The following is a 247443-nucleotide window of genomic DNA, read 5'->3' on the forward strand; positions in this document are numbered from 1 at the left end:
TAAGATCTGGATGAGCTGGTGAGAAGAGCTCTCTGTCGAAAGGAAGAAATGCTTTTTTTTTGCAGAAAAGGACCTCTAGCTCTCTCCTTATAGGCCCTCAAGGTTGTGACTGTCCAAAGCAGGTGCCTCTGTCTGATTCAAACAGAGATGCCGTGTAGGATAGTGAGAGTCCTGAGGTGGGTCTGCTACTCAGCCCTAAGTATTTTATTTGTCTTATGATTCTGTTAACCCAGGAGTTACTTAGTAGCATTTTATCCAGTTTCCATGTGTCTGAGATTTTGTTTGAGTAATATACTAGATAGGGGCAAATAGACCAATAGGACTGAGTAGACAACTGAGAAATACTGTGCACCCTTGCACCTCTGGGCTCTTGAGATGTAAGAGAGGTGGTGCCAAACATTAATGGAGAAAAACAGAAGTGCTTTAGGAAATGACGTGAAAAGAACTGGATCACTATTTAGGGAAAAACAAAGCTGGATTTGCTCCCTTATCTCCTATGCAAAGATGGATGTCTGGTGTAAAAGAAATAAACTGAAACTTAGCTGAAGAAAATGTAGGCATTCATCCTTGTGAGCTCCAAGTGGGGAGAGATATCCACAAGGCTGAAAATGTATAAACCACATAGCAAAATGTTGATAGGTTTGACTATATCAAAATTAATTTATTTCAGCAGAAAAAGTTAGCAGGAGCTAACAGAGTAGGAGAAGATGTTTCCAATATCTATTCAAGGACTGTCCTAAGAACACAAGTAAATCAACATCAATGACCTCAAAAACGGCATTGAGTAAGAAAACAGAAAAAAATACAATAGTTTCCCCTTATCCATAGTTTCGTGCTTTCCACAATTCCAGTTACCATGGCCCAAAAATATTTCATGGAAAATTCCAGAAATAAGCAATTCATAAATTTTACATTGCATGCCATGTTGAGTAGCATGATGAAACCTCGTACCACCCTGCTCTGTCCTGCCTGGGACATGAATCATCCCTTTGTTCAGCCTATCCATGCTGTCTACACTACCCACCCGTTATTAATTTAGTAGCCCTTTAGGCTATCAGATCAAAAAAACATAAAAGCAAACAAACAAACAAACAGCATAGTATGTATAGGGTTTGGTGCTATCTGAGGTTTCAGGTATCCATGGGAGGTCTTAGAACATATCCCCCAGAGACAATGGGGGACTATTGTATTAATATCACACATCATTCATATAAATTGGAAACACATGTATGTACAAAGCTACATGCTTTACAAGAACACAGGCATATTTAAGGTCACAGCTTAAACACATTAAAGTTGGTGTGCATGGGGGTAAGAAAAAGGGAATAGAGACTAAGAAAGAAGGGAACAAAGAAAATAAGAGAGACTTACACCTCAGCTCAGAGCGTAAGGTCATCATTCGTCTATCCATGAGTAACTCAGTTCTCAGCAGAAAAAACAATTTAGACCAGAAAACATTTGTAAAATGTCTATCTAGTACCGTCACATGCTAGTCATATAGTTATGTTAGTTGCTTTTCTACACTTCTACACTACTGTGAAAATCCATGTCACATTGTGCAACCCATCCTAGACCTGTTTTTTTGTTTTGTTTTGTTTTGTTTTTTGAGACGGAGTCTCGCTCTGTCGCCCAGGCTGGAGTGCAGTGGCGGGATCTCGGCTCACTGCAAGCTCCGCCTCCCGGGTTCACGCCATTCTCCTGCCTCAGCCTCCCAAGTAGCTGGGACTACAGGTGCCCGTCACCACACCGGGCTAATTTTTTTGTATTTTTAGTAGAGACGGGGTTTCACCGTTTTAGCCGGGATGGTCTCGATCTCCTGACCTCGTGATCCGCCCGCCTCGGCCTCCCAAAGTGCTGGGATTACAGGCGTGAGCCACCGCGCCCAGTCGATCTGTTGTATTTTTTTTAATAAGCAAAAGCTTTCAACCTTACCAGTCAGAACTTCCTTGTTATTAAAAATAAAATGGTTGAGCAAAATGCTGAATTGAGTATTTGAAATGAGACAGGCGTCATCTGGCTAATTTCTTTTAAAGACTTCTCTCCCCTAATAAAGAATGGAGTGAACAATTGCTTGTATTTGAGCTTTTAATTAGACCCAATATAATATGCTTACAAGTATTTTGCCTGCCAGGCATCGCAAAAATCACTCCGCTGATTTTACAAGAATTTAATACATGGGAACACAAGTTGGCTGGGATTCAATAAGAGATTATCTTGCTAAGTGAGAATAATGAAAAAATCAAGGAGAAACACAACTTTATTGGAAGGGGTGGGAGGAAAGGAGATGGGTGGGAAGTCACACTGGAAATGAGTTTCAGAAGTACAGAGTAATTTACTTAGGGACAGGTCCTGGTTTTGTGGGGCCTGACGCCTACATATTTGGTGGAGGCAGGTGAGAGGAGTAAAAGATTTAAGGAAAAGAATATTAAAATATGAATATGAAACCAGTTATGATTATATCAAATGAGAAAAAAGTCTTAATAAACTACAAATTTTAAAAGATGATAGATATGTTAAATATAACAAAATCTAGACAAATCTCATAATGTTTCTTAATGACTTGTCTGATCATCTCTACAATATTTGTTTTCTACATATTTTTTGGCTGTGCAGCCTTTATAGCCTTTTTCTGTGACAACAATTTTATAATGTTTTTTATATGGAGAGAATACAAAGACAAGTTAATCTTTCCCTAGCATGGATTATTAAAATTTATTTTTTATTACTTTTTATTTTTGAGATGGACTCTCATTCTATCGCCCAGGCTGGAGTGCCGTAGTGTGATCTTGGCTCACTGCAGCCTCTACCTCCCCGGTTCAGGCTATTCTCCTGCCTCAGCCTCCCAAGTAGCTGGGATTACACGCACGCCACCATACTCGGCTGATTTTTGTATTTTTAGTAGAGATGGGGTTTCGCCATGTTGGCCAGGCTGGTCTCGAACACCTGACCTCAGGTGATCTGCCCACCTCAGCCTCCCAAAGTGCTGGGATTACAGGTGTGAGCCAGCATGCCCATCCTTGTTACTCTTTCTTTTAATTTTTTTTTGTGTGTGTGTTTTGTAGAAACAGAGTCTTGCTATATTGCCCAGGTTGGTCTCAAACTCCTGGCCTCAAGCAATCCTCCCACCTTGGCCTCCCAAATTTCATGCCAGTGGGATGAACACCAAAGTTTATACCAGGCATGAACACCACATCTGGCGTACACTTTCTTGTTATTAATAATCAGATTCATAAAATACATGATTTCACACATAGATTTACTCACTTTTATAGAACTGCTACAGGTTTGTGCCCTGTAAATATAGAAATGCTGATAAAATCTATTTCATATGATTCATTTCTAATTATATGTGTTGCATTATTGAGTAGATTCTTAACAGGAAAGAACTTCTGCATGAATCAGACGCTGATGAGAACTGAGTGCCTTGCTTACCACTGTACGTGCCTAATGCCTGGCAGAGTGTTCTCTGGGTTGGCCTCTGTCCCTGCACGTTTTAATCCTTGTTTCTCTTCCACTGGCACATCTGGGTGAGGTGTCACAGGACACATTCTTATCACCATACCACGTCTGGTCCTCCAGCTTCATGTCTCCAATCAGGTCAGGTCAGGTCAACCCAGTGGGCGATGAAAGTATTCCCTGGACATTATTCCCACACCAGGATGAACTGACAAGAACTCAGCATGGAAGTGACGTGAAACACACGAATATATCCTGCGAAACCCAAACGAAATGAAATTTCCAGGTTAATATTCCCTTAGATGACCTCCCCAAACTGCCCACAGCTGTTCCAGGCCTCTTCACACTTGGGGAAGTCAGAAAGGAAAGAGAGGGCAGTCGTAACCAATGTGCAGTTTCAATATCGAACAGCAGGTCCTCAAATAACACCATTTCATTCAACGTTGTTTCCATATCACTTTGAGAGAAAAAAATGGATTTCTGGCTGGGACCACTGCCTGTGTGGAGGAGTTGCACATCTCCCCGCATCAGCATGGGTTTCCTTCGAACACGCTGCTTCCCCACCACATCCCAAAGCTGTGCACACTGGGTTAACTGGCATCTACATGGTCCCAGATCAAGTGAGTGTCGGAGGTTGTGAGTTGCCCTGCCATGGGATGGCCTCCTGTCCAGCCCCGGTTCCCACCGTGTGTGCCCTACCCTCCCGGGACCAGCTTCAACCACCTGCAACTCAGAGCTGGAATAATAAGGTAAATAATTATTTCAATTGTTTTATTCGTTTTTTGTTTTTTGTGTTTTTTTGAGACGGAGTCTGGCTCTGTCGCCCAGGCTGGAGTGCAGTGGTGCCATCTCGGCTCACTGCAAGCTCCGCCTCCCGGGTTCACGCCATTCTCCTGCCTCAGCCTCCCAAGTAGCTGGGACTACAGGTGCCCGTCACCACACCGGGCTAATTTTTTTGTATTTTTAGTAGAGGCGGGGTTTCACCATGTTAGCCAGGATGATCTCGGTTTCCTGACCTCGTGATCTGCCCGCCTAGGCCTCCCAAAGTGCTGGGATTACAGGCGTGAGCCACCGCGCCCGGCCGGTTTTATTCATATTTCTTAAATGCATGTGTAGCTCACATTTATTTCAGTGTTTAATATTAGAGGTGTTTTGGTCTTTATTTAGAAGTTTGATGATGTTCTTCTAACCAGACATATGCCATGGGAACTTAATTCTTGTTTTTATCTATGAGCCTATGGGAAAATCGGTTTCATTATAAGTCGTTTCGCTTAAGGTCGCAGTTTCCAATAACCTATTGATGACATTAAGTGAGGACTTGCTGTACTTCCTTAGATTTCACAAACCTCAGTGGCAAAGGAACACAGCATGGGAGCTCGTGCCAGGACTTGGAAAGACCCAAAGCTGCAGATGAATTAGCTTCAGGGTAAATCCGCCTCTGACCCAAGAGGCGGGCAAACCTGGCTGATAATCAAACTCATCTGCAGGCCCTATTAGAGAAATACGGACCCAAAGGCCCCACCTCTGGAGATTTTGCTTCAATAGTGAAAAGGGAAGTGGTGCTTTTGGAAGCTAAGAGGGTTGGGTAAGGTGTGCATGGAGGTGGGAGGGAGGAGAGTACAGATGGAACTTACTGAGCCTTCTAAAATCATTCTCTTCATAGCTGGTCCTGGTACCCTGTGAACTGTCCATCATCTTTTTTTTTTTTTTTTTTTTTTTTTGAGACAGAGTCTCGCTCTGTCGCCCAGCTTGGAGTGCAATGGTGCGATCTCAGCTCACTGCAACCTCCACCTCTTGGGTTCCAGCAATTCTCCTGCCTCAGCCTCCCAAGTAGCTGGGACTACAGGTGCATATGCCACCATGCCCGGCTTTTTTGTATTTTTAGTAGAAACAGGCTTTCACCCATGTTGGCCAGGCTGGTCTAGAATTCCTGACCTCAAGTGATCTGCCTGCCTCGGCCTTCCGAAGTGCTGGGATTACAGGCGTGAGCCACCACCCCTGGCCTGTCCATCATCTTTCAAAGCAAGCTTGTTCAACCTGTGGCCCGCCGGCCTAATGCAGCCCAGGATGGCTTGAATGCAGCCCAAAACAAATTTGTAAACTTTCTTAAAACATTATGAGATGTTTTTGGATTTTTTTTTTTCTCATCAGGTTTTGTTAGTGTCAGTGTATTTTATGTGTGGCCCAAGATAATTCTTCTTCCAATGTGGCCAAGGAAAGCCAAAAAATTGAGCACCCCTGTTTTAAAGTCTCCTGGTATTTCAAGAAATGATGGCCAGGGCCAACTTCTCCAAATTGCTATTGCTGCCCTTCCATCACAAGCACACACATCCTCCCTCTCCCTTTGCACTCCTATTCTGACTGTTTTGTTTTTGTTTTTGTTTTTGTTTTAAGACAGAGTCTTGCTCTGTCGCCCAGGCGGGAGCACAATGGCGCGACCTCGGCTCACTGCAACCTCTGCCTCTCAGGTTCAAGCAATTCTCTGCCTCAGCCTCCCGAGTAGCTGGGATTATAGGCGCCCGCCACCATGCCTGGCTAATTTTTGTATTTTTAGTAGAGACGGGGTTTCACCATCTTGGCCAGGCTGGTCTTGAACTCCTGGCCTCGTGATCCACCTGCATCGGTCTCCCAAAGTGCTGAGATTACAGGTGTGAGCCACTGCGCCTGGCCTTAATGAAAAAAAATTTCTTCCCCCCAGACGGAGTATTGCTCTGTCGCTTAGGCTGGAGTGCAGTGGCGCGATCTCGGCTCACTGCAACCTCCGCCTCCTAGGTTCAAGTGATTCTCCTGCCTCAGCCTCCCGAGTAGCTGGGATTATAGGTACATGCCACCACGCCCGACTAATTTTTGCATTCTTAGTAGAGACAGGGTTTCACCATGTTGGCCAGGCTGGTCTCAAACTCTTGACCTCATGATCTGTCCGCCTCAGCGGACGGATCCCAAAGTGCTGGGATTAAAGGCGTGAGCCACCACACCCGGCCCTGACTGTATTTAAATAAGGGACATGAGTATGTGTATGTGTCACACACACACATACACACACACACACACACCTGTGTCTTCCTCTAAATTACTACCATCAGGGCAAATATTAAATCAGGAGCTGAACCTGTTGATTGGAATCTGGAACTGGTCACTTGGAAGCTGGGAATCATTGGTCTTCTCTTTGTGTTCTAGAACGGAGGCAATCATACTTCCACTCATCTCCCATGCAGACAGTTCAGGTGAGAAGTTAAATCAATCCACTCCACCCAGAGTTCACAGGAAGCTCCTTAAATCCTAAGAATAACTTTCCATTTAAAAAATAAGTATTTCTGCACAGCTGGAGGGTAAGACTCTGTAATTATAAGCCTGAGATACCATTTGAACAGTCAAATACTAACTAAATAATATTCTAAAAACAATAGCAGCCCTTGTCATGAAATCTTTTTTTTTTTGAGACAGAGTCGATTTGTCACCCCAGCTGGAGTGCAGTGGCGTGATCTCAGCTCACTGCAACCTCCACCTCAAGTGATTCTCCTGCCTCAGCCTCTCAAGTAGCTGCGATTACAGGAACCCACCACTCCTGGCTAATTTTTTTGTACTTTCAGTCGAGACGGGTTTTCGCCACGTTGGCCAGGCTGTTCTCGAACTCCCAACCTCAGGTCATCCACCCGCCTCAGCCTCCCAAAGTGCTGGGATTACAGCCTGGCCCCTTGTCATTAAATCTGTCTCTCTTTTTGACATCTTTGTGCCTAAGTGTACAGGCTTCAGAACAGACTGCCTTTGTCCACGTTCCTGTTTTATTCCTTACCATTATGCCCCCCGTGCAAGCTATGTAAGCTCTCTGAGCTTCAGTTACCTGGTCTGCAAAACAGGAGCAATTCATAACTAGCTGATAGGGCTGTTAGGATTGGATGAAATTGTGTTTGTAAAATGCCTAGTGTAATATTTGAAATTTGCTCAACAAATCAGTTAATATTTTCACTATGTTACTATTTGTACTTTCAGAATGAATGAGAAGGACATGCAAATGGGAAGAAGAAAGAGAGCCCACGGTTGTTGAGCCTACAGGACATTCTCAAACACTGAGAATAGGAAGACTGACAAAGATCATTTAGGAAGTAAGTTGATAGTGTTTATCCAAAATTTAATCCGTACATATCTAATTTCTAGGAACCTGTTACAGATGGATCTAAACTAATTTGACTGGGCAACGACTGTCAGATTCTCTTGGTAAAATTCAGCTGACTGCAGTGACTACAGGTAGATGATACAACCTTAACACAAAGAGCCACACACCTCAACTGTGGGCTCCTGATTAGGCCACTTCAAATACTAACTGCCCCTACGATGTAGAGATGAAAGATAAACTATCATACATACTACTAATGCTCATGGCGGATATGATGAATTGGGTACCTCTTTCTTTTTTTCTTTTTCTTTTTTTTTTTTTTTTTGAGACATAGTCTCACTCTGCCACCCAGGCTAGAGTGCAGTGGTATGATCTCAGCTCACTACAACCTTTGCCTCCTGGGTTCAAGCGAGTCTCCTGCCTCAGCCTCCCAAGTAGCTGGGATTACAGGTGCGCACCACTGTTCCTGGCTAATTTTTGTATTTTTAGTAGAGATGGGGTTTCACCATGTTGGCCAGGCTGGTCTCGAACTCCTGACTCAAGTGATTCGCCTGCCTCCATCTCCCGAAGTTCTGGGATTACAGGTATGAGCCACTGTGCTCAGCCAAACTACTGTTTCTAAATATACCTTTGTCGAGGAGGAAAAAATCATTTTCCTTCTACCCTTTTACGTTCTCAGCTGAGGCTCTGACAGGTGAACAGGAGAGAAACAACAGAGGTTTATTAACATGTGCATACACATGGGAGAAATTCAGGGATGAGTAACCCAAACAGGTGGCTAGAACTTGGACTTAATAGCACCTTTAAAAAAAAAACAATAAATTTCAAAGGCATAACAAGACAAAGCAGGAAAACTTTGAGTTTCTAGGGCAGCAAATTGTGGACATGTAAATATATGGAAGGTCAGCACCAGTCAGTAAAATTTGTTACATGAATGTTCTGATGCTGTCTTTTCACTGATAAGGTTCTAGGATTGTCAGTGATTAACTGTTGTTCAAATTTATGTCCTGATTTTAGGCAAATAGGGATAAGGATGACAGCTTTTCATGTATCTTCTCCGTTGTCTTTAGCTCAAAAGGATCCTTATGCCCAAGTGGCATATTTTGGGGTGGCAAATCCTGCTATCCTTTACCTTCCTGTACTGCAAAGTCTAGAAAACTAAAAATTACATTCCCTAGCTTCTCTTGAAGCTGAGATTTGGAGGGAGAATTCGGTCCCACCAAAGTCACATCAGATAATTTCCAAAATATTCCCCTTTTTTATTGATAAAGGCTAAGATGAAGGACGTGCTTAGTGTGAGGTCCAGATGGCCTACTGTTAATAACCGAGGCCCAGGATCTAGCCAGGCTACCTGTCCCCAGTCAGGGCAGCGTAGGACTGGCAGTGGCCTTCCCTACTGGGGGTTGGGGAACTGGGGCTGAGCTGGTAACCTTTAGGGAGGGCCCGTAGAGGCTGAGGAACATTTGTGTTTTTTGCAGACAGCTCACTCCCAGGAGGAAGAAAGGGAAACCTTGGGCTGAGCACACCTAGTATTTTTCCCAAATTTGCCAACCAGGTTAAACCACCTTTTTCCTCTCTCAGCCACTGCAGAAAGTCAGAGAGAGAGGCCAGGGTGTCACAACTCCACACTGGGGAGAATCACCAAGGAGGGTGAAAGGGTTTAGTTACCTATATTGGCAGGAAGTCTGGTGAAAAGGGAGAAAAAGGACTGTCACCATTTACTGTATATACTCCTGTTTAAAATTAATTTTTGCAAAAATCCTGTATTCAAGTACAATTTGTATAGTTAAAATAGAAAGAAAAAGAAACCTACCACTTCGGTGTAGGATGGAGTAACCTACAGCAAATGAAAGATCCTGCCAAGAAAAACTGGAAAATCTAGATTACGGTAATTTAAAAAGAAAAAAAATATTTTAAATGCATCAGAGGGCTGGGCGAAGCAAAAAGGATTAGAAAGGGCCCCACTCTGGAGAGAGGAGAACTGCAGAGAGGTGAGTTGCTAACTAGCAGCCACTTATCCCCTGGGGGCCCCTCATCCTGCCACTGGGCAGAGGAAAAGTCACTTCCTGGGATGACCGCATCTAAGGCCAGCTTTCCTCTTTTATTCTTCATCACAACTGTCTCAGGGCTTGCACTGCAATTTGTCATTAAATGTCAGCTTCATTGCATTTTTATTTGTCTCTCTGCGTATGCTATAACCTTCATGTGGGCAGGAAGAGTCTGTCCATCTTGTTCGTTGTTGCATTCCCAGGCCTGGTATACGGTAGATGCTTAGTAAATATGTGTTGGGTTGGATTGGAATGAATGGAATGGAATATGAACAGTGAAAGCTTTCCAGCTCTTTCAGATTTCCTGGATTCTAGAGGCCCCTTTTCTCCCCAGAGGCTCTGTTCCCTTAAGGCTTTGTCAATAGGACCAAACCTAAGCTCCTTGCTGATAGAATGGCATCCTCTGAGTCCTGCTCTAACACCTCCAGGGCTTGGAAGTAGGTGGGGTTGCGAGCCTTATCAGCAACCCTCTAATCTCCCAGGCCACACCCAAACTAGCACCTCCAGGCCCTTCTCTCCCTAACCACAGAATGCCTTGCAGCTCTAACAGAAAAAGTGTAAGAACTCCTGTTTTGAGGGCCTACCTGGCATCCAGTTTCTGTTTAACTCAACCCCATTTCTCAATCTCTCCAAAGCCCTGCAAGTTCCTCAAGTCCACGTGCTCTCAAACCCCTGCCCCAGATTCTAAAACCAGGCCTGTCCACTCTCAGTCTTATTGCCTGGCCTCTGGGCCCACCTTCCCCATTCTCACTAGACCCTGGACCACCCACCCTCTCTGGGGTCCCATCCAGGGGGAGCCCACACCCCATGAGTGAAGACCGTATAGAGAGAAAAAATCTAAATGGAAGTCCGCAGTTGCTGGGTACTTTAAAAATGTCTTTCTAAGGCCGGGCGCGGTGGCTCATGTCTGTAATCCCAGCACTTTGGGAGGCCGAGGCAGGTAGATCATGAGGTCAGGAGTTTGAGATCAGCCTGGCCAATATGGTGAAACCCTGTCTTTAAGGAAAATACAAAAATTAGCCCAGAGTGGTGGCACACGCCTGTTTTCCCAGCAACTCAGGAGGCTGAGGCAGGAGAATCACTTGAACCCGGGAGATGGAGGTTGCAGTGAGCCGAGATCGTGCCACTGCACTCCAGCTTGGCAACAAAGCGAGACTGTTTCAAATAAAATAAAATAAAATAAAATGAGTCTTTCTAAGTGCACCTTGACATTCTCGAAACTTTATTCTTGTGCATTGGAAGTATTTTATTTTCCTTTCCGGGTGTAAAAAGCCCAAGACTGAAGCCAGGAAAAATGAATTCTGGTCCTGGTTCTGCTGCTATGTGATATTGGACCATCCGTTTTCTGATGGAAACCTGGGTCATTTGCTTTGGGGGTTGGTCCTCTGATGTCTTAGCAGGGACTTTGATCTTCTTGTGCGCACACAGAAGCTGTCAGGCTCAGGGAAACCTACATACATGGTCCACGTTGAAATGAGGGTCTAAAGCCTTGATGTAAGCACGAAAGCGTGTGGGCAGCATGCAGCCCTACAAGCAGGCATTGATCCTCAGTGGGTCTATGGGTCAAGGTTTATCCAGCCCCAGCTGGACCAGAGAAACCCCTTTAGGCTTATGTATTAGCCCTTTTTCATACTGCTGATAAAAGCACACCGGAGACTGGGCAATTTACAAAAGAAAGACGTTTAATGGACTTACAGTTCCACATGGCTAGGGAGACCTCACAATCATGGTGGAAGGCCAAAGGCATTTCTTGCAGCAGCGAGAGAGTAGATGAGGAAGAAACGAAAGCGGAAACCCCTTATAAAACCATCAGATCTCATGAGACTTATTCACCACCATGAGAATGGTATGGGGGAGCCGCCCCCATGATTCAATGACTTCCCACCAGGTCCCTCCCACAACACATGGGAATTATAGGAGTACAGTTCAAGATGAGATTTGGGTGGGGACACAACCAAACCATATCAGCTTGTTACACCTCTCCAGAAATGGGAAATTTTTTTTTTTTTATCACTTTGGTGCTTATAGAGGCTTCCTATGTGCCAGGTCTGTTCTAAGCACTTTACACCTGATGGCCCATTTCATCCTCATGACAAATCTATGGAGTAGATGTACTTTACCCCCCGCCGCCCCAAGAGCTCCAAAATGTGAGGCCTTGGGAGGGTAAAGCATTTATTCAAGGTGAGCATTTCCTACAGTAAGAGGCAATCTGGCTGCCGGGTCCGTGTTCTTACCCACAGTGCTAGTGATTTTTCTACAGGCACCAGAAGAGCCTCCTCATTCGTGGTTTGGGTTCCCTGGTCACTAGATCCCAGGTGGACAGTGCTAAATTTGGGCATGCCACTCACTGCAGTTTAGTCACACCTTAGTCTCACGATTTGGTTTTTCTGGAGAACCCTAACTAACACAGTACCTACAGGGTGTTCTGTAAATATACATGTTTCATCAATGCATGGATTTGATTTTGGTATTTTGAGTCTCCTCTGGGCATCAGTCTACAACTCATCTTGGGGATGGTTTATACCTGCAAATAGTCCACCTTATTAACTGCTTTCTTCCTAGTTTCTCAGTGAGTGACATTTTCCTGACCTCTTTTCCAGAATCTAGAAGCAATTTTCCAAAGCCCATTTCCTAAAGGAGGCCCTTACACAGAGCAGTATATACCCAATAAGGGTCTTTCCTTTCCTTTCCTTGAACCCTTATCAAATCTTTCTAGTCTTTTTTTTTTTTTTTTTTTTTTTTTGAGATGGAGTTTTGCTCTTGTTACCCAGGCTGGAGTGCAATAACGCGATCTCGGCTCACCGCAACCTCCGCCTCCCGGCTTCAAACTATTCTCCTGCCTCAGCCCCCTGAGTAGCTGGGATTACAGGCACACACCACCACGCCCAGCTAATTTTGTATTTTTAGTAGAGATGGGGTTAGTCAGGCTGGTCTCAAACTCCCTACCTCAGGTGATCCGCCTGCCTTGGCCTCCTAAAGTGCTGGGATTACAGGTGTGAGCCACTGTGCCCAGCCAAATCTTTCTAGTCTTTCAAGGGTAAACTGATACACAGCTCTCCAGTTTCTTTATTTGTGTCATTTCATTTAATCGTTCATTTTATTTTATTTTATTTTTTGAGATAAGATCTGGCTCTATCACCCAGGCTGGAGTTCAGTGGCACAATCTCAACTCACTGCAACCTCTGCCTCCCGGGCTCAAGCCATCCTCCCACCTCAGCCTTCTGAGCAGCTGGGACTACAGGTGCACACCACCATACCCAGCTAATTTTTGCATTTTTTGTAGAGACAGAGTCTTGCCATGTTACCCACGCTGGTCTCCAACTCGTGAGCTCATAAGATTTGCCTGCCTCAGCCTTCCAAAGTGCTGGGATTAAAGGCGTGAGCCACCATGCCTGGCCTTCACAGTTCTTTTTTTTTTTTTTTTTTTTGAGACTAAGTCTCGCTCTGTCTCCCAGGCTGGAGTGCAGTGGCGCGATCTCAGCTCACTGCAAGCTCCGCCTCCCAGGTTCACGCCATTCTCCTGCCTCAGCCTCCCGAGTAGCTGGGACTACAGGAATCGGCCACCACGCCCGGCTAATTTTTTGTATTTTTAGTAGAGACGGAGTTTCACCATGTTAGCCAGGATGATCTCGATCTCCTGACCTCGTGATCTACCCACCTCAGCCTCCCAAAGTGCTGGGATTACAGGCGTGAGCCACCGCGCCCAGCCCACAGTTCATTTTAAACTTCAATCTAGAAATGGGAATCTCAAGCAAAAGAAGGTGGATGTTTTTATTTAAGGCCCTCAAAGGAGATAAGGAAGTTCAAGAAATTTTCCAAATGGAGTTGCAAGCAGAGAGAATCATGGAGACTTACAAAGGTGCTCGATCTTAACAGGAGCTGTTATTTGTTTGCAGATTTGCCTGGGATCTTCTTGTGGGCCTACATACTCCCCATTGTCACTGCAATAGAGCCAGGATCCAGCCCAGTGCCTGGTCAGAAGAAGCTCCATTAGTGCTTAAGAACTGTATTCAATTGGAACTTTCAACCAATTCAATATGGTCACAACGGGTTGGCTCCTAGTAAGCTGCTCAGTAAGTGTTTCTTCAGGTGACGTTGGCAAATGAAAGGCAGTAAGGCCCAGTGATTTCAGATCCAGACTGTGGTACTCAGAACCATATAATCCTGGGGTCAAATCTCAGCCTTGCTTGCTTCTTTCTGCGTGCCCTGAGCCTCTCCCCTGTAGAGAACCTATTTCACATTGTTGCTATGAAAATGACATGAGATCATGAATGTGAAATTTATCATAGTATTGCTCATACTACTACCTTGGGCTGGGAACTATTCCTGGGCTTTCTCATTTAATCCTCTTGCAATTCAAAGAGGAAGGCGCTCTTAACTGCCCCACTTCTTACAGATTAAGAAGTTGAGGAACAAGGGCTGGAGCGGTGTCTCCAAGGTCACGAAGCTAGTAAGAGTGGGTATAGATCGCAGATGCAGTGGCTGGTCTTAACCGTTAAGGGAGAGCTACGAAGTCCCACGTGTGGACAGTAAGTACTCAGTAAAAGTACACTGTTACTGTTACTGCTGCTGCCATTGTGCTGGACAGCCGGGGAAAGTGAGGGGCAGAGAACTTGAGTCCCCATAGCTACTCCATAACAGAGCCAGAACCACGGGTGGCTCCAACATTCAGATCTGGGGTACCAAGCCTTGTTGCTTGTTTCTTAACTGCTTTCTCCAAGGCCTGCCCTGGGCAGCCACACCCAGAGTTCTCACGACACCCTGGAGCTCTTGCCACCCAGAAGTTCTTGCCACACCCTGCCTGCTCCCGGAAGGTAACAGGGCCACTGAAGAAGGGCTGCATTGTTGTGGCCTTAGCCTTGGCCCTGAAGGCCAGGAGGACAAACACTTTGGCTTGTAAGTACTGCAAATCAATAAACAGTAAAACTCAGAATAAATGCCCTCTTGAACTTCAACTGACCTCAACTCCAAGCTGGCTGGTCCTGAGGACAAATACCCAGGAACGTGATTCCAGGAGAGAATACTTCTGCATGGCATCCAGTTGCTACCTGGCAGGAGGGTGTTTGCCTTTGAGAGAGGTGGGGGCAGGGGTATCAAATTCTCCTGGGGAAGACAGGAAGTTTGCCAGCGCCACCCAGAGCAGAAAAAAAGTGTGGCAGTATCAATAAAGATGACAATAGCAAGAGATCTCCTTTTTTCCTCAGAGTCCTGGCCTGCATGAATAGGTGAAATCACAACAGCTAAGATTCAGTGAGTGCTTCCTGTGTAGGCCACGTGCTGCACTTAGGACCACACGCATGGGTTCGTTGAATGCACTCAACAACCCTATGGCATGGATTTTATTATTTTCATTTTTCAGGTGAGAAAACCATGGTACAGAGAAAAGTAAATCGCTTCCCCAGGGGCTGCTCGGCCCCCAGGAGGCAGAACCAGAGTCTGAACCCAAGCGATCTTTTACGGCCCTCCCCTGCAAGCTGGCAACGGAGTATTTCCCTTTATGGTCCCTCTCATTTAATTTTGAATCAGATGTCTTATGCCAAAGTATATACAGAAAGGACACCACTTTGGAAGGTATCTTTGTCCATTCTGGCTACTATAACAAAATACCATAAACTGGGTGTCTTTTTTTTTTTTTTTTTTTTTTTTTTTTGACGGAGTCTCGCTCTGTCGCCCAGGCTGGAGTGCAGTGGTGCGATCTCGGGCTCACTGCAAGCTCCGCCTCCTGGGTTCACACCATTCTCCTGCCTCAGCCTCCTGAGTAGCTGGGAATACAGGTGCCCGCCACCACGCCCGGCTAATTTTTTGTATTTTTTTTTTTAGTAGAGATGGAGTTTCACAGTGTTAGCCAGGATGGTCTCGATCTCCTGACCTCGTGATCCTCCCACCTCAGCCTCCCAAAGTGCTGGGATTACAGGCGTGAGCCACCAGGCCCGGCCAACTGGATGTCTTATAAACAACAGAAATTCATTTCTGACAGTTCCAGAGGCTGGAACTCCAAAATCAAGGCACAGGCAGAGCTGGCATCTGGCGAGGTTCTGCCCTCTAGTTCATAGATGGTGCCTTCTCACCATGTCCTCCCAAGGTGGAAGGGGTGGGAGGTCTCTCTTGGGCATCTTTGATGAGGGCACTCTTCCCATTCAGGAGGCCTCTGCCTTCATGACCTAATCACCTCCCAAAGACCCAGCTCCCAGTACCATCACCTTAGGGGGTAGGATTTCAACATATGGATTTTAGGGAAACACAAACATTCAGACCATAGCAGAGGGGATGAGAGACCCCTGAAGCCTGCTAAGGCTCCTGAGAGCAGCTGACAAATGTATAGGATTTTGAAGAAACTTTTAAAGTCCCAGGGCAATCAACTTTGTTCCTGCTCTGAGTCTGAGAGGTCCCCATTCAAAGTTAGCCCCCTCATTCAGTCTTTTTTTTTTTTTTCTTAAATTTTGAGACAGGATCTTACCCAGGCTAGAGTGCAGTGGCACAATCACGGCTCACGGCAGCCTCCACCTCCCAGACTCAAGGGATCCTCCCACCTCAGCCTCCTGAGTAGCTGAGACTACAGGTACACGCCACCGTGCTTGGCTAATTTTTGTATTTTTTGTAGTGACAGGGTTTTGCCATGTAGCCCAGGCTGGTGTGGAACTCCTGGGCTCAAGCAGTCCACCCACTTTGACTTCCCAAAATGCTGGGATTACAGGCCTGAGCCCCTAACTCAGTCTTTATTGCACAGCATTAAAAGGGTGGAAGGAGCGCTTCACAGAGCCATTCTCCTCCTCCCACCACCATGAGAGGTACAAATTCTACCAAACCTCGTCTCCTGTCTGCCTCTGGTGCAGGTTGAGGTTTGGCCTTCAGGGATTGCTCCTCTGAGCTAATTTCTTGCAAAGGATGTGACAAAGGTCACTAGAGAGAAAACACCTCAGCACGTGTTCCATAGGCCAATGCGGTGAGTTCAGCACAGCCCCATCAGCACGCAGACCATGTGAGAGGACTCATGCATGGGAGGCCACCCACGAACAGGGCTATTTTAATAGAATGTCTTCGGGTGTGGTGAGAAAAACCCCGGCTTGGAGTGTTTGTGGTTCATCTGGAATCAGGCAGCGCTGTTATAAGCTTGGGGCCTATACAGGCTTCCTGGGTTTCTGCTTATTGATACACATTGTAGGTCCTCCAAGAACGGTCCTGAATCATTCCCTTGGTTATGTCCATGTACCGGATCATTCCTTTGATTAGTACACTGTAAATACTTCAAGAATGCTAGAGAAAGTTTTGAGATCAGAGCCTTTCCCACAAAAGGTCAGGAGTTCCAGTTCTCAATAAGCCGAGGTATCTGTGGTTAGAGGAGTCCAGAAAATGCGGGCTGTGTGCGCCCCCTGCTGGAGAGGGAGGCCCAGGCACGCGGAGCTTCTAGTTCAGGGCCGGGGTCCTCTTGAGGGTTCTCGGAGCACCTTCTCGCGGCTCAGAGGGTTCTTCTTCCTGTCCTTCCAGGGCGGCCTTGCGTGAGAGCAGGACTGCTAAGGGTAATGTGGCAATCTAGAGCCAGATTGCCGGGGTTCGAATCCTGCTTCTGCAACTGCTCTGTAACTTTTGGCAGGTCATTAAACCTCTCTGTGCCTCACCTTCCTCATCTGTAAAGTTGGGATGATCATATTAGAGCCTACCTCAGAGAGTACTTATGAGACATAAACGAGATAACATCTCAAACACTGAGGCACAAACAAAGCAAATGTCAAAACACTTAGAATGGTGCCTGGCACATAGGGAGTGTTATGTGTTAATTATATATTAATTATTGCTATTATTAATATCATCATCATAATTCTCTTGGTTATTAATAAAATCTAAGAGAAAGCTTTTCTCCTCTCTCTCAACCCTAAGGGTCACTTTCACGGGCATCAGAAATTCTAACAATCCCAGAGCCAGGATTACAGGCATGAGCCACCGCACTAGGCTCATTATTCTAGATACTAAGAGGAGGGAAGAAACTGCTAACTCTATTCCAATAAAAACATCTTCTTCAAAGAAAAAAGGTAAGCCAAGCACAGTGGCCATGCCCGTAATCCTGGCACTTTGGGAAGCTAAGGTGGGAGATCACTTGAGGCCAGAAGTTTGAGACCAGCCTAGGCAACCTAGCAAGACTCCCCCTCTACAAAAAAATTTAAAAATTGACACATGCCTGTGGTCCCCGCTACTTGAGAGGCTGAGGTATGAAGATCATTTGAACCCATGAGTTTGCAGCTACAGTGAGCTGTGATTGCACCACTGCACTGCAGCTTGGGCAACAGAGTGAAACACTGTCTCTAATTAATTAATTAATTAATTAATTAATTAATTTTTAATTAAAAAGAAAAAGAAAAAAGAATAACTTTCATATCAGCCAGGCACTTCCAAAGTTGTTGGGCTTGTTGGTTGTCTCTGATAGCAAAATAATCTATAGACTGCCTTTTATTTCTGCTTTTGGGAAAATTTAATAAAGTTTGGTTTCTGAGGTAGTACCCTCAATTTAACAATTTGTTTTCTTGAAAATTTGAAGATTATATATATGTCTCTTCACGTGTATGCATATGCCTTATGTATATACACACATATGTGTATTTGTGCAAACATGTATACATCCATATTCCATTTTAGGCATTAGGCATATGCTTACAAAGATACATAAACATATATATTGTGAGCATGTTTAAGACTATATAGGCCAGATTGGTGGCTCACATCTGTAATCTCAGCACTTTGGGAGGCTGACGCAGGCGGATCACTTGAGATCAGGAGCTTGAGACCAGCCTGGCCAACATGGGGAAACCCCATCTCTACTAAAAACACAAAAAAATTAGCCGTATATGGTGGCGGGCACTTGGAGTCTCAGCTATTTGGGAGGCTGAGGCACAAGAATTGCTTGAACCTGGGAAGCAGAGGTTGCAGTGAGCCAAGATTGCACCACTGCACTCCAGACTGAATGACAGAACAAGACTCTGTCAAAAAAAAAAAAAGACTATATAAACACATACATACAGAATGCCTTATAGATGTTTATGCCCCTTTGAGTGGAACACTGGTGGTTGTGGGGAGGAAGGCACACATGGAAGAAGTAAAAATAGCCATAGGGTTCCCCAGGGGACGATATTCTCAAGAAATTTGGAAGTTCAGCAGGGCACAGCTCAGAAAGGGAGGTGATGGTGGTGGTGGTGGTAGTGGTGTTGATGATGGTGATGGTGGTGGTGATGGTGATGGTGGTGGTGATGATGGTGGTGGTAATGGTGGGATGGTGGTGTTGGTGGTGATGGTGGTGGAGGCTGTGGTGTTAGTGGTGATGGTGGTGGTACTGGTGGTAGTGGTGATGGTGGTGGAGGCAGTGGTGGCGGTGGTGGTGATGGTGGTGGTGGTGATGATCATGGTTGTTGGGGTGGTAGTGGAGGTGGTGATGGTGGTAGTGTTGGTGGTGGTAGTGTTGGTGGTGGTGGTGTTAGTGGTAGTGATGGTGTTGGTGGTGATGGCGATGATGGTGGTGGAGGTGGCGATCATTGTGGTTGTGTTGGTAGCAGAGGTGGTGATGGTGGTGGTGGTGATGGTGGTGGTGGTGGTGTTGGTGTTGGTGTTGGTGTTGGTGATGGTGATGGTGATGGTGTTGGTGGTGATGGTGATGATGGTGGTGGTGGTCATCGTGGTGGTTTTGGTGGTAGTGGAGGTGGTGATGGTGGCAGTGGTGGTGATAGTGATGGTGCTGGTCGTGGTGGTGATGGTGTTGATGGTGGTGGTGGTGATGGTGTTGATGGTGGTAGTGGTGATGGTCCTGGTGGTGATGGTGATGATGGTGGTGGTGGTAGTGGTGATCCTGGTGGTTGTGGTGGTAGCGGTGATGGTGTTGGTGGTGTTGGTGGTGTTGATGATGTTGTTGTTGGTGGCAATGGTGGTGGTAGTGGTGTTGGTGGTGGTGATGGTGTTGGTGGTGATGGTGATAATGATGGTGGTGGTGGTGACCATGGTGGTTGTGGTGGTAATGGAGGTGGTGATGGTGGTAGTGGTGGTGATAGTGATGGTGCTGGTGGTGTTGTTGGTAGTGGTGATGGTATTGGTGGTGGCAGTGGTGATGGTCCTGGTGGTAATGGTGATGATGGTGGTGGTGGTAGTGGTGATCATGGTAGTTGTGGTGGTAGTGGTGATGGTAGTGGTGATGGTGGTGGTGGCAGTGGTAGTGATGGTGATGATGGTAGTGCTGGTGGTGGTGGTGATGGTGGCCTGGTGGTGGTGGTGGAGCTGGTGGTGATGGTGGTGGTGGCAGTGGTGATGGTGGTGGTAGAGGTGGTGGTGATGGTGGTGGAGGTGGTGGTGCTGGTAATCGTGGTGGTGGTGGCGGTGATGGCAGTGGTGGCGGTGGTAGTAGAGGTGGTGGTGGTGGTAGAGGTAGTGGTGATGGTGATGGTGGTAGATGTGGTGGTGGTGGTGGTATATCTACATGATGCAGCAGGCTAGTAGAAGATCCCAAAAAGTTGATTTCAAGAGTAGCTGGTGGTTGTGGTAGAACCAGCTTTGCCATTCTTTTGCCAGGAAAAACTTGTGCTTGGCATCACTACTTGTGGCACGCCTCTTCCGAGCCCTAGACTAAGTGCCCTCTCTGAGCCTCCATAGCACCCTGTAGCACTCACTCCTACCATAGTGTCTGTCGCTCTCTTGTCTGACCTCTCAGTATAAAGGAAGCTCGATGAGAGTGAGTAAAGCTTTTCCTTTTCACTTCTGCATCTCTAGTTCTCAATACATTGCCTGGCACGAAGTTGGCACACTGTAAATACTTGTTGCATGGATGAATGGATAAGCAGACAGGTGGACACATGCATGAATGAATGAAAAAATGAATAAGTGAGTAAATAAATAAAAAAGAGTCAGAGGTCTGCAAGCCTGGAACTGGGAATTATTCCTACCTGAGGAGCTCCAGAGAGCAAGAGCAAGAACTGGGGATTTACCATCTGCTGGGGTTTGCCTCCTGGTAGAATGATGGATCAGCAGCAATGGCACTTTATCATAGCCCAAGGACATAAAGCATTCTGATTCAGGAAGCCTCTTGAGACTGAAGAACCTCCTAGCTGAGAAGATATTTCTCCAAGGCAGCCCTAGCCAGATGGGAAGTTATTTTGGATGAAGTCACCCTGTGGTAGTTGAAAAACACAATACGGTCAACACCTACTCTGTGATGACAGCATGCATCTTCCCTCTAGTGTTCAAAGCTTACTTTGGCCTTATGAAGTAGGCATGATTATTCTATAAAGAAGAAGGCTGCACCCAAAGATGCGGAGTGGCTGGCTAGTAAGTACAGAGTCAGGATTCAAACCAGCTCTGTTGGCTCCAGTATCCCCTGTGGCTACTTGGGAAAGCAGGATTGATGAAAAAGGGAAGAAATTCTGTTGGTTAGAGAAACACTCACTGCTGTAGCAAACTCTGAAATTTGTAATTGCTCCAATAATAGACGTGTATTTCTCATGTAGAGTCTCAAATGGGATTCCTGGTGAGCAGATGGGCCTTCTCCAAGAAGAGATTCAGGAACCTGTGCTCCCTCCATCCTGTGGTACCATCAACTTCACATGTGACTTCAAGCTGCCACACCCATCTGCTTCGAACTGGCAGCAGGGAAGAGCCTGGGGGAATGGGAGGTTTTGTGGATCAGATGTAGAGGTGGCACACGTCACTTCTAATCACCCTTTGGCTGTAACTCAATTACTTGGCCAGTGCTTACCAGCGATGTAACTTCAACAGAGCCTGCAAAATACAGTGCAGCTCTGTGCCAGGAGAAAGGAGGCAATGAGTTTGGTGAAGATAGGCAATCTCCACCACAACCCATACCCAACAACTGGGGACAGCAGTGAGATTCCAGGACAGCAAAAGCCCAGCTCAGCCCTCCACTAGGGTATAATAGCCCTGTAGGTAAGCTTGGAGGAAGTCAAAATTTGAAGCTCTATCTTGGGCTGCACACATGCCTAAAGCCTTGTTTATTGTATCCCCTTCTTTGGGGAACTGTTCCTCTCGAGCTTCAATAATGCCAATCCTAGTATTCTTAGACCCCTAGCTAGAGGTAAGCATATGACTCAGGTTTAAGGGTGGGCATTCAGGGATCAGTTTAGGGAAGGTCACGTGATCCTAGAAGAGCCTATTGGCATGCTTCCCTAACCAATCAAGAACGCTTTGCTCCTAATTGTCTGGTTATAGGGCTGCAAGGATGGAAGTGAGGAGTGGTCTGACATCATGCCTGCACCCTCAATGGAGAAAGCCAGAAGAAAGAAGGCAGCATGTAGAAAAGAGCTGAGAAAGAAAGAGAGAAATGACAGCAATGACAGTGTTCAAGTCCCTGGCTCTTTAAGGCTAGGCTACTCCTCCTTTGCTTTTTTTTTTTTTTTTTTTTGGACAGAGTCTCACTCTGTGCCCAGGCTAGAGTGCAGTGACGCAATCTCGGTTCACTGAAACCTCCACCTCTGGGGTTCAAGCGATTATCCTGCCTCAGCCTCCTGAGTAGCTGGGACTACAAGTATGCACCACCAAGTCCAGCTAATTTTTGTACTTTTAATAGAAATGGGATTTCCCATGTTGGCCAGGCTGGTCTCGAACTCCTGACCTCAAGTGACCCACCCACCTCAGCCTCCCACAGTGCTGGGATTACAGGCAGGAGCCACCGCACCCAGCCACCCCTGCCATTTCTATGGTTTGATTATATAACTCAATATATTCCCTCTTTGCTTAATCTAGTTCAAGTTGAGTCACTTGCAATCCTAAGATTTATGAGTTAACACATCCAACATGCCAGACACCAAGAGATTCTAGCAGGTAAATGGGCTTCAACAACAAATCCATATCAACTCCCACAATGCTTTTGTCCAGTGTTAGCTCTGCTCACGTGTATTCTCTCTCTGTCTCTCTCTTTCTCTCTCTCTCACACACACAAACCCTCTTGCACACTGGGAGTCCCCCCCAATGATACATTGAAATTCTAATTCCCAGTAACTCAGAATGTGACCTTCTTTGGAAATAGGTCCATTACAGAGGTCATCATGTTGAAACGAAGTCATTATGGTAGGCTTAATCTGGTGTGACTTATGAAAGAGAGAAATTCAGACACAAAGACACGCACACACAGAGGGAAGATGATGTGACGAGACATCATCAGGGAAATGGACAATGACACGTGAAGATGAAGGCAGAGACTGGGATGAAAAGCAGTAGGTATTTGTCTTTGTAAGTTCTCTGGAAAGGCCTTGAGAAATTTCATTTCTCTCGTCATACTGTGTATGTACAGGTATGTGTATATGTATGTGTACGTATATAAACATTCTGTGTGGGAAAATGAGTAGAAGAAGATTAAAGCAATCTAGTGTACAGATGGTGTGTGTGTGTGTGTATGTGTGTTTTGGACATGGGGAAGAAGGTTTCCATAACAATGGTAATACTAATTTCCATTTATTATTATCTGCTTTATGACAGATATTATTCTTTGTAAATTTTTTTTTCTTTCTTCTTTTACAAGATCCTACAGCTAGCATGTCAGATATTACTCTTGGGCATAATATAGACATGATTTCATTTAGTTCCAGTAAGGAGGAGTGTGTCTTGATTTGAGGTCAGTTTGGCCGGGCGCGGTGGCTCACGCCTATAATCCCAGCACTTTGGGAGGCTGAGGCGGGCGGATCACAAAGTCAGGAGATCGAGACCATCCTGGCCAACATGGTGAAACCCCGTCTCTACTAAAATACAAAAAAAAAAAAAAAAAAAAATTAGCCAGGCGTGATGGCACGCGCCTATAGTCCCAGCTACTCAGGAGGCTGAGGCAGGGGAATAGCTTGAACCTGGGAGGCGGAGGTTGCAGTGAGCCAAGATCACGCCACTGCACTCCAGCCTAGGCGACAGAGCAAGAATCCATCTCAAAAAAAAAAAAAAAAAAAGAAGTCCGTTCATACCTGAGTTTGAATCTCAGTTCTTCTGTTTATTAGCTATCTGGCCTGAGTGAGATTACTTAACTTCCATGAGCCCTATTTTCTCTATGGAATAATAATGTCTATTCCATGGAATTTCAGTAAAATTAATGCAATAATATATATAAATTGGAACCAACCCAAATGTCTATCAGTGACAGACTGGATTAAGAAAATGTGGCACATATACACCATGGAATACTATGCAGCCATAAAAAAGGATGAGTTCATGTCCTTTATAGGGACATGGATGAAGCTGGAAACCATCATTCTGAGCAAACTATCGCAAGGACAGAAAACCAAACACCATTCCCACTCATAGATGGGAATTGAACAATGAGAACACATGGACAGAGGGTAGGGAACATCACACACCGGGGCCTTCCAGGGGGTGGGGCGAGGGGGGAGGGATAGCATTAGGAGATATACCTAATGTAAATGACAAGTTAACGGGTGCAGCACACCAACATGGCACATGTATACATATGTAACAAACCTGCACGTTGTGCACATGTACCCTGGAACTTAAAGTGAAATAATAAAAAAAAAAATAAAAATATAAATAAAATAAAAATAAATTGGGTGGCCTATAGGAAGGTCCCTAGTAAGTGTTTGATAGTATCATTCATCTTCAGAATCACCCTCTATGTCAGGCATTTATAATTCCCATTTCTCAAATAAGGAAACGAAGTCCCACCCAACTAGTAAGTGACAAAGAACTAAATTAGATGCAGATCTCCCTGGTCAAGCCAAGGTCTCTCTCCTACGCAATCCTCCTTGACAAAGAAAAGATGGAAAGGGCAATAATTTGTCAGTTACAACACAGTCATGTTTTAGGTAAATTTGAGTTACATGTATTTGAAATTGTGTAATACAGAACATTTATAAGGTCTCATTTTGTGCTCAAAATGAGAAATGGTGCAAATCCCCCAAATTAAAATAAAATCAAGAATTGCTCATGTCAAAGCTGCTCAGACAAGTGAATTGTAAACGTGCCACTTCAGTTCTAAAACAGAAATCCTCTCTTCCTTTTGCAGATATCTCATAGACTACGCTGTTGTTCGCATAGCTCAGAACTCCAAGTGATTTTGTTGACAATTGAAATGTTGTTATAATTGAAAATACTTTGTTAACATCCTATGGCCATGTCATGTGAGCATTCATAATGTGATGGCACAGAAAAGCACCAGAAGCAGTGCATTTATTCTGCACTTTAGATGTCATAAAAAGGCTTTGCAGAAGACCGGACAGCCATTATGATATGATATGCTTATAATTCAGCAGATTGATTTCTGCAAAATATCAGAGATCATGCCGAAGAAATGAAAAGCACCATTAAAAAGCAATTATGTACCCAACTGGTGTAGATTTATGTGCATTGGAAATCTACTCTTTCATACTTTAAATGTATTAATGTGGGAAAAATTGCTTTGAGTTACGTAAGTTTTGAATAATGCAGTCTTCAGGAATGTATTCATTGTATAAAATAAACTCATCCTAAAGATATTAGCATTTACTTCTAGGAACTAAAATACCCAATGCATTTGGTAACTAAATTGCTCATGATAATTTATAAATTGAAAGTTTGATTTATACATCAGTCTCTAAGGAGCTTATCATGCGTAACCTCTGGGGACACTGAGGAAAATGAATTTTTCCAGTTTGTAAGCCTAGGGCCTGCCTTTGCACTGTGTCAGCTTAGCATGTACTAGCATGTAGCATATCTGGGTGGACCTCAGTTTTCTCTTTCCATATTGACCAAACTTGGACAAGAGCCAAGGCTTTCTGAGAGGCAAGCAGAAGATGTACAGTGGTATGCACTACATGGTTAGTAAGAGGAGCTACCACTTATTGGGTGGTTTTTTTTTTTTCTATATCAGACATGATTCTAAGTACTTTATGTACATTATTTTATTGACCTAAAAATCTATGTGCATGAACAAATGAATAATCGAAAGCGCAGGAATGTTGACTAACTTGTCCAGATTATTAATTAAGATGTGGCAGAGATGATTGTTCCAATATCTCCAATTTATTTTAAGTATTTCCATATATACTGTGTGACATCATATGTGTTGCTTTCATTAGGCCACAACCCAGGTGGTCAATTCTCTTTTTATTTTTTGTATTTAGAGACAGGGTCTCACTATGTTGTCCAGACTGTCCTAGAGCTCCTGGACTCAAGTGATCCTCCTGCCTCATCCTCCCAAGTAGTGAGATTACAGGCAAACGCCACTGTGCCAGGCCCAGGTTGTCAATTCTAAGCAAGAATTCTAACCCAGGTGGTCATGGGGCAATCGATCCAGGAAGTCTGTGCCCAAGCAGCAGCTGCTATACATGCTTCAGTTATTTGTATCTTGACCAACAGCTACTGTGTTGCCAATCAGCATAGGGAATGTCAGGCACAGGTTTTTATTTCTGATCCTAATGACTTGTCAAATAGCATGATGGATTTTAGAAATAGGCTCTAATTTGGGCGTTAAAGGTGTTTAAAATATGTGGCTTGGCTAAAGTATTTTACAGATACTCGCACAATTCCACAAATAGAATATAATGACCTTTGACCCCTGTAGTCTTCACTGTTGAGCTATAGCTCTGGGCTAAAGCCCTAACTGGTTCCATGTAAAGCCATGACTCAGAGGATCACAGCTCACTCTCCATCCAATGCCAGCTGTCAAGGTAACAGAATCCTGTCTCTAAAGGTTCAGCATGTCTGCTTTGGATGACCTTGTCATGCAATGTGGTAGATGAAGCACCTAAAGTGACAGAGAGTTGGGGCTTCTTTTAGCCTTAAAGAACCAGCTGCAGAAATGGCTCTGGACTTGCTTGCTAATAAATGTTTGCTAAATAAACAAGCAACTACATAAATAAATGTAGCAGAATTATAACCTGGAAGCATAATTGTGAGGAAGGGAGTCGTTTCAAATCTATTCTGAGATTATAGAAGGAACCAAGAGCTGTGTCTGACCAAAGTGACTCAGGTGAGTTTTCAACATGGATATTGAACCCAGAACTGTTTGTCTGTCTCCAGAAGCAGACCTTGCTCTTTAGAGAAACACCTATGCTGGAAAAAAAAAAAAGCATCATGGTTTCAACTACAGGGTCTCACTCTGTTGTGCAGGCTGGAGTGCAGTGGTGCAATCACAGCTCACTGCAGCCTTGACCTCCAGGGCTCAAGCAATCCTCCCATCTCAGCATCTAAGGTGAGATGTTTCCTTTTCCGTTTCCAGCATTGGTGATGTAAGCCTTCTCTGTTTTGTTCATGATCATCCTCATGAAGGCTTTACTTTTCACTTTGCTGAATTGTACAGTGTCATCTAGTTCATTTGGCTTTTTAAAAGAAATCTTTGTTATGTCCTTCCTTCTATTATACTTTCTTTAAGTAAAATTTTCTGTTTGTCTTCTAATTCCTTCAGGCTTATTGATTTTTAGCTTTCCTTTTTTTTATTCTAAATACTTGACACAAATAGAACACTTATGGGAATATACAATCCTATAACAACAACCAAATTTTGCATCCCAAGAAAAATGTAAAGTTAAGACTGTGTCCAGCTAGATTTATTTATTTATCTTAGAAACAGGTTCTTGCTATGCTGTCCAGGCTGAAGTGCAGTAGATATTCACAGCAGTGATCAAGCACATGGCAGCCTTGAATTCCTGGGCTCAAGCAACCCTCCTGCCTCAGCCTTCTAAGTAGCTGGACTACAGGCGTGCGCTCTGTCACCTGGATCTAATTAGAATTAAATTAATGCAGCTCAGTTTATATTTCATCATTACATTATTTGAATTCCATCACTAAAAAGACCCATTAAATTTGGTAAATTAAAAACATCAGGCTGGGCACAGTGGCTCACACCTGTAATCCCAGCAATTTGGGAGGCTGAGGTGGGCAGATCACTTGAGGTCAGGAGTTCAAGACCAGACTGGACAACACAGTGAAACCCTATCTCCACTAAAAATACAAAAATTATCCAGGCATGGTGGTGCATGCCTGTAATCCCAGCTACTGAGGAGCCTGAAGCACAAGAATTGCTTGAACCCGTAGGTGGAGGCTGCAGTGAGCCAAGATGGCACCACTGCACTCCAGCCTGGGTAACAGAGCAAGACTCCGAATGAAAAATAAAATAATAATACTAAATCAAAATAAATAAAAGAATAAAAACATCATTTACAGTTTTGCCCCCAGCTTCACCAGTCCCACCAAAATAACGGAGAGTGGCTTAAAAAAAAAGATATTAACTAACAAGGACAAAGAGAAAAAGAAAGTAGAAAGGAAAAAGAAATATTTTGGAAGCTGGAGAGCATACGGAACAAGTGATTACCAGCTTAGCTGACCAAAGGAAGCTAGAACCAATTGGGGGCAGCCTGAAGCGGGATGATTTGAGACACAGAACCTCAGAAAGTTGTGGCTCAGGAGTTGGTGGCCCAGGGTGCAATTGAGGCTGAGAACAGAAGACTGGTTACAAGCCTGTACAAACAGAGATGCACAGATGCCTCCAGATCTGCCAACCGCTATCTCCCATCTCAGAAGTCCAGAATTGACCCTCCAAAGAGGGTTAGCCAGAGAGACTCCAGCCTCAGTGACATCACGGCAGGGCACCATATAGAAAACTGGGGATCAGCTGGAGTTCTACACCCTGTGGGGCTCATCCCTTTCCCTCCACTCCAGTCTCAGAATGATGGCAGTCAGGTTTATAATTCTCAAATCAAAAAGATTTGAGGAAACTGTCTAGATTAAGAGAAAAGACCAAAAGAAACTACAAAATGGGACTTTCCCAATGAAACAGCCCAGCAAGATCACTGTACAGAAAAGTTCATCCATTGGCGAGCTCCCTCCAGCTCTCAACACCACCATGTATGTGCATGCACACACATACACACATATGCACACACATATACACATGCATGTACACACACACTACACAACTTACAATCAGCTTTTTAGTGCTTCACTTTTAAATATGAGAAAAGAGTCAAGGAAGACCAAACATCTGAGAAATTTTCTAATAGAAAAACTGAGATAAAAACAAATAAGATTTTTATAAGAGCTCAGTAGAAGCAGAAATAATTTTTAAAAAGCAGAAGAAAATTTCAAAAAGCTATAATTGATGTGTCCAGAGGAAAAAAATGAAGGAAATTAGAAAGTTACATGAAGTAGAAATGTCAGAAGATAAAGTTTGGGAAAGTAAAAAAAAATTTCAGAGATGGAAAATACACACACACACACACACACACACACAAAACCCATAAGAAATAACACCAATTTTACACAAACTCTTTCAGAGTTTGAGAAGGTAAAAAAATATTTCGGAGATGGAAAATATAGGAAAAAATTAAAGACCTGATGAAGAACTATAATATTCAAATAAAATGGGAGTTCCAGAAAGAGAGAACAGAGAAAATAGAAGGGTTGCAACTATTCAAAAAATAATTCAAGAAAATTCTTCAGGCCAGGCATGGTGGCTCATGCCTGTAATCCCACACTTTGGGAGGCCAAGGCGGGTAGATCACCTGAAGTCAGGAGTTTGAGACCAGCCTTGCCAACATGGTGAAACCCCGCCTCTACTAAAAATGCAAAAATCAGCTGGGCATGATGTGGCATGCCTATAATTCTAGCTACTCAGAAGGCCGAGACAGGAGAATCACTTGAACCCAAGAGGCGGAGGTTGCAGTGAGCTGAGATCGCACCACTGCACTCCAGCCTGGGTGACAGAGCAAGGCTCTGTGTCCAAAAAAAAAAAAAGGAAATTCTTCAGAGCTGAAGGACATGAGTTTTCATATTGAGAGGCATCACAGGGTCTCCTACATAAGGGGTTTAGAAAGTCCCATACCAAGACACATCATTATAAAACGCTGGAATTCCAAGGACAAAAAGAAGATTCTAAATACATTCAGAAAGGAAATAGTATGCCTCATTAAACAGGTAAAATATCAGACTTCCCAATAGCTGCACTGGAAGCTAGGAGAGCAACATCTTTAAATTTCTAAGGAAAAAATATCTTCAATTTAGAATTCTAAACCTAGTCCAATATCAATCATGTATGAGGTTGAAAGAATTGTATAGATATTCATGATCTGGAAGCTGCAGGAGGATGTGTTCACCCAAAATGAAAGTGTAAAATGAGAAACAGGATGTCATGGGACCAAAAAAAAAAAAGAGGATCCAATACAGAGGAGAACTGAAAGGAATTTTGAGGTTAAGAAAAGGAAATCCCAGGGTGACAGCTGGGTGGCAGATTTTGAGAGCAGCCAGTCCAGACTGCAGCAAGGGGAGAGAGAGCTCCAGGAAGGATATCTTCCAAAAAAGGGTTTACGCTGGCAGAACATATGGAGAGGAGATTTCCATTTCTGAAGCAGGGTTTGGGATGATTTCAGTAGAGGTAAGGAGTCTCCTCCTATCCGTGGGGATATGTTCCAAGACCCCCAGTGGATGCCTGAAGCCACAGATAGTCTGAACCCTACATATACTATGTTTCTTCCTATATGTACAGACCTGTGATAAAATTTAATTAGGCACAGTACTCTTGGGGCCATTATTAAGTAAAATAAGCGTTACTTGAACACAAGCACAGCGATAACTGCAACAGTTGATCTGATAACCAAGATGGCTACTAAGCAACCAATGGGCAGGGAGCACAGACCTTGTGGATAATTCTTTTTTTTTTTTTTTTTTTTTTTGAGACAGAGTCTTGCTCTGTCGCCCAGGTTGGAGTGCAGTGGCGTGATCTTGACTCACTGCAACCTCTGCCTCCTAGGTTCGAGCTATTCTCCTGTCTCAGCCTCCTGGGACTATAGGGATGCGCCACCACGCCTGGCTAATTTTTGTATTTTTAGTTGAAACGGGGTTTCACCAAGTTGATCAGGCTGGTCTCGAACTCCTGACCTCAAGGGATCCACCCGCCTCAGCTTCCCAAAGTGTTGGGATCTCAAGGGTGCGTGAGCCACCACGCCCGGCCTAAACTTTTTATTTCTTAAATTTTCCACTTAATATTTTTGGGGTTGAATATGTAGTAACTGAAGCCACAGAAAGTGAAACCATGGATAAGGGGGATTGTCGTACATAGAAAACTAAGCAAAAAAGAAAAAAATGAGATGATAACCTCCAGTGAAAACAAATAATTGAAAAAGAAAGAAAATATAATAATGTTTTATGTGGCTCAGCTATAGATATTTTTAAAATCATAGTTATGTAAACACTAAATATTAATCTTAATTTATGATAGAGATATATTGTCAGATGACAGGAGGAGGTGTTCAGGGAAAGATGTGTAAATGGTGTAACAAAACTGAATCATAATTATTTTATAATAAAAAGACAAGAGATAATAACAAAAACTGAAAAGTCAATATAACAACAGTAGTGCCAGGCACTGTTAAAAGTGCTTATTTTTAATGCATTAATTCCTTTTGTTTTATTTATTTATTTATTTATTTATTTATTTATTTATTTGAGGCACAGTCTCGCTCTGTCACCCAGGCTGGAGTGAAGTGGTCCAATCTCAGCTCGCTGCAACTTCTGCCTCCCAGGTTCAAGCAATTCTCTGCCTCAGCCTCCTGAGTAGCTGAGATTACAGGTATGCACCACCATGCCCAGTTAATTTTTGTATTTTTAGTAGAGACAGGGATTCACCATGTTGGCCAGGCTGGTCTCAAACTCCTGACCTCAGGTGATCCACCCGCCTCGGCCTCCCAAAGTGCTGGGATTACAGGCATGAGCCACCGCACCCAGACTGAATTAATTCCTTTTAATGCTCACACTAACCTTATGAAGTTTAAAAACCCATTTAATGGATGAGAATATGAAAAATAGTGATATAAGCATATAATTTAGAAATATGGGGGCAAACTCCAGAAGCAACAGCTATAAGAAACAAAAGTAATTGCCTCCATGGAGAGGAAATTGGATGGAAAAGGGCATGTAGAGGTCTGCTGGTTTTCAATAGAAACCTTGGTTAGGCGCAGAGGCTTTCATCTGCAATCCCAGCACTTTGGGAGGCTGAAGTGAATGGAATGCTTGAGCCTAAGAGCTCAAGAGTAGCCTGGGCAATATAATGACCTCATCTCTACAAAAAATACAAAAATTAGCCAGCATGGCGGTGTATACCTATAGTCCTAGCTACTTGGGAGACTGAAGTGGGAGGATCACTTGAGCCTGGGCAATACAGGCTGCAGTGAACCATGATCATACCACTGCACTCCAGCCTGAGTTACGCAGTGAGACTGTCTAAAAAAAAAAAAAAAGACGAAACCTTATGAAACCATTTTTTTGTTTTGTTTTGTTTTGTTTTGAGACAAAGTCTCACTCTGCTGCCCAGGCCAGAGTGCAGTGGCATGTCTCGGCTCACTGCAACCCTGCCTATCAGGTTCAAGCCGTTCTCTTGCCTCAGCTTCCCAAGTAGCTGGGACTACAGGCGCACGCCACCACATCTGGCTAATTTTTGTACTTTTAGTAGAGACAGGGTTTCACTATGTTGTCCAGGCTAGTCTCAAACTCCTGACTCAGATGATCCACCTGCCTTGGCCTCCCAAAGTGCTGGGATTACAGGCTGAGCCACTATGCTTGGCCTGAAACCATTTGACTTGTTAAACTTTGTACATATAAAACTTTGATAAAACTAAAGAATCAATTAAAAGACATCAATTCAATAATTTATTAATCAATCAGTGATAATGGTTTGGCTCTTTGGCCCCACCCAAATCTCATGTTGAATTGTAATCCCTAGTGTTGGAGGTGGGGCCTGGTAGGAGGTGACTGGATTATGGGGGAATTGGTCTCTAATGGCTTAGCACCATCTCCCTAGTGGTTTCTCACGATGGAGTTCTCTCAAGATCTGGTTGTCTAAAAGTGTGTGGCACCTTCCCCTTCTCTCTCTCTCTTTCTCTCTCCTGCCACCATGTGAAGATGTGCTTGCTTCACCTTAGCCCTTCTGCCATGATTGTAAGCTTCCTAAGCCTCCCCAGCAATGCCTCCTCTACAGCCTGTGGAACTGTGAGTCAATTAAACCTCTTCTTTTCATAAATTACCCAGTCTCAGGTAGTTCTTTATAGCAGTGTGAGAACAGACTAATACAGAAAATTGGTTTCAGATAAATGGGGCATTCCCATAAAGATAACTGAAAATGTAGAAGTGACTTTGGAACTGGGTAATGGGCAGAGACTGGAAGAGTTTCGAGGGCTTTGGAAAAAGTCAGGAAGATGAGGGAAAGTTTGAAACTTCCTAGAGACTTGTTGAATGGTTTTGACCAAAATGCTGATAGTGATATGGACAGAGATGGCCAGGTTCATGAGGTCTCACTTAGAGATGAGGAACTTACTGAGAACTGCAGTAAATGTCATTCTGCTATGCTTTAGCAAAAAGACTGGTGGCATTGTGCCCCTGCTCTAGGGAATCTGTTGAATTTTGAACTTGAGAAAGAGGATTTAGGGTATCTGGCAGAAGAAATTCCTAAGCAGCAGCAGAGCATAAAACTTTGGAAAATTTGCAGCCTGGCCATATAGTAAAAAAGAAAAACCCATTTTCTGAGGAGGAATTCAAACCTGCTGCAGTAAAGATAAGCCAAATGTTAATAGCCAAGACAATATAAAAATGCCTCCAAGGTATTTTAGAGACAGAGGGCTGGAGGACTAAGAGGGAAAAATGGTTTCGTGGGCCAGGCCTAGGGCCCCCCACTCTGTTCTGTGCAGCCCCAGGACATGGCACCCTGCATCACAGCTGCTCCAGCTCCACCCTTGGCATAAAGGGCCTCAGATATGCTTCAGGCCTCTGCTTCAGAGGGTGAAAGCCATAAGAAGCTTTGGCACCTTCCACATGATGTTAAGCCTGTGGGTGTGCAGAGTGCAACAGTTGAGGCTTGGGAACCTCCACCTAGATTTCAGAGGATGTATGAAAATGCCTGGATTTCCAGGCAGAAGTCTTCTGCAGGGGTGGAGCCCTCATGGGGAATCTCCACTAGGGCAATGTGGAGGGAAAATGTGGAATTGGAGCCCCCACACAGAGTCTCCACTGGAGCACTGCCTTGTGGAGCTGTGAGAAGAGGGCCACCATCCTTCAGACTCCAGAATGGTAAATCCACCAACAGCTTGCACTGTGTGCCCAGAAAAACTTCAGGCACTCAATGCCAACCCATGAAAGCAGCCACAGGGGCAGTACCCTTCAGAGCCACAGAGGCAGAGCTGCCCAAGGCCTTGAGAGCCTACCTCTTGCATCAGCATGCCCTGGATGCGAGACATGGAATCAAAGGTAACTATTTTGGGGCTTTAAGATTTAATGACTGTCCGCTAGGTTCAGACTTGCATGGGGCCCGTAGCCCCTTTGTTTTGCCCAATTTCTCCCTTTTGGAAAGGGAGCATTTACTAAATGTTTGTACCCTCATTGTACCTTGGAAGTAACTGACTTGTTTTTTATTTTACAGGCTGATAGGCAGAAGTGACGTGCCTTGTGTCAGATGAGACTTTGGACTTGGACTTTTGAGTTAATGCTGGAATGAGTTAAGACTTTGGGGGACCATTGGGAAGGCATGATTGTGTTTTAAAATGTGAGAAGGACATGAGATTTGGGAAGGGGCAGTGGTAGAACGATTTGGTTTGGCTTTGTGTCCCCACCCAAATCTCACGTTGAGTTGTAATCCCTAGTGTTGGAGGTGGGGCGTGGTGGGAAGTGATTGGATCATGGGGTGATTTCTAGTGGTTTAGCATCATTCCCCTAGTGCTGTCTTATGATAGAATTCTCACAAGATCTGGTTGCTTAAAAGTGTATGACACTTTCCCCTTCTCTCTCTCTTTCTCTCTTTCTCTCTCTCCTGCCACCATGTGAAGACATGCTTGCTTCCCCTTTGTCCTTCTGCCATGATTGTGAGTTTCCTGAGGCCTCCCCAACCATGCATCCTGCACAGCTTGTGGAACTGTGAGTCAATTAAACCTCTTTTCTTCATAAATTACCCAGTCTCAGTTAGTTCCTTATAGCAGTGTGAGAACGAACTAATACAATCAATAAATACATATTCACAACAAACCATTTTTAATTAACAAAAAACTATGCTTCTTGTAATCATTTCTATGTGAAAAACTCACAGAAAGCAGGCCTTGAACATTCCTCTAGTCAGCCTAGGCTTCTGGTGATGACTTTCCCTGGCCTGCAGGTTCCCAGTTCAACCAAACTGCCATCAATTTCCGCCCATGGAGGCTGGAGGAGTTCTGTGGCACAACTTGAGCACCACTCTTCCTCCAAGATGTTTAGCAAGTGTGTGCACATAAATCAGATTAAAGACTCAGCCTAAATCAAAAACATGAAGAATCATCCTTACAAATGCTTTAAAAACCATGAAAGCCCTGAACAATCACCTTTCATTCAAACACCCGCTGAGAACTATGTGGTCATTTGCTATATTTTCTGAGAAGAAATCAAATAAACAAATAGATATAATAATATTATAACATCTAGTTTTAATTAAAACACAAAATTAAACATAACATTTACTTTGGTCAGTTTTAAGAATGATAATTCCACTGATACTTTTTGGAAAACACTTGCTTATTAATGCTGGAGAGAGAAAAACCAAGAATAATGAATGCTTAGCTCATTATTCAAACTACCCTGGAGTCCTTGTTTTCATCTCGTCCTAAACCATTCACATTTCAGGCTGACAGTTTTTCCACTGTCACTCAAGGCGAAAACAGACGACTCCTTAAATTATGTTAGAAATAAATTAGCTCCCAGATAACACACACTCCATGTAAGAAAGAAAAGAAAGAAAGAATAAGTCCCGAGGTAAATTAACTCCTGGTGTACATAATGAAACTTTACCCTCAAGCTCCAATGCAGTGATACAAATACCAAAAATTCTGCCAATGACTGCACAATCTGTTTATTTGTGAGAAGGTGGAGGAGAGAAAAAGAAGAGCACCAGGTCCTTAGACAAATAAGACCATATTGAAATGACCCCTCTTAAAAATGGACTTTATTTTTTAAAGCAGTTTTAGGTTCACAGCAAAATTGAGTAGAAAAAAAATTGATGAGAAAGTACAGAGAGTTTCCATATTTCCCCTGTCCCCACCCGCCACACGCACAGCCTGTCCCACTGTCAACATCACCCACCAGAGTGGGACATGTGTTGCAGTTGATGAATCTACATTGACACATCATCGTCACCCAAATATTACAGGTTTTAACAAGTGTATGACAACATGTATTCACTATTACAGTGTCGTATAGAATAGTTTCACTGCCCTAAAAATCCCCTGTGCGCCAACTCTTCCTGTCCTCCCTAGCTAGCACCTGGCAACCACTGACATTTTCGCTGCCTCCATAGTTTTGCTTTTTTCAGAATGTCATATAGTTGGAATCACACAGTGTGCAGCCTTTTCAGATTGGCTTCTTTCACTCAGTAATATGCATTTAAGTTTCCTCCATGTCTTTTCACGGCTTAATAGGACGCTGACTTTTAAAAGAATCATTTCTACTGTAGTATTGGATATTTATAAATATAAATATTTATGCCTTAAAACTTTAGAAAAACACAGTACCCTTCCACTGATATGCTAGGATACCTCTTATCTTTTCTACTCCCGAGGTGGGTTCAGGAATTTGAGAGAGCCCATGGCCAATCGTTCATTAATGCATTCAGTGTCTGTCATCCACCATTGTTGCAGTTATTATGGATTCAAATAACCCCAATGCTTAGTGGTGTACTCCATTTATTATGCTCAGAGACTCAACTGTGTGGGTTAAGACTTGGCCATGGCACACCAAGGATACCCCGTCTCTGCTCTGCAATGTCTGAGGATTCAGCTGGAAGACTTGAGAACTGGAGGATGGGATCAACTGAAGGCTCATTAATTCACTCATCTATCCTGGTGGGTGAAGCTGGCTGTTGGCTGGGGGCATCTTTCACCCTCCACATGAGCTAGTTGAGGCTTCCTCATAACCCAGTGGCTGGTTTCAAGGGTGAACATCCCTAGGGAGAGAGCTGCAGGCAGAAGCCTAATTGCTTTTTATAACATAGCCTTGGAAGTCAAGCAATCTGTAGCATTCCAATTATCAAGACAGTCACGGAGTCAGCCCTTCCCCAATCCTGAGTCTCTGGAGAAGACGAATAGATTCTGCCTCATGATGGGAAATGGAAAGTTTGTGGAAAAACATGTGAAACTGGAAATACTGCTGTTTCTATTTTTGGAAAACAGTCACCTCTGTAGGGCAAGGACTTTGCCAGGTCTGGGGATTCATAGTGAAAAGCCATGGTTTCTGATCTCAAGACAAGAGAGAGGATCCATAGAGTAGGTTAACAAGCAACAACTCTAATGATTTTAACTTCTAGACTAGTGAATAACTGAAGCATTTTAGAAAACAGGAAAAGCCTCATTGATATGGATAGGAGACAGGGAAATACTGGGTAGAAGAGGGTGGTTCCCTGGCAAAGGCCCCACCCTGAAGTCCAGAGACCCTCGGCCCTAAATGGAAACAGGCATTTCTGTTTTTGAATGCAAAATTTGCCTTTTGGCCCGCCATGCCCCCCTATCCTGTACCCATATAAACCCCAAACCCCCAGGTTCCAGAAGCAGATGGGCAGACAAGGAGACAAGCAGAGGAATGTCAAAATGCTGCGGCAGAAAGAGAGAAGAGGAGGAATGTCTCAACACTAAGAGTTTAGCCCGGGGCGGTTCAGCTGCCGGAAGGCCAAACTCCAGGAGAAGCCCATCTTCCTACTCCGTCCTCCCTTCAGGTTCTCCATCCATCCTGCTGAGAGCCACCTCCGCCATTCAGTAAGACCCCCACATTTATCCTTCAAGTGCATGTGTGACCCAGTTCTTCCAGGATGCTGGACAAGAGCTTGGGATACATAAAGCTGTCACACTGGCCCTCTGCCCTTGCTCGCTAACACTCAAGCCATTCGCAGACGGCTAAAAGAGCACATTGTAACACGTGCCCACTTGGACTCCTGCACCTGCCCATCTGCATGCTTTCCATCCTGTAAGGGGTTTGAGTGGTGTCAGCAATCTAACAGACAAGCCACACCCTTGTTTCACGTCCTGTGAGAGGGGTCAGGGAACTCTTCTGTTTCATCATTACCCAACTTTGGAACTCAAGAAAGGACTCACAGGGAAATTCTTGCAGAATCTCGTGGAAAATCTCACATGTATTTGTGAAAATACAATGTGGATCTGTGAGATCCCACTTCAACACAGGCCACGGGGCCACCTTCTGCACCCACATGGGTTGTTTTAAGTCTTCCTTAGTCTCCTTGAGAATAACATGATGCTATGATGTTGGCAGGAATCTTCCACACCTTCCAAAACATGACAATATGGGTCAAGCCCGTGCAGAGACTGTGGCTCCTGCTTTGGGAGTCACCTGGAATTGTTGAGAGATTAGCAAATCCCAGAACCAGGTTTGTTAGAATTAACTGCTCAACCAGATTGTATTGAAAATGGTCTGAAGTCAAAGACGACAGACGCAAACGGGCTAAATTGCTCAGTTAATTCTTCCATTTCTCTTCCTCCTAGTTGTTCTAGCTTCAGGGAGGACTCAGGAGAGTACTGTTTGAAAACCACTGATCTAGTTTACACTTTCATTTTACAGAGAGGAAACTGAGAGCCACAGAGATTCAAGTGACTCATCCAAGATGACCCAAACCCTGGGGTTTGTTATTGTTTTTCACACTATGCAAAGCACTAAAAAACATTCGTTTGAAACAGGTGAACAAAAGTCTAATTTGTAGTGAGGTCTAGGGGAATGACTGTCCAGTCAATTCCTCAATTCATGAAGGAGCATTTGGGACGCCACAGAGGAACATACACAGGTATCCCTCCTCCTACCCGACACCATTCAGGAAGAGCGGTTACCCCTCCAATGCACTGAAGCAGATTCATTTCCCTCAGGACTGTGGGAGGCGACTGAGGCTGAGTGAATGATACAGCCTTTTAATTTGTTTTTAATTGTCGTGTCCTGGTAACCCTTCCAAAGACCCTTCACGGAGAGTAGTTTTATTTTTCCACTTATTAACCGCATTCACTAGACTGGAAAAAGAATTCCCTATCTCCCAAGAACTCTCCCTTTCATTCTTGTAATTCCTTTTTTTTTTTTTTTTTTTTTAGCACCAGGAAAGTAATGTGTGTAAAACTAGAGCCAAGTATATTGTGGTTTCAAATACAAGCCTGTTTGGAGCAGAAGCCCGTGGGATTGCTGCGTTTCAGCCTCAGGGGATGGCCCGCTGATGGCCTCGGCCTGTGAAAGGGAGGGGCTTGAATGGCCCTTTGATTCAGCCCAAATCTGGGGGTGGAGGGTGGGGAAGGGGCAGGCCTGTTATTTGACACTTTCTGTTGGGCTTGGCCCAGGCCTCACTCCTTATGCAGGCCTCCCTGGAGCCTGCAAGCCCTCTCTGAGGACGCACTGACTTAGCAAGCGCTGAAATGCATAACATTCCTTGCTGCTTAGGAAGTAGACCAGCGATCCCCAGGGCTCGCGAATTCCCTGCGCTTTGAGAATGGTGCTCTTTATAACGTTCCCCATCCAAACACACACACAGACACGCTACACACACATACCCCAAACATACACACACACGCGCACACACACTCCACACACACCCAAACATACACGTACACACACACTCCACACACACACACCCCAATATACATACACATGCACACAATAGACACACACCCAAACATGCACACACACTCCACACACACACACCCAAATAAACACACACATGCGCAAACTACACACACATTACACACACACCCATACACACACATCCAAAAATACACACACACAAACTACACACATACTACACACACACACAAACATACACACACGTGCACACACACGCTCCACACACACATCCCAACATACACTCTACACACACGCCACACACACCCCATACACACAGGCACACAATCCACACATACACTCCACATACACAAACCCAAAACATACATACTCTACACACACACCACACACATCGCAAACAACCACACTCTACACACACACAAACATAGACACACCCGCACGCACACTACACACACGAGCCAAACATACATACTCACACACATTCTATACCACGGAACAACCACGCTCTATACACACACTATACACACACTTTATACACATACCCCAAAACACACTCTCCACACACCTACACACACCCCCAAACATACACACACTCCACACACACCTATACACATACTCTACACACATGCACTCCACAGACACAGACTCCCAAATATAAATATACACACACACCCATACACATACATGCACACACACTACACACACCCCAAACATACATACTCCACACACACATTCTACACACACACTCCCCACACACGCTTCATACACACACACTCCACACACACACACCCCATACACACACACTCTACACACACACTCCACACACAAACCTCCCGAAACATACACATATACACACACTCAATATGCACTCACACCTCCCACACACTATACACACACCCCACACACACCCAAACATACATATACACACACTCCATAACACACACACTCACACACACATATCTACACACACACCCCAAACATATACACACACCATGTTACACACTCCACACACTCCGCAAACACACACACACAGAACCTAAACATTCACATCCACACACACACTCCCAAACAACATCCACACACACACTACACACAAAAACACATTCACACATACAAATCACACACACATACACACAATACATGCATACACCCTCCCACACCCCATACATACACCCTCCACACACTCTCTACACACACACACACTCCACATACCTCACACATACACACCCCATACATACACACTCTGCACACACACACACACACATCCTACACACTTTACTATGGCATTAACCATTTGTGTGTTTGCTAGCTGATTTTAAGGTATTTATTATCGTTGTTTGCATGGAAAACCTGAGAATAGACAGGCATATTATCGGAATTAATAACAGGGCTTACCAAGAGTAAGAAGTAAATGCAGTACCACGAGTATAGCCCTGGATGCTGGAGAATGAGTTTGAATCCTGGCTTCACCACTTATGATGGAATCTACTTAAGTTCTCTGCACTTCTTTGGACTTCAGTTTCCTCACTATAAATAATTATAATAATAAGATCTCCCTCACTGGGTCATTGTGAGATTGAATGCATGTCATCCATGTAAAATGCCTAGAACAGTGCCTGACACATAGTAAGTTATATGAATGTCTGCTATTATGATAAGGTAGTATGATATTCTGCTATGGCTTTGAGATCAATATGCAAAAATTGGTAGTATTCTAAACACTGCAACAAATAGCGAAAATATATAATTTGTAAAAGATCACTTTTATATAACTTGTAATAGCATAAAAATAAGGTACCTAGGAATAAATCTAACAAATGAGGTGCATGATCTTTAAAAAGAAAATTATAAAATTTTATCAAATGTAATTAAAGAGACTGAAATAAATGGAGAACTATGTTCTTTATGAAAAATTTATAACCTTGAACACTTTTCTTCCTCTCATATTACTCTTTAATTCAAAGTAGTTCAAAACAAAATATCGATCGGTATTTTTAGTGTACGTTGTGGAATTTGACAAGTTTGATTTTAAATGAAGGCTAAATAGTAAATATTTGAGAAGCATGGGATCAGCACAGAGACTGACAAACAAAACAATGAAATGGAAATAGCATGTCCAGGAAGACTTTCCTGCATTTATAGAAACTTGATAGTTGGCAAAAGTGATATTACAGGTCAGTGGAAATAGGGTGAATTATTCAAAAATAATAATACTGGGGCAATTAATCAGCCATTAGCAAAAACTCAAAATTAGATCCTAGCTTCAGTCATACCCTGGACTAAAGATTTCAGTGTGAAAAACAAAACAGAGCTGAATATCTTCCTGGTGACCCTGGGTCAGAGAAGCATTTCTTAAACAAGATGGGAAAACACAAACCATAAAGGAAAAGACCGATAAATGTCACTATGTTAACATTAATTTTGTTAATGTTTTATTATTTTCCGGTTCACCAGGGTAGGCTATGGTCCCAGTTTTGTACTGTCTCTGCACAGTATCACCACACAGCTATGGCCTTTACATAGTGACTTTGCATCACCTGCCTGTAGGGTGGGCAGCATGCATCTCCACACAATTGAGTTTGAGTCTCACTGGGTGACTTGCTTTGGCCAACAGAATGTAGGACAACATGCATGATGCCCAACCCGATTTTTTTTTTTTTTTGAGACAGTCTCACTCTGTTGGGCAGGCTAGAGGGCAGTGGTGCGATCTCCACTCACTTCAATGTCCACCTCCCAGGTTCAAGCGATTATCATGCCTCAGCCTCCTGAGTAGCTGAGATTACAGGCATGCACCACTACGCCTGGCTAATTTTTGTATTTTTAGTAGAGATGGGGTTTCATCATGTTGGCCAGGCTGGTTTTGAACTCCTGACTTCAAGCGATCCACCCACCTCAGCCTCCCAACGTGCTGGGATTACAGGTGTGAGCCACCGCGCCCAGCCCCAACCTGAGATTTTACATGTGCTTGTGTGGTTTTCCTTGGCCTCTTCCATTTATCATGAGATGAGCATGCCCTGAGTAGCTGCTGTCTTTGAATGTGAAATATAGACAACAGACTTAAACCAGACCTGAAGTCTGAGGCAGAGCCACCCTGGTTGAACAATAGAACTGTGAATTAGAAAAATACAATTTTGTTGCTTAACTACTGAGATTTATCTGCAATACTATCCTAGTAATAACTGACTAGTACATTAACTTATTCAAAATAGGTTTTTTTTTTTTTTTGGAGAGGAAAGGACATCGGGGCTCATAAAATCAATAAGAGGGTAGAGGCTTCGAAATAGGCAGGAGCCAGGATATTTCTCGGGGATGGATTCCAGGACCACCAGCAAGTGTAAAAAGCAGGCTCTCATAAAGCCAGGGCACAACTGCTGGGATGAAATAGAATTATTTTCTGCTCCTTTGATCCTCTGGTCAAGATCCAAGTACTAGGAAGAGAGTATGTAATTGTCCTAGCTTGGACTGCCTCCACCCACGAACTAGACAGTACAGGTATCTGGGTCACTATCTATCAGGCAATATCCCCTGGGAAGAAAGAAGGCCTCGAAGGAAATGATGAGCCGGGCACGGTAGCTCACGCCTGTAATCTTAGCAATTTGGGAGGCCAAGGTGGGTGGATCACTTGAGGTCAGGAGTTCGAGACCAGCCTGGCCAACATGGTGAAATCCGTCTCTACTAAAAATACAAAAATTAGTCAGGTGTAGTGACGCACATCTGTAATCCCAGCACTTTGGAAGGTTGAGGCTGGCGGATCACTTGAGGTCAGGAGTTTGGGACCAGCCTGGCCAACATGGTGAAACCCCATCTCTACTAAAAATACAAAAATTAGCCAGACATGGTGGCACACGCCTGTAATCCCAGCTACTTGGGAGCCTTAGGCAGGAGAATCATTTGAACTCGTGAGACAGAGGCTGCAGTGAGCCGAGATCATGCCACTGCACTCCAGCCTGGGTGACAGAGTGAGACTCCGTCCCCACTGCCAAAAAAAAAAAAAAGGAAGTGGTGTACTTTTCAGAAGAAGAGATTGACATTGGGCAGAGCCAGAAACAAGAAATGGCCAAGACACATGCTGACCAATGTACTTTTACACTGAGGGTTCCCAGCTTGTGGGCTAAGAATACCTTGGAGAGCTTTGGAGCTGTTGCAAGAGACCCTAAGTCTATCTATGCCACAACTATGGTCTGAGGCTTGGTAGATAACATAATTTATATCCCTATACTACCCTTCCCTGAAGATATATAGACGCTATTGGATGTTATTGGCTTAATTCAATGCAAATTCATTTTCAAGAGTTACTAGATTCATAGTAATAGTATCTTCTTAGGGTAGACTTTCCTAACCAAAAAATACTACAAACAAAATGACTGCCACACGGGAATCTGCAAAATAGAGATCACTATTTTGATCTCACTAAATTGTTCTAAGGTTCAAATGACTAAGTACTTGGAGTACTTAGTGCTTGGGACACAGTAAATATGCAGTAAATACCAACCACTAGCCTTCTGATGATGCCATTTTGTCCCATGAGGGCCTGCAGGAGAGAACTCTGCCAGCATGTGCACTGACCTGGTCACCTCAGTAGCTATATTTCTCACAGTGAACTCACGCTCGGTCTTGAGAGAAGGCCCTCCAACTCTGTGGCTCACCGGCACTGTCTTCCTGTGTCTGGGTAGGACCTAAACATGCACTCCTGGTGACTTAACTCAGGTGCTGCTTCCCAAGGAAGGTCACCTTAGCCACTAGGTGGCCTCCCTCCAAGTCTGTTTGTTGGTTAGGAAAATCTACACTAAGAAGAAACTATTGCTATGAGTCTAGTAACTCTTGAAAATGAATTTGCATTGAATTAAATCTAATAACAGCCAATAACATCTATATATATTCAGGGAAGGCTAGTATAGAGATATAAATTATGTTATCTACCAAGCCTCAGACCACGATTGTGGCATAGATAGACTTAGGGCCTCTTGCAACAGCTCCAAAGCTCTCCCTCCAAGTCTTCTCTAAGGCCAGCATTCTTCTTGTCCTATGGGCAACACATAGTCTAGACAGAGGGTAAGGGACATCAACAGAGTAACAACAAGCAGGTTGGTTGGTATTCGATTTTGCTTTGGAGACGAAGATGGCTTTACCTTACAATAAGCAGTCAGGTAGAGCTGGGGGTCATTTTGAGGGGGAAAATAACCCAAACAGAACTGTGTTTTAGGAGAATTAACCTTCCTAGGGTGTATAGGTTGAAGAATGAAAAGGAGATACTGCCCATGGTCTCTTTTTCTCTCTAGTGTAGCTTTTTCAAGCTAGAAGAATAACTATAACAACTTTCTGAAGTCAGTTTCCTCATCTGCAACTTCCCCCACAATCTCCCATCCAAGACCAAGGTAGCCTGATCCCACTAATCATCAGAGACCAGATGAAATCAGGTGTGTTCAGGATTGTACGGTGTGCCATCTATAAAGCACGTGGGGTGTGTTTCTACACTGGGGGTTCCCAGCCTGTGGGCTAAGAATACCGTGGAGAGCTTTGGAGCTGTTGCAAGAGGCCCTAAGTCTATCTATGCCACAACCGTGGTCTGAGGCTTGGTAGATAACATAATTTATATCTCTATACTACTCTTCCCTGAATATATATAGATGTTATTGGCTGTTATTGGATTTAATTCAATGCAAATTCATTTTCAAGAATTACTAGATTCATAGCAATAGTTTCTTCTTAGTGTAGATTTTCCTAACCAACAAATAGTACAAACAAAATGACTGCCACACAGGAGTCTGTAAAATAGAGATCACTATTTTGATCTCACTAAATTGTTCTAAGGTTCAAATGACTAAGTACATGGAGGTGCTTAGAACAGTGCTTGGGACACAGTAAATATGCAGCAAATGCCAACCATTATCATAAAGCAATTCTCATTCCTGAAAGGTGGGGCTCACTCATCTAGATGATCTCTAAAGCCATGCTTTGTGCCTCTGAGCTTTAATGGCTTTCTACATTTTATGAAAAATCTTGTGATGGGGGCAGACATTCTTTGAGATCTGTTGCTGTTGCTGACGCAGAAAGTGCCTTAGCCTATGAGCCATTCTTCTAAGCTTGGATAGAAGGCGTCCTTGGAAGAGGGCCCATATCTCTTCAATTGACAGTGTGGCCCAGAGAGGCCGCAGTCGGAGACCTCTGGGCACTAACACAAGGGCGGTCTGTTTCCTCCAGGGAGGAATGAACTGACTTCTGTTGTGTCCCACGCAGCTCGTCCACTGCAAAGCTCAGCGAAAAATACTAAAGTGACCTCAAGGTGGCACTGCAACCCAAAATTTCACACAAGGGCACACAACCTCAGTTCATTTTGGGGGGTTTTTGTGTTTTTTTGTTAATTTTTGTTTTTTGATCATATCAATTATTTTTATTATCTTTAGAAATAGAAACACAAAACTTAAGAATTTTGTAGAGAATTTGAGTGACTTTAAGAGTGTGTCCTCAGAGTCCAGTTTAAAAAAACAATTCTTCCGACTTTAAAGTCCTGGAGTTGCAGGAAGTATCCTGTCTTCAGGTGAGGGTCTCAGAGGTGATTTATTCCTGAAGTTGGGTATTTGCAAGCTTTTCAAAGCTTTCAGAGCTATCATCATCAGAGGGCCACAAGATGGAGAAGGCACTCCTTGAAATATCCTTTATTTTAGGAAAATAATTTTTCAAAAATTTCAATAGGTTTTGGTGGAACAGATTGTGTTTGGTTACACGCATAAGTTCTTTAGCGGTCGTTTCTGAAATTTTGGTGCCCTCATAACCCAACCAGTGTACGCTGTACCCAATTTGTAGTCTATTATCCCTCACCCCCCCGCTCCCACCCTTTCCCCCGAGGTCCCAAAGTCCATTGTATCATTCTTATGCCTTTGTGGCCTCATAGCTTAGCTCCCATTTATAAGTGAGAACATGCGATGTTTGATTGTCCATTCCTGAGTCACTTCACCTAGAATAATGGTCTCCAATTCCATTCAGGTTGCTGCAAATGCCATTATTTTATTCCTTTTTAAGGCCTTCAGTTTATTTTTTTTAATGATATATGATAGTTTACATATTTATGGAGTACATGTGCTATTTTGTTATATGCATCAAATGTGTAATGATCAAGTCAGGGTATTTGGAGTCTCCATTACCCTGAGTATCATTTCTACGTGCTGGGAACATTTCATGTTCTCTCTTCTAGCTACTTTGAAATATACAATACATTGTTGTTAACTAGAGTCACCCTACTCTGCTATTGAACACCTCCCCCCGTGCAAAAAAAAAAAAAGGATTGTATTGCTCAGTTCATTTTTAAAGCCTTCTTTCTCAAACTTTACTGTGCATAAAATCCAGCCAGGATCTTGCTAAAATGCAGCTTCTGAATCAGTAGGCCTGGGATGGAGCCTGAAATTCTGCATGTCTGACGTCTCTCAGGTGATGCGAACGCTGCAGCCTGGTTTTAGCTGGAATATAGCTTTCAGCAATTCTCTGCTGTTGTTTCTAATTAGGGACAGGAGTGAGAATTAAGAAGACCAGAAAAATGGCCCCTTTCTGTGCCTTTAGGAGGTGATGAAGAGCAAGAAAAAAGAAAAATCAGAAACAACCAAAGAAAACCAAGGCAGCTTTCTCTTTCCATTCCAATCCCATGAGATTTGCGGTTCTGCCCTCGGAGACGACTGATTCAAGGTAGCAGGTGCCCCGGTCAAGATGAGTTGTGGAGAAGACCAGACCTTCCCAGTAGGTTCTTTCCCTGACACAAGGGCTCCTTCCAGATTTTGTTACAGAATTTACAACACATGAAGTGACCCGATGCTTCAGCAAGTGCTTCATGGCTTCCCCCAAAACCAAAGTCAGGGTTCCTGAGAGAGTGCCTAGAAAGTCGGGGTGGAGGTCGGGTGCGGTGACTCACGCCTGTAATCCCAGCACTTTGGGAGGCCGAGGCGGGCGGATTACGAGGTCAGAAGATCAAGACCATCCTGACCAACATGGTGAAACCTGTCTCTACTAAAAATAAAAAATTAGGTGGGTGTGGTGGTGCATGCCTGTAGTCCCAGCTACTTGGGAAGCTGAGGCAGGAGAATCGCTTGAACACGGGAGGCGGAGGTTGCAGTGAGCCGAGATCGTGCCACTGCACTCCAGCCTGGCGACAGAGTGAGACTCCATCTCAAAAAAAAAAAAAAAGTCTGGGTGGAAAGAACCAAGCTTAGAATTGAAGAAGTGTGGAGTCACAGGAAGAGGCGCTCTGCCGGCAGCGTTACTCTTGCATACACAATGAGATTTATTTTAATCCCATGAACTTCTGCTTTCCACAGTGAGAAGGCCCCGTGGGAAGCAACCAATGAAGTGAAACTGCTTCTACCCCAGTGCTGGGCGTCTGTAGGTATGGACAGGCCCTTGCTTTAAGGTAGATGCCCGCCGCAAAACGGGAAGTTGCATTATGGCTGCCTCCCGCTGGGGTTCTTTTTCTCTTGGTATTTTAATTTTTGTTTTTTGGATTTGGTTTGGTTTTTCCTCTTTAAGGATCTTCATATCATTTTTGTCGTTTTTGTTCTTCAGTCTGAAGCTGAGTTTTGAGACAATAAAAAATTCAAAGCCAAATTCGATCTTTTCAGTTTTTAATCTATTGTAATGATTCAGATTAAAGTTTCTCCAGCCACCTGCTTTTAAGGGTGAAGGAGGATGTTGGCTCTATGTTTTCTCCGAGGCTCTGACAATGGAGTTCATTTCCCACCTCTCCCAGGCGGCCTTAGGAGACAAACTTTCCCATTTAATTTGTAGAAAACATGGATCAGGGTGTCCCAGCTGTACCCAAGCCGGGAGTAACAGTTTGGCTTTTATTTGGGTAAATTTTACTCGTCTCCGTCTGTGTGCATGAATTGATATGCATAGGTGGGTGGAAGGAGGATTATTTGGGGGTTGGAAAGGAGAGGTGGGACAGAATAGGGACAGTGGAAAGGACGAGGTGCTGTGTCACCCTTCTTGCCCCCTTGGGCTGGTTTGGAACCCCCGCAGAGGGAGGAGTGAGAGCTGAAGAAATGGATTTCGTGAGCAACTCGGTGAGATGGTGGATCCCAGCATTGCAGCACTGGCATGCTGAGAGGTTGACACACAATTTTGAGGAGAGAAGTACCGAATCTACTGCTAGCTCCGTGGAACTCGGCATGGCTCCTCGTCACAAGGATAGTTGCATTTGGGATTACTGGGAGAAAGCACCCTTAGCATGGTCGTTAGCACCATTGAGAAAGCACCTTCATTCAGCAATGTCAGTAGTGAGAGACTCTTGCAAGGACCTGCAAAGGGCCCAGGGGTAGCTGCCGCGAGCTAGAGGGGAGTAGACTACGGCAGCATGGGGAGAGGAGCTGACAGGAAGCTGTCCGGCACCTGCGAGAATCTCAGGTTCGAATGGAAATATTCGTGTGCACGTTTGCAGGAGGGTGAGAGGCCCCGCTTCAGCAGGTGGGAGCCAGAATAAGAACTGGGGTCACTGATGCTGTTGTGCCTTCTTTGTAGCCTCAGGCTGGTAAGGATTGGTAGCATTTGGATTACACACGTCATGATAAGAATTGCTCTTCCACAACGAGATACCTCCATCCAAGAATAGGGTCTAGCAGGAACAAGTATGTCCATGTTACTACACATAGGAAAGAAACTAATTCTTCCAGTCACCAAGCTCTGGCTCTACCAGTGTAGCAGACCATCTGTGAAAGCAGACTCTGGGCTGGGCACGGTGGCTCAAGCCTGTAATCCCAGTACTTTGGGAGGCCGAGGCAGTTGGATCACCTGAGGTCAGGAGTTCAAGACCAGCCTGGCCAACATGGTGAAAACCCGTCTCTACTAAAAATACAAAAATTAGCCAGGTGTGGTGGTGCACACCTGTAATCCCAGCTACTCGGGAGGCTGAGGCAGGAAATCACTTGAACCCAGGAGGCAGAGGTTGCAGTGAGCAAGACAGCACCACTGCACTCCAGCCTGGGCGACAGAGCGAGACTACGTCTCAAAAAAAGAAAAAAAAAAAACACAGGCTCTGTCATCACAATCTTGCATTTCTGTCACTTACTAGCCATGAAACCTTGACTTCTGGTTGGGGACTTTATCTGTTAATAGGAATAATGATAACATTTAACCCTTGGATCTATGTGATTTAACAAGTATAACATCACGACAGACTTAGAACAGTGGCTGGCACATTTGAAATCTCAAAAAGGGCTGAGCATGGTGGCTCATGTCTGTATTCCCAATGCTTTGGGAAGCTGAGGTGAGAGGATCAATTGAGCCCAGGAGTTCAAGATCAGCCTGGGGAATATAATGAGATCCTGTCTCTACAAAAAAATTAAGATGTGAGCAGAGCATGGTGGCACGTGCCTGTTGTCCCAGCTACGCGGGAGGCTGAAGTGGGAGGAATGCTTTAGCCCAGGAGGTGGAGGCTGAAGTGAGCCATGGTCATGCCACTGCAACCCAACCTGGGCAACAGAGTGAGACCTTGTCTCTAAATAAATAAATAAATAATAAATCCTCAAGAAAGGTTAGTGCCTTGTACTGTTAAGTATACAAGGCCAGGATGTTAATGACAGCATCATGGAAACATTTTTCCTGAAATAAAAGAGCCAGAAAGAGGTTGAGGGCTCAGGGGTAGTGAGTCCAGGAATCAAAGACATCGATCCTAATGGAATATCTGAGCTAACCTTGCACAGATTCTTTCAGCAGCTTTCTCTGGCCTGTTTTTTCCCAGGGCCAAAGGTACTGCTGCCAGGAAAGACACTTAAAGTCCTTAGGTCTAGAAGGTTCCTGGGCATGACCAAAGATCTAACTTTCTTCACAGGGAGAACACAGTCTAATAATGTGGTGCCTTAACCCATCATGGCCTAAAATAATAAAGGCCTCATCTCCTTTCCATTTTTAATAAACACCACAGGAGGAACATCCAATAAACTTAATATGGTGGTATTAGAATGTGCCTGTTCCAATCTGTCAGAGCAACCCATCTTACCACTGAATTTCACCACATCATCCATTAGTACTCAAGATAAAAACTGTCCTGTTGCCAATGACTTCCTCCGAAACAGAAACAAATCATTGTGCAGCTAAAAAATCAGAAGCAATACACATTCTGGCTGCATAAGCCAAGATATTCTTCTTCTCAGGACTGTGTAGCACAGGGCCCCTGTCTATAAAATAATTTGATTAAAAAATATGTTTTGGCAGGGAGCGGTAGCTCACGCCTGTGATCCCAGCACTTTGGGAGGCCGAGGTGGGCAGATCACTGGAGGTCAGGAGTTTGAGACTAACCTGGCCAACATGGAGAAACCCCATCTCTACTAAAAATACAAAAATTGTTCCAGTGTGATGGCGTGCACCTGTAATCCCAGCTACTTGGGAGGCTGAGGCAGGAGAATCGCTTGAACCTGGGAGGCAGAGTTTGCAGTGAGCCAAGATTGTGCCATTGTACTCGAGACTGGGTGATAGAGCAAGACTCCATCTCAAAAAAAAATTGTTTTGTGGCCCGGCGCAGTGGCTCACGCCTGTAATCTCAGCACTTTAGGAGGCCTAGGCAGGCAGATTGCTTGGGCCCAGTTTAAGACCAGCCTGGGTCACATGGCAAAAACCCTGTCTCTACCAAAAAAGATACAAAAATTAGCTAGGAGCAGTGGTACATGCCTGTAGTCCCAGCTACTCAGGAGGCCAAGGTAGGAGGATTACTGAAGCCTTGGAAGTGGAGGTTACAGTGAGCTGTGATTGCACCACTACACTCCTGCACTCCAGGTTAGAATGAAATCCTGTCTCGAAAAAAAAAAAAGATTTTGAAATGGATGGACCCATGTGAGAGGTTCAGTGAGTTATTAACGAGAATTGGTACAGAAGAGTCATTTGCGTATTGTTTATTTTCCAGCTGCTACCTGTGAGGATTCTTTGCAGCATCCAAGCAACACCTCTTCCTGTTCAAACCCAGGAGCCATCTCTTCACGCATTTTATTGTCCAGTGTGCTGTTTTTGGTTAACTGTGTCTCTCACCAAGAAGAAAACAGCAGCAGTGTTGTAATTAATCACAAGGCAGCTCTTCAGAACCTGCTCACATTAAATGATGTAGGTCTTCTTGCCTCTGCAGTTCCCTGACAGTATGTTTGTAATGCTGGTTGAATTATTACTCATGCCGCCACATCATCCATCCACCCTAGCTTCCCATGACTCTCAAAGGTTGTTACTGTGCTTCATGAATGCAAGCCTTCCCCAGATGAGGCAGGGAAATGTGAGCCCATACAGTATTCATTTTCCGATTCTGTTAAGTTTACCATTCAGAATTTTATAGTAGAAACATAGAACTACCCACCATCCAGCTGCGTTTTCTCTTGGCCTCTTGAGGTGGTAACCACGGCATTCCTACCATGGAAGTACTTTTGGTTCTGACTGAACCCCTGCCTTCCACACAAGGGTAGGCAAGGGGTCAATGCAGAAAGAGGGAAGAGCAGTCCCGCTCCTGCAAGAAACATTCCTCCTCCATCAGGCACAGCTTAATACTGACTGGCAGAGCACCATGTAACCATGGGAGGCAAGACAGGACGTTGATTGGAAGGCCCATTGGTGTTCAGTTTTGAAAGTCATCCTTGAAGGACTGCCTGGCACATGGCTCAGAGCATGCAGCAATGGCAGCTATTGCCCTGGGTGCCCGAGGCTGGGAGCACAGGCGGGCGCAGGGTAAAGGACACCTGCCAGCACACCTGCCACCCTCAGGTGTTATAGACAAGAGGTGGCACCACAGTCAAAACACAGATGGGCATAGGTCCACACTGGTGGCTCAAGCCCAAGGGTCAGCGATGAGCTGCCGGTAGCCAATGCCCTGAAGTCATCTTGTGTTCAATGTGAGAGTCGCCCCAATCAACATGTCAGCAGCATTCTGGTGCCCAATCCTGGGTGGGCCTACACTGCTTTCCAGGCCACCCACCTCAAATGGGGATCCAACCACCAGTCTCTGAGAGAGCCCCATAGATGTGAATTACAGAGCTCCCCAGGATATCTGGTTAACTCCATGTTTGCGGTAGAGGGTCAGAGGTCATCTCAAAGGGGAGAAATAAAGACTGGGGTCCATACGGGTCTGCGTCTGGGCTGGGGCATCCTGCTTGGGGAACACTGCCAGTCCCAGCTGTACCAGGCCCTCAGAAGGACTTAGAAAGTTCAAGGGAGACCTTCCAAAGCACTGGGGCAAGGGGAGATCTGAGGCGTGGGCCCACGGCAGGGGCTTCATTGGCCCAGTGCTGCCCCTTCCCCTCTAAAAAGGCTGAGACAGCAAAAGAACAGGGGAAGTGGTTGGGGGTGGGGGAACCAGGTACCCCATTTGCAGTGATTCATATAATCTGCAGACTCCAAAATAGTTAAAGGGCTGCCCACAGCAAGCACCTGAGATCCAGCAGCTTCCAATAGGAGGAGGCAAAGAGAAGATTCATGAAGTGTGGGGTGGTTGGGGGAAGCAATAAGCCAGTGATGGCAGGTCCTAGAAAGTGTCAGCAAAAATACAGATGGTGAGGGATGCCCCCGATATGATTTGGCTGTGTCCCCACCCAAATCTCATCTTGAATTGTAGCTCCTATAATTCCCACATGTTGTGGGAGAGACCCAGTAGGAGATGATTGAATCATGGGGGCAGTTTCTCCCATACTGTTCTCATGGTAGTGAGTAAGTCTCACAAGATCTGATGGTTTTATACGGGGTTTCCCTTTTTGCTTGGCTCTCATTTGCTCTTGTCTGCCACCATGTAAAATGTGCCTTTCACCTTCTGCCATGATTGTGAGCCCTCCCCAGGCACATGGAACAGTGAGTCCATTAAACCTCTTTTTCTTTATAAATTACCCAGTCTTGGGTATGTCTTTATCAGCAACATGAAAATGGACTAATACACCCCCTTACAAGTAAAATCTGTATCCTTGATTTCCAACAATAAGCGCTGACACTGAAGGGGGCAGCCTTGGCAACAGAGGCCCTGCTGGACTTCAGAGGAGCAGAGGAGGCCAATCAACAAAGAAAATAAAATCAACACAGAAAGAAAATCCCTGGGGAGTGGACCTGTGCCAGGCACTGTTCTAGGCAGAGATAGAGACAATATCTGTGAGCAAAACAGAAAAAAATTTCTGCTCTAAAAGAGTTTGCATTCTAGTGGGGGAAGACAGGGAATCAGCAGGATAAAGAGAAAACTTAGAAGTAAACTTAGAAGATGGCAAATGCTATGGAGAAATAAAAAGCAAGGAAGGTGGACAAAGAGTGCTGCCATTTTCTACTAGGTCATCCAGGAAGTCTTCAACGGAAATGGGATTGGAGCAAAGATTTGAAGGGCAAAAAGAATACTGAAATAAACGTCTTGGGGAAAATGTGAATTGATTTAGAGTTCACTCCACTGGCTTTTCATTAAGTATTTCAAAATAATGACTAGAATGTGCATGTGTTGTTAGAGTATTAATAGTTACCCTTGAGGCTGCTTGGACACCACTAACAAGACAGATTCTGAAGACAAGAATCTCATTGTGAAGAGGCAGACATGGGCTGCTGTCGGGAGTTGTGCTAGCCAGGATCCCCCACCCAGCTTCCCTAACCATAATCCTGAACACCCCTACTGTTGGCTGCAACTTTGTCCTTGAACATCCAGAACGCAGTGTTGTCCAGCAGCTCAGAGCCCCCATCTGTGAAGGAGGGCAGTGTCTCAGCAGCTGGCTGTTGAATAGATGTACAGGTGTAGGCCACTTCCAGACCCACAGTCAGGAGTTTTTCATTGTGCTTGTCCCCTGGCAGGACTTCAGGATGCACTACCAGACCCACTCCCTATCTCAAGTGGGTCCTCAAGGAGCCCTGTCCAGGGTTAAAAGGATCAATGGCAGCAGCAAGTCATGGGTCACAGCACACCAGGTGGAAAATTGAGCTCAGGGACCAAGGTATGTATCCCCAGCAGGATGCTGGTGATTAAGTTGCCTTTGAAACCTCCAGGGGAGAACAGGCTCCCCATTATTCCCCATCCTTTACATAGAGAACATTTTCTGGCTCCTAGACCAGGGGTGGCTGATCTGAGGAGCAGCCCCCATTGCAAGTTACCGATGGCAAAAGAATGTTTTTTTCGGGGATAGAATCAGGTGGCAAATACAGGATGCTTTGGCCATGGAGGAAGACTGCAGAGAAAGCCTAGACCTCAAATGACTTTGGGGAATATAGACGGGATAATCAAAGTGCCCCATCCAGGGCTCTGTTCTTGAGAATTGCAATAGAAGGAATGAGAGAATAAAAATCAAATGCAAAAAGTAAAGGCCACTTGGTTGTGGATTGGAAGGAAAAACATTAGGAGTTAAAAGACTATGACCTTGGGCTTGGGTGGGCCATTTAAAATTCTAAAGCCTCAATTTCCCCATTTGAAAGTGAGAGTTATACTTGACAATCTCCAAATTCTCACCCACTTTTAATATGCCTAGTCTATGCTTCTCTTGAATGGTTCATCATAATAGATAAAGGAGTGAACTTTGGGGAACATTTGCCAAAATTTAGATGTAAAATTCCTTCTTCCCACTAATCTGTTGGGAATTCAAGGACTGCAATTCCATTTCAGTACAGCTCTCTTTGCCACATTTGCTGAGAGAATACAGACCATTCTCAACAACTCAACTGTTGACGTCCAGAAAGGATTGCAATTTATCTGTAGAGATGCTAAGAGATTGTGAAAGCCCCCTGAGGAATACACAGACAGACTTCACTTAAGAGTTCAGTTTCCTCGGGGAAAAAAATGAAACAAGCTCCAGGTTGACAAATGGCAAGGAAATAAAAAGGAACTTACAAGCTCCAGAGTCATTTTTAAAACATGATCGGAGTTCATGACACCGGCTGCTGTTACAGCATTCAGCCTGGGTATGCTCACTTCCGCATCAATGTCATGATTCAGAACAGTGGGTCTTTGTTGAAATCTGAAATTTCTTGGGTAAAAGTATATCATCAGGTTTGTATGAGGCTAGGTGTTACTTGTATTTCAAGCCTCAAAAGCAAATAACGTTCAACTCATGTAAAATTTATTTTTTCTGATTGTAATTCATAACAGTCAAAACCAAGCATATTAGGAAATGTTGGATGGTATTTAAGTTTCTGAGACAGGAACAGCAAAATGATTTGATAGGTAAGATTTAAGGATTGTCCAGCTGTGAAGTTGCTGAGAGCTCAGCCTAATGTGTTATTTTTAAACTTGTAATAAAACACATCTGTTTTGTAAATGGTATTGCTAAACTGAGGGTTCTAGCATGAAATAACTAAATCCTGGTGACTTTAGGGCTAATCTTACATTCTTCGTGTGTTCCAAGTTAATTAATTAAATGTGAATTAAAGCTGGATTAATTAATCAAAGGTGAATTCATTAAATAATTAAAGGTGAATTCATTAACTAATTAAAGGTGAAAGTCTCATTCTGAATAATTTACTCAAGATTTACCAACCCTTGTGCAGAATCGGTCTCACTCCTCCAGAAGCCAAGAATCACATTTACATCAGTGTCCTGCCCAGGAAGGCACCTTCCCCATGCTTTGTCTCCATTCCACTGTGGTTTCCTTGGGTTTCCCCTTCTGCCAGACAGACCATGGGCTCACCAGGGAAGAGAAAGAGAGATGCTCAGCCCCCAAGCTGCTAGACTCTAGCTCCTCAACTCCAGCTACTGGCTAAATGGTAGCATGGCCTGGCTTCTAGATTGACACCCAGTGCCCTCCCTGTACTCTCGGGTTGGCCTTCTTGAGTACAATTTTTAAAATAATCACTAGCATGAGGAATTCATAAGATACAAACTATAAGAAAATGAATTAGATGCAGAATCCGGTTTTAACTTGTTTAGGAGATTAGTCTTAGTAGATGGTGTGATGGCTAATATTGAGTGTCAACTTGATTGGATTGAAGGATGCAAAGTATTGTTCCTGGGTGTGTCTGTGAGGATGTTGCCAAGGAGATTAACATTTGAGTCAGTGGAATGGGAAAGGCAGACCCACCCTTAATCTGGGAGGGCACCATCTAATCAGCTGCCAGCATAGCTAGAATAAAAGGAGGCAGAAGAACATGACGAAACTTGACTGGGCTAGCCTCCCAGCCTACATCTTTCACCCATGCTGGATGCTTCCTGCCCTCAAACATTGCACTCCAAGTTCTTCAGCTTTGGGACTTGGACTGGCTTCCTTGCTCCTCAGCTTGCAGATGGTCTACCGTGGGACCTTGTAATTGTGTGTGTCAATACTCCTTAATAAGCTCATATATATATATATCTCCTATTATATATATATATCTCCTATTATATATATATCTCCTATTATATATATCCTATATATATAATATCCTATTATATATATCCTATATATATATAATATCCTATTATATATATCCTATATATATATAATATCCTATTATATATATAAAGTATATATATTTATATATACTTTATATATATTTGTATATATATCCTATATAGCTCCTATATATATCCTATTATATATATATCCTATTTTATATATATATCCTATTTTATATATATATCCTATATGTAATATCCTATTTTATATATATATGTACCTCCTATATATATAGGAGTTTATTAAGGAGTGTTGACCCACACAATTACAAGGTCCCACAATAGACCTTGCAATATATATATATAGATATAGATATAGATATAGATATAGTATTGTGTGATATATATATATATATATATATCCTATTAGTTCTGTCCCTCTAGAGAACCCTAATACAGATGGAATGAGATTTTTAAAAGTAGATGCTTTTCTAGGTCGAGAGCAACCAAATTTTGGCAATTTCACATGACGTGAGCTCTACTTAGGAATCCTACAATTCTGGATTCTCTGTCTTCTTACCTGAGTTTTACCTATTCCTGCTCTTCCTGAGCTTCTCAGAATATGCCTTTAAATTCCACCATCTATCCTTAAGCCAGTTGAGTTCCCACTAAGCTCCTCTAGCCAACCCAACATCCATTCCATAAACATTCTTTGAGCACCAGTTCTGAACCAGGGACTGCTGCAGACACAAGGGCAGATGTAAGTCTGTCTTAGCCTTTGAGGAGTTCATAGTCTAGTGGGAAATTGAAACTTTAAAAATGTACATAATTAGGTTGGTGATAGAAATATGTCCAAAGTGTGGAAGAGAATCAAGAAGCATCATGCTTACGGGAAAGAGTGAGGATGATTTCAAAGAAGAGTCGATATGTGGATTGTGTCCTGAGAGAACTGTAAGATTTCCTGAACAAACCCAAGTAGGGAAGGCATTACAGCAGGCATGATGTGAAATCTGGGCTCTGGAGCCATGAAAGAACACTGAAAGTTCTGGGGAAGGGCCAGTAGCTCCATAGGGCCCAATGATAGGATGCAAGGAGGGGCTGGGTGTGGTGGCTCACACCTGTAATCCCAGCACTTCGGGAGTCCAAGACAGGAGGATCATTTGAGGCCAGGAGCTCAATACTGCAGTGAGCTATGATCGCACCACTGCATTCCAGCCTGGGTGACAGAGCAAGAGCTAGTCTCTAAAAATTAAAAATAAAGAAGATGCAAGGATATAAAAGGAGATTGCTGTCAGATCTTAAAGGAGCATGACATTCTCTCCCTGAATCATGTGTTTAAGCCACAAAATTTTTTTCTAACCAGAGAAGTGACATGATGTTTGTTTTTGAAATATAATTTTGCAAAATTGTCATTTTTGAAATATAATTTTGCAAAAATTATATTTCAGGAGTGCTTTTCTTCCTGTGACCTGTGAGACCAGAAAGAAGAATCAAGCCAAATGAGTAGGATGTGTAGGCTGTAAAAACTATCTTTATTTTTTTTCTACTTATAAAAGAAATACAGATTCATTCTAAACAATTCAAACATTATAGAAATACACAACATAGAAATCAAATGCTCCCTGTAATCCAACCTCCCAGACCCAAACCACTGTTACTACATCTGGTATAGATTTCTTTACACTTTTATTTCAATGCCATTTCAATGGCAAAAACCACAATTAGTTTTGCACCAACCTAATAGTTTATAACATATTAATATGTTTTTTCCATACCAGGAAATATACAGCTACCTTATTCTTTTTAGTGGCATGTAATATTATATTACATTAATGTACTATAATTTATTGAATTAGACCTTATTTTGTGGCCATGAGGATGTTTTCCATTTTTTTCTTTTTTTTTTTTCTTTTTTTTGAGATGGAGTCTCGCTCTGTCACCAGGCTGGAGTGCAGTGGCTCGATCTCAGCTCACTGCAACTGCCACCTCCCGGGTTCAAGCGATTCTCCTGCCTCAGCCTCCCAAGTAGCTGGGACTACAGGCGTGCACCATCACGCCCAGCTAATTTTTGTATTTTTAGTAGAGACAGGGTTTCACCATGTTGGCCAGGATGGTCTCCATCTCTTGACCTCGTGGGTCACCCACCTTGGCCTCCCATAGTGCTGGGATTACAAGAGTGAGCCACTGCACCTGGCCACATTTTTCATGATTATAAACAATCCTGGGATGAACACCTTTTTCCATAAGCCCTTATAAACTTGTGAAGGTGTTTCTATAGGATACATTCTTAGAAATCCTTCTAGAAACTGATATGAAGGGAATAACCATTTTTTATTTTAATAAATATTGTCAAATTGCCATCATAAAGGTTGTATCAATGTACATCCCAACAGTGTATGTGGTCCCCAACTTCCCAAGGACTGTGGGATTTTATAGACAATCTGTTCTCATCAGAGAGATTGTAGAACCTCGAGACTCTTCATTTAACTCTGTGAATGTCTGCAGTTCATACATTTCTCTGGTGGCTAATACATTAACATTAATAGCAGCTCGAAGGTTTGCCCAGAAAAGCCCACATTTACGCCTATCCTTGGGCCATTCCAAGTATGCTTTTTTTTCCAGGAGAGCTTTCAGTTTATGATACCTGGTGGGAATGCAATAGAATGGAATGGGTTCCAGTAAGATAAGAATTATATGATCAGAATTTTCATGGAAGAGATTGTGGTGGGCAAAGTAGAATTCATAATGGCACCACTCATTCTGGACAAAGTTGGGAGACAAAACAAAGATGGACTTATAGCTTTTCTCAATGAAGCTTACAATATTTTCACTAATGCTTTTGCCAGGGTCAAAGTAGCTTTCATAAAGGCAAATCAAGATAGAACCATCTTCCTTCTCTAGATTGGGGATCAATTCATTCTTCACCCACAGAGAATCATGTTCACTGTATGAAATAAATGCGTGGAATCGGACATTTCTCTTGAGTTGTTCTTGGGTTGTTTTCCTAACCCTGTGCCATGTTTGTGTGCATTGACCTAGCATCCTGAGATACCAGGGCAGATCAAAGTGGAGACAGCAGAAGGCCACAGCCAACCCCAGAACTAGCATAATAACCACAATGGTGACAATCAACAGAGCTGTGTTGCAAGATAATTCGTGGAGATGAACGTCTTTTAACCTAGTTCCCCTTAGGTTTAAAGGGTATTCACAGGTGTATGAATCTGACCATCCAACCATCATGACCTCTGAATATGTTTCAAGCTGAATGAAATTTTTTAATTCACAGGTACACCGGAATGGATTTCTTCCCGCATTTAGAGTTTTAACTTCCTGGCAGCTCTGAACAAAATCCAGAGATGGGCTGAGAATGAAGTTCATTTCAATGTTCAGAACTGAAAGTCTACTGAAATGACTGCATCCAGGGAGATCAGTTAGAAAATTAAATGCAATATTTAGTTCTCGTAAGGCCATCAGATGAATAGTCTCTTTAGGTACAGTTTGGATTTGGTTATTATTTAGGTCAAGTATTTGAATACTTTTGGGCAAGCACCTGAAGACAGAATCAGACAATTTATTGTATGACAGATTCATATTGACCACAGTTTCTGGCCATGAGCAATTTTCATCATTTTTATGTTGTAATAGATTTTGACTCAGATCCAAGTGTTCCAAGGGTGTGTTGTTAGCAAAGCAACTTACTAAAGAAAGTGTCTCCAGTTTATTGCCATTCAAAATGAGAGTTTTCAAGTGAGGCAGTTGGATAGTTCTTTTAAACAACTCGTCTGTTAAGATATTATTGGCAAAATTTAAATATTGGAATTTCGTAGGATAATTCGGGAAAAGCATGTGTGGCATTTGTGCATTTGATATTGTCAGGTTTTCTATGTCCATTTTGGTCAAAAGCAAATAGATTTTATCCTGTTGAATGTAAAACACTCTGAAATGTACATGCTCCAATTTTATAGTTCTCATTACAGTATTTGAGTAGTCAAATGAATTGTGGTCAAGATAAGCCTTACCACCAAAAGTCACATTTCGGATCTGAAAGTGTTCCACTGATGTATGCCAAACAAATTGTAAGATAAGGAAAAGGTCGTCCCAGAGTAAATCAACTTTATTAAGCAATAGAACCGATGTCTTAGCATTTTCTAAACTAAGATTTCGTTGCATTTCATAACTTACAAATTGGCTTTTGCCATCTATATTTGTCATTTCTAATATTTTTGAAGTCTTGATTCCATCACGCAAAAGAACCCAGAAATTTGTGTCCATTGGTAAAACAATGTGCAGTTTTGTTGTGTTTAAGATGGGCAGGCTACCTTCTTCATAATGAGGAAGAGTTCTGAATCCTAAGAAGACAGTATTTAGATGCAGATGAGCAATTTTCTGGAAATCTGATTTTTGTATTTTTGCCCCACTCAAACCTAGGATTTCCAGGTGTGACATGTTGCCAGCTTCCTCACAGATAGGCATGGTGTCAAAGTCATTAAAAGAAAGATCTAAATACCTGAGACCTGCCAGTAAATACCAAGTTACACTCTTCAGTCTGTTATTAGACAAATCTAAATATCTTAACTCCTTGTTGAATTCAAAGGTTTTGAGATCCAGCTGTTGAATTCTGTTATGGCATAGAATCAAAACTCTCAGTTTGGAGACAGAATGAAAATCTGAACTCTGGAGTTGAAAAAGGAGGTTATAGGATAAATCCAGTGTCGTTGTGGCTGGGGTCAAGTCTGCGGGAACCTTTCTTAGAGACATGTTGGAGCAGTTGGTCATCAGTTCCCTTTCTTCTGGCAGCTCTGGAGCATCACCCTCTGCTGTCATAACAATACTACAAAATATGTAAATGTTTCTGATGAGTCTCATTGTATTTCCAAGGATTTTACCACTTATTTCCTCATATGAATGATGAAGATGAGCTCAAAACCCTAAAAAAAAGTATATAATATTAGATTTTTATTTGGTTTGTTAAATCCTGTAGGATTTTTATTTGCAAAAAAAATGCCAACATCTGACTACATTCATCAAGAGGTTGGAGTAAGGTTCCAACCTGTATATTGGGTCTTCGACTTGATCTCAGAGCATTGGCTGAGAAGTCTCCAAGCTGGCTACTGTGCCATGTCTCCGTTGTTGAGGTAAGTCAGGATTCTCAGAGAGGAGAAGCATAATGGACCTTTGGTTTAAGAACTGCATTGTCAGGCCAGACTCAATACCCTCTCTCACATCTCCTTTTGATAGCCTGAAGATTTCAAGAAAATTGAAAGTAATTTGTTTTATTACCAGACATTGTGAGCCTTTGACTTGATATCAAGGAGTTACCCCTCAATTTTTGTATTTGTGGATATAGAAAGTCCCTGGAGCCAATATCTGACTTTCAACACTTACCTTACAGATGGAAGTTTCAAAACAGGAAACAAATAGAATTATTCCTGTCCTTCTGCCTCTATATGTCTTCAGGTTGGTGGCAAAAGCAATCTGGATTACTGCCAAATAATAGTATTAATGTTGAAAAACAATTTCCAGGTGTGACATGTTGCCAGCTTCTCCACAGATAGGCATGGTGTTAGTCATTAAAAGAAAGATCTAAATGTCTGAAACCTGCCAGTGAATACCAAGCCACAATCTTCAGTCTGTTGTTAGACAACTATAAATGTCTTAACTTCTTGTTGAATTCAAAGGTCTTGATATTCAGCTGCTGAATTCTGTTATGGCATAGAATCAAAGCTTTCAGGTTAGATTTCAATGTGCCAAGATACATACTAATTGCTTCATGTATATTATCTCATTTATTTATCACCATACTCTGTGAGGGAAGTACTACTACTCCCATTTGATAGATGAGGAAATTGAAGGATATAGAATTCTGAGGACTTTGGGAGATGTGCCAGGCTTCACGTGGTTGGATTAGACGTAGAACAGAGGTAGTTGGAGTACTAAGATTTTACGATATTCATTATTCAAGATATTTATTAAGTACCTATTCTGCCAGAAACTTTTCTAGGCACTGGGGAAGTAGCAGTGAACAGAAGAGATTTCTGTTTCTACATAGCTTATATTCTAGAAAGAAGTTAAGAAAAGAGAGACTGCAAACAAAACAATACGTTTATATGTTATGACTCACAATTCCACATGCCTGGGGAGGCCTCACAATCATGGTGGAAGGCGAATGAGGAGCAAAGTCATGTCTTATGTGGCAGCAGGCAAGAGAGCATGTGCAGGGAACCTCCTCTTTATAAAACCACCAGATCTCATGAGACTTATTCACTATCATGAGAACAGCATGGGAAAGACCCGCCCCCATGATTCAATTACTTCCCACCAGGTCCCTCCCACAACATGTGGGAATTATGGGAGCTACAGTTCAAGATGAGATTTGGGTGGGGACCAATATCAGGCAGTGATATTGTCTTGAAGGAAAAATAACTAAGATAAGGGAAACAGAGAGAGACTGGGGAGTGATTTTCTTTTTTATAGAATGATCAAAAATGGCCTCCCTGATAGTGATCTTCATGCAGAAATCTAAAGGGGCCAAAGAAGCAAGACACTTGTTGTCTGGGGAAAGAGTATTTTGGAGAGAGAGAGAACAGCAAGTACAAATTTAAAGATCCTGATGTGCTTGGAAAATGTGAGGAAGACCTGGAGTGGAGTTAGGGGACGGAATCAGAGAAGAGGTCGGATCTTATAAGAACTTGGCAATTTTCCTCTGACTGAAATAAGAAACCAGCAGAAGATTTAGAGTCCAGGAATGACAGGTTCTGACATACATTTTAAAGATTCCTCTGTTTGAGGCAACCTATAGAATGGGAGAAAATTTTTGCAATCTGTCCATCTGACAAAGGGCTAATACCCAGAATCTATAAAGAACATTAAAAAATTTACAAGAAAAAAACAACCCCATCAAAAAGTGGGTGAAGGATATGAACAGGCACTTCTCAAAAGAAGACATTTATGCAGCCAACAAACATATGAAAAAAAGCTCATGATCACTGGTCATTAGAGAAATGCAAATCAAAACCACAATGAGATACCATCTCATGCCTGTTAGAATGGTGATCATTAAAAAGTCAGGAGACAACAGGTGCTGGAGAGGGTGTAGAGAAATAGGAACGCTTTTACACTGTTGGTGGGGGTGTAAATTAGCTCAACAATTGTGGAAGACAATGTGGCGATTCCTCAAGGATCTAGAACTAGAAATACTATTTGATCCTGCAATGCCATTACTGGGTATCTATCCAAAGGATTATAAATCATTCTACTATAAAGATACATGCACACACGTGTTTATTGCAGCACTATTCACAACAGCAAAGACTTGGAACCAACCCAAATGCCCATCAATGATAGACTGGATAAAGAAAATATGGCACATATACACCATGGAATACTATGCAGCCATAAAAAAGAATGTGTTCATGTCCTTTGCAGGGACATGGATGAATCTGGAAACCATCATTCTCAGCAAACTAATACAAGAACAGAAAACCAAACACCACATGTTCTCACTCATAACTGGGAGTTGAACAATGAGAACACATTGACACACACCGGGGCCTGTCAGGGGGTGGGGGGCTAGGGGAGGAATAGCATTAGGAGAAATACCTAATGTAGATGATGGGCTGATGGGTGCAGCAAACCACCATGGCATGTGTATACCTATGTAACAAACATGCACGTTCCGCACATGTACCCCAGAACTTACAGTATAAAATAAATAAATAAATAAATAAACAAACAAACAAATAAAAAGATTCCTCTGTTTGTTGGGTGGAAATGACTGGGAGCCACAAGGCTGGCAGGGAAGACTCCTTGGGACACTATAGCGTAACTTGTGCCAGAGAGAATGTATCAATGGAAGTGGAGAGAAGTGGTTAGATTCTAATTTCAAATTAGTAAACAATTTAACTCTACGTGTCCCCACACCAGGCTCTCTGAAGGCACCAAGAGCAGGTGATAAGTTAGTGGGGGAGTTTTTCTGCTTCCATTTGTATGTATCTGTTACACATTGACCCTCAACCTCCCTCAGACAGGTCACTCCCATAGACAAGCAGAGGGAGCAAAAGATATGCTCAACAGAAAGAGGATGGGTTAGAGAGAATTCTCTGTGCGTGTCATGTTCCCATCATTCTGAAAGCCTGGATGGGAGGTGAGGGAGGCAGTGGGCACGCCCATCCACAGGAATGCACACAAACATGGCAGGGTAACAAAGGTGGGGCAGAATCAAAACATAAGGCCACTTAGAATGTTACCTCTCTCTCATCTGTATTTCTCTTTCTCTAGAACCTTCCCAAGTCTGGTTTTTTTCTTGAAGTGAAGAAATTCCAGAAAACCTATGGAGAGTAGGGAGTGAGAGGGCCACTCCCAAGTTTTCCATTAGCTGCTGATACTAGTAAAGGAGAGAGAGCATCTTATCTCTTATCTTGGGAACACATATGATCATAGTTTCTTTGTGTGAACTCCCTTACAATGTAAACTTGGAGAATTCCTTTGTAAAAATATTAATTATCCACATTGATCATATAATTTTTATATTTCATAAACTATTGTTTCTGGTAAGTGTTCTCAAATATCTTGGAGAAAAAGCAATCATTTTGGTAAGGTCACCACATTTAGATGATTTCTCAAAACACCAACTTTTAAAAACGTGGTCAAATGACTTAAGATGCCTCCGGCCGTATTTTTCTTTGCTGACATTTCAGTGACTCCCTAGAGTGTAATGTATACTAAAATATTATACTGCATTAATATGTAAATATAACACAGGATAATTATCAGAAAAAACAGGTGAATATTCTATTTAATTAACTTAGTTCCTGCTGGATTTTTGAACTGTTATATATTTAAGAGTAAGTTTTCTACATCTACTTTTAAATATTTCTAATAGAAAATCAGTTTACAACTGTGGCCTGGAAGTGTAATTACTACTCAAATTATTGTGTTCATAGTATCCAATGTATAATGATAAACTTTATATTTTCTTTCAGTTTTCTTAAAACTATACATTAAAATTCAGAATATCTTAATTTCCATGCCACTAGATGCAGAAAATAATTTTCCATGAATTCATGATCTCTTCTGAATGACCTCTTAGTAAATAAACTTTCATTCATTTGCTTGTCACCTGTCCCTTCTCTGTTCATTCCCGTGGTAGCTGTCTGTCTTGTTCACTTCTGTATCCTCAGCATGTAGCATAGTGCTTGACACATGGTGCCTGCTCATTACTGCTTGTTGAATGCACATATGAATGAATGAATCCTTGTATGTATGAATTTCAACGTTTTAATCCTTAGTACAACGTGATGCATAATATGCTCTCATAAATATGTGTTGAATGAATGAATTTATGTTGTGAATTCCTGATACAGTGCAGGGCATGATGGTTGAAGAATGAGTTTGGTAGGCCTGGCGCGGTGGCTCAGGCCTGTAATCCCAGCACTTTGGGAGGCTGAGGCAGGTGGATCACAAAGTAAGGAGATCAAGACCATCCTGGCTAACATGGTGAAACCCTGTCTCTACTAAAAAAATACAAAAAATTAGCTGAGCGTGGTGGCATGTGCCTGTAGTCCCAGCTACTCGGGAGGCTGAGGCAGGATAATCACTTGAACCCAAAAGGTGGAGGTTGCAGTGAGCTGAGATGCCACCACTGCACTCCAGCCTGGGCAACAGAGCAAGACTCAGTTTCAAAAAAAAAAAGAATAAGTTTGGTTTTAGTGATTGATGGATCTGTGTTCAAATCCAATGTTAACCATTCATCCACTCATTAGCTATGTACTCGGACCATTTATTTAATCTCTGAAAGATCTGGTTTTGTCATCTGTAAAATGGAGCTTGTGAAGAGGCATAAGACAATGTATGTAAGTCACTTAGTACCATGCCTAGCATATCACACTTAATAAATGGTGGCAGTTATCAGGTCAAGACTCGGGTGAAGCAAGGAAGGCATAAATGTTAAGGGGGTCCCAAGGAACTCAGTAATCAAGATAATGTTTACATGAAATATTTTTAAAAATGAAAATTAATGCAAAAATCTATGTTGAACAAAATATCGAAATTTTTCATAAAGACAGGATCAGTATTGCTGATTGTTTCTTTTGCCTCAGGCTCTATTATGGCTTGATAGGACCCTGGCAGTTATAATCATTAGGTTGACAAAGGTGCTTTTAATGTTATCCTCTCATAGAGTGCTTAATTTGTAGCAATTGACTTTAAGCTTCTAGGTCTTAGAGCCATGGCCCCTTAAGAATGCAGCAGAATCTAACCCAGTTGCTTTAGCTGGAACTCTGCGCTGAGAAGTCAGAGTTTCTATCTCTTACCCACTTCTTCCCCCTGCCCAATACCACAGTCTTATCTGGGACTACAATGGGAGAGGAACTCTTTTTGAACTTCTCTTAATATAACAATAGTAAAGGTCCTATCTCTCAGGCAATACTTATGCATTATGACATTTTATAAAAACAACTTTTACATAGAGACAGGGTCTCACTATGTTGCCAAGGCTGCTCTTAAACTCCTGGCCTCCAGCAATCTTCCCACCTCAGCCTCCCAAATGGGTGTGATTAGAGGTGTGAGCCACTGTGCTTGGCCTCATTAAAGCAATTTTAAAAGTAGGACATACACTTTTTTTTTTTTTTGAGATGGAGTCTCGCTCTGTTGCCCAGGCTGGAGTAAAGTGGTATGATCTCAGCTCACTGCAAGCTCCACCTCCCAGGTTCAAGCGATTCTCCTGCCGCAGCCTCCTGAGTAGCTGGGATTACAGGCACCTGCCATCACACCCGGCTAATTTTTGTATTTTTAGTAGAGATGGGGTTTCACCATGTTGGTGATGTAGTCTATAAATAGTATATATATGTTAATATCATATCCCTACTACTACGTTAAAAGCAGGTAAAAAACAGAGAATGACCTTCCTTAATACATCTTTAATATCTTATAATTTAAAAGTCCAAGTCAAAAGACATCATCAAATGACAACTAGTGTTTTACCAAAGAATATTTAATCATCTAATTTATCTTTTCCCAATGATATAAAGAAATAGAAAAGAGATTAAGAACCTATTGAATGTTGAATGATCTTTGCAACATAAGAGTAAGAATGACTTCTTTTCAGTATTTCCTACGTGTCTGACATGGAGCTAAGTGTTTTATGTCCATTACCTTGTTTAATCCCTCAATGACTCAACAAAATGGCGGCCATTATTATTCATATTTTACAGATGGAGGAGCTAAAGCCCAGAGGTAAAGTAACTTGCCCAAGATGACCAACTGAAGAAGCAGAGATTTGAACCCAGACCTGTCTGGTTCCTTCTGGATGGTAACTAAACCCAAATGCAAGGCACCTCAAACCTTGAAATGAGGTGGCTTAAGATGTAACGACATCCTAAGGACCGAATCACTGAGGTTGAATCCATTGATCTGACCAGCTGCCATGGCGGCCACTTCCTCCTTTCTCACCCCATGCCCCTGTCTATGAAGCTTCATGCAGCTGCTGTGGGACACTCTGCTAGGTGCCACAAAGTTCAAGAGACTTTGCCTACATGTATAAATATATTCTTAGGAAAGTTATAAGTTCACAAGAATTGAAATAAAACTCGAAGTGCATCCTATTCCTAATTAATAGCTCAGTGTAGGTGGTCTGGGAGAAAGCTTATCAAGAAACCAAATGCTCACAGGTTGTTAACCATCCTCTTCTTTACAGCAACCACATATGGCCCTCTTTGTCCACTTCTGAAGGAAACGGAATAAGAACTGCATTGTACAAGATCCATCAGATCTGCCCCTACTTTTAAACAGGTAACACAAATGCAGAACTTTTCAACGGGGTAAAGGAGCAACAAATATGCCTTAAATAGCCAAAGGTTTCATCCAGCAGAGGTTAACATACGCTGTGGGGAAATAAGAGCTAGAAAAAACTTGCCACAGTGCATAGGACCGTTCAATCTGAATAGAAGAGCTGACCAGGTTTGATCCGCAATCAGTGAAAAGAAACCCACGCTCTCAAGCATCTGCAAGAAATTCCTCAGATCAATAGCCCCAAGGTCACTAATCATTAATCTAGACAAAATAGTAAATACTAAAAATCTAAATAACCCTACTTCCCTCCCCTCAATATTAGCTCAAATTATCTCCTTTTTAGAAAATACCCATGCAGCCCTTATATCTTTTTAATGAGAGTTACAACAAACAAAGCTAAGGTTCTTACCCCACGGCTTGCACTCTCTCAGCAGAGCTGCAGGTGCGTGGATGATTCGTTGACACGGTCAGAATTGGCTGCAGGAGGGAATTGAATCGAGGTTTTCTGTAAAGCTTAAACCCCATCCGCCCTCTTCTGCATGCTACTGGTATTGCATGTTATATATATTCATTATAATCTTAGCACTTTTTTAAATTGTGGTCAAATACACATAACATAGGAGTTATCATGCTCACCATCTTTCTATTTTTATTTTTATTTTTATTTTTTTTGAGGTAGGGTCTCACTTTGTCACCCAGGCTGGAGTGCAGTGGTGTGATCACTGCTCACTGCAGCCTTGACCTCTTGCGCTAAAGCCCGCAAGAGGCTGGGCTTCTCAGTCCCGCAAATGTCTGGGACTACAGGCGCTCACCAACTGGCCTGGCTAAGTTTTTTGTATTTTTTGTAGAGACGGGGTTTCGCCAGTTGCCCAGGCTGGTCTTGAACTCCTGAGCTCAAGTGATCTGCCTGTCTCGGCCTCCCAAAGTGCTAGGATTACGGTGTGAGCCACCGCGCCTGACCTTAAGCATTTTTAAATGTACAATTTAGTGGCATTAATTAAGTACATTCACACTGTTGTGCAACCACCACCACTGCCCATCTCCAAAGATTTTTCGTCATCCCAAACTGAAATTCTATGCCATTAAAAAATAATTTCCCATTTTCCCCTTCCCTCAGACCCTGGAAACTATAATTCTACTTTCTGTCTGTGTGAATTTGACTACTCTAGGTACCTCATGTCCGTGGAGTTATACCATATTTGGTTTTTTGTGACTGGCTTATTTCATTGAGCATAATGTCTTTAAGGTTCATCCATATCATTTCTATTATTATTACATAGAATAATAGAATCTTTCCTTCCTTTTTTAAGGCTGAATACTATTTTGTTGTATGTACGTCCCACATTTTGTTCATTCATTCATCCATCAATGGACATTTGGGTAGTTTTCACCTTTTGGCTCTTGTGAATAATGCTGCTGTGAACGTGGTGCACAAATATCTATTTAAGTTGGTACTTAACATTCTTTTGAGTCTATACCTAGAAGTGGAATTCACGGATCGTATGACCATTCTGTTTAATTTTTTGCAGAACTACCATACTGGTTTTCCACAGCATCTTAGAGCTCTTTGATGATGCTTTTCTTCAAGGTGCAGGTCGGTTATCCCTTTCATCAGTTGGGTGGGGCAGTCATGTGATGATGGGCAGGAGTAGGAATGGTGACTCCATAATTTCAGCAATCAGGCAGGAAGAGGGTGGAAAGGAGTTATCTAGAGCAGTGGTCCCCAACCCCTGGGCCACAGACAGGTACCAGTTCATGGCCTGTTAGGAACCGAGCCACACAGCAGGAGGTGAGTGGTGGGTAAGCAAATGAAGCTTCATCTGTATTTACAGTCGCTCCCCATCGCTTGCATTACCACCTGAGCTCCACACCCTGTCATATCAGTGGCAGCATTAGATTCTCATAGGAGCTTGGACCCTACTGTGAGCTGCATATGGGAGGGATCTAGGTTGCGTGCTCCTTATGAGAATCTAATGTCTGATGATCTGTCACTGCTTCCCATCATGTCAGATGGGACCATCTAGTTGCAGGAAAACAGGCTCAGGGCTTCCACTGATTCTACATTATGGTGAGTTGTATAATTATTTCATTATATATTACAATGTCATAATAATAGAAATAAAGTGCACAATAAATGTAATGTGCTTGAATCATCCCGAAACCATCTCTCCTCCATCTCCAAACCCGGTCTGTGGAAAAACTGTCTTCCATGAAATTGGTCCTGGTGCCAAAAAGATTGGAGACCTCTGACCTAGAGGCCTTTTCTTGAAGTGAAGTGGTAAAATAAGCATGGTATTTTTTAAAATGTAGATCGCAAAGTACGGATCAATTTTTAAAGCAACATTTTTGAGGTTTTTTTCATACTTGACTTAAGATTTAGGTGACTGCTGGAGATCACGAGTAAAGAAGAAAATTTCCAGATGGATTTGTCTACAGGAGGAATGATCAATTTAAACATGAATGATTATAATAGATTTATGTCTTATAAAATTGGGGAGTGGGTGGGTTCTTAAAATACATTTTTTAACTATCATATTGGGGTTTTTAAATTTAAAATGTAGTCCATGTATTTCCACATATATTGTAGGGGGAAATCACACAAAATATAAATAACTGTAAAAAGAAAAACAACAGCAAAACAAAACCAGCTCTGCTCCTCACCTAAACATATACAAACATGTCTATATTACACAAACGTAGGAAGACAGGAACACCCGTCAGGAACGTTGGAGAGGGGATTCCCAGCTTGTTGGATGAACTAAGCTCTAAAATCTTTTTCATTTCAGAAATTCTCAAATTACTATGATCAGCACACTCACACTGTATATTGCCCTCTCAAGGAAAAATAATCACTTGGGGTTTTTGTTGTCCAAAGACATATTCTTCCTTTCCCCAGAGACCAACATGTTTAAATACTTTATTGTCAGAAAACGGAGAAGTTTTCTTTAAGTGTTTTTACATTTGTTTACCAAAAACAAGTTGAGCCAAGTAGAGTTGTTGCTTGTGTCATCTAATCATCATCATTAAGCTTGCATTTACTTCCTAAGTGCAGATAGTATTGCACACAAGATATTGGCTAATCACCACCACAAACTACATAGAACATATACTTTATTCCCATTCGCCAGATGGAAAAACTGGTTGAGAGAGAACAAAAAACTTGCACAAGGTCATCATCCAATAGGGGAGGGAGCCAAGATTCAAAACTAAGTAAGTCTGGTTCCAAAGCCCACAATTTTTTCACGACTCCAGATGCCCAAGAGGTTATGTAATACTCTCTCTGCCTTCACCTGAGATTTCTAAAACGTTTAAATCTTTATTCACAACTAGCAACCAAGAATAGTATGCTCAGAACCATATGTGCTGATAACTTTAAGATGTAATATTTTTATTCCTTTTTAAAAAACTTCCCCCTGCCCCTACACACATGCATGCACGCAGGCACGCGCACACACACGCACGCACACACACAAACACACAAACACACATTTCCCTCCTATGTCTTCCTCTGATACCAGACGTGGGCCAGCTGTGATTCTGCCTTCATATATGTTGCAATGAACAGAGAACCTTGGGTTACCACAAGGGGATGGAGGTTTATTTTAAAGACACTAGAGGCTGTAAGGAAACACAGCAGCACAGCCAGGCCCTCTAGAGACCTGGAGCAGTGGCTTCTGGGGACTCCCAGAGCAGCCGTGGTGGTCAGGCTGTCTGGTTGGGCTGCTCTCCACTTTAGCTATGACTTGACTTCTCTTTGACTCTTCCTCAATCTGCTTCTCTTTCTATTCCCCACTTCTCTTTATTGCTGCCTTTGCTTCTATATGTGTCTTCCTACAGCCTTTTCCCAGGCTCATGGCTTACAGTCAAGGGCTGAGGCCCGCTCTGAGAATACTTCCCCCAAGAAGGGAAATCTGATCAGATCTTTGCCTCACTATGCAAGATGGAGCGTCTCTATTGGGCAGAGGATTCATGACCACCTTACAGGCGGCTAGCTTATTTTATTTTTATTATTATTTTGAGATAGAGTCTTGCTCTGCTGCCCAGGCTGGAGTGCAGTGGCATGATCTCAGCTCACTGCAACCTCCTCCTCCTGGGTTCAAGTGATTCTCCTGCCTCAGCCTCCCAAATAGCTGGGATCACAGGCATGTGCCACCATGCTCGACTAAGTTTTGTATTTTTAGTAGAGATGGGGTTTGCCATCTTGGCCAGGCTGGTCTTGAACTCCTGACCTCAGGTGACCCACTCACCTCGGCCTCCCAAAGTGCTGGGATTACAGGTATGAGCCACCGCACCCAGTCTATTTTTATAGTTCTTGCCTTTAAGAGGGCCTTGGTCCCTGATCCAGGCAGGTAGGAAAGTTACATGACCTAGAGCTGCTCACGGGTAGAAGAAAGGGCCTGGGCTTGCATTCTCCCTAAGAGCACTGCGGGTGGTTCAGGGTCTAGTGTGGAGCACGTGTTAGCTGGGGAAAGCTCCTTTACTTTAATTACTGGTATCAGTAAGTGAAAATAGTAACAACTTTTTTTTTTTCTGAATCCTATTTCTGAAAAATAAATGAAAAGTAATAAAATTCTCACATGGTTAGAAAATTTAAATCATTTGTCATTCATTTACTACATTTGAGTATAAGGAGAACATTTTAGTTCAAACAAATAAAATGATCCTGGCCGGGCACAGCGGCTCATGCCTGTAATCCCAGCACTTTGGGAGGCCGAGGTGGGTGGATCACCTGAGGTCAGGAGTTTGAGACCAGCCTGGCCAACATGGTGAAACCCTGTCTCTACTGAAAATACAAAAAATTAGCCAGGCATGGTGGCATGCACCTGTAATCCCAGCTACTTGGGAAGCTGAGGCAGCAGAATTGCTTGAAGCTGGGAGGCGGAGGTTGCAGTGAACCAAGATCGCGCCACTGCACTCCAGCCTGGGCAACATGAGCAAAGCCCGTCTCAAAAAAAAAAAAAGAAAAAAGAAAAAGAATAAAATAAAATGATCCTAGATACGTGCTAGGAACCTGAAAGACTTTGGAGAGATTTGGTAACCACATTAAAAAGACAAAAAGAGGTGAAATTAATTTTAATAATATATTTTATATAATTCACCACATTAAAATATTATTTCGCAAGTACTCAATATAAAAAATTACTAGCAAGATATTTGACATTCTTTTTTTATATAATGTCTTTGAAATTTGGTGTGTGTTTTACACTTACAGCACATTTCAATTCAGGTTTGTCACTTTTCAAGCATTCCATAGCCACATACGGCTAGTGGCTACCATATTACACAAACAGGACTAGAGCCTTAGGTTAATAAATGACAGTCCTACAATGAGCCAACAAACTTGAACTCTAATGCACCCACGAAACTTTCCCTAATGATACCAAATATTGACATTTCTCATCTCTCATTTTCCCATGTGCTACCCCTGACTCCCGCTCCCACTTCCCCTCTCAACTGACCCTGCTCACTCTGGGAATGGTCCTGTTGTAAGAGCCATCACTTAGAACCCACGTCCTCAGAAATTATCCCAAAGGCTTTAGGGGCAGAGAAGGAATATGTGTATCTATTAGAAGTGACATGGGGAAGAAAAGGAGGACAAATAAATATGAAAGAAAAATTAAAGAGGAAAGAGAGAAATGGAAGAGAAAAGCACTGGGAGGAGAGGATCAAAAGGGAAAAGCAAAAAAGAGAAAGAACAAGGGAAACACAAATAGAGAAAATTAGGATGGAAGGCAAAGAACAAGAGAGAAATGGAGAGAAAAGGAAGGGAGAAAATAAAATACAAGGCTAAACAAGGGAGCGGTAAAGAGAAAAGAGTACAGACAAAAAGAGGAAAGCCTGGATTTCTCATCCTGGTCTAGGTATTATTATAACTTTATTAATTAGTTGCTTAGCATTGCTCTTAGGCAGAATTCCAAGACTTAATCATATAACAAATATCCAAAAAGACATGTCAGCTTGAGGAATTCCCCTGGATTTCCTTGTTTGCATCCAAGCCACATGCCATTGTTGCTTGCACTGAATATGAACAATTATACACTGAATCATGCTTACTAAGATATATTTCAATACGTCCAGGGCTCTGCTAGAGCCAGCTTATACCAGCTCATAAGAGCCAATTTTTAATTTTCAAGAATTTTGTGAGCCAGTTGTTAAAAATAATCATTATTAAAAATGAAATCATATATACCTGCATTTAAATAAACTATATTTAGGGCCAAGTGCAGTGACTCGTGTGTAATCCCAGTACTTTGGGAGGCCAAGGCAGGAGGATCCTTTGAAGCCAGGAGTTCAAGGCCAGCCTGGGCAACATAGCAAGACCCCGTCTCTACAAAAAAATTTTTAAATGAGCCAGGTGTAGTGGCATGCCCATATTCCTAGCTACTCGGGAGGCTGAGGCAAGAGGATCTCTGGAGCTGAGGAGTTTGATGTTACAGTGAGCTATGATTGTGCCACTGCACTCCAGCACAAGTGGCACAGCAAGACTCTATCTCTAAAATAAATAAATAAATAAATAAAGCTATATTTAAAACAAAAGTAGTAAATACTCAGAACTCATCACTTCCTAATTATTTGACTGTATATTTACCATCATTATGTTCTGGGAGTTATTTTTGTCTACTGTATCTGTTATGGTGGAAACACTTTACAATGAATGGTATACTGCACTTTTCTTTCCAACTCCACCTTCAGCGATGTCATGTTGGTACCTTGAAATCAACCATGGTAGGAGTATTTACACCATAAAATTGGCAAACACTATAAATTAGGACTTTAGTTATTGTTTTGTTAATTTTCTAGACTTACAAAAGTAATGAAGAAAATGTTAATAATTTGTCAAAGCATTTTGTTTTTCTGCGAATCTGTTGTTAAACATTTACCAGCACACTACAGCAGCTGGTATCATTTATATCTGATTTAAAAAGAAAGCATTTATCTAACTCAATGGTTTACTTTTTTTTTCTTTTTCTTTTCTTTTTTTTTTGTTGAGCTGGAGTCTAGCTCTGCCGCTCAGGCTAGAGTGCAACGATGTGATCGCCTTCCAGGTTCAAGTGATTCTCATGTTTCAGCCTCCCAAGTAGCTGAGATTACAGGCACGCACAACCATGCCCGGCTAATTTTTGTATTTTTAGTAGAGCCGGGGTTTCACCATGTTACCCAGGTTGGTCTTGAACTCTTGACCTCGGGTGATCCACCTGCCTCGGCCTCCCAAAGTGCTGGGAATACAGGCATGAGCCACTGCATCAGGCCTCAATGGTTTACTTTTTAAAAGAGCAATATTTTGGCAGAGATTTATATATGAACTCTTACTTTTGGTTAAATTGATGTTCAGTGTTTACATTATTATGATCTATGTAATGTTGGGCCTCACTAAAAGCTACATTATACACTATGATTACAGTCTATGATTATGCTTTTTGGTTTTCTTGTAGTTAATAATTGCCTTGTATTTTATTTTGTTAGTTTTCAATGCTTCTATGATAATTTTCCTCACATTCCCAAATAGCTCTCAAGTCAAAAAATGTAATATAATGAAATCTATCAAATAAACAATCACCTCTCTCAAATTACTGTCTGTCATTTTGCTCCAGCATGCATTGGATTTCTGCAGAGCTGACATCCTCTGACTTTGAGTTGTTGCTATCCTGGAAAGCTGTTGCTCCTCTCTGCTGTATTAGATCTCTCGTTTCTTGGGATGCACAGCATCTCCTTTCTTGGTTTTTATCTGTTATAGTGGAATTCATCATCCAGTAGTTTCCCGAAAGAATGCATTGATGGTTAATTTGGAGGGAGAACTTACATGTCATGCCTCATATTTGATTGACTGTTTGGCTGGATATAAAGTTATATGTTGCAAATGATTTTTCTATACAATTTTGAAGGTATTGTTCTGTAAGTTCTAGCTTCTAGCATTGTACTGAGAGATGCATGGTTATTCTGATTTCTGATTCTTTGTATGTAACCTGGTTTCTTTTTTCTTTCTCTCTCTCTGGAAGCTTTTACTATTGTTGTTCCTGATGGTCTAAAATTTCAAGAGAAAGTGCCTTGGTTTGGGTCTTTGAACTGTTCGTTTTGCTGGGTACTTTTAGGAGATTCATGTCCTTCAGTGGGATTTCTCCGTCTTATTATTATTATTTTTTTTGATAATGTCTTCACCTCATCTCTTTTTCTGATTCTGGAACACCTATTAGATGGATGTGGACTTCTCAGAGTTAGGCTTTTACTTATTTTTTCTCTTGCAAAATAAGTCATTTTGTTCTAATTTCATAGAAATTTCTTTAACATATTTTCCAATGCTTCTATTTCTTTGGGTAAGGGGCTATCAAACTTTTTAAGTTCTAAGAAACGTCTGTAACTTCAAGTTGTCTTAGAGGAAAGATGAACATCCTCATAGGTCTGCCTGTGACTATATAATTACCGGTGGCACTTCTGTCCCCTGGCTCTCAATCTTGTTTGGGACCTTGTTGATTAATTTTGACAATTAATTTTTATTATGGCTTGTCATTCACACGGGTGGGTGTTTATCTGGGGAATTCAAGAAGCAACTGTGTCCTAGTAGGATGAAGTCCATCACACAGTTCCAGAACAGCCAAGGAGGGCAGTGCGAGCTTGTCCAAAGTGACAGGGAGCTACCAGAAGAAGCAGTTCAGAAGAAGAGAATGTGAGAGTCAGCCAGGAAGTCCAGCTCTTCTCTGAAATCCTCAGGAGGAACTGTTTTCCTGTAAACACAGGGGTTGGGGACTTGAGTCATTTTACTTAAAATGAAAAGGAAGTGGTAACCCAAAAAATGAGAAATCTTGGGGACACTTGGGCTGCATTAATGAGGTTGAAATTTTTCATAAATTCATTTTCTAACTGGATCCTGTTTTGGGCTGACCATGCTTATTGCCCACATATCAATGGAGATCTTAGTGCTTTTCTATTTTATTCTATTAGTTCTTGATATACATGAATTTTATCTATGATATTTGCTAACAGTTTACTTCCCAATTTCTTATTTCCCCATTTGCCATTTTTAGTTGTTTTGTTTGCCTCATTTGTTCATTCGCTTGTTTAACATGGAGCTGTTCCCAGTTTTTCTGTAACTTTTGTCTCTTTTCTGATTTTATTTCATCTTAGAAAGCCCAGGATAATCTAGATGAAACATGATCAGCACTTCAGCTCCAGTTCCATATTTGTTGGTATAATAAGGACAAGAAGAATGATGATAATGACATAATAATAACTCTAACATTTATTGAGCTTTTGCTTAATGCCAGGAACTGTTCTATAGACATTATATGTATTAACTCACTTAATCCTCGTAACAATAGTATGAGACAGGTATTTCCATTACTCTCATTTTACGTCTCCACAGTAATAAAGCAGAGAAGGAGTACATAACCACCCAAAGTCACTAGAAGAAGGTGGAAGAAGCAAAATTCAGGTGGAGGTCCGAGATGCTTCTCTTCCCCACTGTGTCTGCCACCTCTAGAGTGAATAGCCATGACCCTGAGATAAGTCAGTTACACACATTGTACCACCGATTTCTAAAACAACCATATGAGAGAGGTACCAGTATTATGCCCATTTTATAGATGAGAAAAAGGAGGCTAGGAAGGGTGAAGGAATTCATCTATGGACAGAGGATTTGTGCCCTCTCTTTTCTCTTCTACAGAGAAATTGAGCCAGGATTTAATCCCAGCATGCCGGTTTACAAAGCCCAGCTTTATAACCTTTATTTATTCTCTATTGTTCCACTGGAGAGACCTATTTTTGGTCTCCTAAGCCCCATTTCCTTATTTGTTTGTTGTAAATTTTTCAAGTACAGAAAAGTATAAAAACAAAAACAAACACCAGTTGTAGGCAAGCAGTGATAATTTTTTCATATTTCATCTAGACCATTTTCTATGCATATTTTAACCTAGTTGAAATCATAGTGTACATATACTTTTGTATCCTATGCTTTTTATTTATATTGTAATATAAGCATAGCTCACTGCAGCCTCGAATGCCTGGGCTCAAGCGATCCTCCTGCCTCAGTCTCCTGAGTTGCTGGGATTACAGAAACTGTGCCACCACACCAGGCCCTATACATTTTTTTAAAAATTGTAGTGAAAAAGACATAACATAAAAATTACCATCTTAATCCTATACATTATATTAAATGGTTGTACAATATGTCATTAAACACATTCCCCCATTGTTAGAAATTTGGAATGTCTCCAATTTTCCATGGCTGCTAATAACCTCACAGTTAACATACTTATAAATAAATATTTGTTCACATTTCAACTTATTTCCTTAGGATAAATTCCTAAAAGTGGAACTGACAGATCAAAGAGCATGAGTATTTTCAAATTATATATATATATATATATATATCTCCAAATTACTTTGCCCTCCTATTATTGCCATATGAAATGCCCATCCCACTGCAGTCTCGCTAGTATAGCAGGCTGATAAAATGGAACTAGGTTAGTCTCAATTTTGGTGGAGGTCCCCCGAGTGAGGTGTGAGACTAGATAACTGGTTTTGTGACCTTTGCTAACTACCCATCTCTAGCCAATAAAGGGGATTGGAGAGACTGAGAGGAGTTATACATTAGAAGAGCATTTTGGAGAGAGGTTTTGGTATATTATGAGTTTCATTTACCCTCAAGAAGGATGGGTGGGGTGTGCTCCCTCTGACCTAGGTCCTAGGGAAAGGGCTTCAACAGTACCACTTGGAAAGCTCGCTATGTGAAAACTGTAGTTTGGGAGACATATTTGACCAGTCTTTTAATTTATACTTGGAAATCTAAAGGTCTTGGCTAGCTACTCTAAGACTATATTTTACAAATAATGAAATCTATGCTTAGAAAGTTTAAGTAACTTGTCCAAGATCATCTGCAAATACATGACGGAGCTAGAATTGAAACCCAGACTTGATTAAGGGCTTGCATATTTACCCATTCTGTAATACTTCCTCTCATTTATCTGTGAAATCTCTCTTATTTTCATTGATATTTATCATACTTTGGCCTGAATTCTTCATCTTCCAACTTTGAATTCTTTGGCAGGAGACTCCACCAATACAATTTCAACCTCCCGCCAGCATCCTTAAAACCACTTATGAGATCAGCTATTTATGTATAGGACTGATCTAACGTCTAAAAATTTTGAGTTTATTAAATAAACTCTAAGTGACTTTAGGTTCCTTTCAGGGAATTCTTTTTCGGATTTACAGGGTGTAACAAGTTGAATTGTGTCTCCGAAAATTCATATGTTGAAGTCCTGAACCCCAGAACCTCAGAATTACCCCTTCCTTGGAAATAAGGTTGTTGGGAGATGTACTTAGTTAAAATGAGGTCATTAGAGTGGGCCCTAATCCAATGTAATTGGTGTCCTTATTAAAAAAAAAAAAGAATTTTGGACACAGAGACAGACAGGCATAGAGGGAAGACGATGTGAAGAGACAGAGAAAAGACAGCCATCTATGAGTTAAGAAAAGAGACTGGGTTGTCCACAGTAGAAATGGATCCTTCCCTCTCTCCTCTCAAAAGCAGCCAACCCTGCCAACACCTTGATTTTGGACTTTCAGCCTCCAGAACTATGGGAATAAATTTCAGTTGTTTAGGCCACCCAGCTTGTTAAAATAGACTTTGTTAAAATAGACCTTGAAAACGAATACATAACTGCTTGCTGAGTAGTTGAAACTTGGTTATGAAATCTTGAAGTTCAATACAGAAAGTGCAATCATCCTAGAGAAAATGGGAAAATCCAGTTCTTACAATTTTTGCAATTCCATTACAGAACAATAGTTCTCCTATTTTTAGCATACATTTCATGGTTTGAATTTGCCTCCCACTATTATGCTTCAAAGAAGTTTAAATAATGACTTTCCTCTATTTTCAAGCTCTAACTCCGTGGTTTGACTTTCAAGATCCTTGACAATATAGTCTTAATATAACTTTCCACACTCCTATCCTACTGTTGTTTTTCATGAACCTCACGGTCCAGTCAAACTGGGATACCAGTCCAAGAATAGGCCTGGGTATACCTGCCTTTGCTCTCTTTATCTTTCTGTTTAGAATGGCCTTTCCATTCTTCATCATTACACATTGAAAAATCCAAAGTTAAAGTCTTCCTTCAAGACCTAATGGAAAAAAAAAAAAAAAGACACATCATTTCTAAGATTTTTTTTCACTCAATTTAAGCAACCTCTGAACTTCCATTTTATAGCTTTGTTTCATTGATTTTTATTTTAGTTATTTGGATATGTTTAGTGTTCTCTGATTGACTGTAAGTTCTTTAGGCCAAGAAGCTAATAGATATGTATGTGTTAGTTGGGTTCCTTCCCACTCAAAAAAGTAGAGACTGAGATGAGAGCTTTGTGGGCTGGTCATTTGTAGGCTTTTTGGTTTTTGTTGCTTTTTATTTTATTTATTTTTTCTAGACTCCTTGAGTTAAGGAAAGGTCGCTTGTTTGGAGCAGCGATCTCAGGACTCAAGAGTGACCCGAATGAGAAGAGTGACCAAGGAAGAATGGAAAGTCAATGCAAAACCAAGTTACTGAGCTGGTTACCCTGTGGGTAAGTAAACCTCAGTGCCACTAGGGATTGTCTGAGAAAAGGTATCAATTACACCTCATTTTTTAACCCAAGAATAGAAGAAAGGAGCATGTATATAATGCTTCCCATCCCGTAGTGTTATCCCTTGTGCTTCCAGGTTTGTGCATGTATCAGAATGGTAGAACAGGCTTCTACAAGCATCCCACGCAGTGGTATCAGTGAAGTCATGGGGCATAAAGTGAAAGATACATGGTGTAGTTATGACAAGGTTTTTGTCAAGACTACACCTGCCCAGAGCTGGCTGCTGGAGTAAAAATGTAGACTGACAGGATGTTTGATGGGTATGAAAAGCATCAGATATATCCATTCCTTACACTGCCCCATCTGCTCATGCTCTACTTTAATAGTTCCCCAAAGAGACAGATGCTATATATAGAAGCACCGTATATCAACTATATTCTTCCTTCTAATCAAAAGAGCAAAGGCTCTTGTGCATGTTAGTTCATACAACCAGAATCTCAGCGAGATCTCCAGTCATGGAAAACTAGACTCAGAATTTTCATTTGGACTGAGGTGGAACACTTTCTTGGTCTGGGCTCCCTCATAAGCAGCCCCTGAGACAAATATTCAGTGGCAAGTAGTTTATCACAGAGGTGATCCCATGGAATACACATGGAGGAATAAGTAAGTGAGAAAAAAATGGGAAGGAAGCCAGTCGAGAATACTTAATCAAGCCATTTCTACTGTGGACAACCAGAATTTTATCCTACTGGGGAACTCAGGGAGAGTGTAAAGTATACCCCATTTTTTGATTTATCTCAAAAAATGAGTGAGAAAGTTGGGATATTTATCCACCAGCTCTTTCTGACATTGGTTGAGGGCTGTTTCCAAGGACAATTTCCAGCACTTCTGAACTGCCCTTTGTGTGGGCATGATGGTGGGGGGTTGGGGAGGAACCTTCAGGCATAGTGTCTCCAGCTTTATCAACGAGCAGCCATCAATAAGTTGAGTTGAATGCACCATGGATATGAGGAAAGCATCAAAAGCTGTAGAAATCTGCTATACAAACCCAGCTATATTCACAAAAGTCACGGCATTTTCCAATATTGGCCATGATACACTAGAACACACATCACTGAAGAAAAACAGGTGCTTCCCTTGACTTCATGATAAATTCAGAACTCAGTTATAGCAAAGAAACAAGTGGATCCCTTATGTGTCAGAACTGTTTAAATCAAAGTTATATCATTTCATTAATTTTTAATACCACATATAAATGGTGAACTGCGACCCGAAGGTATATATTTTTACCTACATCATACACTCACAATTGTGTTTACATCTATGCTGATGCAAAATAAAGTCATTGTTGGAACTTCCAAAAGCAGCAATATCAACAGGAGGAATATTTTTCACTTGATGTGTAATCTATTTCTTTGCTTGCTCTGTCAGCTTAATATTAATGGCTGCCCTTAAGTTAGCCCAAAAAAGGCCACGTTTGCTCTTTTCCTTGGGCCATTCCAAATAAGTCCTCCTGGCCATGAGACTTTTGAGCTTGTGATAACTGCTAGGAATGGAGTACTGCGGAATGGGTTCCAGCAAGATCAGGATTAAGCTATTAGATCCTTCATGAAAGAGATTGTGATGGGCAAAGTAGAGTTCATAATGGCACCATTCACTCTGGACAAAGTTGGGAGACAAAACAAAGATGGACTTGTAACTCTTCTCAATGCAGGTGATGATATTTTCCACAATGCTCTTGCCAGGAACAAAGTTTCTCTCATGAAGGCAAATCTGCATACCTTCTTTCTCTAGGTTTGGCAATAATTCATTCTTCACCCAGAAAGAATCGTGCCCACTATATGAAATAAATGCATGAAACTGGAGATTTCTTTGGAGTTCTTCTAAGGGTATGTTCCTGGCCCTGCGCCGGGTCTGGGTCCACTGGCACACCATCCTGAGATACCAGGGCAGATCCAAGTAGCTGCAGAGGGAGGTCACAGTCACAGCCAACACCAGCATGGTGGCAACGATGGTGACGATCAGCAGAGTTATGTTGCAGGATAATTCAGACATGTGAAAGTCCTTTAGTAGGGTTCCTCTATAACTTTCCGGGTAGTCACACTTATAAGAATCAGGCCAGCCCTCTAACACTTCACTTGATACTTGGTCTATATTTTTGACAAATTCTCCTAGCTCACAGGTACATTGGAATGGATTGTCCCCTGCTTTTATTGACCTCATCTTCTGGCAGCTCTGGAAGAAATCAGCCGATGGGTGGGAAACTGAATTGTGATCAATGATCAATACAGAAAGGCTGCTAAAGCTGCCACATCCAGGAAGGTCAGTTAAAGAATTGAAAGCAACATTGAGTTCTTGCAAAGCTTCCAGTTTTACGACTTGTTTAGGAATGCTCTTTATTTTATTGCTGTGAAGATCAAGTACCTTGATCCTGGGAGGTAAACATCTGAAAATAGTGTCAGTAAGTATATTTGAAGACATATTTAAACTTAATAAACTTTTAGTCCAAGAACAGTCTCCTTTCTTTTCATCATAGCTTACAGAATTCTGGCTAATATCCAATTGTTGCAGAGACTTCATCTGTGTAGTCATTTCAGCTATTTTTGAAAGTTCTTTTAATTGATTCATTTGTAAAATAAGTGTCTCCAACTCAGTAAGGTGCCCACAATTTTCAAAAACCGTGTCTGTTAAGAGATTATTGGAAAAATCCAAATGCAGGAACGGGCTAATTTTGGATGGGCAAAGCATGTGGACCATGCGTGTACCAGACACTGTGAAATTTTTGATGTTCATATTCGAAAAGATTTCATAGATATAACTTTGCGGAAAACCGAACACATCGCTGACAACTTGGTGTATAGACAAGGCCTTCAAGGAAGTGCCAGAATAATCAAAATCTCTGAAGTCCAGCTGACCCTGTAGCTTCACGTTTGAAATTGAGAAATACCATACAGTTGTATGCCAAACCAGCTGGAGGATCCTAATGAAAGAATTCCAAGTTGTTTCAATGTTGTTTAAGGTAAGATTTGATAACTTTGGATTTGTTTGAAGTTTCGCCAGAATACTTAGGAAGTAAGAACATTTGTTATCTTCTAGCACACATTTGATATTAGATAGTTCCAGATTTGCTACAGTCTTGACTGACACATCCAAAATAAAATGGAATTCTTTGTTTGTGGGGAACACAATGTGCAGACTCTCAGTGTTAAAGTCTTGAAGGCCCTCAGGGTCTTCTTTTTCCCCATAAGTCTCTCCTAAGACCAGCAAGACCTTGCTGATATTCAAATGAGCAATTGGCAGCACACTAGATTTTTCTAAGTGTGTGGTGCTCAACCCCAGAAATTTTAGTTGAGACATATTGCCAAACTCTTTGCATATAGGCAGGGCATCAAATGCATTAAATGACAGGTCCAAGTGCTTGAGGTTCACAGTAGGGTGGCAAGAAATCTTCACCAACTTGTTGTGGGACAAATCCAAGTATTCCAATTCCTGGTTGAATTTGAAAACACTGATATCAAGATACTGGATTCTATTATGAGAAATTATCAAAATCCTCAGTTTTGACAGTGATAAGATGTCAGAAGTCCAAAGCTCAGATATATAATTTTGCGATATATTTAAGATTGTTGTTTTCTGGGATAGGTCTTTAGGAACGTGGATGAGACCGTTTTTTGACCTATCAACTAAAAATTCACTTTCTTCAGATAATTGTATTCTGATCTGAAGTATTAACATGAAGATAATGGCAAAATGGAAGATGCTAGTCATTTTGGAACACTAGACATTCCTAAAGGTAGAAGCTGTTCTTCAGATCATCTTGATACAGATACAGATTCTAGAAAAAAAATAATGAAATGATGAAATACATTACATACATTTTTAAAATACACGAAATTAGTCATGGCTGACATTAAACTTTTTTTTGTTACAGACTTATAAAGTGGAGGCTACATTCTTTTGGGTTACATGGCCTAAAACTAGAGAAGTATATATATTGGTAAATAATGATGCCAGCTCTAATCAAATAAGTTTTAATATGGATGGTGTAATAGGTTGAATGGTGGCTCACCAAAAGATATGTCTACATCTTAACCATGTCCTAATCCCCAGAAACCATGAATGTTACCTTCCTTAGAAAAGGGGTCTTTGCAGAGATAATAAAGTTAAGGATCTTGAGATGAGGAGATCATCCCAAATTATCCAGGTGGTCCATAAATCCAATGACAAGTGCTTTTTTAAGAGAAAGGCAGAGGGATATTTGACAAAGAGACAAGAGAAGAGGCAATTGAGACACAGAGGAGAAGGCCTTGTGACAGTGGAGGCAGAGACTGGAGTGCAGCAGCTACAAGGCAAGGAACATCAACAGGCGCCAGAAGCTAGAGGAGGCTCTGGAGTGATGGTGGCCCTGCTGACACCTTGAGTTTCGACTTCTGCTCTCCAGAACGTTGAGGGCAAAGCCACCACGTTTATGATCATCTGTTACAGCAGCCTCAGGAAACTAATACAGGTGGGTTCATAGAAAGTTTTCTGGCCCCAAGCTTCCCAAAATTATTTAGAACTCCAGCTAAGACTCAACTGGTGTACTTTCACTCTTTGACGTACATCTCCCCATGACTTTCTCAAGAGGTGTTCCTAATGGTGGTATTGGGACTGCTCTTCTATTACCCTTTATGACCTATACACGGTTTGGGTCTAACTTTGGTCTTACTCAAAAGGTAATTAGATCCTGATAAAAGGCCTCTCAGAAGATCCATTTATTCATCCATTTATTTATTCAACCAGTATTTATTGATCACCTACTGGCCATGTTTTAAGAACTGGAGATAGAGCAGTGAACAAGATAAAGTCCGAATTCTCAAGGAGTTTTTATCTAGTGGGGAGACAGAAAATAAATGAATGACTAAACTCAAGTTCCTGTAGTGATAAGTTCTGTAGAGAAAAATAAAGCAGGGTAAATTGTAGGTATGAGACAGTGCTTGGGGGTGGCTATTTTTGAGTGATTAGTTAGAGAAGGCCTTTTTGAGATGATGACACTAGAGTAGAAATCAAAATGAAGTGAATGAGTAACCTATGGGAAGATCTGGGTAACCTACAGCATTTCTGGCAAAAGAAAAGGCAAGTATAAAGGACCTGAGATGGAATTGAGCTTGGCTTGTCTGAGAAGGAACGGGAAGGTCAATGTTAGTAAGGAGTTAGGGAAGATGAGAGGAGTTAGGGCCAAGATCACTCAGGCTTTGTTGATCATTGCAAGGAGTTGGGATTCTATTCCAAAAATGATGAGAGGGTGGAGAACACTGGGAGGTTTTGAGAAAGGGAGTTGTTTCCTCCTCTCTCTTATTCAGAATACTTTTTTCATTCATTCATCAAATATGTATTTATTCTCCATGCAGTGGTAGGCACTGTTCTAGGTTATGCCTATTGTACCAGTATTCAAACTGCTCTAGCTAAGACACCATTTTGTGGTCAGCATTCCAGTGGCGTATGAGAACAGAGGGAGCTGTGTTGGGATGAACTCTAGAGTGTGCAGTCCTCACCTCCAGAGACCCTTTCAGCCGTGATTACACAGCTACCCAGTTCTCACAAGGAACTTATTCAAAATCCCCTAGAACCATTAGACAAGCAGGGCATTAGTATCAGCAAAGCACCAAATTCCTCTTCACATATCCCCTCCCATATCTCAATGAGCACAGAGAACCTAAATAATTTAGCTGCTACAAACAACCCTCGGTTACAAAAGTTCCCCAATTTAGATGTGCAAACTTATCTGGGTTTTGGAGCCTTCCTTGGACTTACCCTTTTGTAGGGGTGCCCAATATGCCTTTGTTATCCTGATTTCTTCTAACGAGGAAGAGGGCCTGGTACCCCTATTAGTGTTCATGAAGACCCTGAGCAAGGAAGATGATGCAGACATTAATGTTCATGTTAAAAGTCAAGGTGGTGTTTTTATGACATTAACTGTATTTGGCTGAAAGACCCGGAAATTTCCCAATTCTTCCTCTCCAGCTTCCTTAAAGAGCTACTCACACAAGGAGCAATATTTCAATGGATGTTATAGCTTGAATGTTTGTGCCCTGTGAAATTCTTATGTTGAAATCCTAACCCCCAAGGTGATGGTATTAGCAGGAGAAAATTGTGAAGTAATTAGGTCATAAGAATAGAGCCTTTATGAGTCAGATTAGTACCTTTATAAAAAAGACCCCAGAGAGCCTCAGGCTGTCATTCTGCCATATGAAAATACAAGAAGGAGGCATCCGCAAACCAGAAGAGGGCCTTCGCCAGAACCCAACACTACCACCCTGATCTTAGACTTCTACCTTCCAGAACTGTGAAAAGTAAGTGTCTGTTGTTTATAAGTCACCCATTCTGGTACTTTGTTACAGCAATTTAAACAGACTAAAATAATGGGAATAAAAATAATACCCTGGGGCAGTGCCAAGCTAGGTCGAAGCAAAAGTGGCCTGGTCTTAAGGCCTAAGTGGGGTTCCCTGCTTATTCCTATGCCTGAATCCAGATCAAGGCTCTTTCCACCTCCTAGCCAACTCCAGAGTTCATGGAAGCAGTGATCAGCACAGTCAGGCGTGGTATTCAAAAGTGATCAGAGGCACACAGGACCCCGTGCATGAGTGCGAGAGCTTGGCTCGCAGAACCTACCACACGCAAGATGAAAGTTGTCCTTTTTCCCTTAACAACAGCTATCATCACAAAAATATATAAATTTATATAACTGCCTGCCCCCAAGTGTTAGAGTAGGTACTTAGGCAGACATGAGCAGGACAGGAGAGGGGCCCCCCAACCAGGAATATCAGGTGACCATCAGGTGATGATCAGGCAGTTGTTAAACAGTCTCTCTAAGCCGGGGGCCATGGCTCACGCCTGTAATTCCAGCACTTCGGGAGGCTGAGATAGGTGGATCACTTGAGGTCGGGAGTTTGAGACTAGTCTGGCCAGCATGGTGAAACCCTGTCTCTACTAAAAATACAAAAATTAGCCGGGCGTGATGGCAGGTGCCTGTAATCCCAGCTACTGGGGAAGCTGAGGCAGGAGAATTGCTTGAACCCAGGAGGCAGAGGTTGCAGTGAGCCAAGATCATGCCATTGCACTCCAGCCTGGGCAACAGGGCTAGACTCTGTCTCAAAAACAAACAAACAAAAACAAAAAAACAGTCTCTCTAGAATAATAATTGTTTGCAGCCAGCATCAGGGAAAGTCAGTCTCCTAATAGATAGAAAACACACCTGAAGCTGGTGGTTAGCAGACTCCTGACAAACTCTCAGGAGCTGGGCAAGCAGGCTTGAGCATGCATACCAAGAGGCAAAATGGCGGACTTCAACGGGTATGTGACCTTCCTCTAGGAAGACTTGTCTGGCAAGGGAAAAATGTCTCCAATGAGCATGTACACAACTTCAGTAAACACAGTGTGTGTGCAGCCCATCCCAAGGGCTGGCAGGCCACTGCACATGCAGACAGCCCACCCCAAGGGAAGAATCAGGGGAGAAGAGACGCAAGACTCCAGAAGCCTGCCAACAAATAAGCCCCAAGTAATAGGTTAAACTGGGCACTTGGATCTCTCAAGTTGCCCACTTGGCCCTCCTCCAAGTGTACTTTATTTCCTTTCGTTCCTGATCTAAAACTTCTTAATAAACTCTCTGTAAGGAATATGGCTGTGCTTTGGTCAAGGATAGGCCAAGGTAAACATCCAGAGTGACTCAGCGAGTTTAGAGCGCAGGCGTATAACTCACTTTTTATCATAGCCATGTAGACATAACATAGAGAAGCTTACCATAGCCATAACATAGGGAAGGTTCATCCCTTGGCTCTAAGCCACTATTGTCCGTAAATGGTATAATTGCCCTGCTGACGCTGTACAGGTGCATTGGCAGCCAGAGAAAGAGAGAGAGAGAGAGCCAAAGCTGTCCATCTTTGCAGATGGACTGAGGGGAGCCAGGACACAGCTCGGCTTGCTTGTACCCAGAGAGAGAAAGAGTTAAGCTGCTGACCCTGAGGGCAAGGGAGAGCCGGACGCACAGTTGTGTGTGGAAGCTGCCGAACTAAGCAGCCAGGACAAGGCGGACAGTCTGAGAGAACTACTGTAAGTAAGCTGCTAATGAGAGCTGTTGCTGAATAAAATCACCTTTCACCTGCCTACGGCCCCCTGAGTGTTCTTTCAGCTATCTGCTCATCCACCCCCTCCCCTCAGACCTCAGTATGGGCTGGAACCTGGCCCTGGGCGTGACACTCTCTCTCTTACTCTAAAACTTGCCTCGGTCTCTCACTCTGCCTTATGCCCCTCACACAAATTCTTTCCACTGAGGAGGCAAGAATTAAGTTTCTACGACCCATATGGATTCACCACTGCTAACGCAAGCATTTAATGAAAGCATAGCTTCAGTTTTATGTCGAGCTAAATTAATTGACTCAAATATCTTCTATTTGCCTAACCTCCATCTTGCCCTTTCATTTAAAGTCATTAATTTTAAGTACTCAGTTTATGAAACCATTCTTATTTCTATAATTAAGAAATCAAAATGTTATACACAGGAATAACTGATTTTTAATACTTCCAGGATCTTTGAATTTTATATACCAAACTTGCTAAATCCATGAAAATCAATGTCTCAGTTTCCTAGACCAAAGAATTTTTTGATCAACGTCTTAATGACCATGACTGAGCCTCATCTATTTTAGAACCTTTAAACTCTTTTACTATCCAAAAAATAAGCTGAGCAGAAAAGGATGCTTTAATTTGAAAGTGTAAAATGCCTCTAGGTGAGCTTCTGTGAATTTTCATTATTATGATAGGTTTAGCCTCACATTATATGATACAATGAATCAATACATTTAATTTGTCTTCTTTTGGAGACTTTGGAGGCATCAAATCAAGGCTTTGACTGGTCTTAATGGACAATACCCATACAATCTATCTGGCCCATTAAGTTTAGTCCTGTAAATATTTACTAAGGGCCTTCTCTGCACAAGACCAAATAGCTATTAACCAAAGGTTAAAAGAATCTGAGACAGTTCAAGAACTGTTCTGCTTTGCTTTCTATGCGGTTTTGTGAACTCTTGCTTTGTTATAAAACAAATTCACTTTCAAGTCTTTTGACCAAATTGGATGTAGCCTGGGAAACATTTTCAAAACCTGCAATTCTACCTCACGTCTAGCTCCCCAGAACAGTGTTAGTGGCCTGAGAAACAGAAGGACTAGCTAGTGGGAAGGCCCCAGAGAGAAAAACTGAAACAAACCTGGCCACAAAAACAGAAGAGCTGAACAGCAGCATTGCCTCCGGGAGTAACTGACTTATATCTCATTTTCTTTAACACTGAGAAGAGAATACAAATGGCGGGATTAGGTGAAGAGAAATGCTGTCAAAATCAACAACTAGCAGCTGCTCTGGAAGAAAACCAGAAGACGTGTGTGACCCAAATATTCATTTCCCAACTCAAAAATATTTCCTATAAGCAAATCACACACGAGGTGTTATTCCCAGAGGAGTGTGGGGACTTTCTCTGATTTAGGACTCAGAACTGATACACAAATGCCAGTACAAACTACACAGTAACTATATACATATCAGAAATATAACCCACTTAGAAAAACACCCAGGACTTACACAGATTTTTGAGACTTCTGTACTTAATAACTAGCTATACAATTATTTTCTTTTACAAAAGAAAAGAATGTGTTGCTTACCAAGACAACCTGCTTGTCTGTTCCATTTGGCAGTCTGTAAGAAATTCAAGCACTTCCTTGAATTTATTTCACTGTTAACCACATTTGGTGTTGAAAACAAAACAAAACAAAAAGGCTGTTTTATGCCACCTACCGAATTCCACTGGAATTACATTACATAGTTAAGAATAAACTTATTTTCTCTTATTCATATGTAGCATAGTCTGTGGGTTACCTGATAGGCCTGTATTAAAATAGAATCACGTTTCTATGGTTCCAAATTTCACTACAGTCAGTTTACTATTGTCTACACTGATGAAGTAAATGAGGTAATGTTAATAATCCACAGATCATAATTGGCTGAATTCAAAATGCTTACCGTGGTGGCTATGCTTGGCAGAAGTGTGCGTCTGGGTGTGTTTCGGCTGCTTTGTTTTTCCTCTTGCCTTTTCATCCATCCACTATTAAAAGTGGAAAGAGGGAGGGGTCGAGATTAAAGTTTTGCTGAAGCACACTCGTAAAGAGGGAAGATCATTCATGTGCTGGTTACAGGATGGATGTTAATCACGTCTTTTTTGACAAGTTGATTTTCAGAGAAAATTTGGTGCTGAATTTTTTTCCACTGATCTTTTCAAGCTTTCTTCAAAACATATTTTTGTAAACCCTAAGTGAAAAATATGCTAAGAAGAAAAGAGATTCTTAGCGTGTTTTTCACATAGGGTTTATAAAAATCCTGGGGTTTGTTGACAGCATGTTCAAGGAAGACATTCTGATAGCTCTACTCTTGCCTTTTCCAGTAATGACAACAACAAAATAACAACACAATAAATGGGCAAATAAAGCTATGGGATTCCAGCTGACTGCCTCTGAAGTTGATCTCAGCCTGCATGGTGTCCAGTCAAAACCGGATGTGGGGATGACAAAACTGCCTCCCTTCCTTCCCTCCACGGTTCTCTCCCGTAATCAGCTTTTCTACCACACAGCGAGCAAGGCCAACTTCCCTAAACTAAGAATGCTGAGATTCTTTTCGACTTATAATGTTCTGACTGTCTCTCTCTGTTTCCCCTTACCTCAGAATTTGTTTAATAGAGGAAATATGTTATGTCTACAGATATTTTCTGAAACTGAAAGAATGAAACCACCCACCTGCCATTTCCTCCCTGAGACCCATAACTGGACAGGAGGGAGGTGTCTTTGACTAAGAATTTAGTTCCTGGCTCCCAAAGGCATTGACTTTGTGAATCCAGGCTGAGGGAGCAATGCCCAGGGGAGGGAAGTGGGCAGGGCAGTAAGGGAAGCTTCTCAGCACTCTGAATTCCTGTTTTTCCCCACAGACTCATCCCCACTACTCCCAGTTGTGTACATGATTACAAGTGTGTGTGTCTCTGCCCACCCCTAGCCCATACCTGGGCATTTCTTTTTGGATTCAGGGCAGTAAAAATATGCTGTCAATTAGATGTAATCTGTAGTTAGTTGTGTTTTTTTTTAACAAAACCTTATTGATATATAATTCACAAACCATAAAAAATTTCACCTTCCATAAAAAATTTCACAAACGATAAAAAATACACCCGTTTAAAGTGTATAATTCAGGCCGGGCATGGTAGCTCATGCCTACAATCCCAACACTTTGGGAGGCTGAGGCAGGCAGATCACCTGAGGTCAGGAGTTTGAGACCAGCCTAGTAGAGAAGGCGAAACCCCGTCTCTACTAAAAATAAAAAAAATTAGCCGGACGTGGTGGCACATGCCTGTGATCTCAGCTACTTAGGAGGCTGAGGCAGGAGAATCGCCTGAACCCAAGAGGCGGAGGTTGCAGTGAGCCAAGATCACACCACTGCACTCTAGCCTGGGTGACAGAGCAAGACTCTATCTCAAAAAATAAATAAATAAATAAATAAATAAATAAATAAATAAATAAATAAAATAAAGTGTCTAATTCGGAGGCACCTACCTGCCTCTTTTTCCCCCTGCTGTCCAGTGGGTCACCACAGAACAAACACACACTTGTAATCATGTACACCCATCAATCAACAAACACACACTTCCCCTCTACCTCTACACCTCTACCTCTACCTACCTCTACCCCTACCCCTACCCCTACCCCTACCCCTACCCCTACCTCTACCTCTACCTCCACGGTCTCCCTCTGATGCCGAGCCGAAGCTGGACTGTACTGCTGCCATCTCGGCTCACTGCAACCTCCCTGCCTGATTCTCTGCCTCAGCCTGCGGAGTGCCTGCCATTGCAGGCGCACGCCGCCACGCCTGACTGGTTTTTGTATTTTTTTGGTGGAGACGGGGTTTCGCTGTGTTGGCTGGGCTGGTTTCCAGCTCCTAACCGCGAGTGATCCGCCAGCCTCGGCCTCCTGAGGTGCCGGGATTGCAGACGGAGTCTGGTTCACTCAGTGCTCAATGTTGCCCAGGCTGGAGTGCAGTGGCGTGATCTCGGCTCGCTGCAACCTCCACCTCCCAGCTGCCTGCCTTGGCCTCCCAAAGTGCCGAGATTGCAGCCTCTGCCCGGCCGCCACCCCGTCTGGGAAGTGAGGAGCGTCTCTGCCTGGCCGCCCATCGTCTGGGACGTGAGGAGCCCCTCTGCCTGGCTGCCCAGTCTGGAAAGTGAGGAGCATCTCTGCCTGGCCGCCATCCCATCTAGGAAGTGAGGAGCGCCTCTTCCCGGCCGCCATCCCATCTAGGAAGTGAGGAGCGTCTCTGCCCGGCCGCCCATCGTCTGAGATGTGGGGAGCACCTCTGCCCCGCCGCCCCGTCTGGGATGTGAGGAGCGCCTCTGCCCGGCCGCCCATCGTCTGAGATGTGGGGAGCGCCTCTGCCCTGCCACCCCATCTGGGATGTGAGGAGCGCCTCTACCCGGCCGCGACCCCGTCTGGGAGGTGAGGAGCGTCTCTGCCCGGCCGCGCCGTCTGAGAAGTGAGGAGACCCTCTGCCTGGCAACTGCCCTGTCTGAGAAGTGAGGAGCCCCTCCGCCAGGCAGCCACCCCGTCTGGGAAGTGAGGAGTGTCTCCGCCCGGCAGCCACCCCGTCCGGGAGGGAGGTGGGGGACAGCCCCCGCCAGGCCAGCCACCCCATCCGGGAGGGAGGTGGGGGGGTCAGTCCCCCGCCCGGCCAGCCGCCCCGTCCAGGAGGGAGGTGGGGGAGTCAGCCCCCGACCTGGCCAGCCACCCGGTCCGGGAGGTGAGGGGCGCCTCTGCCCAGCCGCCCCTACTGGGAAGTGAGGAGCCCCTCTGCCCGGCCAGCCGCCCCGTCCGGGAGGGAGATGGGGGGGTCAGCCCCCCACCCGGCCAGCCGCCCCGTCCAGGAGGGAGGTGGGGGAGTCAGCCCCCCACCCGGCCAGCCGCCCGGTCCGGGAGGTGAGGGGCGCCTCTGCCCGGCTGCTCCTACTGGGAAGTGAGGAGCCCCTCTGCCTGGCCACCTCCTCGTCTGGGAGGTGTACCCAACAGCTCATTGAGAACGGGCCATGATGACAATGGCGGTTTTGTGGAATAGAAAGGGAGGAAAGGTGGGGAAAAGATTGAGAAATCGGATGGTTGCCATGTGTGTGCAGAAAGAGGTAGGCATGGGAGACTTTTCATTTTGTTCTGTACTAAGAAAAATTCTTCTGCCTTGGGATCCTGTTGATCTGTGACCTTACCCCCAACCCAACCCTGTGCTCTCTGCAACATGTGCTGTGTCCACTCAGGGTTAAATGGATTAAGGGCGGTGCAAGATGTGCTTTGTTAAACAGATGCTTGAAGGCAGCATGCTCATTAAGAGTCATCACCAATCCCTAATCTCAAGTACCCAGGGACACAAACACTGCAGAAGGCTGCAGGGTCCTCTGCCTAGGAAAACCAGAGACCTTTGTTCACTTGTTTATCTGCTGACCTTCCCTCCACTATTGTCCTATGACCCTGCCAAATCCCCCTCTGCGAGAAACACCCAAGAATGATCAATAAAAATAAATAAATTAATTAATTTAAAAAAATGCATTCAGGGAATAACATGACAAGAATGTCAGCAGAAAACTAGAAACTATAAAAAAGGATCATATGGAAATTCCAGAACTGAAAAATAGGATACTGAAATTAAGATTTGCAGTTATTAAAATCACAGACTGTGAGCCACACTGCCCAGGTTTAAGTCCGGGCTCCAGTCTCTGCCATGTACAATGCCAAAAAAAAAAAAAAAAACACACACACTTGTAATCATGTATACCATGCGTTGACACAGCCTCATTTCCCAGGGAAAACTTCCATTCTCAGAGAATACAGCTTCTTTTTAAATTTTTAAAAATATTTTATTTAGCCTAATACATCCAAACATGCAATGAATATAAAACATTATTAATGAGGTATTTTATATTTTTTCATTCTAAGTCTTCAAAATCCACTGTGTGTTCTACACTTACAGAATATCTCAACTGGGTTATACCATTTTAGGCACTCAATCACGTTTGGCCAGAGACTACCATATTGGACAATGCAGGTTTAGAATAGCATTATCACAGCCATGCAAAGAAGTACAAGCCTAAGTCCAGTTAACAGCAGCCCACAGAGTTAATTCAAAATAAAGACTTCATACTTTATACTCTAAGCAACCCCATACATCTCTTCATAGCAGTTTCTCCGCCCACCCCTATCCCATACCTGGGCACTTCTTTTTGGATTCAGGGCAGTAAAAATATGCTGTCAATTAGATGTGATCTGTAATTAGTTGTTGCTTGTTTTTTTTAACAAAGCTCTATTGAGTTATAATTCACAAACCATAAAAAAATTTCACCCATTTAAAATGTGTAATTCAATGACTAGGCATATTCACAGAGTGGTGCAACCATCACCAAATCAATTTAGAACATTTTCATTACACTAAAAAGAAACACTATACCCCTTAGCTATCACCTCCACTTCTCCACGTATCCAAGCCCTAGGCAACCACCAATCTACTCTATAGATCATACTGGTCTCTATAGATTTGTCTATTCTGGATATTTCACATAAATGCAATCATATAAAAAGTGGCCCTTTGTGACTGGCTTCTTTCACTTAGTATAGTGTTTCCATGGTTCGTCCACTCAATATTTCATTTTTAATTTTTTTATTGCCAAATGATTTTCAAGTGTATGTGTGTACCATATTTTATTTATCCATTTATCAGTTGATGGATATTATGGCTCTTATGAATAATGCTGCCATTGACATTCGCGTAAAAGTTTTTGTGTAGACATATTTTCTCTTGGGTATATACCTAGGAGTGGAATTGCTGCATCATATGGTAACTCTGCATTTGGCCTTTTGAGGAACTGCCAGACTGAAAGCAGCTGTACCATTTGTTCTATGAAACAGCCATATAGGAAAAGCAGCCCCCAAATGCCCTAGGAGCTGAGAAACCAAAGAACGAAGCAGACAAATCCAGTTTGTCAGTAAAGGGTGATTTATTTGGGGAACTTACCCACAGAAGCATGGTCAAAACAGGAGCAATACAGGTAGATCTCTGCAGGATTACTATCCAGACCCAGGACTTATAGACACCTTATATAGGGAAAGGAAGTACATGCTCTATAGAGACAGCTAAAGGCCACCTTCCAGAACAGGCGAGACTGCTATGTGCACCATAGCCTATAATATGTGTGATAACATCAATGTTGCTTTGATCTAAAATCAGGATCTGTAGTGAGTTCATGTTCTTACACTAAGGACAGGAAATAAAGTAGGAATCAGGAGGCATTCAGGATACTGGAGCTAATCAGAAGTCAGCATGGTGGATTAGCTTCCAAGATAGAGCCCCTTTTGTCTCCACACTCCACCCCTCTAATCCGGCTCTTACAACCTCAAGCGCCCACCTCTTCCATGATGGGTCCTGAGCCAGGGGGCTGCTGCAGTCATTTTGGGGATGTGGGTGACACATTGCATCAGTTTCTTTTCTACTTGTAAGCAGAGGCTGCAGCAACAATACAAACAACAGGCAATGATACCTGTGTCAAGTATGAGACACAGAATTAATCATGCCTTTGCCACCATATTTTCCAGAATCCAAACCAAGAGGCATTTTGCAGGGCAGAGCAGCAGCAGGAACAGAAGACTATGGGAGGAAATACAAGTCTCGAGTAGGTACTTGGCAGGGCAGTTCTTCCCCATCAAGCAAAATGGCTGTGGTAGCTTCATCTCTGTTAGTTATGACGCAAGCAGCCCAAGGATTATGGGCTGAGGGTGCACACCAAACGGGTTGCCTGAGGGGCGAGGGTAAGGTCACAGGGGCAGCAAAGGACCATACCAAGCAGCCACCAGAGTGCCTTTTAAAAAGGGCCATGTTCAGTGTATGGGTATGTGGAGCGTCTTGGTCCAGACTCCAGCAGGATCAATGAAGACCTCTTTAGTTGCCAAGGAATTCCCTATTCTGTAGCAAAAAAAAAAATACCTTATCCAACCTGGGGGAGATTGCCAGTCAAACTTCCATTCAAGTGTTCCCTCCTCTGCCTCAAGGTCTTGGGGAGTCCCAAATAATATTTGCTGTTGGCCTTTTATCAGCTCTGGTAGAAATTTGTCTGGCTGGACTTTCTTTGCCACTGTGGTTAATGGACCATCCTCTACGGTGGTCCTGAGTTGTTGGTGTGGTGCCAGCCGTATATTTATCTCAACTGAATTAAAGTTTCTAAGGCCTTTGAGGTAGGAGGCAGGACTCGACTCCAGGGGCGGGGCTCAGACACTGGACCAGATTGAGGACTCACTAAAACAGGGCTGGGGTGAAAGCAGCTTTCAATCAGACACACCCACCAGCGTGCCACGTCAATTTACCATTGCCATGGCAACAGCCAGACATTACCACCCCTTTTCATGGCAATGACCCAATGATTACTACCCCTTCCCTAGAAATTTCTGCATAAACTGCCCCATAATCTGCATGCAATTAAAAGTGGGTATAAATATGACTGCAAAACTGCCCTGAGTTGCTACTCTGTCTATGGGGTAGCCCTGCTCTGCAGGAGCAGTCAGGGAACTATAATACCACCAGAGATATAACACTGCCTGTTCAATAAAACTGTTTTCTTCTACCTCTGGCTTGAATTCTTTCCTGGGCAAAGGGAGAAGCCAATTCTGCTGAACTTAAAAAGGGATACCTAAAAGGCCCGGTTAGAATTATCAGGAAACAAATGTGGTATGATCTGATCTCAGCTGGAGTAGGCAAAGAAAAAATAGATCAGCAACCCAATGCCAGAATAGTGGGCCTTTGAAAAACCTGATTCTTGATCAACAGCTTAGACCCCTTCCTACTGTCTATAGTGAGTACACTAAGGATAGTAAATAAAGTAGGAATCAGGAGGCATTCATGGGACTGAGGCTAATCAGAAGTCAACATGGTGGATTTGCACCCAAGATAGAGCCACTTTTGTCTTGATATCATTTTACATTCCCATCAGCAATAGTTAAGAGTTCTAATTTCTCTACATCCTTGCTAACTTGTGAGGCTGAGGCAGGAGAACTGCTTGAACCCGGGAGGTGGAGGTTGCAGTGAGCTGAGATTGCACCATTGCACTCCAGCCTGGGCAACAGAACAAGACTCTGTCTCAAAAAAAAAAAAAAAAAAAAAAGTCTTCTGATTCATGGGCATGGGATGTCTTTTATTGATTTTGGTCTTTAATTTTTTCAATGGTCTTATATAGTTTCAGAGTATATGTTTTGTATTTCTTTTGTTCAGTTTATTTCTAAGTATCTTTTGATGCATTGTTTTTCAAATTTTTGATTTGTTCATTGTTGCTGTATAGAAATATCATAGATTTTTATATAGTGATGTGTATCTTGCAATCTTGCTGAACTTGTTTATTAGTTCTAATGGTTTTTTAGTGGTGTTACAGACTAAATGTGTGTGCTCCTCCAAAATTTATATGTTGAAGTCCCAACCCTCAATGTGATAATATCAGTTGGGAGGTAATCGAGTCTTGAGAGTGGAGCCCTCATGAATCGTATTAGTGCCCTTATAAAAAGACCCAAAGAGCTCACTAGTCCTTTTTCTGCCATGTGAGAGTATAAGAAAAGACAGAAGTCTACAACCCAGAGAAGGGCCCTCACCAGAAGACAACCATGCTGACACTCTGACCTCAGACTTCCAGGCTCTAGAACAATGAGAAATACATTTATGTTGTTTATAAGCCACTCAGTTTCTAGCACTTTTTATAGCAGCCCAAATTGACTAAGACAAGCAGATTTCTAAGTATTTTCTATAAAGAAAATAATGTCATCTGCAAATAGAGGCAGTTTTACTTCTTCCTTTCCAATATGGATTCTTAACTCCTAATTGCCCTGGCTAGTACCTCCAGTAAAATGTTAAATAGGAGTGGTGAGAGCAGGGCCAGGCACAGTCGGTCACACCTGTAATCCCAGAACTGTGGGAGGCTGTGGCAGAAGGATCACTTGAGGCCAGGGGTTCAAGATCAGCATATGCAACATAGGGAGACTCTGTCTCTACAAAAATAAAAAAAAAAAATACCAAAATTAGCCAGGCATGGTGATGTGTGCCTAAAGTCCCAGCTACCCGGGAGGCTGAGGTCGGGGCATGGCTTGAGCCTGGAGGTCAAGGCTGCAGTGAGTTATAATCACACTACTGCTCTCCAGCCTGGGTAACAGAATGAGATCTAGTTTCAAAAAAATGTAGTGGGAGCAGACATCCTTATCTTGTAGCTGATGTTAGGGCAAAAGCTTTAAGTATATGTTTTACCATTAAGTACAATGTTAACTGTGAGTTTTTCCATAGATGCTTTTTATCAGTTGAGAAAGTCCTCTTTTATTCCTAGCTTGTTGGGTGTTTTTATCATGAAGGAGTAGATAGTATGGTTTCTTAATCAATAAGGAAGGAAACAAATGCTGTGGGCACAGTGTCATAATTTGTGAGGTGCTTCTTGCAGTGAGGTTAGCACTCACATCAATTGTGCAGAATAGTGATCTTCCTTTCCCTCTTTTCCTCCCTACTGCCCCTACACAATCCTATAGTTTCTCTTACCCACCTGATCCTAGAACTTCAAAACTGCACCCTGTAAACGTGTTGGGAATGAGAAATGTCATCACATTTACATTTACCTTTTAATAAATTCTCCCTTAATGATCTAAAGTTTTCCAGTCAAATTTTTGAAATTGCCACTGATATATCAGTACCTGAGTAAATATTAGGTCATGACCAGCCACCCTCAGCTCTGTCTGAGCAGAGATTTGCCCTTTGCATTTCACAAAATGTTATAAGCACCTTTGTACACAGTCGTGGTCTGAATCTTTTACTATTGCTTTAGGATAAATTTCTGGGAAAGAATGACTAGGTTGAAGGACATGAGCATTGTCATGTTACATAGCACCAAGTGCTCTCCATAAAGTTTGTTCCACTTTACCTGCGCTCCAAGAGTGTGCTGGGGTAGACATTCTACACATCCTCCACAAAAATAACATTATAGAGAGCTGTCAATTTTATAGATGTAGAGTGACATCTCATTATTGTTTTATTTTTTTTTTATTATTGGCAATATGTATCTCTTTAGTGAATTACCTGTTCATGTCATTTACCTATTTTTCTTTCAGGGTTCTGTTTTTTACTATTTAATTGTGTAATAGTCCATTCTTGCACTGATGAAAAAAATACCTGAGACTAGGTAATTTATAAAGGAATGAGGTTTAATTGGCTCACAGTTCTGCAAGCTGTACAGGAAACACAGTGGCTTCTGATTCTGGCGAGGTCTCAGGAAACTTACAATCGTGGTGAAAAGTGAACAAGAGAGCAGGAACATGGCTGGAGCAGGAACAAGAGAGAGAGAGAGAGGAAGGGCTACATGCGTTCAAACAACCAGATCTCATAATATGATAACTCACTTACTCACTAACATGAGAACATCACCAAGAAGATGATGCTAACCCACTCATGAGAACTCTACCCCCATCCAATCACCTCCCACTTGGTCCCACCTCCAACATGGGGGATTATAACTGGACATGAGATTTAGTGGGGACAGAGATACAAATTATATCATTCCACCCCCAGCCCCTCCAAATTTCATGTCCTTCTCATATTGCAAAATACAATCATCCCTTCTCAACAGTCCCCCAAAGTCTTATCTCATTCCAGCATTAATTCAAAAGAAGTCCAAAGTCTCAGCTGAGACAAGGCAAGTCCCTTCCACCTATGAGCCTGTAAAACCATAAGCAAGTTAGTTACTCTTAAACAGCAAGGGTACAGGCACTAGGTAAATACAACTGTTCCAAAAGGGAGAAATCAGCCAAAAGAAAGGGGCTACAGGCCCCATGCTAGTCTGAAACCCAGCAGGGCAGTCATTAAATCTTAAAGCTCCAAAATAATCTCCCTTGACTCCATGCCTCACATCCAAGGTACACTGGTGCAAGAGGTGGGCTCCCAAAGCATTGGGCAGCTCCTCCTCTGTGGCTTTGCAGGGTTCAGTCCCCACAGTTGCTCTCAAGAGCTGGTGTTGACTGCCTGCAGCTTTTCCAGGCACAAGGTGCAAGTTGCCAGTGGGTCTACTATTCTGGGGTCTTGAGGACAGTGGCCCTCTTCTGACAGCTCATCTAGGCAGTGCCACAGTGGGGACTCTGTGTGGTGGCTCCAACCCCACATTTCCCCTCCACACTGCCCTAGTAGAGGTTCTCCATGAGGGCTCTGGCCCTGCAGCAGGCTTCTGCCTGGACATCCAGGCTTTTACATACTTCTTCTGAAATCTAGGTGGAGGTTTCCAAGCCTCAACTCTTGCACTCTGCACACCTGAAGGCTTAACACCACGTGGAAGCTGCCAAGGCTTATAGCTTACACTCTCCGAAGCAGTGGCCTGAGCTGTACCTGGGCCACTTTGAGCCATTGTTGGAGCTAGAGTGGCTGGGATGTGAGGAGCAGTGTCCCTGGGTCTGGTCCAGGAAACCATTCTTCCTTCCTAAGCCTCCTTAGGCTTGTGATGGAAGTGGCTGCCTCTAAGGTCTCTGAAATGCCTTTGAAGCCACCTCCCCATTTCTTGGCTATCAGCATTTGCCTTTCTTTTAGTTATGAAAATTTCTGCAGCCTGCTTAATTCCTCTCCTGAAAATGGGCTTTTCTTTTCTACCATATGGCCAGGATGCAAATTTTCCAAACCTTTACACTCTGCTTTCCTTTTAAATATAAGTTCAAGTTTCAGGTCATTTCTTTGCTCACACATAGGAGTATAGGTTGTTAGAAGCTGCCAGGCCACAAGTTGAACGCTTTGCTGCTTAGAAATTCATTCTGCCAGATACCCTAAATGGTCTCTCTCAAGTTCAAAGTTCCACAGATTCCTAGGGTAGGGACTCAATGTTTCCAAGTTCTTTGCTAACACTTAACAAAAGTGACCTTTGCTCCAGTTCCTAGTAAGTTCCTCATTTCTATATGAGACCTCCTCAGCCTGGACTTCATTGTCCCTGTCACTATCAGCATTTTGGTCAAAACAATTTAACAAGTCTCCAGGAATTTCCAAATTTTTCTTCATCTTCCTGTCTATTTCTGAGCCCTCCACACTCTTCTAACCCCTGCCTGTTACCCAATTCCGAAGCTGCTTCCACATTTTCAGGCATTTTTATAGCAATGCCCCCTTCCTCAGTACCAATTTTCTGTATTAGTTCATTCTTGCACTGCTATAAAGAAATACCTGAGACTAACTAATTTATAAAGAAAAGGGATTTAATTGGCTCACAGTTCCACAGGCTGTACAGAAAGCATAGTGGCTTCTGTTTCTGGAGAGTCCTCACAGAGCTTTCAATCATGATGGAAGGCAAAGGGGGAGCAAGGTGTCTTCCACAGCAGGAACAGAAGCAAGAGAGAGTGTGGGGAGGTGCTACATACTTTTAAACAACCAGATCTTACAATAACTCATTCACTCACTATCACGAGAACAGCACTAAGGCAATGATGTCAACCCATTCATGAGAACTCCTCCCCCATGATCTAATTACTTCTCACCAGGCCCCACATTCATTTTTATATAAACAAGTAAGTTCCCCTTTTCTTTGCTATTACTGTCTTTCAGATGTGTGCTGGTAAAGCAGTTTCAAAAGAAAAGTCTGATTTGTAGCATTTGCTGATATCTGCAGTGTCAGTATTCCCGCTATTGCTGAGGGCTAGCTACCAACTAATTTTTTGGCAAAGCTCTTGAATATTTTATTTTTATTTATGTATTTATTTATATTTAATTTTATTTTTTGAAATGGAGTTTCGCTCTTGTTGCCCAGGCTGGAGTGCAATGTCATGATCACAGTTCACTACAACCTTTGCCTCCCAGGTTCAAGTGATTTTCCTGCCTCAACCTCCCTAGTAGCTGGGATTGCAGGCATGTGCCACCATGCCTGGCTAATTTTGTATTTTTAGTAGAGATGGGGTTTCACCATGTTGGTCAGGCTAGTCTCAAACTCTTGACCTCAAGTGATCCACCCGCCTTCGCCTCCCAAAGTGGTGGGATTACAAGTGTAAGCCACCGTGCCTGGCCCTGAATACTTTAGAATCAGATTTAACAAATCTGTGCAAGCAAGCTCCAGCACACCATGGCTACCCTGGTTTTAGATTTAGAAAGTTTTTCTCCATAACAAGATAAGATAGATATACGTGTATCTGTTCTTCGCAAATGTATTTTTTTAGTTTTTTTAATTTTCAATTATCCAAGTAATAAATGTTTACTGTAGGAAAATCAGGAAATATAAATAAATTTTAAAATATTTGAATAAGCAGTAATCTCACCAAATAGAATCACACCAATATCATTTTTAGAGCAACCATGCAGTCATTTTTCTCTATATGTTAACATTCTTTAGATTCTTGGCTCCTACTGCAAATTGTGGTTCAGAAAATTTATAACAATTTATCTACTTACACATGCCCAAGTGCATGCACACACACATAGCATCATACTACGTATACTGTTTGTAATATGCTTTTCTTAACCTATAATCGATCATAAATATCTTTTCATGTCAGTAATTATCCATTTACAATTTCATGATTATTGGCTGGATAATATTCCTTTTTATTTATAATGCAATTTTTAATATTTTAGTTTATAATGCATTTTACCAATCTTCTGTTGTTGGACATTTAAATTGCTTCCAATTTTCACAATTAGAAACAATTCTGCAATAAGCAGCAATGTTTCCTTGGGATGTGTATGAACAATTACTTTTATTTTTATTTATTTATTTTTTTTGAGATGGAGTTTCGCTCTTGCTCCCCAAGCTGGAGTGCAATGGCATGATCTCGGCTCACCACAACCTCCACCTCCCAGGTTCAAGAGATTCTCCTGCCTCAGCTTCCTGAATAGCTAGGATTACAGGCACGCACCACCACGCCCGGCTAATTTTGTATTTTTAGTAGAGACAGGTTTTCTCCATGTTGGTCGGGCTGGTCTCGAACTCCCGACCTCAGGTGATCCACCCACCTCGACCTCCCAAAGTGCTGGGAATACAGGCATGAGCCACTGTGCCTGGCTGAACAATTATTTTTTTAATATATATTCTATAAAGTGGACTTTTTGAACCAATAGACATAAACCCATACCACTATTCTTTGCCTTTTTTTCTATTACTATAGATGAAATGTCTTTTTTATTAATTATTTAACCCAAATTTAGGATACTTTTTTTAGATTGCTCATCTGCCATATAATTCAATAGCCTATCAACAATGTGGTTTCTCTTCTCATCTGTTGGTTGTACTGATTACATAATAAGGTGTTGACTGGAACTTGTCCTATGACTTGGGTCCAAAACTGAAGACAAAGAAGTATTATGTACCACATTCTATACAAAGCTGCTAGCAACTGAAGCATGTCCCCCGGGGCATTCTAAGAAGCAGTAGAACCAGATAGCACTGTCCACAGCATCGCCTCACCCTACCTTCCCCCATTCACCTGAGAATGCTGGGGAGGGTGACAAGAGAGTCAGCAGCACCAGGAGATGAGTGTTAATGATGTAAGCCTGCAAGCTCTTCTCCCTATGCAAGAGATGACATCTCTTTCTCAAGCCAAGTGAAGGGGAAATAACAGTAAAATTACTCTTAGACACGGGACAGGCAGATCAGGCATTTCTTTCCTCAAGAGGATTCTTGTTTTGATGCAGCAATGTGTAGGATCACCCTCTGAGGTTGATCCCCCTGCCCATCTGAGCAGTATTAGAGAACATTACACGTGCCCCCTGGGGGTTCAGGAGTGTAAATTAGTAGAGCGACTGGTGTCTACTCTGTTGGAGATTTCCATTGGACCAACCCTTGCCAACTGGCAATTAGAGACTGTGGTATCAGGTACCTGGGAAAGGGGGTGTATCTCCACCTCAGCATCCCATGGGCCACACACACACAAAAAGGCACAGGAGGGCTTCATCAGCTCCTGTGGCTCCATGCAAGGGAGAATGGAGGCCATAGGATAAGACCAGAGCTATAGGAAACAGAGACATCTGGTCATCCTGAGCCCTTGAATGATTTTGTGGAATAGAGACAGCTTACCTATTCTAGACCTCTTAGCTATACTTTTTTCTATTATATGAGAAAGAAATAAACCTCAATCTTATTTAAGCCTCTGTATTTGAGGTCTCCCAGTCCTGCAGCTTAGACTGTACCTTAATCGACACAATTATAGAAAAGGATATCTGCCTTCTTACCACTCATCCTTGATCTCCACTTCAGGGAGCTAGATCTGGGAGAGGGAGGGGCAAGAAGAGTGTATCTCAGATAAACCATGCCTACCTCCAAAATATATGCCAAGGTTGAGCTACAGACCTAGCCTGTGACATGCAGAAAGAAGATGAGTTTTAGATGAAGATGGAGATTTAGAATTTTAAACTAGATTGGAGTATCAGTATCTCAAAAGGACTGCAGAAGTATTAAATCTGCTCAAGATATCACTAAGGAGTGACAAGAGGGGAATTTCAGAATCCAGTTGATGGAATGACTGAGAAAAATAAACACTACTTCACATTTGGACTAGATGATGTTGAGATTCCTCATAAACTAACCGTAATTGAAACTCTCAGAAAGTCCCTGTGGTTTTAGAAATCCCCTCAGGTCTTTTACTCCCTGTAGTTTAGTCTCATTCCTTTCTAATCAAACCAGTCCCCAGAAACCTAGACAGAAATACCTCCTCCTTTCCCCATATTTGTGGTCTCATTCTCTTTAAAACTCCCACACTCTCACCGTTTATATCCCGGGTCTCCATCCACTGTCTCTTTCCTGTGCTCTTACACCCATCCACTCTATTCTCTTTGCCTATTACTCCTTTCTTTGTACCTCTGACTTTCCAAGCAGCTTCTTTTAGAGTCTTCACTCTTTCCAGGATAACATTTCTTTTCTGCTGCCACACTCAACTGAGTCTCCAGGGCATCAGAGCTGGTCATGCCAACTCCAGAGGACTGGGTTGAATAGTGTCCTCCACCCAACCTCCAAACATTTATGTCCATTTATTTCAGATTTATTCTGAAATCTCAGAATGTGACCTCATTGAAAAAAGAGTCTTTGTAGATCTAATTAAGTTAAGGACCAAGATGTGATGGCATCAGATTAAGGAGGCTCCTAAATCCAACTAGAGTGTCCTTGTAAGAGACAGGAAAAAAAAGACAGAGACTTGGAGGAGAACACCATGTGAAGACACAGGCACAGATTATTGATTATTTAACCCAAATTTGGGATACATTTTTTTAGATTGCGCATCTGCCATGTATGTCAATAGCCTACCAATAATTTTGGTTTCTCTTCTCATCTGTTGGTTCTACTGATTACGTAATAGGGTGTTGACTGGAACTTTTCTTATGACTTGGGTCCAAAACTAAAGACAAAGAAGTATTATGTACCACATTCTATAGAAAGCTGCTAACTACTGGGGCATGTCCTCCAGGGCATTCTAAGAAGCAGCTGATGCATCTGCAAACCAAGGGACGCCAAGGTTTGCCAGCAACTACCAGAAGCTAGGAGAGAGGAAAGGGATGATTTCTCCCTGACAGCCTCTGGAAGGAACAACCCTGCCAACCTTGATTTCTGACTTCTGCCTTCCTGAACTGGGAGAAATATATTTCTGTTGTTTTAAGCCACCCAGTTTGTGGTAATTTGTTTTGGTAGCCACAGGAAACTAACACATCCAGCAACACTGCCAATTTGATGCTTTCTTCGCTCATGGTATTCTTTCACTTCCAACTTTGCACCCACTGTGCCCTCCCCTTTGAAGGGTCTTCCCAGCCACATGCCCAGGACCCTTCCCAGCCACATGCCCAGGATCCTCCTGATGAAAGATCTTTCATCAAGGCTCATCCTAGCAGCCCTCCCTGGTCACTAACCTAGGTTTCTTATCTCTTTTGCTATGGTCTGGATGTTTGTGTGCCCCTCAAAATTCCTATGGTGAAATCCTAACCCCCAAGGGGATAATACAATCAGCCCTTCATATCCATGGGTTCCACATCCATAGATTCAAACAACCATGGATTGAAAATATTCAATAAATGAATAAATAAATAATAACAATATAATAATACAAAATAATAAAAATAAAAGACCATACAGTTTAACAACTACATAACATTTACATAACATTTACATTGTATTAGGTATTGTAAGAAATCTAGAGATGATTTAAGTATATGAGAGGATGTACATAGGTTATATGTAAATAGTACACTTTTTTTTTCAGAGTCAGTGTCTTGCTCTGTTGCCCAGGCTATAGTGCAACGGCATGATCATAGCTCACTGCAGCCTGGAATTCCTGGGCTCAAACAATCCTCCCACCTCAGCCTCCTGAGTAGTTGGGACTACAGGCATGTGCCGCCAGGCATGTATTTTTTTTGAGGAGGTGGGGTCTCACTATGATGCTCAGGTTGGAAGTATGCCATTTTACATAAGGGACTTGAGCATTCACAGACTTTGGAATCTACAGGGCTCCTGGAACCAATCCCCTGTGGATACGGAGAAAGAGCTGTATTAAGAGTTGGAGATGTTGGGAGACAATTAGGTCATGAATGTGGAGCCTTCATGAATGGCATTAGTGCCCTCCCCCAGGTGAGGATACAGTGAAAAGACAAGCCATCTATGAACCAGAAAGTGGGCCCTCGCCAGGCACCAAATCTGTCAGCAGCCTGACCCTGGACATTACAGCCTCCAGAACTATAAGCCATAAATTTCCATTGTTTATAAGCTACTCAATTTGTGGTACAGTCATGCAGTGCATAACAATATTTCACTCAACAGTCATGGCCCTATAAGATAATAATGGAGATGAAAAATTCCTATGGCCTAGTAACATTGCAGTGCAATGTATTACTCACATGTTTGTGGTGATGCTGCTGTAAACAAACATACGACACTGACAGTCATATAAAAGCACAGCACATACAATTATGTACAGTTCATAATACTTGATAATGATAATAAGCAACTATGTTACCGGTTTCTGTATCTAGTAGACTATAATTTTAATCATTATTTTAGAGTGTGCTCCTACTTATTTTTTTAAAAGCTAACTATAAAAATCCTCAAGCAGGTCCTTCAGGAGGTTTTCCAGAAGAAGGCATTGTTGTTACAGGAGATGATGGCTTCATGCATGTTATTGCCCCTAAAGACCTTCCAATGGAACAAGAGGTAGAAGTAGAAGACAGTGATATTGATAATGACCCTATGAGTAGGCCTAGGCTAGTGTGTGTGTGTCTGTGTGTGTGTCTCAGTTTTTAACAGAAAAGTTTAAAAAGTGAAAAATAAAAATAAAATATTTTAAAAATAGAAAAAACAAAATAAAGATGTAAAGAAGGAAAATATTTTTATATAGCTGTAGAATGTGTGTTTTAAGCTAAGTGTTATTGCTAAAGAGCCAAAAAAAAATTTAAGGCAAAAAGTTGATAAAGTAAAAACATTACAATAAGCTAAGGTTGACTTCTTACTAAAGAAAGAAAACAATTTTAATAATTTTTCTTACTAAAGAAAGAAAACAAATTTAATAATTTTTGTGTGGCCTATATGTACAATGGGACTTATAAAGTCCACAGTGGGACATGGTAAAGTCCACAGTAGGATATGGTAATGTCCTAGGCCTTCACATTCACTCACCCCTCACTCACTCACTGACTCACCCAGAGCAACTTCCAATCCTGCAAGCTCCATTTATGGTAAGTGCCTGTATTCGTTCATTTTCATGCTGCTGATAAAGACGTATCTGAGACTGTGCAATTCACAAAAGAAAGAGGTTTATTGGACCTACAGTTCCACAGAGCTGGGGAAGCCTCACAATCATGGCAGAAGGCAAGGAGGAGCAAGTCACATCTTACATGTCAGCAGGGAAGAGAGAGAACTTGTGCAGGGAAACTCCCCCTTAAAGAACCATCAGATTTCATGAGACCCATTCGCTAACAGGAGAACAGCACAGGAAAAGACCCGCCCCCATGATGCAATCACCTCCCACTGGGTCCCTCCCACAACACGTGGGAATTCAAGATGAGATTTGGGTGGGGACACAGCCAACCCACATCAGTGCCCTATACAGGTGTACCATTTTTTATCTTCTTTACCATATTTTTACCATACCCTTGCTATGTTTAGATATGTTTGGATACACAAATACTAAGCATTGTGTTACAATCACCTAGAAGCAACAGGCTATACCATAAGCCTAGGTGTGTAGTAAGCTATGTCATCTATGTCTGTGTGAGTGCACTCTATGATGTTCAACCAAAGTCAAAATTACCTAACACACATCTCAGAACTTAGTTAGAGCAGCCCAAACGGACTGACACCTTTCCTCATCCAAACTCATCTCTGCCATGCCCCATTCCTTTTAACAGGTCATCTTACTACGGGATCTATTGTTTATTCTTATCACAGTGTTAAGAACTGAAAACGTGTTGAGGCAAACTTACCAAATTGTGGCATTGGACGGGGGAATGAGAAGGAATAGTGCAAACATGGATGGAGGAGATACTTTATTTGTATGGATTTTTGTTTTGTTTTGCCTCCTTTTCGCTTTTTTGTTTTTCTTTGTTTTTTGTTTTAGGTCTTTCTGGATCAATTTTTCAACCTCCCAGAAACGACGGCAGGGAAGATGCCTGACCCTCAAAACAAAAGCGCGCATCCTACCGGGGCAATGGGCCCCGTGGGACGAGGTGCAGGGCCGCTGTGGGGCGGGCAGGTGAGGCACAGAGAAGGGCTCACCCAGCCTCCGAAAGGCAGCCATTCCCTTTTCTCAGTGTCCTGCTAAACCTGGAGCCGGGTCGCCCCAGCATCTTCCAGTGGCAGATGGGGAGGAGCAGCACCCACCGCGAAGGTGTCCACGGCCAAGGTCGGGCGCCCGGGCCGCCCAGGCACTGCGGCGGGGACGAGCGGCCAGGAGGCAGCTCAGCGTGGAACTGTAGCCCCGCCGCCCCCGCCCCCCCCTGCCTGGGCTTTTTAGATAAAATCCAGGACTTCATGGACATTTCCCGCATGGGACCGTTTCAGAGTCATTTGCTCATCCCACGAGTTTTTACTGCGCATCTACAATGGGGTGCACAGTGTCCCCTCGGCACTGGGGAGAGGCAGGGAACAGGTGGAGAAGTCTCCCTTTTTCCTGGAGCTTAGACTTCAGAGGAGAGAAGAAGAAGATGAGTAAGCAACTAAGCAAACAAGATAATTTTAGACAGTGATGTGTTCTGTGAAGAAAAGAAATGGGAAGAATGTGACGGAGAGGACTGTGAGGAACCTACTTTCCACTGGGATGCAGGGAGGCCCCTCTGCCGAGGGGATGTAGGTTTAACAAAATTAATGCTAAAATTCTATATTTTCAATGTCAACAATATTTTGTGGGAAACATTGATACCATTTAAAAAGATCTGATTATTTAGAATCTGTGGCAGTTTTTTTTGTCGTTGTTGTTACTGTGGTTGTTTGTTGTTTTTATTGTTTTTAGATTAGGCAACAGTTTAAAAAATCTGTTCAACAGGGGTTGTGGAAGAATGTGCCGTTTGGGATAGAGCCTAGGGAGGAAAACAAATGTTGTTCTCCTGAAGAGCAAGGAAGGGCTAATGCAGACAGAAGATGATGCTAATAAAATATCATTAAGGCTTATTTCGTTACAGCTATTATGAAACCAGATTTTTTTTCTTTTAACTTTTTTGAGATGGAGTCTCACTCTGTTGCCCAGCGGGGAGTACAGTAGCGCTGTCTCAGCTCACTACAGCCTCTGTCTCCCAGGTTCAAGTGATTTTCCTGCCTCAGCCTCCCGAGTAGCTGGGACTACAGGTGCACACCACCACACCCGGCTAATTTTTGTATTTTTAGTACAGACAGGGTTTCACCATGTTGGCCAGGCTGGTCTCGAACTCCTGACCTCAAGTGATCCACCTGCCTCAGCCTCCCACAGTACTGGGATTATAGATGTGAGCCAACGTGCCTGGCCGAAACTGGTTTATTGAATGAACTAAGTCCAGAAAGCGAGGGCTTCATTTTTCTCTAACCATTGCCTTACAACAAAGTTCTGTTGGATCTCCTCCCATCATCACTCCTGAATCTTGGGCAGATACCATAAATTTTAGTGACAAATCTCACTTTAGTCATTGCACCTCTATTTAAGGGATTAAAATGTCCAGGCCAGTCCAATTTAACAGCAATCTCACACCTCATTCAAAAATCTGCTTGGCCTTCCTTGCAGTGAAATGACGAAGGCATATAGTCAGTTTCTTTACTCTTCCTCCATTGTCTCTGTCTTCTCTATATTCTAGATGTCCCTATGCCATTGCAAGGGAAGAGGGTATTACACAAAGAGGAGCAGATCTTCCTGTAGTTAACTATTGAATAAGGCAGACAGGCCAGCATGATCCTGCCAGCTGCTATGGCAGAGTCCAAATGCTGGCTTTTTCATAGGGCACATCTGTGAGTTATTGGAGGGCCTTGAGTGTACCCCACATTGCACAGTTCCATGATGCAGGGCCACATTATCTGGCTGACCTCTTGCAGCAACCTCCACCCCAAACCCCTCTTCTGCCTAACCCCGTGTCCTCTTACTGCTATAGTTTCTTTGCACAACAGGCTACCCTGTTGGCTGATATCCCGTCATGACAATGCAAGCCCAGCTACTCTTCCATAGTCAAAGCCATGTGAAGAAATTCACATCCTTTTACCATGTCAATAATGGGAGGGCAGGTTGCTATCAGTGCTTCTCTTCTCTCATCCTGCCATTTTGGGTGCTCAAGCCAACCTTTCACCTCCTGAATTCCCCAGGGGGGAAGAACTCATCTATTCATTCAACAAATATTCATCAAGCACTTGTATTTGCCAAACACTATTTACCAGTCTCTGTGTTCCCAGTGCCCACCCTCGGACTCCAGCAAACACTCATCAAGCTCTTCCAAGAATTCTCAAGCCACACCACATCTGCTGCACTGAACCTGTGTGCTCCTGTTACTCTGCAAGCTTTCAGTCTTGGAGTGGGATGCCAGGCTACCTTCTACCATGCTGAGTCCCTCACACTTGTCTGCAAGAAATTCAAAGCAATCTCCCTATGGCCTAGAACCTCCGCTTAATGACTCTTTAATCACGCTTTTGACTCTAGTCTTCTAGAGATGGATAATACGGACTGGGAGTCATTGGTCTCTTTCTGCTCTTTTGATAAGTCCAGACTGGCTGTGTCTAGTATCATGTTGGTGCAGTTACTGTCTTTCGTCAGCTTTGAGCCTTTAGCCAGAATTCTAAGACAACCAGAAAAGTCCCATTCAATATCCAGCTGCAAATAAATTTGGCCGAGTTTTCTTGGAAAGCAGGTGGATCCACGTCTTTCACCTCAACAGCTTATGATTAAGTCCATATATCCCTTTACATACATACACTATCAAGTCATGAGTCCTCATTGGTTAATTACATATTTGTGTAGCAGGATAAAAAATTAAATAAGCTATTACACATATGTGAAACAAAAGACTTTTTTATATGCCGTAGCTGATCTAATTTTTTCCCCAAGCCCCAGACTTGAAGAGAATGATGACACTGACCCAAAGACCAATATGATTCACAGGGCACTCCGAGGACTGGTGCATATGATGCTGAAGTTGACTGTTCCCTTGCTGCCATGAAGCCATATAAACTCTTGCTCACAACAGAATCCATTTGGGAAAGCAGAGTGGAGAGGAGCTGAAAAACTGAGCATTTACTCAAAAGAGACTGTTTCAATTTGAAACATAATGATTAAACCAGAAGAGACTGGGCTGTCTCTAACTGGCAGGCTAACCTCACCGCCTAGCTCAGTTCCCCAGATGAAACATTGTTTTTGTTAAGTCTTTCCTGAAGGCATGAGGATAATGGAGGCACCTCCAGACAGTTACTTACGACTGTACTATTCACCATCATCCAAGTAAATAATGGTTTCTTAAGTTGAATTTCCTAAATTTTTTTAAGATTTCACATCATTGTTTTCAGTGACTAGTGTTAATTTCATATTAAAAGCGGCTCTAATGTTAGCCCAAAAGAGCCCACGTTTGCTTTTCTCCTTGGGCCACTGCAAATAAGTCCGCTGCGTCATGAGAGCCTTCAGCTTGTGGTACTTGTTGGGAATGCTGTTCTGTGGAATGGGTTCCAGTAAGATGAGGATTAAGTTATTAGATCCTTCATGAAAGAGATTGTGATGGGCAAAATAGAGTTCGTAATGGCACCACTCACTCTGGACAAAGTTGGGAGACAAAACAAAGATGGACTTGTAACTCTTCTCAATGCAGTTGATGATATTTTCCACAATGCTCTTGCCAGGGACAAAGTTTCTCTCATGAAGACAAATCTGTATATCTTCTTTTTCTAGGTAAGGTACCAATTCACTTTTCACCCAGGCAGAATCATGTTCACTATATGAAATAAAAGCATGAAACTGGAGGTTTCTTTGGAGTTCTTCTAAGGGTATGTTCCTGGCCCTGCGCCGAGTCTGGGTCCACTGGCACACCATCCTGAGATACCAGGGCAGATCCAAGTAGATGCAGAGGGAGGTCACAGTCACAGCCAACACCAGCATGGTGGCACCGATGGTGACGATCAGCAGAGTTATGTTGCAGGATAATTCAGACATGTGAAAGTCCTTTAGTGGGCTTCCTCTATAACTTTCTGGGTAGTCACACTTATAAGAATCAGGCCAGCCCTCTAACACTTCACTTGATACTTGGTCTATATTTTTGACAAATTCTCTTAGCTCACAGGTACATTGGAATGGATTGTCCCCTGCTTTTATTGACCTCATCTTCTGGCAGCTCTGGAAGAAATCAGCCGATGGGTGGGAAACTGAATTGTGATCAATGATCAATACAGAAAGGCTGCTAAAGCTGCCACATCCAGGAAGGTCAGTTAAAGAATTGAAAGCAACATTGAGTTCTTGCAAAGCTTCCAGTTTTACGACTTGTTTAGGAACGCTCTTTATTTTATTGCTGTGAAGATCAAGTACCTTGATCCTGGGAGGTAAACATCTGAAAACAGAGTCAGTAAGCATATTTGAAGACAAATTTAACACCACTATACTCTCAACCCAAGTGCAGTTTTCTTTATGTCTACCAGATTCCAAAGAATTCCAGCTAACATCCAGTATTTCCAAAGAAGGCATATCCTTCGTCATGAGACCTACTTTGAAAAGGTCTTTTAATCCATTCTTTTGTAAGATAAGTGTCTCCAATTTAACTAACGTGGAACATTTTTCAAAAATACTATCTGTGAAAACGTTCTGGGTAAAGTTCAAAAACTTGAATGTGCTTGGTGCATGAGGACACAGCATGTGTATAAAAGGTGTATCTGAAATGGTTAACATCATAATGTTCATCTCAGAAAACACGGTGTACAAAGCTGTCTGTGAAAACAGAAAAACTTGGTTCGTGATATGTTCTATTGTCAATGCTTTCAATGTCGTTTTAGAATAAGTAAAATCTTCTTCACGAATGCTTTCAATTATTGTTAAATTGTAAATATTGAGATATTCCACAGGTTTGGGCCAAAGAAATTGAAAGACTCTGACCAGGCATTTCCAAGTCGTTTCTATGTGGTTGAGGGTAAAATTCAGTAAGGTTGAACCTCTGGTGAGTTCTGATAAAAATTTAATGAAAACTTGACAGTTGTCATCATTCAATTTAATATTAGTCAGTTGTAAGCACCCTAAAGTATTAACTGATATGTTCACTTGGATAGCGAATAAACTAGTTGGGTGAAAAACAAGGTGAAGGGTTTTTGCATTCAGAATTTGTAGACTTTCTGTCTCATTTTCTTTTATATAATAATTTCTTAAATCCAGAAGGATATAACTTAGATGCAAGTGAGCAATTGGCAGCAAATCTAATTTTTGCAGCTTCATAGCACTCAATCCCAAGAAATTCAGTTGTGATAAGTTGCCAAATTCCTTACAGATGGGCAGGGCCTTGAAATCATTGAATGAGAGATCTAAATGCCTGAAACTCACAATAGGATGGCAGGATATCTTTTGCAACTGATTATGAGATAAATCCAAATATTCTAAATCCTGGTTGAACTTGAAAACACTTAAATCAAGTAGCTGGATTCTGTTATGGGAAAGTCTCAAAACTGTCAACTCTGATAGAAAGCTCATGTCAGAGACCTGAAGCTCAGCGATGTAGTTCTGAGACATATCTAAGACTTTGGTTTTCAGCGGTAGGTCTTTTGGAACATGAATAAGACCTCTTTTTGACTTGTCTACTGCAAATTCATTTCCGTCGGAGAACTGGATTCTGGTTCCAACTATTATGATCATAAGGCAAACAAAATGGAAGCTTTTAACAATAGGTTCTTTGTCTTTGGTCATGATGTTGCAGTGGCTATCCTAAAGGGTTGTTCTTCTTCAGAGCATCTTGATATGAGTCCAAATTCTAGAAATATAATATACACTAAGATTAATAAAGATCGGATGGTTACTCTCAAACCTCCACTTACTAACCATAAAATCTAAATGATTTCTTCATTCACTAGTAGAGTCATTTCTGTCCCCATAATTTAATGTAATACTTTTTATAACCAGTTATATAGCTTGCTCATGCCAGAAGGGGCAATATAGGCCTTGTTATCAAAGAATTGTGGTTGTGTGTTTTGACCTGTCTGGTTGCTGCCTGAGGGATTCACACTCAGGGGCTTGCCTTTGTTTTGTACACCTTAGAACTTTCTCAGGGCTGGAACAGCCTTCTGGCTGGTGTTTGCTGTAAACAATTAAAGGCAAACATACTAGCTGCAGCCACCTGAGCAAGGGCTAACAGAGGGGGCAAGCAGCAGACACATCAAAAAGTCTGGGAAATATGCAAAGATATATGGAGAAAGATATGTGGGAGAAAAAAGGCTGAGGAAATCTCTGTATATACCAGGGAGTCCAGAAGTCCACTCACGTGCCCAAGGCTGGACGCATGTTCAGAGGAGACCTGAGAAAATCCTAAACTTCACCTCTGGCTCATCTTTAGCTTCCATGCATGCAGAAAGTGAAGGCTAAAGCAGAGCTGTGAATAGACTGGCTAAGCATTGAGAAAGTGATCCAACACAGCCAACCTGCAAAGATCAGGGGTGTTTTTGTTTTTGCTTTTGCTAGTTTATTTGGTTTTTGTTTTTGCTCCAGATGTTTAAAGAAATCTCAAGTTACTGGCTGACCACTAAGCTAACTGGACAGAAAATGTAATAGCCACACATGACAAAGAATAATCTTTATAAAAATTATTTAGAAAAGTCATTAAACAAGCAACTATAAGCCACAAGAAGCAACAATACACCCTGGGAAAGGGAGGCCCGGCACAGTGGCTTAAGCCTATAGTCCCAGAACTTGGGGAGGGCAAGGCAGGTGGATTGCTTGAGTCCAGGAGTTCAAAGCCAGCCTGCGCAACATAGTGAAACTCCATCTCTACAAAAAATACAAAACTTAGCTGGGCATGGTGGCGTGTGCCTATAGTCCCAGCTACTTGGGAGGCTGAGTGGGAGGATTGTTTGGGGCCGAGGAAGTCGAGGCTCCAATGAGCTGTGATTACACCACTGCACTCCAGCCTGGGTGACAGAATGAGACCCTGTCAAAAAATAAATAAATAAATAAATAAAACACCTCTGGGAAAGGGGGACAGAATTTGATTTCTAGAGTTACCTCATTGTAGTGTTTAAAATGTCTGATTTAAAAAAATAAAAATCAAAACAAAATAATCACTAGCCCCCAGATTTGCCAGTGGACTTGCTCTACGTTTTGCCCTGAAATAACACAAACCTTGCAAAAAGCAAATGGAAAGAGATTGTTATCTTTTTGATTGTGTAACTTGGCATTAAAGGAATCTCTAATTTATTTGTTTAAAAAAATTAGCCATGCAAAGAAACAGAAAGTATTGTTCATTCACAGGAAAAAAAAAAAAAAGAAATTAAAAGAACAAAGCCAGATAACTGACACCACCTAACATTGAGACTTGCTACAAAGCTACAGCAATCAAGGCAGTGTGGTTTTGGTGAAAGAATAGACAAATAGGTCAAATGACCAGAATACAGAGCTTAGAAATAGACCCACAAAAAAATAATCAACTGCTGTTTGACAAACGAGCAAAGGCAACTCAGTGGAGAATGGATAGTCTTTTCAACAAATGGTGCTGGAACAATTAGACCTCCACATGCAAAAAAAAAAAAAGAAGAAGAAGAGAAAGAATTTAGACGCAGACCTTACAGTTTTCACAAAAATCAGCTCAAAATTAACCATAGACCTAAATGTATAATGCAAAACTATAAAATTTCCAGAAGATAACATAGGAGAAAATCTAGGTGACTTTGGATTTGGTGATGACTTTTGAGATACGCATCAAAAACATAATCCAAGAAAGAAAACACTGTTAAGTTGGACTTCATTAAAATTAAAATTTTTGCTTTGCAAAAGACACTGCAAGAGAGTGAAAAAGACAAACCACAGACTCAGAGAAGATATTTGCAAAACCCATATATGATAGGGACTTGTATCCAAACTATGCAAAGAACTCTTAAGCTCCACAATAAGAAAACAAACAACCTAGTTTTTAAATGGGCACAAAAATCTAAACAGACACCTCACCAAAGAAGATATGTAAAGAGCAAATACACATATACATAGCTATTTGACATCATATTTCATCATGGTTTTGCAGATTAATACAGCAATGAAATTACATTACACTTATGAGAATGGGTAAAATCCAAAAACAACATCAAATGTTGGTGAGGATGTGGAGCAACAAGAACTCTCTTTCACTGTTTGTGGGAATGCAAAATGGTGCAGCCACTATGGAATGCAGTTTCTTATAAAACTAAGCATAGTCTTATCACACAATCCAGCAAATCACATTCCTGGGTATTTAACCAAAAGAACTGAAAATTTATGTCCACATAAAAGCCTCCATGTGGATGTTTATAGAAGCTTTATTCATAACTGTCAAACATTGGAAGCAACAAGATATCCCTCAATAGATAAAAATATTAACAAACTGGTACATTCACACAATAAAATACTATTGAACAATTAAAAAATGAGCCGGAGAAGCATTAAAATGGCTGAATAGAGGCACCTAGCCCTCACCCCCTCTGCAAAGAAGGACCAAAACAGTGAGCAGATAATCACACATTGAATGAGCATCTAAGAGAGAACACTGGAATTCAGCGGAGAAGTGACAGTGCACCTCTGAGGCATGGGAGAAGAGGGAAGTGAAGCAGCCAGCCCAGCTGGGACTAGCTCAGAACCAGGAGGAACTTCCCATTCCAGGGAAAGTTTAACTGAGAGATCTTCAGAGGTCAATGTTTCCACTATGGACTCCTGTAATCCTAGCCATGAGCTAGCTCCTTGGCCTTCACATGCCCTGGGGCTGTCTGGAATATATGCAATCACATTGTTCCACAATGGGACTTCACATTGGGTCCCACATACCCCATACCCTGAGACCCAAACAGCTTCAGCATAAGGCTCTTTTAAGAGCCCAGCCCTCACCATACACATCCTGTTCTGGGGCCCAACAACCCTGAATCTCCACACCCCTGAAGCCCCACTGATATTCTCCTACGTCCACCTAGAGGGCTACAGCATTGTAATGCCAGCTAAGATCAGCAGTGCAGCTAGGTCCCCAGCACTCTAGCCCATGCAATGCCCCGCATCCCAGGAAACAGGAAGCACAGTGCACCTAGTGGCTTTCCCTGGGACAAAGGGAGTCAAAGTGTGCATTCCCCAGAGCCTCAGAGTTACCTGCCCAGGGCCACCGCCACTTACAGCAACCCCATCTTCCCTAGCAGCAGGACTACGACACATCTACACATGCCTCCAAGGGGCCTGAGGACAGGTCCACCATGCCCTTTGCTGCTAGTGCCTGCCTGCCACTGCCATGGCAGGGCAGTGCCACACAGGGTGTGGCACATGCATGCCACACGGGGTCCTGAGGACTGGCTTGCCCAGCCTGCTGCTGCCTGTGTCTACCACTTGGGGGCCAGAGGGTTGGTCCACTTTTCCTACTGCTACAGTTAATGCCACACAAATTGTGCAGGGGCCCAAGAACCTGCCCTCCCACTTGGTCCATTACTGCCACTGCAAGCATCCAACTAAATCTCCTGGAGGCTCAAGGACCCATCACCACGAGTGCCCACATATTTCACACAGGGGCCTGAGAACCGGCAAGCCTAGGCCACTGCTGCCACCACTGTTGCCTGAGAACAGGCCTGCCTGGTGTCCCCATCCCCAGCAAAGCCTTGCCATAGTGTCTGCTGACAACTGTAACCTAAGCCACTGAGGAACCCAAATGCCACTGACACTGATGACAGGTGAAGAAATCATACAGAAACTACACTGCTGTGCCCACTCAGAATCAAAGCCAAAGCACCCTATACTCAACTAACACTATAAAAACACCTAGAGGCAAAAGTCTTTCCCTATCAAAGCCAATCCATAAAATTGGAAGCAGCAGCTATTACATCAGATCCATAGATATCAACATAAGGACACAAGAAATACAAAAGTGCAAGGAAACATGAAGCCTCCAAAGGAACACAATAATTCTCTAATAACAGATCTCAACAAAAAGAAAATCTATAAAATGCCTGAAAAGTAATTCAAAATAATGATACTAAAGAAACTCAGTGAGTTACAAGAGAGCATAGATAAATAATAAAAGAAATCAGAAAAATAATTTATGATCTGAGTCAGAAATTCAACAAAGAAATAGATATTAAAAATAGAACAAAACAGAAATTTTGGAACTACAGAGGTCAATAAATGAAGTAAAAAAATATAATCAAGAGCTTGTACAAACAATAGACTAGGCCAGGTGCAGTGGCTCACAACTGTAATCCCAGCACTTTGGGAGGCTGAGGTGGGTGGATCTCCTGAGGTCAGGAGTTCGAGACCAGCCTGGCCAAAATGGTGAAACCATATCTGTACTAAAAAAAAAAAAAAATTACAAAAATTAGTTGGGCGTGGTGGCAGGCACCTGTAATCCCAGCTACTTGCGAGGCTGAGGCATGAGAATTGCTTGAACCCAGGAGGCAGAGGTTGCAGCGAGCTGAGATTGCACCACTATGCTCCAGCCTGGGTGACAAGAGCAAAACTCCAGCTCAAAAAAAAAATATATATATAAAATTAAAAATTAAAAAACAGTAGACTAGATTGAGCAAAATAAAGAATTTCTGAACTGGAAGACAGGTCTTTTGAAATAACCCAGTGAGGCGAAAAAAAAAAAAAAGGAATAAAAAAGAATAAAGAAAGCCTATGGAACACCATTAAGCAAACAAAATTCACATTTTGGGAGTTCCAGAAGCAGAAGAGATGAGCAAAGGGATAGAAAACATGTTTAATGAAATAATAGCTAAAAACTTTCCAGGTCTTACAAGAGGTATAGACATCCAGATACAAGAAGCTTAAAAATTCCCAAGTAGATTTAATTCAAAAATGTTCTCTCTGAGGAAGATCACAGTCAAACTCTCAAAAGTTGAAGACTAAGACAGAATCCTAAAAACAGCAAGAAATAAAAAAAGTCAAGTCATATAGAAGAGACTCCCCATCAGACTAACAGATTTTTCAGCAGAAACTATAGGCCAGGAGAGAATGGGATAATATACTCAAAGTGCTGAAAGAAGAAACTGTCAACCAAGAAGACTATACCCATCAAAGCTGTCCTTCCATAATGAAGAAGAAATATTCTTTCCCAGACAAGCGACAACTGAGGGAATTCATCACCACTAGACGAGCCCTACAAGAAATGCTTAAGAGAGTAGAACGTCTGGACGTGAAAAGATTATATCTACCATTATGAAAACACATGAAAGTATAAAACTCACTAGTAGAGCAAATACATAAATGAAAGAGAAAAGAGTTGAAGTTACTACTACAGAAAACCACCAAAGTTCAATGATAAACAATGAGAGGAAGAAAGGAACAAAGGATATACAAAACAACCAGAAAACAATAAGCCAAATGACAGAAATAAGTCGTTACCTATCAGTGATAACCTTGAATGTAAAAAGATTAACTTCCTCACTTAAAAGATACAAACTAGCTGAATAGATTTTTTTTACTTACCCAACTATATGCTGCCTACAAGACATTCACCCCACCTTCAAAGACACATATAGACTGAAATTGAAGGAAAGGAAAAAGATATTCCTTGCTAATGGAAACCAAAAGCAAGCAAGAATAGCTATACTTATCAGATAAAACAGACTTTAAGTATAAAACTATTAAAAAAGACAAAAAAAGCCATTATATAATGTTAAAGGGATCAATTCATCAAAAGGATATAACAATTCTAAGTATATATGTGCCCCACACAGGAACATCCAGATATATAAAGCAAATATTATTAGATCAAAAGAGAGAGATAGACTCCAATACAATAATGGTTGGGAACTTCAACATCCCACTCTCAGCATTGAACAGATCATTTAGACAGAATATCAGCAAAGAAACATTGGATTTAAACTGCACTTTAGACAAAATGGACCTAACAGATATTTACAGAACATTTCATCTGATAGCTGCAGAGTACACATTCTTCTCATCAGTGCATGGAACATTGTTCAGAATAGACCATATCTTAGGCCACAAAACAAGTTTCAACAAAAGTTTTAAAAATTGAAATCATATCAAGTATTTTCTCAGATCACAATGGAATAAAACTACAAATCAATAACAAGATGAACTTTTGAAACTGTATAAATACATGGAAATTAAACAACATGCTCCTGAACAACCACTGGGTGAATGAAGAAATTAAATAGGAGGTAAAAAAGTTTCTTGAAAAAAATTAAAATGCAAATACAGCACACCAAAGCCTAGGAGACACAGCAAAAACAATGCTAAGATGGAAATTTATAGCAATAAATGCCTACATCAAAAAAGTAGAAAGATTTGAAATAAACAACCTAACAACGAACCTCAAGGAAGCAAGAACAAATAGAAAAGCAAGAACAAACACTTTCAAATGTTAGGAGAAAGAAAGAAATACTAAAGCTCAGAGAACTAAACAAAAGAGATATTTAAAAATAGAAAAGATCAATAAAACAAAAAAATTATTTTTTGAAAAGATAAACAAAACCAATAAACTTTTAGCTAGACTAACCAAGACAAGAAAAGAAAGAAGACCAAAATAAATAAAATCAGAAATAAAAAAGGAGACATTACAACTGATACCACAGAAATATAAAAGATCATTGGAGGCAATTATGAACACCTATATGTTAACAAATTGGAAACCCTACAGGAAATGTATAAATTTCTGGATATATACAACCTACCAAATTTGAGCCTGGAAGAAATAGAAAAATCTGAACAGACCAATAACAAGTAATAAGTTTGAATCAGTAATAAAACATTTCCCAACAAAGAAAATCTCAGGACTGGATGGCTTTACTGCTGAATTTTTAACAAACAATTAACACAAAGTTTTCTCAAACTATTCAAAAAAATTAAAGATGAAGGTATTCCTCCTAACTCATTCTACAAAGCCAGCATTTTCCTGATACCAAAACCAGACAAGGACTGGGTGTGGTGACTCACACCTGTAATCCCAGAACTTTGGGAGGCTGAGGTGGGCAGATCACCTGAGGTCAGGAGTTCAAGACAAGCCTGGCCAACATGGTGAAACCTTATCTCTACTAAAAATACAAAAAATTAGCCAGGTGTGTTGGCAGACACCTGGAATCCCAGCTACTCAGGAGGCCGAGGCATGAGAATCACTTGAACCTGGGAGGCAGAGGTTGTAGTGAGCTGAGATTGTGCCACTGCACTCCAGACTGGGTGACAGAGTGAGACTCAGTCTCAAAAAAAAAAAAAAAGAAAAAAGAAATCAAGAAAGCAATCTTATTTGCATAGCTACAAGACAATTACAATACCTAGGAATAAACTTAATCAAGAAGGCAAAAGGCCCCTACAACAAAAACTACAAAATACTGATGAAAGAAATTGAGAACACAAAAAAATGGAAAGACATCCCATGTTCATGGACTGGAAGAATTAACATTGTTAAAATGACCACACTACTCAAAGCAATCTACAGATCCAATGCAATCCCTATCAAAATACCAATGATATTATTTACAGAAATATAAAAAATAATCTCAAAATTCATATGGAACCAGAAAACACCCCAAATAGCCAAATCAGTACTGAGGAAAAGGGGCAAAGCTGAAGGGATCACACTACTTGACTTCAAACGATACTGCAAAGCAAAAGTAGCATGGTATTGGTACAAAAACAGATACATAGACCAATAGAACAGAATACAGAACCCAGAAATTAATCCACATATTTACAGCCAATCAATTTTCAACAAAGATGCCAACAACATACACTGGGGAAAGACCACTCTCTTCAATAAATGGTGCTGGCTTCATATTCACTCATATGTATAAGAATGAAACTAGACCCCTGTAAGAATGAAACTAGACCCCTATCTCTCACCATATACAAAAATCAATTCAAAATGGATTACAGACTTAAATGTAAGACTTGAAAGTATAAAACTACTAAGAGAAAACAGAAGAAATGCTTGAGGACACTGGTCTAGGTAAAGATCTTATGGCTAAAATTTCAAAAGTACAGGCAATGAAAATATGAATAGACAAATGGGACTACATTAAACTAAAAACTTCTACACAGCACAGGAAACAATCAACAGGGTGAATAGATAACAGGGTTAAATGGGCGAAAATATTTGCAAACTATTCATCCAATAAAGACTAATAGCCACAATATACAAAGAACTCAAACAACTCAACAGCAAAAATAATAATAATCCTATGAAAAAGTAGGCATAGGATTTGAATAGACATTTCTCAAAAGAAGACGTACAAATGGCCAAGAGTTATATGAAAAAAATGCTCACCATGAATCATCAAGGAAGTGCAAATCAAAACCACAACGAGATATCATCTCATTCTAGTTTAAATGGCTGTCATCAAAAAGACAATAAATAGCAAATGCTGGTGAGAATGCAGAGAAAAGGGAACTCTTATACACTGTTGGTGGGAATGTAAATTAGTACAGCCATTATGGAGAACAGTACAGAGTTGTCTCAAAAAACTAAAAATAGAACTAACATACAATCCAGCAACCCCACTTCTGGATGTTTATCTAAAAGAACAGAAATCAGTGTATCAAAGGGATACCTGCACCTCCATGTTCATTGCAGCACTATCCACAATAGCCAAAATATGGAATCAACTTAACAGTCCATCAACAGATGAATGGATAAATAAAATGTGATATATATACCCGATGGAATACCATTCAGCCATTTAAAATAATTAAATCCTGTCATTTGCAGCAATATGGATGGACCTGGAGGTCATTACATTAGCAAAATAAGCCAGGCACAGAAAGGCAAATATTGTGTTCTCACTCATCTGTGGGAGCTAAAATACGCATCTCAGGAGGGTAGAGAGTAGAACAATAGTTACCAGAGACTAAGAGGTGAGTGAGGGAATGAAGAGAGGTTGGTTAATGGATAAAAACATACAGTTAGATAAAAAGAAAAAGTTCTAGTGTTCAATAACACAGTAGGGTGACTATAGCTAACAATAATTTATTGTATATTTCAAAACAGCTAGAAGAGAAGATCTGAAATGCTCCCCCACCCACACACAAAATGATGTATGTTTGAGATGGTGGATATCCTAAATACCCTGATTTGACACACGGTATGTATGTGTCAAATATTGTAGTTACCCCATAAATATGTATAATTATTTTGTGGGGAAGGAAAGAAGAAAGAAAGAGAAAAAGAGAAGGAAGGAAGGGAGGGAGGGAGGGAAGGAAGGAAGGAAGGGAGGAAGGAAGGAAGGAAGGGGAGGAAGGAAAGAAAGGAGGGAGAGAGGGGGAGAGAGAGAAGGAGAGAGAGAAAGAAAGTTAAGAAAGAGAGAGAAAGAAAGAAAAAGAGAGAAAGAAATAGAAAGAGAGAAAGAGGAAGGAAGGAAGGGAGGGAGGGGAGGCAAAGGGAGGGGAGGAAGGGAGGGAAGGGAGGGAGGGGAGGGAAGGGGGGGAAGATCCTTAAATCCATTTTGCTAGGTGAAAGAAGTCAGTCTGAAAAAGCTAAATACTATTTTATTTCAACTATATGATATTCCAGGAAAGGCAAAACTAAATAGACAAAAAAAAACTGCTCTAAAAAATAAAGTCTATTGATTTTTTTTTAAAAAAAATTAATAGAAATGGAAAAAGCATAGACATTGGACTTACTAGGCAAAGGCTTTAAATCAACTGTATTGAAAGTTAACTACGTGCTGTACTCAAAAAATAGTTATTCTCTTTTAAAGAAGAAGTTCTTTTATCCTTCCCCACCACCAAATATTAGACCAGCCGGTTTGATAATTTAAAAAAGCAGGCAAGAAGCCAGTCCCAAAAACTCCAAGACATACTCAGTAGTTTATACCAGTATCCAGTTTGGCACCAACTCAGCCATCTGCTGCAACCAGTGACCCTTCACGGCTGAAGGGTTAACAAATCCATTTCTCTCTTTCTCCATGGACTGATCTGACCTCAAGTTAACTTCCTAGCCCTATTCTGAAAACCTGAAACATGTAGAAAGTCAGCTGTGTACCAGCCAACATTACTTATTGTAACAATGATCCCTGACTGGTAAATTGCATCCAGGATGAAAGGACTGTGTATGAACTATAAGTACCAGGTAGAAAATTGAGCTTCTGAGTGTGGCCTATTGGGGCATTTGGGTATGAATGTTTAGTTGAGCCTGAGAAACCTCCGATGGGCACTCGACAGTGGTGCCAGTGCTGAGCTAGACTTTCAGCAGTGCTGATTATAATCCCGAAAGACACAATCCTGAAGGCTGAAATCCTAAAAGATCAAAGTCCCCAAAGTCTAAAATCCCTAATGTCCAACTGAATCCTCAAATCATAATGACCTATCACTTGATTTGGAATTAGGTGTGATCAAGGCTTCTAAAAGGGAATTTCAAGGTGTTACCAATAAAGTTTGTTTTCTTCCATTCAGCCCAATGCATTTGTCAGAAAATTCAGTTGAGAGGATTGGCCACATAATGTGGCAATGATGAAAAATTTAGTTTAAAAATACATTATTTGTCTGCACTGGCATTCCTTCTGGCTGATGAAATACCAGGAGTTCTCAATGAATTAAAGTTGCATTTGCCTAAAGCACCCAGTGAAGTTACTGACTGATTTGAAAATAATAATGCATATGGTAGGATAAGAAGACACAGGACTGGCGTGGTGGCTCACACCTGTAATTCCAGCACTTTGGGAGGCTGAGGCCCATGGATCACGAGGTCAGGAGTTCGAGACCTGCCTGGCCAATATGGTGAAACCCCGTCTCTACTAAAAAAATACAAGAATTAGCTGGGCGTGGTGGTGGGTTCCTGTAATCCCAGCTACTTGGGAGGCTGAGGCAGGAGAATTGCTTAAACCCGGGAGGTGGAGGTTGCAATGAGCCGAGATCGCGCCATTACACTCCAGCCTGGGTGACAGGGCAAGACTCCCTCTCAAAAAAAAAAAAAAAAGAAGACACACAATGCTGTTGTTGATTGATCACCAGTATTGTTTCTGCCAAATGTGTGGTCTGTATATGAGTGCATGCAGAATAGATTTTCATGTACCCAAATCAACACAGAAGCACGGCACTGAAGATGAGAACATTTAACAGGAATGCTCATGTTGGTGTAAATATGTAAATAGAAGCAGAGAAGCATTTCCAAACAAGCAGTGCCACATCGAAAATAAATGTGAATGTATTCTCTGAGGAGAACAGTGCCCTGAAAGAAATAAATCAGCTATTTGTTGTGATGCAAGACTTTAAAATATTAATAATGGTGAAAGTTGGCCAGCTCTTATGGACTACCTCCATGCAATTGCCCATAATCTGTCCCTGTGATATACTTTTTCTTCTTAATTTTTTTTGGGGGGTGGGGTGGATGGTTAATTTTTTTGCTTTTCTTTTCCTTTGTCCCATTATTTTAAATCATCAACACTATTTTTTACAATTTGCTATGCTATGTATTTCATCTTCACATCATTTCCAATACTGGAGGTATAAATTTTGTAAAGACTATTTAGAGAGTTCTGATTTATTTTATGCAACGTTGACTCCATAAAAGTACATTATCACAACATTGACTTTGTGTGCAAGCATTGTGTGTGTATGTGAAAACACTGAAACTTCTGCCGGGAGCAGAGGCTCATCTCTGTAATCCCAGCACTTTGGGAGGCCACAGCGGGCAGATGGCTTGAGCTCTGGGGTTTGAGACCAACCCGGGCAACACAGTGAAACCCTGTCTCTACAAAAAATACAAAAATTATCCAGGCATAGTGGTGCCTGCCTGTAGTCCCAGCTACTAGGGAGGCTGAAGTGGAGGATGGCTTGAGCCCAGGAGACAGAGGTAGTTGCAGTGAGCAGAGATTAAAAGGAGAGAGAGAGAGAAAGAGAGAAGAAAAAAGGGAAACTTTCTCAATAAATGAACAGAAGTCCTTTTTGCCCATCTGCATTTGTGAAAGATAAAATTTCTCAAGCTCTCAGCTCTCTGGGCAACTATATATATGCGGTGGTGACCCATCACAGTTTTTGATCAATCGCATCAAAGGACTTAGGTTGCCCATCATGGTTTGACAGTGTGGATGGCAGCAGTTACGTAAGCCATTTATTTGTGAGTACGGTTCATCTGTTCCTGAGTGTTTACGCATGCAACTGTCCTTAGCATATCTGAGTGTTCATGCTTGCAAAAATATGTACGTCATTATTGTTTATTTTATTTGTAAAGTGATTTATAAAATATTGTCATGTTTTCATATGTTTCTCAAATAAATCGCCTTTCAAAAATGTAAATGAATGTCTTTTAAAGAATGTTTAAAAATTTTTTTTTCAGAATTATATTTTCAGGATTTTGATCTTCCAGGATTTCAACATTCAGGATTATGGCACTTGGGATTGCATCTTTCAGGATTCTGACCCAAACCCGACTTTCTGATCCCCAACCCAATTTGGGCAAGGTGACATCAAAAGAAAGGGAAGGGGAGGAAGGTGGTTGGCAGGACATTGAGGCCTGGCCAGGAGGTGGATCTGCCTGCAATGTGATGACCAAAGCCCTGTGGAATATGAGAGGGATCAATCCTTTTGGGAGGGCAGATGAGGACTGGAATGAGGCTATATTTATATCTTAAGGAGGAACTACCTACTCCCTCCACCTTCATGAATTGGACCTGACCAAAACTAGCCATAAGTGGCCTGGCAGAAATGATATCACCATTCATGGAGCCAGTGAGAAAATGCAATTAACCCAGGCCAAAGTGGTCATTTGTGCCTTGCTGGGGGCTGGTAGCAGGCACACAAGCCCACAGATCCCATGTTTGTGACTGGGAAAGAGGGGTGGGACTAAAATTATTCTACAGGGAAAGCAAGGAGCCAGTCTCAGAAACTCAGACATATGCTTAGGAGTCTACTCTCCTTAGGCTCTGATCCGCACAGAAAAGCATCTGTGAGCCCCCATGGGGGGCAAAGCCAGAATGCCTCTGTGTGCCAGCACACAAGGCCAGACAAGTCTCCATGGCCACCCAGCTCCGACAGGGGCATCCTGGCCGCCTGTCCTCATGACCTAATCACCTTCCAGAGGCTCACACATCTAATACCATCACGTTGGTAATTAGGTTTCAACACATGAATTTCGAAGAGACACAAACATTCGGGCCATAGCAATGACACATATACTGTGCTTTTTTTTTTTAATCCCAGGAGTGTTTTAGTTATAGAATCTCATTGTTGACACAATTCCCATTACAATGGGTATTTTTCCAACCAACATTAGACTGCAAGCCACAAATTTAGAGAGACAGGATTCAGCACATGATAATCTGAAAACATCAAGTTCTAACAGCTAACACACTGACAAAATGAAAAAGTTTGCCAGGCTAAAGCTGCCGTATGGAAGAGATAACTACTTTCTCAGGGCCCAGAAAGCCTCGTTGCATTACAACACATTATAGACATTGACGTTCATGACAATGATGCTGAGCAAACAAGAAAAGAATACTTGACTGAGGCAGGGCGGCAGGTGCATGAGCCCACAAACCCCATGTTCATGACTGAGACAAAGGACTGGAACTGCCAGGCTGGCTCAGAACCTTTTCAGGCTCTGTTCTGCACAAGAAAGCATCTATGAGCTCCTGGGGGACAAAAGCAGCCACCAACATTTTTAAAGTAGGTCTCTGTGTTGCAGGGATAATTGAGAGCAGATTACCAAAATGAGCACTGCACATTGCTCAGTTTTATTTAAAAAGGACCCACTTTTCACCATCAGGGGATATACTGGAAATAGTAAAACAGTCAAGAGATGAATCCTTTATTTACAAAGGGTCCACTTTTCACCATCAGGGTATATATTGGAAATAGTAAAACAGGAAAGAGATGAGTCCTTTATTTACAAAGGATCCACTTTTCGTCATCAGAGGATATATTGGAAATAGTAAAACAGGCAAGAGATGAGTAGAGTTTCAACCAACCTTTCTTTGGAAGAGTGAAAACTCTGAGTTGGGGAACTTTTATTACTGAATGGCGTATGGTTAAAAGCTCTTCACTGATCCATATAACTTCTCCCAACTGCCCATCAGAACACCCACAGAGACACACATACATTTGAAAAATCCACTTGGCCACTGAAAACAAAGAAGCACAGAAATGTAATGGCAGGATCCAGGAGCATCTTCACTCACAAAAATGTAACTGGAACTGTGTTAGGGCAAACCTGCCACACTCAAGCTTTGTCTCAGGAAAATAGACTCCCTGATGAAAGGCAGAAAGAAATTTGTCCTCTCTCTGTCTCTGATTCAAACAGTGAGGATGAGTTCCAACTAGTACTTAATGAGTAGCTAGGCAGTGTCCCTTTTACCCCAATGGTACTGACATGAGTGGATCAGCATGCTGAGTTTTCCTTCTACGGACTGCCACACTCCATTCTCCCCAAACTTTACACTTAGTGATGGACACTACCAGGTAAGAGCTGGACATGGGGCAGGGAACCACTTTAGGGAGCACACCGCATTCTGAGATGTGTAACTCAGACAATACTTACCGATATGGACAGCGACTGGAATACTGGTAGCGGTGTTCATCAGGAATTGCAGTTTTTATACACAATATATACAAAGTATATATCGGTCAAAGTACTAGAGAGTTGGGCAACGATAGGAGAAGCTACTACTTTATACTGGTTATATGGTCAAAACAAATAGTTCACAATGAAGATGTAACAGATAAGAACAGTTATGCAGCAAGTAATATTGCATCAAAATTTACAAAGTAAAAAATGTTACAAAACACATGGAGACATTGTGAGTAAAAGTATTTAGCATATTTCTCTGGGTCACTGTTAGATCAAGTAGCAAAAAATAAAAACATATATGGAAATTTGAATGAGAAATTAATAAAGGATTTAATAGAGACATAAGCTGTACCCTACAAAAAGAGAACATCATATGTCTAAGTCTCTAGAGTTCATAGAGCATTTACTAAAATCAATTGTTTTTTAGGTCAAATACATACATCTTAAATTAAGTATCCCAAAACAGAAATTATAAAAGTCATATTTCTGACTATAAAAGGAACTTTTAAAATCACATTTAAAAATGTTCTAAGAGACCTGGCCTGGTGGCTCATACCTGTAATCCCAGCACTTTGGGAGGCCAAGGTGGGTGGATCTCCTGAGGTAAGGAGTTCGAGACCAGCCTTGCCAACATGGTGAAACCCTGTCTCTACTAAACAAACAAAAAAAAAATTAGCCAGGCGTGGTGGTACACACCTGTATTCCCAGCTACTTTGGGGGCTGAGGCAAGAGAATCGTTCGAACCTGGGAGGCGGAGGTTGCAGTGAGCTAAGATTGTGCCACTGCACTCCAGCCTGGGTGACAAAACCACATTTTCAAATACAAACATTACAAATTATGATAGTCAAAAGGGTGGCTTGTATGTGTTCCAGCTTCCTCTTCTTGCCTTAAATTCCTGAAATGACCAAATATTTTGAAAAATATTAAGTTATATCTCTATCTATCTATTAAAGTTTTATCTATATTGATCGATTGATAGATCCATAACACACTAAAAGGCAAGGGGACCTTTAGGGGACTGAAACCGAGAAGCCTCTGAAATCCAGAAAGGGACTCACCTATGACAGAATACTGGCCTCCCAAAGATGTCTACTTCTAATCCCCCAACTTGGTGAATATGCTATGTTACATGGCAAAGGAAAATTAATGTTGTGGATGAAATTATAGTTGCTAATCAACTGATCTTAAAATAGGAAGATTATCCTGAATTACTTGGGTGGCCCCAGTATAATCACAAGCACCCTTAAAAGTGGAAGAGGAAGGCAGAGAGGATGTCAGGGTGATGTGATATGAGAAGAACTTGGCCCATCCTTGCTGGCCCTGAAGATAAAGGAAGGGGACTATGAGTCAAGAAATGTGAGCAGCCTCTAGAAGTTTGAAAAGGCAAGTACCTGGATTCCCTCCTAGAGCCTCCAGAAAGAATGCAGCCTTGCCAGTCCCTTGATTTTAGCCAACAAGACCTGTGTCAGATTCCTACCCTACAGAACTGTAAGATAATAAATGTATATTGTTTTAAGCCACAACGTTTGTGGTAATTTGTTACAGCATCAACAGAAAATTAGTAGAGACTGGGGCCAGGCATGGTGGCTTACCTCTGTAATCCTAGCACTTTGGGAGGCCGAGGTGGATGGATTGCCTCAGGTCAGAAGTTCGAGACCAGCCTGGCCAACATGGTGAAACCCTGTCTCCATTAAAAATACAAAAATTAGCCGGGTGTGGCAGTGGGTGCCTGCAGTCCCAGCTATTCAGGAGGCTGAGGCAGGAGAATCACTTGAACCCGGGAGGTGGAGGTTGCAGTGAGCTGAGATTGTGCCGCTGTACTCCAGGCTGGGCCACAGAGCGAGACATCTCAAAAAAAAAAAAAAAAAAAGAAAAGAAAAGAAAATTAGTAGAGACTGGTTTGATCCAGCATCCCAACAAGCAGGCTATGAAAATAGATCAACAAGCACTCTCACAAGAAGGCTTAAACACAGTTGCACAATCAAGAAGCATGATACTGCAGAAAGCAAGTACCATAATAGAAAGGAGCCAAACTCAAGATATGAAAGAAGTTAATACTCAACTAAACAGAAATAAAAGAGCAGAATAGGCATTTATAATAGATATCTTCAGAAAGAGGAGAGATTCTTTTAAAAATAGAGTAAGAATCATGGAAATTATAGACAATTATTGAAAAGAAAAATTCACTGGATGACTTGAGTTGCAAATAGCACCACTAATGAGAAAATTAATGATAGAGAAGACCAAGGAGAATTTTCCCAAACTCACCAGGGGAGGCCAAAGAGACAGAAAACATACTAAAATGCTAAAAGACATGGAAGACAGATCCATATCTGAATTCCCAGAGGATGGAGAGTTTAAAAAGAAATTAACTCTAAAATAATAAAATACAAGAAGGATTATTTAGCAAAGAAAAGTAGTAAAATTTAGTGCTAAGTACCAAAAAGTATTGATGACAAAAATCTTAATAGAAATCTCGAGCTAAAAACTGCCAATGATAAGAAGGGAGAAGGGAGTTGGCTGAAGGTGGGGTAGGGAGGGAGAGAGTGCACTAAAACCATGTAAGATAGTTGTCTAATTGAAAGGAAGCTATAGATGCCAATTAACTCCTGATGTTGTTAGAAAAATATTTGTAAGTATATATATTATAAAATTAAGAGTAATTATGAGAAAATACAAATAAAAGGGATAAATTTCAGTCATTTATGGGGAAGGGATAGAGCTCAGAATAAAGAAACCCCAATCAATCTAGCTGTGTCCTGAAGAAAAAATATAATGAGTAATTAGGATGTTTCTGAGATTGTAGAAATGGTCTATCATTAACAAGTCTATAACAATAATTCAATTGAGTAAGTCAAACAAGAAAAATAGATGAGCATCTCTATAAAGGTGAAAAATTCACTTGATAAAATTCAGTCCTCATCTTTGATTAAATACAACTATAGGTATTTAAAAAATACTTTGAAAACTTTATAAAGAATACCTCAAATATCTAACTTTAATCAATATTCCACCCCAAGGCATTCCTGTTAAAGTCAACATCAAGAATGCACACATTAGGGGGGGTGGTTCCAAGATGGCCAAATAGGAACAGCTCCAGTCTATAGCTCTCAGCATAAGTGATGCAGAAGATGGGTGATTTCTGCATTTCCAGCTGAGGTACCGGGTTCATCTCACTGGGGCCCGTCGGACAGTGGGGGCAGGACAGTGGGTGCAGCTCAATGAGTGTGAGCCGAAGCACGGTGAGGCATTGCCTCACCCGGGAAGCACAAGGGGTCAGGAATTCCCTTTCCTAGCCAAAGGAAGGGGTGACAGATGGCACCTGGAAAATTGGGTCACTCCCACCCTAATACCGTGCTTTTCCAACGGTCTTAGCAAACGGCATACCAGGAGATTATATCCCGCACCTGGCTTGGAGGGTCCCACACCCACGGAGCCTCGCTCATTGCTAGCACAGCAGTCTGAGCTCAAACTGCAAGGTGGCAGTGAGGCTGGGGGAGGGGCGCCAGCCATTGCTGAGGCTTGAGTAGGTAAACAAAGCAGCCAGGAAGCTCAAACTGGGTGGAGCCCACCACAGCTCAAGGAGGCCTGCCTGCCTCTGTAGACTCCACCTCTGGGGGCAGGGCATAGCCCAACAAAAGGCAGCAGAAACCTCTGCAGACTTAAATGTCCCTGTCTGACAGCTTTGAAGAGAGTAGTGGTTCTCCCAGCACAGAGTTTGAGATCTGGGAATGGACAGACTGCCTCCTCAAGTGGGTCCCTGACCCCCATGTAGCCTAACTGGGAGGCACCCCCCAGTAGGGGCAGACTGATACCTCACATGGCCAGGTACCCCTCTGAGACAAAGCTTCCAGAGGAACGATCAGGCAGCAACATTTGCTGTTCAGCAATATTCGCTGTTCTGCAGCCTCCGCTGCTGATACCCAGTCAAACAGGGTCTGGAGTGGACCTCCAGCAAACTCCAACAGACCTGCAGCTGAGGGTCCTGACTGTTACAAGGAAAACTAACAAACAGAAAGGACATCCACACCAAAAACCCATCTGTACGTCACCATCATCAAAGACCAAAGGTGGATAAAACCACAAAGATGGGGAAAAAACAGAGCAGAAAAGCTGAAAATTCTAAAAATCAGAGCACCTCTCCCACTCCAAAGGAACGCAGCTCCTCGCCAGCAACGGAACAAAGCTGGAGAGAGAATGACTTTGACATGTTGAGAGATGGCTTCAGACGATCAAACTTCTCCAACTAAAGGAGGAAGTTCGAACCCATTGCAAAGAAGCTAAAAACCTTGACAAAAGATTAGACGAATGGCTAGCTAGAATAAGCAGTGTAGAGAAGTCCTTAAAGGACCTGATGGAGCTGAAAACCATGGCACTAGAACTATGTGACGAATGCACAAGTTTCAGTAGCTGATTTGATCAACTGGAAGAAAGAGTATCAGTGATTGATGATCAAATGAATGAAATGAAGTGAGAAGAGAAGTTTAGAGGAAAAAGAGTAAAAAGAAACAAACAAAGCCTCCAAGAAATATGGGACTATGTGAAAAGGCCAAATCTATGTCTGATTGGTGTGCCTGAAATTGACGGGGAGAATGGAACCATGTTGGAAAACATTCTGCAGGATGTTATCCAGGAGAAATTCACCAACCTAGCAAGGCAGGCCAACACTCAAATTCAGGAAATACAGAGAACACCACAAAGATACTCCTCCAGAAGAGCAACTCCAAGACACATAATTGTCAGATTCGCCAAAGTTGAATGAAGGAAAAAATGTTAAGGGCAGCCAGAGAGAAAGGTTGGGTTACCCACAAAGGGAAGCCCATCAGACTAACAGCTGATCTCTCGGCAGAAACTCTACAAGCCAGAAGAGAGTGGGGGCCAATATTCAACGTTCTTAAAGAAAAGAATTTTCAACCCAGAATTTCATATCCAGCCAAACTAAGCTTCATAAGTGAAGGAGAAATAAAATCCTTTACAGACAAGCAAATGCTGAGAGATTTTGTCACCACCAGGCCTGCCCTAAAAGAGCTCCTGAAGGAAGCACTAAACATGGAAAGGAAGAACCGGTACCAGCCACTGCAACAACATGCCAAAATGTAAAGACCATTGATGCTAGGAAGAAACTGCATCAACTAACGAGCAGAATAACCAGCTAACATCATAATGACAGATCAAATTCACACATAATAATATTAACCTTAAATGTAAATGGGCTAAATGCTCCAATTAAAAGACACAGACTGGCAAATTGGATAAAGAGTCAAGACCCACCAGTGTGCTGTATTCAGGAGACCCATCTCACGTGCAGAGACACACATAGGCTCAAAATAAAGGGATGGAGGAAGATCTACCAAGCAAATGGAAAACAAAAAAAGGCAGGGGTTGCAATCCTAGTCTCTGATAAAACAAACTATAAACTAACAAAAATCAAAAGAGACAAAGAAGGCCATTGCATAATGGTAAAGGGATCAATTCAACAAGAAGAGCTAACTATCCTAAATATATATGCACCCAATACAAAGAGACTTAGACTCCCACACAATAATAATGGGAGACTTTAACACCCCACTGTCAACATTAGACAGATCAACGAGACAGAAAGTTAACAAGGATATCCAGGAATTGAACTCAGCTCTGCACCAAGCGAACCTAATAGACATCTACAGAACTCTCCACCCCAAATCAACAGAATATATATTTTTCTCAGCACCACACTGCACTTATTGATAACATAGTTAGAAGTAAAGCACTCCACAGCAAATGTAAAAGAACAGAAATTATAACAAACTGTCTCTCAGACCATGGTGCAATCAAACTAGAACTCAGGATTAAGAAACTCACTCAAAACCACTCAACTACATGGAAACTGAACAACCTGCTCCTGAATGACTACTGGGTTCATAAAGAAATGAAGGCAGAAATAAAGATGTTCCTTGAAACCAGCGAGGACAAAGACACAACATACCACAATCTCAGGGACACAGTTAAAGCAGTGTGTAGAGGGAAATTTATAGCACTAAATGCCCACAAGAGAAAGCAGGAAAGATCTAAAATTGACACCCTAACATCACAATTAAAAGAACTAGAGAAGCAAGAGCAAACATATTGAAAAGCTAGCAGAAGGCAAGAAATAACTAAGATCAGAGCAGAACTGAAGGAGATAGAGACACAAAACACCCTTCAAAAAATCAATGAATCCAGGAGGTGGGTTTTTGAAAAGATCAACAAAATTGATAGACCTCTAGCAAGACTAATAAAGAAGAAAAGAGAGAAATATCAAATCAACGCAATAAAAAATGATAAAGGGGATATCACCACTGATCCCACAGAAATACAAACTACCATCAGATAATACTATAAACACCTCTATGCAAATAAACTAGAAAATCTAGAAGAAGTGAATAAATTCCTCGACACCTACACTCTCCCAAGACTAAACCAGGAAGAAGTTGAATCCCTGAATAGGCCAATAACAGGCTCTGAAATTGAGGCAATAATTAATAGCCTACCAACCAAAAAAAGTCCAGGACCAGACGGATTCACAGCTGAATTCTACCAGAGGTACAACTAGGAGCTGGTACCATTCCTTCTGAAACTATTCCAATCAATAGAAAAAGAGGGAATCCTCCTTAACTCATTTTATGAGGCCAGCATCATCCTGATACCAAAGCCTGGCAGAGACACAACAAAAAAAGAGAATTTTAGACCAATATCCCTGATGAACATTAATACAAAAATCCTCAATAAAATACTGGCAAACTGAATCCAGCAGCACATCAAAAAGCTTATCCACCATGATCAAGTGGGCTTCATCCCTGGGATGCAAGGCTGTTTCAACATACGCAAATCAATAAATGTAATCCAGCATATAAACAGAACCAAAGACAAAAACCACATGATTATCTCAATAGATGCAGAAAAGGCCTTTGACAAAATTCAACAGCTCTTCATGCTAAAAATTCTCAATAAATTAGGTATTGATGGGACGTATCTCAAAATAATAAGAGCTATTTATGACAAACCCACAGCCAATAGCATACTGAATGGGCAAAAACTGGAAGCATTCCCTTTGAAAACTGGCACATGACAGAGATGCCCCCTCTCACCACTCCTATTCATATTCAACATAGTGTTGGAAGTTCTGGCCAGGGCAATCAGGCAAAAGAAAGAAATAAAGGGTATTCAATTAGGAAAAGAGGAAGTCAAATTGTCCCTCTTTGCAGATGACATGATAGTATATTTAGAAAACCCCATCGTCTCAGCCCAAAATCTCCTTAAGCTGATAAGCAACTTCAGCAAAGTCTCAGGATACAAAATCAATGTACAAAAATCACAAGCATTCTTATACATCAATAACAGACAAACAGAGAGCCAAATCATGAGTGGACTCCCATTCACAATTGCTTCAAAGAGAATAAAATACCTAGGAATCCAACTTACAAGGGATGTGAAGGACCTCTTCAAGGAGAACTACAAACCACTGCTCAATGAAATAAAAGAGGACACAAACAAACATTCCATGCTCATGGATAGGAAGAATCAATATCATGAAAATGGCCATACTGCCCAAAGTAATTTATAGATTCAATGCCATCCCCATCAAGCTACCAATGACTTTCTTCACAGAACTGGAAAAAACTACTTTAAAGTTCATATGGGGTCAAAAAAGAGCCCATATTGCCAAGTCAATCCTAAGCCAAAAGAACAAAGCTGGAGGCATCATGCTACCTAATTTCAAACTATACTACAAGGCTACAGTAACCAAAACAGCATGGTACTGGTACCAAAACAGAGATATAGATCAATGGAACAGAACAGAGCTCTCAGAAGTAATACCACACATCTACAACCATCTGATCTTTGACAAGCCTGACAAAAACAAGAAATAGGGAAAGGATTCCCTATTTAATAAATGGTGCTGGGAAAACTGGCTAGCCATATGGAGAAAGCTGAAACTGGATCCCTTCCTTACACCTTATACAAACATTAATTCAAGATGGATTAAAGACTTAAATGTTAGACTTAAAACCATAAAAACTCTAGAAGAAAACCTAGGCAATACCATTCAGGACATAGGCATGGGCAAGGACTTCAAGTCTAAAACACCAAAAGCAATGGCAACAAAAGACAAAATTGACAAATGGGATCTAATTAAACTAAAGAGCTTCTGCACAGCAAAAGAAACTACCATCAGAATGAATAGGCAACCTACAGAATGGGAGAAAATTTTTGCAATCTACTCATCCAACAAAGGGCTAATATCCAGAATCTACAATGAACTCAAACAAATTTACAAGAAAAAAATAAACAACCCCATCAAAAAGTGGGCGAAGGATATGAACAGACACTTCTCAAAAGAAGACATTTATGCAGCCAAAAGACACATGAAAAAATGCTCATCATCACTGGCCATCAGAGAAATGCAAATCAAAACCACAATGAGATACCGTCTCACACCAGTTAGAATGGCGATCATTAAAAAGTCAGGAAACAACAGGTGCTGGAGAGGACGTGGAGAAATAGGAACACTTTTACACTGTTGGTGGGACTGTAAACTAGTTCAACCATTGTGGAAGACAGTGTGGTGATTCCTCAGGGATCTAGAACTAGAAATACGATTTGACCCAGCTATCCCATTACTGGGTATATACCCAAAGGATTATAAATCATGCTGCTATAAAGATACATGCACACACATGTTTATTGTGGCACTATTCACAATAGCAAAGACTTGGAACCAACCCAAATGTCCATCAATGATAGACTGGATTAAGAAAATGTGGCACATATACACCATGGAATACTATGCAGCCATAAAAAAGGATGAGTTCATGTCCTTTGTAGGGACATGGATGAAGCTGGAAACCATCATTCTCGTAAACTATCGCAAGGACAAAAAACCAAACACCGCATGTTCTCACTCATAGGTGGGAAATGAACAATGAGAACTCTTGGACACAGGAAAGGGAACATAACACACTGGGGCCTGTCGTGGGGTGGGGGGAGGGGGGAGGGAAAGCATTAGGAGATATACGTAATGTAAATGACGAGTTAATGGGTGCAGCACACCAACATGGCACATGTATACATATATAACAAACCTGCATGTTGTGCACATGTACCCTAGAACTTAAAGTATAATAATAAAAAAAAAAGAATGCACACATTGTTCTTTCCGGAAGTTTTAACCACTGTAATAAAGAAAAAAAATGACAGGAAGAAATACTGAAATGAAGAAAGAAAATCATTATTATTTTTAGATTATAAGACTGTCAATGTGGAAAGCCAAAGAGAAGTCATTGAAAAAATGTTAGCACCAATAAAAGACTACAATAAAGTGGCCGTCACAAAATAAATTATTATCATTACTATTTTCTTAAACACTTTCTTTTTAAGAGACAGGGTTTTGTCCCACTGCCCAGGCTGGAGTGCAGTGGCACAATCATAGCTTAAGGTCCTGGGCTCATGCCATCCTCTCACCTCAGCCTCCCACGGAGCTGGGGTTACAGGTACAAGCCACTGCTCCTGGCAAAAATAAATTCTATTTTGAAAACAAATCCCTCAATTATCCAAAAATAGCAGGTTATCAAATAAATTTTAGTATCTCTGTATAATTAAATAGTACTATGTAGCCTTTAAAAATAATAAAAATCGAATTGCATGAAAATATTTTCACTATATGTGACAAAAAGCAGTTTATTTAAAAAGTACCAAAGTAAATATGTACCTATGCAAGTAGAAAAATTAATAAGATACATACCAAGATATGAACAGTAATTATCTTTGCACAGTAAGATTATAATGGAACTTTATTTTCCTCTTAGTTTTTATCTATATTTTTCAAACTTTTAACATTCAAAATTAAGTTTACTGTACTATTTACTGAATAATTTGCCAAAAATCAATTGCCAATAATATGAATAATGTGCAATCTCACAAAAAATAAAACAGCACGTTAAATCAAAAAAGCACATAACATCTAGATGAAACTCATGATCTTGGATTAGATCTCAGTTAAGACAGACTTGCTATAAAACATATTCAGTAACAGAAGGAGGGGCAGATTCTATGATGGACCAGCCATTAGATGCTATTAAGAAATAAATTGTAATTTTTTATAATGTTATTTGGCTATTTTAGGAAAATGTAATTTTTTTAGAGATAGAGAATAAAGCTTTTAGAAATAGGTTTCCAGAATGCCTGTTATTTTTACTATAAGATATTTAAGCATAAAAAGAGGAAGGGGGTCAAAGGAGGACTCTTGTTTCTTAAAAGATTTTTTAAAAGGCAAGATTTTTTTTTCACCTATCAAATAGGGAAAATTAAAAAATATAATATCCAGGTTGGTAGGTGGAAACTAAAATAAGAACCCTCATTTACTACTTAGGCAGGAATGAAAAATTAGTACAAGCTTTCTAAAGGGTAATTTGGTAATTTACATAAATTTCTTAAAAATATACCTTCCTTTATTTTAGCAATTCCACTACAAGGAATTTTCTAAAGAAATAGTCAAAAATAACACACAGAAGATATGACTATAAGGATACTCATGACATAATGAAATATTGAAAAAATCAGAATGTCTAGTGTAGAAAATGATTAAATCAGTTATGTATAATTAAATAATAGCCTCAAATACTGTACTTTGAAAAAATGATAATGTTAAATGAATACAGTAATAGAAAATTATGGCCGGGCGCAGTGGCTCACGCCTCTCATCCCAGCACTTTGGGAGGCCAAGGCGGGTGGATCACGAGGTCAGGAGATCGAGACCATCCTGGCTAACGGTGAAACCCCGTCTCTACTAAAAAAAAATACAAAAAAATTAGCCGGGCGTGGTGGCGGGCGCCTGTAGTCCCAGCTACTCGGGAGGCTGAGGCAGGAGAATGGCGTGAACCCGGGAGGCGGAGCTTGCAGTGAGCCGAGATCGTGCCGCTGCACTCCAGCCTGGGCGACAGAGCAAGACTCCGTCTCAAAAAAAAAAAAAAAAAATTATATATGTAGTAAGACTCTAATTTTGCAAAATATGATTAAAACCTGACATATACGTAAAAGCTAGAGGACAAACAATGTGATGAAATATACCAAATACTAATAATAGTGGTTCTCTGAATCTCTGAATTATAGATGAATTTAATTTTCTTTCTTATACTTTCAGATATCCCTAAAATGTCTCATTTTGAATGTCCTTTATAATCCAAAAAAGTTATCGTAAGGCAATTTAAGAGTTGTCTTTATAGCTGTGTGAAAATATTTTATATTTAAAGAAACGTGCTTGTTTTATTTGGAATATTAAAATATAAAGATGGAGAACTTTCAGATAATAGTAGATAACTGGCATTCACAGATGAGGACCTACCCTACAGGTCCCCGGCAACCAGACCCACGGTGTCTGGGTTCATGGGACTGAAAATCAGTCACCAGGTGGAAAAGCTGGTCAGCTGTCCTTATGGTATCCTGCCACAAAAACGCAATATTCCTCCAGAGGCGTTCATACCCTGAGGCAGTTCCTAGGGAATACACTAAATGAACAAGATAGTAACTTTTCTATTTATTGGGAAAAAAGGAGGGAAAAATGGGAAGATGAGAGTGGAAGATTAGAGAGTTCACAGTTTTTTAAAGAAAGTAAAAATAAACAGGTAAATGCTCTTGATTTTTTAAATGCATCAAATAAAAAGGGTGAGGAAATAGATGAAATAAGCTACATTTCAGAAAAAAAGGGTAGACAAGACCTATGAAAATTAAAACTACAAGGAAGAAGAGAGCAGAAAAAAAATTAAGTGAAATAAGTGGAGGAAAGATCACATAATCAAGTTAACAAATAGGCAAGAAAAACATTGTTTCATTTGTCAAACTGAAGGTGGAAGGACCTGGAGGAAGGCAATTGCTACACTGTGCCAGATTCAAGCTTGTGAAGGGGCTTGGTCCCGGCCACTTCCTCCATTTAATAAATGTTTATTCAGAGTCTATTTTTCTGCCAGTGCCATGCTACGCACTAGGCACCAGGGATATAAATATGAATAGGACTGACATAATTCCTGCTTTCAAAAAGCTTATGAATTAGGGACAGACACAGACCAGCAAACTGTTACAGTGACAAACGACAAGGGAGATCAAACACACGTCTGCTGTAAAAACATATAATAAATAGGTGCCATATCAGTGGTATATAAAAATTACTGTTAAATGTTACTGAAAACAATAAACTAGAGAAAGACGAAAAGAGAAAATTCGCTGGGCCAAATCAGAAGAAATAAATAACATTAGTTTTGTTCCTTAATTATCACCACAAGCGCTAGTTGTTTTCTATCTTTTCAAGACAGCTGTAAAGACGCTGCTCTTCATCCTGCTCGTGAAATTCAAAGGACATTTGCAACATCTACAAAAAAAACCACTTCAAATCATTTTGCAAAAATTTCAAGGAAACATTACCTATTTCCTATATAATGAATGGTTAGCAAACTTGCTTACTTGAAGCACCTGTGCCATAATGTGAAAAAGCCACAGAAGTCTTTCTACTTACCAAGATCTCTTTTTCAGAAGAAGAGAAAATAACTTGTAAATGAACGGAAATACAATTGAAAATGCTTGACAAACACAAGTTCTTAAAGTTGAGTAAAGCGGTACCTTAGAAACAGATTGGTGCCATCTGTTGGCCCACACTGGAATTACTCCTACGTATATTTTTACCTTTCAAAGGTCCGGAGGTGAGTTAGCAGTTTTTTCTGGGCTACAGACAAAACCAGTAATCCAATTTTCTAATTCGTGTGAGGAAGCAACTTACAAACAATTCAATGTGAAGAAAAATATTTTTCTAAGGTAATATTTCTCTGTAAGAGTTTGCAGCCTGGTTATTACATTTGTCACCTGAGTGGAAAGTTATTTTAAACAGCCTGTTTTCTATTATCACCATATTTAACATTTCAAGAATAATTGCAGTTTCCCTTATCAAGCAATTTTGAGCATTATTTTAGCTGGATGAGATAGTTTAAAATAAAATAAGTATAGTTCCACAATTTGGGTTTTTTTTTAAAAATCAACTTCTAAGGAAAGTTTACTGGTTGATACATATTTATGACTACATATTTAGCCATATGTACGAGCAATCATACCCACATTCTGATCAACATTTGGTGTTATTAAATGGTTTAGATTTTAATTTAGGAATAATAAATAACACTGAAATCCTGCAAGACTAATTTAAAAATCAATTTTCTAAAGACCATTTAGAAGAATTTCAGAATGACATCAACAAAGGCTGATTACCAGAAGTCTCTGGTTAAACAGAGACTTCTGGTGGACAGTAAACCCTTTTCCCCAGACTTCTTGCTTAACTGAGTTCTGCAAAGGACAGAAGGCATGAGTGAAACAATCATTCTATAATTTATCTCACTGTCTGGCACAATCTCATCTTTATTAAAAAAAAAACAACAACAAGTTAAGACCTTACAATTTGGCTAATGACAAAGTTGGACATCTCCGTAAGAATCACTTCTGCTTTCAGGAGGAAGAGAAAGGCTGGCTTCTTGTGATTCATCCTTACTCATCAAACATAACAGGAAGTCTCCTCAGGCCTGGGGAGGCTCAGTAAGGAGTGGATGGATCTCTGCTCCACTGGCAAAAGGAGACAGCCAGAAAGCAGCAGGTATCTGTGACCCTGGAAAACCAGATTTGTGAAACAAGCCAAGGGAAAGGGCTGGCTGTGGCTCTGAGGGAATTTCAAGTAACCGTGGACTAAAGTCTTAAGAAAACAGACAACTATCACTGCAGATCTGGGCACATTGACATGTCTCATTAGGAGATTGCATCACAACACCAATGTTCAGAAACAAGGAGACTATTCTTGTCGAGGCTGTCATAACTCAGAAACGTCTGTAAGGGGATGACAAAAACACAAAAATCAAGTAATAGCGAAGATGGCAATGACAGTTAAGCAAACAAAGAAACAGACAGTACTGGGCCGAACCTCCACTTGGCCACTTACTGTGAGGCTTGGGACAAGTCCCTTAACCTCCATTTATTCATCCACAAAATGGGAGTACTTTTAGGAAAGATAATGAATTTAAAGTGGCTGGAATAGTGACTGACACAGAAGAGAAGTCATAATAGTAAGGAGTTTGGTGCAAATCATATAGTTTTTTTGTATGCTGAGGGGTAAAGATTTCAGGATATACTATGAAGTGAAGAAAATCAAGGTGCAGGCTGGGCACGATGTCTCATGCCTGTAATCCCAGCACTTCGGGAGGCCGAGGTGGGTAGATCACCAGAGGTCAGGAGTTCGAGACCGGCTTGGCTAACATGGCGAAACCCTGTCTCTACTAAAAATACAAACATTAGCTGGGTATGGTGGCAGGCAACTGTACTCCCAGCTACTCGGGAGGCTGAAGCAGGAGAATCATTGGAACCCAGGAGGCAGAGGTAGCAGAGAGCTGAGATTGTGCCACTGCACTTCAGCCTGGGCAACAGAGTGAGACTCTGGCTCAAAAGAAAAAAGAAAGAAAGAAAGAGAGAGAGAGAGAGGGAGAGAGAGAGAGAGAGGGAGAGAGAGAGAGAGGGAGAGAGAGAGAGAGAGAGAGGGAGAGAGAGAGAGAGAGGAAGAAAGAAAGAAAGAAAGAAAGAAAGAAAGAAAGAAAGAAAGAAAGAAAGAAAGAGAGAAAGAAAGAAAGAAAAGAAAGAAAGAAAATTAAGGTGCAGAACTGTAAGAAGAGTATGACATCAATTGTATAAAATCTAGCCATTTACACAGGTTATCTTCTTGCCAGGCATTGCTGTGACTACTTTCCAAGTATTAACTCATTAAGGTGCTGTGAGATAAGTACTGTCACGTCATCTCCACTTAGCGCAGCTGGGTAATCGTTCCAGCTTGCACTGCTGGTCAGTGGTGGGGGTGGGATTCGAACCCAGGCAGTTTGGCCCCAGTGCCTATGCACTTAAGCATCATACTATGCTGCCTTAGAAGACACCCTGTGTCCTCATAAGACACACAGAGAAGAGAGATACAGAGAAGCAGAGCATTTGCAAACAGAGGCAGAGACTGGGGTATTGCAGTCACAATGCAAGGGATGTCTGGAGCCACCAGAGGCTGGAGAGAGCATCACCCTATGAACAGCTTGATTTTGAACTTCTAGCCTCCAGAACTCTGAGAGAATGAATTTTTGTTGTTTTAAGCCACACAGTCTGTGGTGATTTGTCATGGTAGCCACAGGAAACTTAATACAAGGGTCTACATACATATGTTGATAGAGGCATATGAATCTTTTTTTCTCAAAAGATACATAAGAAATGTTCACCTTTGAGCAGAAGAACTAAGAGAAATAGATTATTGGCCTTTTTTTTTTTTTTTTTGAGACAGGGTCTCGCTCTGTTGCCCAGGGTGGAGTGCAGTGGCGTGATCACAGCTCACTGCAGCCTTGACTTTCCCCACTCAGGCGATTCTCCCACCTCAGCCTCCCAAGGATCTGAGACCACAGGCATCCACCACCATGCATGGCTAATTTTTATATTTTTTTGCAGAGACAGGGTTTTGCCATGTCGCTCAGGCTGGTCTGGAATTCCTGGGCTCAAACAATCCGCCCACCTCAGCCTCCCAAAGTGCTGGAATTACAGGATTGAGCCACCCCGCCCGGCCTCTTCACCATTTTATGCTTTTTGTCCTATTTGAATTCTTCACTATATATAGATATGTATATATGTCTTAATTTTTAAAAAATAGTGTCACACTGGGTTAAGTATTATAAACATAATCTGAGGCCACCCAATACACTGTCCCAATACAGACACAGGCAAAACATTATTTTGATGACTTTTACTTGTTAAAAAATGTTGTCTTTCTCCAGATAATAAATAAATAAATAAATAAATATTAGTGTCTACCAACAGCTTTAAAGTAAGTTTTGTGACAATTATCAATATCATAAGATACACATACGACAGAGATAAGATTGATAATTTTGGCTGGGCGCAGTGGCTCACACTTGTAATCTCAGCACTTTGGGAGGCTGAGGCAGGCAGATCACCTGAGGTCAGGAGTTCAAAACCAGCCTGGGCAACATGGTGAAACCCTGTCTCTACTAAAAATACAAAAATTAGCTGGATGTGGTGGCTGGCGCCTGTAGTCCCAGCTACTCAGGAGCCTGAGGCACGAGAATCACTTGAACCCAGGAGGCGGAGGTTGCTGTGAGCTGAGATCGTGCCACTGCACTCAAGCCTGGGCAACAGAGCGAGACTCTGTCTCAAAAAAAAAAATGCTAATTTATATATTAAGTATTGATAGTAAACCTAAACTTCTCTGCTGAATTAAAAAAAAAAAAAAAAGACAAGCCGCAGACTGGGAGAAGGTATCTGCAACTTGTATAATCACAAAAGTGTTAATATACAAAATATATAAAGATTTCCTACAAATCAATTTTAAAATGACTAACAACCCCAATGCGGGGAAATGAGCAAAGGAGATCAACAGATGGATAACAGAAAAGGAAACAGAAATAGCTCAAACACATGGAAAGGTATGCATCCTCATTAGAACATGGGAAAATACAAATTAACACAACCAGGAGACACTATTGTACACCCCTAAGGTGGACAAAATTTAAAACATCTAGTAATACAAATGGTGGCCAGAACATGAAGAAACAGGAGCTCACATACATGTCCAGAGATGCTGATGTAAGTGGTCTGGGAGGGGCCGGGCATACGTTTTATTTTGAAAGCTCTTCAGGTGAGTCCATTTCATTGTAACCCCATGAAAATCAGGGGACTGAGACCTACACGCTGGCCTGAGCACAGCGCCCTCTAGTGGTCTATATCTTCTTGGGTGCACCCTTCACACACCAGAGCCTGGGAGGTGGTGCAGGTGTTCTTGACTCTCACTGCTACTTCCAGATCACTTTCCTTCCTCCAAACCCACCCCTTCTCATTGCAGTCATCTAGTGAGCCCCATCACTTCATCAAGTATTCTAGCAGTACTCACTATTTCAATCCGATACCACCCCTTTCATAATTCTAGTGATTTCCATAGCTACATAGAGACTCTTCCATTCACCTGGCCTCTGAGTTCTTGGACATTCTCTCTTCTAATAATCTTGTCCTGCACCCTACCTCAGTCATGCATTCCCTTATTATATCCTAGATATCATTATTAGCAATGGCTGCACCCCCTCCATAATCTCAGTTGCCTGAATCCCACTTTCCTTCTCTCACCTCCAACTCTTCCTCCAGTGCCAACGATTCCCCAGCCCCACTGCACTGGACTGAAAGATCATGCTCCATCCTCTTCATTATTCTTCTGCAGCTACTTACTCCTCTTTCCTCAACCCAGTTTAAATCCAGCTCTCCACTGGACTACACTGAGCTTGAGTGGCTGAATATAGTTGGAGAAAATACACACCCATGCTGACTGGCTTACTTGAAATGTATGACTAGATCCCAGCCTCAAGAGAGCAGCCATCCTCCTACCCTCCTTACTACCCTTCCCTAGCCCCTTCACTCTCCTGTTCTCCTCTTTCACACCTCCTCTTGTCTCTTTCACTTCCAAAATCTCCTTCTCGTGTCTAGGTCCTCTTTATCTCTCTGGCATGGATTACCCAAGGCTCAGATTTGGACCACTTCTTTTCTAAATCCATGCATTGTCATCTGGGTCCGTGGCTTCAAAACTATCTGCTTGCTGATGTCTCCTCAATTACCAGCTCCAGGCCAGACTTCCCTGAACTCCAGACTCTCACATTCAACAGCCTACTAAATAGTTGCTAAAACATTCTTGTTGAAAACCAACATTCTCACGCGATGATGCTTCATTTTCACAATGAAAATAGATGCTACCAGAGGAGCATTTCCACATCTTCCCCTGAAATTCTATAAGCCTCCCCTGCATGAGTTCTACCTGAACTCTTGCTGTCCTTCGGAATGAACTCTCTGTGCCAAGAGCCAGCCCCTTCCCACTGAGCACTGGGTCCCCTTCCTGCTCATCTACTCAAGGAAGTCACTCTTGCAATGATCTTCTCTCTACTGTATCAACATTTTTCTGCTCTGATGTATTATTCCAATCACATTTTTTTTTATTTTAGATAAGGTTTCACTCCCATCACCCTGGCTGGAGTGCAGTGGCATGATCTTTGGCTCACTGCAACCTTCACCTCCCAGGTTCAAGGGATTTTCTTGCCTCAGCCTTCTGAGTAGCCTGGATTACAGGTGTGTGCCATCACTCTCCGCTAATTTTTGTATTTTTAGTACAGACGGGGTTTTGCCATGTTGGCCAGGCTGGTTTTGAATTCCTGGCCTCAAGTGATCTGCCCGCCTCAGCCTCCCAAAGTGCTGGGATTACAGGCGTGTGCCACCACACCTGGCCCCAATCACCATTTTTTTTTTTTTTTTTTTTTTTGAGATGGAGTTTTGCTCTGTCACCCAGGCTGGAGTGCAGTGGTGCAATCTCAGCTCACTGCAACCTCCGCCTCCCAGGTTCAAGCAATTCTCCTGCCTCAGCCTCCCGAGTAGCTGGGACTACAGGCACGTGCCACCACGCCCAGTTAATTTTTTGTATTTTTAGTAGAGACAGGGTTTCACCCTGTTAACCAGGATGGTCTCGATCTCCTGACCTCATGATCCGCCCGTCTTGGCCTCCCAAAGTGCTAGGATTACGGGCATGAACCACTACACCCGGCCCCCAATCACATTTTAAAGCAATAATTTCTCCCATCTAAAAAAAAAAAAAAAAAAAAAAAACTCCCTTTGAATCCACAACCTTCCCCTCCTTGCTCCTCTATATACCAGAACTCCTTGCAAGAGCTTTTACTGACTATCTCTAATTGTTCTCCTCTCATTCTCTTAAATGTACTTCAGTCAGGTTTCCTTCCCCACCGGTCAGAAGAAATAGCTCTTTTCAAGGTCACCAATGATCACCACATTGCCAAATCCACGGTCAATTCTCAATTTTTAGCTTCTTTGAACTATTAGCAGCGTTTAACACAGTTGAAAGATCCTGAAATGTTTTCTTGCCTGACTTCCTAGACCCCATATCCCACTCCCCACTCTCCCTTCCCTGAATTTCCTGCTAACTCATTGGCATTCCTTCCCAGTCTCCTTCTGGGTCCTCTTTATATCTCTGGCATGGAATACCCAAGACTTAGTCTTGGACCACATCTCTAACTCCATGCACTCTCATCCTGGTCCTTCAAACCAGGATGAAGTCCCAGACTTCCCTGAACTTCAGACTCACATTCAATAGCCTGCTAAATGCTTGCTAAACCATTACTGTTGCAAGCCAAATGCCTGAATCTTTACTACCTCTAACTCCAAACCTGCCCCCTCTTGCATCCTTCCTCATATCAATAAATGATATTTCTACTCTTCCAGTAGTGCAGACTAAAATCCTTGGAGTGATTAATGATTAATTTCTCTTTTGCTCAAACTCTACATTCAATCTATAGGCAAATTTTGTTGGATTTTTCTTTGAAATATGTCCATAAGCAAACACCTCTCATGTCCCCCACTACTCCCATGGTGGTCAAAAGCATCATCATCTTTCACCTGGATAACTGCAATGGCATCCTAACAGGTATGCCAGCCTCCATCCTTCTCTCCCCTCCCACCTTCACCCAATTCCAATATGACTAGAGTCAGATACTAGAATCATACTCAAAAGCCATAAGGGTGCCAGTCTCACTCAAAGTATAAACCAAAATCCCTCTGCCCATCTCTCAGCCTCCACTACCTCTATGGCCTCATTTTCTTCTACTCTTCCCCATCCTCCCTCTGCTCCAGCCACACTGGCCACCTTACCTTTCTGTGAATGCATCATCCATGCTCCCAAACTGCCTGAGACTGTCTACAGATATGGCCACTGTTCATTTCCCTACTTCCTTAAAGTCTACATTGCAATGCCACTTTATCAGTAAGGACTTCCTTGACCACAGTTGGTCCTACCCATCATTCCCTAAACCCTGTAGATTCTATAGCCTGCTTTACTCCACCACCTCATATAGACCCTCTAGTTAGGGTCTATCTCCCTTTCTGTGGAGTGTAAGTTCTTGAATACCAGGAGTTTGCTTTGCTTCTTTTGTACTCCAAGCACCTACAGCCGTATTTGGTACACAGTGCATGCTTTCAGAAAGGTTATGTTGAATAAATGGTTGACCCATAATGAAGGGCGACTCAGCAATGTCTAGTAAAGGGGAACCAGCTATTCCATTTTTTTCCTAGATACTAAAAAATATATTCAAAGGTGGCAATTGTAGCATTATATGTAATTGAGTGAAATATGAAGCACAATAAAGTAGATCAATCGGGAAATAAATTGTGGCATATTCATGCCCTCCTATGAAGACTTTGAAATGAATGTGCTAGAGCTACATGTGTGAATATGAATGATTCTCAAAAATATAATGCAAGTTAACAAGTGTACAGGATGTCCTTAATATTCTAAAACATTGAAAAACAATTATACGTGCATTTGTGGGTGAGGACATATGCAGCAAACATTTAGAAATATGAGTGAGGGGGGCTGTGCATGGTGGCTCACACCTGTAGTCCCAGTACTTTAGGAGGCTGAGGCGGGAGGATTGCTTAAAGCCAGGAGTTTGAGACCAGCCTGGGCAACACAGCAAGACCACGACTCTACAAAAAAATTTAAAAATTTGCTGGGTGCAGTGGCACCCTGTGATCCTAGCTCCTTGTGAGGCTGAGGCAGGAGGATTGCTGGAGCCCAGGAGTCTGAGGCCGCACTGAGCCGTCATCACACCACTGCACTCCAGCCTAGGTGACAGAGTAAGACCTCATTCCTAAATAAGAAAGAAAGAAATATGGGTGGGAGGGATATACAACCACCTCAAGAAAATGGCTACCTGCAGAGATGGTGGACAATGGAAGGGATAGGGTTTCAAACATATCCGTAACATTTTTTTCTTTGCAAAGAAAATTCTAAAATAAATACTGCAAAAAATTTTGTTAAATCTAGATATCATCATAGTATTTCCTATATTTTTTACACAAATAAGTATTTGTCATATTATTCTTTACTTTTCTATATATTTTAAATACTCCAGAAAATTTTTAAATGAACTTAAAATGTTTTACATTGCAAATAAATAAAATATCTGAAATAAAATCTGGTAGTCCTGGAAGCAGCTACATGAGTAAAAGGGACAAATTTGCAGTGGGCAAAACAAAAAACAAACTTGTTGCCAGGATAGTTTGCTTTATTTTCTTTATTGGATAGGTGTGGTTTGGGTCAAAGGAGAAGAGGAACTCAGCCCTTTAAAAAGAGAACATCTGATTGGGCTGTTACGGCACAGCAGGGAAGGGAAGGCAGGTTAGCAAAGGTGCTTGCTGTCTCTGGGCAGGAGCAGAAGTCCCAGGCACAGACGTCTGTGTATATGCTACACCAAAACACACCTGTTGCAACTGGAACATAATTTGATAACACTCGCAAAGCCAGAACTGGAAGGGACTGTGCCGAGCAATGCTCTTTATTTTAGAGGTGGAAAAACTGAGTTACAGAAGCCACGTGTTAGTTAAGGTTCAAAGTCTCGCTCAATTCAAAAAGGCTATTGATCTCAATTTAAAGCAGTTTCCACCCACTCTCACATTAAGATAACTTTCTGGTTTTTCTATGAATTTAAAAATGACAGGCTGGGTGTGGTGGCTCACGCCTGTAATCCCAACACTTTGGGAGGCCGAGGTGGGCAGATCACTTGAGGTCAGGAGTTCGAGACCAGCCTTGCCACCATGGCAAAACCCTGTCTCTACTGAAAACACAAAAATTAGCCGGGTGTGGTGGCACGCACCTGTAATCCCAGCTACTCAAGAGGCTGAGGCAGAAGAATCGCTTGAACCCAGGAGATGGAGATGGTGCCACTGCACTGCAGCCTAGGCCACAGATCAAGACTCTGTCCTCCTAAAAAATAAAATAAAATAAATATTCAGTAGCTTAAAAAATTATTAATATAAAAATATTTAATAAAAATATTAAATAAGAAATATAGCCAGGCACGGTGGCTCATGCCTGTAATCCCAGCACTTTGGGAGGCCGAGGTGGGTGGATCACCTGAGGTCAGGAGTTCGAGACCAGCCTGGCCAACATGGTGAAACCCCGTCTCTACTAAAAAATACAAAAATTAGCCGGGTGTGGTGGCACGCACCTGTAATCCCAGCTACTCAAGAGGCTGAGGCAGGAGAATTGCTTGAACCCAGTAAGCAGAGGCTGCAGTGAGCTGAGATCACGCCACTGCTTTCCAGCCTGGACGACAGAGCAAGACTCCATCTCAAAAAAATGAATTAATAAATTAATTAATATATATATGGAAGAAACTGGAATATAAGGAGCAAACTAATTGTCAATAGGAGAATGATTGAATGAAATATAATTACAAACATATTGCAATATATAAGACAAGTCTTAGAAGAGTGGTTTTGGTTGATATGTATTGACCAAGAAAGATGATTATAATATATAATAAATAGGGGGAAATTTACAAAATACGTCAACATCTCGCCATTTTTATAAAAAAGCAAACAAAAAGCTGTTTATGCATACATGTATTTATATAAGCTTAGAAAAACTATGGTAGGATCCACACACTATAAAAAATGGTAGTGATATTGAAAGGGAGAGACTAGGGCTATTTTTTCTTTAACTTTGAATTTATAATTCTTCAAAAAGAAGAAGGGATGGAGTGAGAGAGGAGAAAATCTGCCTTAAACACATCGCTCAGAAAGAATCACTATTTTTAAATTGTATTTCCTCCGACTTTTATAGAAAATACAAAATTGTTTACAAAACTAGTTAATACTATAAACACTGCGCTTCCTCCGCATCTGAGTTCATATTAAGCCATATTTGAGGAAGGCCTTCATATGTGGCCTTCCCTCCATGTCAACGAATCCTCATTTTTAAGGGCTACAACATATTCGATGTCTGAAGTTACTGTAGCTTACTTCACCAATCTTACTGGGGGACATTGAGATTGTCTCCGGCTTCCCCCCGCAGAAACAACTACAACAAACATCCTTGTACATACATATTTGCCCATTTGACTGCCTACTTAGGACAAATTCACAAATGTGGAATTCCTAGGCCAAAGCTAATACATCGGAGTTTTAACCCACAGCTCCAAACTGGCCTTCTGGAAAGTGGGTTTTCGTTGTTTGTTTGGGGTTTGTTTGTTTTAAATCTATCACACTCCCACCGACAGGGCAAGGGAGTGCTGCTTAACGCAGAATCAGGAGATCAAACTTTAGCTGAATTTGAGCGACCTCTTCCCAGTGACACGGCGGGGGGTTTTCCAAGCCCTTTTAAGGAAAGGAAAGGGATCTGGCGAACCCCGAGACCCACCCGCCCTGGGCTGGAGAGGCGGCGCGCTCTGGCTTTCCGCGCTGGCACAGGGGTGGGACAAGCCAAGTTTCCAGGAGACTCGCCCAGCGCGGGCCCGGCCCTCGCAGCGTGGGGGTGGCCGGGCGTCCCCGCGGCGCTCCTCGTGGGGCGGGGCGCAGGCGGGGCGGGGCCCCCTCTCCAGCCGCCCGCCCTCCGGCCGCGTCCCCGCCGGCCCTGCAGACGTGGCGGGGCGGGACCCGCTGGGCACTCCCGCGCGTACTCGGCCGCCTGAGCGGTAAGAGCCCCGGGCACTCGGTCCCCATCCCCTTCCCCGGGGGGCGGGCGAGCGCGGGGGCGGCTGCCCGGGGGTGGTGGGAACACCATACCTTGGCGCCTCGTCCGGGACCCACGAATCCTGCCCTCTGCGTTAGTGAGAAGCAGTGGTCAGGGAGGACCCGGCTCTGGGGTGAGGGTCTGGGGCGGCGCGGCCGAGGGACCTGCGTGGGTGCGGGCGTGTGAGTGTGTGTGTGTGAGTGTGTGTCGCTCCGGGTCCACGCTCATGCACACACCCACACGCCCACACTCAGGGTCTGCCCCCTCGGCCTGCGTGAACCTCCGCGGAGCCTGCCTGGATCTCCCAAAGTATCCAGTCCTGGCACCAAGCAAGTCTGGAAAAGTGCCCCCAATGGCTCGGGGCCAAGTCAGAGGTGGGCTGCAGGGTCCCCCAGCCCGGGCACGAAGGGAGCAGGTCCCTGTAAGACAGAGGCCTCGTCCCAGGGTGCGCCTGCCCTCGGCCTTGGCACAGGGAGCTCAGGCCTTGACCTCCCCGCTCCCCTCGCCTTACTCCTCCCCCAACAGCCGACCCACGCCCTGCCTGCTCTTCCAGTCCAGCCAACACTCTAAGCAGGCACCGCCTCCACTCGCAGCCCCCGGGATGGGTCCCACTCCCTACCGCAGATCCCCAGGCCCCCTCCACCCAGTCGGCTAGCCCTCGCCTCTGCCATCCGGTGAGTATTTCCAGGCACCTCAGACCAGGCGCCTGAACGTCACTGCCTTTTCTTAAGTAGGAAGACATCTCTCTATGGGCTGTGAGAGCATTACCTATGCCCTACTGATCCCATCATTTCCCATCCTAAACATCTTGAAGGACACAGGCAGGTGGCTTCTTAAATCAGTGTGCTCTGAACTCCCTGTGACCTCAGCCAACCTGTGACAACTGAGAATGAGACAGGCTCTATCCTCAGAGCCTCTTTTTGCCCTCTCTGCAGCCTAGTGGCTCCTTCCCTACCCCACCCATAGGCCTGCGTCCCCGCCCTCCTTTCTTCCATCAAGCCTGAGCTTGGGAAAGAATCTGATAAACTTCTTACATTGTAACCTTTAAGTGAAGGAATGAGACGTTAGGGATGGATTTGAGGCACAAGTGAGACAGTGCAGAAGGAATTTGAGGGTTGGAGGGGGCTTTCTTGAATCTGAGCGATTCAGACCATAAAAGTAAACTTGTCTTTGTTTATTTGACCAGGCTTACATCAAACATGGTTTCTCTTTTATTAATATCAAACACAATGTATTTCAATTCAGTAAATATCTGAGGGACAGAAACCAACCTAGGTGCTGTTGGTCACAGTCTTGGAGGACAGAATGGCAGAAGTAAATACTCCATAAATACATGGAATAGAAATCTGTGCAAAGTGCCAAAAACATAGAAGAGGTAGCAGTTATTTCATTGGAAGCAGTGGGGCAGATTAAGGAAAAATTCAGAATGAAAGGTAACATTAGACACTGGGTGTCTAGAGGAATAGGAGTTTGCCAGGCAGCTGGAGGAAGGGCAGCACCGGGGCAGAGGAACCAGCGTAAGCAAAGGCAGGGAGATGTGAAGAGTTATGGGGAATGGAGAAAAGACTGGTGAGGCAGGAGTGGAGGATACTGAGAGTTGCAAGAGGTGGAGAGAGATTGGAGCTGGATTATGATGGGAAGTGTGAAGATATTTACACCTAATGGTTTTTGAACAGGAGAGCAAATAGGTCCAAAAATGCCTGGCAGCCTCACAGAGAATAGGCTGGAGCCTGGGTACGTAGACTTGTCAAGCTTTATACAAACTCATACAAACTGCTACAACCTGATTAAGAGCCTCTCATCCAGAGTTTTTATTCCTGGTCCTTCGCTGACTGGCACTGTTTTTGTTTTTTTTTTTTAACTGGGGGAGATGACCTCACACAGGATATCATGCTAACCAAATTTTTATGCTGCCAAGTCAGGCCATTTTTTTTAAAAAAATCCATCCACTGTCACTATTTCATAAAATGAAAGACATTTTAATACCAAGAAAAAGCACAAAGGCTAAACTTGAAAGATGAAGGCAGTCCTTTACATTTAATAAATTTAGATTTATGAAAAACTTGCAATCTTGTCCTCATTTTTCTCTATCATCACAGACTTGCCCCAGTCCTGCAGGTGGAGTTTGGAAAAAAAAGCATCCAGATCAGTTTGTCCATCCTAGCTTTACAGAGGAGCAGGTGTAAGCACAGTGAGGATCAAGTTGTGTGCCCACAAAGGGATACTGGGACCAGAGGCCACATCCCTTGACGCCTGCAGGACACAACTCTTTCCACCTCAGAATACCATCGCTCCCACCTCTCATCATTCCTCCATGCAGCCTCATGTCCTGGCCTCTCAGACACCTGTCCTGAATCACTACAGTCCATCGCTGATGCTTGGACATTTGCACATGCTCTCATCCCACCAGGCCTGAATCACCACATCAAAGACACTTTCAAGATTCTCCCTTGCACAGGGTCAGTCTAGTTCAGGCACATCTGTCCTTGATTTGCTGTGCTGTTTTGCATCACTTTTTAACTGTTTTGTGTTAGCTCCTCAAACAGATGATTGATTTCTGAAGGATAGTGACCATGTCTTCTGTTTTATACTTATTTTTGGAGCTGTGATGTTGCTGCTTAAATACCTTGCATAGTTCTGGGAGCATTTTAGGTGATGAATGAATTTACTCACGAAAAACTAACTTATTCCCAGCCCACAAAGGCTTCTTTATATGCCACCCTTCCTCTCCTTAGAGTTTCCTGAAGCAGCCTCCTTGTTTCTGTGGGTTGAGTCTCCCTAGCCTCCAGTCCACGAGACATGGCTACAGTGATCAGTGTTCCTAACCATAAATCAGGAAAGGTTTCTAAGTCTGGCTTATGGAACACCCAGACGGAGATGGAAACCGTCCCAGGAAACACAGTGCTTGTCATGACTGTAATCCTGGTGGACTCCAGCAGCCCCTGCTCAGAAACAGTTCTGTATTTCAAACACACAGTTTCTAGTGGTTTCATACAAAAGGGTATAGTCTGAAAAATGATTACATTTCCCCCATCATGATAGCATCCACAGTCGATAAAGTTCTACCAGAACAACCAAACAAAAAATAATTTTTTTTCGTTTTGATTTGGGGAAAATTAGACCTGTAACAAGTAGAGATAAATATGGATTAGAGATACACACAATTAGAAATTGAATTAGAGCTGATCTTGCATGGCTTTCTTTTTTTTCTTTCTTTTTTTTTTTTTTTTTTTTTGCGACAGGGTCTCACACTGTCACCCAGGCTGGAGTGCAGTGGCATGATCCTGGCTCACTGTAGCCTCTGCCTTCCAGGTTCAAGCAATTCTCATGCCTCAGCCTCCAGAGTAGCTGGGATTACAGGCACATGCCACCATGCCCAGCTAATTTTTTTGTATTTTTAGTAGAGACAGGATTTCACTCTGCTGGGCAGGCTGGTCTGGAACTCCTGGCCTCAAGTGATCTGTCTGCCTTGGCCTCCCAAAGTGCTGGGATGTGAGCCACTATGCCTGACCGATGACCATTTTTAAATTTAACAGATGTAAAGATCTAGTATTAATAAAATTTATAAATTATCCATAAATATTTTAAACAATAATCTATAAATATTTTAAATAATAATCCATAAATATTTTTTGACAATAGTCCATAAATATGTTTTAACAATGCCTGTTTAACATCTTACAGCTGAGTTTCTGGGGTATTTCTGAAGGGATGGTTTGTGTTGGTTGAATGCAGAACAGCCACAGAGAGGAGTTTTACTGCAGTACTTTTTCTACATTTGGGATAAACTGACCTAAGGTAATTTGGCCATCAGAGATAGGTAAGGGCTCTAGGTTTCCTCCTCTGCAACTTCCCTACCAAGAGTTAAATTACCATGAATCCAAGTTCACTGATGGAATTCTGCCATAAACCCACACATGTATTAGCAAACAGGCTTAGTTAACCAGTCTGTTCTTATAAGCTCAAGGAAGTCCTAGCTCACTGTCCTTTTAGGCCTGTGTTCTAGAGGCAGGACTCAACTAAGCTTCTAGTCACCTTCAGGCTTTGGAGTCCTGCATTCAGCTAGAGAACCTAGAAGAACGCTACTCCAAAGGGTAAGTCAGCTGCTGGATTCAGTGCAATCTCATGTCTTGGGTATAGAAGCAGAGAAGGCACCTGTACGTTATTTCTTGTCGATCCACATACCTGAGGCATCTTTCATGTCACCAGTGAAAAATTATTTCTCATATCCCTTATGCTAATTAGCATACCCTGGAGTGCCCATCAGAGAAGACGGTAGATGAACCCTCTAAAAAGAGGTGGTCACCTCATTACGGATTTTTAAGTGCTTACTAAAGACCCCTGGATAGTATATTCCTGAATAAGGCACTTCAAATGTCATCCAGCCACCCTTAGGGCACAAATTAAAACTAAGTAACATGCACGTGTCACATAGTATATGCTGAACTATTTTAGGATACTTCATGAACAAGATAACAACACATGAGGGCAAGGCTTGTACATTTAGGCATCCATAATGGTTTTTATTTACCCATAAGTGTTTATCACAGCCAGATTTACTCTGATGTTCCTGCTTATAGAAAACTGAAATATTTTGGGACTTCCTAATAATCCAGATTAATAATAAGGATTTTCAAATTACCTTACAAAGAAATAAAAATATCAGACAATGTCTACCATCTACCGATTTAAAAAAATGAGAATAAAAGTGATGGCAAGGTATCATTTATTCATGAACCCATTCTCCTCATTGTTGTGTCCATACGACTCATGTGAGGATAATAAATTAAGACAGGGAAATCTTTAGGCCATGGCAATCAAGCAAAGTCCTAGGCCATGGGTAAGCAGACATTTTCGGAAACCGGCCAGATAGTAAATATTTTAGGCTTTGTGACTTTGCAGCCCATATGGCCTGTGTTGCAATGACTCAGCTCCGCTATTGTAGTGCCAGAGAAACCATGACGGTCCCATATGTAAACAAAGGGTGTATCTCTGGTCCAATAAAACTGTGTTTACCAAAACAGGCAGAGGACAAGAGTTGGCCAGCAGACTGGTTTGCCAACACCCTGTCCTAGGCTAGTCCTGATTCAGAGAGAGGTTTTCACAAAGATTTTGTAAACTTCCAAATGACAACAGCCTTTTTAGCAGCCCCCATCAATTCTACTCACCTCCCATAAACCACCCACAATACTACCCCTTCTCTATACAGTGGGTTTCTATCGTTCTTTACTATTTCAGCTAGGCTTGAACCTGGCTCCTTGACAGCCCACGGCCAACCTTGAATATCCTAAACTTTGTATACCAGCTCAAGGGAAGTCTGCATTCGTTGCCATTCTTACATGTAGACTTGTTTACAGGAATATTATCACTGAATTCAAGGTCTGGCAGATATTTTTGCTTACACAAATACATTCTAACTCAATTAACTGGGAGGTGAAGGAAAAAAGAAAGACAATACGGAAATGTCAAGTCATTTGGAACCATCTGCTGTAAGAGAGCTCCTGAGTGTCTGTACACAAATATTAATCTAACTCAACAGGCATATTTGTTGAGCTTCCTACTATGCACAGGAAGCCATGCCAAGTACTATGTAGAATATGAATACAAAACAAGGAAGGTCTTTGTCTTTATAGAATTTACAAATCATAGGAAAAACTGAAGCAACTCTAATCAAAGAGGACTTTAACTGTCTAAAGTAAGATAAACACAAAATGCCCTCAGAAGGGTTCAGAAGGAAAATGTTCAACCTGGAGGAACAAAGAATGGAGGAGGCGGTTATTTTAACTGGGTCTTCAATGTGCAAAAGAACAACATATGGAACTAACAGCCCCCGAGGGTCTCTTGTGGATGTGCCAGGCATTGCACAGATATTTACACTGTCTCATTTAAGGTTTTATAGGAAATCGTGGGAGGTAAGCCTGGTGGGATCAGAGCACAGAGGTCCCTGGATACTAGCTGAAGCATGTGGCCTCATCTCAGGAGGGAGAGGAAGGGGAAGCTCCTGAGGATGTGTGAGCAGGAGAGCCATGTAATTAGAGCCGTGAGGTGAAGGATGGGAAGTAAGGGGAAGAGCTGCAGTGAACAGGGGAACCCAATACTGAAATAGTCATCATGAACCATAATGAGGACCTTGCCATGAGAATAGGAGTAAAAGAATGTAGATAGATTCTCAATAAAGAGCCTCTAGGATTTGGCCACTGACTGAATGTAAGAAAAGAGGCAGATGGCATTGCTGATAGGGCTCTGATGTGGTTCAGTCTCAAAGTCAGACACGGGTTCAAATTTCAAATGTAGAATTTACTAAAAGTGTGACTTCTGAGCTTCAGTTTCCTCGTCTGTAAAATGGAGCTGATAACATTCAACTCACAGGAGATAATACATTTAAAGAGCATGGATACAGTAAGCACTCAATAAATGATAGCTGTTGATACTATATATTCTTGAGAGGGTGAAAGCGTGGTAAATGACAGCTCTGAGTTATTGGGAAAATCTATGTGTGAGATGGTGTCTCATTATGGTTTTTATTTGCATTTCTCTAATGATTAGTGGTGGTGTGCATTTTTTCATATGCTTGTTGGCCACCTATATGTTTTCTTTTGAGAAGTACCTATTTATGTCATTTGCCCATTTTTTAATGGTTTTTGTTTTGTTTTTTGCTTGTTGATTTAAGTTCCTTACAGATTCTGGATATTAGACCTTTGTCACATGCATAGTTGCAAATATTTTCTGCCATTATGTAAGTTGTCTATTTATTCTGTTGGTAGTTTCTTTTGCTGTGTAGAAGCTCTTTTGTTTAATTAGCTCCCACTTGTCAATTTTTGTTTTTGCTGCAATTGCTTTTGGAGTCTTTGTCATGAAATCTTTGCCAGGGCCGATATCCAGGATAGTGTTTCCTATGTTCCTAGGTTTTCTTCTAGAGTTTTTATAGTTTTGGGTTTTACATTTAAGTCTTTAGTCCATCTTGAGTTTATTTTTGTATATGGTATAAGGAAGGGGAACAGTTTCAATCTTCTGCATATGGCTGGCCAGTTATCCCAGCACAATTTATTGAATAGGGAGTCCGTTCCCCATTGTTTGTCATTGTTGGCTTTGTCAAAGATCAGATGGTTTAGGTGTGTGGCTTTATTTCAGAGTTCTCTATTCTGTTCTGTTGGCTTATGTGTTTTATTTTTGTGCCAGTACCATGGTGTTTTGGTTACTATAACCTTGTAGTATAGTTTGAAGTTGGGTAGTGTGATGTCTCCAGCTTTGTTCTTTTTGCTTAGGAATGCTTTGTCTATTTGGGCCCTTTTTTGGTTCCACATGAATTTTAGAATATTTTTTTCTAATTCTATGAAAAACATCATTGGTAGTTTGATAAGAATAGCATTGAATCTGTACATTGCTTTGGGTAGTATGGCCATTTTAACAATAATGATTCTTCCTATCCATGAGCATGGAAAATTTTTCCATTTGTGTCATCTCTGATTTCTTTGAGCATTGTTTTGTAATTCTCATTGTGGAGCTCTTTCATCTCCCTGATTAGCTGTATTCCTACGTATTTTGTTCTTTTTGTGGCTATTGTGAATGGAATTGCATTCTTGATTTCACCGTCAGCTTGGACATTATTGGTGTATAGAAATGCTACTGATTTTTGTACATTGATTTTGTATCTTGAAACTTTGCTGAAGTTGTTTATCAGATCTAGGAGCCTTTGGGCAGAGACTATGGGATTTTCTAGGTGTAGAATCATATCATCTGCAAAGATAGTTTGTCTTCCTCTCTTCCTATTTTATTTCGTTCTCTTGTCTGATTGCTCTGGCTAGGACTTCCACTATTGTGTTGAATAGAAGTAGTAAGAGTGGGTATCCTCGTCTTGTTCTGGTTCCTAAGGGGAATGCTTCCAGTTTTTGCCCCTTCGGTATGATGTTAGCTGTGGGTTTGTCATAAAAGGCTCTTATTACTTTGAGATATGTTCCTTCAATGCTTAGTTTGTTGAGACAGAACATTTTTATCACCACCGAAAGTTCCATTGAATAGTGCTGTTCTACATGATATCAATAATTTGTAAGCTTTAAAAGAGTTTTCTGCTTTAATGGCTACATTCCTTATTTGGTTTCTACCTCACTTCTTACCCTTTAAGTTTATCCTTGACTAAACCATGGTCTAGACCTTCATCAGCTGGTCCCCAACAAGGAATACTGTGTGTGTATAGGTCTCTTTCTCACTGTGAATTTCTGACAAAGATGTTACAAAGCTAAATGGCAAGTATTTTTTTTGATAAGTGCTCAGGTATTTTCTAGACTTATTCTTTTTTCTTTTTTTTTTTTTTTTTTTTGAGACGGTCTCGCTTTGTCGCCCAGGCTGGAGTGCAGTGACACGATCTCAGCTCACTGCAACCTCCACCCCCCAGGTTCAAGCAATTATTGTGCCTCAGCCTCCTAAGTAGCTGGGACTACAGGTGCATGCCACCATGCCCAGCTAATTTTTGTATTTTTAGTAGAGACAGGGTTTCACCATGTTGGCCTTGGCTGGTCTTGAACTCCTGGCCTCATGTGATTCACCCACCTCAGCCTACCAAAGTGCTGGGATTACAGGTGTGAGCCATTGCACCCTGCCTTCCTATGCTTATTCTCATTATTGCTACAAATATAATTAATAAAGCCAGAGTCAATAATTTTAAAGATACAGGTATTACTCTTAGTTCCCATAGGCGTAGTCTTTCATGCCAAGTAAGAGCTCCAGGAAAGTTTAAAGATAGCCCTGTAGGTTTCTGTTAGCTTCCTATCAGTGCTGTGACAAATTACAACTAACTTCACGGCTTTTGCCAACACAGACTTATTCTCTTGGAGTTCTGGAGGTCAGAAGTCTGAAATCAGTGTCCATGGGCTAAAGTCAAGTTGCTGGCAGCCTGATTCCTTCTAGAGTCTTTGAGGGGAGAGTGGTTTCTTTTCCCTTTTCAGCTTCTGGTGGCCACCCATATTCCTTGGCTTTGGGCCCCTTCCTTTATCTTTGAAGTGCGTCACTCCAGCCTCTGCTTCTGTCATCACATCACCTTTTCCTCTTTGTAATCAAATCTCCCTCTGCCTCCATATGATAAGGACACTTGTGATTACATTTAAGGCCAACTCAGATGATCTAAAATAATCCCCTCATCTCAAGATCCTTATCTTACTCACATCTGCAAGGTCCCTTTTGTTATGTAAGGTAACACTCACAGGTTCCAGGAATTGGGATGTGGTTATCTTGGGGGCCATTCATTATTCCAGCAGTCCCCAACCTTTTTGGCACCAGGAACTAGTTTTGTGGAAGACAATTTTCCCACAGATCAGCAGAAAGGGGTGCGGGGGAGATGCTTTTGGGATGATTCAAGCACATTACTATTGTGCACTTTATTTCTATTATTATTACGTTGTAATTTATAATGAAATAATTATACAACTCACCACAAGGTAGAATCAGTGGGAGCCCTGAGCTTGTTTCCCTGCAACTAGATGCTCCCACCTGGGGATGATGGGAGACAGATCATCAGGCATTAGATTCTCATAAGGAGTGCACAGCCTAGATCCCTCACACGTGCAGTTCACAATAGGGTTCATGCTCCTATGAGAATCTAATGCCACCACTGATCTGATAGGAGGCGGAGTTCAGGTGGTAATGCGAGCGATGGGGAGCAGCTGTAAATACAGAGGAAGCTGTGCTCACTCACCTGCCACTCACCCACTGCTGTGCAGCTTGGTTCCTAACAGGCCATGGACTGGTACAAGGAATAATGCAGGGTTGGGGACCCACAAGGTTACATAGAGTATTGGTTAAAAAAAAGTTTGCCCTGGCCGGGCGCGGTGGCTCACGCCTGTAATCCCAGCACTTCGGGAGGCCAAGGTGGGTGGATCACCTGAGGTCGGGAGTTCGAGACCAGCCTGACCAACATGGAAAAACCCCGTTTCTACTAAAAACACAAAATAAGCCAGGCGTCGTGGCACATGCCTGTAATCCCAGCTACTCGGGAGGCTGAGGCAGGAGAATCGCTTGAACCTGGGAGGCGGAGGTTGCAGTGAGCTGAGATCATGCCATTGCACTCCAGCCTAGGCAACAAGAGCGAAACTCCGTCTCAAAAAAAAAAAAAAAGTTTTCCCCTACCAGATTTATTTATCCAGGGCTTTGAATTGAAGCTTAACAATTCGATGAAAGCATGAGGTGTTTATAATTGTGTTGACAGATACTAAAATGTCTGATGATGCTGGTGACACCTTAGCCACTGGAGACAAAGCAGAAGTTACTGAGATGCCTAATAGTGATTCTTTACCTGAGGATGCAGAAGTGCATTGTGATTCAGCTGCAGTTTCACATGAGCCAACACCAGCTGACCCCAGAGGGGAGGGGCATGAAAATGCAGCTGTGCAGGGTGCAGGGGCTGCCGCCATTGGGCCCCCTGTGCAGCCTCAGGATGCCAACGCCCTGGAGCCCCCTCTCAATGGAGACGTGACTGAGGATACACTTGCTGAATGTATTGATTCCGTCAGCCTTGAGGCAGAACCCAGATCCGAAATACCCCTGCAAGAACAGAATTATCTGGTAAGAATGGGTCATTCAATTCACTTCGGCCTAAGTTCTTGCTTATATCTACCGTGTGCAGAGCTAGCACCAAGCTCTGTGGGTGGGAATTGGGAGTTCAAAATGTACTGTGACATCCCCTCTGTCATCAGAAATGTGTAGTGAGATTAGACATATATAAAAATAATTTGTCATAATATTTGCATTTTGATAAGTGTATTATTAACAGTAACAGCCACCAATTATCAGACACAAGCCGTGTGCCAGGCACTCTGCTAGCCACTTTCTATGTTATGTAATTCACTCCATCAACAGTTCAAACCTGGGTATTACTAACTCCAGCTTATACCTGTGGCAACCAGGCTCAGAGGTGGTAGCTTGTCCTGGGCTACTTGGTTGTAAATGGAAAACATTGTAATATCACACATCATGACTCCAGATAATTAACAAGCCTGATTCCACCCTAAACAAGTCAATGTTTCTTTAAGATCACTTAAAATCTGATGTATATTTACAAGTCCATAGTGGAGATCTTCAGCCTTCAGATCACTGTTTTATCATCACACATCACCTTCCAGGGGAACAGAGGCAGAATGCACTCATCACCCCTCCCCTTTCAGTGCCTGCACCTATCTCTCAGGGTATGAGATAAGCCAGATCTCCCTGTTGGCACCTGGGCCACCAAGAAGACTATCCCAGCAGGGTTTTCCTGGAGCTTTCACCTCCAGCCATGTGGGGCCGGGCAGGGGTGGGAGACGCCCCGCATTAAAGAAGGAGACAGGCTGCTCTCCTCATCCTGTCTGGAATGGACTGCCTTCTAGAAGGGTGGTGCAGGAGGGAGGAATTGGGGTCTTCCCTCAGCCAGGCCCAGCCCTGTTCATCCTGAAGTGTGCCACCACAGATCACCCCCTTGAGGTGACTCTGCAGCATGATGTGAGGGACAGGAACTAAACAGGGAACTAGGGGCCCTGGGCATTCACCCTCCAATCTATCATTAACTCCATGAGCTTGGGCCAGACAAACTAATGTCTCTGCGCTTCAGGTTTTTCCTCTATGAAGTGAAGAATTCTCACATGAAGACTTTGATGCATCCTTCTGACTAATGTTTTATGACTCCTGTATTCAAGATTGGGCTACCCTCCCACCCACTTTTCTCAAGGGGTTTGACCCTCAGAACTGTCTGCGATGGGCTTCCTCAGGGGCAAGGTGTTTCCCTTCACTGGAAGTGTTTAAACAAAAGCTGAACAGTCATTTTGTAGGGATGTTATGGAAGCAATTTGAGGACCAGCTGGGAGTTTGAATCAGATAGGGTAAACATAACACAAAATTTTGTTTATGAGTTTCAAGAGGTCGCTGACCCTTTGAAGCCATCCATAGATGCCCTAAATAATTAAGGGCCCCTAGACCAGAAGTTCTCAACTTCAGCTGAATGTTACCAACCACTGGGGGAGATTTAAAATGTATTGAAGCCTGGGCAATGTGGCGAACCCTGTCTCTACGAAAAATACAAAAAATTAGCCAGGCATGGTAGTATGCACCTGTAGTCCCTGCTACTTAGGAAGAGGCAGGAGGATCACCTGAACCCAGGTGGTCAAGGCTGCAGTGAGCCGAGATTGCACCATTGCACTCCAGCCTGGGCAATGACAGTGAAACTCTGTCTCAAAAAAATAAATAAAATAAAATAAAATAAAATAAAATAGAGTAGAATAGAATAGAATAGAATAGAATAGAATAGAATAGAATAGAATAGAATAGAATAGAATAGAATAGAAAATATTGATGCTAGGGTCCCAAGCCCAAGGATTCTGATTCAGGAATGGGGCTTGGACATCAGCAATTTTTAAAAGTACCCCAAGTGGTTGTAATGTTTGGCCAGGATTGAGAATAATTAGTTTAGGCTAAAGAATTTTCAAAGTCCTTTTTATGATTCTTTGAGTAAGTGGTCTTCAGTATCATTCCAGCTCTAAAATGCTGTGGTGCTACAATAACACTTCAAAAGTATCTGGAGACAAGCCCTTTCATTCTTTTGGCTACTAGGACACTTTTTCATCCATTGATCTTAGAACAACAACAATAGCAATAACAGCCACAAAACACATAGGAAGTAAAAGTGGGACATTAATAAGCCGCAGGTTTGGCAGTTTGCATGGTATTGGTGAAGAGATGGACCACTAGATTATGTCAAGAATCAGCCCAAATAGGAAATGGCAGAGTGAGGATTTGAACAGAGTCTTCCTGACTCCAGAGCCTGCTTTGCCTCCACACTGTCTGTCTCATGTAGGGAGCTATGGTTCCCAATTTTCATCCTAAGTGCTACTGTTAACAAATATCTTGGTACAGTAAGAAAAATATAACTTAGCCACACCATTATCACCTAAGATGACTTAAACTATACAAGCTCTACTAATTCAAAATCCATACTAATTCAAAATCCATATACATTCCAATTTCAGACATAATAATTATAACAGGACTGTTCATGAAGATAGCATAGTAAGGCCGGGCACGGTGGCTCATGCCTGTAATCCCAGCACTTGGGGAGGACGAGGCAGGTGGATCACTTGAGGTCAGGAGTTCGAGACCAGCCTGGCCAACATGGTGAAACCCCGTCTCTACTAAAAACACAAAAATTAGCCAGGTGTGGTGGTGCATGCCTGTAGTCCCAGCTGCTTGGGAGGCTGAGGCAGGAGAATCTCTTGAACCTGGGAGGTGAAGGTTGCAGTGAGCTGAGATTGAGGCAGTGAGCTGAGATTGAGCCACTGCACTCCAGCCTGGGTGACAGCGAGACTCTGTCTCAAAAAAAAAAAAAATCAGTATGCTTCTACCACATTTGCCTTAAATGTTTTGGTCAAATGGAATGAATCTTGCTTTGAAAACACCTTATAAACCTCCTGAATGCTACAGAAATTGAGCTGGTTGGTAACAGGTACTCCACCTTCCCCACCCCCTACAACACTGACAGCATTTCAAGGACCTTGGAAAGGGGAGAAATTCCTAATAATAGAGCACCACGGAATTACCTGGATGGAAGTGCAAACACTGGCCACAGAGTCGGGCCCGTGGCTCTGGATGTATTGTGTTGGGTCAGAAGCTCAGAGGGAACAAAGGAGTGGGGACAGTACCTGTGAGTTTGTTTTAAGAAGGGCAGGAAAGCCGATAGGTTGGCTGAAAGGGCCTGGAAGAGAGGATATCACTTTCACCCAGGTCTTATTTAAACCATTCTACGTAGGTGCAAATTTAGTCTCTTTTTAAAGATTACCAGGAAAGGGGATTCTACTGTCTCTCTTAGTAGCTTATCCTTTTATTAGAAGTCAATTTTATGCCTAGTCTTTGATTATTGTTCATTTTTTTCTATTTTATTTGCCTCTTGTTGCATACTCATAAGAAATCATTTTGCACTGATGAAAACAACTCTTTCCCTGTTGCTCCAGAGCAGAGTGAATTGTACAAAACAAATTCTTGAATCTAAAGTTCATTACAAGGTGGTTGTTTGGATTGAACACAGGCTGCCCCTGAGGAATGGCAGGTTCTGCAGGAAAATAGCCAAGTGCAAAAGCCTATTTGACCCCATGTACATCTACACCTGATAAATTCTCATCAGCCCTTTAAAAAAGTTTCTGACCAGGGCCGGGCGCGGTGGCTCACGCCTGTAATCCCAGCACTTTGGGAGGCCGAGGCGGGTGGATCATGAGGTCAGGAGATCGAGACCATCCTGGCTAACAAGGTGAAACCCCGTCTCTACTAAAAATACAAAAAATTAGCCGGGCGCGGTGGTGGGCGCCTGTAGTCCCAGCTACTCGGGAGGCTGAGGCAGGAGAATGGCGTGAACCCGGGAAGCGGAGCTTGCAGTGAGCCGAGATTGCACCACTGCAGTCCGCAGTCCGGCCTGGGCGACAGAGCGAGACTCCGTCTCAAAAAAAAAAAAAAAAAAAAAAAGTTTCTGACCAGGTGCAGTGGCTCACACCTGTAATCCCAGCACTTTGGGAGGCCGAGGGGACCGGATCACCTGAGGTCAGGAGTTCGAGACCAGCCTGACCAATATGGAGAAACCCCGTCTCTGCTAAAAATACAAAATTAGCTGGGCATGGTAGTGCATGCCTGTAATCCCAGCTACTCGAGAGGCTGAGGCAGGAGAATCACTTGAACCCGGGAGGCGGAGGTTGCGGTGAGCCGAGATTGCACCATTGCACTCCAGCCTGGGCAACAAGAGTGAAACTCCATCTCAAAAAAAAAAGTTTCTGTGAGGAATGCTTGCTTTACTAAAAAAAGAAAACGGGCAGAATAGACTTTGAGGACGTACTTCTAAGGCACATTAGATTTTGTGATAATGCGCATAAATGTGTGTGTGGTGTGTATGTGTATGCATATATATTTGTAAGTACCTGGATCTGGATCCCCTTAAAATCCACATCATTAGGCTCACATTTGCCTCAGGCAGCAAGGCCACCATAACTTGGCAGATGGGGTGTTGCGACTAGCAGGTGGCCAGAGTCAAGGAGGAGGCCACCTTTCTGGCTGGCACCTCTGTTTTTAAGGACCACACCATTTATGCACTCGGATAAACTATCTCTATCTTTAGGGCTTCTTTGCTTTCTTGTCCTTTCTGACATACAGACTCAGAAGCCATTGAATTGAGCCTTCTCCTGTAGGAACCCACTCTACAACCTCCGTGAGAAATGGTCCTCAGCATTGGAGGTTGGACCGGATTCTCTAAGGCCTCTGCCAGCATCATGACACAATGCATTATGCCCAGAAATCTGGGTGGTGTAACTATCTTCAGGATGCCTACAGTCTAGTTGGGGGAAACATTGTTGTATGAGAGCAATGATTACATGTCCTCTAGTACTAGATAGGACAGGCACAAGGGAGGCTTTAGACAGAGCATTTAAATTCGTCTTAAAGAATCAGAGAAGTCTTCAGCCTCAATTCAAAGATGTTTGTCTTGAGTACTGGTTGGGAGTAACATTTGTTCCCAGAGCTCTTATGGGACCTTATTATATACTAGCCAGTCAACCCTTAAAAGACCCAATCTAGATTAAATTTCTCTGAATTCTTAACACCAAGAAAGGTTACCCAGAATTTTTAAAATGTCATCCCTACTGCTCAACACCAACGCATAAGGCCGATTATGGAGAAGGTCAAGAATCCCAATGTTAACACTGTTGAGTACTCTCATGGGAAAACATGGGAGTGTGGACCACCATGGATAGTTCTCTCCCTAAAAAAGGAGAAGCAGAATGTTTAAATGCCATAAAGTTATGGTCAAGAGAGACAAGGAGTAGGGGACACAGGCTGAGACATGACAGCATTTAGCCTCCTAAACCGGATGAGCAGAGTTTTCTCCGGTTCTGTTTGAGTATTTTCCCTTTTTGGCCTGCTCTAAAAGGACAGAGTTCCCTACTGCCTACGTTCCTTATTCTGTGTTCCCTGAACGGTGACACCCAGTTTTGGCTTGGACAACCAGGTGGATGGAGGTGCCATTCTGCCATAGAGAGCAGTGCTTCCCAGATCTGGAGGTGTATTGGAATCATGTGGGGAGCCTGTTAAAAATTCAGATTCCTGGGCTCTACCCTAAGAGATTCTTAGGCACAAGATCATAGTGGAAGCTGAGACTCTATTTTTAATGAATTCCCCCAGGTGACACTCTTACAGTCAGTCTGTGGACTAGAGTTTGGGAACCACTAACACTAGGACACAGCAAGAGCTAGTTGGGGTACGGGGAATAATTGAGAAGATGGTGAGTTCAGTTGGTTTTTGGTTTTTGGTAGAGACGGGGTCTCCCTGTGTTGCCCAGGCAGGTCTGAAACTCCTAGACTCAAGCTCTTCTCTCACCTCAGCCTCCCAAAGTGCTGGGATTATAGGCGCAAGCCACCGCACCGGCCTGAGTTCAGTATTAAATATGCCATGCAACATCCAAGTGAAGATACTTTGTGGACAGTTGGTTAAAATGGTCTGGAGAGATAGGTGATTCAGAGGCTATCAGCACCTATGTGGTTATTTCAGTAATGGAAGTGGGTAAGATGGCTCAGGTGTTAACATATAAATAACAACAGAGGCCAAGCCCTCAGCCCTGGAAGGTTTCTGTCTCTAAGCCAGTTTGGTTGGGCACAGCTCTTAGGGTTTTGTTTTGCTTTTTAAATAGATTATGGTAGCTAGCAAAGAATTTATAGTACAATCTCACCACTACCACATTCTATAAGCGAAATCAAGTTTCAGATCACATTGTACCACACTGACATTTTTAAATGAAACGGTAATTAACAAGAGAGTTGAAAATGGTGTATGAGAACTCTTTCTCATGTAGGCTTGAGAACATCCCATTGTTTAGGTGCTTTGATCACCATCTTGAATGAAAGGTTTACTCAAGGCAACTGTCTGGATTTCAGAGCTAAGGTTTCTTCCCTGATAGCTGGCATCAAGTCACCAGAATTCCCCAGAGTTGAAAGATGGATGGAAGACCATTTACACAGGGCAAAATCCTTTGTAACACCCTATTCATATAAAACTGGGAGGAGCAGAAAATATACTTAACTATTTACACATCTTGAATACTTTTAAAAATTTTTATTTATATTTATTTATTTATTTGAGATAGGGTCTCCCTCTATCGCCAGGCTGGAGTGCAGTGGCATGATCTCGGCTCACTGCAACCTCTGCCTCCCAGATTCAAGTGATTCTCTTGCCTCAGCCTCCAGAGTAGCTGGGACTACCGGCATCTGCCACCATGCCAAGCTAATTTTTGTATTTTAAGTAGAGACCAGGTTTCACCATGTTAGCCAGGCTGGTCTTGAACTCCTGACCTCAGGTGATCCACCCATCACGACCTCCCAAAGTGCTGGAATTACAGACATGAGCCACAAAGCCCGGCCCCGTCCTGTTTTAAAAAAATAGTCTCTCTCTCTCTCTGTTGCCCAGGCTGGAGTGAAGTAGCAAGATCATAGCTCACTGCAGTCTTGAACTCTTGCATTCAAGTGATCCTCTTGCTTCACCTTACCAAATAGATAGGACTACATGTGCATGCCACCACGCCTGGCTAATTTTTTAATTTTTCTGTAGAGACCAGATCTTGCCATGTTGCCCAGGCTGGTCTTGAACTCCTGGCCTCAAGTGATCCTCCTGCCTCGGCCTCCCAAAGTGCTGAGATTATAGGAGTGTGCCACCGAAGCCAGCTCCTTGAATACCTTTATTTTTACCATCTAGAACCCCTTTCAGATATTGAGAATGCTAGTAAATAGTCCACCATGTGTACCAATTAAAACCCATTTTTGCAGTTAGGTGTGGTAATTGGTAAAGCATCAGATGTTACCAGATACAGATAATAGAACCTCTATAAATAGCTGCCTCCAGAGTATGGCTTTCCTGATTAGAATGCTGGCTGACCACCCTGGACTGTGCATATTTTATTGGAATGCTGACAGCACTTGGATTGTAGGTTAATTTGAGAAGCACCCATAATGTCACAATATGCATGTAGAAGCATTCTAATGTAAATAACTGAAATCATACTAAAAGATGGTAAAAAGGAAAAAAAGTGAGAGTCAGAAGATAGGCCATCAGAATAGAACACTCTAAGGCAGATGTAAAAGTGGGTGAGCTTTGGATGCTACCGAGAGGTCAAGTAAGTAATAAAAAGACTAAAATGAGTCCGTGGCTTTGACAACAGGAAGCCACTTGACCTTGATGAGAACGATTTCATGAAGTAGTGGCACAGGAGTCTTGCTGTGGAGGGAGGATGGACAAGGGAGGTGAATACAGAAGATAAGCACCTTTTTTTTTTTTTTTTTGAGACAGAGTCTCACTCTGCCTCCCAGGCTGGAGTGCAGTGGCACGATCTCAGCTCACTGCAACCTCCGCCTCCTGGGTTTAAGCGATTCTCCTGCCTCAGCCTCCCGAGTAGCCGGGATTACAGCATGCGCCACCACACCCGGCTAATTTTTGTATTTTTAGTAGAGACGGGGTTTCACCTTTTTGGCCAGGCTGGTCTCAAACTCCTGACCTCAGGTGATTTGCCCACCTTGGCCTCCCAAAGTGCTGGGTTTACAGGTGTGAGCTATGGTGCCCGGCCACTATAAGCACCTTTTTTAAGAGACAAAGAAGAAAGATGTGGAGCAGACACCAGATAAGTTTGAAAGACACATTTTGTTCATGTCGTGATTTTCATTTGTTGGCTTTAAGATAGAGGAATCATGTGCATGATTAAATGTAACCTATATAGAAAGCATGTATAGAAATGTAGCCTGGGCCGGGCACAGTGGCTCACACCTGTAATTCCAGCACTTTGGGAGGCCGAGGCGGGCAGATCACCTGAGGTCAGGAGTTCAAGACCAGCCTGGCCAACAAGGTGAAACCCTGTCTCCACTAAAAATACAAAAATTAGCCGGGCATGGTGGTGGGTGCCTGTAATCCCAGCTACTCAGAAGGCTGAGGCAGGAGAATCGCTTGAGCCCAGGAGGTGGAGGCTGCAGTGAACCAAAATCACACCACTGCACTCCAGCCTGGGAGACAGAGCGAGACTCCGTCTCAAAAAAAAAAAAAAAAAAGGAATGTAGCCTGTACAGGGAAGCAGCTTGCATAGAAAAAGGCCGAAAAGCTAGGAGAGAGTAAAACCAACCTAACCAGATCGGGAGATGTGTAGGTGGAGGTGCTATGGTACCTAAGAGGAAGGTGCATTTCCATAATAATGAGAGGGAGGAAGTAATTGTGAATCGCAGGGTAGTGTACTTAATTTGTGTTTAGATGGGTTTTTGGTGTAGGCCTGTGTATATTTTGTGCATAAAAAGAACTACTCAAATGTTTAATTGGGTTTAAACAATTCGTGTTCCATCTATGAAGATGACAAACTGAAAAACCCAATCCTTAGGCTTCACGTGAATCTCACAAATCTCACTGTTTAGAAGTCCAGCAAAATCAAACAGTCACTTTCAAGGTACTTTTGGTTAATGTTTGATTTGGTCCTTTTTACCAAGTTACACACGTTTAAATACTTTAAACTGCATTTATAATATATTCTACTTCCTTTTAAAGTACCTGAATTATCTACTTATACAAAACCTTGCTAAGTACTTAATAATTGTTATAAAGCTACTAAAATAAATTTACAGAGTTGACTTAAAGACTCTTAATAATGTGCGGAAACTTGGGATGATTTCAGCTTAAAATCAGAAGTCTAATAATTCAATTATTCATTTTTGATTGATTTTCAAAAACTGTCACTCTAATAGGTCAGATTCCTTCAACATTAGTAGTACAGAAAAGAACAAATATGCCCAAAAATATGAATAGCGTATCTTCCATGCTTTCAACCTTTCTATGTTTAATTTTTAAATCTTCCCAAAGTTGAATGATGCATACTTACCAAGGAAGAAAATTAGCTGGAAATAACTGAGGCCATTTTCAATCAGATATTTTGACAAGAGTTTCAGACTCCAGAGCAATTTTCATCCTCCCAGCTGTCATACTGACCCCCTTTTTAGCGTAGCTATGTCATGAGTTACAAAAATTAAAAAGTGTTGATCACCCTATGAGTTACAAAACTCACAGGTTTCATTGCCCACATCCCTGGATACAAGTTATACGCAGCACCTGATTCTTGATCTGCTCAAGGAAATAGAAGAACCAAGTTGCTCCTTCAGCTTTAAGATAAGTACATATGTTTTCCATCTAAATGATAAAGGCCTTTGAATTTGATGGAGTTCTGGGATTTTACTTTTTTCTATCTAATAATACCTTTAAACTTGATAGCTTAAAATAAATGCATTTTCTATTTAATGATAAAGACCTTTAAATGGGATACTAGATATGAAAATGTCTTTCCTATTTAAAGAACGTTGAACTTGGGCCAGGTGCAGTCACCCGTAATCCTAGCACTTCGAGAGACCAAGATAGAAGGATCACTTGAGGCCATGAGATCAAGACCAGCCTGGGCAACATAGTGAGATCCTGTCTCTACAAAAAATAATTTTTAAAAATTACCTAAGTGTGGTGGTGCATGCCTGTAATCTCAGCTACTTGGGAGGCTGAGGCAGGAAGATCACTTAAGCCCAGGAGTTGGAGGATGTAGTGAGCTATTATCATACCACACACTCCAGCTTGGGCAACAGAGCGAGACTCTGTCTCCTAAAAAGAAAAAAGAACTGTGAACTTGATGGAATCCTACATTCTTTCTTAGTACCACACAAAGGTTTAGATGTTTAAATGATTTCCAGTTGAGTTTTGAATATCCCTTTTGATTAAGCCAAATCTAATTTGCTGTTATAAGAGTTATGGGGAGCAGGCAGGAAGCTGAGAGAGTTCTCATCTGATGGCTTTTTTTCCTCTATGTATTAGGATGTGAAGTTGTCTATGGAAGGAGGTGGGAGTTATGGGGGAAGGGTGAGAAAAACGTCTTTAAATCCCTCTATTGGTAATAGGCAATCTGAGCAGCTCCATGCTGCCTGTTGTAGCATCTCCTAATTGTGTGACATTAAGTCCATTTAAAGTGGAGACCATATTCATGATGAGATATATTTATAATTCATGCTTAACATTTTTTATATTAAATATGTGTATTTAATCATTTGAATATTTACCATTTGATAACATATTTATAGCTGATCAAGAAGTCACAGCTCAATGTCAAAGGACTTTATTAATAAAGCAATTGAAGTAGTCACTTATTATACAGCAAAAAGTTCTAGACTCATTTAACATTTATTTCCATTTGCTAGTCAATTACCAGCTGTCAGAACATAATAAATATTATAAATTTGAGTCAGAAGCTGTCACCTCTAATTGTATTAACTCTTCCTAATCATAGGTAGTGATTTGTCCTGTGAAAGAATGATATTAATCACTGATTTCCATCTGTCTTCATAATGGTGTAAAATTGCTACTGGATTCCATTGCTGAAGTGAAGTAAATCAATGTAGACACCAAAAATGAAAGCAGGCAGTGATGAGTCATGAATATTTCCATTCATGTTAACAAGCTTCTCATTGTTTCCAGACAGAAAGAAAAAAAAAATGACAGCTAACTTTCAAAGCTTTTTGCTTCTTAGTCTTAAAAGCATAGTTTCTTCTTATTATTTCTAGCTCACACTTTTGGAGTACTTCTTATATGCCAGGCACTATGCTCGCAACATTATATGAATTATTTCTTTTGATCTTCACGAACCGGTGAGGTTATTGGTTCCTATACTTATGGCTCTTATGCCACTATTGTTTGCATTTTATAATGAGGAAATGAAGGCTTAAAACAATTTGAGTAACTTGTTGTCCAAAACAGTAGAGCCTGGAGTCAAACCCAAGCAATTTAACTTCCATAACTCAGTCTCAACCAGTACTCTACACTGATGGGTGGCATTTGAATCAGTTAGGAATGCTTTTGAGTCAAAGTAACTAAAATCCAACATATAGTAGTTCACAAAATAGTGATTTTTTTTCTCTCACTTAATACAAAGAATGGAGATAGGCAGCTACTTATGTTGGTTTAGTAGCTCAGCGGAGCCAGGACCAGTGACTGAGACTCCTTGGCCTTTCCCTTGAGGCAGCAAAAATGACTGCTTCAATTTGAAGCTTCAGGTCCACATTCAGGGCAGAAAAAAGAGAAGGGGAAAGAGTGGGCACTCGCTGTAACTATAATGTATCATGAAAGCAAAAACTTTTCCATTTATATATCTCATTGGTTGAAAACTGTTTCATATGGCCATCCTTATCTGCAAGGGTAGAAAATAACAAGGGAGGCTGGGCATGGTGGCTCACACCTGTATTCCTAGCACTTTGGGAGGCCAAGGGGGCGGATCATGAGGTCAAGAGATCAAGACCATCCTGGCCAAAATGGTGAAACCTCGTCTCTACTAAAATAGAAAAAATCAGCCAGGCGTGGTGGTGCGCAACTGTAGTCTCAGCTACTTGGGAGGCTGAGGCAGGAGAATGGCGTGAACCCGGGAGGTGGAGCTTGCAGTGAGCTGAGATCGCACCACTGCACTCCAGCCTGGTGACAGAGCAAGACTCCGTCTCAAAAAAAAAAACAAAAAAAAACAGCAAGGGAGTTGGGAGTTGGGGATGACTAATGGACCAGCTGTGAGTCAAAAGTTATGGAATCTACAAACTCTGTAGGAATTTTCCACTGCCTCCTTACTTTCTTTCTGCCCGCCCTTCCTTCTTTCCTTCCTTCCTTCTTCTCTTTTGAGTAAAAAAGAGCTATGATTCTCCATACAGGTAACTCATAGAATATTTATTCTTGCCTTGTTTTCTAGAATGTGTTCCCAGATAGAAAGAGAAAGCTGTGGTTCCCTACTTGAGTTAGGACTCATTGGTTGCAAGTAACAGAAACACGCATACCTGAGAAAATGGATGAGTTTCAGCCATTTATTCAACAAATATTTATTAAGCATTCATTATATTCCAAGCACTCTTCTAAGCTCTGAGAGTATATCAGTGAATAAAACATTTAAAAAAATGAACAAGAATATGAGAGAATCTCATAGAACCCAAAGATCAGAAAGCAGCAGGGCCTTCAGAGGGACAGAAACCAGGGACTGAGAAGCTGTCAGGAATCCAAACAGCAGCTCTAAGCCAGTCTCCATTCTGCTCACTCTGCCTTCTCTTAATTCTTAGTCTGCGTGGTGGATATAACAGGGTCATCCACATAGCCTGAGTTTTCAACTTCTGTTCATGCACACAGTTCACACTGAACCACAGTCTCTCAGTTCCAATTCCAAAAACCTAGGCAAACGAATTGGAATCCACTGAGGTCAGGGACAGTCTTATCCCTGTGTTATAGGAGTCACTATGAGTGAAGCAGGGCACCTTGAATCAAAGGTTTCTACCTTGCAAGCCTTCCTGTCACTACTGCCCATCCATCGCCAGGTGTATTGACGCTTTTTAGACACTTTGCCCATCATCCATGCCAAAGCACCTGCCTACTGCCCCAGAGTTTAAAAGTTAACTCTACCTTGAAGAGCACATTTTTTAAGCCCTGTAAGAATTGCCTGGGTCCAGATCATTTTGAACTTTTTCAAATCCCTCTTGTGCCCTCATGCGTATCTTTTTCCCATGCAGCCTTTTCCCTGTCTTCTAAATAATAAGAGAGAATCGAGGCTCAGTTAACATCAAACTCCCTTCTCACTTCAAACCAAGCCTTCAGAAGCCAACATCAGCACTAATCAATTTGGTTCCAAAGTACACATTGCAGTGTGGTTTGGGATATTCTTTTATGACCCTTATAAACTATAAGCCAATTAGATACGGTTGTTGGTGATTCTTTTCCAAACCTCCTCTTTGTTTCAAACCAATAGGTGTTTTTCCATTCAGAGATATACTGAATTTCTGACCTGTGGCTAATTTGTTTTTCTCCAGGCTGTGGATTCCCCTCCAAGTGGAGGAGGATGGGCAGGCTGGGGATCCTGGGGCAAATCTCTGCTGTCGTCAGCATCTGCCACAGTAGGTAAGCATTGTATGTTGCATTGGAATAGACAAAGTACCAAAGCCTAATAGGATAGGACGTTTTGATCGTACTGTATACTAATAGAGTTTAACATTAGCCCGTGAGCAAACCATGTTTAGTGCTTACTATTCTAAGTGCTTCATTTATTCCTCCAATACATTTGTTCCTCAAAATAACCCTATATGGAGGAACTGTTGTTTGCTGCACTTTACAGGTAAGGAAGCTAATCAGAGAGAGACTAAGACCTTGACCAAAGTCAGGAATGTCTGGGTTGCAATTTAAAAGCCAAGTAGTATGGCTTTTAGCCACTATATTATATGGTCTTTTAAAGTATAATATATTCTTAAAGCTTCGTGTTTATCGTCCCACTTGAATTTTTTTAGTGCACAACGCATCTACTCCCAAAAAGGATTTGAGATATCTTGATAAAAGGCATTTCATTAGCAGGATATTACAATATAAGGAGAAAACAATGTGCTGGTAGGGAGGATACATATTTTATACATCCCATGGCTAATAGAGTTTTTGTAATTGAGTATTGACCTCAACTCTGAGCTTCTTGGCTGCCAGTACATTATTTATTTCTCTTTGAAAACAAAATTTTAATTTAAATAAATATATTTTTCTGGTTTTAAATTTTTAAAGAAATTTCCTGTATTTGTTCTTATACAAAGAGAAAATATGATGGACAGTGTAGTGTCTTCCTGAGTGCAAATTTGTCATGATATTCTTCATGTTACCATTTCTTATATTCTCTCTTCATGAGAACTGAAGGTATAACATCAATATGTCTAAGATAATTTAGCAAAGGCATTTCATCTTGAAGGTGGAAGATAAGAAGATAGGGGAAGCCACAGGTAACAGAGTTTTCACATCATCCACTTCAGGTATTCTAAGGTGCAGTCCATGGCCATGAGGACCTTGCGATAGGCCATGAATTGGTCCACTTCACTGTTACTCCTAAAACCAGGAAGGTCTTCAGGCCTTTTGCCCCACCCCAGTGGACCATGACCACAGTGTTAAGGGCCAGATATCTAACTTGACAGAGCTTAGGCTGCCTGGAAGAATGGATAGATTGCATTCCTCTAATTCCATCTCTGTCAAATATCAGTTTGCTCAGGAAGGCTCTGGGAAGAAGTAGCAATGGCCAAATAAATGTTGACCTCTCTGGTAAGCCTGGAGAGCAGATTTTCTCTATTGCTTATTAAGGGGATGGCTATGCCTTGAGTACCACATATGCAGATGACAAATTTAACTAAATTCAAGTAGAGGCGCCTGTTTTGTTTTCTGAACAGGATGCTATCTCTTCACAAGGGTGAGGACAAGCACCTGCAGGCATCCTCTGTCCTTGGAAAAATGTTTGAACTTAGTGGCTATCAAAAGGATCTTGCCACTGGTGGCACTTAGAAGTGACATGCTTTCTAAGCCAAAAACTAAAAAGGAGGTTCTAAAAGATTGTTTTAATTGGAATAAGTCATGAAAAAGTAAATAATATGGTCACTAAAATTATACAGCTCTTCTCGTGGTTTATATCATAAAACAGTCATGTGTCCTGGATGTTTCCAGTTTTAACCGCATCCAAACCACTCTGGTTTATAATGAATTGGTGGTTCGAGGGTTCTAGTATAGATGGAGGACTTACTCTTTCATTAAACTTTTAAATATAAGTTCCTGCCACAGTAAACACAGAAATCATCTGCTCTGTGGTAGCAGCTATAGGTGCTCTCTGTGCACACTTAAAGGTGCATCTCCCTGTAACTGCTCTAGCCCTGGTTGGTCAGACCATTTGCTGTTGTTTCTCATTCAGTGTCTGTACCTCATTTGACTTTGGGCTTTGTTGGACCCTCCCAAGGTTTTCTGTCCATGAACTGACAGCTCTCCCATTGAATTTACTATCCAGCACCTTCTTAGGTGTCTTGCTATAATCTGACCTTTGCACACATGCAGCTTTGGTTCCAGTGGATGGTGCTCCAAGGCCTCCGGGTTTTGTCACCTGGTTCACATGTAACCAGTAGATGGCGCTGACTTTACTGCTTAAAAAGTGGGATGTGGCCAGGCATGGTGGCTCACGCCTGTAATCCCGGCACTTTGGGAGGCCGAGGTGGATGGATCATTTGAGGTCAGGAGTTCAAGACCAGCCTGGCCAACATGGTGAAAACCCATCTCTACTAAAAATACAAAAATTAGCTGGACGTGGTGGTGGGTGCCTGTAGTCCCAGCTACATGGGAGGCTGAGACAGGAGAATTGCTTGAACCCAGGAGGTGGAGGTTGCAGTGAACAGAGATTACGCCCCTGCACTCCAGCCTGGGCAATAGAATGAGAGTATGTCTCAAAAAAAAAAAAAAAAAAAAAAAAAAGCAGGGTGTGATTTTTCACAGCAGGTCCCTTTTGACTTGATCCGACGTCATTGTCTTAATCTGCGGCCTGTGCTTGTGTTTGGGGTTGCTCTTAAAGTTTCTCTGTGTCTGAGCCACCATGCAGATAATAAATACTGCATCTTGTTACTCTCACAACAATTTATAAATTGTGATGGTTCGCATCTGGCTCTGAGTAATCATTGATCCAGAAGAGCCTAGAGAGGTAAATTCCTGTAGGCCATCATGAGCATTGTGCCAGTCACATGGTCACTGTGCCATGAAAAATAATATCCCGCTTTTTAAGTAGTAATGTCAGCACCATCTACTGGTTATATTTGAACCAAGTAACAAAACCTAGAGGCCTTGGAGCACAGTCCACTGGAACCAAATCTGCACGTATGCAAAGATCAGATTACAAAAGGACACCTAAGAAGATGCTGGATAGTAAATTCAATGGGCGAGCTGTCAGTCCGTGGATGGAAAAACTTGCCACTTTTCTTCTAGGGTGAGTAAACACGTGGTTTCTCTGAGAGTGTATGACATTTGCACATTCCTCATGCAATATCAGAATGAAGTTCAGTATACCCTCTTGTATTAGTTTCTGTTGCTATGTAAGGAATTACCACAGTTAAAGAGGCTGAAAACAACATGCATTCATTATTTTACAGTTTCCGTGGGTCAAGAGTTCAGGTATGGGACAGCTGCTCATGTAAAATAATGTGAGCTTAACAGGCTAAAATCAGGGTGGCAGCCAGCTGTATTCTCATCTGAGGCTCACTTTTACCTGAGGCAGCATGGCCCTGGGGTTGACACTATGCTTGTACATAATGGAAGTTGTTCCTCGCTTGCCTCTCTCAATCCCAAGATAATGGCTCAACATAGACCACAGATCAGGAAGGCACCCATAACTTTAAAGTCTCTGGAGGATAGGGTGGTGCAGCTAGAAGGGGGCCCAGAGTCGAAGATGAGGCCAGTGGCTCTGCCAGCTGCTCAGCTGGCACCTCTGCTTTGAAGACGTCATCTTTCAGGGTCATTCACGTTGTTGGCAGAATTCAGATTTTGAAGTTGTAGGACTGAGGTCCCTGTTTTCCTGCTGATTATTGACCAGGGCTCACTTTCAGCTCTTAGAGGCTGCCCTCAGGTCCTCCTTCAAAGCCAGCAGGAAAATCTCTCTCATGCTTCAAATCGCTACCTTCAGGAAGGGCCCCTTTGTTTTAAAGACGCTCCTGATTAGTTCAGGCGCACTAAGGATGATCTCTCTTTTGAGTCACTGAAATTCAACTGATCAAGGACCTTAATTACATGTGAAAATTCTCCCCATCATTGCTGGATAGAGTAACCTAATCACAGGGGTGAAATCCCATCCTGTTTACACTCCGGCTCACACTCCAAAGGGAAGGGATCACATAGGGTGTATACATCTGGGGACAAGAATCTTGGGGCCGTCTCTCAATACGGTCATGCTTCACTTAACAATGGGAATACCTTCTGAGAAATGGGTCGTTGGGTGATTTAATCATTGTGCAAACCTCCAAAGTATACACAGACCTACACAGCTAGGCTATGTGGTAAAGCCTATTGCGCCGAGGCTGCAAACATAGGACAGCTTATTACTGTACTGAATACTGTAGGCAATTGTAACACAATAATAAGTATTTGTGTATTTCACACATCTAAACATAGAAAAGGCACAGGAAAAATACAGTATTATGATCTTATGGGACCACTGTCATAGATGTGGCCCGTCGTTGACCGTAAGTTTGTCATGTGGTGCATCCCGCCTACCTTAATTCTCTTCTCGTCTCTGTTTGAGATCTTTGTCAGTTACACCACCAATTACAGAACCTTAGTATTTTCTATGGTTCTGGCTACATGCTGGAATTTTGAAAAGCAAGGAAATCTTGGCATTTTTCTCTTGTTTGCATACAAAATGGCAAAGGGTACATGAGGAAAGTCATTAAAATTTTGAAATATTGATGCTCATTCTAAAAGTCCCTTTGGAGAAATTTTAGAGCTGTCTTTAGAAAAGCAGGTACTAAAATTGTTCATCACCACTGATCATCACTACCCACCTCCTCCCCCCAAAATGAATGCAATAGAAGTATAACTGAAAACCCTGCCTAAATTGCTCTTACTGCATATTTTGGAGATTTCTGATGAGGACATGCTGTGACTTTATGTAGTAATAGTAGTTAAAACAAAAGCAATGTATATTTCAAAATTGGACAAGTGTCTTTGTAGACCTGTACAGAACTAAAGCATGTAGCCTAACAGGAGGCTGAAGTCATGGGTTCCCAGGCTGGAAACAAGCACTGGTGGTTGGGAGTTTGACTGCTGAAAGGTAAGAGGGATCATAAGTTGCCCACACATGGAGCCAGGCTCACAGCCTGAAACAGGTTGGAATGGGGCTCAAAGATCTGTGAACAGAGAATTTAAAGTTATGTGTGCCTTCCTGATCTGTGGTCTATGTTGAGCCACTATCTTGGGATTGAGAGAGGCAAGCGAGGCACAATTTCTGCTATGTACAGGCATAGTGTCAACCCCAGGGCTTTACAGCATTAGCAGTTTATTATCATCAGGCAAAGAAACTTATTGGAAAACAGATCATTCACAGTAGTAGACAAGCTTTGAAGATTTATAAATTGCCTGTGGAAAGTAAGGAAAGAAAATAACCACATGTTCAATTGCAATTGATGTCTACTCAGAAACCTCATGTATACCCCCAGGGTAATTCCAGCTGCAGACAGGGGTGCAAAACATATAGACATTAACAAAACACAGAGCTGTCAATTGAGCACTAGAAATGGAAACCATTACCTCTAACAGTTGTTGAAAAACTGCAGTTAGAATAGTTAGAACTGTTGAGAGTTGGCAGGAGAATAACAGGAGAATAGAAACAATTGAAAAATGGTAATCTCTTGGAATGAGCACTGTACCATGAGTCATAAGACCTGAGACCTGGTCCTGAATGCTGCTAACTTGTGATCACAAGGCACTGTTACTAACTAGCTACACTGTGCCCTTAACCTAAGACTCAGGTTCTTTGTATGGAAAAACGTGGGTGAAAAAACTGGAGAAATTCTAAGGTCTCTTCCAACTTCCAGAATATGTTGATACCATATCCTGTGTCTATGCATAGAAGGAGAAAGATATTTGTGCCCACTGTGCTAAGTGGAAAAATACAGAAAATTAATTGAAATTATGTCTACTCTATTTTTATATTTTATCTTTTGCCTCAATACTCTTTCACTCTGAGGTTAAGGGAAAATGAGAAAAAGTGACCTTCCTAATGCTTATACAAAATCAAACATTTTTCAGCCAACAATTATTTTGGAGAGGACTTAACTCTTGCATTAGGCTCAACTACAGCTACACTGTCATCACATTCTTAGAAGATTTGATCACCTGTCACCCATGCCTTTGGACAAGTTTGTGAAATGAAGTAAGCTTGGTTATTATTTCCAGGCAGACACAAGAATAGAAAACATTTTAGAAAAGAGGGTTTTTGGGGAGGCTGAGGCAGGTAAATCAACTTGAGGTCAGGAGTTCAAGACCAGCCTGGCCAACATGGCAAAACCCCATCTCTACTAAAAAAAAAAAATACAAAAATTAGCTGAGTGTGGTGACATGCCCCTGTAGTACCAGCTGCTTGGAGGCTGCGACAGAAGAATCGCTTGAGCCTGGGAGATGGAGGTTGCAGTGAGCCAAGATTGCACCACTGCACTCCAGCCTGGGCAACAGAACAAGACTCTGTTTCAAAAAAAAAAAAAGAAAGAAAAAAGAAAAGAGGGTTTTGATAGTAGTTCCAAATCCCACAGGATCTTATAGACCTGACTTGCTTCCAAAATGTATTACTAGGCTAAGAGTGATAGACCAGTAGTCAAAATGAAAGTCAACAATGCTAAAACATGTATAAGTATACAAAAGGAAGAGCTCTATAGTAGAATACAGTAATTTATTTCTAGATACCACCAAAGGCTTAAATGTTTATTTGAAATTCTAGTTTTGACAGTTTTATGAGTTTAAACATCTTATGCAAGAGTACCTGAGGTTGGGGGTTGGTGTGTACGGAATGTACCTGATATGTATATTTACTTTTTCCAAAATTATCATTGTTCCCCTTACTCATCCTCTCCCAAGGTACATAGTTTTTTCCTTCTGCACATTTTAATGAAACTCTTCTAGCAGCCCGGTCAGAAATGACAGTGTTTATTACAGAGAATGGCAAACTTGTCAAAATGATACTACGATGAGAAATCATCACCGTATAAATCACTGTCGATAGCGCATGGATTCATTTTTGAAGGTGACATTGCTGATGATATGAAATTTCTCAAGGAACATTGAGACAAAGAGAATAGGAATAATGCTTAGAGTTTGTCCATCGTCCTTTAGATTCTATGAATAAAACACAGGGGTTAATGAGTTTCTGTTGGACTTCTGGGCAAATATCATCAGTTCAGTAACACTTCTTGTCTATTTTGAGCCTAAAGGGAAGTAAGCATCTGATTACAGAGTGGACATCAACCATCATATGGAGAGGAAAGACTATTCCAAAGGAAGGTTGATTGGCTCCCTTTTTGCTGCACTATAGTTCGCTTTGGTTGAGCATGGCAGTATCAACTTGTGCTTTTCTGAACAATTGCTCTTCACAACTTTTTATAATATCTTGAACTCATCTATAGAAGAGTCTGAAACACAGTCAGTACTTTATATATATGAGTAATATATATGTTATATATATGTTATATATTTATATGTTATATATTATATATGTAATATATATGTTATATATGTAATATATGTTATATATGTAGTATAAGTTTCATATATATGTTATATATATATATATAGACAGATATATCTATCTCCATTCAGTGGAATACTATGCAGCCATTAAAAAGACCAAGGTAGATCAGTTTTCTAGGTTGGATGCCCAGCAGAGGGATGAGTCAGAAATTGTGTGCTGGAGTTTTACTGTGAAGTGCTTTCTGGAACAAGCTTTGCAAGAGAGCAAAGGATTGGGAAGCAAAACTAAGCCAAGGGAGAAGCTGAACTGCAGTGTCGTTACAGCAGAGGTCTTAACCTATCCCATTGGGAGCTTGGGGTTTGGGATGACTCTTAGGAGATGTCTTCCATTAATCCACAGCACCGGGCCTTTATATCAACAGCTCCCTCATTGACCAGTCACTATAGTATAGTCTTGGTGGAACCAACTCCCTTTGGTCAAGGGCAATTCAAAGGGAGGCATTTATTTAGTTGAGCGCTGTCAGTAGACAACACTCCCAGAATCAAGGAGAATGAGCACTGTGATTCCAGGCAGCACATAGCACACAGCACTATCTGTGTGTGCTGAGACTTCAACTGTGAACTGCCAAATGGGAAAAGCCAGGTCCAGAAGACTTATATTTAGGTAAATATGCTTTTATATTCTTGAAAGGAATCACAAGAAATAATTAGAACTGTTATCTTTAGAAGGAAGTCTTTCAAAAGCTCCAAGCATTGCTTTTTTTAGAAGTCACTCCTATATCAGAGCAAATACATTAGAATGTACCCACATTTTTCATTAAATTTCCTACACACACACACATATGTAACTATGTAGGAGTTGAATTTCTTTGAATGATAATAGACCAGCTGATCCAATATTACATTTTGAATACATTTAAGTAAATATTAATTACTATCTAATTTGCAATTTTTTTTTCTTTTAAAGCCATCAGTTTTTGCAGGCCTTACTTATTTCCACAGGACCTTATAAGCTCATACACTCTATTGCTTATTACGTTACTGGAATCTATCTAAGCAGAAAGAGGCTGGCCCACCTTCTGTTATCTATGTTTCTATACTCTTTGGACTTGCTAATATTATGAAATTTTTATTTTTTAAATCTGCACATGAAAACATGCTCAACACCACTAATCATTAGGGAAATGCTAATCAAAACTATGATGAGATAATACCTCACACCCATTAGAATGACGTTTTGAAAATTTTTTTACCACTAATATTTCAGTATAAGAATGACGATTATTTTAAAAAAAAAAAACAGAAAATAAGCGTTGGTGAGGATGCGGAGAAACTGGAACCCTTGTGTGCTCTTGGTGGGGTTATAAAATGGTACAGCTGCTGTGGAAGACAGTACAACAGTTCCTCAAAAAACTAAAAACAGAATTACCATATGATCCACCAATTCCACTTCTGATTATATTTCCAAAAGAATTAAAGGCAGGGTCCCAGGGAGATATTTGTACACCCATGATCATAGCAGCATTATTCACAATAGCTAAAACACAGAAGCAACCACAGTGTCTGTCGACAGACGAATGGAAAAGCAAAATGTGGTCTTTACATACAAGGGAATATTATTCAGATTTTAAAAAGAAGGAAATTCTGACATATGTTACAACATGGATGAACCTTGAGGACATTATGCTAAGTGAAATGAGCCAGTCACAAAAAGACAAATACCGTGTGATTCCACTTCTGTGGGGCACTTAGAAATAGTCAAAATCATAGAGATTTGAGAACGTTCTGACTACTGGAATGTAGAATGATGGTTGCCAGGGGCTGGTAAAAGAGGAGAGTGGGGAGTTATTGTTTAAATGGGTATAGAGTTTCTATTTTATACAAGGGAAAAAGTTCTGGAGATGGATGGTGGTGATGGTTGCATAATATTGTGAAGGTATTTGGTATCTCTGAACTATTCAGGTAGGAAAAGTTAAGGTGGTAAAATGCATGTCATGTGCATTTTACCACAAAAAAAAAATGGAGTAAAAATTCAACCAGATATATCAGAGATATGATATTATGGGATTTTTAAAAGTCTCTTTTTAATACATTCATTTTTTGAAAAAGAAGGAAAAAGAGAAAGTTAAAATAAGAAAAAGAAGGAAATATTGTCTTAAAAAATAAAACAAGCTAAAAGGGAGAAACTTTCCTGATGAGTTAGCGTGGGCCCTTCTCGTGATCCTTTAGCATATGGGACCAATAGGAAGTAGCCATTGAGCTATCCAGTCATCCAGGGTGCTGCAGAGAACTGCTGTTGCTTCCCTGAGTTACCACTTGGTCAGAGAGAACTTCCCAGCATATTCTCTTGTTTTTTTTTTGAGCTGGAGTCCTAGTCTGGCTCTGTCGTCACCCAGGCTGGAGTGCGATGGTGCAAACTCAGCTCGCTGCACCCATGCCTCCTGGGTTCAAGCGATTCTCCTGCCTCAGCCTCCCAAGTAGCTGGGATTACAGGCGCCTGCCGCCACACCCGGCAAATTTTGTATTGTATTTTTGGTAGAGGTGGGGTTTCACCATGTTGGCCAGGATGGTCTCGAACTCCTGATCTCAGGTGATCCGCCTACCTCGGCCTCCCAAAGTGCTGGGATTACAGGCATGAGCCACCATGCCCGGTCCATCATATTCTTTTTGCAAATTATTTCATCTTGATTATTTCAAATAGCCAGCAGTTATTTCATCTTTCCAGAAAGAGGAGAGACTTCCCTTCAATGGCTTTTTGATCCTGGTGGAATTCACAAGAAGAGAGCTTCATAAGATCACAGTGCTTTGCGGGAAGAAAAAGATCAAAGTGGATGTGTAAGATAGCCCTACACAGTGTCTTGAGAATACAGCCTGCACAGCACAGGGATGATCCTAAAAACACTAAGCTATGCCATCACTAGACACAGTTGACAGGGAGAGGGTTAGTGTCAGGTTTCACCCTGGAGGTGATCTTCACCTTGTTCTTTGGTCAAGGTAAGGTAAGTCAAGTGCATTTTAGAATAAAACAATGTTTTAAAAAGTAGGAAGCTCCAAACCAAGGATCTGATTTCCAAGGAGTTACAGAAATGGGATTAAAATGACATTTAATCAACTATAAATGACACATAAAACTTTCTTAACATAACATAGTGATTACACATGTGGGTTCTAGAGTCAGAAGGACTGAGTTGGAATCCTGCCTTTGTCACTGATTGGCTTTAGGACCTTGGGAAAGTGATTTCACCTCACCAGGTCTCAGTTTTCTCAGTTGTGAAATGAGTATACTAATATCCCTTACCTCATAAGATCATTGAGAAGATTAAATGAGATAATGTACTGTACTAAAAGTATTTAGTACAGTGTTAGGACATAGTAAGTGCTCAATAAATGTCGGCCATAGCAGAGATTTCACATGTTTCTTCTCAATAATCTCGCAAAACTCTGAGAGGTAATCCTCCTTTCAGAGAATGCACAGCCGCAGAGACTCAGAGAGGTTAAGCAGCTCACCAGCATTACACAGCTCATAAATGATGGGAGCAGAAATCCTCCACAAGACTCCTGACTCCTAAGTTTAAGGTATTTTCCATTTGAGTATAGATGGTAAATTAAATACCAGCCAATCATTCAGCATTTATTTTAAAATGATACATTATCGAAGCATTTGTACGACATTCTCATCTTCTTTGCAGCACTCACCTTCTATTGCAGTGAGCCAAAGAGTAGAGGATATTCCATCTTTAGAACCATGGAGTTTAGAGGGGTTTCAGATTTTGGGGATACTTGGGGTTTGGGATGACACATGAAGAAATTAATCCATGAACTGTACCCTATAGTATTATTCATATTTGTTGTTTTTCTCTTATTAGTAGGTCCCAGTCAGTACCTCTGGAGATGAAATCACTCCCAATCAAAAGGCAACAGTGACTTCATATTATTATTTTCTTGTTCTGGACACTAGATGTCACACTAAGTAAAGTTTTAGAGGTTACTCTTTAGAGTAAGGTGTGGCACAGTGTCTAAAATCTTAGCTATGAAAAATTATAGCTCATACATAAATATAAAGCTGAACTTTATATTTATTTTTTGTTTCTTTTTTTTTGTAAAGCTGAACTTTATATTTCTGGTAGAATGCAGTAAAAGGGTACTTTCCCTAACAAAAAATTCAGAAAAAGAATTGTTAATAAGAAAATGTAGTTGGAACAGCAGCCTATTTTGATGTCTGTTAAATAGATAGATCCCATTTACATGCACATAAAATCGTATTTCCTTCTAGTAACAAAGTGATTTTTCTAGAGGCAGCTCGTGTATACATATCTGTGATCGTTTATGTTCTGAGATGGCGAGAAGCCATTCTTCCTGCAAAAGGAACCAGACATTATCCTAACCTGCAAGGGACGGAGAAGGTGAAAGAAGAGATACTGAATATGAGTTTCATTATCTCCTGAAACAGTCTCAGGGAAGGATGTGTGATCATCTTTCTTGAGTGGCTTAAGCAAAGAAGACAGAGAAGATGGTGCCTCCCAGCCTCCTTGACCTCATTTTTTTCCTTGATTTTGGCTCTCAGAAATCTAGACGAGAATCATAGGTTGAGATTTGGAGGCACATTATTTCCTTTTGGAAAATGCATATATATATATTTAATGGCAGGGAAGTTGGACTCAGTATGTAAAAGAGTAAGATATTCTATCCTCTAACTTAAATGTGTTATTGAAACTTCAATAAGTTTCCATTGAAATGCTTGAAATTCATTGGACGCTAGAGATAATTAATTCAAGCCTTAACAGTCGCAATACACCTTTATTTTTTCAAGTAACTCAGTAATTAATTTGAACTGTGTCTAATGATCTGCACATGACTATAAACACGTATTTCTATATGTGATTACAGTTGTAAATAATGTTTACATTTCAGGGTTTTCTAGGTAGTGTATAAGGACAGGTGATTTCCATTGGACATAATTCCTTCTACATTTGTCAAATATCAGTGCCTTGTTAATGCTAAGATCACTAGGATAAATAAGGTTACAACTGCTAAAATGCTACTCTTTAGGTTTGGGAGTCATCCATGTGTTCCCCTTTCTTATTCAGGAAATGGGCAATTGGTTATTTTAACAGTGCCTTCTAAGACTAGGTGGTTCTAGTTAGCTCTCAAATTCTGTTGGGACTTGGGACGTTTTTCCTCATATTACTGCCTTGTGTTTTAGCAACCTGAGGTCACCCAGGTCCCGAGAGAAATCTTTCATTTTCTCCGTGAGTGCTCGGGGGATGGGGAGTTCTGTGATGATGGCAGCCTGTGCTGTTTCTCCTTCAAGAAGTCAGACAGCCACTTTGGACCATCCGTAGGCTATTCATTCCTTCAACAGTTTGACAACTCAGAAAAGCTATAGCTCATCGTGAAGGCCTCAAAGGGAGGAAAATCTCTCCAGAATAAAATGTAGACAAGACTATGTCCGTATCAGGTCAAAGGTTGGGGTTTTTCCCTGTGGGTAGGAAGGTCAGCTCTGTATTTACCAAATAGTTATTGAATAACCGCTCTGCCTGGCTCAGGGAACAAGGGTATTATCCCTGCTTAGATGGAGTAAAACCTGTGCTCTTCGCCTGCCTGACTGCTGTTAAGGTTGATTTATATCATTATTAAGACAACTGTCGGGGCTGTTGGGTGGCCTTCCTGGTTTCTCCACTGACTTGCCTTTTGATTTTTGGATGTCAGCTCCAGGACCTTCACTCTCCATGCCTAAAGGAAGGCCTAATGCTTTAAAGAAACATTCTGAGGCTCAGGTGATTTCAATCCAACCAATATTAATTGATCATCTGCAATGTGCTAAGCCTGCAAGGAATCAAAAAAATGAATGAAGAATATCTTCCATAAGGAGCTTACAAAAGAGTAAAGAGGATGAGACAGGTACACTATACAAAGACTGTGTTGAGCTTAGAATTCCAGGTTGATAGCTAGGTGGTGTGAGAAGCAAAAGCAAACAGTGAAGCATCCGGGAGCACTTTACCTACGTGTATCTCATTTGCACGTCACAATAACTCAATGAGGAAACTGAGTCACAGAGAGGCTAGGTAACTTCTCCAAGGTCATTCAACCAGGCAGGGGTGAAACTGAGCTCATATTGGAACCCACATCTCAGGGAGCAGGGATTCCTCTTTCTTTCAATCAGGATGTACTTCTACAGGCCAGGTGCGATGGCTCACACCTGTAATCCCAGCACTTTGGGAGGCAGAGGTGAGCCAATCACCTGAGGTCAGGAGTTCAAGACAAGCCTGGCCAACACTTAGTGAAACCTAGTCTCCACTAAAGGCACAAAAATTAGCCGGGCGTGGTGGTGTGCATCTGTAATCCCAGCTGCTAGGGAGGCTGAGGCAGGAGAATCACTTGAACTCGGGAGGCGGAGGTTGCAGTGAGCCAAGATTGCACCACTGCACTCCAGCCTGGGTGACAGAGCAAGACTCCATCTTTTAAAAAAAAAAAAAAAGAAAGATGTACTTCTGCAACTTGAAACAGCTTTGTAAGATTTGGTGGAGGATTTGCAGACCGTGGATTTCTAATGTATCCATGAACCATATTTTTATTTCCAACAGGTCATGGATTGACGGCAGTCAAGGAAAAAGCAGGAGCCACTCTACGGATTCATGGTGTAAATTCTGGATCTTCTGAAGGAGCCCAACCAAATACTGAAAACGGAGTCCCTGAAAGTGAGTGATGTGTCTCCTCTGGGTGTTCTTGGACTTTATTACACCATGTGCATAATCAGAGGTTTTCCAAGTTCAGATCAGCGACGTGAACTCTTAAAGGATTTCTTTTTTCTCTTTAGTAACAGATGCAGCCACAGATCAGGGCCCTGCAGAAAGCCCACCCACTTCCCCTTCATCAGCCTCTCGGGGTATGCTGTCTGCCATCACCAATGTGGTTCAAAACACAGTGAGTCGCTGGCTGCTTCCTCTCTTTCCCCTGTATTTCCCAGGGCCTTCTTTTGATATTTCCATTTACCAGTGACCTAGATACATCAGAGAAACGATGGCCTTGCTCAGAACTTTGGATTATGGTTTTTTTTTTAATGTTTTCTGCTACAAAGTAGACGTAACCTTGGATTCAAAATAATAAGGGCAAAATGAAATATATTTTATGTTTAAAAGAAGGGAGCTGTTTGGAAGGAACATTTTTCAGTCTGATTTAACAGTGTCCTTTCCAGCTGCGGCAAGGACAGCCTCTGGTTGAGGGGAGAGAGAACTCTTTATCAGAGCTGGGACAGCTGTTTTTCCTAAATGCTCTGCTTATCTTATCCCTGAGTTTGAAAAAGCATTAAACCGTTTAAATAAAAAGTACCCGTTACAAGACAGGAAAAACAGCCCAAATATGTTTCTGAAGTGTTTCCAGAGACCAGCGTTCTTCCCCCATCCCTACCTCTTCATTCCCACCCTTCCTCCTCCTTACACCACCCTAAGTGTATCCCCCTAGATCCCTGCCTACCTCTTAGAAGAAGCTCCATATTAGCAGCAAAACATTGGTGAATAATGAAAAAAGGGGAGGCACCTCAACTGAGATAAGGCAGGTAGCTGGTCATCAGGGTCAGGGAGCAAAGATTTATTTTGTTTTTTCTTTTGTTTTTTTGAGATGGAGTCTCACTCTTGTCACCTAGGCTGGCGTGCAGTGGTGCAATCTCGGCTCACTGCAACCTCCGCATCCCTGATTCAAGTGATTCTCCCACCTCAGCCTCCCAAGTAGCTGGGATTACAGGTGCCCACCACCACACCCAGCTAATTTTTGTGTTTTTAGTAGAGATGGGGTTTCACCACGTTGGCCAGGCTTGTCTTGAACTCTTGACCTCAGGTGATCCTCCTGCCTCGGCCTCCCAAAGTGCTGAGATTACAGGTGTGAAGGTGTATTTCTTACTATGTAAACTAACTAGTTTTTCTAAAAATATGGCTCGTGTCTCATTTAGTCATTCATTCATTCATTCATTCATTAAAAGAAAAACAACAACACAAACATGATTAGCCCTCACTATGTTCCAGTATCTATGCTAGATCTTGGATATATGCTGGCAAACAAGAGGGCACAATATCCCAGAGGACTGAGGCGACTGAACAAATAAACACAATGTAATTCGGGAAGAGGTGAGGGCTGCGGTCAAACATGAGAGGATCTCACCCAGACCTTGGGGTCAGGACATGCCAGAAATATAGAAAATGACTGGTCTTCTCCTTGCTATTTGAGGACCTCTAGACTGGGGTGGGGGAAGTAAGGAGGAGCAGCAAATCTGTCTTAGGAGTCAAGTAGCAATACAAGTCAACCACCCCCGTGGGGGGTTTGTAGGATGGGAGATGGATGGAGCTCTGTCAGTACCTCTGGTATAAGAAATGAATTCACGGCCTATCTGAGCTACCAAGAGGGCACTATGAGTTTGTCTTCAGCAGCCTCACATTCCTTTCTGTGTTCTCTCCAACCTTCTTGACCCCTTTTTCCCAAGTTCCAGACACTACCCCTCCAAGTCTATCCTTAACACAAATCCCTGTGTCCTTTCTTCCACCATTTTATTCTCAATAAAATAATTTTTCATAGGATGTTAGCAGGCACTAAGTCAAATTACACAGAAGTGTGAATTGCTGCTGTCCCATCATCCCCCCGAAGTGTGCGCACTGAAAACTGATTTACAGCATGATTACTGGTTGGCTCCCAAATCTAAAAACAAAGTCTAAATACCCAAGATGAAAATAAAGTATATTAATTCTATGAAATTAAATACTTCTATTTAAATGATAATTATGAAGATTGGAAAATGCATATCAGTAATAATATCATAATAAAATACAATTTATATCATTTTTATATATGGTGGGGAAAAACACAGATGTATGCATATTATAATTGCAGTTATACAGTTGGAGTGTAAGTATGAAAGAGTTGCAAAGACATGTATGCAGTTCTGTTCACTTGAATAGTTTATGTGTGAGTAAGTCTGGGTTATTTTAATTTTTTAAAAAAAGCAACAATGACTGACAAAGGGATTTGCAGGAGGATAGCTATATAATACACCAGTTTCTAAAGCCAGAAGTACAAGGAAATCAACCTGTCTCATTTCATGGATATACTAATTATAGGCAGTTATTGCTAGTTTCTGAGAGTATGCAAGAACCATCTGAAACAGCCTGAGGGTCTTACCCTCCAGGGCCCTAGATTAAAGAATTCCCTAAATTAGCAGGACTGTTTGACATTTTAATAGACTGCTCCAAGCAACTCTGTTACTTGGGTTAAAAAAATTTTTAAACAGAAACAGCAATTTATTTTATGTTAATTTTATGTCTTAGCAATTTATTTTATGTTAATTTTATGTCTTAGATACACATCCATTCATACACAGAGAGCCAGTAAAATTAATCCCTTTGTGGGATTAATTTTATTTTATGTGCTTTGGTTTTTTTCTAAGCATCAGTCTTTAATAACATTGTATGTCCTACAAATTATATAACATATGCTTTTCCAAGGAAACGAGAATAGGATTAAATGGATGATAAATCTCCTGATGAGAAAAAATTGTGACTTTATATTGATTTTAATATTTGAAGATAGTGCCAGTTACCTAGGAGTTGCTGACTGCTGCGAAACAGCAAAACCTAAACATCTAATCTCATGCAGTTATCTCATCTGCAGGGTAAAAGTGTCTTAACTGGAGGCCTTGATGCGTTGGAATTCATCGGCAAGAAAACCATGAATGTCCTTGCAGAAAGTGACCCGGGCTTTAAGCGGACCAAGACGCTCATGGAGAGAACTGTTTCCTTGTCTCAGGTTGGATTATATACGTTTGCAATTTTTTCTTTCAGTCAATAAAGTAAATAAATTTTTTATTTATCTTTTTGAATAGCTCATTTAAAGCATGTGATTCAAATCAAATGACACCAAAGAGCAGAGAGAGAAAACTGAGCTTCTAATACCCCCATTTCCCCAGTCACTTAATTCCTCAGAGGAGACAACCAGTTAACAGTTCCTTAAGGATTCTATCAGAGACCGCAGAGAGATATGGATATAGATCTATAGATGCAGCTATACATAAATATACAGATGTAAAAGTACATATGTATGCATGTGGATAGACATGCACATAAATACACACATATTTTTTCAACCCAGTGGTAACATACTAAACACACTCTTGTTCCTTGCTTAATTCACTTAATATTATTTCTTGAAGATGATCCATTTATGTCATGGTATGCATCCCATCTCTACCACTTAGTAGCTGAGTGACCTTGGGCAAGTTACTTAGCCCCTCTGTGCCTCAGCTTACTCATCTGTACACTGGGGATAATTTAAATACCTACCAATAACTTTGTTGTGAGGATACGCTGAGTTAGAATAGAACCCAGCTCTTAGTAAGCATTCAGAAATGTTAGTTGTTGTCATTGCCGTTATTATGTGTCGGTATAATAGGTGGAAATGGTATCTCATTGGAATTTTAAATTCTGTTTCTCTTGATATGTGCAAGGATGGTCTTCTCCTCTCACACTTCCAGCACTAAAGTTTTCCAGCCCTTCTTGCAAAACATAAAACAAAGAATTCAATCTGTCTTTGCTTACTTACAATAGTTAAGAAAATTGGAAATAATATTAGTCTTGTTTTCCAAATATGACTCTAATATTAAACTTACTTTTCCAGATGGAACATGCCTAGCTTACCCCACAATCCAGGCATGCCCCAGTCCACCTCCTCCACGAGAGACTGATACACCAGGTCTCTGTGCTTTCCTGAAATCAGAAGCAGCTGATGCAGCAGTGGATTTTGTAAACGTCACAGGCAGGACTTGGTACTAGGAACCCATGAAGGTTGCCTTCATGAACAGCTATCACTGAGAATATGTTCATGGCAACCCCTAGAAGCTTTTGTTTTAGGCTATTTCTTCTTGTCTCTTCTGGAATAACCCAAGTATGAGCACTCCGATGTTATAGTCCAGGGAGGGACTTTGCAGGATCATCTAGACCATCACCCTGCTGCTCCTTGAAAAAGAAAATAGATGGCTGGGCACAGTGGCTCATGCCGGTAATCCCAGCACTTTGAGAGGCCGAGGCGGGCAGATCACCTGAGGTCAGGAGTTCGAGACCAGCCTGGCCAAGATGGTGAAACCCTGTCTTTACTAAAAATACAAAAAAAAAAATTAGCCGGATGTGGTGGCGAGCACCTGTAATCCCAGCTACTCGGGAGGCTGAGGCAGGGGAATTGCTTGAACCAGGGAGGTGGTGATTACAGTGAGCCGAGATTGTGCCACTGCACTCTAGCCTGGGCAATAAAGCAGGACTGCATCTCAAAAAAAAAAAAGAAGAGAAAGGAAAATAGATTAGTATTAGTTAGGTAATTAGCACTAGATGTCATGAAAGAACAACCACCCCTAAGTATCAGTGTGGCTTAGAACAAAAAGGTTTACCTTTCGCTCTCACAAAGTGCAGCATGAATATTCCTGCTCACACAGGAGCTCGTCCCAGGGGGCTCTCATGGCTAGCACACTTCTGAGCCCACATCTTCTGGCCTCATCATCTTGAAATGCCTTACTTCCAGCCTCACAGAGAGGGGATGTGGAAGGCAATATCTGGTATTTCAGAAAGTGACGAGCGAGTGCCATGGGGAAAAAGACAAAGTAGAACAGGAAGAGGTGATGAGGAATCAGAAATGTGGGTGTGAGGGGCAGGCTGAGTGTTAAGTAGGATAGTGAGGGGGCCTTGGGCAGATGATGACATGTGAGCAAATCCTTGAAGGAGATGAGAGCATTGGCCATGCAGGAACCTGAGTAAAGCTCATTCCAGGCCAAGGGAGAACTCACGCAAAGGCCCTGAGTCAGGAGTGTCTGGCATGAACACAGAACAGCAGGATGCCCGTGATGGAGAGGAGTGGGCTCCGGGCGAGAGCTGTTGAGGAGGACATCAGAGTGGTGATAGGGAGTAGGTGATAGCAGATCATGGCAGACATTCGTAAGGACCTTGGGTTTGACTGTTAGTGAAATGGGGAAACCATTGCAGCATTTTGAGAAAAGAAGTGACAGAATCTGATTTGTGCTTTAACAGGACCACTCTGGTTCCTGGGTAGAAAATTGGCTGGGAGGACCAAGGGCAGGGAGACTGGTTAGAGTGACTATCAGTCTGTGCCCTCCCAGAAACAGACACCAAGATGGGCTTAAACATGCAAGGATTTCATTAGGGGAAGTGCTTGTGTGAGAGAAAATGGGGAGGGAGCCCAGGAAGGCTGGGAGAACCATTAGACCAGGATGCCGGTCCCACCCCAGTGAAGAGAAGAGGGTGAGAAAAATGGGTGAAAGTGTCCCAGACTGCAGTGCGGCATGGGAAAGGCTGGGCGAAGCCATGGGAAAGCCCTTCAGCCAAAGGCTGCTGACAAAGGAGACCTCATCTTCCAGGAACAGGTCTGCCTTAGTGCCCTGCTGCACCAGTGATTGACAGGGAAGAGCTGTGGGAGGCTGAAGGCTGGATTTCGAAGTCCAGCATTTATGCTCCCAGGAGTAGGAGGGAGGTCTGCAGGTTGCACTGTCACACCCTCCACTGGAGGCAATTGCACTTTCAATTGCTGTTATCTAAACAAGAGATAATGGTGGCCCTGTGCAGCATGGAGGCCTTGTAGGTAGTGAGGAATGGCTGATTCTGGCTATAATTTGAAGATAGATCCAGATCGCTTGTTGGAATGAATGTGAGCTGTGAGATAAAAGCAGTTGTCAGGGATGGCTCCAAGGTCTTTCGGACAACTGGAAGGATGAAGCTCACATATTTTTCCTTTACACACTAAAGAAATATATAACTATGGAAACTAGAAGCGTGCACGCGTGCACTACCTACATTTCTCACGTATTTTTATCCTAGTGGCACAGGGAATACTCTTTCTTTTTCTTTCTTTCTTCTTTTTTTTTTTCTTTTTTTTTCTTTTTTCTTTTTTTTTTTTTTTTTGAGACAGAGCCCTCACTCTGTCGCCCAGGATGGAGTGCAGTGGCGCGATCTTGACTCACTGCAACCTCCGCCTCCTGGGTTCAAGCAATTCCCCTGCCTCAGCCTCCTGAGTAGCTGGGATTACAGTGTGCACCACCACGCCCGGCTAATTTTTGTATTTTTAGTAGAGACGGGGTTTCACCATGTTGGCCAGGCTGGTCCCGAACTCCTGACCTCAAGTGATCCACCCTATTTGGCCTTGAAAAGTGCTGAGAGTACAGGCATGAGCCACCGCACCCAGCCAAGCGCAGGGAATACTCTTTAAATAACACGGGGACAGGGGGTCCTTGGATTCCACACATGGAAGTCTCCATAGCTTCTCTGTGTCAGGAATTCTTCCAGGCCAGGATCATTCCCTGCTATTGAAACCCACTTCCCTTTCTTCTCTAGTGGGAAAATAGAACCAGCCTCCGTTGTCAAGCTGGTTATCCCTCAGGCAGCTTTAATTTCACTCCCCAGTTGTGTTTTGTTTGTTTGTTTGTTTTGAGATGGAGTCTCACTCTGTCACCCAGGCTGGAGTGCAATGGCGCAATCTTGGCTCACTGCAACCTCCTCCTCTTGGCTTCAAGTGATTCTCCTGCCTCCCTCCTGAATAGCTGGGATTACAGGTGCCCGCCACCATGCCCAGCTAATTTTTTGAATTTTTAGTAGAGACAGGGTTTCATCATATTGGCCAGGCTGGTCTTGAACTCCTGACCTAGTGATCGGCCCACCTTGGCCTCCCAAAGTGCTGGGATTACAGGCGTGAGCCACCGCGCCTGGCCTACTCCCCAGTTTTGAGTGAGTCCACATCTTTCCAGAGTGACCCTTTCCCTTTCTCTTCAATTTCATCCCTTCTTTTTTCTCTCCCGAAGCCCACATTCGGAGGTGGAAGCTGGTGTAGAGAAAGGAAGTGATTTCAGTGTCACTTTGTTATTTTATTTTACCACCACCAAGTCCTGAGATCAGTGCGGGTAATTAGTTTTTATTGCCAGTGTTAAAATTTTCCAGTGATGGTTTCATTGGGTTGTTTGAAAAACTTTAAGATTCAGAGTCTGTGCTAATTTAGTCTTAAAGACAGACAGGAGAGAGAATTCTCTTTGCGGCCCTGTGGGTTCTTGGCAGATAACCTCGAGAACCCAGAAGGAAATAAGGCTGATTGTTTTTCTGGCACACAATAAAAACCAAAGTCTATTCTTCAGTTGTCTTCCCCTGTGACCTTGTGGTGGTGGCCAGTGTCTTTACAGTGCTTTCCACAGAAATTAAAGAACCCCATACACGTAATGCCTCAGTAAACTTAATGAGGAATCACATAAAAGATGCTTAGAATCAAAAACGCAAGTGCAGAAAATTGAGAGTGACTGATGGACTTGTGTTTATTTGTTGTCTTTTTGCTTAACCAACAAAAAATAACTGGAGAAAAGTTATTAATGGGGAGAGGAAACTTGGTTCACAGTCATATTTCTGGAAACCAGACTTAAGAATCTATAAGCTAATGTTCTTTTTTGTTTTTTTGTTTTGAGACCAAGTCTCACTCTGTTGCCCAGGCTGGAGTGCAACGGCGCAGTCTCGGCTCACTGCGCCTCCGGGTTCAACCTCCGCCTCTCCTGCCTCAGCCTCCTGAGTAGCTGGGATTACAGGCATGCACCACCATGCCCGGCTAATTTTTGTATTTTTAGTAGATACGTGGTTCCACCATGCCAGGCTGGTCTCGAACTCCTGACCTCAAGTGATCTGCCCATCTCAGCCTCCCGAAGTACTAGAATTACAGGTGTGAGCCACCGTGCCTGGCCCTAAGTTAATATTCTTAATTGCAGTAAGTATATGATGACAAATACATTATGAGATTATGTTTATTAATTTTTAAATTGAGGAAATTTAATAACCACGTACACAAAATTTTTAAAATATTAAAACTCGGCCAGGTGCAGTGGCTCACGCCTGTGATCCCAGCGCTTTTGGAGGCCAAGCTGGGTAGATCACCTGAGGTCAGGAGTTCGAGACCAGCCTGGCCAACATGGTGAAACCCCATCTCTACTAAAAATACAAAAAAATTAGCTGGCTGTGGTGGCGGGTGCCTGTAATCCCAGCTACTCGGGAGGCTGAGGCAGGAGAATCACTTGAACCTGGGATGGGGAGGTTGCAATGAGCTGAGATCGTACCCTTGCACTCCAGCCTGGGCAACAAGAGCTAAACTCCATCTCAAAAAAATAAAATAAAATAAAAAATTATAACTTAGAAAAAATCAGGCCAGCTTATTTCTGCTTTGACGTCTGTGTAGGTGCAGGACTTAAAGTTAATCCTGTCATAAGAGATTCAACTTTTCAAGCATACATAAAACTCGCTCATTATAGAAAATTTGGGGACTTTAGAAAATAAGAAATTTGGCCGGGTGCAGTGGCTCACACCTGCAATCCCAGCATGTTGAGAGGCTGAGGGAGGAGGATCACTTGAGGTCAGGAGTTTGAGACCAGTCTGGGCAACATGGTGAAACCCTGTCTCTACCAAAAAATACAAAAATTAGCTGGGCATGGTGGCAAGGGTCTGTAGTCCCAGCTCCTCAGGAGGCTGAGGCAGGAGAATCGCTTGAACCCGTGGGGCGGAGGTTGCAGGGAGCCGAGACTGTGCCACTGCACTCCAGCCTGAGCAACAGAGTGAGACTCCATCTCAAAATAAATAAATAAAATAATAAGAAAATAAGAAAGTTAATCACTCATGTGGGAAACGCCTCAGTGGAAACCACTGTTAAAGCTTTTGGTGTGTTTCTTAACAGTTTATTCCCAGGCATTGAATTTTTGCTTTGTTTTGCCTTTCACATAATGAACATGTAAAATGTGAAGTAGGATATGATGTAAAAGTTATCAATAGGATCAATCAAAAAAATCATTTTTTAGAAATTCTAAAGTGACCAGAATCTCCCCCTCTCCAACACAAAATCAGTCCTCCCAACCTCCCCCATGTCTTACACAGGAAACGGTGCTTTTAAATGTACATCCAGAGTACAAACATTGTGTATTTCTGCAGATGTTAAGGGAAGCTAAGGAGAAGGAGAAGCAGAGACTGGCACAGCAGCTCACGATGGAGAGAACCGCGCACTACGGGATGCTGTTTGATGAATATCAAGGCTTGTCACACCTGGAAGCCCTGGAAATTCTGTCCAATGAAAGCGAAAGCAAGGTACTTCTGCACTACTCGTTTGAAATGGCATGCTTAGTCATGTGTTGCTTAAACATGAAAGAAACTGGAAAATCTGCCATTAAAAGATCTCATTTTTAGAGCCTCATTATTATTGTGCTGAGGTCAGAAATACTGTACAATGGGATGACCCTCGAGCTCCATATCATCTCTTCTCTGTCCTATGCTAAGCTATTACCCCACCCCAGCTCCAAAAAGGCCTGCACAGTAAGAGCCACCACTATCCCCCCACCTCATGGTGCAAAAGGCTGCTCAGAAATGTGGCTGTCCAGCTGCTGGCCCTCTGCCTCCCTTTGGTAACGAAGTACCCAGGTCAGAGATGCCCTGCCAGCCCACATCTTCATTCCTACCCAATGCAAACAAAGCACTTGATGTTCCTTTTAGACTTCAGGGTTTTAATATATTTTGTCTTATGGGTTATATAGTTATTTATTCAGCCATCTTGTTAGGACTCCTGGGCCACAAAGGGCAGGATTATCTTACTGAAGGTTAAGGTTCTATTAGGGAATGCTCCCGTACACACACCTGGGAAACCCAGCCTACCCAATGGCCCTGCACATTCATACTCCTCCACTTGGTCCCAGGAAAACAAAAGATGAATAGCAAAAGTCAGCAGGGTTTGGTGATTTTTTTCCCTTAAAGCATCTATAGTGGTGTGTGTGTGTGTGTGTGTGTGTGTGTGTGTGTGTGTGTGTGTGTGTGTTTATTTAGCAAGCACTTAATGGCACTTACATAGCCACTATTCTAAATACCATAAAACTGTTAACTTATTTAACTGTATATATGTGGCTGTTTTGTGGATGTCAGGCTGACTGTGCTCCGGAGTGGTTTTCTAGTGGAGGCCACCAGGCAGTACCCTCTGGGCCTCCAGAGAGGGAGGGGCCGTGGTGACATTCATTGAGGAGAGGCAGGTCCCTAGACAAGAAGCTCAATTTGGCAGTGAGCCTTAGAATGGAGAAGTAGTTTTTGACTCTCCCTAGACCTTATCCTGTTATGTTTGGACTTTGAGCCATTCTTGATGCCTGTCTAATCAGAGAAAGACAACATCTGCCACATAACAGGCAACCAAGAACCAAATAGGATGGAGACATTGTCCCCTGCCCCAGATGATGGAGCTACATGTTACTCTGTTTATTTCCTTCTTTGTTATCCATGAGCCTTCAGGGAAAGTCTTGTGGTTAAAACTGTTCAAGAATAATTTTCAAAAAGGGCAAAATTGGGACTCTCATACAGATACAACATGACCTATGTTAAAGGATTTATTTAGCTCATTAATTAATTCAGGGAACCAAGCAGATGTTATAAATGATTCAAAGGAAAAGCCAAAGAAGCACAAATGTGTGTGGAGTAATATGTATGTGGCTATACACCGTGGAATACTATGCAGCCATAAAAAAGAATGAGTTCATGTCCTTTGCAGGGACATGGATGAAGCTGGAAACCATCATTCTCAGCAAACCAACACAAGAACGGAAAACCAAAACTGCGTGTTCTTACTCATAAGTGAAGTTGAACAATGAGAACATATGGACACAGGGAGGGGAACATCACACACCGAGGCCTGTCGGGGGTAGGGGGCAAGGGGAGGGATAGCATTAGGAGAAATCCCTAATGTAAATGACAGGTTGATGAGTGCAGCAAACCACCATGGCACGTGTATACCTATGTTAACAAACCTTCACGTTCTGCACATGTATCCCAGAACTTAAGTATAATAATTAAAAAATATATGAAGGTGCCAATAGACACAAACCTGCTTTTCCACATAGGGGAGGTTGTCCTCCCACTGCACAGAATTCATTCACATGACTATTGACAACAATGGCTTTGCATTGTTGTCAGCCCTTTACAATTTACAGAGTCATAAAATTGCTCCGATAAATTCAGAATCCAATAGTCCAGTAAGATGTGCTCTAGAAAATGCAGTTCTTAGCCAGGCGCAGTGGCTCATGCCTTAATCCCAGCACTTTGGGAGGCCGAGGTGGGCAGATCACCTGATGTCAGGAGTTCAAGACCAGCCTGGCCAACATGGTGAAGCCCCATCTCTACTAAAAATACAAATAAATAAATAAATAAATAAATAAATAAATAAATAAAAAAGCTGGGCATGGTGGCAGGTGCCTGTAATACCAGCTACTCAGGAGGCTAAGGCAGGAGAATCGCCTGAACCTGGGAGGCAGAGGTTGCAGTAAGCCGAGATCGTGCCACTGCGTTCTGGCCTGGGCGACAGAGCAAGACTCTGTCTCAAAAAAAAAAAGGCAAGGTCTGGAGTCAGACATTATTTAATTAAACACCATGCAGAAGCTGTATGATTTTGGACCCCCTTACCTCAATCTCCTTATCTGTGAAATGGGAATAATAAAATCTACCTCACAGAATTATTAACAGAATTAAATGAGATAATCCATGGAAAGCTAGTAGCAGCATGACTAACACAGAAGTAAGCACTGAATAATGTACACATGTTGATGACAGTTGATTTTTATATGCGTTCTTATGTCATAGACATTTGTTGTTATTAAAAATATCACAGGGGAGCGTGGCCCTGCTGTAAAAAAAACATTACAAGATATCATGGTGGTGGAGAATGATTCCATTGTGGTGACTTCCATCACAGCTCTCAGCTGTGAAACAGCCCCAGGGCCCTGGAAAAGAGCCCCCAAGGACTTAGTTTCTAGGAAGAAGGTTCGGCCTTTGGAGGGGAACAGTTTGCCCATTGCCTCCACAAGCTCTGCTTTCTTTCCCTAGCCTGGAGATTTTTGTGATATTCATAGTAAGGAAAATAAATTTTTGTCTTGACTTAGTAATGATAGTTAATGGGTACTATAATAAACAGTCCTACAGGCCAGGCGCGGTGACTCACGCCTGTAATCCCAACACTTTGGGAAGCTGAGACAGGCGGATCACCTGAGGTCAGGAGTTCGAGATCAGCCTGACCAACATGATGAAACCCCGTCTCTACTAAAAAAAAAAAAATACAAAATTAGCCGGGCATGGTGACGCATGCCTTTAATCCCAGCTATTCGGGAGGCTGAGGCAGGAGAAACACTTGAACCCAGGATGTGGAGGTTGTGGTGAGCCGAGATCGCGCCATTGCACTCCAGCCTGGGCAGCAAGAGCGAAACTCCGTCTCAAAAAACATAATAAATAAATAAACAGTCCTACAAATGTATGGGTCAAAAACAGTAAGAGTTATTCTTCACTCCTGTAATAGTCCAAGATAGGAGTGCCTGGTCAGCAGGCAGCATTCCTGCATTTAGGGCTTCAGGAACCAGACTGTGTCCGTCTTGTGGCTCCGCTAGGCCCGTTCCAAGGTACACAGGCCTCCAGCAAGAAAACAAATGGAGGCTTAGACTGAGGTTGACACACGTAGCGAATAAAAATACGGGATGACTAGTTACATTTTAACTTTAGATGAACAATGAATACTTTTTCAGTATAAATGTGTCCCATGCAATATTTGGGACACATACTTATATGTAGAAAATATTCACTGTTTATCTGAAATTCAAGCTTAGCTAGGCATCCTGTATTTTATCTGGCAACCCTACACATACCAAGTATTTAAAAGTTAAATAATTTTGGGGCCAGGCACGGTGGCTCACACCTGTAATCCCAACACTTTGGGAGGCTGAGGCGGGCAGATCACTTGAGGCCAGGAGTTCGAGACTAGCCTGACCAACATGGCAAAACCCTGTCTCAAATAAAAATACAAAAATTAGAGCCAGGCATGGTGGCACTGCCTATGGTCTAAGGTAGATGTAAAACCGGGTGAGCTGGCTGGGCACAGTGGCTCACGCCTGTAATCCCAGCACTTCAGGAGGCCGAGGCAGGTGGATCACCTGAAGGCCAGGAGTTCAAGACCAGCCAGGCCAACAAGGCAAAACCCCATCTCTACTAAAAATACAAAAATTAGCAGGGTGTGATGGCACATCCCTGTAATCTCAGCTACTCGGGAGGCTGAGGCACGAGAGTCACTTGAACCTGGGGGGCGGAGGTTGTAGTGAGCCGAGATCACACCACTGCACTGCAGCCTAGGTGACAGAATGAGACTCTGTCTCAAAAATAATAAAAATTAAAACGGTAAAGAACTTTAGAAACAAATTGTTAAAGAAAATGTATTCCATCCTCTTAACTTGACAAACATACTTGTATAATGACCTGGAAGGCCAAGTTCCCATTTGAATTCCCAGACTCCTCAAATTTGAATTCCCAGACTCTGCTTCAGCCTGCCTGCCTCCTATCTGCAGCTCTATCTCTCACCCCAGGGAACGTTATGTGGCTGTGGGAGGATGCCCTAGTTCAAGCTCCAGCCATACCCCCTGTAAGCAGCACCTCTTAGCTATCCCGTGGGCTGAGGGATACACAGCCAGTGGCACCATCCCACTGTCAGGAGCACAGCCTAGGGAAGAGTTCCATGCAGGCTGTGAGAGGGACCCTTTGGTGACCTGGAGAGTATTCTAGAATGGAGATGTGGGCTCTGGTGGGACCATTTCTTGGGCCTGGGGACTCCCCTGTGTTGAAGCCTAAAGGCAGTGTTGGATTTCCCTGCCCTCTGAGGGCTTATTGTCTTCTGAGTCACATCAGCATAAGGAGAGAGAGTGTAGAGAGGACACTCCCATGTTTTAAAAGCCTTGCCTAGAAATGATGCACATCATCCCTGCTGACAGTCATGATGCACATCTTCTCTGCTGACAGTCCATTGGCTGAAACTCAGACCCCATCATGGAAATATAAGGAATTACTATCGTTACTATTTTACTAGATTGATTCTAGGATGGCAACAGGCATGGCGATGCGGTGTTTGATAAAGGTTAAAGAGAAACTAATCATTTTCGGCTGGGCGCGATGGCACACCTGTAATCCCAGCACTTTGGGAGGCCAAGGTAGGCAGATCACTTGAGGTCAGGAGTTTGAGACCAGCCTGGCCAACATGGCGAAACCCTGTCTCTACAAAAAATACAAAAATTAGCAGGGAGTGGTGGCGTGTACCTATAGTCCCAGCTACTCAGGAGACAGGCAGGAGAATCGCTTGAACCCGGGAGGCGGAGGTTCCAGTGAGCCAAGATTGCACCACTGCACTCCAGCCTGGGCAGCAGAATGAGACCCGTCTCAAAAAAAAAAAAGAACAGAAAAACTAATCATTTTCATCACCATTATACTCCACAGTTAGGAATAGTAAACAAAAATCTTCACAATGGCAGCACACACCTCCTTTCAAGGAAAAGATTTATAAGACAGCCTCTCTACCCTGTGTCCTGAACAACACTCAGCACTGTGCCAAGCATATAGTCAGCATTCCATAAATACTTATGGAGAAGTGTGTGATTATGTCATATTTATTATTGGATTGAACTAAAGATTCAATGCACATGGCCTTGGCATAATGCAATGAGCTAGGAGAAAGCAGGAGAGATGCTATAGTGGAAAGATGCTGACAAAAGAGTGCTTCGCTAAAGAAAACCCTTCCCAGGGGTGCCCCAAATGGAAAACCCCAATGCTCTCCCTTCCAGATGATTGCCATCCGCCAGAAGACATAGGCAAACACAAATGTTCCACAGGTCTGCATACCTTTTCACTAAGCATGGTATTCAAACACATTTATTCAATAATTAATGTTAGAAAACTGCAGTTTAGAAAATAGATCTGAAGCCTAAGAATACGTTGATGCACATCTGGGACCCTGACCCCTAAACATGAGTGTGCGAGCTGAAATGAAGAGTCTGAGAAGGTCAGGGCAGAACGGAGTGGCGTGCAGCCATGAGTCTGGGCACATTTACTTCCACCTGCTGAACTCCACGCTAATGGGTTTTGTGTTGATGACTTCCTGCAGAGCTTCCTCCCAGAGCCTCAGTGCTGGCTGCATTATGCCCTGGCAATGAGCTTTAGCAACTTTTAGGAAAATGGTGTCCTGGTATCCCAGATGCCCTCTCTACCTCTCTCAGTTATCCCGATGTGCTCATCTATTACCACAATGAATATTAAAACCTATTCCAAAGAGGACTACGGCTCCACCGCTGTCTCTCTCGCCAGAGCAAGAGTTTGACCTGCAGAATGAAAAAATAAAACTTTACTACTTTATACTTATACTTAATATTTTATAAGGTGCCTTCCCTGTGCCCTTTTACCATTTTGGAAATTCAAATCAATCTTCAGAGAATGAGCGGCCATCTGTACAAATAATGTTCTGTTTTTTTTGAAACAGGATCTTGCTGGAGTGCAGTGGCACAATCATAGTTCACTGCAGCCTCAAACTCCTGGGCTCAAGCAGTCCTCTTACCTCAGCCTCTTGAGCAACTGAGACCACAGGCGTGCACCAGCATTCCTGGCTAATTTTCTTAAAATTTTTTATAGAGATGGGGTCTCACTATGTTGATTGCTTGAGCCCTCAAACTCCTGGGCTCAAGTGATCCTCCCGCCTCAGCCTCCCAAAATGCTGGGATTACAGGGGTGAACCACCATGCCTGGCCTGTACAAATAATTGTTAACTGTATACAGAGGATAGTTTCAAAAGAGGGGCTCTAAAGACAGTGAGCAGGGAAGACGTCAGTCCCAGCATCACCTCCTCTGTGAAGCCCTCCCTGTGTGTACCCTCTCAGTTCCCCAAGGGGGAAGGACAGTGCCCTTCCTAGTGCTTCCCTCCACTGTACCCTCCTCTCATGCCTGTCATAGTTGTTCTTGGTTGACACAGCCTCACTCCTTTAGCCTGCAAGATGTTGGAGAAGAAAAATGTGTCTTGTGCATTTTTGTAAACCCAGTGTGATAACTGACATCTAGCAAGTATATATGTGCATCTATAGATGCGTATTTATTTATGTTTATATATGGATGCATGTTTGTTTATTTATTTATTCATTCATTTATTTTTTGAGATGGAGTCTCGCTCTGTCACCAGGTTGGAGTGCAGTGGCGCGATCTCGGCTCACTGCAAACTCCGACTCCCTGGCTCAAGGGATTCTCCTGCCTCAGCCTCCTGAGTAGCTGGGATTACAGGCATGCACCACCACACTCAGCTAATTTTTGTATTTGTAATAGAGACGGGGTTTCACCCTGTCGGCCAGGATGGTCTTGATGTCCTGACCTCGTGATCCGCCTGCCTCGGCCTCCCAAAGTGCTGGGATTACAGGCGTGAGCCACCGCGTCTGGCCGTATGCATGTATATTTATAAGTATTGAGCATCACTCTAAGTATTTTAAGTAGATTACTTCATTTAACCCTCAAAACAACCTTATAAGGAGGTGCAATTAGTTTCCATTTTATGGATAAAGAAGCTGAGGCATTAAAAGGTTAAATAAGTTACCGAAGGTCATAGTAAGTGAGGAGCTGACATTTGACTGCAGGGTTGATGTCAAACTGCGTTTTTAACCACTGTGATAGAAGAGCTACCACCACCATTTATGCAGCACATACTGTGTGCAGTTGTGCAAAGTATTTCACATTTTGTATCTCATTTACTCCACAAAGAATCTCCCTTTAAAAATGAGAAAACTGAGACCCAGAGAGCTTATCTAACTTGCACAAAGTTGCACAGTTAACATGCATCAAGCCAACATTCAACCCAGCGATACCTCCCACACCATGAATCACTTTTGTCCTGGGAAAACTGGGGACCGCTGTGTGTAAACGTTATTAACGAGAAGAAAAGATGACAGTCGTGCTGACCTATTTCTTTTTTCAGGTTCAGTCATTTTTAGCATCACTTGATGGAGAGAAGCTGGAACTCTTAAAAAATGACCTAATTTCCATTAAAGACATCTTTGCAGCCAAAGAATTAGAGAATGAAGAAAATCAAGAAGAACAAGGTAAAGGAAAATAACTTAAATAGCAAGACAAACTGTTGGCATAATCCTTACGAAACTGCTGTTAATGAACACAGCCCTTTGAATTACTTAATTCAAGTGCTCCTCCTCCATGCTTCCAAAAGACACTGTGCATCTGCTCTTGTTACAGGAGCTGGTCACATTGATTTATAAGACTCTCTTTCACTGGTCGGGAACTCCTATTGGTCCTCTGGTGTTCGGCACAATCCCTGGCACATCACAGGCATGCAGTAAATGTGAATGCATATAGTCAGATAAACAAAGACTGCAATGTGCTAAGCAGAGCCCTGATGACTAGAGTTTATGCTGCCACTTTTTTTTTTTTTTTTTTGAGATGGAGTCTCGCTCTGTTGCCAGGCTGGAGTGCAGTGGCGTGATATCGGCTCACTGCAACCTCCACCTCCCGGGTTCAAGTGATTCTCCTGCCTCAGTCTCCTGAGTAGCTGGGATACAGGCGCTTGCCACCACGCCCAGCTAATTTTTGTATTTTTAGTAGAGACGGGGTTTCACTATGTTGGCCAGGATGGTCTCGATCTCTTGACCTCATGATCTGCCTGCCTCGGCCTCCCAAAGTGCTGGGATTACAGGCATGAGCCGCCTTGCCTGGCCTATGCTGCCACTTATAATTTTTATCTGCATGTGAAAGTTATTTAGTGTGATTAATGTTGATGGTGGGCAAATCTTTCCCTGAATTTTTTTGTATATTTTTCTTATTCCTTTTAATTTATAGGTGTAAGAGTTCGGGTATATTTGCAGGTGTCCTACGCTCTACCTAAAAAGTTCAGTTCTGACAAAGTCTGTACCATTTTCTGACAGTGCACCAGGGCATGCTACATCAGGTTGGCAACCACACTTCCCAATAATCTTCCACCCAGATGATAACTTGACCTCAAGGAGATTAGAACTTATTTTATGAGAAGCAAGGCTTCCTTAAGAGGGGAAAACTTATTCTCTGGGTTGGGCATGGTTAATGATTCCTTTAGGTTGTCCATTTGGGAGCAGAAGAGAGTAAAACATTTGCTATGTACTTGAAGAGAGATTTCTTACTGATGTCATAACCACCGACCCACAGTTGTTTTGTGTAGGTTATGCTGAAAGGTCAGACAACCTCAGAGACAGGTCTGGCTTCTCCTAGGACCTTTGGAAGGGTCCCATTTGAAACATTTTCACCATTTTCTTGCTATATGGCGTTAAACAAGTTATATACCCTTTCTGAAATGCAGTATCTTCACTTGTAAAATGGAGACAATGATATATATATCAGGTTCAAGAGCTGTTGTAGGGGGTCATGTTAGATAATATATCTAAAAACATATATTACAGTGCCTGGCACACAGAACTGCTCGAAAATGTTAGCTGTGCTTATTACTTAAAGTGCGAACACAATGCCAGGAAAAAGTAAAGGTGCAATAAAGTATAACTTTCATGTATTATTATGCTCGTTGTTATTACCCGGCATGCAAAGTAATGAGAATGTGCATTCTTAAATCGCTGGCAGTGTTTTGTGCCTGATGTGTTACATTCTTTTAATCAAAGCTCTGACACAAGAGCTCAAATGCTTGAGCCTTGATGTTCAGGGCGAAATTATTCTAGGCATTCAGAAACTGTCATTTAGACACCCTTTCCCTCTTTAGCTCCACACACTGACCTTACATGCCTTCAGCTTAATGAGATTTATGCTCATTGCATCAAAATAAAAGAATCAATTATACTGAAGCATAGAAAGAGGCCGTATCAGAGACAGTTGGGAATCATGTTTTTGAGCATTAGTATGTTCCTCCCGGAGTCACAAAGGATGACAGCCTTGTCTTTGTTTTTCTAATGAAGAAACTAAAACACTAGCTGTCAAAGGTCATGTAGCTCGCCTTGTGGACCCAGGATGAACTAATAGATGCCCCTTTCCCAGACTAGCAATCACCAAAAAGAATCAAGCTATTTCTCTTCAAGAGTCATGGTGTCTGAGGTAGACCTTGGTCCTATTAAGGGTGTCATTTAGAAAGGACAAAAAGAGAATCCCAGATTCCCCCCAACATCAAGGAGATATTGTTGCCAATGCAACTAAAGAAATATTGCATCCCCAACTGGTGCTATTCCTTGGAGGGGAAACTTAATTTCAACTTAAATAGAAAATGTTGCTGTAAGTGATGTGTTCTAGTCTTAGTGTAGACCTTCAGTAAATTCAGTTTCTTTAAATACACATTCACATATACACATAGAAAAACCTGAAGTGCGAACAGCATGCTTTAGCAATGGTAGGTTTGCCTCGCCTTAATTTGACAAAACCCTGTTATCTCCCATAATATATCAATTTTCCCAAGAGGGCATCTCCAGATTTTCAAAACACTGTTAATGTTAATTAACTTAATTTAATAAATAAATGTCCTTCAGAAACTTAATGAAGAACTGGGAGAAAAGAATAGACGTTGTCATTAAATCAATCCAATTATCGAGTGTCACAACCCCAGAAAGGTTCAGGGATTATGCAAAAGCTGTCGTAAGGAATCTTTGCAGTGGGGGAAATCCAGGAGCAATCCAGCAGAAAATCTAGGAGCAAAATTCTGGAAGAAAACTGAGCATTTTCATCCATTTTTTTCCTTGTAAGCATTATGTTCCTAAAAGCCCCCTAACAACTAAATAATTTATTTGGTACTCTCAGAAAATGTAATAAACTATCATTTTTTAGATGAATTTAATATCAGTCTCCTCTGCATTTAATAATGTTAGCTAATGATTTGCATGTTTGTTTTTCCAGCAGAGTGTAATTTTATCACACTGCCATAGATCCCTTAATGTGATTTACCATGGCTGAGAAGAGATTTTAAAAGGCCATTTTCTATTTTTATTGCTTCGGTGAAGATCTTCTTGGCCATGTGTACAGACCAAGAGTTGTAGTAATAGGTATTGTTTGTTGCAATATTTATTATCATCTGTTTTTATCAACCTCCATTTTTCTCTATGATTTTTTTTTTCCAAAATAGTTTCTAAAACTTGCTTTGTATGTTTTACAGAATTAATACACCTTTAAAAGCTGGAGCTCTACAAAGTGCTTGTATCTTAATTTAGTGTTGATTCCTCCCAAATACTTTTAATCTCCCTATGTTTGTATCAGTGTAGCACATAATTTGTTTACATAAAACTTTGTGTTTACAAAACACTTTCACGTTTGTTGCAGTATTTGGTCCTTACAACAGCTGTAAAGAGGATATGAGTGGGTTTTATTGTCCTCAATTTTCAGAGGAGGCAGTGGAAGCTGAGGAAGCTCTGTGACTGGCCCCAGGCCACAGAACTACCAGATGCAGGAGCTGGGTAGAATCCATGCCTTCCAAGTCCCAGCCCAGAACTCTCTGTGCTCTGCAACACTGCCTCATACAGAGTGAGGGGCAGGCAGTTTGGGAAGAGACCTTGTCGATGCTGCCCAGGTGTGCCCAGCCCCTCTCACTGTCCCTCCCTGGGGAAGACTAGACCAAGACCTCTGCCCAGCAGAGAGAATCTCAGCTTCTGATGGAATCAATCTAGCTCTCTAGCTCTGTCTCTCTCTCTCTCCCCTTTTTTTTTTTTTTCCAGATAGAGTCTCATTCTGTTGGCCAGGCTGGAGTACAGTGGTGCAATCTCAGCTCACTTCAACCTCCGCCCTCCCGGGTTCAAGTGATTCTCCTGCCTCAGCCTCCCAAGTAGCTGGGATTACAGGCACATGCCACCACACCTGGCAAATTTTTGTACCTTTAGTAGAGATGGGGTTTCACCACGTTGGCCAGGCTGGTCTCCATCTCCTGACCTCAAGTGATCCAACCACGTTGGCCTCCTAAAGTGCTAGGATTACAGGCGTGAGCCACTGTGCCAGGCCCTCTCTATCTATCTCTGAGACTGTCTCTCTATCTCTGAGACTGTCTAGCCCTCCAGCTCTCCCTTTGTGTGATTAATGCATTCTCTTTCTTGAAGGCTCTGTTCAGGCATCACCTCCTCCAGGAACCCTGCTTCACACCCCTCTGAGAACTGGATTATATGCTGCAAAAGCCCCCTTAGAGCACTTACCTCTTTGGGTTAAAACGATTTGCTTGTTGTGGCTTCGTCATGAGCAAAGACAGCCGTCTCTGCCTCCTCCCTGCGCACACCTGCCTCACTCTGCTGCAGCCACGCTGACGTCCTTGCTGCTCCCATGGATGAACCAGGCATACTCCCTCCTGGACTCTACTCTTGCTACACTGCAGCTGGAAGGCTCTTCCCCCCTGACATCTTGTAGCTGGCTCATTGCTCTCCTCCTCTAGCACATTACTCAATTGTCACCTTCTTAGTTAGCTTCCCTCCTGTCTTAGTCCCTTCAGGCTGCTATATCAAAATACCATAGACTATGTGGCTTATAAACAACAGAAATCTATTTCTCACAGCTTTGGAGACCGTAAAGTCGAAGCTCAAAGTGCTGGCAGATTCTGTGTCTAATGAGGTCTCCTGATCTCTGGTTCACAGCTGGTGTCTTCTAGCTGTGTCCTTACATGGTGGAAGGGACCAGCTAGCTCCCTGGGGCCTCTTTTTTTAGGGCACTAATCCGGTTCATGGGGGGCTCCCCACTTCATGATCTAATCACACCCCCAAAGCCTCACCTCCTATTGTCATCACATTGGTATTAGGTTTCAAAATATTAATTTGGAGAGGACAGGGGCATTCAGACCACAGCACCTCCTGTTTAAAACTCCTAAACCCCAGCTAGCCCTGTTTATACTTCTCCATAAAACGTATCCCTTGACGTTGATGTTATTTACTTATCTGTTTTGTTTTATTTTGTTTTGTTTTTTGAGACAGAGTCTTGCTCTGTCACCCAGGCTAGAGTGCAGTGGCATGATCTCCGCTCACTGCAACCTCTGCCTCCCAGGTTCAAGTGATTCTCCTGCCTCAGCCTCCCAAGTAGCTGGGATTACAGGCGCCCGCCTCCGCGCCCGGTTAATTTTTGTATTTTTAGTAGAGACGGGGTTTCACCATCTTGGCCAGGCTGGTCTCAAACTCCTGACCTCATGATCCACCCATCTCGGCCTCCCAAAGTGCTGGGATTACAGGCGTGAGCCACCGTGCCTGGACTACTTATCTGTTTTGATTATTGATCTGTTTCCCTCATGAGAATAGATGAGTTATAGGTAATAATAAGCGGATCTAAGCTAAATGTTTTGAATAAATACCTACAAGCTATGCCAGGCTATCTTCGTGGGCTGCAGATCAACCATTTTGTCCATAAAACAGAAAATAGCATCTCCAGACAAGGGCTGGATGCAGTGTTTCTCACATGGCTTAGTCCCCTCTTCAAGGCTCTGCCTTCCCCCACTGGCATAAGCCACAGTATTTTCTTCTTAGAGAGTTCTGAGATCATGTAGTCAGGTGAGATAAATGATGCCTTTATTCTCCCCCAAACTGGTAATAAATCCATGTGGAATCCATTCTTTGGCACCTTTCAGAACTGTTAAAAATGGCATGGCCTTGCAGATACTTTAAAAGAGAAAAATAAGATTGTAATCTTTAACAATCTCTTTATTGCCCACAATGATCCTAATTTTTTTATTTTATGATATTTGATATTTTAATACGTATACTGTCTGTTATATATATTAATATATCATATTATATATTAGGCAATGTATTAATAAATCATTCTGTAAATATTCATTTTAGCACCTATGATATGTGAGGTATTGTGTTAGATACTCTAGGATTCAAGAGTGAGCAGAAGAAATACTGTCTCTGTCCCTCAGTAGCTTCCAGGGTGAAAGGAAGACAGATCATTAAGAAATATTGTAGGACCAGCCAGGTATCCTAGGGAACCTTGGGAAATTTCTCCAGAGAGATGGTTGAGACTAATTCGGTTTATTCAGCACTGTGGCTCTGTGGACATAAAAGGGCACCTGGGTACCATTAGGGTTGCAATGCTAAGCATAACAATATCGAAGTCATAAATATGATGTTGTCCCAGGTCTCTTAGGCCTGAGAAAGGTCATGCCTTTGTTCATCCCAGTCCTTCTTTCAGCAAATAGCTGCTGACCACCTACAGCTGTGAACAAGACAAGCGAGGTCCCTCCCTGACCTCTTGTTGCCTTTGGGTTGTCCTGGGGGTGTCCCTGCTGGAGCTGCCAAACAGCAAGACTTCAGCGGCCCTGCACCCGGATGCATCTGCTGCCTCACTGCCATGCTCACGAATGGAAGACATTCATCTTTGCCCAGCGGCTGGCGGGCAGGCTGCTACAACCTCCACTTAGTCTACCCCAGCTGCAGGCTGTAATGTTGGGGGAGCTGCCACATCCTGAAGGATGAAAAATAAATCACGCTTCTTCTGTCGTGTTCTATTTCTAGGCTTAGAAGAAAAGGGAGAAGAATTTGCTCGCATGCTTACAGAGCTTCTCTTTGAATTACATGTGGCGGCCACACCTGACAAACTCAATAAGGTCAGCACTGTCTGATTTATAGTTTCTGGTTAAAAAAAAACAGTGCAGGGGAGAGTCTCTGTTGTAAAGTTCCAGAGATGCACCTGAAATGGAAAACCCCCAAATCTTATGTGGCATAGTGCCGGGAGAGGAGTTTGAGGTCAGTAATTAAGATTTGAGGAGGGGCTGGGCACGTGGCTCACGCCTATAATCCCAGCACTTTGGGAGGCCAAGGCGGGTGGATCACCTGAGGTCAGGAGTTTGAGACCAGCCTGGCCAACATGGTGAAATTCCATCTCTACTAAAATACAAAAATTAGCCAAGTGCGGTGGCGCATGCCTGTAATCCCAGCTACTCGGGAGACTGAGGCAAGAGAATCGCTTGAACCCAGGAGGCCAAGGTTGCAGGGAGCTGAGATTGTGCCACAGCACTCCAGCCTAGGTGACAGAGTGAGACTCTCTCTCAAATTTTAAAAAAAGGAAAAAACGAAAAGATTTGAGGAGGCAACATAATGGAATGTGGTGGTGGAGAACATGCTAGACTGTGTCATGAGATCTGCATTTTAGTTGTAATTTTACTAGTAATTACCTTGTAACCTTGAATAAGTCACTTACCTTTTCATGGCAAAATAGAATGTTATGTCGGAGCAGTAGTTATCATCAGGTTAGGGCAGGGAAAAAGGGTGCAGAATCACCAAGAGGCTTTTTTCAAATTTCACCCCGCCCCCCTTCTAAAGAAACATGCCAGAATTAGGTAGAGAGAGGCACGTCAGCCAGGTAAACCCCACAGTTCCTCCCACCTGGAGCACAGGGGCTGCATCATGTCTAAGACCATTCCAGCTTTAACAATCTGGGTTCCTCTAATAATACCACAGTGTGTTTTGCAAGTTAGTACAAGGTCTTGCTGTGAAGTTTCTTTAGAGGCCATGATCATTAATTACTTAAAACTGCATGATGTTTTTCCATTCTCTCTCTCTCTCTTTCTTTCTTCTTTTTAGCAAGCAGTGGTTTACATAGGTACTCACTTATCCAGGTGGGTGAGGAAAAGGGCAGAATGAGGAGGTGAGATGAGTAATTTCTTTATCTCTGATGGGGGTCACTGATTCTGGCAGGTCAGTGACTTGAACACAGTGGGAAGTTGCCTCATTCATCTCCGTGCAGCATCTGCCACTGCTCAGAGGGGGCATGTGGTGGCTCTGAGATTCCACTGGCTTATTTGCTTAGGGTTAAATCTTTGTCTGTAATAGAGGACACACTGAGGACAGTTTTGCTGGGTTTTCTCTCCCCAGATCTTCTTGCTGTTAACTTACCATTCAACACTCTGATATTTTTAACTTTGGCGTGTAAGATTTAACGTGGGAAGTAAGTTTAGTGTAAGCCCCAAAACAACTTTTACTTAAGCAAACAGCTTAAACTATAATGATAAAATTGGAGTGAGTCTGCCCCTTCGTTCTAAATTCAGGGAATAACAGGCAGGGGAGGAGGTTTCTGATTGTTTAATTTAGCCATGATTTTGCAGGGCACAGAGTGCGTAAACTGCACTCATGTGAAATTAAACTAGACACAGAGCAGCACCAGACCTTTCCAGCAGCGCTTCTCTTCTCCCCCTTGAGGGTGGAAGACCTGTCATGAATCAAGAAACGCAGAGCCCTTCTTCACCTTCCCAGCATGATACATTGTTAGGTTCATGAAACATGAAGAGCTTCCTGAAATATATCAGATGAGGACATTTGCTGTAGCCGCGGCCCCATGGCTCAATTTCTAACACATATTTTTAAAAATACTATTATTCTTTTATAGATGGTCATGAAAAGTGAAAAATATACCATAGATTTTTCAATGTGACTGTCATTTTTATTCTTATCTGAATATCATTTTTAAATGCTTTTTGAAGAGTCCTCAGGCTTGCATTGTTCTTTCCATACCTTCTGTTCTGTCCCTCTTTTCTACTTTATATTTACCAGAAAGCAACAACAAGGTTATCTTTTTCGGGGGTTGAAAAATTGCCCCGTCATCCTCCAAACATACAGAGATCCATTCTTGAAGGCTTAGAGACACTTGATTCTAGTCTTGGGGTTGGAATGACTTAGTTTCCATATTTGCGCCATAAAAGGATTGTTTGGTTGGGGACCTCTGCAGGCCATGAAGAGGGCTCATGACTGGGTGGAAGAGGATCAAACCGTGGTGTCAGTAGATGTGGCAAAAGTGTCCGAAGAAGAAACAAAGAAGGAAGAAAAGGAAGAGAAATCTCAAGACCCTCAAGAAGACAAAAAGGAGGAAAAGAAAACTAAGACCATAGAGGTAAATTCATTCTAGATTGTCTGCCTACAAGGTAATAAGAGTGTGTTCATTTTATTAGCAGCTTAATTTTAATTGAGGAGAGGCCATTTCTTTTTCATTTGTTCCGTGTTATAGAAATATAAGTTTGAGACCAGCCTGGCCAACATGGTGAAACCCTGTCTCTAGTAAAAATACAAAATAATAATAATAATAATTAGCAGGGCGTGGTGGCGTGTGCCTGTACTCTCAGCTACTTGGGAGGCTGAGGTATGAGAATTGCTTAAACCTGGGCGGTGGAGGTTGCAGTGATTAGATCACTGTAAGGAAAAATATCCATTGAGCTCTGTTCATTCAGCCGGCCTTCCACACACCTTCTTTAGCACCTGCCTGTTTTGTACCCAGCATTGCTGTAAGCACTGGGGATGCAGCTGTGAACAGACCTGCCACATCCGTGGGGGCTTTACAGCCCTTCCTGGCAACATTACACTTAAAGTCTTAGATATGCTTGTAATCATCAGGTTAACTATTTCGGGTTATATTTGGGGTATTTTTGAAAGAATTATATCACTTCTAATGTCACAGCATTTTTTTAAAAAAGCATCTGCTCAGTAAAAAATTTCTTGCTTGTGTCTATTCATTTCAGGAAGTATACATGTCGTCCATTGAAAGTCTGGCGGAGGTAACAGCGCGCTGTATTGAGCAGCTTCATAAAGTAGCAGAATTAATTCTTCATGGACAAGAAGAGGAAAAACCAGCTCAGGACCAAGCAAAAGTTCTAATAAAGTAAGTAAATGTTACTTTAAATTCTTATTTTCCCAGTTTTATATATAGGTACCATTCAGATACACACATACACACCCACACCCTCTAAGCCACTAGAAGATTCAGGTTTCTTTTTGTTTGTTTTTGTTTTTTGTTTTGTTGAGACGGGATCTCACTCTGTCACCCAGACTGGAGTGCAATGGCATGATCATGACTCACTGCAGCCCCAAACTCCTGGGCTCACGTGACCCTCCTGCCTCAGTCTCCCCTGGAGTTGGGACCACAGGTGCGTGCCACCACATCCAGCTAATTTTTTAATTAATTGCAGAGACCAGGCCTGGCCACGTTGCCCAGGCTGGTCTCAAACTCCTGAGCTCAAGCAGTCCTCCTGCCTCAGCCTCCTAAAGTGCTACGATTACAGGCATGAGCCACCATACCTGGCCAAAGATTCAAATTTCAAGTCAACCAATTCCATTGTTCTACGGTCATCTTAAGAAATAAGGATTTTTTTTTTTTTTTGAGACAGAGTCTCGCTCTGTCACCAGGTTGGAGTACAGTGTCACGATCTCAACTCACTGCAACCTCCGCCTCCCAGGTTCAAGCGATTCTCCTGCCTCAGCCTCCCGAGTAGCTGGGATTACAGGTGCGCACCACCACATCCAGCTAATTTTTGTATTTTTAGTAGAGACGGGTTTTCACCATGTTGGCCAGGATGGTCTCCATCTCTTGACCTTGTGATCTGCCTGCCTCGGCCTCCCAAAGTGCTGGGATTACAGTCGTGAGCCACCACGCCTAGCCAGAAATAAGGATTTCTTTAGCAAGTGCATTATGTTAGCAAGAAGAAGACTTAACTAGCCATTCTAGGAATTATTTATGAAGAGATTTAAGGGAAAACACACTAAATCATTGCATGAGGCGTGAAAGTACTTATTTAATAGATCAAAGTCTTAGAAGTAAAACCTTTTGAGGGTAATTACATTTTCAACATATACATGAATAGAGAAAGGACACTTTAATGTAACTTCTAGCTAGATTCACAAAATAGGCAAATACACTCCACTGCTCCTGGGGACTTATACCAGGTCTCCACGTTCCAAACTCCAGTGATGACGGTCACTAATATTAACCAGTTCACTGTGGGTTGTATGTGTGCATGTATGTGTTGTCCTATATCATGTTCTTCAATAAATAATAGCTATTATCATTAGTTTATTAAGTAAAATTAAAATATATGTGTAACATATATGAATATGCAATCTAGTGAATATACATGAAAATAGTTGATATGGAGCATTCATGAAAATAGTTGGTATGGAGCTGAAAAATAAGCCTTTAACTTTTATGCACATGACTGTATACTGTGATGTGGAAAATTAACATAGGCCTAAGTACCCTCGTATTATTAGACAGACACAGGAGCCAAAATAGAGCCCCTGAAAATATCCAGGGATGGACACACACAGGTCTCAGCACACTCAATTTGCTAGCTAACTAGTCTTTGCTTATTACTGCTTTGACATTGTCGGTTGGGGAGTAAGTTTTTAGTGGAAAGATCTTCCAAAAAGTCAGCATTAGTGTCTTTGTACTGGCGGCATTTTTCCTCACTTGTAAAGATCCGTCATCTAGTCTAGATTTCCATATCTAAGGATATAAAAATCAAAGTTATTATAAGAACCACAGAATCCCCACCTTAATATTCCTAGAAAGAATAGGCACTTGCCTAAACATTTAGAAGGAAGAGGAAAGGACAAAGTCAGGGAAGTTGAAAATGCTGAGGACAATCTCTAGGTACTGGTTTATCTTTGCAGTACTAATTGGAAAGAAGAGGGCCAAAGTTCAGAAGCCCCTAGGTATGGATAGTGACCTTACTCTTTGCTCCTTTCTGATTCCTAGCCCTGATTGTCCTGACCTTACCAAGCTGCACCCAGTCCCTGATTTGCCTGTACAATAAGTGCCTCCCCACCCACCTGCCCAAGAACATAGACTGAATGGCTCTGGGATATCTCCTGGCTTTACTCTTGGCCCTTTCTGCAGACAATTTTTGGATGGATGGGTGGGTGGGTGGATGGATGGGTGGATATAGCTCATAAAACCTATATATATTAGATAAGGCCTCTTTTATCAAAGCAAAACTTACCTCTACTGACTTTACTAGATATTTTAACATATAAGATTCTTAACTTGGGGTTATCATTCCCATAGCATTTTAATCACTATTCATGAGTGCTGTATGCACTAACTGATAGAAAAATATCAGACATTACCTACATTACTAGGTAATCAGATTGTTTTCAGTTTTTGTCATCATCCATAGTGTTAGGATAAATGTTGTTTTTGTTAAATATTTGTGTGTATCTTGCATTGTTTTCTTGGGATAAAGTTCTAGAAGTGGAATGCCAGCATAAACTTGGAATTTTGATATCAGTATTAAAAACACATTCTACATATTCTACAGGATCTTTATTTTGAATCATATAATAAAAACATAATCAAACTATCCAGAGACACCTGAGTTTGAATCCCTCCTCTCCTGCAGGTCCTAAACAGGTTACCTAACTTTCTTACTTTTTTTTTTTTTGAGATGGAGTTTTGCTCTTGTTGCCCAGGCTGGAATGCAATGGCATGATCTCGGCTCACTGCAACCTCCACCTCCTGGCTTCAAGTGATTCTCCTGCCTCAGCCTCCCAAGTAGCTGAGATTACAGGCGCCTGCCACCACGCCCAGCTAATTTTTTGGTATTTTTGGTAGAGACAGGGTTTCACTATGTTGGTCAGGCTGGTCTTGAACTCCTGACCTCCGGTGATCCACCCACCTCGGCCTCCCACAGCTGAGATTACAGGCGTGAGCCACTGTTCCCCGGCCACCTAACTTTCTTAAATGTCCGATTTTCCATCTATATAAAATGGAAATAATAATATAACCCATAAGGTCACCCTGAGGATTAAATATGATTAGGCACACAAAAGTGCTTAACATAGTGCCTCAGTGAATGCTCATGATTATTTTGAAATGACCAAAAAGCTGGAAACCAGCCGTCTGGCCAGAGTGTATAAGCTCTACACATGTGGAGCTCAAGCCTGATATTTTCCTGCACATGATTTTGATTCTAAAAGAGGTCAAGTGAGTTGGATGATTATTCTTTAATTAAGCATGGAAAGAAAACCAGGATTAGATTAAACTGTGATTGCGAATCATGGAAGATGATTAAGGAAAACCGCCTGACTGCACATTTCTGTAGAGCATCTTCAAGCATGTGTGGCATTCTTTTAAATGTCATACTGAATTAGTATCAGAAATGGTCGTGACAGTTAAATTATTTTACCTTATTGAAAACATCCAAGCTTTTTTTTTTTTCTTCTTTCAGATTAACTACTGCAATGTGCAATGAAGTGGCCTCTTTATCAAAGAAGTTTACGAATTCTTTAACCACTGTTGGGGTAAGATTACAGTCTTGAATTTTTTTCACCTTTTTTAAGGGAAGTATGTCTGTGAGGAAATGTGGAGATGCAGCGCCTTCTTTAGTAGCTCCATAAAACTGAAGCTATGCCATGATGTAAGCTGAAGTCAGGCCAAGAGTAACTTCTCTAAGGACAGGCAGCTTAGGACTCTCCTGACTGGGTTCTAGCCTTGAATCTGCCATCTCAGTCTTACAAGATGTTGGGTGAGTGAGTTTTCAAACCTCTGTGGCCCTTATTTTCTTTGTTTTTGTTTGTTTGTTTGTTTGATTTTTGTTTTGTTTTTTTTGTTTTTTTTTTTTGAGACGGAGTTTTGCTCTGGTGCCCAGGCTGGGGTGCAGTGGCGCGATCTCGGCTCACTGCAAGCTCTGCCTCCCAGGCTCACGCCGTTCTCCTGCCTCAGCCTCCCAAGTAGCTGGGACTACAGGCGCCCGCCACCACACCCGGCTAATTTTTTTTATATTTTTAGTAGAGACAGGGTTTCACCGTGTTAGCCAGGATGGTTTCGATCTCCTGACCTCGTGATCCGCCCACCTCGGCCCTGCAAAGTGCTGGGATTACAGGCGTGAGCCACCGCGCCTGGCCTGTTTGTTTTTTTTAAAGTGTCAGATGAAGGTTCCTTTTATTACTTAATATCTGTGATGTATGTACTTCAGAATCTCTGGTAAAATTATTAATTTTGAATATTCACTGTTGCCCTCAGAGCCTACTTTATAAGCCATGCAAGATAAGAGTTTTCATTTTTTTTTTTTTTTTTTTTTTGAGACTGAGTCTCGCCCTGTCGCCCAGCCTGGAGTGCAGTGGCACAATATCGGCTCACCGCAGCCTCCACCTCCTGGGTTGAAGCGATTCTCCTGCCTCAGCCTCCAAAGTAGCTGGGATTACAGGCACACGCCACCACGCCCAGCTAACTTATGTATTTTTAGTAGAGACGGGGTTTCACCATGTTGGCCAGGCTGGTCTTAAACTCCTGACCTAGTGATCCACCGGCCTCGGCCTCCCAAACTGCTGGATTACAGGCATGAGCCACCGCGCCTGGCAGAGATAAGAGTTTTCTTTGCTTCATTGTGGCACTTGACTTTAACCAAAAGAAAAAAATGTTACTGATTGGCTCAAGTGTTTCTATTAACAGGGTAACAAGTCTGAAAGGCTCAGCATTTACTTGGAGGTATGGCCTCTGGTTATTTTCTTTGGAAATCAGTCATGTTATTTAGCTTCACCTTAGTAGGCGCAGAGAAAAGTGGAAAATATTCCCTTTCACCTTCCTGTTTTTTCTCTTTAAAACACTGGATGCAAAGTCTAATGATGTTCTCCATGAGAAACAGCAGGTTTACTTCTTATTCTAATTAGGTTGTTTTCTTGGTTTCAAGTATATTAGTTTCCTAGGGCTGCTCTAACAAAGTACCATAAACTGGGTTATTTTCTCGTGGTTCTGGAGGCTAGACATCTGAAAGCATGGTGGTATCAGGGCCTTGATCTCTCCAAAGCCTCTAGGATTCTTTCTTGCTTCTTCCAGCTTCTGGTAGCCCCAAGTGTTCCTTGCCTTGTGGCTGCAAAACTCCAGTCTCTCTCTGTGTCTTGACATGGCTGCTTTCTCCCTGTGTCTCCACATCACCTTCCCTCCATGCATGTCTGTGTCCAGATTTCCCTCTGCTTATAAGGACACCAGGCCTATTTGGTTAGCGCGTGACCAATATGACCTCATCCTAACTTATCACACCAGCAACAACCCTATCTCCAAATAAGGTCACAGTCTGAGGTGCTGGGGGTTAGGACTTCAATATGTCTTTTTGCAGGGTACACAATTCAAACCATACCAGGAAGCAATAGAAACACATTCTAAAAAATTTAGACAGAAAGGAGGCTTTATGAAAGGCACTGGGGGAAATGAACCGCTGTGGGGACCCAGCACCAGAGCTCAGGCACACTCTTTTTTTATTTTTTGAAACCGTGTCTTGCTCTGTCGCCCAGGCTGGAGTGCAGTGGCGCGATCTTGGCTCACTGCAGCCTCTGCCTCCCAAGTTCAAGTGATTCTCATGCCTCAGCCTCCTGAGTAGCTGGGATTACAGGTGCGGGCCACCACTCCCAGCTAATTTTTTTGTATTTTTAGTACAGACAGGGTTTCACCATGTTGGCCAGGCTGGTCTCAAACTCCTGACCTCAGGTGCTCCACCTGCCTCGGCCTCCCAAAATGCTGGGATTACAGGTGTGAGCCACGGCGCCCGACCTACACATACTTTCTCTAATGTGCTGCTATTAATGTGACTCAGTGACAGCAGTTCCTAACCCTGTGTCTTTCCATTCAAATTCCTGGTTCCTGGGTAAAAAGGTTTGAATAGCTCATCAGCATGGGTCACATGTCCACCTTGGCTTCACTCAGCAGCAATTGGGGACAGTGTCTCATTGTGCAAACCTGCAGACCTACCTGGCTTCTGGGGCATGCCCCCTCCTCCTCCTCAGGCCAAGAGCATTTCTAAAAAGATGAGAAATGACCATGGTACTGGCTGTCACCCAAAAAGACACCTGTCCCCCACACTTCTGTCAGTGACTCTGTGAATAAGGGGTGAGCTACGCACCGCCTATTCATTCTGCTGTCAAGAAATCTGACCTGCTTCTCCTATTTTGTAAAACAACACCTTTTATGTTTGTCTAATTTCAGGCCTTCAGCAATAGAGCTTCACTGTATACAAGCAGAATGACAAGGGAGGTGGAAGCTCATTGATATGATAGGCTGGACAAAATGCATTTGCACCCTCGTGTGGTCCAAGTTACCTGATATCCATGGACTTTGATATAAACACTAGGCTTGCAGAGAGGTGCGAGGTCTTAATCAAGATGGAATAGCCTTAGTGACACCGGTTCCTAAGGCTCTATTGCACCCTCTTGTTACCCTTTTCACAGTTTACTAGGTGAGGAAACTGAGGCCTAGAGGGGTGAATTGATTCACTCAAGCCTCTCAGTAGATCTCCTAATTCCCAGTTGGTTATCCACCAGATACATCAGATAGACACCAACTCTTTGGTTCTCTGTGTTTGTTTAGGCTTGAGAGTGTGAATGTCTGTGTGCATGTTTGTATTATATTTTGCATAATATGTGTTAAATCTTAATTTACCTACTAGTATTCATGGTATTGCTTTCCATTCCTTCTGCATATTGTATTCCAGCACAGTGCTTCTCAAACTTAAGGTGCACATGGATCAATTGGAGATGTTGTTAAAATGAAGATTCTTATTCAGTAGGTCTGGGATGAGGCTGAGATTCTGTATTTCTAGTAAGCAGTCAGGTGATGACAATGTTCCTAATCCATGGCCCATATTTTATGTAGCAAGGCTGTGGCAGATGGCTGTGCACTTGAACTTTCATATATATTTATATGTACACACATACACATACAAGTGTTTGCATGAACAAAATCGGGACCACACAGGTTATCATTATGGGGAAGAAAAACCTGAATCTAAAATAGAATTTAGAAAGGCCATCTCACCACAACAATACCTCTGATCTTGTGCTGTGATGAATCATTTACATCAAGTCAGTGTTTCTGTTCTCTAAAGCAGCCATTATTCATAACTTGAAGTTAATGAGTGTGTATTGCTCTCTAGACTCTATTTAAATTGCTTGCATACCTCATTGATTCTGAAAACCAATGTCATCTTATTGCCCTCATTTGATTATATTTTAGAGGTTTATTGATAATCAAATAAACATGAAAGCAAATACCATAATGGATTTTCTGGTTACTTACTAAAATGACTGGGTTTTTAAAGAGGTTTCTCCCAAGGCTCCATCATGATTTCCCCAGGAAGACATTACTTCACCCTCAGTAGAGTAACGTCAATGAAAGTGGGCTGCTCTGGGAAGATATATTTAATTTATGTATTTTTGTTTACTCTGAACTCTTCCAGGTACTATAAGAGAAGCTGACTTATTAAGATTGCATCCTCTCTCTCTCCAATCCCTTTAATGGTTTATGGTCTAAGAGTAGATTGAACTCTTAGACAGAGAAGACTATTGATTGATAGACCGATAGCATAAGCAAAGATAATGATACCAACTCTGCCTTTCACTTTCTTTCTTTTTTTTTTTTTTTTTTGTTAGACGGAGTCTTACTCTGTCACCCAGGTTGGAGTGCAATGGTGCCATCTCGGCTCACTGCAACCACTGCCTCCTAGGTTTAAGCAATTCTCCTGCCTTAGCCTCCTGAGTAGCTGGGATTACAGGCACCTACCACCATGCCCAGCTAATTTTTTTGTATTTTTAGTGGACACAGGGTTTCGCCATGTTGGCCGGGCTGGTCTCAAACTCCTGACCTCAGGTGATCCACTCACCTCGGCCTCTGAAAGTGCTGGGACTGCAGGCTTGAGCCACCACACCTGGCCTGCCTTTCATTTTTTGAGCCCCTGCTTTATACCAGGCACTGTACTCTCTGCTTTATGTATATTTGCATTTTTCAAATGTGGATCTGCAGACCTGTTTTCAAGTTATATTTAAGAATGTCTTAATTTTGCTGCTCTTCTAGAAGATGCCCTATAACCAAGTTTCTATGTTTGCATTTAAAAGAAGAAAGAAAGAAAAAAAAAGGGGTAGACCAGGGCTTAGACTAGGTTAGGTGAGTGAGGGACTTAACTCACCTGCAAAATGGAAGGAGGCCCAAAAAAGAAACAGAAAAAAACCTCAGGAATCTAGATAGATATTTTAATGAAATATATTTTAAAATAAAAGTGCCAAAATATTATGATCATCAAAATATCAAAATTTTAAGTAAAGACAGCATCCACTCTGCCTACACAACTCAACCTGCCTCACTTCACTCTTATCCCAGACCTGCTACAAAATTTACATAGTGAAAAAGGTCTCGGTTTCAATTTCTAGCTATGTGACCTTAAGCAAGTTACTCAACCTTTCTGATCCCTATTCTCTCCTCTTTAAATTGGGGTTATCATGATACCTGCCTACCTCCTAGGATTTCCGTTGCAATTAAATGAGACTAAAAAGGTGCAGCAGCGGGTATGAAGCCTGGTCTGTAGGAAGCATTCTGCTTCCCCTCCTCTTCCTCTGCAAGAGATCCCTCAACAAAGCTAGTGTATTACATTTTACGTGGCAAGCCTTGTAGTATGAGCACCTAATCTGTCAATTTCATACTTCTGATTCCACAGAGCAACAAGAAGGCCGAGGTCCTTAACCCCATGATCAGTAGTGTATTGTTAGAGGTAAGTGGCCTCTGGAGAGAAAGTGCTTCTGAATCAAAGTAAATGTTAGAACTACTTTTTTTTTTTTTTGCCTTTCTTCCCCCACAGCAAATGTTATTGCAATTCTGAATCTCATCATCAGGTCTTTTTTGAGTAAATTTGTGTAGCTCAACCAGCTGTAAACCCTCTGATGAAGCAACAATACCTAATTTTCAAGAATTCCTGATTATAAAAAGAAATGCTAAGCTTGCACGTTATTTCTGTCACTGTTTCCTCCAGCAGAAGCAGATTTCTGCTGCCAAATTTGACACTAGATTTAACACTATGATTATTGGCTGCAATGAGGGATTATTGCTCATCGGTGATTTTCATAAAAATGGGCATTTCCTTCTATTTAGAATAACCTTTGGTTTAGCTGGGTCTAATGTCCAAGCTGGCAACAATGACAAGGAGAATGTTTAGCCTATGCCCAGTCAATGACAAGGGACACCATCCTCTGTGACTTCTCACTCTGTGGCCTGCCCACTCACTAGGACTTTGCAGCATCAGTTGTGTTGATATAAAGCTGCCCCAACCAACACTGCTGTGTCTTTGCCAGAAATGGTAGCCTAAGAGAGAAGAGGTCCAGGAAGATTTCTCATTCTTGAATCATAGGCACTGTGTTCCACCTGTAGAGGAAAGGTAGAAGATTGGTAGAGGAAAATCTTCTGTTAGGGGCTAAACTATAAGTAACAGCCGCGGGGCACCCAGCTGAAGGCACAAGGTGTTAACAAGCTAAGTTTGAACATGGGCAATGCATATATCATAGGATTTTGCTTTCTGAAGTGGCTGTCCATTGCAAAATTTGGAAATTACAAAAGTTCAAGAGGGCTACTGTATTAGTCCAATTTCACACTGCTGATAAAGACATACCTGAGACTGGGCAATTTACAAAAGAAAGAAATTTAATGGACTCACAATTCCACGTGGCTGGGGAGGCCTCACAGTCATGGTGGTAGGTGAAAGGCACATCTCACATGGCTGCAGACAAGACAAGAGAGCTTGTGCAGAGAAACTCCCTGTTATAAAACCATCAGATCTCATGAGACTTACTCACTATTACAAGAATAGCACGGGAAAGACCTGCCCCCATGATTCAATTACTTCCCATCAGGTCCCTCCCACAACATGTGGAAATTGTGGGACTTAAAATTCAAGATGAGATTTGGGTGGTGACACAGCCAAACCATATCAGCTACCTATATATTTATATCATTGTTTTGGGGACTTGTACCTTACTGTTAAGGAAAACGACAAAGGTACAGAAATAACTAAGTGATGGCACTGAATATTATTGTTTAGGATGCGGCCGCACAGTGGGATGGCATCAGCCAGAAGGAATAGGAGCTGTAGGGGCAGGTCTTGGAGGAACAGACATAGCTAAGAGAAAACCCTGGCAGTCAGAGGCAGAATGTGGTACAAGAAAAATCTCTCCCCTGGCCACCCAGAAGGCATAAAATTAACTTACCATGTCAGGTATGAGAAATATGAGGTCAAATGTTTTTTCCGTTTCCCCAATAGATGTTTTCACATGTTTTAGTTACCCTAACCTTTAAATGGCCTCTCCATCCAATACTGTGTGTTAGTGCACCACAAAACAGGAATAATAATTTCAGCTATCCCAACCAAACATAAAGTACCATGCATAGGAGGATAACAGTGTTCAAGTTTGCCATGAATAACTGCCCAATAGTATCTCCAGTTAGCTTTATGTTGACCATTCTTGCTTATCTATCTGTAGGGTGGGGCAAACTGAGCTCCTTCATACAGTGTTTTTGTGTTATTTCAGGGCAGTAGGGTTGATCTGGGAAAGAGATAGATAAGACAGGACATACCCTGGGCCAAGAAAGTACACACACTGATGGATCTTAAAAGTCCATAGAAGTGGCTCATGCCTGTAATCCCAGCACTTTGGGAGGCCGAGGTGGGCAGATACGAAGTCAGAAGATCAAGACCATCCTGGCCAACATGGTGAAACCCTGTCTCTACTAAAATACAAACAAATTAGCTGGGCGTGGTGGTGCACGCCCGTAGTCCCAGCTACTCGAGAGGCTGAAGCAGGGGAATTGCTTGAACCTGGGAGGCGGAAGTTGCAGTGAGCCAAGATCGTGCCTCTGCACTCCAGCCTGACGTCAGAGCAAGACTCTGTCTCAAAAAAAAAAAAAAAAAAAAATTCCATGAAAATGATTTGCCTCATTTTGAGTGAATTATTCTCTCTGTTAGTATAGATAATTGAGAGCTGGACATGCCCCATCCAAAAGCATGTGTTTACACTTGCTTTAAGCACCAATATTGCAAGATAAATATAATCCAATATGGGGGGTGGGTTGAAGAGTGGGAACATTATCCAATTGGAAGTATTGTCAAGGTTGAACTATGAAAATAACCCTTCAACCTCATTTTTCTCCTCTCACAGGGCTGCAACAGTACAACGTACATACAGGATGCCTTCCAGCTGCTGCTGCCTGTTCTGCAGGTCTCACATATCCAGACCAGTTGTTTGAAAGCACAGCCGTGACCTGGCCAGACTCCATCTAGTTAAAGGAGACAGCTGGCCGCCTTGCCTCAATATGTACCATTTAAGGGGATGTTCTCTGTGCGCCTGGCCACAGACATCCATTTGAGGACACTACAAGCAATTTTGCACAGACAATATTGAGAATGCAAATTTAGAGAGAGTTATCATTTCTCTCAATGTGTATAATTGTTTTTACAAACAATTGTGTTTTCTTTATGTTAATTTAAACTTACACAGCTTATATTGAAAATTTCCTTTCATCTGAAATTTATTTACAAATATTCGTGTTCATTTTCCTGGTTAAGCATGCTATATTTAGAAACTCATGGGGAGACCTTAGACTTTTGTTTAATCCTTTATGTTTCAACCTTTAAATGTTCCATTCTTATAGTATTACTTTAAATCAATTCTAAAACTGAACTTTGTTTTGTTACATAAATGTCGCAGGCAAAAATAACACTACTTATAGATTTTACCTATTATGGTAAAAAATAGGAACATATTGTCATTCTTTTTTTTTTTTTTTTTTTGAGACAGAGTCTCACTCTGTCGCCAGGCTGGAGTGCGTTGGCACAATCTCGGCTCACTGCAACCTCCGCCTCCTGGGTTCAATCGATTCTCCTGCCTCAGCCTCCTGAGTAGCTGGGACTACAGGTGTGTGCCACCACGCCCAGCCAATTTTTTTTGTATTTTTAGTAGAGACAGGGTTTCACCATGTTGGCCAGGATGGTCTCGATCTCCTGACCTCGTGATCTGCCCGCCTCAGCCTCCCAAAGTGCTGGGATTACAGGCTTGAGCCACCGCGCCCGGCCGGTCATTCATTCTTGCAACAAGCATTTATTGAGCACCTACTGTGTGCTCACAGTAAAGAAACGTGATCTTATCCCAGTAGAGGTAGATATTCTGAAAAAGAATAATTCTTAAACTGCTTAAAACAGGGGTCCCCACCCCCAGGCCACAGACCAGTACCAGTCCGTGGCACTGGTTAGGAACCAGGCCACACAGCAGGGGGTGAGCGGTGGGTGAGTGAGCACAGCTTCATCTGTATTTACAGCTGCTCCCCAGAGCTTGCATTACTGCCTGAGCTCTGCCTCCCGTCAGGTCAGCAGCAGCATTAGAGTCTCATGGGAGTGCGAACCCTGTTGTGAACTGCACATGCGAGGGATCTAGGTTGTGCACTCCTTATGAGAATCTAATGCCTGATGAATCTAATGCCTCATGATCTGAGGTTGAATAGCTTCGTGCCGAAACCATCCCCCACCCCCATCCCGCTACCCCGAGTCCGTGAAAAAATTGTCTTCCATGAAACCGGTCCCTGGTACCAGAAAGGTTGGGGACCACTGGCTTAAAATACCAATAAATTTTTGAACCTTAAAAACTTTGAAGAACAAGGTAAATTGGTGTTTTATTTAATGTCCTACCCTTTAATTTGTTGCATTTTCCTATACTCTTTACACTATTTTATCCCAAACTATGTATATGAGGTGAAAATATATATGAAAAGGGATACTGAAGAATATTTAGTTTAAAATTAATTTCTTACGATCACGAGCACATGGTGGCATAATTACAAAGCTTGGAAGTATTCAAATAGAAAATCAAAGGTGTTTCAATACAGTAGAATCCCAGGACTGCATTTTAAAATCGCCTCACAGATCACACTCGCTGGTGGCAAATATCATCATCGTTGCTAAAGGACAGAAAATACTGATGTGTGTTTTAACTAACTGGTATATTGATCCATGGGAGGCTGCACAGAAGACCCTGCGGCCAGGAGGGGCATTGTCAGTGGCTGCTTCTCCTGAGCTCCACGCCTTCATTGCAGCTGCATGTTCGATACAATACACCTGCTTCACAGCCCCATGGACATCCCTACAGGTACTGTCATGTGAAGCCTTGCCTAGTAGTTCTCTCCAGGGCAAATGAAGCTCACAGTTTTGCAAGGTGGAAACCTCTTATTCACATTTGCTTTGATTCCCCGATGGAGTAGACTGCCTTTGTTCCATACAGGCAAAGTAAGGATATTTTAATATCATCCTACTTCTTATTAGCATTTCATTTGTCTATGTACTGTATTTCATTTGTATGTCTCCTGAAACATCCAAATAGAGAACATAAGAACACTTTATGTACAATCTGGAAAAAAATTACCTGAGAAATCAATTAAAGATTTTTCCCCTTTTCTGATTGCCAGAAATGTTTTTATTAAGTCTAGAGAATGATTAACTGATGAAAATGTTGCATTTACCTCTTCATCAATTTTAGACTTTTTATGTGTAGGGCAGAGGAAATGATATAGATTTACAATTTCTTCACATCAGTTTTTTGTTGTTTTTTGTTGTTTTGTTTTTTGCATCAGATGGGTTTAGATATTAAGTGGAAATGTAAAAGAGAAACAAGTGGCAGGGCTCAGTGGCTCACACCTGTAATCCCAGCACTTTGGGAGGCTGAGGTGGGCGGATTACCTGAGGTCAGGAGTTCGAGAGCAGCCTGGCAGACATGGTAAAACCCTGTCTCCACTAAAAATACAAAAAAATTAGCCGGATGTGGTGGGTCGCGCCTGTAGTCCCAGCTACTCGGGAGGCTGAGGCAGGAGAATCGTTTGAGCCTGGCTGGCAGAGGTTGCAGTGAGCCAAGATACACCACTGCACTCCAGTCTGGGCGGCAGAGGGAGATCCCGTCTCAATTAAAAAAATAAAAAGAGAGAAAAAAAGAGAAACAAGTATTTCTCAAGGAGCTAGAATCCTAGACTTAGACTTTAAGCCTAACTGCACCTGTGTAGTGCGTGCATAGCAAAAACTTTAATGATAAAATGAAATATAAATGTTTAAAAGAATAAGAGATAATCATTCAAAAAGAAGTGGTTGGTGTCATTGGCATTGCACTTATCTTCTAATGCTGGAATGCCTAAGGTTGCCAGGTGAAGACAGGCTGAGAGATGATTCCCTGGGCCTAGTTCCATAGTCTGTGAATTACATTATTTAAGAGAGAATAATCACTTAAAATAGATCCACCTTCCAGGATTTCTTACAATACTGTTTTTCACCACCACTTTTAGGTAATTGTTTCTTTGCTTTGCTTTAAAATCTGGCAAAGCGCAGGATCCAGATCTGTGCAAATGTCAGTCAGTTACTAAATGAATGATTTAACAGGCTTACCTTGGAAGTTTTTTATTCCTTCAATAATGCTTTACATAAATTGCATTCATTTCATTCTATGCAATTACCCTGAACAAGCGTGCCAGTTTTTTCTCTTAACATCAAGTGCAAAATCAGTTCTAGTCTAAATAATGAATGTAGGCCTGTGCCTGTGCCTTATTAAATAAGAAGCATCAAAAGCGGATCTCAAAATCAAAGTAAAATGAGTTCAAGAAAAACTGCTTTCAGGTATTGATATAGACAGATCGAAAGGGCAAAATTGAGTCCCAAATCTTAAAGCATAGGCCTTAGCTTAAATATTATACCCAACCAAGAAGAGAAGGCTCTGTTTTCTCTGAGTGTCACCCTGGGCTGCACATCAAGCTCATAGCTAAATGAGCAGTGTGATGAGCTGAGGCCCTGGCAGGGGTGAGTGAGGATGTGCTACAGCCTCAGCAATACCAGCTAAGGAACTATGGACCTCAGATGAGGGCTCAAAGGGGTTGAAGGAAGTTCAGCCTTCGGCAGGCTGAAGTAAAGTGCTGAATACAAGGTAGGGGCCTGAATAGGGAAATAAGAGAGTTCCTTTGCGGTTTGTAGAAATTAGCTTCCCCAAGGTGCTCAGATACCTGGGAAGTCACCTTCTGCACAGGCGGGCCATGGTGTTTTCATGTTAGAAATAAAGGCAGACAGATTCCAATCATAGCCATCCCGGAGGTCCAGGATATAACATCTCAGGAAAGCAATTTAGCAACAATTTGAAATGAACATTTAATTTCTCATCTTTCCTAAAAACGTGTGTGTGTGTGTGTGTGTGTGTGTTGAACAGATGGGGTTGATCATAATACATGACTTCAAATGATTTAATTTTTTATAAAAGCAATTATTTTTCAGGGTTAAGCTAGTTTTTTCTATAATGTAAAAACTGCCCTTTGATCTTCCTCCTAAGTAAGCGTGCCCTACATTTTGATATGCAGATCCAGGCTTCAACTTGGTGTCTTAAATTACTGTGTTTGCAAAGGCTCATCAGAAGAGATCATACTGAAAATCCATTTTAGAACTTCAGTTTCGCTCTGGTTTTGTAGTTGATTAGAATTCATAACACCATAGGAGTCTATTCAGACCAGCCATTCTTCCCATAAAAGAAAAAAAGGATATAGTTAACCATGTGTTGTATTTTTCTAGATTATCTCATCACTTATGCAAGTTTATGTTCATTTTCTGTATGTCCATCTGTGCTGGATGGTGCACTAGAATATCTACTATTATCCAATTCTGAGGAAAGATATTCTATTTTTTTTCTTTCTTTCTTTCTTTCTTTCTTTCTTTTTCTTTCTTCTCTTTCTTTCTTCTTTCTTTCTTCTTTTTTTCATTTTTTTTTCTTTTGAGACACACTGTCACTCTGTCCCCCAGGCTGGAGTGCAGTAGTGCAATCTCGGCTTGCTGCAACCTCTGCCTCCCAGGTTCAAGCAATTCTGCCTCAGCCTCCCGAGTAGCTGGGATTACAGGTGCACACCACCACACCCGGCTAATTTTGTATTTGTTTAGTAGAGACGGGGTTTCACCATGTTGGCCGGGCTGCTCTCGATCTCCTGAGCTCATGTGATCTCCCCACTTCAGCCTCCCAAAATGCTGGGATTACAGGCGTGAGCCACCACACCTGGCCTATTTTTTTTTCTTAGACCCTGAAAATAATCTGAATTATTCTACCCTTTGAACATTTTACCTTTACCAATGATTAAATTATTATACCCCAAACAGTAGGAAATGTATTAATGGTATTTCTGCTATTTCTGGTGTCTGGGGTCATCATAGACTGGGAATAGAAGCTGATTAGGGAGGATCAGAATTTTGTGTTGAGATTTAAACTACATTTACCTTTGCATCAGAGTGAATTTTTCTCTGCCTGAGCTGTCAGCCAAAAAGCAATTGGATTATATCAGCCTGTGGTCACTGCTGACTCACTTGACAGGCTTGTCTCTTGTATTAGTCTCAAAGGAATTCTATATTGCAAAAGAAGAATATGTTTATTTCTTAAATGCCTTCACTGAGTGCAGAAGTTTAGGGTGATCCAGAGATGTTCTATTTCCCGGCCCTGGGTTTCACCGTCAGGCTTGGAAGCTGCCACTTGGAAGGAAAAGCAAGCACAGAAGCCAAGGCCAGATGGATGAAAGCTTGGCAAAAAACAAGGCTGAGCTTCTGCCTCTGAGTCTCTGCCATCTTTATCCTTTTTCTCTCTCAGGATTTTATTTTTTTTTTGGCAATCACCAAGTACCTGTCTCCAGGATCAGCTTTTAACATCCTGCCCCTCTTTTCCATATCTCTTATTTCCCTTCTCTTCCTCTACATTTTTTTGTCTTATTTCCCCATTAACCAGAAAACAATTCATACAAAAGATTCGGTCATAATCACCAACATGCATTTATTGTGTGCTGGGCACTGTGCTGAGTATTTTATTTGCATTATCCCGCTTCATCTCCGTAATCACCCTATTAGGTAGATATTATCATGTCCCTGCACAAATGAGAACATTGAGACCCAGAGACATTATCTACCTTGTCCAGAATTACACAACTAGTAAAAAAAAAAAAAAAAAAAGAGCCAGGATTCAAACTCAGGTCAGTTCAGCCTGACTAGCTAGCGAGCATTTTTAACTATTAGACAGAGCCTCCCAACAAAACGAATGTAACATGGTTATTTTTAGAGACACCTGCACGCTCAGATTAGCTCTAAGGTAGATTTGAGCTGTGAGGTAGATTTGTAGCTGAAAGATTTGGTTGTCAACTTTGGTTGTTTCCATGCAACTGAGAACAAACTGAGACTAAAGAGACACAGAATGCAGCCACATGAGGTTATTTGGCCTCTGGGTGGTTCTCACCACAGGCCTCTTCATCATTTCACAGACGTTTACATCAAGCAGTTTCCTGGTCATCATCGACTCAGCATCCTGTCTCACAGGTGACTTTGATATCACAAAAACGTCTCCATTTCCTTCTCCCTTCCCCTTCTCTGGTGCCAAGGAAGCCCATTTGTACATAACCACCTTCCTGAAAATCCTTAACCCTCTCCTACCTTCCCAAAGCGTGGGGTTTGTTTACTTATCTAGACAGCCTTTAAGCTGAATCTTCAGTACCAAGCTCTGTGAGACACTGATTGATGTTTAAAGAAGTACTGAATAATGCCTTTCTACCCCTGAACTTGTTTCCTGTTAAGCTCAGGAACTAATGATCATGGTGGTGGTGATAGTGATGTGATGATGATGGCATACTTACTGATCAGTCGCTATGTTTGAGACACAAAGTACACAGTCTCTACCTCTACAATCTCATTTAATCCTCCATATCAACCTTAGGAGATAGCTACTATTATTATCATTTCCATTTTACAGATGGAAAATGAAGCTCAGAGAGATTGAGTGATCTGCCTATGATTATCCGACTAAGAATTAGAAAAGCTGGGATTTATATCCAAGCAGTATGTAGAATGCTAAACATAGCCATGGAGAAGCAGATACCCAGTCATAAAGAAGAAAATTTGCTCATTTTTTCCTGGGTCTGAGTTCCCTTCTTTCAGCTAATATTTGGCCTCCCCCTCCCTGCTCTCTGTCCTGTGGCCTCAAGCAGAGACAAATTGCTCCACAAATCTTTCTGTCAGAGAGCCAACCACATTTCTCCTGCCAGCACCCCTGATCCCAGGAGAAAATGAGTGCCCTATGTGCCCTGGTCTCCCTCATGTTATAAACCTTGTATGTTGAGTGATTCATTTCTCATTGAAAAATATGATCGCCTTTCGACATTTCTGCAGGAGAGCTCTAGTCAACTCTCCTTGGGAAAAAAATTCCACTGGTAGGAAGTGATAAAGGACAAGAACCCAAATGATGAACTGCAGGACAGAAAGACCCCGGCCATTTCTCTGTCAGAAAAAATCATTTGTTCCCACAGGGTATCTTGATCAGGAAGGCTTCTCCCCCAGACATCCGCGCGGCTTCCTCCCTCGCTTCTTGAAGGTGTTTATTCAAAAACCACCTTCTAAATAAACCACCTTTCCCACCTTCGTATTTTTTTCTCTTCAGGACATACCACTGTCTAACATCCTTTATATCCTACCGATTTTTCTGTTATCTGCCTTGCACGAGGATGTAGATTCCAGGAAAGGAGGGATTTTTCTGTGTTCTGTTTGTTACCATATTCCTAACACCCACAGCAGTGCTTGGCAAATAGTCGGTGCTCAATAATGATTTGTTGAATTAACAAATAGGTCAAAGTCTTCTGTGTATAATCTGTAAACGCTGAATGAGAGAACGGAAATAGCTGTACTATAGGGTAATTTGTGGGAAAATATCTGGTTGAGTTACATTAGGAAATGTTAACTGTGAAGTAATGGTGCTCATTTTAATGGTATTTGGTGGTATAGCATTAATGATTATGATTGGGGAGCTTAGAAATGAGTAAGCTTTTTCCCAGTAAAATTAATACGATGTACTCTTTTTTTACTTTGAAGAATTTGCTGTTTGAGGGGTCTTTCAAGATTCTTCAGGGTAAGGTAGACTGCAGTGAAAATTCAGAAGCCCTGAAGAAGTTAATGGTGGTGCACAAATACTCTGGAATATTATGCAACAGTAAAAACAAATGAAAAGAATGGAATAGATCCCTGTAGTGACAGCTCCAAGATGTGTAATTGAGTGAAAAAAAAAAGAAGCTGTAGTATGATATTTGTCTACAATAACATCTTTGTACACACACACACACACACACACACACACCCCTAGAAGATCCGGAAGGATACACATGAAACTGTTAACATTGCTTATAACCAGAAGTGAAAGGGGGTGCCATAGGTGGGGGAAAACATCAGAATTTCACAATAATCAAAAGGGACTGCAATGTTATTTGCAATAATTATGTTTGTATAATGAAATATATTAATGGAATACTTATGTAACTAAATTTTTAGAAATCAAAACAGGAAGCAAAAGAAATTGCTTCTGATCAGGGAGGTAAGAGGATAGGGCCCTGCCAGAGACAGAAAGTGTAAAAACACACAGATTGTTTTTCACTAGAAGAGCCAGAAGTGTCCATGAGAGTGTCTAAATGATTTGAATTTATTTGTCATCGATGTGCCTGTAAGTTTCTAACACAAAGTTGATGACTCTACACATCTCTCCTTGCTTTCCTCAGAAAAGCCCAAACCAAGTACTTCAAATGCATAATTTGTAAAGATTGTGATGATGTACACAGAAAAATTTGTCATTTCCATCTCATTGAAAAAGGCCTCTCACTTCCTTAGCCAGATCGTCTCTCTAATCCTCAGACTAAAACTGAACAGCTCTGGGATACATAATGACTACAGAAGCAATTTCAGAAACTTCTGGAGGGAAGCATCACACAAATGAATGATTCTGTGGTTCAGAATTATTAGCTTGATGCCCAGATGCATATCGTATTTGCAAGAGGCAGTTTACAATCTGCTCAGCTTAACAAATGCAGCACAAGGGGATTTAAATCCCTGCATTTGCAATTTCTGTCTCTCCCTCTCCAAATTTATGGTGAAATTATAGACACCAGTAATGTGTCAGGGCTGAGTGAACTGAGGTCTCTGCTCTGCTCTCACAGCTCCATTTCACTCAAAGGAGAGTAATAAATGGAAAGCAACAAAAAAGTCTCAGCAGATAATGAATCTGTGTCCTAATGACCTTCCCAAACTACAAAATGGATTCATAATTTACCTGATATTGCCCAAACCATTCGGTGCCTGTTGTGAGGTGTTAAGATATTTTGGACATTTTAGACCACAAATGTGCATTTTAAGCAGTTCCTCAATGATTCAAGAAGGCTCCGAACTACCTTTCCCTGTCAAGGTACAATTTTCCATCAATGACAGCGGAAGGCATGTTTCCACCCTTCCCTGTTTGCTGCCTTGATAGTGATGTGATCGATTACTAAGGAGTCTTGGTCTGTTCTGCAGACCCTGGGACTACAGTGTGGCCATTTGTATAAGATACGGGTGTTACAAGCCAATGCGTGGTATCACACATCTGTCTCTATTTTAAAACCACTTGGTCTCCGGCAAGGATTGCAGAGTGGAGGCTCACATTTATTCAAGGGAAGTCATGTGCAAAATAATATGTTTGCTTGCTGAACAGGTCTGTCACTTGCTGGTCATCTCCATCTGAGTTTGCTGCAAAGGAAGCAGTTGATCGGCCACTACTAGGGCATCAATACCAAATAGGAATAACACATATGAAATGGTCTGAAATTAGTAGGCTTTAGAAATGAAAAGCAGCTAGGCACAGTGGCTCACGCCTATAGCCCCAATACTGTGGGAGGCTGAGACGAGAGGATCGCTGGAGCCCAGCAGTTCGAGGCTGCAGTAAGCTATGATCGTACCACTGAATTCCAGCCTGGGGAACAGAGGGAAACCCTATTTCTAAAATTAAAAAAAAAAGGCTCACAGATTTTTAAAGATCTTTGTGTATTGCATCCAAATGTTGCCTTTTTTTCCATGCCAGAGCTAAAATGGAAATAAGTCATGAGATAAAGTAAAAGAGAACATCTACTGATTTTCATGAACTCATACTTTTTATTCATTTAATCACCTCTCTATCCTTATGTTCATCCAGTCAGTCCACAAACATTTATTACAATTGTTGTACACTTTCCCAAGTAAAATAAGGTTCAATTTGAAATTTACTTTGTGCTTCTTTCATCCAAAATTATATATGAGCTTGAGCAAAGCAATCCACTGGATATATCTATGGCTTCGGCAACCACCCACTATGCACTGGTGACATTCAAATTTCTACATGGAGCTCAGACATCACTCTTGAATTCCAGCTTTATCATCAACTTCCCACCAGACCCCCGTTCATCAGTATTTAAGTGTCCCACTAAACTTAATCGAAACACATCCAAATTGAATTCATCCTCTTTCCCCCTCCTCTTATTCTCTATCTGAGCTGGATGTGTAGTGTGGCCTCTGCCAGAAGCCCAGCTATGGCCATAGATTGTTGCCTTTCCTCACCCTCAACACACAGTCAGTTTCCAAGTGCTATTAACTACTCCTTTGTGTACCTTCCTCCATCCCATTGCCTTGGTCTTGCTTCACTTTCTTCTCATCCTTCCTGCAAACTAGCATGATAGACCAGCCTGGTCTCAGCACAGGTCTCAGTTCCCTTCCAAGCCACCCATGACATTAGTGTCAGCATAGTCTCTCAGAAGGTGCAAATCTGGTTATTCTTCTGTTTCAAACCTTCACTGGCTCACCCCAGCATTCAGGAAAATGCCCAAACAAGGCCCTTTTATGGTCCGGCCCCTGCCTATCTTTTCAGGCACCTCCCACAAGACTCAAGTGTAAAATCCTCCAAAATCCCCACGAGTTATCCCTTGCACCATGAGCCTTCTTACCTCTATATAGTGGCAATTTAACTCATGCAGCTACTACTACGCATTGATTAGAGACCATGAGGGACTCATATGAATTGAAAGATTCACTAATATTGATGTCACAGACCAATGTGTTTGTAAAATCAGCATAGCATCATTAGCACAAATGAAACTGGGCTTTAATGGAATTTATCTTTGGCTAGATTGTTTTTTTAATCTGGCTGTGGCACCACCCCAGAAGAGTAAATGAAATTCCACATGTCAGCCAGGCATGGTGGCTCACTCCTGTAATCCCAGCACTTTGGGAGGCCAGGCAGGTGGATCACAAGTTCAGGAGTTTAAGAGCAGCCTGGCTAACATGATGAAACCCCATCTCTACCAAAAATACAAAAAATTAGCCAGGTGTGGTGGCACGCACCTGTAATCCCAGCTACTCTGAGGCTGAGGCAGGTGAATTGCTTGAATTTGGTTTGTGGAGGTTGCAGTGAGCCACGCAGCTGCACTCCAGCCTGGGCAACAGAGACTCCATCTCAAAACAAAACAAACAAACAAACAACAAAAACAAAAAAATTCCACATGTCCTCCTATGTCTCAGTATTCTTACTGTGGTGATTCAAGAACTGGTTTTTAGGGAAAACTGGAGAGAAAACACAAAGGATTTTTCTAGAAAATGTGTTTGCTCAGCCATTAATAAACTTGTTTTCCTTAACCATCAGGACTTTGTTATTATGCATTGGAACTCTCCAAGAGAGGGATTTAAGGAGCAGCTTTTCTTCAGGTTGAACAGGGAAGCCTGGTTTCAGAGCACTGATTAACAGCTACCCATAGTGATTTTCTTTGAATGCAATCTGGCTTCCCTGTATTCCAATGTAATAAATCATTCTTTCAGCTGTGCAGTAGTATTTAAGGACTACCTGCTTAATCTTTAATTGGCTAAGTAGTTACAAGCTCAAATTATATAGTGTAAAAATATTGCAATAGATCACAGTGTTGTCAATTTTCTCCTACAGAACTCTGACATTCTCAAACATAACAAAGCTCACCTCTCTCACATTAATGACTGAAATGTCCTTGGAATAGAGAATGGCATAGTTATTATTTGCAAAAAAAGTATACTTCTGTCTCCTGAATGTCAGGAGCCCACATGTCATGTGCATGTGAGTGTGTGTGTGTGTGAGTGTTGGAGGACGTGTAGACCTCGAATTAGGGCTTCATTTTCTGTACATCACTGATGAAGTAGCTTTATATGTGTTCCCTTCACCACAGCCAACTTATCTTTTAACTAATCCTACTGTAAGGATCATTTAACTTATCCCTATCAAATGTGTCTCCTCCTCCAGGAAGTCTTCCCTTACTTCCATCTTCCACCTAGATTCAGGTGCCCCTTTTCTGGGCTGCCACAGTGCTCCATTCATTGAGTCAACACTTACTGGGTAATTTTTATGTCAGGTACATGGCTTGGTACTAGGAACTTAGAGATGGATAAAACTAGTCCCTCAAGGAGTTAAGACCCAGCCTACCCCTGTCCAAACTACATTGTAATTGTTTGGGTCACCTGTCTCTGGTATCGGACTGTGCCTGGTATATGCTAGGTGTCATATTAACAAATGGATGGATAAATAAAAGACCTTTGCTTCAGCAACATGTTAATATCAAAAGGGAGACCATCCCGGGCTTTAATATGTAATAAATTTCCATTAAATTTCACTGGAAAAACTGCTAATAAACGAGGTCTGGGTGCTGAGGTGATGGAGGAGTCTCCACGCTGCTCAACTATTGTGTTGGGGTTAAACAGGTAAAAAACTAGCTTGTTTGGGGTACAGGTGGGCCAACCTGGGTCCCCAGGGAAGGGAGACCTACATATTCAGGGCTCATACAACTGGGTCCCAAGAGAAGTCACATAATCTACTGTTAATTATACTAGAGTCACCATTAAATCACATTCCTTTCCTTAAGAAGAAAACTAGCTCTTTAGCTCACCGCAGACCACCTCTTCCCCCTTTCCCCTCTCTCCCTTACAAACCCACCTTATCTAAGAAAAAGTTCAAATGTTTAGCCAATCAAGTCTAGCTTAGATTGTGCAATCTGACCCCAGCCAATAAAAAAAGAGCACAAGGGCAAAATTTACATCAAGAATAAAAACTTTCACTCTCCTTTGTTCTGTGTGCTCTCATAGCGACTAGCCAAACAAGAAGGTCCCCTCTGCACAGAAGGAAATTTGCTTTGTTAAGAAATCCTTTTGTCTAAGTACTCATTTTCCTTACGACTCCGAGCTTTTTTTCAAATATCTAATCTTCTCTTCTGTCACCTCCTGATATGGTTTGTACCCGTGTCCCTACCCAAATCTCATGTTGAATTGTAATCCCCAGTGTTGGAGGTGAGGCCTGCTGGGAGGTGATTGGATCATGGGGCAGAGTTCTCATGAATGGTTTTGCATCATCCTCTTGGTGTTGTTCTCATGATAGCGAGTGAGTTCTCCCGAGATCTGGTTGTTTAACCGCCCCCCATCTCTTGCTCCTGCTTTTGCCGTGTAAGACACCCACTTCCCCTTCACCTTCTGTCGTGATTGTAAGTTTCCTGAGGCCTCCCCAGAAGCAGAAGCCACTGTACTTCCCATACAGCCTGCAGAACCATGAGCTAATTAAACCTCTTTTCTTTATAAATTACCCAGTCTCAGATATATCTTTATAGTAATACGAGAATAGGTTAACACACCTCCCTACTGCGCCTGCTTCCCCATCCATCCCATCCCAACCAGCAGAGTCTCTAGAAGACATCCTGTGTGATTTCTGTCTCTGATGAAACTGCCGGCACTAAAACATGTCATTGAAAGAGGTCTTTTTTGCGTACGTTGATCTAATTCTTCTGTAAAGAAGCAACAATTACTAAATCTGGAGAACTTTTCTTCTAGCATGAGTCTAATTGTCAGAATAAAGTTAGTAGAAATAAAGTAGACAATTTTTGTTTTGTTTTGCTTTGTTTTGTTTTGAGATGGAGTCTTGCTCTGTCACCCAGGCTGGAGTACAGTGGCACAATCTCGGCTCACTGCAACCTCCGCTTCCTGGGTTCAAATGATCCTCCTGCCTCAGACTCCTGAGTAGCTAGGATTACAGGCGCCTGCTACCACGCTTGGCTGATTTTTGTATTTTTAATAGAGATGGGGTTTCGCCATGTCGGCCAGGCTGGTCTCAAACTCCTGACCTCAGGTGATCACCCGCCTCAGCCTCTCAAAGTGCTGGGATTACAGGCATGAGCCACTGTGCCCGGCTGACAATTTTTTAAGTATCCTTTTTTTCCTACTGAATTGTCTACACTGAATAAAGACTAACACAAGAAAAATATCTCACTGTGATGTAATCGTTAAGCACTGTTGTTTTGTTTGACATACTGGAACTTTGTAATGCTAAATTGCTTAAAAAGAAGCCCTACATTGTTTGCCAAAATAAAAATGGAACAGAGATGATTTCCTTTCTCTCTGTAGACAAGAAATTTCAAGTAGAAAAACGTGTTTTGAACCCAGCAAGGGGAAAGGGGACTTTCCAGAGACTCAGTCCATGACTTTTTCTTATCATTGCTTGGGTGTTTTTGTATTGTAACTAATTTTTTTTTTTTTTTTAACCACAGAGGATCTCGACATGGCTTAAAAGAATTTCTCTTAAAAAATCAATTAACACATTGCTTATTGATCCTATTTTATGAGCATCCAAAGCAAAAAGCTTAATTCTGTGCAATTCTTCTCACAACTACCAAATAATTGAGTTCTTTGAGGTACTTTGTTACATGGGTACAGATGAGAGCATGTTTGTTGTGTAGCGAACTTGTGGTAGAGTACGGTTTATAAGTAGACCTTCCAAGCATTGTTGAGATCAAGAGATTCGCAATACAGAACTCTCTACTAGAAGTGTTTATGAAAAGGTATTTGTCTGTATTGAACAATCTTTTTTTCCTAAGAAAAAGATCATAGCCAAGCAAGGTAGCTCACACTTATTATCTCAGCACTTTGGGAGGCTGAGGCAGGAGAATCACTTGAGGTTGGGAGTTCAACAGAAATGATTCACTTTTACCTCCATGATTCAGCGATTAAGATGCAACAGAGCAGTGGGTTAAGAGCACAGACTTTAAAACTAGACTGCCTGGGTTTGAATTTCAATCCTGCCACTTAAAAGCTGTGTGACCTTGAACAAGTTTCTTAACCTCTCTTTGACTTAATTCTTCACTTATAAAAAGGGGTAATAATAATGGTACTTACCTCCTAACCTTGTGAGGAGAATATTAATTCATTAATTAATACATGCTAGGTGCTTCATATGGTACCTGGCACATAGTCAATACTGTTCTAAATTCCCTTCCAAACTCCTATCCCAACCTTGGGCTATTTTTTACAGTGGTTGCATGAGCTATGGCTACCCTAAAGCAGCTGAAAATGTAGAGCAGCTATATATCCTTTAGTGTGAGTGAAGGGAGATCCTTTCCCAATATACACAGCTTACAAGGGGCAGACTTAGAAATGGTAGATAATCACTTTCAGAACTCTAGCCCATATGTTTCCCTAGAGCAAACCACTTTCTTTCCAAACATGAATTTCATGTAAGAGAATAAACATTTACAGATAGCTGGAAAGAAGCAAGGCTCCATATAGGGACATAAACTAATGCCTGTCTTTGCCAGATACCAAGTCCCTGAGAGGTCTATCTCTGAAACAAGCCTTTAAACTATACAAAGCAAACTGTCAGTCTGGGGGGGAAATGAGGATTTTAAAGTCACTATCTCCTATTAAATATTGCAGATAAACACACACAGAGAGAAAAAGAAGAGAAGTTGTGCTTTACACTAAAAAGAGACTTAGGGGAAAAAAGCAGCCTGCACTACCCTAGGGAAAGGAGACCTTGTCTTCTTTCCAAGTTCCATCATTGACAACCTCTGTGATGTGATCTTGGGTGAAACCCTCAACCGCTGGGGGCATCAGCTTCCTCAGCTGTAAAATGAGGGAGATGAACTAGATCTATAAGATTTCTTACAGCTCTGACATCCTATGACTTTATAAAATAAAATAGATGTTAAATGTATCCAGCAGGCAACAGAAACTAACTCTGGAAACGTACGCGGGAAAAGGATATTTTTGCAAGAATATCACTGGTAGCCCACAGAATCAAAGGGAAGCCTGGAGAACCAGGTTCAGAACTGATGTGGTTTGGCTGTGTACCCACTCAACTCTCATCTTGAATTGTAGCTCCCATAATTCCTACATGTCATGGGAGGGACCCAGTGGGAGATAATTGAATCATGGGAGCAGGTCTTTTCCATGCTGTTCTTGTGATAGTGAATAAGTCTCACGAATCTGATAGTTTTAGTAAGGGGATTTCCCCTGCACACACTTTCTTGCCTGCCGCCATGTAAGACGTGACTTTGCTCCTCCTTCACTTTCTGCCATGATTGTTAGGCCCCCCCCAGCCACGGAAAACTGTGAGTCCATTAAACCTCTTTCCTTTATAAATTGCCCAGTCTCGGGTATGTCTTCATTAGCAGCATGAGAACAGACTAGTACTAGAACCAAGGCAGTTTGGTGAGGATAGGGGATGTGTTTGGGGTTTAGAGGCAGGAATAACTGAACTATGTTACTGAAGTGAATGAGCTTCATTTTTTCCACCCTTACCTCACTGAATCCAAAACTCAAAGTCCTAAGATAGAGGGTCAAATTAGTCTAGCTCAAGTCACATGCCACTCATTGGCTGGTGGGCAAGAACCCTTGATTAATAGTCCCACCAAGACATTGTTCAACCTGTGAGAGGTGATTCCCTAAGAGGACATTGGGGTATGATTATGAGAAGTGCACTGACTACTGGGCAGCTCTTCACTACAAATGTTGTGTCTGTCTTTGTGATACCACACATTAATAGAACTTTTCTAAGTCAAAATCGATGGACTATTTTCACAGCCCATCTGAAAACAGATGTAACTTTGGATAGAGATATTGGCCCCATGACAACACTGTATCCATACACAGATGTGACCACCCATCACAAAATGTTAGACAATGACACATGCTTGCAGAACAGCCTTCGCATGCCTCAAGAGATTGTTCTGGGGGGAAAAAACACAAGTCTGTGTTTTGTTCTAAATGTTTCTCTCGGCTGGGCACAGTGGCTCACACCTGTAATCCCAGCACTTTGGGAGGCCAAGCCGGGCAGATCACAAGGGCAGGAGTTTGAGACCAGCCTGGCCAACATGGTGAAACCCCGTCTCTACTAAAAATACAAAAACTAGCTGGGCATGGTGGCGCTCACCTGTAATCCCAGCTACTTGGGAGGCTGAGGCAGGAGAATAGCTTGAACCCAGGACGGGGAGGTTGCAGTGAGCCAAGACCATGCCACTGCACTCCAGCTCTGGGCGACGGAGCATGACTCCATTTCAAAAAAAAAAAAAATTGTTTCTGTCTTTGCACATCTCCTTGGATGTGAGAAGGAACATTCACAGAGGCACCCAAGAGTCATTTTCCTCTTCTTCCGTGTTTACAGAGCCCTGTTTTTATTCTGATGGTCAATTCTCCTCCCCAACTTGAGAATCAGGTTAATCCTGATTGGTTGTAATTAGTCATGATGGTCCCATACCCCCTGCCATTGGGTGGTTTAAGGGTAGCTCTGTGACCTTGCTCTAGATGCTCTGACATGAGAATAAATCTGCTGGGGATGGAGGAGACTCCTTGTAAAGGTTTCTTCACTTGGATAGAGGACATTGTGGCTATAGGTGTGGTGGCTCATGCCTGTAATCCAAGCTACTCAAGAGGCTGAGGCAGGAGTATAGTTTGAGCCCACGAGTCCGAGACCAGCCTAGGTAACTAAAAAAGAAAAATCAAGGTGTAAAGATACGATGATTGGGCTGGGTGCGGTGGCTCATGCCTATAATCCCAGCACTTTGGGAGGCCAAGGCGGGTGGATCACGAGGTCAGGAGTTCAAGACCAGCCTGGCCAACATGGCGAAACCCCGTCTCTACTAAAAATACAAAAATTAGCCAGGAGTGGTGGTGGGTGCCTGTAATCCCAACTACTTGAGAGGCTGAGGCAGGAGAATTGCTTGAACCCCAGAGGCGGAGGTGACAGTGAGCTGAGGTCGCGCCACTGTACTCCAGCCTGGGCGACAGAGCAAGACTCCATCTCAAAAAAAAAAAAAAAGATGTGATGATTGTTGCTGCTATGGCCCCACCATTTAATATAATCTTTCCTTGAAACCATGAGAAGGGAAGCATGAACACAAACACCAACAATCTGAAGATGGCAAAGAGGAAAGAGAAGAAAGAACTTGAGTGCTTGATGATGAGTCTTGAATTAAGCAACTCTGGAAGCACCCTATTTAGAATTTCCCATTAGATAACATAATAAATCTCCTCATCATTTAAATCACTTTCACTTGGACCTTCTACTATTTGCAGAAGAATTATCTTTTTTTAGTTGACATGTAATAATTGCACATATTTGTGGGATATAGAGTAATATTTTGATACATGTGTAATGATTAAATCAGAGTAATTAGCATGTCCATCACCTCAAACATTTATCATTTATTTGTGTTGGGAACCCTCACAATCCTCTTTTCTACCTATTTTGAAATATGCAATACTGTTTTGTTAACTATAGCCATCCTGTAGTGACTATACAGTGACTTCCTCTCTGTAATTTTTTAACCATTAACCAAT

At 42.1% G+C, this 247443-nt stretch overlaps 4 protein-coding genes, 2 long non-coding RNA genes, 1 other non-coding gene and 1 pseudogene across 45 annotated transcripts, besides 34 other annotated features; 3 read left to right on the top strand and 5 right to left on the bottom strand.

Moving 5' to 3' along the window:
• Window positions 16523-16892: an enhancer, noted in NCBI's record as "active region_21441". NCBI's record gives its function as "activates an Ori minimal core promoter by ATAC-STARR-seq in GM12878 lymphoblastoid cells {active_cell/tissue: GM12878}" and the evidence as "EXISTENCE:reporter gene assay evidence [ECO:0000049][PMID:35858748]".
• LOC105374413 (uncharacterized) lies at window positions 29799-38728 on the top strand. 2 transcript variants are annotated; one of them, XR_925231.2, is made up of 6 exons: window positions 29799-29944; window positions 31018-31138; window positions 33977-34051; window positions 34380-34467; window positions 36271-36416; window positions 37109-38728. It is a non-coding gene; the product is annotated as an uncharacterized LOC105374413 (long non-coding RNA). The 2 variants fall into 2 exon arrangements; XR_925228.3 differs by lacking the exons at window positions 29799-29944; window positions 31018-31138; window positions 33977-34051 and having other exon boundaries at window positions 34429-34467; window positions 37109-38199; window positions 38655-38728.
• Window positions 43025-43154: an enhancer, noted in NCBI's record as "active region_21442". NCBI's record gives its function as "activates an Ori minimal core promoter by ATAC-STARR-seq in GM12878 lymphoblastoid cells {active_cell/tissue: GM12878}" and the evidence as "EXISTENCE:reporter gene assay evidence [ECO:0000049][PMID:35858748]".
• On the bottom strand, window positions 44468-44569 carry RNA5SP158 (RNA, 5S ribosomal pseudogene 158; annotated as a pseudogene).
• Window positions 46655-46804: an enhancer, noted in NCBI's record as "active region_21443". NCBI's record gives its function as "activates an Ori minimal core promoter by ATAC-STARR-seq in GM12878 lymphoblastoid cells {active_cell/tissue: GM12878}" and the evidence as "EXISTENCE:reporter gene assay evidence [ECO:0000049][PMID:35858748]".
• Window positions 46825-46994: an enhancer, noted in NCBI's record as "active region_21444". NCBI's record gives its function as "activates an Ori minimal core promoter by ATAC-STARR-seq in GM12878 lymphoblastoid cells {active_cell/tissue: GM12878}" and the evidence as "EXISTENCE:reporter gene assay evidence [ECO:0000049][PMID:35858748]".
• Window positions 47045-47094: an enhancer, noted in NCBI's record as "active region_21445". NCBI's record gives its function as "activates an Ori minimal core promoter by ATAC-STARR-seq in GM12878 lymphoblastoid cells {active_cell/tissue: GM12878}" and the evidence as "EXISTENCE:reporter gene assay evidence [ECO:0000049][PMID:35858748]".
• Window positions 47195-47504: an enhancer, noted in NCBI's record as "active region_21446". NCBI's record gives its function as "activates an Ori minimal core promoter by ATAC-STARR-seq in GM12878 lymphoblastoid cells {active_cell/tissue: GM12878}" and the evidence as "EXISTENCE:reporter gene assay evidence [ECO:0000049][PMID:35858748]".
• Window positions 50141-50210: an enhancer, noted in NCBI's record as "active region_21447". NCBI's record gives its function as "activates an Ori minimal core promoter by ATAC-STARR-seq in GM12878 lymphoblastoid cells {active_cell/tissue: GM12878}" and the evidence as "EXISTENCE:reporter gene assay evidence [ECO:0000049][PMID:35858748]".
• Window positions 57915-68667, bottom strand: TLR10 (toll like receptor 10). Of its 11 annotated transcripts, none has more exons than XM_011513762.3 (4): window positions 68598-68667; window positions 61787-61884; window positions 61452-61640; window positions 57915-61329 (listed from the first exon to the last, which is right to left on the bottom strand). In XM_011513762.3, exon 4 carries the CDS (start codon window positions 61265-61267, stop codon window positions 58832-58834), a length of 2436 nt encoding a protein of 811 aa, XP_011512064.1. In that variant the 5' UTR covers window positions 61268-61329; window positions 61452-61640; window positions 61787-61884; window positions 68598-68667; the 3' UTR covers window positions 57915-58831. The 11 variants fall into 11 exon arrangements, with proteins under 11 accessions (XP_011512064.1, NP_112218.2, NP_001182036.1 ...); NM_030956.4 differs by having other exon boundaries at window positions 61787-62103; NM_001195107.2 differs by lacking the exon at window positions 61787-61884.
• Window positions 64442-64611: an enhancer, noted in NCBI's record as "experimental_79942 CRE fragment used in MPRA reporter constructs". NCBI's record gives its function as "activates a minimal promoter by MPRAs in K562 erythroleukemia cells, with activity observed for both the introgressed and non-introgressed 4:38780471 variant alleles {active_cell/tissue: K562}" and the evidence as "EXISTENCE:reporter gene assay evidence [ECO:0000049][PMID:34662402]".
• Window positions 67547-67756: an enhancer, noted in NCBI's record as "active region_21448". NCBI's record gives its function as "activates an Ori minimal core promoter by ATAC-STARR-seq in GM12878 lymphoblastoid cells {active_cell/tissue: GM12878}" and the evidence as "EXISTENCE:reporter gene assay evidence [ECO:0000049][PMID:35858748]".
• Window positions 67819-67988: an enhancer, noted in NCBI's record as "experimental_79947 CRE fragment used in MPRA reporter constructs". NCBI's record gives its function as "activates a minimal promoter by MPRAs in K562 erythroleukemia cells, with activity observed for both the introgressed and non-introgressed 4:38783848 variant alleles {active_cell/tissue: K562}" and the evidence as "EXISTENCE:reporter gene assay evidence [ECO:0000049][PMID:34662402]".
• A 4578-nt stretch (window positions 68668-73245) lies between the features above and the next one.
• On the bottom strand, window positions 73246-91321 carry TLR1 (toll like receptor 1). Of its 11 annotated transcripts, none has more exons than XR_925165.3 (5): window positions 90431-90468; window positions 89983-90059; window positions 86534-86625; window positions 82048-84575; window positions 73246-76908 (listed from the first exon to the last, which is right to left on the bottom strand). XR_925165.3 is itself a non-coding variant. In XM_005262662.6 (5 exons), exon 5 carries the CDS (start codon window positions 84506-84508, stop codon window positions 82148-82150), a length of 2361 nt encoding a protein of 786 aa, XP_005262719.1. In that variant the 5' UTR covers window positions 84509-84575; window positions 86534-86625; window positions 89983-90059; window positions 90431-90464; window positions 90789-91321; the 3' UTR covers window positions 81932-82147. The 11 variants fall into 11 exon arrangements, 7 of the variants coding, with proteins under 7 accessions (XP_005262719.1, XP_016864060.1, XP_011512044.1 ...); XR_925163.3 differs by lacking the exon at window positions 73246-76908 and adding an exon at window positions 77401-80305; XM_005262662.6 differs by lacking the exon at window positions 73246-76908 and adding an exon at window positions 90789-91321 and having other exon boundaries at window positions 81932-84575; window positions 90431-90464.
• Window positions 73646-73815: an enhancer, noted in NCBI's record as "experimental_79956/79957 CRE fragment used in MPRA reporter constructs". NCBI's record gives its function as "activates a minimal promoter by MPRAs in K562 erythroleukemia cells, with activity observed for the non-introgressed 4:38789675 or rs73236616 variant allele {active_cell/tissue: K562}" and the evidence as "EXISTENCE:reporter gene assay evidence [ECO:0000049][PMID:34662402]".
• Window position 73731: a transcriptional cis regulatory region, noted in NCBI's record as "Neanderthal adaptively introgressed variant 4:38789675 (GRCh37/hg19 assembly coordinates) or rs73236616 in the experimental_79956/79957 CRE". NCBI's record gives its function as "modulates activity of the experimental_79956/79957 enhancer by MPRAs in K562 erythroleukemia cells {active_cell/tissue: K562}" and the evidence as "EXISTENCE:reporter gene assay evidence [ECO:0000049][PMID:34662402]".
• Window positions 88305-88599: an enhancer, noted in NCBI's record as "tiled region #13104; HepG2 Activating non-DNase unmatched - State 24:Quies, and K562 Activating DNase matched - State 9:DNaseU". NCBI's record gives its function as "activates a minimal TATA promoter and a strong SV40 promoter by Sharpr-MPRA in HepG2 and K562 cells {active_cell/tissue: HepG2 | K562}" and the evidence as "EXISTENCE:reporter gene assay evidence [ECO:0000049][PMID:27701403]".
• Window positions 89668-89717: an enhancer, noted in NCBI's record as "active region_21449". NCBI's record gives its function as "activates an Ori minimal core promoter by ATAC-STARR-seq in GM12878 lymphoblastoid cells {active_cell/tissue: GM12878}" and the evidence as "EXISTENCE:reporter gene assay evidence [ECO:0000049][PMID:35858748]".
• Window positions 89954-90123: an enhancer, noted in NCBI's record as "experimental_79971 CRE fragment used in MPRA reporter constructs". NCBI's record gives its function as "activates a minimal promoter by MPRAs in K562 erythroleukemia cells, with activity observed for the introgressed 4:38805983 variant allele {active_cell/tissue: K562}" and the evidence as "EXISTENCE:reporter gene assay evidence [ECO:0000049][PMID:34662402]".
• Window positions 89954-90340: a biological region, named in NCBI's record as "Neanderthal introgressed variant-containing enhancers experimental_79971, experimental_79978, experimental_79983/79985 and experimental_79990".
• Window positions 89990-90159: an enhancer, noted in NCBI's record as "experimental_79978 CRE fragment used in MPRA reporter constructs". NCBI's record gives its function as "activates a minimal promoter by MPRAs in K562 erythroleukemia cells, with activity observed for the non-introgressed 4:38806019 variant allele {active_cell/tissue: K562}" and the evidence as "EXISTENCE:reporter gene assay evidence [ECO:0000049][PMID:34662402]".
• Window positions 90067-90236: an enhancer, noted in NCBI's record as "experimental_79983/79985 CRE fragment used in MPRA reporter constructs". NCBI's record gives its function as "activates a minimal promoter by MPRAs in K562 erythroleukemia cells, with activity observed for the introgressed 4:38806096 variant allele {active_cell/tissue: K562}" and the evidence as "EXISTENCE:reporter gene assay evidence [ECO:0000049][PMID:34662402]".
• Window positions 90171-90340: an enhancer, noted in NCBI's record as "experimental_79990 CRE fragment used in MPRA reporter constructs". NCBI's record gives its function as "activates a minimal promoter by MPRAs in K562 erythroleukemia cells, with activity observed for both the introgressed and non-introgressed 4:38806200 variant alleles {active_cell/tissue: K562}" and the evidence as "EXISTENCE:reporter gene assay evidence [ECO:0000049][PMID:34662402]".
• Window positions 91299-91468: an enhancer, noted in NCBI's record as "experimental_80014/80015 CRE fragment used in MPRA reporter constructs". NCBI's record gives its function as "activates a minimal promoter by MPRAs in K562 erythroleukemia cells, with activity observed for both the introgressed and non-introgressed 4:38807328 variant alleles {active_cell/tissue: K562}" and the evidence as "EXISTENCE:reporter gene assay evidence [ECO:0000049][PMID:34662402]".
• Window positions 94946-95115: an enhancer, noted in NCBI's record as "experimental_80021 CRE fragment used in MPRA reporter constructs". NCBI's record gives its function as "activates a minimal promoter by MPRAs in K562 erythroleukemia cells, with activity observed for the introgressed 4:38810975 variant allele {active_cell/tissue: K562}" and the evidence as "EXISTENCE:reporter gene assay evidence [ECO:0000049][PMID:34662402]".
• Window positions 96508-96677: an enhancer, noted in NCBI's record as "experimental_80029 CRE fragment used in MPRA reporter constructs". NCBI's record gives its function as "activates a minimal promoter by MPRAs in K562 erythroleukemia cells, with activity observed for the non-introgressed 4:38812537 variant allele {active_cell/tissue: K562}" and the evidence as "EXISTENCE:reporter gene assay evidence [ECO:0000049][PMID:34662402]".
• LOC124900695 (uncharacterized) lies at window positions 100034-102213 on the bottom strand. The gene is made up of 2 exons (XR_007058101.1): window positions 102087-102213; window positions 100034-100169 (listed from the first exon to the last, which is right to left on the bottom strand). It is a non-coding gene; the product is annotated as an uncharacterized LOC124900695 (long non-coding RNA).
• Window positions 104065-104114: an enhancer, noted in NCBI's record as "active region_21450". NCBI's record gives its function as "activates an Ori minimal core promoter by ATAC-STARR-seq in GM12878 lymphoblastoid cells {active_cell/tissue: GM12878}" and the evidence as "EXISTENCE:reporter gene assay evidence [ECO:0000049][PMID:35858748]".
• Window positions 104135-104244: an enhancer, noted in NCBI's record as "active region_21451". NCBI's record gives its function as "activates an Ori minimal core promoter by ATAC-STARR-seq in GM12878 lymphoblastoid cells {active_cell/tissue: GM12878}" and the evidence as "EXISTENCE:reporter gene assay evidence [ECO:0000049][PMID:35858748]".
• Window positions 105290-105409: an enhancer, noted in NCBI's record as "active region_21452". NCBI's record gives its function as "activates an Ori minimal core promoter by ATAC-STARR-seq in GM12878 lymphoblastoid cells {active_cell/tissue: GM12878}" and the evidence as "EXISTENCE:reporter gene assay evidence [ECO:0000049][PMID:35858748]".
• Window positions 108574-154067, bottom strand: TLR6 (toll like receptor 6). Of its 8 annotated transcripts, none has more exons than XM_047449496.1 (3): window positions 142438-142494; window positions 129316-129468; window positions 108574-115214 (listed from the first exon to the last, which is right to left on the bottom strand). In XM_047449496.1, the coding sequence occupies exon 3, from the start codon at window positions 115148-115150 to the stop codon at window positions 112760-112762; it is 2391 nt and encodes a 796-aa protein (XP_047305452.1). In that variant the 5' UTR covers window positions 115151-115214; window positions 129316-129468; window positions 142438-142494; the 3' UTR covers window positions 108574-112759. The 8 variants fall into 8 exon arrangements, with proteins under 8 accessions (XP_047305452.1, XP_047305453.1, XP_047305454.1 ...); XM_047449497.1 differs by lacking the exon at window positions 142438-142494 and adding an exon at window positions 129885-130344; XM_047449498.1 differs by lacking the exons at window positions 129316-129468; window positions 142438-142494 and adding an exon at window positions 153603-154067.
• Window positions 109414-109583: an enhancer, noted in NCBI's record as "experimental_80034 CRE fragment used in MPRA reporter constructs". NCBI's record gives its function as "activates a minimal promoter by MPRAs in K562 erythroleukemia cells, with activity observed for the non-introgressed 4:38825443 variant allele {active_cell/tissue: K562}" and the evidence as "EXISTENCE:reporter gene assay evidence [ECO:0000049][PMID:34662402]".
• Window positions 117144-117313: an enhancer, noted in NCBI's record as "experimental_80044 CRE fragment used in MPRA reporter constructs". NCBI's record gives its function as "activates a minimal promoter by MPRAs in K562 erythroleukemia cells, with activity observed for the introgressed 4:38833173 variant allele {active_cell/tissue: K562}" and the evidence as "EXISTENCE:reporter gene assay evidence [ECO:0000049][PMID:34662402]".
• Window positions 142943-144142: an enhancer, noted in NCBI's record as "MED14-independent group 3 enhancer chr4:38858887-38860086 (GRCh37/hg19 assembly coordinates)". NCBI's record gives its function as "activates an origin of replication core promoter dependent on BRD2, BRD4, P300/CBP and CDK7 cofactors, and independent of MED14, by STARR-seq in HCT116 cells {active_cell/tissue: HCT116}" and the evidence as "EXISTENCE:reporter gene assay evidence [ECO:0000049][PMID:35650434]".
• Window positions 153247-153726: a silencer, noted in NCBI's record as "silent region_15364". NCBI's record gives its function as "represses an Ori minimal core promoter by ATAC-STARR-seq in GM12878 lymphoblastoid cells {active_cell/tissue: GM12878}" and the evidence as "EXISTENCE:reporter gene assay evidence [ECO:0000049][PMID:35858748]".
• On the top strand, window positions 153483-231416 carry FAM114A1 (family with sequence similarity 114 member A1). Of its 11 annotated transcripts, NM_138389.4 has the most exons (15): window positions 153483-153511; window positions 154075-154223; window positions 163748-164103; window positions 177420-177507; window positions 191199-191312; window positions 191432-191538; window positions 194269-194403; window positions 200598-200750; window positions 208447-208570; window positions 214919-215010; window positions 217128-217289; window positions 217912-218051; window positions 221395-221467; window positions 226645-226698; window positions 229133-231416. In NM_138389.4, exons 3-15 carry the CDS (start codon window positions 163756-163758, stop codon window positions 229232-229234), a joined length of 1692 nt encoding a protein of 563 aa, NP_612398.2. In that variant the 5' UTR covers window positions 153483-153511; window positions 154075-154223; window positions 163748-163755; the 3' UTR covers window positions 229235-231416. The 11 variants fall into 11 exon arrangements, 10 of the variants coding, with proteins under 10 accessions (NP_612398.2, NP_001317693.1, NP_001362721.1 ...); NM_001330764.2 differs by lacking the exon at window positions 163748-164103; NM_001375792.1 differs by lacking the exon at window positions 154075-154223.
• On the top strand, window positions 153709-153804 carry MIR574 (microRNA 574). Its single transcript, NR_030300.1, has one exon. It is a non-coding gene; the product is annotated as a microRNA 574 (primary transcript).
• Window positions 153777-153826: a silencer, noted in NCBI's record as "silent region_15365". NCBI's record gives its function as "represses an Ori minimal core promoter by ATAC-STARR-seq in GM12878 lymphoblastoid cells {active_cell/tissue: GM12878}" and the evidence as "EXISTENCE:reporter gene assay evidence [ECO:0000049][PMID:35858748]".
• Window positions 154034-154617: an enhancer, noted in NCBI's record as "H3K4me1 hESC enhancer chr4:38869978-38870561 (GRCh37/hg19 assembly coordinates)". NCBI's record gives its function as "activates a minimal SCP1, AML or CMV promoter by ChIP-STARR-seq in naive H9 embryonic stem cells {active_cell/tissue: H9 hESC(naive)}" and the evidence as "EXISTENCE:reporter gene assay evidence [ECO:0000049][PMID:30033119]".
• Window positions 170391-170560: an enhancer, noted in NCBI's record as "experimental_80048 CRE fragment used in MPRA reporter constructs". NCBI's record gives its function as "activates a minimal promoter by MPRAs in K562 erythroleukemia cells, with activity observed for the non-introgressed 4:38886420 variant allele {active_cell/tissue: K562}" and the evidence as "EXISTENCE:reporter gene assay evidence [ECO:0000049][PMID:34662402]".
• Window positions 176620-176789: an enhancer, noted in NCBI's record as "experimental_80049 CRE fragment used in MPRA reporter constructs". NCBI's record gives its function as "activates a minimal promoter by MPRAs in K562 erythroleukemia cells, with activity observed for the introgressed 4:38892649 variant allele {active_cell/tissue: K562}" and the evidence as "EXISTENCE:reporter gene assay evidence [ECO:0000049][PMID:34662402]".
• Window positions 189702-189871: an enhancer, noted in NCBI's record as "experimental_80051 CRE fragment used in MPRA reporter constructs". NCBI's record gives its function as "activates a minimal promoter by MPRAs in K562 erythroleukemia cells, with activity observed for the introgressed 4:38905731 variant allele {active_cell/tissue: K562}" and the evidence as "EXISTENCE:reporter gene assay evidence [ECO:0000049][PMID:34662402]".

The sequence above is a fragment of the Homo sapiens genome, chromosome 4 (assembly GCF_000001405.40).
Source record: "Homo sapiens chromosome 4, GRCh38.p14 Primary Assembly".
Taxonomy (NCBI): domain Eukaryota; kingdom Metazoa; phylum Chordata; class Mammalia; order Primates; family Hominidae; genus Homo; species Homo sapiens.

Excerpts from the sequence above, each read along its gene's own strand:
- TLR10 (NM_001017388.3), bottom strand. The coding sequence starts at position 61,267 with ATGAGACTCATCAGAAACATTTACATATTTTGTAGTATTGTTATGACA.
- TLR1 (XM_017008571.3), bottom strand. The coding sequence starts at position 84,508 with ATGACTAGCATCTTCCATTTTGCCATTATCTTCATGTTAATACTTCAG.
- TLR6 (XM_047449498.1), bottom strand. The coding sequence starts at position 115,150 with ATGACCAAAGACAAAGAACCTATTGTTAAAAGCTTCCATTTTGTTTGC.
- FAM114A1 (NM_138389.4), top strand. The coding sequence starts at position 163,756 with ATGTCTGATGATGCTGGTGACACCTTAGCCACTGGAGACAAAGCAGAA. Across the intron at positions 191,313-191,431 it reads TGAAAACGGAGTCCCTGAAA|TAACAGATGCAGCCACAGAT; the intron begins GTGAGTGATGTG and ends TTTTCTCTTTAG. Across the intron at positions 226,699-229,132 it reads TCAGTAGTGTATTGTTAGAG|GGCTGCAACAGTACAACGTA; the intron begins GTAAGTGGCCTC and ends CTCCTCTCACAG.